The sequence below is a fragment of the Eschrichtius robustus genome, chromosome 3, assembly GCF_028021215.1.
Source record: "Eschrichtius robustus isolate mEscRob2 chromosome 3, mEscRob2.pri, whole genome shotgun sequence".
Lineage (NCBI taxonomy): Eukaryota > Metazoa > Chordata > Mammalia > Artiodactyla > Eschrichtiidae > Eschrichtius > Eschrichtius robustus.
The window spans coordinates 107,514,684-107,758,476 of NC_090826.1; the positions used below are offsets into that span (position 1 = coordinate 107,514,684).

The following is a 243,793-nucleotide window of genomic DNA, read 5'->3' on the forward strand; positions in this document are numbered from 1 at the left end:
TAAGTTTCAGCATCCACTTCTGAGCATCCTTTACCTTCATCCAAAACGGCAACCACCTATTACAGATGGACTGAAGAGAGAAACCTGGCCAGTCCCTGGGAAGGCAGGGCTTTTCTGTAGTCCCCACTGCTTTTTTGGCAGTCTCATTAGGAGCACTGGGGAGATACAGGCGTCTCTGTGCTCTTAAACAAGGGCCCTGCCAAGAGAGCTGGAGATTCCCTTTCTGCTTTCATGCCCCTGCTAAATCCTCCAGGGAAAGAGAGATATGGGGGCCTCCATAGTTGTCATCACACCTCCTCTTGGCACTCTAAGTTGGCAGTCAGCAAGGGAAGCAAACAGGAGGGGAAAATAGTTTTCCAGTATTTTCTCTCCTTTTTCATTTTTATCTTCACAGCAGAATTATTTTTTTTTCCCAAGGGGAATCTGAGAAGCACAACGCCCTCTTTGTTTTAATAAGACCTGGGGAAATTCCACTGGCCTCCATGGCTGGTGATCTGGTCAGAATGTGAGAGAGGACGATGGCTTCTTGGGCATTCTGGTCAATAAGGTTTCTAGGGGAGCACTGGATGGACCACCAAGGGAGGACTGGAAGGGATGGTTTCTACCATCAGGTTGAACTGTAAAAGAGCTGCAGGTTGATATGTGGTGGCAGGAAAGCCAGTGGGGTCAGTGTGCACAGTGACTCCCTAGGAGAGCTTTTCACCCCCCTCCCCGGGCTGGCTGTACACCCTGGCAGAAAGAAAGGCTGCAACATCACCAAGGTGAGACATTTGCCAGAGGTGCATACCAAGGCACTTGTAAAGTTGAGGCTGCTGGTCGAGTTCTAAGGACCTCTTTTTAAGTAAGACTGGGTAGAGGGAGGGGCAGCCAAGGGCATCCCATGGTGACCTGACCACCACCCCAAGGTATGGTCCAAGGAGACAACAGATTCAAGAGCACATCTAATGCAAGTTCCTTGATTCATGCTTGTTGCTGGCCGGGAACTTTGGGCTCTTCCTTGCAGGAGGAAGGGTGATCGGGTCAAGGACGCCAGAGGGGCTTAGAGAATCCATCTGGTATGTGGCTGGTATGTAGAGAGTCATCCTATCCCTCTGGCTGTCCCTCCCAGGTCAGATTTGCCATGGTCCCCGTCCCTTCCTCTATCCCATTCACTGAATAATATGAAAGGCTTCACTGAGGATTCTGAGTGGAGGGTGGCGGAGCCTGGGTAGGTAGCCATGTCTCTTACTGCACCCACAAAGACCTGGTCATAGCTTCTGGAAAAAATGAGCAATGCCATTGAGATCCAGGGCTCAAACTGAGTAGAGCAGTGATGAGAACGAGAGAGATGGGGTCAGAAGGGACACACCTTCTCTCTCTGAGCCTCCTTTGTTCCCACCTGGTCCTGGTTCCGCCACACTGGTGGGTCACACTGATAGGTCATCTGACCTGGCCTTGCTGCTGGCCTTGCTGAGACGGCGCTTGTCACTCTGGTAGCCATGGGGGAGGCGGTGACCTGGAGAGCCTTCATTGGGTACCTCAGGCTTCTGGGCATAACGGATATGAATGAAACCCTCTCCAGGAATCTGCTCCTGGCCTCGCACTTGCTCAGTGGCCAAGTTATCTGTGTTCTGCTGAGAGGCCATCTTGTTACTGAATGGATTGAAGAATTTCCCCCCGGGGCCATTCTCCAGGCACTGATTGAAGTCAGGGGGTGGTGTGCAGCTCTGGACTATGCGGGCAGAGGGACCAGGAAGCTGGCACTCAGCCATGCCCTGCTGTGACTTGACAAATCGCTGTCTGATCTTTTTCCAGCCCAGGTGGTAGAGTTCAACAAGGCTGAGGAAAAGGGACAGTCCGGCCACAGCCAGCATAAAGACAATGAAGACATTCTTCTCCGTGGGCCGGGACACATAACAGTTGACAGGATGGGGGCAGGGACTCCTGCGGCAGACATGCAGGGTGTCCAGGAAGATGCCGTACAGGAGGTACTGGCCCACAATGAAGGCCACCTCCATGGTGGTGCGGATCAGGATGCTGCAGACGTAAGTGTTGAGCAGACTGCCCCGGAGGGGAATCCTTCCGTTCACTTCTTCCCAGCAGGACAGCTCCGTCTTCTCGGCCACTGGGTACTCGTAAGAGGCAGCGCCCCGAACCTCTTTGGCCCTCTCGCCCTCCCGTAGCTTCCGCTTCTCCTGCATGCGCACCGTGTGCACGGCGTGGCCCAAGTACACTAGAGACGGTGTGGAGACGAAGATGATCTGCAGCACCCAATAGCGAATGTGGGAGATAGGGAAGGCTTGGTCATAGCAGACATTCTCGCAACCGGGCTGAATCGTATCGCACTGGAAATCAGCCTGCTCGTCCCCCCAGGAGGACTCGGCAGCCGTGCCCAGCACCAGCATGCGGAATATGAAGAGGACGGTGAGCCAGACCTTACCGATCACCGTGGAATGCTTGTGTGCTTCCTCCAGGAACTCTCCCAGGAAGCTCCAGTCACCCATCTTGGCTCAGCAGAAGACAGACGCCAAGACTCCTGCAAATGGGACAGAGAGAAAAACAGAGGGATGCTTTCTGCAAACATCTGGAAGGTCCAATCATGCTCTGTGATTCCACTGACCCGTACCGATGCGTTCCTTAAGAGAGCGCAGTTTAGAAGTCAGATTCACCTAAAAAGCTCTCTTCCTCCTCCCCCACCCCCAGCAAAAATGAAAGAGAACACTCAAAGTAGTCATGATAGCAAGATTAGAGCATGATTCCCACGCTTTAATGGATCTAGAAATCACCTGAGATGTGTGTTATAATGTGGGTTCTGTGCTGTTACCTCCAGAGATTCTACTCCAGGAGGTCTGGGATGGCCCCCAGGAATCTGGATTTGCAGCAAGCAGCCTAGGTTATTCTGATGCAGGCAGTCCAAGGACCTCACCCGAGAAACACTGGAGTAGTGGAAAGGACACAGGACAGGAGCCTGCAAATGTGACTCTGGACATTTACCTCACTGAGTCTGTTTCCTTGTCTGTAAAATGGGAATAGCTACACCAGAGGATTTTGAGGGTTAAATGAGATGAGGTATGTGATATGCTGAAAATCATAATTCACGTGTTCCATATGTTTGAGCTGCTGTCAGGTGGAAAATATATATATATATTTTTTCTGACTCCAGAGGCCAGAACTAGGTGGAAGAGAAAAAGGTGAAGGTGGGAGAGGCAGATTTGGCCCCTTAGGAAGCATTTTCTCTTTCTATTTCTATTTCAATAACAATCAGAGCCATCCAGCATGGGCCAACTCTATCGGGAGGTGGCAAACAAAAACATTCAAAGGTTTCACAGGTTCCCCCAGCTGATTAGCAGCTGGCAGTGTTGATCTACACTTCACTGCAGTGCAGCCATTCCAGCTGTACAGCTCAGCTTGTCTTTCTGCAGACAGAAGGTACCCACACACAGACCTGCTCACCCACACATCCAGAATAAACGCCCCAAACCTTTAAGTCCCACACAGAACCTTCCTTCATCAGGTCCTGGCATGCTTCTTCAGCCTCATTTCCTGCCTATCCCCTTCAGTTACCTTTGTCGTGTCCAGCATGCCAAGTCCTGGAAGGTTCCCAAATGCTCTCCTCTCAACCACCTCCTACATGCTCCCTCACGCCTAGCTGAATCCTATTTACCCTTCAAAACTTAACCCAGTCATTGCTTTCCCAGCCCTCCCCGCTTCCTCAGACTGGGCATCTTCAGCTCTGTGGTGGCCCTGGGGACACTCAGTCCTCTCCTAGCACTTGCCATCTTGTTTTGTGATCCTCTGCCTGTCTGTGTTCTTCCAGTAGGAGCTCCTTGAGAACAGGAATTCTCTTGTCCTCTGTACCATCATCACCCGGCCCAGAGTGGGTACTTAGTAAATCTTAGTTGAGTGAATGAAGGAGGGGGTAGCAGGCACTGCTGTTTTCTACCCAGTGGCAAATCAATCCCCTGTTCCTTGCCGTGTCCCATAAGCAGGGTGAGAAGGCCAGCTATCACTTTCTCAGCCTCCACTGCAGTTAGTTCCGGTCTGTGAGGTGTGGGGAGAGTCTGATGTGGAAGGGGTGCTCTAGAAAATGTTTTTCCATCTCCCAGTAAATAGAGCCTCACTTGAAGTCCTCTTCACCCCGACGACTTCCTGCCTGTGGACACTTTGTGTGAGTCAAGATGCCTGAAGCTTCCCAGAGAATCTCAGAAATGCCAACCAGTGCCCTGAGGCTTCTGAATCAACTCTTGAATCTTCTACCTCCAGAATTCTTACTTGATGAACAATAAATGTCCTTATGGCTTAAGCCTTTAATCAACCAGTCCTAATCAACAGAATGACCAAAAAAAGGGGGGGGGGGAATTGAAGGTAAACATTCTCTTCTTGGAATCTTAAACCTCGGATTCTGATGGGACCTTAGAGGTTGTCAAGTTCAAACTTTAACCTTCACATCTTTGCTGCCAGTGTGCCCCTGATTCCTATCCTATCCCGGTTCCTATCTGTATGCATATGAGGAGGGACAGGGAGAGGTTCCATATTTCACGGTCCAGGCTTTGGCTTCTGAGTTGATACCTTGACAGAGACAAGCCTCCAGGCTCTGTCTTCTCCCAGCCCTCCACTCCCCAACCCTGAGAGTACACAGAGTCCCTGGGAATGAGAGAGTCCGTGAGCAAGCGGAAAGGGCCTTATCTCTGTTCCCTTCCATATCAAAGACCCTTCCAAGTCTTGAGCCCTTTCCTCTGGTTTGTGATCAGACATTTGCCCTTTTCCTCACATGATGAAGGGCCCCCTCCATCGCCTCCAAAAGTGGAAAATTGTGGAGCGTTAGTCCAAAGGGAAAATGGCTGATTAGATAAGAGTCTGAATGGTCCGTGATCCCTTCTGGGCACGTGTACAGTGTTCAGCACCTTCAGGGTCATCAGCACACATGTGAAGGCCAGGATGTGGCGAGTGTCAGAGAGAAGGGAGGGAGAGAAGGGGAGAGAGGAGGAGCAAAAAGTGGGAAAAGACAAGGGGGAGTTGGAAATGGGAAAAAAGAGACCCTGTAACAGTTAAAGGAAGTCAATCTGGGGGTTAGCTAAATGGAGTTCAAATCCCTGTGAATATCTGCTGAGCTTGGAGAAGTTACTGGATCTGTGTCTCAATTTCCTCACCTGCGAAATGGATATACTATTATTTAGCTCATAGAGTATTATGAGGTGATATGTAAAAAGCACTTAGCACAGTGCTCAGAATATAAGAACTGAATAAAAGGTAGCCATTACTAGCAAGGAAAGTGGTGGGGAAGGACAAGAATAGGAGAAAGTGGAAGGTAGAGAGATGTGCATTACCAAGAAGAGAGAAACAGATGGAAGAGAAGAAGGGGAGAAAGCCAGAGGGAAAGAGAAATGGCAATCAAAAAGAAACAAAAAGAAAGAGAGAAACAAATGTTATATTCTTCCAGGATTTGGGGCAAGTTTTCCAAACTCTCCTCAATCCCTGAAGATTTTTCCCTTGATCTTCTGACTCTGTCACTCATTCCTTGCAAGTCCCCAAGGAAATATAAAAATAGTTCAAGGCAAAGAATGTGATGCTTTGGTCTAGTTCTGCCAAGAGGCTTGCCTGCTGACTGCCTCACTTGTAGTCCAAGGAGGCCCACCTGGAAGAAGTAAAACACAGGTACAAGAAAGGAACATCGCAGAATATCAGAAAGACAGTCTTAGGATGCCTCATCGGGAGAGAACAAGAGAAACTAACCAGCTGGGGAGGTGTGGGCTAGGGCAGACCCCGTGGGCCCTGGCAGCAGTATATAGGGTGAAAAACCTCTCGTTTGTGACATCCTGGATGACTCAAACAAGGTCAGAGAAACTTAACATTGCTATCATGTTCCAGCTGCTCAGCTTATAATATGAAAGGTCCCCGGCTGAAGTCAGTTTCCCAACACCTCTGGGTCCCTTTGGACCCCCGACAACCTCAGCCAAAGAAACTTGTAGATTAGACACTCATTGAGTTTTCTGGGTGTACAGCACATAAAACGCTTTGTAGATTATTATCCATTTCTTGGCAGGAAGTGTGTTAGGAGGGGCAAAGGCAGCTGCCCATGCCATGAATAAGTTCTGTCAAATAAAAATGGTAGTATACCCCACTGCTTTATCTGTGACCTTCACTGGCTTCCTACTGCTTATAAAGTCCAAACTATTTAACTTGCACTTGAGACCCTCCACAGCACAGCGTCATCCCATCTATTTCCGCTGTTCCCCTCACATACTCAGTACTTAAGCTACACAACTCCCCACACGTGTGTTCACGGCCCACGATTTCTCACCTCTTTATCTTGGCTCCTCATGTTCCCTCTGCCTACGATGTCCTTCCCTTTCGTTCATTCATTTAATAAGTTTGTTGAGTGGTTACCAGTTACCAGGTATCACGCAGTGATGATGGCACTGAAGATGCAGCAGTTAAAAAGACAAGCAAGGAGTCCCTGCCTTTACTGAGCTTAACTGCCTTTATTTCCCTTAATTAAGGAGAGAGAACAAACACACAATTGCAATAAAGCACGATGTGTGTTAACATTAGGGAGGCACAGGGGGCTATGGGAATGTAAGGCAGGTTGACTCCGGTTCAGGGTGGGGCCAGGGCCCTCCATAGAGCCCTGGGTAATTGAATTCTACAGCCCTTTGCAAGTGATGCAAGCTCTGAAGTCCCCAAGGAAAAGGGAGATGGTCCCTAGAACCTGGACAAGAACATCCCAATTCTGAACGTTCTTTACTCCAAGACCATCCACATCCTGTTTCAATGTGTCATGTCCTGGGATAAAGCAAAAATTTTGGAGACGTCATGAGGGGACGTGTTTGGTAATAGTAACATTACACTTGGATAAGAGGGAAAGGGCCAAAGGAAGGTTTCTGTGCATAGTGAGCATGAATCATTTTATTCCTTTACTGCATGTATTATATGGCTAGAAATAAAATTCAGGGTCTACGTTCCCAATCCAGTGCTCCTCCTTGTGTAGGCACTGTTGCCGCCCTAGGCAGGCAATGTTTTTAAAGAAAACCAATTTAGAGCAACCCAAATTAACATGAACTCATAGCCAGCACCTTTTCCTCTGACCCCACAGATCTAGGTGGAAATGGAGAAGTCTTCTCAAATTGCTCTCATCCCTCTTTGATGTCTCCCGAGCTCTGAAGATGCTAAATTACCATCCAGCAGGCAGGATACATTCCCACACTGGGTTATATGCTGCCTTACACTTGTTCTCCAAAAACTTCTTGTCTATCAGCCAACCCGCAAGTATTTTTTCTGAGTCCCTACTATGTGTCTACTACTGTTCTGGGTACTGAAATAATACCTCACGGGTCCCAGGCCTGGCAAATACTAGGCACGCAATGGTATCTGTTGGATTAATAAACAAATCAAGCATGACTCCTGCCCTCAAGGATTTAACGGCTTTTTCCCTCAGACGGGTAGTAGACTTCTCAAAGTCAAAAGCCTGTCTTCTGCTTTGTATTCTTATCGCATTAGGTTTTCTCATTAGGTGCATAATAAATGCTTTCTTTTTTTTTTTAATTAATTAATTAATTTATTTTTGGCTGTGTTGGGTCTTTGTTTCTGTGCCAGGGCTTCCTCTAGTTGCGGCAAGCGGGGGCCACTCTTCATCGCGGTGCGCGGGCCTCTCACTATCGTGGCGTCTCTTGTTGTGGAGCACAGGCTCCAGACGTGCAGGCTCAGTAGTTGTGGCTCACGGGCCTAGTTGCTCCACGGCATGTGGGATCTTCCCAGACCGGGGCTCGAACCCGTGTCCCCTGCATTAGCAGGCAGATTCTCAACCACTGCGTCACCAGGGAAGCCCATAAATGCTTTCTTAATGATTGAAAAAAAAAATGTTTGGTCTAGCAGTAAGATTGCATTACCTCTGACAAAGCCCCCAAATGGGGTGGGGACGTAAGGCACCGCGCTCGGTAGTCACCCTGCTCGTTGCAGTCCTTTACTAATGGCTGCAGCGTAAGCTAGACAGGCTGCAGGTGACAGGTGCGTCACCCAGCACACAGCTGAAACTGCACCCCTGTCTCTCCTGCCCAAGAAGGCATGTTGCAAGTGAGCAAGAAGCTACCATGGGGATGCCTTGAAAATTCTCTTCCTTCTGTTGATTCTAGTTCTGTCCTCTGAAACCAAATATAACAGCCCTTACAACATACTATTTGACAACAATTTCTGTGTCCCCCCAAGTCAGCAGCTGGGCCTTGGGTTAAATTGTAAAACCATTGGGATTTCACACACCTAAGGAGAATTATTTGCTCTGCTGACTGTGTATTATCTCTCCAACTCAACCCTGAGTCCTTGAAGACAAGCCCCATAACTATTCATCACTGGATCCTCCCCCTGAAATCGCCCTACCCTCTCTTCCCCCTTATTGCTTAATATCGTGCCCTGCACCTGATAGGTTGATTCGTGTACTTTTTAGAAACAACAGTGGATGAATGACAGCATTCAGGTCACTCAAAACACCTAATGCCACTAGAGGCACCTCCCTGGGAAGCTGGCCTAGGGACACCCGCGCAATGACTATGGTGACCAGGACACCAGGGAGAGAAAAGCCACTGAGCCGTCCTTCTGCCCATGAGAGAGTCCTCCACTTGGCTGAGCAGGACTGAACACGTCTAGAGCAGAGACTTGGTCACCATGGGCTATTCCTTCTCTGCCTCCCCCGCAGATCACTGGGAAACTCACCCAAGTTTGTCAACATTAGATTTTAAGACCACTCTGCAGAGGCTGAGTCTAATTCTGGACAACGACACATGTACTGGATAGTATCTAACAGACCTCTGGTTCTCAATAAAGATTGTTATTCACAGTAATAACAACAATCCCCTGGGCCCGTGCTATAATTCCTCTCACCATACAGTGGAATGCGGCAAGGGCAGGGTTGACTTGCTTCCCAATGAAGAGAATTCTGTTGTGAAAGGACCCAAAGGGCCTCACTTAAAGGATGCCTTAGACACAGTATCATGTCAGTGCAGCTCAGTTCAGAAAGTGTTTATGAACCCCAATGCTACACCAGACATCAAAGGTGGCTTTATAAAGTGAAGCGCCAACTATAGCCATCATCTCGGAACTCTTTTGGAGCTTATTCATTAATGTACATTTTTCTAATTTTCCCTCACGTCAGTAGTTTCTCCCTAAAATGGATACGTAGGGAGGATTACATGAGAGAGTGGACTTGAGCCTCAGCTACCTCATTAATCTTTATTATCCTTCGAGATTCTCAGCTTCATTTGCTAGTTTACCCAGAGTTACACAAAAAGAGAATTTGAATCTAGGTGATAATAACAATAATTATAAGAAAGCTAACACTTATTGAGACCCTTCTATGTGCCAGACACTCTGCAAGTTTCTTGATATATATATTCTCATTTGATTCTCACAATAATTGGAGGAACTAGGGACTGGCCCCGTCCCCTTCTTACAAGGCTCAGAGACGGTGTTTTGAGCAAAATCGCTTGAGGATGACTTGCTAGTAAGCGGTGAAGTTGGCATCAAAGCCAGCTGTTGTCTTTCCTGACAGTGATGGCCCTGCCTTAAGAACCGTACTAGATTCTATCTAAATCGCCTTAAGTTCCTTTCTTTGAAAATCCTTACTCACCAAAGTCTGGCCTCTTTTACGTGAGATAACTGCCACAGGGATATTTGTGAGATAACTATTAGAATAGGGAGTTGATTTGTGCATGGTTAAGGGTAATTCTTACATTTAGAATTTTCTTTCTTTTCCTGATTTAGGTTTGGGGTAGCTACTTCAACCAGATAGATGTATGATATACCTACAGCCATTGAGTTGGGCAGTGTGGGCAACTTTCTCAGAATGAGAAGTCCAGAGGGGGCCTGCACCCCTGAACCTTGACCACTAGAGAGGGGAGAGGGAGCTAGAGATGAGAGAGAGGGAAAAAGAGACAGATGGGCAAGATTAACTATCACTTTAGTTTTCCTGCTCCTCCAGCCAAGGGCAGATAATTAACTCCTCTTTAAATTTAATTATTTGATTCTGGCAAGGAGAGAGTGGTCCACTCAGAGATCCTGCTGGCCGACAGTTGTTTCAAAGCCAAGGAGGTTGAAGGGAGCAGGCAAAGTAGAGAAAGAGAATTATGCTAGGATAAGTAATTTTCTTCTTAAAAAGTTAGAAGAAGACATATTTACAAGGAATGGATGGGAGGGGCTGGCAAATGGAGATATTCAAATACAATGAAATATCAGGAGGTCTTTATTAATTACTGGAAGGGGTTGATTAATACCTATGCTGTTATTAATGAAAATTATATTTAGGAAATGCTTTATTATTTCCAACATCTTGTCATTGATTCATAGTACAGTAGAGCTAAAAGGAATCTAGGGATCAATCAAACTCAACCCCTTATTTCTGTACAAGATGAAGACAAGGGTCCGGGGAAGTTAAGTAATCATAATAACAGATATCACTAAGTTGAGTGTTTTCCATGTGTGAAGCATTTTACAGCTATACTTTCTAACCCTTACATGACATTAACATTACTTTCTAACCATTACTTCAGCCCTGCCAGGAAAGCAGTATTATTCCATTTTACAGCCGAGAAAACTGAGACTCAGAATTTAAGTAACATGTACGGAGTCACACAAGTAGCAAATGCTGCATCAGGGACTTGAACCTGGTCTGCCTGGCTCCTGCCTTTCTCTCTGTGTCTCTTAAAGGGAAAGGAAAGCAAAGAGGCCCTAGGACTGATAGGACTGACAGCTGGTGACAAACCTGTGACCAGAGCTCCAGTGTCTTAACTCCCCAAGCAGATCTTTTCCCGTAAGAGGCCCAGGGTTTTTCCTTTTAGCCTCTGGCTTGTTGACTGGCCATCCCTTGCATAAGCTGTTCCTAGAATTGATGACCACGTGGAGGCCCTCAGCCCAGAGTGGTCAGGATTCCCAGACTCTTCAGCATCTGCCACCATTTGGCCAGAATTCACATATAGAAAGTTATTTCCTTTTTTAGCCAGTAAGTGTTCTTGGCTGCGGCAGTGTCAACTGCCGGGTTCTTGGCTGGCCAAACAGCAGGCTCTGGTGTTCCATTGATGTCAGGTCGTAACAAAAGCAATGGGAACAGAAAGAGTTAGGTGGTGGGACTCGTGGTTCCTAGGAAGAGTGGGATTCGAACCTTGCTTCCATCACCCTCTAGTTGTGTGACCTCAGGCAAGTAACATAACCTCTCAGTTTCCTCTTCATCTGAAAAAAGGGGAATGTTTACTCATGGGGATTAAACAATGTGTGAATAAGTGGAAACATCTAGAACAGTAATTGGCACATAGTAGACACTCAATAATGTTAGTTCCTTGTTTTCTTTTCTGCCATTTCCAGTAAAAACTCCTCTCAAACATGACCCAACTAGTCAACTTGATGCAGCATTTGACAAGCAGCAGGCCGGTTAGAGGGACACAGCAAGGACACCCTATGTGCCACCAAGTGGGGGAGGGTGACTATCAGAGGTGGGGAAAACACGGGCAATGGGAAGGATATTAATTGAACTCTAAATCAGTTATTTCACTAGGTGGAAAGAAGAGAGGCGGGGTGGAGAGGAAGGGAGGTATAGAGTCCCACTCCAGTCAGGCCCCTCGTGTTCTTGTAATTGGTCTAGCCTGCCCCCGAACTTTTCTTTAACTCGAGCTTTGGGGACTGGAGATGGACTCCACATGAGTCCATACTATAAAATATGTGCTTCATATAATTCCCTCCTTCTGAGGAGCTGCAGCACTTTGGAATCTGATCACCAACCCAAAGGCATGTCCACCTGTGTAGGTTTGAAGCTGGCTCAGTTCTACTTGAAAGAGAAATAGGAGGTTGTCTACTCTGTGATCTGAGGAGAATAGGCATCCTGACCCCTAAACACACCTGCCCTCTCCTGAAGTCCTGAATCATGAAGACGCCAGGTTGGATTAAGATTCTTGAAGTCCTCTGTGGACAAGAGCCTCAGAAGAGAGGCTCTTTCTGGTTCCAGCTATTTCTTTGTGACTCTAGTCAAGACATTCCCCCTCCCTGAGCCTGAGTTCACTCATGGGTAAAACTAAGTGGTTGAGCTGAATGGTTGCTAAGGCCTTTTCCAGCTCTAAGTTAGAACATCTGGGGAGTTTGTGACTTGCCCAGTTGCGATAGTATGGCAAATTAGTGGCAAAGCCAAGAGGCGAATCCAGATATTCTGACTCCCAACTTAGAGGTCAGCAAAAGTCAACCCAGAAAAAAAACCTGTGGTCATAAAAACCAAGCAGTACCTTCTCAGAATTTCATGTTATGGTGAGCCTTCACTGTGGAAAGGCCTTTGCATCAAATGAGACTCAATTCAAAGAGACTTGGACTGAGCACCAGGTGACCTGGATTCCACTCTATTGTTTTGTTGTTCATTGAGCACTTACTATGTGGTAGCCATTTAAAATACATTATTTTATTTAATCTTCAGAAAAACCTTACAAGGAAATTATTTATTATTAACCTCTTTGACAGATGAAGAAACTGAGGATTGGAGACATTAAATAATTTTCCCAAGGTTTACACAGCTGAAATTCTAACCCAAATGTGATTCCAAACGCCTAGGCCTTTCCTTCTGCCTTACCCCTGAATCAGATAAACTCTAAGATCCCTCTGTGTTATTTCAATACCTCTGATTCTGAGACCTCCTGACTCCCTTTCCTTATGAAGGGGGGTGGATTATTGAAGGCTGAATTTTTCTTCCCCATGATTTGCTAACATGTCAGAAACAGTTGATTCACACAGTGGCATCAAGCTGTCATTTGCCAGGAGCCAGCAGCTTCTGACTGTAGAAAGGAAGTCACCTTCCTTCCTAGGAGAACTGAAGCTTTCCTGGGAAAGTGGGCATCTCTCCCCTTCAGTCAGTTCAACCCTGGAGCCCAGAGAGGAGCCAGTTCAAACAGAGAGTTGCTGGACTCCCCGGTGGGGGAGATCTTTCCTGGGACAGAAGGCAGAGCCTGGGCCTTGGGTCTCCCTGGCCCTGAGGACTGCAGGTCTTCTAATTCCTGTCCTGACTGATCCACACAGACAGGCTCCCTGCCCTGTGTTAACTGGCTGGGCCCAGAGGGGGGATCAGCCAGGACCCAAGAGGCCAGGCTGCCCTGTGGTAGCCCGGGTGACTGCGAGAGCCCAGAACCCTCTGCTGCATGTGCCCCCCACCAGCCGGCGGAGATGAGGACGAGCAGGTGGGCAGGTGGTGTCACTGCCAGGAAGCAGGATTATAGAGATGCTGCCATGCAAGAAGCAGGGAGGTTTGGGGAGAAATGGAGGCTCAGAAAACACAGCCAAGGACGGAAGGCAGAAGAGCGCTAGCTGTGAGTGAACAGAGCGGGATGTTCTCCCAGCTGAACTGGCCCTGACTCACTGTGTCGTCTCCAGCAAGTCACTTGCCTTTTCTGGGCCTTGTTTTCCTTATTTGTCAAAGAAGAAGTTGACTGGCAATCTAGGAGACCTCTTCCAGCTCTAATGGCCTAGGACTTTAGACCAGTACCTGGCAGGGGGACAGGAACGAGGCAGTTAGGAGACAAGAACAATAGCCAGTCTCAACAGCCCAGCAAGAACATCTCTGGGGTTCCAAGCCAGCAGCCAAGCTGGGCAACACAGCTGTGTTACTGCCATGGCGCTCTGAACTTCACGAGCCTGGGGGAGGGGATGCCCTGAGGGTGCCAGTTTGGAAGCCGGGAAACACACGTCCTGGTACTGCCTGCCATATGCCCAGTGGTCACTGGAGCTGCTCTACAGCTGCTGAGTGAGGAAAAGGCTTGGAGGGTCAGCGAGGGGAGAAGGTTCCGGACAGCAACGCCACCGCGGGGAACCTGGCCAGAGGGTGGAGAGAGCTGTCCCGCGAGAACAGGGTCTGGGCTGGGCTGTGACTCCAGGGTTAGTGGGTGGAAGAGATGGAGACCACTTGGCCTGATGATGTGAGAGTTAGGCTAGGATGCTTCTAAAGACCAGCTTGTGTCCACAGCCGTGAACCCACCACCCCAGGCAGATGGGGGTGGCCTTGGTCTCTTCTCTGTTCAGTGTCACTGGCTTCCTCCCAGGCCTCCCGACTCCCTGCCCGGTGCCGCTCACGCTGCCCTTCCTTCTCTTAGGCCAGTCGGAGCCGGTGTGCCAGAGCTGTGCTCAGGAGACAGCCCAGTGAGATGCTGAAGAGTCAGAAGCAGGGACTCCTCCATCATGACAGGATACTGAGAGGGGGGACGAAGGAAAAACTGAACAAAGGCACAGTAAGGATGGAAAATCCTGTGTCAGCCTTCCCTTTTGTAGTGGTTCTGAGGTGCATGTGAGCTAAGGAATCTCAGCCTTGGACAGTGTTACTGCTGAAGGGAACCAGAGGGATCCTGCTACTTCAAACCTTTCATTTTGTAGATGAGGAAACTGAGGCCCAGAAGGGGGAAGTGTCTGGCCCAAGGTCACACAGCCCCTCAGTGCACCAGAGCCCAGGTCTCTTGGGCCCTGAGTCCGGGCTCCTTTACCACATGCTCGGAAGGGAGATCAAGGGGCTGTCAGGAACCTTCCTGCCCTGCGCCCAGGAGGAAAGGAGACCTTCCAGTGGGCACCTCTCCCCGGCTTCCTCTCCGGGTCTCACCAGCCTCTTTCCTCCAACAGCAAGTGACCAGATTGCTCACAATGGACAGCGGGGACATGATACTCCACAGGAAACTAAGCAGGGAATATTTTTAAACCATCCAACATGCCCTAGGGGGAAAAAAATCAAAACACTTTCCTAGATGCTGTGGAAAGCATTTCAAAAAGAATTCCAAGCCTAGAGGAAGCATGGTAAAACAGCGATGGCTTGAGTTTTTAAAGGGCCAATTCCAATCTTCACAAAAGTGCCTGGAAATGACCTAGTGTCCTGCCTGTAAGATGCCCCTAGAGCACGGTGCATCTGTGAGAGGTAGATGGACGGCAAAGGCCCTCCACTTGCATTTCTACAGCTCCTTCTAAATCGAGTAAGTGATTTATCTGCTGCTTCATAAGCTGTTCTCTTTAATATACCCAAAGCTCACCATCACAGGGACTGGTGAGAGGGGTAGGGAGGAAACCCACAGGTGCAGAGAGAGAGCTTTGCTGTGATCCAGCAACAAGGCTAGAGATTCAAGGCTCTCTCTCTGCCTCTCTCCCATCAACTGGTAGTTTTATCTCTTAAAATTCAAGTTTCCCCTTACCTTCCTCTTTTCCTCCTGTCTGGAATTCCAGTTGGCTTCTTGGTTCTCTGGCCGCCTCTCCCCCGCTGCCCACTCTTCCTTGCTCTCCAGCCTGTCGGTCGTTCCCCTCCCACCCTCTTTTTAATCGCTATCTGTCACCCTCCCTCCGCCCACTTCTTCCTACTCTTTCTCTCTCCTCCCCCTTCCCCCTCGAGATCCCTCCCTCCCCTCTCTCTCTTGTGCTCCTAGAATCTTTGCTCATTTAAAAAGTTTTCTCCCCTCTACCTCCTTGCAGCCTCTCCTCACCGTGTTCTCCCCAGAAGGAGACTGAGCCCTCCTTCTCCTCCCCCTCTGCCCTGCCCCTGTCATTGTCGCCACAGTCCTCGAGCTGGCCCCCTCTCCCTCCGGCTGGTGGTGCACCGCCTCCCTAGCCTTTGCCTGCTCACCCTCTGCCGGGCCACTTTCCTGGGGCGTCAGCGGGAAAACTGGCACTACCCTGGAGATCCCTCTTCCCCATCCTTTTCCTGTCGTCAGAAAAAAAGAGTGCTCATTCACAGAGCAGGTCTTTTGGGGAACCTCTACTATGCCCACACGAGTGAGCTGAGGCTCACAAATCACAAGCACCCACACCCAGAATAGACACCAGAGGTAACCTGAATGCTCAAGAGGGCAGGGAGAGGGCATCTCCACTGCCCAGGACTACTTTCTCCTTCTCCTCTAATGAAAAGAGAGTGCTTTCTATGTGCCAGGCACTGGGCTAGGGGTGAGAGAGATACGGATATAGATATAGATATAATATTTTTATTTCACTGAATCATTCCAATGTCCAGTTCTCAAGGTAGACATTTCTACATTTCACATTTGAGGAAACTGAGGTTCAGAGAAATCGTGATCATGGTAACATGATCATGGTGACCCAGTTAGTAAACGGGAGAGTCCGGATTAGAAGTTTTAGCCAATGCCGAAAGTCACCTCTTTGCTCTTTCCACAAAAGCATACAGGCCTCCCAGCTGGAACTGAGCTGACGGAAGTAAGCCTGTCTCTTATTCAATCACATGCCACAGGTGGGCAAATTTGGAAACTGTGAGGCATCTCTACCCTCAAGCTCCCCTCATTCTCAACTCCTTTCCTCAACTCCTCAACTTATATGCTTAGCCATGGACCCAGTTAGACTGTGATAAAAGCCAGCGACAGAGGTGACCACGAGTGGACTGAAATCAGACAAACCAATGACCAAGAGCCCACAGATTGTGAGAGCTGGAAGAAAACCCCAGAGATCATCTGGGACAGCCAGGAAAACTGAGGCCCAAAAACTCAAGGCCACTTATCAATGTCACACATAGTACATGGCAGAGGCAGGACCAGAACCCAGATCCATTCCTTTGCTCCACATGATCATGTTCACATATATTCACAAATATTCCAACAGTTTGCAAAACTTTGTTTCTTTAGTGGGTGATATTTTTCATGGGTGAATAAGCTTGGGGTCAGCAAGAGGGGAAAGAACATGGGGCCAAATTTCCTGTGTCTAGGGAGACAGCAGCCCTGCTGAAACAAACTCAAGATTCTTGATTCCTTAGCCAGAGTTTCCCCACCTTTTTTCCTATGTAGCTTCAGAGCAGATGCTGGTGCCAGACTGTCTGGGTTTGAATCCTGTCTCTACCACTTACCAGCTATGTAACAGTGGGCAAGTTAGCATAAACTATATGCCTCTTAGTTCCCTCAACTGTAAATTAGGGATAATAATAACTACCTCCTAGGGTCATCATGAGGACTAATGCAGATGTGTAAGGCACCTGGAACAATGTCTGGTACATGGTAAGTGTTGTGGCTGTGACTGCAAAATACAATACAATACAATGCAATGCAATGCAATGCAATGCAATGCAATGCAATGCAATGCAATGCAATACAATACAATACAATACAATGCAATACAATGCAATACAATACAATGCAATGCCTGCCTCCTCCTGCCTGTACTTCCCATAGCTGGTGCAAACTCCTGGGATAGAATTCAACATGTGAAACATAGGGAGCCCTGGTGATATCCAGTTTCCTCTCCAAAGCAGAGATTTTCACCACGCTATGGCTTTGTCCTTACATCTCAGTCACTCAAAAATGCTGCGGGTTCCTGGGAATACCTTATTATCTTCAGCCAGGAGATGGCCAGTTAAAGAACCCGTAAGTCTCAGTTGAAGGATAATCTGAGAGTGGGGAAGTTTTAGTGGAGTATTAACTCCTAGATCATCAGCTGTCAAAGGAGGGTCCAGATGAGGGCGTGGCTGAAGATGAAGGGAGAATGCCATTTTCCTCTGAGTGCCCAGAAGGGAAGAATTGCCGAGATGTAGGTACACCCAAGATCCTGGAGCAAGTACAGGGCACAGAAAATAAATGCTTCCACTCTGCTTGGCAGGTAGAGAATAAGACAGTGAAGAAACTGGATGGGTTGCTAGAGGTGATCCAGGAAGTCCAAGTAAGTGCTGAGAGAAGACTGAGTTCTTGAACTCAGATCATCCCAACTCAACGAAGTCGAGCAGCCCTCCAACCAGGTACTCTGCTCAAGATGGCATCTAGGACAGAGTGTATTTTATGGCCCAAAGCTAAGCTGCCTTGGCAAGGTCTTCAGAACTCTGGTTTATTCCTCACCATAAGGCCTCTGACAAAAGTTAGGAAACTTTTGTCATTTGGGCTATAGATCCAAGGTGATTGTCTAAAGGGGCTGAATCTGGCTATTACCACATATTAAGAAGGATGCCATGAGCAGATGCCTGATGCCCCAGAAAAGAAGGTGTAGGCAAAGAGCCAGGGGTGGGCACAAAGTTTCTGTCATGTCCTCCCCTTCATTCTCACGTTCAGCTTAAGAAAGGGTCTTAGGGGTGCCAAGGTCTGTGTTCCACTCATTAAAAAATATGGAGAACTCAGAGGATTTAGAGAGGAAGCCAAAATCTGGTCAAAGAATACCTGTAAGGAAAGCTGTAGAAGTGAGATGGCAAAATGGACTTCATTCTACATTCACCATATGCTAGGCTTTGTGCTAGGCACACTTCACATTATTGTATTTGGAGAGGAAAAGACAGAAAGACGACCTTCTAAAGCTCACTTGAACCATCCATCAGGGTCTCCTGGATAAGAATTCATTGGCCACTCCTATGGGCCCAGCCTACACTAAGTGGGAGGCAAGACCATCCCTTGTCCACAAGAAGCTGACATTCTAGTTGCAGAAAAGAGCTATTCAGACAAAACAATTAGTATAAATGACAGTATCTATATGTATTTGTCCTCAATGCATAATGATGTAATAAACTGTTAAATTATGTAAGGAAAAATCATTTGGAAAACAGATTCATATAGAGCAATGTTTTGCTGTGCTGTAATGAAGGGGAAAGGGAAAGGCACATTTACTGAAGGCCTTCTATGTACCAGGCATTCTCACCTCACAACACTGCAACTTAGATACTATGTTATTATTTCCATTCTACAGAAAATAAAATTCAGACTCAGAGAAGTTTAGCAACTTGCCCAAGATTATTCAGTTAATAGGTGGAGAAAAGGTCTGTCTGATGCTAAAGGCCAGGCACTTTCTCCCCATGGCTGTAGAGGAAATTCTCATGAAACCCGTTTATCTGGTCAGAGAGGGGAGCACAAGGCCCTCCAGCTGGGAGCAAACAGGCCTGCAGACGGCACAAGAAGCCCTAGCAGGAGAGATTGTCTTTGACCATGACCGTGAGGGTGGTCCTGCATCATCTGAGATTTCCAGGAAGAGACACAGTCACCTTTTCTACGAGTCTTTTAAAGGTGGCATTTTGAAAAGTGCACCTTTTTTGCGTCTCCTTATAGACAAGAGGGCAAATGAACAAACCTTTTAATGTCTCCTCTATCCAATGAATCTCTGACTCTATGAGTTTCCTTCCCAAGACGCTGATGTCCAGATGTTTAAAGAGCCACTTCCCTTAGTGCCTACAGGATAACGCATGCAAATAAGTTCTGCCAGCATCTACATGCGAGAGTGATGAGTCCCCCCCCACCCCTGCCTCATTGGAGGGCATAAATGGGTAATTGGAGCCCTGGTATGTGGGCTGAGGTCACACTTTTCTGCCAGTGGAGATTCAGACACCACAAGCATAAGCTGTCCCCTTTAAGAATTTTACTTTCCAGATAGTGGCTAAAATGGGCAAGAACACCCTGTTCCAAGAAGTAGAAAGCAAAAGAAACACAGACTTCCTTGCCCCTGGTACTCTGGCCTATGAATCTACTCTCCACACATCTCTAGTTTTAGCCCCAAAGAAAAGGTCTAAGTCACATCCATACCTCTTCCTGGGCTTAAAGCAGATGGGATCTTTTGGGTTCACAAATTGAACTCTGTGGTGGGCTTGGGCCTGCAGCCTCCATGGAAATGAGAAGAGGAAGAGGAGGAGGGAGAATCTAGTATCAGCCAAGCCTGATTCTCTCCCACTGAAGTCAGGACATAAAGGCAACAGCTGGATGCAGCCTCACTGGGGCTCTGTGAGTACCAGGTCCAAGGATTGCATCCTATGACAAAAATTGGGACCTTCCTCTGGGAAAGCTTAGAATGGCATTTGTCCTCTAGATCTGAACAGAAGTCCTTGAAAGCAAGACGACTGGGAGTCTTATGATATTTTGGTTGAATTATGAGCAGTGACTAGAGTGTGCAGTGTATACTCGGAGCACACCTCTTTCTCTTCTAACAAATGATGCATCCTTGGTCTACCCCCACCTACCCGCCTCACAAGGACTAAAAAGGGTTTGCTTCACCTTTATTTTGAAAGGTGTTTTCAGTCAAGTCCAAGATATGGTGCTAGGTGATCTATTGGTAAGTCTCTTAAAATACAAAGTCAAGAAACGTTCCGTCAAATATGCCATTAACACAAGTGCCCTGAGACAAATCACTCCAAAGTAGAGGTATTTCCTTCCATGTAAAATAGAGATACAATACCCCAAGCCTGTCTTAATAATTTAGCCAATAACATTCAAAACCGAATTCAAGAGCAAAAGTTTTACATCTACTCCCAAATTAGTGTCTAGATTCAGCTCTGGCTCCTGGGGTCAAGTTATTAAAGAGGATTAGAGGCATTTAGAAGATTAAGACTATTCCCTGTTTTTGTTTTGTTTTATTTTTCCCAAAGGTTAGTCTCACATTCAGTCAGCTAAATACTCAAGGTAGAATTCACATTCAGTCAGCTAAATACTCAAGGTAGAATTCACATTAAGTCAGCTAAATACTCAAGGTAGAATAGACAGAACTTGGGGCAAAAAAGCTTGTGGTTAGAGTGCTTGGGTTCAGATCTCGACTCCATTCAGCAGCCGTGGGACCTCTTTTGCCATGTGGGGACCCATCTGGAACCTCAGAGTTGGTATGAAGATTATTTTAAGTTGAAGACATTTGAGATTCATCAGAGGCAGAAAGAAGCCTTCTTGGAGCTTCCCTTATCTGACTAGAAGCAGCAACTTCTGGGAGATGAGGCTACTATAAATCCCCTCTCCAGGGGAGTTTCATGGCCATGAAGAAGATGGAAGGACCACTCTACCTGCATAAACAAACATTATCAGGGAGTTTCATGGCCATGAAGAAGATGGAAAGATCACTCTACTTGTATAAACAAACATTATCACAAACTTTCTTTTTTTTTTTTAAACCTCTTCTTGTTTTTTTTAAATATTTATTTATTTTTATTTATTTATTTATTTTGTTGCGCTGGGTCTTAGTTGCAGTTGGTGGGCTCCTTAGTTGTGGTATGCAAACTCTTAGTTGTGGCATGTGGGATCTAGTTCCCTGACCAGAGATGGAACCCAGGCCCCCTGCATTGGGAATGCAGAGTCTTAACCACTGCGCCACCAGGGAAGTCCCTAATCACAAACTTTCTTATCTCCCATTTGGTCTCCTAAAAACCTATGTGTCTTTTCTAAAGAAACCTATTTATTCCTCCTGTAGAGGTCTTTACTCCACCCCTCTCCTCCCTAAATTAAACATATAAGCCTCTAACTTTAACCATTTAGTGAGCTAACTACTTTTGTTAGCTCCCTTATGCATATGAAAAAAATCTCTTTTTCTGCTCTTAGTCTCTTTTGTGAGTTTAATTCACATGCCCCCAAATTACTGAACCTAAAGGACAGAGGACAATTTTTTTTCTCCTTGACAGCCACATCTGGCTCACTTTTAAAGTAAGGATAATGCTAGTATCTACCAAACTTATAGATTGGTTATGAAGATCAAATGAGATGTATATCATGTTTGACATATAGTGAGTGCTAAATAAATATTCTCTCTCACACATATAGAATACATAGAGAGAGGTAGACAGATTGATAGATAAATAGATATAGATAGATACATACAAACATACAGCATACTATGAATCATGTGTCTGTTCTGAAGATGAAAATTAAATTATAGGTGGGAGACTACTTTGTAAAGAGATAAAAGATTAACAGTGGAACACGGTGTTATCACTATTATAATAGTTATAACTATTATGGCCACCTTTAAGCAAGGCCACCAGATATGGCCATGCAGGTTGTGCACTGCGCACATCCAAAAGTGCCATTCACATGTTACCTTCCCTTTGTCCCCGAGAGCACGTGACAACTGCTTTTCCAGGCAGACTTGTACTTCCCTCACAGCAGCCTCCTCCCAGAGTCTCAGGAACAGCACCTGCTCTGTAGAGTCCTTCATTCACTAATCATTAATTCAGTGAAGGTATACTGAGGACCTACTATATGTGAGGACAGAGCATACAAAGATAAATGAGATGCAAGTTCTGGCCTGATGTTCCGCATGGCTGGGAGACAGACCTGTGCACCAATAAGCTGAACGCAGTGTAATGAATGCAAAAGTGAGCAATATGTACAAAAGAAGTACAAGAGGTTAGAGGGTTACCAGCTTTCCTTCTAAGTGGTGGTAGTCGTGGGGTTGGGGGCATAGTGGTAATCAACAGTAGCAAAAAGTGAGAAAATCTACTTCCCTTCAAAAATAAAAGTCCCAAGACTTCCCTGGTGGTGCAGTGGTTAAGAATCCGCCTGCCAATGCAGGGGACACAGGTTCAAACCCTGGTCCGGGAGGATCCCACATGCCATGGAGCAACTAAGCCCATGCGCCACAACTACTGAACCTGCCCTCTAGAGCCCAAGAGCCACAACTACTGAGCCTGTGTGCCACAGCTACTGAAGCCCGTGTGCCTAGAGCCCGTGCTCTGCAACAAGAGAAACCACCGCAATGAGAAGCCCACGCACCGCAACGAAGAGTAGCCCCTGCTCGCCGCAACTAGAGAAAGCCCGTGTACAGCAACGAAGACCCAACGCAGCCAAAAATAAATAAATAAATAAATTTTTTTTAACAAATAAAAAAATTAAATCCCCACAAGCACCCTAATAAGAAAGAGTCAAAACATCTCTGTAATGGGTCCAGACCGCCAGAGAAAGCCAGTGAGGATCATAGTTTATGGCAAGAAAGGACTGGCCACTCTGCTGAGAACCTCCATCAGGATTCTCTGGCAGAAGGAAGGTTTGAAAATAGCTCCCTCAACACCAGACCCAACCCAGCCCCAGCTTTGGAGGATGTGGAGGAGGAGGAGGAGGAGAATGGACAGGAATCTATCACTTAAATCCCACATCCAGTGGATTTCAAATGTTGATTCTGATCTAACATGAAGGCTCAGTTCTCAGATGATATACCGCAGTCTGCCAGCTCTGGACAGATGGCCTCTCTTTGCAACTGCACAGCCTCTTTGAGGTCGTAACTTGGAGTCAGAAGGCTGGAGATGGAATCTCAACCCTGTCCCTTACTTGTTGTGTGATCCTGGGCAAACTACTGAGCTGCAACATCCTGGTCTGTAAAATGGTCATAATAACACTATCTTGACAAATTTGTTCTTTGGACACCATACACCTTTGTTACTATTGGAAGCTCTGGGATGGAGGTGAGATCTCAGGAGAGAGGCAGAGACACAGAGGTCCCTTCCATTCTCAGACAGGTCTTGCATCCCCAGAGATGCCTGCCCACCATCCTCTCAGGAGCCTCTGGAACTTTTCACAGAAAGGAGATCTTGCTGCTGAGCAAGGAGCATTGTGCAACTGAGCTGGTGAGCTCAGCCCTTCCTGGGATCCAAAGCTTTAATTTGTAAAGAAGGAATTCTGAAGCTATCAGAAAGGAAGTCAAATTGTTTTCGGAAAACAATAGCAAAGTAACTACAAGTCATTAGCTTCCTCCCTGGGGCCTGAAATCAAGCTCGTCTGGGTAGCTGAAAGGACCGGTAGCACTGTTTACTTAAAGACCTCTGGACAGGACCCATAAATTAATTCCTCTGCATGACTTTCTGGAATGAGAGGAGGTGAGTCATGGAAGTGAGAGAATGTCTGAGAGTGGAGAAGAGATTTTTATTTCTTCAGGGCACAGCTAAATCCCTGATGCTGGCCTGCCTTTTCTGGTCCTTTGGGTGAGGGTTTCATTTGGATACAAACGTGCCAGTGGACATCTGCCCTCTGAGATGGCTCTTAATAAGTTTCTTCCCAGAGCAGAAAACCAAAAGAAAGCCCTGTTCCTGCCCTCCCCCTGCAGGCCTCTGGGAAGCCAAATGCTTCTCAAGCAGGGTGCTCTAGAAATTCTTCTCTGGGCAGGAATCTCCTCAGTAGCAGGAGTGGACCAAAGTTAGGATCCAGAATCATGACTTCTTAGAGGGGTGTCTCACAGGTATCAAGGACTCACAGATAACAGGACACTGGAGCTTGAAGAGACCTTAAAGAGTGACTGGACCAGATGAGGATCCTGAGGCCCCCAGTGGGGAAGCGGCTTGGCCAAGTTCAGCAGCAGAAGCCAGATCTCTCAAAGAATAGAGGAAACCTGGGGCTTACTTCCCTTGGGGCTGAACAAGCCAATCGATTGATAATAGACCCTCTGACCTCTGCTAGGGCGTTTAGCTGAATGTCCCTGGAGCTTAACTTATTAAAAACTAGGGAAAAAACACTATTTCCTGACCTCTGTAGATCCTGGAACAGCTTGCCTCTGAGAGCTAGAGATGACTCTAGATCCTGAAGTTTTCTGAGAGGAGTTGCAAAACTTTGGATCTTGAGCTGTTTTTAAACATCTTTGGCCAAATCATGTACTTGATGATTTGGAGTTTAGCCAGAGGATTTTAATTTAATATTACATGCATGGACCTCTAGAAGATTTATGGTGGGCTTCATGGAGCCTAGAAACCCCTATAGTCATACACAAAGCTTTAGGGGAAGAGGGACCATATTCTTGATCTGATTCACAAAACACTCTTGCCCCAGAAAAGGTCAAAGATCATTGCTCTAGGTCTAGAAAGTCAGGAAAGGTTATTTGCCACCAACCTCCAAAGTAATTGAAACGGCTGACAAATCTAACAGAGGCCAACATGTTCTACCTCTCCTATGACCTAGAAGCCTCTTAGCAAACAGGATGAAATTTGTCCCATTGACATGAGGTGAGTTTCTCTGTTCAATCTTCATCTGTCAGGTCTGGAAAAGCCCTATGAGATCAGCTTGTCCACTCCTTCCTTTTTATAACTTTTCTAAACTCACACAGCTATCCAAAACCAGCACTCACCTTTCATCACACCTAATCCAGCACTCTTTCCACTGCCTCATAACATTTCCAAGTGTTTATTAAGCACCTTCTAGATGGTCATGAAATCATCCCAAATGCTAGAGGAGCTTCAGGATTCCAAGACCCAGCTCTGACCTCAGTGAATTTGTAAATGTATTGGGAAAATAAATGCGCCTGCCTAAAACAAAGAATTTTTTCCTTAAAGCCTCTCCCAACAATTGGGGAAAGGGGAGTGTATTAGTCAAGGTTCTCCAGAGAAACAGAACCAATAGGATATATAGAGATAGATAGACATATAAGAGAAGATTTATTGTGAGAATTGGCTCACGAAATTATGGAGGCTGAGATAGGCTGCAATGTACCATCTGCAAGCTGGACAGCCAGGAAGGCCAGTGGTATAATTCAGTCTGAGTCCAGAGGCCTGAGAATCAAGGGAGCTGATGGTATGACTCCCAGATTGAGGCCAAAGGCCTATGAACCGGGATGGGGGTAGGTGGGGAGGTACAAGTCCCCAAAACCGAAGGCCCAACACCAGATGTCCAAAGGCAGGAGAAGATGGATGTCCCAGCTCAAGAATAAAGAGAATTCAAACTTCCTCTGCCTTTTTGTTTTATTCAGGCCCTCAACAGATTGGATAATGCCGGCACAGATTGGTGAAGGCAGATCTCTTTACTCAGTTTACTGAATCAACTGCTAATCTCTTTTGGAAACACCCTCGTAGACATACCCAGAAATAACATTTTACCAGTTATCTGGGCATCCTTAGCCCACTCAAGTTGGCACATAAAATTAACTATTATAGTAAGGATAGGAGGAATTCTGAGGAAGACATAAATCACTAGCATAACTGCTTGATCCCTGGGCAGCTCTACCCAGCTCAACCAATGAGAAGTAATAATCATTCAAAAATTAGTTATTGGTGCCAATCTCTAAGATCCCTTTCAGTCTTGAAAACCCTTTGACTGTGTGCTGGACTAACAAATGAAGCTTAAGCCAAAGGATTTGTTCATAACTTTGCAATCTTTTACAAACTAATAGGGATTTTTGAAATAATTAGTGAATTAAGGGGAAAGGGGTGAGTATGGCTCCAAACTGAAAATGGTTGCATCCTAAAATCTCCAATGTGAATTGATGGTGTGGAATTTAGAGCATATTTTCCCGTAGAAATAATGTCATAAAGGGGTAGTTAGCTTCCCAGGCTAGGCCCTAGCCTTATTTAAGGACTAATGTTTAACTATAGAGGTGAGAAAACTAGTTAAGATGGTCTCTGGGTGGGAAATAACGATGCCAAGCTCTGACTGGGGACTCCAGGAGTACATCTCCCTCTCCAGAATTTCAGATTCAAGAATCTCTACCCGGGCTTCCCTGGTGGCGCAGCGGTTGAGAATCTGCCTGCCAATGCAGGGGACACGGGTTCGAGCCCTGGTCTGGGAAGATCCCACATGCCGCGGAGCAACTAAGCCCGTGAGCCACAACTACTGAGCCTGCGCGTCTGGAGCCTGTGCTCTGCAACAAGAGAGGCCGCGATAGTGAGAGGCCCGCGCACCGCGATGAAGAGTGGCCCCCGCTTGCCACAACTAGAGAAAGCACTTGCGCAGAAACGAAGACCCAGCACAGCCATAAATTAATTAATTAATTAATTAAAAAAAAAAAGAATCTCTACCCCGCACTACGCCAAGGATACCCTCCCCCTGCCTCCCTCTCTTCATAGGAAAGGATAATAATATTCATTAATCACCTAAGTTTCTTAACGCAAGGACTGACCCCCCTCAGCAATATTCCTTTCATAAACCAATCCCTAAGCCCACCCACAAACAGAAAGCTTTATTTTTTTTTCAAACGTTTATAGTATTTCCTAATTATGAAAAGTAATAGCAGATTATTGCAAAAATTTAGTGATACAGAAAAAGTATAAACAGGAGTTAAAATCACCTGTAACCACTGTTAAAATATTGATATCTATTTTTTTATCCACCACATTTTTATCCTTATAATATTTTTACAAAATTAGAATTGTATTATGAACACTGCTTTGTAATCTGCTTTTTTTTTTTTTTTTTTACTTAATATGTCAGGAACATTTTCTATGTCAATAGATATACATCATCTTCACCTTTTTAATGATTATCAGGAGTGTAGTGAGAGGAAACGGCACCCAAAGGCAATATAATATGTTTGTGGCTTTCTCTCTACAAGGATGTTAGCACTGCACTAGAATTCCATGTGGGACCCTCTAGACTGATTCCAGCAGATATGTCCCCTCCAACTATTGTTAAGTCCTTGGGTTGCATAATTTCTTACTCTGTAGATTTAACAAAGTTCATGTAATGCCCTATTATTGAGCATTTCAACTTTCTTGTTAATATAAATATCACCGTGTTGAAGGTAAGTAGCGCACTTTTAATTTCTAAGATAAGGTAATTTGGTGCTGCTGACACATTCCTTTCTCTGCCCCAAATAAATTACTCCGTGTGATTCTCAGGCCTCGTTTCAAAGCCTTGCAGACAGCTCGTGGGAAAAAGCAGAATTTCTGAACAAAACAATTCAAAACAAAACAAAAAATACTAGCCTCCCCTATTCAACAACCCCTTCCCCACCACAACATAACACACAAAAGGAAGTGTGCTGGGTGAGTGGTGAAACACTGGGAGAGATAAGGGTGACCTTGACAGATCCTGAGAAAACCTTCAAAAATCTTGGGAGATTACTTCTGTGGGTAAACAGGAGTAGGTGTTTAAATCCTGAGCAGCTAAACCAAACTTTGTCAAAGCTCTTGCCACCACCATTAAGCCCACTACCCCCAGAACAGTTATCACCAGTGTCTCCTGTTTCCAGTCCTGCCCAGGTTTCCATGAGCTCCCACACGTCCCTCAGGTTGAGGTAGCAGCTCTGCCTGTGGCAGTGAGGACGTGTGTGGAAGACAGAGGCTGATGGGACAGTGAGAGGCTGGGGAGAAATGCGCTAATCACAGACTCAGGAGACCTGAGCTCAGGTCCTAACTGACACTTAGAGAGCGGAGTGACCTTGAGAAGTCACTCATACTCTTTGGTCCTCACTTTCCATCTTGGTAAAAGGAAGGAATTGGGTTAAATTAAATTGACTGTTCCTTCCGGTTCTAAAATTCAACGTCTCTATGATTCTAAGTGACTGGTTCTCTCCCTACCAAGCCAGAGCTTGGAAGAAGTTGAAGTTTGTCTTGGATGCCTGACTGTTTGCTCTTGGAGCTGTTCCCCTCCCTTACCCATCCAGCAGTCTGGGAGCACAAAATATGTTCTTAGACCCTTCCAGATGATGGCACTGTGTTGAAAACTCAAGGTTATTCCAAATAAGGAGAATAGAAATGAGCAAACGCTCAGAGGTATGCTTTAATTAGGATGCTTTCAGCTGTCAGTAACGGAGAATCCAGGTGCAGTCAACCTCATACACCATTATACGGTGGGAATGTATAGGGTGCGTTAATGCTAATGGATGGCTCACTTATAACTGATCCATTTATTTATTCATTCTTTCCATCATCCATCCGTCTATTTTAAAAAATGCACAGAGTTTGGTACTGGGCTGAGAACTAGATATTCAAGTGACACAAACATAGCATACACATTAAAAGAGACCAAAACCTAAGGGTGTAATAAAGTTCCAGATGCTCCTAGACCCCTCTGAGTGGTGTTACCAGATGGGAGTCCCACAGGCATGGAGAACTATTTGGAAGAAAAATGCTATCTTGGTTTAGATTGCCAAGTCTACAAGGACATTTTGATATCCAACAGATCTACCTGGATTGAGGGGGCTGGGCAATGCAGGAACTGGCAAGGACCATAGAAGGGATCAAGTTGGAGCTCTGATCTCAGAGGAACATAGAATGGAAATCAGGAACCATGCATGTTGGCAACTATTCACCTACACGCAAGGGTGCAGAGAGAGTCCCACTCACTTCCAGGTCTGGCTTATTGACTATGGACCTGCAAGAGGCCAAATCATGAAGGTTGAAGCACAGGTAGACCTGAATAGGAGGGGACCCTGACAGGTGACTTCAAACAGATAATGATAATAATAATAACAACTGACACTTATAGTGCCAGACGGTGACCTAAGTCCTTAATACACATGAGCTCATTTAATCTTCATAATACCTCTGTGGTGTTATATCCCCATTTTACATAGGAGGAAAGCAAGAACAGAGACCTTGCCCAAGGTCACCCAACTGATTAGTGGTGGAGCTAGAGTTTGAATCCAGGCGGTCTGGTTTCAATGTCTGTTCACTCAACCACAAAATAAATTACATGACAAAATAAATTATACGCAAAATAAATGTGAGAAAGGCTACAAATAGAGCTAAGATCAGAATGCTGTGGGAACCAAGAAAGTAACAAGTAATAAAAGTGCCAGGGAAACTCCCCAGAGGAGGTGACATTTGTGTTGTCTTAAAGAGTGAGCAGAAGTTCTCCAGGCAGAGGAATGGGAGGCAGTCCATCCCAGGCAGCATGAGACAGCATGAGCAAAGACCTGAGGCGAGAAATGAAATTGGCATTTTTGAAGACCAGAAAATAATTCTACACAGCTGGACTGAAAGGTATGTGGGAGCTTGACTTGCAAAGAAGCCAAAGTGTGGGACCAGATTGTTAAGAGCTTTGCAAACCACGTTCATTTGTTCTGCAGGCAGCAGGGAGCTGAGGAAAGGGGTGAGTCAGGACTCTCCTCCAATTTTCGGAGATCCAGAGGATGATTTCCCAGTTGCCTTATCCTGGATCATACCCAATGTGAAATCACTTCTGATTTGCCCACCTGTTCCTCGCTTCTGGTCTCCCCTTCCTCCCCACCCAGCAATTACAGGTAGAGCTCAGGGCTGGGTAACTTCAGTCCTACTGCCAGTCCAGGGCTGGAAGGTGAGGGATGCATAGTTGGTCAAAGACAGAGCTGGGCAGGATACCCCAGCACCTTTCCACCATAGAATCCTGGGCTCCTCTTTTATCCTGAGAGCCCTGAATCCAAGAAAACCCGAGTAGGGGCCAACAAAGAGCTTATTTTCCTTAAAATCTCTGTAAAGATCTCAAAGAACAAGCCTCTCAGTCAGAAGGCTCCCTTCTTAAGTGGAACAATGAATAGACAATGGAACTTGACTTTCCCCAGGACATGATTTCCAATCCACCAGTCTATTCTTGTTCTCTCCCGGACACACCTGCAGACTTACCAAGCATAATGAGTCTTTCAGATCACAAGCTGTGTCTCTACATTCAAAAATCTGTAGGTCCAAAGGCTCTTAGGCCACCTGCTTTTTGGTGTCTCTGCTGACCATTGAGAAAGAGGCTACTGGAGGTCCTGCAGCCTCAAGGGCAAAGTGATGCAATCACAGGAATATTAATCCAACAGCAGCCCCAAAGCCTTCGGAACAAAGCGTGTCACAAAGAACTCTAAACTCAGCTCAAATGCAATCTCTGTCACTAGGTGGCTGTGTGACTTGGGCAAGTCCTTTAACCTCTCCAAGCCTCAATGCCCCCATGGTAAAAAGGGTATTCCTTTTGTGAAAAGGCTGTTCTGGCTCTGACAAATCCATCACAATACTGTTCTGAACTAATGTGTTCCAAACTACAAAGTACCACGCAACCGATGTTATTATCAATCAGAGTCTTGCTCTCCACGTCGTGGGGAAAGCTCTTCCTATGAGAGGAAACCATTCAGGCTTGTCAGTGGCATGCCAGCAACCAGAAACGGCTTAGCACAGAGCCGTGCCCATGATTCTAGAGCAGAGCAGGCAACATGCAAGAAGTGTATCTGCTTCTGCACAAGCCAGGGTGGAGCCAGGCAGGGAAGGAAGGTTTTCCCACTGCTGTTGTGCCTGTGCGCCTTCATGCATGATCCTTCTCCTGAAGGCGTGCTCAAAGACATTGGAGTCCAGAAGTTGTTGGCACAGACCCTCTCCAAGGGTAGGGGGGTGTGGGTAAATTTCAACACAAAGCCTTATAAGATGTTTGTTTGTGTTTTATTTTTGATGAAGTAATGAGGCAGGCAAGTTGAAGACTAGGGTTTGGATCTCTCCAGTTTGATCAGCATAGCCCACAAAGAGGGGCTTGCCCTGTCTGGGAGGAGGTCCGCAGTGAGGTCAGGAGGAAGCAGGGCTGAGCCTGCAAGAAAGAGGGACAGGAACAGAGCATCTTGGTGTTTGAAAGGTTGGCATGAAGAGGAAGATTTGGCTCATTCTGGGCAGCTCAAAAGGCTGGAGCTAGGACCCGAGGTGGGAATGAGGAGGAGGAAGGGGGCTAACAACTTACTCTTCCCAGGCATCGAAGTGCTTCCCAAGTATTCTGACAGCTAATCATCACAACAATACTGTGAAGTGGTTACTATTATTAACCTCTATTTTACAGATGAGGAAACCAAGGCATAGAGGTTAAATAGCTTGTCCAAGCCACATAGCAAGTAAATGACTGTGCCAGGCTCCCGACCCAAACATTCTGGCTCCAAGGTCCTATAAAGGCTTTCTGCCTACTATGAGGAAGTACTTTTAGAGTTTACCTGTTTAAAAAGAGAGAGAGACAACGCATATATATGGAATCTAGAAAAATGGTACTGATGAACCTAGTGGCAGAGCAGGAATAAAGATGCAGATGTAGAGAACGGGCTTGAGGACACAGCGAGGGAAGGGGAGGCTGGGATGTAGTGAGAGAGTAGCATTGACATATATACACTACCAAATGTAAAATAGATAGCTAGTGGGAAGCAGCCGCATAGCACAGGAAGATAAGCTCTCGGTGCTTTGTGACGACCTAGAGGAGTGGGATAGGGAGGTGGGGAGGGAGGCTCAAGAGGGAGGAGATATGGGGATATATGTACACATATAGCTGATTCACTTTGTCGTACAGCAGAAATTAACACAACATTGTAAAGCGGTTATACTCTAATAAAGATGTATAAAAAATAAAAAATAAAAGGAGAGAACATAAGGAATTTAAAGAGAGAGCAAGCGAGCTGTTTTATGGAAGTATTTAAGCCAAGGCTAAGGGACCATTTTCAAGGGATGCTGGCTCAGTAAATTTCCTTGGCAAAAAGTATCAGAAACCAACATTTACTACTTTAAACCAGGGAGGAGGAGAGAAAGTAGGAGAAGGAGAAGAAAGATCTTTGAAGAGGAAGAGGAAAATGAGGAGGGGGGCACATTTGTTGGCAGAGTGTTGGGAGTGGGACGCAGAATAAAAGAAACTTCTGCAGATCCAGATTCAAGAAGGACCAGAACTAGGGCTGCCTTAGGATCCAGGGAGCAGGAACTGATTAACCACTTCTTCAGGCCACAATTATCCAAGTAAATCAGCTTTAATGGCTTTCTGTCTTTTTGTCATTCTGCTCAAGATTCAAATTCCAGGGAAACAACATTCTCTCAGCCAAAGCTTCGAAAAGATTAATGATACAAATCACTAATGTTTATGGTGTGTTTATTTTCTACCAGGCACTGTTCTAAGCACTATATTTACACATATTTTCTTCTCACAGTAACCCTATGAGGCAGGTACTATTGTAATGAAGAAACTGAGCCACAGAGTTTGAATTAGCAGTCCAAGTTTGCACAGATGATCTAGTGGCAGAGCTGGGATTCAAGCCGAGGCAATGTGACGCCCCCATGCTATATTTCCTTGAATATCAACAGGGAAAGGTCAGGTCCCCCAAAGCAGAATTTTGGTGTTGATGGAGAAGGGGGATGGATGCTAAGAGATAAAGTCCACAGATGCTTCCTCGTGGCTTGGTCCTGCTAGAGGGAAAAGGGAAGGCTTCTGAGGTGCCTTTGTGCCCAAGAATTCCACGTTCAAGTTTCCATCCTTACCCTCCGGCCATTGCAAGGAGAAGATGAAAAAAGCAAGGAGCAAAAAAGAAAAAAGAAAATAACAAAAGGACCAGAACCAAAGGAATGGATGAAATACAGATATAAGAGAATAATTTCTGAACAAGAAATTGTTCAAACGACAAAATTCTAAGAGAATAAAAGGCCTGCCTATGAAGGATAACTTGAAAGACAACAAAGAAAAGATTCCAAATACTGAAGCACTTTGAGAAACTGAAATTAATTGGAAAAAAGCAGAGAGGCCAATTTCTCCCAAATATTAAAGACTTGATATGAAGCTCTGAGTGTTACAAGAGGCTGGACCCCATTGTGGTTCAGGGTGAGAGTTTGGAGTCAGGCTGCAGGGATTAAACCCTGCCTCCAGTTCACCCTGGAAAAATTACATGATGTCTCCTGAGTTCCAGAGTCCTTATCTGTAAAATTTTAATAATGCCTATGTCAGAGGAATGTTGAAAGGATTAAGCGAGTAAGAATGTGTTAAGCACAGTGCCTGGCACAGAGCAGCTGCTTCCTGAATATTAGCTACTTGACCACTAGATGTTAGCTCCCACGAGCCCACGGTGGTCTTGGGACAGGCACGCAGGAACACCTGTGGTCGGGTGCCTAGAACCAGCCCCTCCTGGGGAATCATAAGCAGAGAGCCTAGAACAGCAGAGGTCTGGATCCTGCACGGGAGGCCAAGGAAGGCAGCAGTGTCAACAGATGAAGGCAGGAGCCCTCAACAGACAGACGATCAGTGTGAGGAGAGGAAAAACATCCCAGGAGTCTGAGAGCATGCATGGTGGAACCCCAGCAATGAAGCTCTGAGACAACATTCTACCTAGAGTATTACTGTAAAAACTCCTCTTTGTATAGTCTCAGAACACCCCTTTGAAGTTTCCAAGGAGTGGGGAACAGAGCCCTGGGCTGGCTTTCAAGACCCCTGGGTTCTGGCTTCCGCGGATGCCAACTAGGCTCTGGGGCCCTGGGTAAAGTCATTTATACCTTCAGGGTCTCAACTTCCTTGTCTGAAAAAGTGGGGATAACAATCTCCACCCCAAACCACTGGGGTGAAGATTAAATGAGGTGATGCCTATAAAGCACTGGGAACACAGTAGGTACTGAATAAATGGTAACTTTCCTCCCTCCCATCCATTGTTATAAAATAATAATACAATAAACGGACAGTCCAGGGGAGCCAGAAGAGTATGGTAAGTGGATGCTTTTTGAGTTCAATTCCCAGAACATCCCTGTGTTCTAGTGAATCTGGATCTTTAGTCAGTCTCACAGCCTGGAATGACCTCTCCCCATCCTACCTTGTCTAGCAAAAGTCTTTTATCCTTCAAGGCCAAGCTCAACTATCACTACCTCAAGCATTTGTCTCTGGAAATTCCCTCAGCACGTGACTTGTGTTTGCACTTATTTCCCTCTGCCTTGTGTTGTAATTAGCTCTTGAAGGCAGAGAGAATGTCTTATTCACCTTGGTGTTATTCACAGTCGAGGCTACATCACACATTTCTTTTTAGCACTTTACTTTCATGGGGGTCTGGGAGCCTTCTGCCCCCTGAATTCCCATCTCTATCTGGAACAACACCTAGTGCCTCCACTTTGGCCTCGCTCAATCCTCCTCAAGACGGCAGGAGGGGATGATCTAGTTGGGGAATTTGGGAACCAGGACTGGGCAGGCAGGGCTGACTTATCCATTCAGCACAGTGGCTAGTGTTCACAATACTTTTAGGAGCCCACCCTAAACCTAAAAGATGTTTTAATTTATTTTAAAATAAGAAAAAAAAATAAATGTCTAGGTTAGGTCAAAGAAAGTGTTTTAAAATATAATATTAATATATTCATCTTTATGCCAATGCATATCTAATTTTTAACATTTTTTTATGGGGGAAAGGGCCCCGAAGGCCAAAGTGCCTGTTACCCACACACATTACGATGCAGCTCTGTGGGCGTGGGTAGCTCAGCCCCTCCCCGCCTTCCTCCTGGGAAGCTGCCTTGCCTGTGGGCAGGAAGCAAGCGTTTAGCCTGCTCCTGCATTGCTCACCGTTTGACAGGGGCACAGCTGTCTCCCGCATTGCTGGGTGACTGGGAAGAGAAGTCCACTGTAGCTATACACCCTAAGCTAAGGATTGAACATCGTCTCTTCAGTAAGAAAGACATGTTGACCTCCTTACTCCTGGTCCCCCTGTCTCTTTCTCCCATTTTAACCAACTTGGGCAGAAAATGGGGATGTCATTTATTGGGTCCCTTGAGATCACCGTATTGATCCTTTAAATGACCTTGTCGGGTAAGCTTGATCTTTATTCAACAGATGAAGATATTGAAGAACAGAGAGTTTAAAGAATTTAATCAAGGTCAAGCAGTTAACAAATGGGTTCAGAACCTAGACTTTTGGACTGCAAGTTAAAGTTCCTTTCTCGCACTGCATTCTGTAGTCAGGGCTCAATAAACGAGTGTTAAAATGAATCAAAATGGTGAAGGCATGTTTACCAGGCAGCACAGAACTTGGTTGAAATTTTCCAGAATTGTTGACTTGGCAATTATTAGCTTCAGGAGAAACCTTTGACTTTCACCATTCCCTTAATAAACGCTTTATAAAGTTGCAATCCATTTTCCTGCCTGGAGGAAGCTCCATCAGACGTAGTACATTTTGACCCTATTTTCTGCTACCTTTGCAAGGAAAAGATTAGAGGAAAAAAATCATTTCTTTATCAGAGTACTTAGAATAAAAATATGTTTGATTTTCATGGAGACAGGCAGAAATATGAATAATCATGTACTTTTTTGAAATTAAGTTTCTATTCCAGGAGGCCAGCACTCAAGATTAGCCCTTTCTAATGTCTCTGGCCTGCAAACTTCCACACTGAGCCTTGGAAAGGAAAGAGGCTTTGCGATGAAACTGATGAATGGCTGTGCTTGTGCTATTATTATTATTCCTCTCACACAAAGTCCCAGTAGATCACTGATCAAGTTTAGAACCTTCAAATATTTGCCAAAAGAAATGTTTTGGAGAGAAAAGAATCCCCCACTCTCCTTGCCAGAAGGAATTCCAGGATTGCTGGGAAAGATGAAGTAAAGGATCTGCAGGAGAGTCCCTAATTTCCATATTGAATTTACATGCATTTCTGCCTCACCTTCACACATATAGGTGAACCATCTGGCCAGCCTGGGTTAGCTCTCTTTGCTGTGAGTGCTATAAACCTTGCATTCTCTTCTCTCATTCCTGTTTCACACACATAATCAACTCTTCTTTTTTTTTTTGGTCCTTTCTTCCTATTAGACTACGAGCTCCATGAAGACAAGGACAATGCCTGTCTTGTTTACAGTTTTGAACACAGTATGTGGCTACACGGATCAACAGTTAAGAGCATGGGTTCAGGGGAAACATAGACCCGGGTTTGAATTCTACTGAGCCACTTACTCATTGTGTGACTTAGAGAAAGCAACTCCTATTACTCAGTTTTCTCGTTTGTAAAATGGGGGTGATAATAGTTCCTACCTCACAGAGCTATTGTAAAGGTTAAATTAGCCCACACATGTAAAGCATTTACCTTGGCCCCTGGCACTTTATGAGTGCATAGTAAATATTCACTGTTACTATTATATTAAGCACTAAATGAGTATTTTGTGTAGAATTTTTTTTTTAATGAGAGTGGGCTCAGGTAAGAGGAATGCATGGGGCTAAGGGAAACTCTTCTCCCGCCAAATGGGATATTGCCTGATTGGCTTCTGGAGGAAGAATGTAGAAAATCACCTGGAATGCCACCACCCTGAAATAATCACCGTTAACAGTGATTATATCTATATAATCTACATATCAACATCTATATTTATATAGATATATAGACACATTTGTGACTTTTCATGAAATTTTTTAAACTATGAATACTATTTTTTTCTTCAGTGCAGTATTCTAGATATTCCTAGTGACACAAGGATCTTGGAAATAAGTTGGTATCTGATATGTATCTCAGATTTATCTAACCTGTATATAACTAGATATATGTATCATAAAATATCTATAAGTAGATAGAGATTTATATAGCTAGCTATGTATAACTGCCTAAATAGAGATCAGCTTATATGACGTGTGTATTTTTATTTGGCATTCTGCTATGAATTCCTACATTATCAACCAATCATCATGTACATATAATAAAAAATATGATACATTTGCTCTTTTAAAAGTTTAATACATAATTCATGATTTGTTGTGTTGAAGGGTAACCTGGTGTGTGGGCACATGGGAACATGGCCTATGTCAGAACCATAGGTCGGGAGAGCTTATGATCGGGCTCTAAACCTAAAAGAGTGTTTGAAATTCAAAATCTTAAGTGATCACAGCTCAAAGTAAACCAGAACACAGTCAAAATAAGTCAGCTCTGAAGGGAACCTCTGGGACCACCTGCTCCAAATCACTCCCTTCAGAGATGATGAAACTGGGACCCACTGAAGTGGACAGCGTGTCCTGTGGGGCTGAACTTATACTACAATCTGCTTTCCTGAATCACCACCTTACCTCTTTCCACCAGATTTTGTTTCCTATGATGTGTAACGTATGGCAGAGTCGTTTTCCCTTTTTCCAAATCGCACTTACCCAGAAAGGGCTGGCATCTTCTTAATTCAGACATTTTCAGAGACTGAGTCAGGGATGGAAACAGGGAAAGCAGGGTCCCTGAGAATTCAGATCCCGTTACGTCTAGGAAGATTAAGGCAGAGAGAACAGTAACTCATAACAATAGCAAGTGCATGTAGCACTTACTATGTTTTAAACCCTGCCCTACTACTTTATATGTTAATTTATGTAAATGATATGTATGTCATCTGATCCTCACAACAACCCAATGAAGTAGCCACTGCTATTATCTCCTCTTTGCAGAGTAGGAAACCGAAGCACCCAGAAGTTAGGTAACTTCCCAGGATTAAATAACTAGTGAGGGACAGAGCGACCCAGAAGTCCAACACTGGAGTCCAGCCTCTTGACCACCACACCGCAGAGCCTCTCACAAAGGGAGGAGCTGAGACAAACTCCAGTGACATTGCTGAAATCACAGAAGCAGAATTCACTGAGCCCTTGCCTTTGTCACCCACACGCCCAGCGAGAGTGCCACACAGAAGCCAGGTGATGCCGAGGGCAATTCCTAGGCCCTCTCTGTTTACACGGCCTGCGTCTGAGATTCCCGGCCAAAGCTTCCATGGCTGTTTGTTGGCCCTCTCTTGTTTCTTCGTTCTTTCTTTGTTTTCTCTAACGTTTTATTATGGAAGATCTCAAACATATGCAACAGTAGTCCAAATAATAAAATTAATCCCCAAGTTCCCAGCTCCTACCAACAAATGTTGGCCCCTGTGGGGTTTTTTTTTTTAATTATTTATTTCCTTTTTTAACCCCTTTTGAATATGTTTTTACATGTTGTATAATGTACTTAATATATTAACACCATCACACACTTTATAGATTATTAAGCATACATGCATTGGAGGGCATGCTCACACATACGACACTCAAATCTGTGTGTCTATCAGTGATGTACAGACATAACTGACATGTCAAAACAGAAATAGAATGTCTGGGTTCAGCTTCTGGCTCCACTGCTTAGCAGCTGAGTGACCTCATACATGTCACCTCTCTTCTCTGAGTCTCATTTTTCTCATCCATGAAATGAGACTAGTAATTCTACCTCCCTCTCAGGGTTGATGTGTTGATCAAATGAGGTCAGGAGTGTGAAAGGCTTTACAAACAGTAATGAGCCACGTAAAGGTGAGGAGCAAATCAGAGCAACCCAGGGTGGGATGTCTACGGCACCGGCACTGAAAGCTGAAACCCAAGGTCAGGAAGTTCAGTTCGAGGATCACATCAAACACGAGAGAAGAGGCATGAAGTAGAGAATCAATTGCCAACTGAAGTAACGTAGGCAAGCTTTAAAATATGGCCCCTTTATCCCTCCATGGGCACTTGAGGTGGCTGTGGCCGCAGCTGGGTCCAGGACCCCTTCAGGTCAGTCGGGGCCTATGGGCTGCTGAGGTCATGGACTGGGGAATGGAGGCCAGGCCTTATTTGATCTTCCCAGTCCCCCTGCTTTTTGCAGCCTATTTGAATGTCTTCTTTGGATGGCATTCCCCAAAACCTTAGGTGAGGAATTCCCTCTCCAGCCCTGGCCCACTAGCTGAGCTATCCTCAGGTCAGCTTGCCAGCCAAAGGGAATTTAGAGACAGCCCTCTGTTCTCAACACTGTGGGTTCTATTGTTTAAGTCATATGTATGTTTGCCAACTATCCTCTGACCCTCTGCCTTATAAGACTAGTGACTCCCTCCACTGTGTCTCCAAGGACACAGCAAAGGCAGGACTGGCCACCTACAGGAAGTGGAATCAAGGTGGCACCAGGGCTGGTTTCCACGGCCAGTGGAAAAAACACAAGCACACTGTCCTCTCTTGGTGGCCACACTGCCACCTAGATGATACCCAGCCCTGTCCACTGCTGCCTAACCTGTCCCCAGCCTCCTCAGGAGGATCAACACTCTCCTGATCTCCACCCCTGAAGTACAAGAGTCCACAGCCGGGCCCACCACTCGTTTGAGGTGTCTGACCTCTGTTCTAAGGGCTCCCTGCCTCTCATGGAGGAGACTGAGACAAACGCCGTCCCTCTGAATAATCACAAGTCAGAGGAACAAATAAACACAGACAGGCCAGCTGCCACAGCACATGGGGGTGGAGAGTAAATGAACTTGTACACATTTTATAAGCCACTTGGAGAATATTTTTAAATTGGGATATTTCTGCCCCAGAGTCACCCTGGGACTTGGCCCATCGACGTGCTTGACGCCTGAGAATGGCAACTTTCCGAAGAGACTTATGTGTTGGGGTTACAAAGGCCACATACTCTGTATGTTTCCCCAGCGATCAAGGCCTACGGAGACGGCTACAATGAGACCCAGGGGCTGCCCAGTGGTACAGACCCAGGGCTCTCGGTGACCCATTCTTGCCATATTGGGGTATGGGATTTCTCTCCAATCCCAAAGGGGGATGAACATATACCATCAAGTATGAAGATTGTAGCCTGGGCTATTTGACCAATGACCCCATAATCGCAGGTGTTATTCTTCTCTGCATGTGTACTCATTTGATGCATATTTATATCTCAGTTCCTGAGAAATTATCAGGCTCAAAGCAGACATGACAGATGGAAAAAACAGCCTTTTAGGACTTAAAGGATTTAGAAGCTGCTTGTGGTGACATGTGCCACAGTTTTGAGATGTATGATTTTAAAATATCATTTTCTTTATTATCACCAGAAGATGCTTAGGAATTATACTTGAGAAACAGTGCTTGTTGGCACATTTATTGAGCTTCTACAGGGTCAGGGAGGGTTTACCAAGGTTGATAAGACACAGTCCAGGCTCCAAGTCTAGTGGGGTATATAGACAGATGAACCTGCCACCTTATTACCGAGAGAGAAAACAATACTTAAAAGGGACTATTATAAACTGTCTGTGAGCACAAGAATAGAGTGACCAAGTGTGCATAGAGCGAGATTTGGGCATCAGGGAAGGCTCTGCTGAGGAAGCGATGATTAAGGGCAACCACAGTGGGGCAGGAGGGGGAATGGATATCTTGTGCCTTGTGTGCAAGTGATCTGCCACCTCTAGTAGCCAGTGCTGCTGGGCCACAGATTCGGTGGAGGGCTAATGAGAGATGAGGCAAGAGAAAGTAGCAGAGACCAAGTTGAGAAGGAATTGGGGTCAAGAGACAGTGTGCTGTGCTGCTCCCCAAACTAAATGAACACAGCATGCTTGCCCTGAAAGTGCAGCTTCACCCTGTGTTTCCTTGGCTTCTCCCTCCTTCCAATCAGATTGCTCCCTAGAGCCTCTTCAACATAGAAATTCTAGAATTTCCACTGCTTATATGCCTCTCTGGGGAATTTTCTCCATTATGCGATGGGAGCCACAGTAGAATTTTCAGCAGAGGAAGGACTTGACTTAACTAATCAATCTATCCCCAACAAACCACTGGTGGGACCTTTTGGGAATCTGGAACTTCGGGGCTGCCACTTGGCTCCAAGGTGTCTTAAATGTGAATTGGAAAAACGTTCCCCTTCTTCGAGATGCTTTATTCCAATTGTCAGAAAAGCACTGTGATATACTTCTTTCATTAGAACACACAATTTACTGCCACCTGCCAGAAAATTATAATACTGTATACAAATCGAGAATGTGTAAAGTACAAATGGAACCCCCTTCAATGTGTCATCTTTACAGTCCTCAACCTGCACAACCACACATAGCAACCTGACTTCGGAGAAGGGCTCACCCATCTGCTTTGTTAAAGTGAAGCTGCTGGAGACAGGCAGAGATCCAGTGGCAGTGACGGGGAGGAGCAGAGAGGGTCCCTGCCAACCGGTCCTATACAGAAACACCATGAGCACGGAGACTGCCCTTGGCTCTCTCCGATGTCACCAGACACTGACAGTAGGACTGAAGCTGGGACCTGGTAACATCCTTTTCTACCCCTTGTCTACCCAGCTCCACCCCCACCCAGACTGCCCACTACCTTTTGGAGACATCCTCATGCCTTCCGTGTTTGCTCACATGTCACCTTCTCAGGAAGGTATACTTCACCACCTTGTTTAAAATTGTAAAACCCAGCGGCAACCCCCACCAAAACTTCCCTTGCTTTATACATCTTTTGACACACCATGTATATATATTTTTTAATTTATTTGTTTAATTTATTTATTTTTGGCTGCATTGGGTCTTTGTTGCTGCACGCGGGCTTCTCCCTAGTGGTGGTGAGCGGGGGCTACTTTTCATTGTGGTGCGCGGGCTTCTCATTGCGGTGGCTTCTCTTGTTGTGGAGCACGGGCTTCAGTAGTTGTGGCACGCAGGCTCAGTAGTAGTGGCTCGCGGGCTCTAGAGCTCAAGCTCAGTAGCTATGGCACATGGGCTTGGTTGTTCTGCGGCATGTGGGATCTTCCCGGACCAGGGCTCGAACCTGTGTCCCCTGCATTGGCAGGCCGATTCTTAACCACTACGCCACCAGGGAAGCCCCTGACACACCATATATTTAATTTATTTATATACTTATTACCTGTCTGTCCCAACTAGAATGTAAGCTCTATGAGGGTAAGGGTTTGATTGTCTCAGTTGACCACTGGATCTCCAGTCCTAAGAACAGTGCCTGGTACATCCTACCCTCCCTGTTTCTGAGGCCCACTCTCTTAGCTCTGTTGATTTTGGAAGCTTTTGTTTTTCTGACTCACGTAGTGTGATTTTCCCAAGACCTTGAGTGCTCTGTGCCCCCATCAGAGCTTCATTCCCTGGAGTAATGTACTGGGCCCTATTAAAATGTCTTTGGAAGGATCTAGTACATTAAGTTAAAGTCCATTATCAGTACCTTTGGGTGAATTTATTGATGAGATTCCTTCCCATAATAATATGACTTCACAAGAGCTATTTGTTGAGTAGGCATTATAATTCCCCATTTTATAGGTGAGGAAAGTGACGCTCAGAAACACTGAGGAGCACACCCAAGTTCCCACAGGTAGAAAGTATTAGAGCCAGGATTCAAATCCAGAGCTGCCTGAGCCCGAAGGGTGGAGTCAGCTGGCTGTGCGCCTGTCCTCAACAGTGGTGCCTCCAACTGAAGAGTTGCTGTGGTTGGTTCACACCAGAAATTCATAGTCTTAGCCAAGCAGGTCCTATTTCTCTCTCTCCACTACACACAATTCCAGTGATAAATCATTTTCATCAAGGCAGATGCTTTCCTATCTGGGGAATTGAAAGAAGGGAAACCAAAACAGAATCTGTCACTGTTTAACTTGAACTTGAGGAAATGATTGGATGGAATAAATTTCAGCCATTCAGATACTCCTTTGAGTAGGTTTGTTTTTCTCTCTTCAGTGAAGTGACAAAGCAGAGAGTTGTACTGTGAGCTGTACCCTGATTCCTTAATGCTTAGCCATTTGTTTAGTATTTAAAAAAATAAACACTAGAGACAGGTGGGTTCAGAGTAGGGGGCGCAAGCCTTGGAGAGATGGTCCTGAGTGGGCATTGTGGAGAGGCTGTACCAGCAATAGCATCAGGCACCTGAGCCAAATTCATTCACCCATTGAACAACAACGGGGTATCTACTACGTTCCAGGTTTAGCCAGAGCACGCACGTACAAGAATAAGCTTTGTTAAGAGCCAAGTCCTACCCAGACTGAATTGCAGGATCAGGACCAAAATAGTTGTCAGATCCGCAGGGTTCAGATGCAACACCTGGAGAGTGATGAAAACATTAAAAGGATGAATTTCATCCTTGCGAGGGGATGGGAACTGTGTATGGTTTACTGTTTGGTAAACGGCAGACATAATTATATACAGGTGCAATCACCTCACAGCGGGACCCTGCTGGTGACAAGCAGCCCCTCCTCAGTGAGGAATTGATGACAGCTCTTAGCCAACAGTACTCAAAGCAGTGTCCCAGTTTTGGTGGATCCAGATTTTTCTCTTTCCCTTACCCTGATTCTCCTGATTCTTCCTTTCCCATGTTCCCCACTCTCCTTGTCTCAGCCCTATCTGGGGTACAGGTCACTTCCCTGCTTTCAGGAAAATCTCATCACTGCTTTCAGGAAAATCTCATCACTGCTTTCAGGAAAATGTCAGCGTCATCACCCAAAGTTTGGTCTGAGCACACCCTGAATTCAGAGACTGTATCCTCACTATTACGAAGGTTTTGATCTTTTCCAATACATGTGTTACCCCATCCACTAGCATCCCTTCATCATCTTAGAGTCCCTCAGCTGCCTGCCTTCTTTTCGCCCCCCATGTTCTGTGTTGTCCTATCTGTCATGTGGCAGTGGAGAGAGGGCTTGTAAACCTCTTGCAAAAAGGGTAACTGACAGGTTGGTCAGAGCTGAAAATGGGTCCCATAACTTGAACATAAATGCCATGTGATTACCAAGGGGGAAACTGGGGGAGGGATAAATTGGGAGATTGGGATTGACATATACACACCACTATATATAAAATAGATAACTAATAAGGACCTACTGTCTAGCACAGGGAACTCTACTCAATACTCTGTAATGGCCTATATGGGAAAAGAATCTAAAAAAGAGTGGATATATGTATATGTATAACTGATTCACTTTGCTGTATACCAGAAAGTAACACGACATTGTAAATCAACGATACTCCAAAAAAATTAATTAAAAAAATAATAATAAATGCCGTGTGCTCAACATTTCCCTTTGACTGAGACCACGTGGGGTTTTATTTCTGTTATCCTTTCATGCCCAATATTGTGTGACTGTGCACTGAGCTCTGTGGATACAAAGATGAATAAGACCCACCAAGGATCTCACAGTTTAGTTGGGGAGACACAGGGAACCGATGGTGGCAATCCAAGGTGAGGAGGGCTATCATGGAGCCCCGGGGAGATGACTCATTGCCCGGGAGAGTTGAAGACACAGACTGAGCTGGGGATAAAGAAGAAGAAACTTCGAAGGGCTTTTAAGACTCTTCCTTTAACAGGACAGTTCTGCATAAGACCTAGCAGTCAGACGCTGCTCTAGCCAGGAGAGGTTTTACCTTCTGCCCCTCTCTCTCTCTAAGCTCCCTGTGTTGTCAGCATTCAGAAACAACACAAACTCTTCCAGGGTCCCATTTCCTGATATCCCTGGCATCTGCCTTCAGTGCTTCTTAACTGATTTGATGGCGGGCGAAGTCAGGAATGCAGACATGTAAATAAATGACTTTCTCAGAGCGGGAATGTCTCCATGAGATGGAGAGCTGGCTGGGCAAGCACCAGGACTACTTGGAATACACACAACCAACACACACTTGGAAAACTGACAAAAATGACTTTGCGCCGCTAATCAGACCAGGACCAGGAGCAGCAATGACCATGCATGGCCAGTCTCCACCCAAATCTAGTGTCATCAGATGATCCAGGTCTCAACTTCAGCATTTTTCTTTAGACAAAAGAGTAAGGTTAGTGGAAGTAATTCTTCATTTCCTCTGCATTTCTGTAGATTACTGGGAAATTGGAATCCTTCTGGGAAACAGAAGCTCTGCTCCTGAGTTATGTTTAATTGACCTATATGAGATTAGTTTGCGTATTAGTATGTTGGAGATTGATGCCCTTTCCTACCTCCTTTGTGGTATTTAATGAGAATTCCTGGATATGTGCGTTAAGGAAAAATTTTGCATAGTTTCTCATGCAGTGAGAAACTATGAAAAGTGATGTTTATCAGCAGTTTATATTCATCCCCCATCCATGATGTTAAGAGCTGGAAATAGAAGCAGCACTTTGGGTTCAGAGCCCAGCTCAGCCACTCCCTGTGTGAGCAAGTTACTTATTAAATCATGAGCTTTGTCCCTCAGTGCCCTCATCTGTAAGGTAACAATAACGCTATTTACCTTTATTGAGCACCTACTATGTGCTATGCAACAAAAGGCAGTATACTTTGGGGTTAAAAGCATGAACTCTGGAGTCATAATATCTGGGTCCATGATTCACCACTTACTAGTTATGTGACCTTAGGTAAGTCATTTAACCTCTCCATACCTCGGTTTTCTCATCCATAAAATAGAGATAACAGTACCTACCTCATAGAGATGATATAAGATTAAATTACTTAACATATGTAAAGGGCTTGGAAGAGGGCCTGGAACACAGTACTACATGACTATTAGCTATCTTTCTAGGTACGGCATTCTTGGTTGAAACTTACATTCTAATGGGAGGTAGGGGCAAAAAGTCATGAACAAGGAAACTATTTCAATATGTTAGTAGACGACAAGTGCTAAGGGGGGAAATAGAGCAGGGAAAGCCAGATTGAGAGTGCCTGGGGTGGGTCACAGTCTTTAACATGGTGGTTAAGGTAGGCCTCTTTGACAAGGTGACATTTGAGCAAAGAATTGAGGGTAAAGGGAGTGGGTCAAGCCTATATCTGGGGAAAGAATACGATAGCTGAGAGATGAGCTGGTACGAGAGCCCTAAGGTGGGGGTGTGCACCTAGCATGTTTGAGGAATAGTGAGTGTAAAGGAGGAAAAAACTTTCCTCTCTCCTCTTATGTTCTATACCTGGTGACCTGCAAATTAAACTGACAAAAAACAAATTAACAGGAAGAAAGGCAAACAAATTTTATTTGATGTTAACATTTTAATTTTGTTTACAGGTACACAGGGGTCTCACAGAAAAAGAAGTGAAAACCCAAAGAAGTAGTTAGGACTGAGATCTTATATACCATTTTTTAAAAAAGCAATAAATTTGTGGAGAAGTGACAAGACAAAGGAAAACTTTAGAGCTTCTCGGGGAAGTAAATTATGGGAAGGTAAACACATCGAGAGAAGCTAATGGAAGATAAGAGTTCTTTCGGTAACGTTTATTTATGCAGATTCAAGTCGGTGCCATCTCCAGTAAGAGTTGTCTCCTTTTCCTGATATGGAGGGAGGATCAGGGGATGCCTTCCCAAGGGAAAATTTATACCCTGCTTTCAGGTAAACAGGGAGAGGACAGAGAGCTCAGCCTACATCTGCTGTTTCTCAATTGTCTTCTGCTCAGAATAATCCATACACCAAGGTAGCATATTTTTTGGGTGGCATACTCTGATTCCCTTCATTAGTAAGGCAGTGTGATTGGAGCTGAATAAGGAGGAGGAGAAAGGTAGAAGATAAGGTGGGAAAGGTAACGGGACCAGATGGTGTCATAGGCCACCGTGAGCACTTTGGCTTTTACACTGAGAGAACTAGAGCACCACTGCAGAGAGTGTGGTGTCTTGGAGAGCAAGTACAGAAAGTCAGTGTAGCCTATAGGTCACTTTAAGTAAGATGAGGACTGAGAACTAACCGTGGGATTTAGCAACACGGGGATTTTGTTGATTAATTGACATAACCCATGAGACTTGGTCAGAGGCGTTCTCAGTAATGTCAGCTACCATATTTCCTTCATCAGTATGCTTTATTGAGCACCCAGCTGTATCAGCATCCAGTCTGCCTGCCTCTGAGGGTAAGAAGCTGGCTTTGCATGAGTAGAGCCAGCTCCAGCGAGCACTGGAACCAAGGGAACCCAGAGAACCAGAAGGAGGAACCTGAGTAAGTCAAGTTAGGGGCTGGGGCTCTGCAACGAAAGATCCCACACGCCACAACGAAGATCCCGCGTGCCGCAACTAAGACCCAATGCAACCAAATAAATAAATAAATATTTTTAAAAAAAAAAAAAAAGGACAGATGAGCTCAGGAATACATGTCAATAGTCAGTCTGTGTGATGGGATGTGGGAGCTGGAAGTAGCTCCCCACCCCCTGAATCCTGCTCACCCCCTGAGTCTCCCCCCACAATTCTCCCACCTGTTGGCTGCTTTCTTCCTAGTGTCTTCCCTAAGGCTTATCATTTCTAAAGCAGGGATAATTATAGTGCCTTCCTTGCAGGGTAGTTGTAAGGATCAAATGATGTAACGTGTGCCCATGTGGCGCTTAGTACGGAGCCTGGCGCATGAAGTGTCGGCAGATGTTTGTCGCTGTGGGTGCCGTTGACCCCTTGTGAGAATGCAGACGTGCCTGGAAACAGGGGTGCTTCACCCTTGCACTCTAGGGTGAAGGAAGGCTATCAGAAAAGGTTTTGATAAGCTGTGGGGTCAGGGGAGAAACACACAGGATGCAATGGGGGAAAGGGTACGAGGGGACTGGAAGCTTCGAAAACAAACCGAACCTAGAGATGATCAGACAGAGTGAAGTAAGTCAGACAGAGCAAGACAAATATCATATGATATCACTTACATGTGGAATCTAAAAGAATGACCCAAATGGACTTATTTACAAAACGGAAACAGACTCAGAGACTTAGAAAACAAATTTATGGTTACCAGACAGGAAAGGTTGGGAAGGGATAAGTTAGGAGGTTGGGATTACCATATACACACTACTATATAAAAAAGAGATAAACAAGGACCTGCTGTATAGCACAGGGAACTCTACTCAATACTCTGTAATAACCTATATGGGAAAAGAATCTGAAAAAGAATAGATATGTGTGTATGTATAATTGAATCACTTTGTTGTACACCTGAAACTAACATGACATTGTAAATCAGCTATCCTCCAAATATAAAATAAAAATTTTTTAATAAATAAAAATTCTGCTCAAGAAAATGAAAACTGTCCTTAAGGCCTGCACAGCAGTGCTGTTCTGATTCAAGCAATGCTACACACCAGGGTGCGGGCTGACTCTCTTCCCTTCGTTGGGCATTTTAACCTATTGAGTTATAGGTACCAGGCTCTCAGGTGTCACATCTGCTCTGTCCCTCCAGACCTTCCCCCCACCACTGCAGACCTCACTTGCAATTTATACCTCAGTTAAACCCAACTTCTCGAGGTTCTCCAAGAATCCCTGGTGGCCTTTGCTCATGTTGTCCCCTTCCCTGCCTCTTCATCTGGCTGGCTCCCACTTATCCTTCAAGACTCACCTCATGTACCATCTTCCCCAGAGAACCTTCTTATTCATCACTCTCCAGCTGAGCACTGAGCCCTCCTCTGTGCAACCAAAACCCTGTTCTTACTTATTTTACAGCACTTTTAATAACACAATCTGTTTACATGCTGGCTCCCGCTAGGTTTTAAAGTCCTCTAACAAAGTATCTCACTCACTTCTCACTCCCCAGTCCCGGTACAGTGGCTGGTACCTAGTAGGTGCTCACTAAATGTGGTCATTTACACACTTATGGTATAAAGAGAAAAATTAGTGCATTTGGGAATCAAGAATGGGGAGGAAACTGCCAAGAGATTTTTCACATATTTTTGGAAGTAATAAGTGCAAGAGAGACCAAACTTTCTCTTTTGTCATTTGGTAAAGATTTCACCCAAAAAGGTAGTTTTGAATAGCCATTTGGAAGAAAGTGAGGGGCAAAGAACACTTTCAGCAGTGGAGGTGGAACGGGTGGGGGTTAGGGGAGGGAGGGCCCAAAGAGAGGAAAGGGGTCCATTGGGCTTGCGGAGGAAAGAGGTCCAACCTTACTCGGAGGGGATTGGGGGTTGTCATGGGGACATCTTTGTCTATTAGTCTTCCACTGGATCGTGTGTGAAAGAGCAGAAGTGGCACATGGAATGGGAAGTCAGCGAGACCTATGTGTGAACGTTGCCTCTTGTGGGTTGTACAATCATGGTAAGTTGCTTGACTTTGCTGGGCCTCTGCTTCCTCATCTACAAAATTGGGATGAGAAAGCCCACCGTCCGGGCAAGTGCTGGTGTGAGGATTAAATGAAGTAACATTTGAAAGTGCCTAGCGCAGAATCTGATTCTATTGGTCAGATTTTTGCTGCAGCGACAACCCCAAAACCCAAATCTCAGTGGTTTACAAGCACAGACAATTCTTTCCTGAGGGCTGTGGATTGGCTGTGGCTCTGGCGGTACTCCACTGGTTTCCCATTTGTCTTCTCATTCAGTGACCCACGATGAAGGAGCAGCCACTCCCTGAGGAGAAGAGGCTCCAAAGGGGACAGAGCCAAACCACCCCAGCACACTTAAATCTTCAGCTCTGATGCATCTGCCCATGCTCCACTTGCCAGAGGTAAGTCCCATGGCCCAGCCCGAAGCCAACGGATGGGTTGTCACCTACAGAGAAGCGAGGCAGACGCAGGGGAGCATAGATATTTGTCAACAAGTAAAGCAGTCTTTCACACATGGCCTTCTGTTGGCCACTGCTCTTGAGTCAGCAAATAGACTCACAGGTAACTGAGAGGCGCAGGTGGACTTAGAGAAGGATGGAGACGAAAGGAAAGGCAGGGCTATGTCAAACCCTATTCCTACTCCCCCCGCCCACAAGTCCATCCCTCTCCCCACAAACCTGTTTCGTTGTTCCAAATGCAAAGATCAGGAAAAGAACAGGTGAAAAAAATTGATTATTTAAAGGGGTTCATGATAATCTCTTATTTATTAAGATCTCTTGCTCCCTCCTCTCTTATTTCTCTTCCTCTCACTCCTCACCAGGCAATCTGGCCACCTTGATAGTCTTTGAATCCACTAAACATGTTGGCACCTCAGGGCCTTTGCTCTTACCCTTCCATTTTTCCTAGAATATTCTGCCCAAACATCTGCATGACCTGCTCTCTTACTTCTTCAAGTCTCTGCTCAAATGTCTTCTTGTCAGAGAGGCCTTCTGTGTTAGTCTACTCAGGCTGCCATAACAAAATGTCAGACAGATGGGGTGGCTGAAGCCCCAGAAATGTATTTTCTCAGCGTTCTGGAGGCTGGAGTCCAAGATCAGAGTGCCAGCCAGGCCGGCTTCTGGTGAGAGCTCTCTCCCTGACTTACAAAGCCTACCTTCTTGCTGTGTCCACACATGAAAGAGAGGGAGAAAGCAAGCTCTCTGGCATCTCATCTTATAAAGGCACTAATCCCATCAGGTCCCTGCCTTCATGACCAAATTGCCTACCAAAGAGCCCATCTCCAAACACCATCACACTGAGGGTTAGGGCTTCACCATATGAATTTTGGAGAGACACAAACATTTAGTCCATAACACCTTCCCTGATCAACCTGTATAAAATTACAACCTCCTCCCCAGCCATCCTCTGTGGCCCTTACCCTGATTTACTTTTCTCCAAAGCACTTCTCACAATCTGACGTTTTATATATTTACTTATTTTTGTTATTACTTATTATCTCACTCCCCCTTTTAGAATATAAGCTCTATGAGAGCAGGGATTGTTCACTGCTGTATCCCCAGCACTTAGAATAGAGAGTGATATATAACAGCTAGTCATTAAATATTTGTTGAATGAATGAATGAATGATGTGCTATGGACTTTATATAAGTTAACCTCATTTTAATCTTCACAGAAACTATACTGTATTGTCAAGCCCCATTTAATAGATGAGGACACTTAAACAGAATTTAAATAACTCGATAACTTGCCTAAGGTCACCCAGCTCAGGGTGGCCCACACTCCCACACAAGGAGAGACAGGCCCTCCAGGTTGCCATGGAGACCCAGCAGTGGCCTCTTCTGCTTCCCAGGATCAGGGCAGCAGCGTGGAGAGGGTCCCTGCACCCTACGGGCCTGCAGAGCTTTGTGTCCTGGCCCGGGGAGGGCACTGGGTTGAGAACTGGGAGGTGGGGAGGTTGGCCCTGGGGAGAGGGTTGAAGGGGGCCACTGTCCGCTCTGTGTGACCATGACCGGCAGGAAGAGGTTGGCCCAGAGCACGTCAGCAGCACCTTATTGACTTTTAACGCTTCCTCATCACCTCTTCTTTTGTAAGCAGCATCCCTGATAAAATGCCACAGCCGGTGTAATCTCCTCAGGACCTCCCTCCCTCCTCCTGCCCCACAGTCTCTCCTCCGCTCAGCCCCAAGAATGCTGTCCGCGGGCAAAGGCCGTGAAAAGGCTGCATTTGTCCTTGACCCTCACTGAGAAGGTTCACTTCTGGATGCAGAGGGAGCCCAGGGGACACCCCGGCCAGTGTCTGTCTTTTGCAAGGCTGGCACCTGGATGCTTCACCATCCAGAAGTGTCACTGGTGGTGAGAATTTGTGTTCGTCCCTCCCTCCTCCCCATCCTCCCTCTCCCCAGCGCCTTTCCCTCGTCAGTAGCCACCAACAAAGAACTATGGAAAGAGGAGGTCATCACGCTTCAATTATCCATTCAATAAGCATTTATTGAACACCACCATGATACTGTCCTGAGTGTCCACAGAGCTCGCAGTACAACAAGGCACGGAGTATCCAGCCCCCACTGGAGAACCCCCAGCCCATTCTCGGACGTCACTCTACAGGAAGCTGCCCACCTGGCCCAGAGACGAGTGAGGGGACCCAGATGTCTCTCGTGCTAATTCTTTACCTTCACTGAATTTGCAAGGCCACAGGAGGCTGCAGGAGGAGGGATCACCCAGAACCAGCACGTCTCCCCAGTGGCCACCCTTTGAGGTACTGTGCTTATGACAGAGTCTGCCCGTCAAAGAGCAGTACCTATTACAGACTGTGGCAGAGGATCTTCCAAAGCTGGGGTTGATCCTACCGACTCATTAAGGGCAAACTGGGGGCTCGTGAACTGGGGGCTGTGGACTCTGCCGGGGACTACCCACCTCCTCGGTTCAGGGGTATCAGTGCATCTGCAGAGAAATTCGATTTGAAAGTGAACCGAGCAGGGAGTTCAGCAGTTCCAGAAGAGGAGGGTCCTCGCTGAGTGTAGGAACAAAACTGAGAGGCTCAAGGCAGCAGAACAAGCAGAGGGTCTGGTGCATGGACTGCCCCAAAGGTAAAGGTGTAAGTCAGGCTGTCAGCATCTTGTGTAAATACGAAGCACCTTGCTAGGCACTGTGGGGCATCCAAGGGACAAGAAGAGCTCTGGCTTTAATGAGCCCACAGCATGGCAGTGTTGAAAGCCAAGCAAATCTGAACAGTAATTGGAGACATGTGCAAAACAGTATGTTGATTAACAGTAGACCCAACAACCAAGATGTCCTTCAGTAGGCGAATGGATAAATAAACTGTGATACCCCCAGACAATGGAATATTATTTAGCACTTAAAGAGAAACGAGCTATTAAGCCATGGAAAGACACTGAGGAAATTTAAATGCATATTACTAAGTGAAAGAAGCCAATCTGAAAAGTATGCATACCATATGATTCCAACAATATGACATTCTGGAAGAGGCAAAACTATGGAGACAATAAAAAGATCGGTGGTTGGTCGAGGGCGACAAAGATGAATAGGTGGAACACAGAATTTTTAGAGCAGTGAAAATACTCTGTATGATATAATAATGATGAATACATGTCATTATTCATTTGTCCAACACCAAGAGTGTACAACACCAAGAGTGAACCCTAAAATAAACTATGGACTTTGGGCGATTATGATGTGTCAATATAGGTTCATCAATTGTAGTAGATGTGCCACTCTGGTGTGGGATGTTGATAATGGGGGAGGTTATGCATGTGTGGGAGCAGGGAGTATATGGGAAATCTCTGTATCTTCCACTCAATTTTGCTGTGAACCTAAAACAGCACTAAAAAACAGTCTATTGGAAGAAAAAAGACGAGAGAGAGAGACCTCATGGTTATGATCCATAGGAGCAAAAAGCAGCCAGAAACAGAGAGAGTGTGTAGACAGGAAGCGGTCAAACCTTCACAAGGAGGCTTAGGCAAAGCACAGAGGGACATGAAGTTTGCATAGTGGGGAAGGAAGAGCATTAGAGAACCGGGGAAAATGGAGGCAAGGCTGGGTGCCCCAATTAGCAAAGCCTGTTCTTAAGATGACTCCAGCATTACCTTAGCTGGGGCAGAGGGATTCCGTGTTGAGGCTGGCTTCATAGGGTGAGGCGAGATTATGGAAGGCCAAGGAAATGAATTTGATGTCATAAATAAAATAAAAATCGAACATAACCCAAATGTCAGCTGCAGGCACTCTGCCACTTGAGATCCAGATAAGATTGGCCTGAATCTCCAGTCCACATCCTGTGGAAAGTTCAGTGCCCTCCCCAAGATGTCTGCACTTTCTCAGAACACTTACATTTTTGTGGTCTCTGGAATTAGTTCACTTCATCAGCTCTCACCTTCCTGTGCATGTGGTCCCCCTTCTAACCCAGAAGTGAAACTCAGTCCATTTCCTTGACACACCCCACAAATCTTACAAGGCCTTTGTTGACTTTTGAGGAACATGGAGGGAGATCTTGTATTTTTCCTTTCTTCTGTAATCTCTCTCTAATCTTGTCGTGGTATTTCTTTATTATCATGTGTTTACCTTTATATTGTGTAACAGCAATTTTAAATACAAATATAAGAACATTTAACTTGTATGCAGAATCGCGGAAATCACACAATTTGTATTATATAGCTCATAGACATACTTTGTTCTTACCAGAACAGTGAAAAGTCTGTACAAAACTCAACTCTTTTATTTTACTTCTTGATGTACACACATTCTATGAACACTCCATTGAAACCAACAGCTTCCATAACATGCTTACTTTGTACAAGCTTTGAGCCTTGCTGAACGCCCACACATTCTGTGCTCACGGGACACTGCGAATGCTACCTGCGAACAGAGTAGCAAAGAAGGGCAGAGACACATAACTGTTCTGCTCATGTACATGCTCCGTTGTCCCATCAGACTTCACTTACAAAACGCAAGTTCAAAGATAAAATTACCAGGAATTTCAAGATAGTGAGAGTCTTAAGCAAGTACATTAAACCAAGTACAAGGAAGGCCCTTCTGAGCACAGGGCCCCATGTGACTGCACAGGGCCCCATGTGACTGCACAGGTCTCATGCCCGTGAAGCCAGCCCTGGCGGGGAGACTCCTGGAAAAGTGTTCATCGCTCATTTAAGGAGTCTTTTCCTCTGCTGGACATCACTGTGGCTGTCTTTGGGAGATATGGCAGCCATTTTCCAAGCATGAGGGGAACAAACCTGAGGACAAAGTTGACACAAGGGAAGAAAGATAGAAAGGATGTCTTTGAAGAGGTTATTGAACCTCTGAATTAACGAGTTCCTACAGTCCCTTTGAGTTGAGTTTTTCTCTTATTTGCAGCTGAGAGCATCCTAACTTGGCCCCATCCCAGGAGTCTACATTTTTAACTAGCTCCCTAGATGATTCTGATGTAGGTGGTCTGGGAATCATATTTTGAGAAACTCGCCTCTAAAATGATGGCAAACATCCCCGCTGTACGGCAAAAAACACGTTTTCATGAGCTGGATGACCTCGATTGATTCAGGTGGATGCCTCAGATGCGTAGTTCTTTTTAGTTTTGACCGTCAATCCTACCTTTGTACAAAGCTTAATACATCCTCTACACTTAATACGTATATATTCCTCACTCTATCCCTCCAGGGTGATGTGGGAGGATTTCCTGACTTCCACAATACCTCATGGAGAAACTGCATGGTATAAGATTTATTTTAGGATCTCAGGACTCTCCAGGGGCTTACCCAATCACTCAATCCCTGTCAGTTGATCTAAATAACCTCAAAGAACAGTGGCTACTGCTGCCACTCTTGCTAAGCAAGGTCATGGTGCCTAACTTCCCCTCGTAAGTAAACACGGGCCTAGGGTTCTGACCTGCGCTGGCCTCCTAGAGCTTGAACTGGGCAAGGGACCAGAGGCAACTGAATCAGGATTCCTGAGAAAACGGGGAAAAGAAATCAGCATTGGGGGGTAAAAGAGGGCCTGAGGCCCAGAGATAGTCCAACTAAAGTGCCCAATCCACAGCGGTCCAGAAAGAAAGATGAGGCCAAAGGGCTGCAACCCGAATCAATGGGACAGAGAGAGAGTGAACGGGAGGTTAAGGCAGATATGGACAGGGGCTTTATTAACAGAAACTCAGGTGTTATTGAAAGGAGTTTGTTATTAATAACAAAAGATCCCTTTATCACTCTTATCTCTTAGAAAATCCCGAGGTTTTTGGGAGATCTGTGTCAGAAATGGAGAAGACCAAATATATATTTCTTATTATGAACCACAATATCACACCATAGAAATGGACGAACTGTTGATGGCATCAAGCTGATTTGTTGCAGAGAAAGGGACACTATAAACTTCTTAGTAAATGCCTTTGTGTCCCAGCGAATTGGTAACACCGAGTAGAGGCTCAGAGCTTCTATACAGGATGTTAGAAATGGCAATCTTGCTGCAAGGGAGCAGAGGGAAAAGATGGAAGACTGTTTTTGAGTTCCATCTTTTAAAGCTAACAGCCCTCAATAACGCGCTATCTTAGATGAAGGAGAATCATCACCCTCTCCCAGGGGAATTATAATCTCCCTGAAGGTAAGGACCACATTTTACTCCTTTGTGTCACCACTCGATGGTGAATTTATATCCTCACCAGTTGAATTGACTTGAGCTGAGCTATGCCACTTCTCAAATGAGTCATTTGGATTTAGAAAGCAGTCAATGAAACCAGGGCCATACCTATGTAGAGGCAAGGCCAACAGGCACCTTCATAAATTTGGTATGGGGAAATGAGGAAAGTAATTTCATCCTACTCAAATGCCTTATGTTAGGCCATTATCTTTTTGCATTAAAAATGAGAAGATACTATTGTCCGTCCTCTTATCCCCTTGGTATCCTCCTCTCAAAAGATCTCTTGAAAGTCTCGCCTCCATAAGGTTTGCAATTCCACCACTGGAGACTTGCTCCTTTGAATTAAGTATTGCCCTCCCTGGGCCAAAGTTTTAAAATGTAAATACCTCTGGGAGAAGTAACACATTACATCCCTATTACTTTTGTATAAATGCATTTAACCCAGGCTTTCCTCTTAATAGAAAGAACTGGGCTGCTCTGGGGGTTGAGAATTATGAAAGAGGAGGAAACAAACGATGCCCAGAGAAGAATGGAATGTATGGGGCAAGGAAGAATGGCGTTCAAGTACAAGTTGGCCTCTGTCCCAATCCTACTGAGGTCTGGCCCTGAATAAAACCAATAATAACAATCACACTAGCTTTTATTGCTCCTTTTGTCAGAGTCAGTTCTTCTTGGTAAAACTCCTTTACTTTAGGCTATTATCCCCTTGTAATTAAAACAATATATTGTATCCTCCACTTGGGATCCCTTTGAAACAGTGTGGATAATACACAATGGCACTCTGAAAGCTTTTATTTAGTTTCTCTTGAGTCAAAGCAGAAGGTTCCAGGACAGATTTATCATGCTAGGTCCAGAGAGTTATCTCAAATAACTCACATGCAAGATATCGGAGTCCTGGGGGAGATTCAAAGCTCCCCTTCTGGTGTGAAGAAGGTGCAAATATAGGATCATCTCCAAAGCTGTCATCGAGCCAAATGACATATCACCTGTAGATTTACTGGAGGAAGAGTAAGGGCTGTGACACCAGCAGAGAAGGGAAGGAGGTCTCATGCCTTCTAAGCAAACTAAACTTTCCCTTGCTTTTGTTTTTTTCTTCTGCTGGGAAAATGTAGTTTCTTTATAGATGTACCTTGGAAAAAGAAAATTTGAACTTAAGGAATCCACTGTTCAGTCTTTTCAAGGGGCACTAATGGTGGACCTCAGTGTCTTTATCTACAAATGGGGTTAATAGTGCCCACATCAGAGGAAGATTAAATGTGGTGGTGTGTGAAGCACTCGGCCACAGCCATGTGCAAGGGAGGTGACCATGGATATTAGCTCCCTTTCCAATTTTTCTCAACAGACTGTAAGCCAGAACTCACTTTGGGGAGCTACCATGCCCAAACTCCTAGATTTCATTCTTGATTTCCTCACTGTCCCATGACCGTATTTTCCAAAACCAAAGATTAAAATGCAGGGCCTCACCATATGGATGATCGGGTTTTTTTCCTACTTCAGATATGTTAACTTATTTATGTGAAAAGTCTCTTAAAAGCAAAATAATTAAGCTACATTCTATTATATATGTAAGGAATTATCTTTTTGAAGAATGAAATTACATCAAAAGAAAGCAAATTCAGCAAAAAAAAAAAAACAAAACCTTGATTATTTGACATCAGGACCGTACGAGACAGCAGTCATCACAGACACACCTTTTCATTTGCTGATCACAAAGGATGGCTGGAGTTGGTTGCCAGCCATGCTATGTCCCTGTCGCCAGCTGTAGGTTGACCTTTCTTTGCCCAGAAGCCTGGGACGTTTTGGTCTCTGGCTGTGTGCTGCCATTTCCTCAGAACCATGGATCTTGCGTCACACGCTGTGAGTGTGACTGAGCTGAGATGCCTGGAAAGAGGTCAGTGTTTAAGTGATGGGAAGGAAGGGAAAAATCCTCCAAAAATAAAACATAAACAGATGTAAGGTTGAGAAATAAGTCAAATCACTGTATTATTTTGTTGCTTTTATTGGTTTAACGCTATGGCTCATTTGTGTCTCACTTCTTACAACTTTTAGCTGAGGTAAAAAGACTGGTTACTCCCATTCTCCTGTCCCCCACCCTCCCTACCATCTCAGAGAAAAACTGCTTGAGGGCAAGGACTGTGTCTTCCAATAAAAAATTGAACTCGAAGATTGAATGAAAGTCCTAATTAATTACTTAACTAATGAATTTGACGTCAAAGTCCAGGCTCGGTGACCTGTACTAGTTATTTCTCTTTGGCCAGCACTATTCTTCAGGGAGCTAATCCCCAAATCCGCAGAGAATTCTCTACAGCTGCTTTCTCTTCCTCAGATGGAATGGCTCCAGCTTGACTGGACTGAGAAGCAGTGATGTCCCTCTCAGCTGGCTCAATTCTCAAATTCTCCCCAATTGCTGGACAAGTCTTATCTATAGCCAGGGCCATCCCTTGACAAAACTTATGAGTTTAGCAAAACGTGTCTTAAACTCTTTTTTCCCCTATATCTTCTCACCACACTGCTGCCTCCTCTCCTACTTCCATCATGGCTACAGTGCCCAAGATCTTACTTCTTCTTATCAGAATGAATCCTTGGGGAGATAAATTATGTTGGATAAATATACATCAGTTAGCATCTGTTACTCTGAAGGGGTAGGTCAGCTCCTGCCTCTGCCTACTCTTCTCCAGCCCCTTAATTAGTGGCACCTCCCTCCAGTCTTAGCCCTCCCCAATTTCTCAGACCCATTGCAAGGCTGTTAGTGTGATGGTTACAAGCACAGGCTTTGGAGTCTAGCTGTGTGACCTTGAAAAAGTCACATAGCCTTTCAGTAAAATGGGTACAATGAATGCCTACCTCTTGGGGTTATTGTGAGAGTGAGTGAGATAATATGAACAAAGGGTTTAGTACTGGACGTGAAACATGGTAAGTGCCTGGTAAAAGGTGTCTGTTATTACTCTTGATCTAAGCAATCCCACCTTCTTATGCTCACCTCCCCAGTTCTTGACTTCCACCTCAATTGTATACTTAGTTTTGATCACTCTCTCTCTGAACCTGCAGTTCTTTGAGGTCAGGATCTTAATATGTCCATCTGTGGCACCCTATTCAGTTCCCCACATATAACAAAAAGTGTATGCTCAATAAGTGCTGAGTGATGGGGAAATTCCCTGGCAGTCCAGTGGTTAGGACTCCACGCTTTCACTGCTGAGGGCCTGGGTTCAATCCCTGGTCTAAGGGGAACTAAGATCCCACAAGCTGCACAGCATAGCCAATTAAAAATAATAATAATAATAATAATAATAATAAACAAATGCTGAGTGATGGAATGGGACCAATACTCTTAGATAAGGTGTAGTGGGGCTGACTCCTGGGCTCCTGAATTATTCCCTAAGTTACAGCTCCTCTTCAATTGGGCTTCTGATTGAGCTCCTTTCTAGTTTCCCAGTTCTCCAGAGAGGACTAAACATTTTCTCCACCAAAGACACTGGGGTCCTACCCCTGAATCCCATTTTAGGCTGGGGCTCAAGCCCAGGAATAATCCCAGGAATCAGTGCTCTGCCCCAGGTTCTACGTGGCCCATCAGCTAAGGGGTGGCTTAAAGCCCAATCCTTTTCGCTTCCATCGACACCTCTCCCATTGATGTGGACAATGGTCATTTTCTCAGTCTTATATAAAATGTGTTACAATGTTATAATTGATGAACCTACATTGACACATCATTCTTGATTTATGCTATACAATCTAAGTAAAAACAGTGTTTTCCATGCAAAAATAGCTTTAAGACATGCATCCTAACATCCCCTCCAACCTAATTTCTGTCCCTAAGTGCCACCAATATGGAAATTCTGGAGTCATCACTAACCATGTCCCTTGCTCACTGATAGACCAGCTGTGGTCCCATCCTAAGGCTGGTCTAGAGCTACGTATAGTGTCTCCCAGAGGGTCTAGTTTGCTGGGAGCAAACAGATCAGGGTGGGCAGAGAGGGTGTCTTTTTCCTTCCATTTATAGGAAAACCACCCTGGCCTTGGGTCTTGCTTCCCTGTGACCTGACATTGGCCCCTAGTCACTTTCATCTTCCAGGCCTTGTCCAGTGGATAAAGCAATGTATGAAAAAACAGTGAAGGGCCTCCAAGCCTGAGTGTTGATGGATTCCCATCCACAGAGCCCCTTCCAGGTGGTGGACTTAATCCCACCAGAAATGGCCTTCTTAAAGTCACAAAAGCCTCTCCCAGGCAGGTGGAAAAGACCCACTTCAGCGTGAGATCAGAGATTTCCTTTCCTGCTGTGCAGATCTCACTGTCTGAATCTCCTTCCCTGCGTTGTCCTAGGTCATCTGCCTCAGACCTCAGGGCTCTGCATGTGTATTATAGGCATTCCATCTATTTTAATAATAAAACAAAAAAATAACCTCAGTATGGGGGCAATGGTAACGTCACTGACTACAAAACCTTTCCTATATTTTCATATTAACATACTACCATCAGTGATGGCAAGGATGATGGCATCCATAAGAAAAAGGGCCGAGTCTGCCCTGGGAAGATGTCTCGTTATCTCCGCTAATTACTTCTGTGCTTTTGTTTAAGCCATTTCCCAGCCTGGAAGGCCTTTCCCCCATGACACCCATCAATTAAAGTTTTACTCATTCTTTAAGACCCAACTCAAATGCCACTTTCTCCAAGAAGCCTTTTCTAATCCTCCAGTTAGAATTAATTGCTTCCTTCCCAATGTTCCTGTGACATTTATTGTAGAATATTCTCATGGGATTATATCAAAATGTTATATAGTATTTATTATGCAATATTCTTATGTCATTATACTAAAATGTTATCATAAAGATATGTGGAAGATGATTTACACACTGACTATCCCAAAATCTAGCCTCAGTAAAGAGAAACTATTATTAAGATTATGAATTACACTTTATATCTAACCCTTAGGTCAAGTTTTACGTGTACATAGTTTGAGGGGAAAAAAACAACTTCTTGGGCATTGTAAATCACAAAACCTAGCTGTTCTGGAAAGAAATGAAAGAGATTACAGCTATGAGGCATACCACTTTTTCCCTCATCTGCTGGGACACCCACGTCACTTTGTACAAAAGACATCACATCTCAGCATTAAAAGGGCCCTACTAACCAACCTCCGCACCACCACCACATAAGATACATAAAATCCCCTCTCCATCATTCCAGCTGTGCTCAAACTCACTTCCACCTGAGGCCACTCATTCGACTTTTAAGCAACTATAACTGCCATCTTAAAAAGATCTCTCATTTATTGAGTTCCTATGTGTAGCACACCACATGTAGGTGCCATAGTATCTCAGTTAATTCTCATGAAAATTTAAAAGTAAAACAAACTTGCCCAAAGGCACAGCTAATAAGTGACGTATTTGAGATACTCGAGCCAAGGTCTAACTCCTAAGCCTGTGGTCTTACCACTAGGCCTTCCTGCTTCCTTAACTGTGGGAAGGTTTTCCTAAGTTTTATAGTTTAGGTGGAAGCTGCAACTCCCCCCCACAGTTGTGCGTTTTACCCTTTGAGACCACCGATAAGTATCTGATTCACCTTCCACTTTACCAGCCTACAAATAATTAAAAACAGGTGGCCTGACTCCAAGCCCTCTCGTCTCCAGGCTACAGATCCTTCAGGAGACCATCTACAAAATGGCTTCTAACCCCCACCCCGGAACGTGTTTCACTTTGTCCCGGTTGCTCTCCAAGGCAGCACCGTGAACGAGCCATACTCTCCAGGTGTGGCCTGAGCAGCAGTCCCCACTCGGGCACATGGTGCCCCTGCTTCAGGGTAAGTCTCCCTCAGCTGTGCTCCTGTTATGCCAAGTCACCTCCAGTCTGTCCACATACACGCTTTTTAGGACTGGCTTTTTAGGACTAAGTGTAAGACTTCCCATTTATCCCTATTAAATCCCATCTTGTTATATCTGGGACATCCTTTAGTCTGCTGAGAGCTTTCTAAATCCTGATTTTATCATCCAACATAGTCGCTTACCCTCTCAGCAAATTTGATCAGTATGTTCTCTGAAACCATCCAAGTCATTAATAAAAACGTTGACTGAGACCCTGCAGCAAAAGACTAGAGACCTCCCTTAAAGTTGACACAGATTCATTAATCATCAGTCTTTGTGTGTGATTGTTCAAGCAATTACAAATCCACTTAACTGTACTGGGCTCACAGGTCTATATCCTGCTGAAACTCACCAGCCTGGTAACCCCGTCAACAAAGGAAATGAGCTTAGCCTGGCATAACTTGTTCTGAGTGAGCTCCTGTTGTGTTACAAAGATCAAAGTCTGGCAGGGTGGATCCTGAAGCCACACAGCTTCTCCTGATGGTGTCTGTACATAAACTGGGAGTTGCAGTAACGGGACAAATCACCTATAATCACTCCCAGAACTCTAACAGGCCAGAGCTCCCAATTACTTATCCTAACACAAACAAAAAATACTTAAATGCAAAAGCCCAGCCTGAAGTTAAATTGTAGAATTTATCTCGGCTTCTCTGACACATTGCTCTGAGCCCTTTCCTATTTCACGGTGTCCTCTTTTCCTCACCCCATATGAATCCTGTGACCTCATGAGACCCTCTGACTTCCCAAGGCTCCCCACCTTGAAATCTTATCGCATTCCTGTCCTCCCTGCAATGCCCCAGGTTCCAAAATGAACTCCCCCTCCCTCCTCCATCCTATTTTCTTAAAGTACTGATCTCATATAGATGTAAGGGATAAAGCAACTAGATTTGAAATGAAGTATGAATAATTAATTGCCCTGCAAAAATGTTGGTATTTTTGAAACAGGAGCATAGTTAACCCCAAATAATCTCTAGTTAGTGAATTAGAAGCCATGTAAAATGGGGGTAAAGAAATGCAAGCAGAACTGGACATCTCTTTTACTGGGGGGCTTTTGTGCTAGTCAAGGTTCTTGAATGCAAGTAGCAGAAACTTACTCTAGTTGCCTTAATCAGAAAAGGTCTTTAGAAAGGGTATTAGGTATTATCTTCAACTGATGACGAGGCTTGAAAGTCAGACAGAACCCAAGAAAGGCTAGGTACCTGAGAACTCATTTAGATCAAGCAACAGAAACAGGTTATCTAGAAAGCTGTGGTAAGCTCCACTGCTGATGGACTCTTGCTTCTACTGGAAACTCAACACCGAATCCCTAGGTACCTGAATCTTTGCTTCTGCTGCCTTAAACATTTTCAACTGCCCCAAAGATTCAAAGGCCAAGGCCGAAGCATCCACTGGCCAAGCCTGGGCCACAGAGCCATGCCCCAGTCCGGGGAGCAGGAAGAAGACTACTTTCCTCTCTTCGGCTTTCCTAATGGGAGAATTGTCTTTCTCACCCTGCCTCCTTATTTTGGGATTCAGAAGTAGAGTATCCAAGAACATGAGGAATGCCCAGTACAATTCCTAGAATTCCTTAAGTTTTACCATATGCTCTTACTTGCCCTTCTATGGCCATGTGTGGGAATTGTAAGGAAGTTGCCACCTTCAAGAGTCATTAAAGTAGATAATTTAGTGCTGTAGTAACATAATGCTCTCACCTCACCCTGATCCCAAGCATAGCAGCCAGAACCTTAACAAACCACCACCTCCTCCCCCCACTTTTTTTTACTTTTGTATTTGAATATAACACATATACAGAAAAATACACAAATCACAAGTGTAGAGTGCTATGAAATTTCACAAAGTGAACATACCTGCAAAATATTACCAGCATCCATGGCACCCGCCGCATCTTGTGTCAGTCACTACCTCCCCAAGGTAATGACTTCTGACACCTAGCACAACAGATTTGTTTTCCCTGCTTTTGAACTTTAAAACATGGAATCATATAGTATTTTATTTTTATTTTTTAGGACTGGCCTCTTTTTCTCAATATTTTTTTCATGAAATTCATCCATATTGTTGGGTATGGTTGTAGTTGACCAACCCCTTTCAAAAGACGGCTATTGCACCAGCTGGCTGTCCCCAGGGGCCCTGGGAGTTACTGACATCATATTACTGAGTTCAGTTCAGAAAGCAAAAATCTCTAGACATTTGCTACATTTACAAGAACTTTGGATCGAACTATGGTTAGTTCTAGTGCCCTTGAGGAATACTGCCTTTCTGTTATAATGTACTAAAACCAGATTAATCTGAGTGATAATAGTAGTGATAAGGATATAAAGAATACCTTAGATATAAAGAATACCTTAGATTTATTTACAAATGTTTCTGGTGAGCTTAAATACTCCACAAAGTGTCCTCTTAGTTCCTGAAAATGTTTGCCCCAGAAACAGAATTCAACTTCACCAGAAGCAGAATTCAACTTCACAAATGGTTAAAAAGACTTGGTTGATTTGAGAGTATTTGAAGTGCACGGCGTGTTGGGATTGTTTCCATGACAGACCAGGGATGACTGTCCACCTGGACACACCCTAGTGAGCCATCCCATGCCCAGTGCAGTGGTCTCTAAACACATAAGCGATTTGGGGTAAACTAGGCTTGAGGAATCGTGATAGAGAGGGAAGGGTTACTAGTGCAGCCTAGAGATAACAAAACAAGTTTACAAAGAGACTGCTGATGGAAACAAGGACATGCATTAATAGAGTGGTTGGTCATGGGCAGGAAAAGGAATGCTGGATGATCAGACCTAAAACATTTATGGTCTCCCAAAAATGTGCTCCAGAAAAGTCATCTCCTTGGAGAAACAGGTTGAAGATTAAATTGCGCCTCCCTGGGGGTGCCCACAGTCATATGATAGTGCACTTGTGGGGTAGAGGGATCTGGAGGTGAGACACCAGGGGGAGGAAAGGGATGGCTAGCAGGGCTTGGGGGATGGGGAGCAGAATTCCTGACCCTCAGCTGTTTGTTCTGAAAATGGAAGAAGAAAGTACTTTGCATTCCACAGGTCTCTGTGAATAAAGCCATCACTTTGAAAAAGCCTCTCTGTTCTTGATTAACTCAGGCCAACAGGACAAAGAGAAGTTGCTGCTTGTCTGAGGGTTCTGAGTTAGTGAGGAAGGCACTGAGATGACAAAGAGGAAGGCTGAGGGGCCATGACCCAGCCCAGTGGGCCAGCCTTTCCCCAGCCGAATGCCTGATTCTCCCTGTTCTCATCCCCAGCCCAGCCCCAGACTCGAGTCGTTTATACCACGGGAAGGTGATGGAGAGGGTAACGATCTGCCTTTACACTTCACTGCAGTATTCATTCACATTTGCTCTGTCACTCTTAGCCCATTGAAGTCCTTTTGAAAAAGAAACTTGATGTGGAAAGTTGAGTACTCTTCAAGTCAGGTCAGGAGTCCTAACAATTATGTGCATTTATGGGTATGAAGCGCTGATTTAGAAGGTACAGGAGATATGAAAATGAGACAGGAATGTCTCTGTCCTCTCGCCTACTAGGGAATACAGGACAGATTGTGTTAAGGGCCACAGGAGGGGTAGATGTTAAGTAAGATATTGTGGGCAAAAGGAGAAAACTCACCTGTAAAAGTGGCTCAGGGAAGCCTACCAAAGGAAAGTATATTTAAGAAAAGCATTGAAAGATAAGGTGTGGGATAAAGTACTCCAATTAAAAAGAAATATCTTAAACTAAGACCCACAAGTGGGAAAGCACTGGGCATGTTTGAAACAATTGCAATTCGTTTTGTGTAGTCAACTCTTAGGGGGCTTCAAGGAGATGAGGCTAGAAGGAAGAAAAGCCATATGATAAAGGCATTTGAATGCCGGAGTTTGGGCTTTATTTAGCAGACAATAGGGAGCCATTGAATATTTTCCTGAAGGAGAGATTTATGATCAAGTTGCATTTTAAAAGGAGTAGTCTGGCAGCAGTGTGTGTAAGAAATCCTGATGGCAAGGGACTGGAGACTAGGAGTCCAGTTAGAAGGCTACTGGAATAGTCTAGGGGGAGCAATAGCCTGAACTAGGCTTGGGGCAATGAAATAGAAGGAAGGGATAGATATAGATACAGATATTTTTAACATTTCATTGATAAAACTTACAGAATGTAGCTATTGATTGGATATATTTAGTACAGAAAAGGGAGTAGTGACTCCAAGTCTTTGTGTTCAGAACTGATAAAAGTGTAATGGTGTCATTAACAGAAATAGAAAAATCAGATAGAAGTTCAGGACTGTGTGTGGTAGGAGGCAGAATGCAAGGAGAGGGCTTAGTTTGGGGATGTATTGCAATGTTAGTAATGTATCTAAATAAACTGTCTAGCAGGTAGTTAAAATATAGAAAGTAAATAAATTACAACTGAATATATAGACGTAATTATCATCTTCATAGCAATAGGAGTAGTTGAAATCACCAAAAATTGAAATGCTAGCACATAGCTGAGACTTCACTGTGTACCAGGAGCTGTGCTAAGGTAATACACGCATTATCTCATTTAATCCTCCCAATACCCCTTATGGTAGATGCTGTCATTATCCACATTTACAGAGGAACCAAACTGCAGGTTAAAGAGATTAAGTGAACAAGGACTTGGACCCAGGAAGTCTGACTCCAAAGCCTGCAGTCTTGGCCACCAGGCTCTACTGCATCTACAAGTGTTGTTTCAACAGGGCAAGTTTGGGGGGTGGAGGTGGGGGCGGGGAGTGAGTTATGGGGAAGTGGACACAAAAGGTAGTGAAGGAGAAAAAACAAACAAGAGAACATAAAACAGCAATGGCAGGGCCAAGGGAAGCAGACATAAAGCCTAACAAATGTACAAGTCTGGGAGATCCTAAAGAGGGGCCCAAGACAGGCTAACACACATAGGAGGGTTCAGAAGGAAGTTAAAAAGGATGGAATTAGGAGGCCCAGGGAAGGAGTTAGCCTGGGCCAGGAACAGAGAAGAACAAGAGTGTGGAAATATCAAGGAATTTTGAGGAGAAGCTGAGTAATCTGGGATGGGTGGCTGTTGTGTGTTGACTTGTGTCTCCCCCAAAAGATGTTGAAGTCGTAACCTCTGGTACCTGTGAGTGTGACCTTATTCGGAAATAGAATCTTTGTAGATGACCAAGTTAAGATGAGGTCAGCAGGATGGGCCCTAATCCAATGTGACTGTGTCCTTATAAAGAGGGGAAATTTGGACACAGAGATATACACAGAGAGAACGCCATGTGAAGATGAAGGCAGAGACTGGGGTGATAGGTCTAGAAGCCAAGGATCACCAAATATTGTCCGAGCTGGGAGAGAGGCATGGAGCAGATCCTCCCTCATGCCCTCAGAAGGAACCAACTCTGCCAATATCTTGATCTTGGACTTCTAGCCTCCAAAGCTGTGAGAATAAACTTCTGTTGTTTCAGCCACTCAGTTTGCAGTACTTTGTTATGGCAGCCCTGGCAAACTAACGCAGTGGCCTGGGCCTATCAGGAAAAAGAAGACGTGTTCCTCGTGCCACACAGCCTCTGGAGAGAGGCTTCCAGCTAAGTCCAGGGAGATAATGCAGTAAGGGCAGTGCTTGGGCCAGAGCTTAGGAGAAATCAAATGGGAAAAGTCTTCCTCCCTTCCCCATCCAGGGAACAACTGCGTTCCTCATCCAGCCTGACTCCCCGGGGCACCGTGGGGACGGGGTGCAGGAGTGTGAGGCCGACAAACGTAAGGCCCACGCAGGCCAGGGGTCCCTCTGGGGCGAACTCACGGCTGTGATCAGGGCTCTGAGACCAGGCTCCACTTGGGAGGTCGTCCTTAGATAGGATTGCTCCGAGTAGATACTGGAGGTTACATATGAACCCCTGGAAGTACTGTGATGAGACTGACTTTCATTTGTTTGAGGAGGAAAAGGAGGAATTCATTTTTATTTTCGTGAGGTCTCCAGAAGCCTGGGGTTTGTACAGGCTGGGACAGTGCAAGTTGACACTGACCCCTTTTGGGGGGTGGGAAGAAGCCCCAGCGGGGATGACTGCCTCCGCTTAGCTGTTGCTCGTGTCTCTGCTGTCTGTGGGTGTGGTCCCCAGTCGCCCTGCTGGTCAGGGACTGTGCCACCTTCCTGACACCCACACAGAGCCTGGCAGCCGGCGCAGTCGCTCCCTGATGAAAGGAGGGTGGTGGCTCGAGACTTTCTTTAACACTTAGAATAAGGATCAGTTTGAAGGGAGCATGTCTCTATGTTTTCGATCCCAAAGGCAGACTCAGAACACTGAAACCCATTTAGAAGCAGGACTGAAACCCACCTAATGTTGAGACATTTCTGACACTATCAACGTCGCCTATACTAGCCACGCCACCGTCCAAGGTCGGGAGCCACTGTTCCCCACCGATTATGCGGTGCAATCAGCTGTCTTGCTTGGAAAAAGGGATTGGAACAAAACAGGGAGTATTAAGAAGGAAAATACTGGAAGGCAGAATTTTAAAATGCAGTAATGCATTGGAAGCCTGGAGACTATTTAAGCACAACTAACTGAAAGCCAAGGGCAGGGGCAGATTGGGAACTAGTGGGGGAATAGTGGGGGACTATGAAACAGACCAAAATACCAGGCACTTGAAAAACTTCTGCTCCCTGACTAATCAGCAGAGTGTAATGGAAAGACAGTCCAAGGGGGGAAAAGAAAGGGAAAGTTGAAGAAAGTGGACAATTAGGGGTAAAGTAGAAACCAGTTAATTAAAAATATATAAGGAATAGCCTTGCAAGGGACTCTAATCAATGAAACAGTTCCGTGAAAGAGAGGAAGTCAGCTAGGAAATCATGGGGACCCACCAACGCAAAAAGACCTCAGAAGTATATAGCACTTTACAAGGTATCTTCACATACGACAACCTAGAGAGAGAAGCAGGAGTTACTATTCCTACTTCACAGGGGGGAAAGCTGAAGTTCAGAGAGGGTATGTAATTTGTTCAAAGTCACACATCTAGTAAGTGGCAAACCTTGTTCTTTAGCACTGAGAGTGGAAAGGGATTTAGTTAAAAGGCTGAATGGATTATTTTACCTACATCTCACCAAGGGAGGTAATAAAGAGAGTCCTATCTCCAAAATTGCCACTAAAATAAACAATAGATGTTTTCTCTCTACCATGCAGCAGCACATGTAGTTACAGCACAGTTGTGGGAGTCAAGCAGACCTCGGGTCCAACCTTAACTCTTCGACCTACTAACTGGAGACCTTGAACACGCTGTTTAATCTCTCTGAGCTCCGTCTCCATAACCATAAAATAGTAATAATACTTCCTAGTTGTTTTGAGTTTAAAAAACAATAATTAGGCAATAAAATTGCTAATATTAAGATTTTAGTTTTTTGAGTAATAAAAATAGGAATTATTGAAAAATTAAAGTAAATTTTAAACTTTTAAGAAAGAAAATCATAATTCACTGAAGAGCATGCTCAGTTTACTCTCATTATCTACCGCTAAGGAAAGCCTAGTGTCCGGTAATTCTACCATCAAGACCACTATGGTCTTCAGGTGTAAGGAGTGGAGTTACTAGAGCTGGGGGATAAGCTGCCTCCAAAGGGCTAGCCAAGCATAAACAGGGATGCAAAGTCACACCTCACTGCCCAGGTGTGAGCACCCAGTCCCATCCCGGGATGGAATCTGATAATCCCGACCAGAGCCATCCCCCCCCCCCGCCCCCCAGCACCTGCATGCCGTCTCCTGCCACCCTCAAATGACCCTGTGAAGTAACTATTGGCATTACTCCCTTTTCACAGATGAGGAGACTGAGGCCTGTAGAGATTGAACAACTTGCACAAGATCAAGTCAAAGTGGAACCAGGTTGGTCTGACTCCCAATTCTATATTCTAAATCCATGGATTTCATGAATCAATAACTTTTTAAAAATTTAGGAAGTGATATAGAGTTGCCAATTTTGTGACAGATAAGAAAATAATTTCTAAGATATATCATTCATATATGCATTTATTCAATAAAGATTCAGTGGTGTCTACTATGCTCCAGGCACTGTCTTAGGGGTTGGGGGCACAGCAGTGAAAAAAGCCAAGCCTCTGTATCATTATCACTTATCATGTTTAATACCAAAAAGATGTTTAAAAGATATGTTAGTATAAAAACATGGGAAATAATAATACCATACATAGATAATAATTCTAAACATAGAAATAATAATAATACAAAACACAAGAGAAAGGGTTGGAAATAATAGTACTAAACATAGGAAAAATAGCAAACACGGGAAAGAAGGATGTTTTAAAGAATAGGAGAGGACTTCCCTGGTGGCGCAGTGGTTAAGAATCCTCCTGCCAGTGCAGGGGACATAGGTTCAAGCCCTGGTCTGGGAAGATCCGACATGCCGCAGAGAACCGCAACTACTGAGCCTGTGCTCTAGAGTCCACGAGCCACAACTACTGAGACTGCGTGCCACAACTACTGAAGCCCACACGCCTAGAGCCCGTGCTCCACAACAAGAGAAGCCACCTCAATGAGAAGCCCGCGCACCACAACAAAGAGTAGCCCCCGCTCAACGCAACTAGAGAAAGCCCACGAGCAGCAACGAAGACCCAACGCAGCCAAAAGTAAATAAATAAATAAATTTATTTTTAAAAAATTAGTAGCATAATTTTTAAAAAAAAGAATAGGAGAGAATCTCAGAATAAAATTAAGTTCTTCCCATGAAAGATTATTTAGAACCTATACCAACAAAACACAGAAGTACAAGATCAACTGTTATTTTATGATACTAAGTTGTATGTGATTGTTTGCCAGTTTGGAGACTTATATTCAACAGTGCAATAAGTGGAGTTTGGTAGTCCAACTTGTTTAAGTAGCTCATTTCAAATCGCAGTCTTTATAGAAAATTGTTTCTCATATACCTATGCAGCCAACAAAGGAAATAATCTTTTAATATCACATCTCCCAATTTTGTGTGAAACAAGCACTCCCCAACCTCCCACCCTCACCATTCTTCCCAAAGCTCCCAGAGAGACCAGGAGGAAAGCAGAACTGGAGGGCAGGGCAGGAGTCCAGCTAGCTGCTCTGCCTATTCATCTAGGAGCAGTTAGGCATTTATCTGAAAAGGATGCTGCAGGTGGGTGGGGAACAATTCAACAAAGACTAGCATGGTCTGAGACTATGCCAGGGAACTGTGCCCCCAAATCTCAGGCCCCCACAGCCATCCCAACGTGTTTTCTTTCTTTGAGGCCCCAGACAGTTTCTCCCTTCAGAAGGCCCCTATGAAAATGCAAATATTTCTGGGATGTTAAGCCTATCAGCTAACACTTTCCTTATCAGCCACAGCACCTTTGCTATCAGCAAACACCTTGGCTTAAATTATTTGACAACTTTCCAAGTGTGTGTGGGAAAGAGACCCCGCTTTGTCCCTGGTAGGGGAAGGCAAAGAGTGGAGATAGGTTTGGGGAATGCAAAGTGGGAAGAGAGAATTGTTAGACGAGACCAAAGATAAGTCTTCACTAACTTGACCACTTGCTCTGCTTGCCCTGCACTCGTACGTACTCGTGGGAGAGGGTCAGGGGAGAGGCAGAAGGTTGTGTGTGTGTGTGTGTGTGTGTGTGTGTGTGTGTGTGTGTGTGTGTGTGTTTTGTGTTACCTATGTAAGGACTCTTGGAAAGCAGAAAGCAAGTTCTGAGAAGAAGATTGCAGGGAAGTTGGTGGGACCTGAGTAGAACATATAGGTTCTCGAGGGATAGTTGATTTGTCATTTAATGGATTTTTTTTTTTTTAATTTAACAGCCAGCTGCTCTCCTAATATCCAACTTGTTCCTGCTTCCCTTCTAAAAGGCCATTTGAAAATTTACCATTATCCACTCCAGATCACATTAAGCACCCAATGAGTAGTTACAATATGACAAACATTGACTGGTATGGGACGCTGTAGGTTATAACCAGCAGCTGGCAGCTGGGGACAGTGAGCTATGATTGATACAGGGGGTGGGATGTACTGTTGTCACGGGCTGCTCCCCAAACCACACCTCCCAGCTTTAAGGTCAATACAGATGGCATCCACTCTTACCCTCTCTCACAGTAAGATAATCAGTGGCATCTATGGGTGTATACTGCCCCTAGCTCTCAGCATCATTCACTCCATTTTTCCCCTCCTAAGTTCTTCTAGGTATTTTCCATTAATATGTTTTAGTGTGGCCCCAGGGACCATGAAAAAGACAATCACTTATTAAATATAATATTTTAAAACAATATCTAATGCTTCAGATAATGGATCACAACAAGATAAGGGTAATTGTCAATATACAAAATTATGAGTACAACGTCATCCCATCATTGTAAAAATAGGGTATTACATATATACATATTGATTTTTAGAAAAGGAAGACAGAAAGAAAATACACCAAAACATTAACGTGGTTGATATTAATATTAACACCGGTTATCTCTGGGAACTGAGGTTGAGTGTGACTTCTACTGCCTTTCATCAAATCCAACCCCTTCTCCCCAGATTCCTTGCCATCACCCAGTCAAGTCACTATCCTCTTTCACCTGGCGTTCTACAGCAGCCTCCTAATTGCTCTCTCTGCAGCTGGTCTTGCCAATTCACTCACCACATAGAATCAAGGGCAATCTTCTTCAAATGCATATCTGGGTACTATGGAGACAGGATAACAAACTGGTACCAGCTGTTGGCTCCTTCCATGAAACCCAACCCTAGAGATTCCCAAGAAGCAAAAATGAGCTTAATGAATCCCAATACTTATCGCAAAAACTGTTGGTATGCTTGTTTGTTGGTAGGACGTCCAAAGTTGGTTAGATATTGAGAGTGTAGCAAGTGCAGAGAATGACAGCTAATAGCAGACAAGGGCTAGAAACTATGAATGGTGTAATGTTTTCTATTGCCATGTAACAAATTACCACAAACTTAGCTTAAAACAACATACATTTATTATCACCCAGTTCCTGTGGGCCAGGGGTTCAGGTATGGCTTAGCGGGGTCCTCTGCTCAGGGTCTTACAAGGCTGTGGTCGAAGTGTCAGCTGCGCTGCATTTTGTTATGGAGCTCTGCCTTTTCTTCCAAGCTCATACAGCTGTTGGCAGAGTTCAATTCCTTGTGGCTGTAGGACTGAGGTCCCTGCTTTCTTGCTGGGTGTCAGTGGGAGCTAATCTCAGCTCCTAGAGGTCCTCGCAGTTCCCTGACATGTGGCTCTCTCACAACCTAGCCACTTGTTTCTTCAAGGGTGGCAGGAAAAGCTCATTCTCTCCAGTCAGTTAGGGTGGAATCTTATACAGCACAAGGTAATCACAGGAGTGACTATCCAATCATATTCATAGGGTCCCACTCATGCTCAAGGGGAAAGGATTATACAGGGTATACACCCCAGGGAGGGGGGGCAGGAATCTTGGGAACCATCCTAGAATTCTGCCTACCACAGTCAACCCCTTGAGTCCCCAGTGATTCATGTCCCTCCCACATACAAAATAGCCCATCTGCTATGGGCTGAACTGTACCTCTCCAATATTCATATGTTGAAGTCCTAACACCCAGTACCTCAGAATTATGACTGTATTCGAAGATAAGGTCTTTAAAGAAGTAACTGAGTTAAAATGAGGTCATTAGGATGGGTCCCAATGCAATATGACTGGTGCCTTTATTAGAAGAGGAAATCTGGGCACAGACATATACAGGGGAAGACCATGTAAAGACAGAGAAAACAGCCTTCTACAAGCCAAGAGAAGAGGTCCTCAGAAGAAACTAACCCACTAACCCTGCTGAACTGTGATCTTAGACTTCTAGCCTCCAGAATTGTGAGAAAATTAATTTCCATTTTTTAAGCCACCCAGTCTGTGGTACTTTGTTATGGCAGCCCTGGCTGACTAATACACCATTCCATTACATCATCAACAAAATCTCATCATCCAAATCTAAATCTCATCATCTCATCATCTCAAAGTCCAAAATCTCATCATTTAAATCAGGTGCTGATGAGGATCCTGGGTGTAACCTATTAAGTACCACTCCTGGGACACAATTACTCTCCATTTAAGGACCTGTGAAACTAAAGAGACCAATTATCCACTCCCAACATGCAATAGTGGGACCCTCATAGGATGATAGCTATAGACATTCTGGTTCAAATATGAGGAAAATAGAAGGTAAAAAATGAGTCCCTGGTCCATGACAGTTCTGCCACTAAGCTAGGCAAATGTTAGACTTCCTTGATTAGGTTTCAAGGCATGGGAATAAATCCTCTATAGCCTTTCACTCTCTGGACTCTGAGTCATCCTTCCTTTTTCACCCAAGGTAGCACACATTTGCAGTTGAGTAGTTTTATGAGTCTCCTTCCAGGCTCAGGACCATCTTCCAAGCCTGTGTGAAGAGCTAGAGTAGAGTGAGGAGGGCATCTTTGCAGGTGAGGGGATGGCCATGGAGATGGGAGATTGGCTTCACACAGCGGTATTGATCAAGTAATTAAATATGTTATAGGGGTTTCCCTGGTGGCGCAGTGGTTAAGAATCCGCCTGCCAATACAGGGAACACGGGTTTGAGCCCTGGTCCAGGAAGATCCCACATGCCTCAGAGCAACTAAGCCCGTGTGCCACAACTACTGAGCCTGCGCTCTAGACCCCACGAGCCACAACTACTGAGCCCACGTGCCACAACTACTGAAGCCCACACACCTAGAGCCCGTGCTCCGCAACAAGAGAAGCCACCACAATGAGAAGCCTGGGCACCACAACTAGAGAAAGCCCGCGTGCAGCAATGAAGACCCAACGCAGCCAAAAATAAATAAATAAATTTATTAAAAATCAAAATGTATATATATATGTTATAGGCAGTGGGAGTCAGGTTTCTCATCATGACAAAACAAAGTTGCAAATATAGAAAAGAAGAAAGTTAGAATAAACTCCGTGATGTTGGATTGGAATTAGAGGTATAATTTGCAATATATATAGTTATACATATAAATACAGAACTGAGTATGTGCATATATATATATATATACACACATATTCCTTAGCTCTTTCCATTGAGGGGTCTTGGGAGCAGCAACACCCCATAGTAATAAGCACACCTATTGCCCAGATCCTGGCTTTTAAATATCATTCTCCACTTAAAGGAACTAGGGCTCTTTAGAGAAATGTCTGAGTTGAAGACTGGGGCAGGGAAAATATAAGATAAGCCTATAACATTTTTTTTTTTTTGGCAGAGACAACAAAGTACTCAAAGAATGATAAAGATATGTAAAAAACCACACAAATGCCAGCTTAAAGAGGCTTCCGGTGGCCAAATTGGGGACAATTTGAATGTCAAAATAATGATAGTAAAAATTATAATTCATTGAATAAATTAGGAGAGAAACAGTGAATCCTTACAGAAGTAAAATAGTAAATGAATAAATTGGAAGTTTATTGAGGAATAGGATAGTTACATAGTTTTACTTTTTTTCCACACAAAATATTTATTAATTACAAAGAGGAAATGAGTAACTTAAGACTAGAGAGCCTGGGGAACATCATCTTAATAAAGCAACCAAAGTTAACATCATCAGTAACCAGAAAAACTGAAATTTTGTATCACCTGGTATGATGCACTAAGAAGAACATAGAGGGCTTCCCTGGTGGCGCAGTGGTTGAGAGTCTGCCTGCCAATGCAGGGGACACGGGTTCGAGCCCTGGTCTGGGAAGATCCCACATGCCGCGGAGCAACTGGGCCCGTGAGCCACAACTGCTGAGCCTGCGCGTCTGGAGCCTGTGCTCCGCAACAGGAGAGGCCGCGATGGTGAGAGGCCCGCGCACCGCGATGAAGAGTGGCCCCCGCTCGCCGCAACTAGAGAAGGCCCTCACACAGAAACGAAGACCCAACACAGCCATAAATAAATAAATTAAAAAAAAAAAAAAAGAACATAGAATCACTTCTGTGTTATTCCTTCCAAAGATGCATAACCTGAATCTAATCTGAGGAAACAGCCTAGATGAAGAGACACTCTATAAAAAAACTGACCTATAATCCTTCAAAAGTGTCAAGGATATGACAGTCAAGGAAGATCACAGAATCTTTCCAAATTGAAGCTAACTAAAGGGATTTGACACATGCAACACATGATTTTGAACTGGATACTTTTGCTATAAAGAATATTACTGCAACACTTGACAAATTTTAAATGGGGTATGACGACAGTTATGCGTTGAGGTTAATTTTCTGATTTTGTTCCTTATATTGTTGGTATATAGAAGAATGTCTTTATTTGTAGGAAATACACGCCAAAGTTTTCAGAGTAATAGGGAATCAGGTTGGTAACCTATTCTCAAACGGTTAAGGAAAAATAGTTACTTCTACCGTACTTGTAGCTTTTCTGGAACTTCATAATTCTTTCCAAAAAATTTAATTAAAAAATATATAACGCTACTGAGGGATGGGGGGAGGGAAGGATTGGGAGTTTGGGATTAGCAGATGCAAACTAGTATATGTAGGATGGATAAACAGCAAGGTCCTGCTGTATAGCACAGGGAACTATATTCAATATCCTGTGATAAACCATAATGGAAAAGAATATGAAAAAGAATGTGTGTATAACTGAGTCACTTTGCTGTACAGCAGAAATTAACACAACACTGCAAATCACTATACTTCAACAATTTTTTTTAAAAAACCTTTTTAGGAATTATAAACCAAGATCAAAACAAAACATATACATATATATATAAAATTGAAAAATAGGCTATGGTCTGACTCCCCCTGGGCAACTGTCCTCCAACTCTGCCTTGCAGGCCATCACTGACCTGTGGGAATGGAGAGCAATAGTTTGCTGCCCATCTCAGTTTGGGGAAAGGAGCTGCTATTGTCAGCACAGCAGCCGCTGCCTGAGTGGGGCTCAAGGTTTTCCATCTGTCCACATTTCTGCTTTCATTTCACTGACAAATCATTCTCACCATTCTCAAAATATTTGGCCCATCTATACCAGAGTCACCAAATCAAAGACCCAGCTCTGGCTCTAAAAATCTCTCCCATTCTTTAGATTACAGATCTCTGTCTGCCCTTGAATCTTCCTAAACCAGCCAGGCACCTGGGTCTCCTCAGAAATAGATTTACTTGCTATTATACGATGAGGAATGTTGCTGACTTTTGCATGAGATTTCCTGCTTTCTCTCAGCAAGTGACTAAACTGGTTACAGCTAATTCTGCTGGGAGGTAACCAGCTGTTTTTGCACAATCCTGCAGCCATTTCCGTGAATTAACTTGGGAGAATTGTAGAATTGAAAAGCTGCATAAGGCTCTGGTGCCTGAAAGCTTTAGTAGGCTTTAGCAGCCTCAGCAATGGACTGAAGATAAAGAAACACAAAATCTATTAACAGCTGCTCTGAAAATGTCTGTGCAGTCTTCGGTGAGATACAGAATCTCTCTATTCTTGTGGGTGATATGATGGTAACACCTCTAACCCGTACCTATTGTCAAGGTGCACGTGAGGATAAACAGAGTGTATCTAGAAAGTGTCTCGAGTTCTTTATTGAGAGAACAGGGTATAGCCATATTGCTGTATTTATTCAGCGCTTAGTGGAAGGGAGCAATTTTAAACCCTAGCCTTTCTAAATAAAATAAAGATTGGTATTATTAACAATTACATTATACATAATAGTTTGTGTTTGATCATTTATTTGTTAACACATATTCATTGAGCACATACACTGTGCTGACCACCATCTGGGCACAAAGGATGCAGCTGTAAACAGGACAGCATGGTCCCTGCCCTCATGCGGTGTAGAGTCTAGTGGGGAGACACAACTAGTCAGTCCTTACAAGTGAGGTGAGCGACAATAAGAGAGAGAAAAAAAAAGTCTTAACTTTCAATGAAAATGGCTATTATTATTAGGCAAGTAAAAAAAAAAAAAAAAATCACAGGTTTGGGAGTCAGAAGAGGATTTGAGACCCAGCTCTCCTGCTTAATGTTACATGAGCCTCAGGAAGTCACTTCTGACAGCCTTAATTTCATCAAAATTCTCTGAAACTCAGTTTAGCAACATTTTTACACCCTCTTTCCTGAGGTTTTTGTGAAGCCTAAACAAGATAATCAATGTGAAAGCAATTAGAAAATGCAGACATGTGAGTGTTTATTGTTGCAGAGTCTTATACAACACTTGAAAGTGGTTGTTTTCATTTGCCCTGACCACTCTGGGTGGAGGGGGCCAAGTGTGTCACTGTGCCTACCAGAGGTGTCCCTGCCAAGCTCTACCAGCTGCTGTAGGAGAGGGCTGTACCCAGACGTTATAGACCCACTGCTGTCTGCCTCGGCCCGCTGGCCTCAACCCTGTCCCACTCAATATTTTTAACAATAAATTGGATGGAAACACAGGGATATGTTTATCAATGTATAGCACAAATGAAGCTGAGAATAGAAAACACAAAGATTGACAAGAGTCAGGATCCAGAACGACCTCCCCAAGATAACAAGATGAAATATAATCAAGATAAATGTAAAGTCCTGTATTTAGTTTCACCAAGATTAACTGCACAGCAGCACAAATGAAAAGACAGGAATATTGGTTGACTGTTCTTCCAGTATTTCACAAATGAACAGCGTTTTGCTGCTCGCAGAGCCCTTGCATTTCATTTAATGGCTTAGGAAGTTAGCTTTACTGAATCCAATATGTTAGACAAAAATTTGCTCTGATTTATCCTTTTGATTACAAATTCAGTGCTTCCTGATTTAGGTTTAACTAAGTCTGAATTCATGTATATTACCAAGTAAAGCTGTATTCCAATTCTTGTCATACCTAAGCACATGAATAGATATCAATAGTGTGTACTTTGCTCAGGATTAGATAGGGAGGCATGGGCGGGGCTAGGAAGAAACGTGAGATTTCCTTCTTAAACTCAGAATCCTACCTTTTCTTTACTGTCCATCTCCTCTAAGAAACTTTCCCCAGTCTTCCCAGTTGCAATCAATCATTTTTAAAACTATTTTCTTATATACAGACAAATGGGGGGGGGCATGTATGCTCACATCTGTGTCTCTGTATGGGATTGTCCACTGTCTTGAATTAAATTCAATTACCCTGCACCAACAAACTCACCCCAAACTCAACTCTAGCTTACAGCCTTTTGAAAGATATGATCCATGTCTTATACCTTTTGAAATCTTCAATACTCTACCACAGAGATTTGCACATACTATTTGCTCAATAGATATTGGCAGAATTGGGTGGCCATAATGGAGCACAGGCCTTGTGGTCACACTTGAATGTGAATCACTGTCTAGCTGTTTACTAAGTTCCATCAAGTTATTTCTCTCTGAATTTTCATTTTTTTAATCTTTAAAATGGGCATATAGTAACCACTCAGTACTAAATGCTAGCAAAATTCAGAGGTTAAATAAATATTATTCCCTTTTGCCTTTGATTTCTAGTTCATTGGCTTTGCTGAGGTCATGAGGAGAGTTTCTTTAAATGGAATAAGACAACCTGACTCTATTCTTCCCGAGTTCCTATACAGGATCAGATATCAGTGACTTCTAGTTCCCAGCAGATCCATCTGCACGGACCATGGGCTGCGGGGGACCAGAACAGTCCCTGACTAATCCCTGGAGTCACACCAGGACATGCTTTTCTGTACATCAGCCCGGCAGGGCTATTTGAGAAGCATGGGGTTTCTTTCTCCTGCCACTGCCCTTAACAGCATAGAACCTGGGCTCTCAGGCCTCACAACTGTATGCAATTCAACAAATGTTTGACTATTTACTGTGTTTCAGGAACTGTGCTAGGGCCAAAAGAGATTTAAAAGTTGATGAAGACATAATTCTACCCTCAAAGAACTCAGTTTACTGAGAGTTGGGGAGTACACTTAAACAAACCAGTCTCCCACAGAGCAGAATGTGATAATAGCCAATAAAGAGATGTGTCCCTGGGTGCTCCTAAAGTGGACTCCAAAGTGGAAGATCTACTCTAGATCTGGTCAGAAAAGGCTCTGCAGGCGTAGTGGCATTTGAATTGTGCTCTTAAGGATTAATAGATAGCTATGGAGGTAGAGAGGGCAGTTAGGTGGAAGGAATGGCCTAAGTAAAGGCATAGAGGTGTAAAAGAGTGGGAGGTATTCAAGTCTCAGCCAGCACAAGATTTGGGCCAGAACTCAGGGCATCAACAGTGGAGGAGCAGTCAGGAAGGCTGGTAGAGTAGGCAGCTTCTGAAATGGCTCCGAGTGATGGCCTCCTGATATCCACTCCCTCCCTGTGTAATCCCTCCCCGACCCCGCCATGCAATAGACTATAAAAGACTGGGCTGACTTCCATCTTGTTCATCATCCCTCTCTCTCTCTCCTCTCTCTCTCATTCAATTTGTTGAAACCAGCTTCCATGTTATGAGCTGCCCTATGGAACAGCCCAATTTACAAGGAACTGAGGGCAGCCTCTGGCCTACAGCCAGTGAGGAACTGAGGCTCTCAGTTCAAAAGCCCACAAGGAACTGAGTCCTGCCAACCACCACCAGGTGAGCTTGGAAGCAGATCCTCCCCAGTCAAACCTGGAGATAAATGTCGCCCCAGCTGATGCCTTGATTGCAGTCTCTGAGATACCCTGAGCTGGAACCCATTTAGGCCATACCCAGATTCCAGACCCATAAAAACTGTTAGATAGTAAATATGCACCGTTCTAAGCCACTAAGTTTGGGATAATTTGTTATGCAGCCACAGACAGTTAATATACATAGAAAGGATTAGAGACAAAATTCGGAGGACATTCAACAGCGGACTGATATGTCTGACCTATGACTGATATATCTTGCCAATATCTGATAGGCAATTGTGAAATATTAAAGATTGTAAGTAATGCTGTGAACAGAAACAGGTTTTCAAACACTGATCTGGCAGTGATACACAAGAGGAGCTGGAAAATGAAGACTCCCAAGTTAAGAAATTATATAAAACTCTGGATGAACACATGATTCCCTGGTGAGAAGCAAAGAAGACTTGTAATAGTGCCATTGAGAGGAGAGGGAAGACAGGGAAGATGTGAAGTAGACTTACCTGGTCTTGGCTGTTGATGGCATGTAGGGATGAAGGAGAGGGAGGGAATTAAAAGAAGATTCCAAATAAGGAATAGGAAGTTGGAAATATGGAAACACCATTTATAGAGATTAAGAGCACAGACAGAAAAGCACAGAAAATTTTGAGGGAAAGATAATGGGTTCAGCTTTGGACCTGTTAAGTTTAAAGTGCCAGTGAAATATTTAAAGAGTTTGATACTCAAGACTGACTTCCCTGGTGGTCCAGTGGTTAAGAATCCGCCTCCCAATGCAGGTGATGGAGGTTCCATCCCTGGTCGGGGAACTAAGATCCCACAGGCCGCGGGGCAGCTAAGCCACACATCGCAACTACTGAGCCCATGCACTCTAGAGCCTGCATGCTGCAACTAGAGAGAAGCCCGCACGCCGCAATGAAGATCCCATGAGCCACAACTAAGACCTGACACAGCCAAATTAATTAATTAATTAAAAAAAAAAAAAAGACTAAAGTTGAAGCCAGAAGTTTGGAGTCACCTACATGAAGGTCAGAATCTGCTCCTAATGGGGACAAGGGTTGCAGATCAGAGCTCAAGTGACCCAACAACAACCTTAACACACAGCATGAGAAGGTGAGGCTGCAGCTCAGGGATCATGTCCCCATCCTTTTCATCTTGAAATCATGGAGATCACAATGTGGGGAATCACTGGCTTATTCCTGATGATTCCAGGGAGCCTGGCATTTTGCTGGGAGAACCCAGGGCTCAGCCCATGATTCAGCTGGGCAAGGTGTAGAGTTTTCTTGCATGGATATACCAAAGACCAGCCCAGGGAATGATGTAATGTCTTCAGGTCTCATTCCAGAGGCCCATTCAAGATGAATACTCATATTCATGGTTTTTCAAAAAAGAGGCTATCTCATAAATACAGAAAGCACAACGGTGGTTTCAGGGGCTGGGGGCAGGGGAAAAGGAAGAATTGTTTAATGACTATAGCGTTTCAGTTTCGCAGGATGAAAAAGTTCTCAAGACTGGTTGCACAACAATGTGAATATACTTAACAATACTGAACAATACACTTAAAAATTGTTAAGATGGTGAATTTTATGTTGTGTGTGTTTTACGTGATAGCATTCTGGTACTATCAGAGAAAATAATTAAAATAGCTACCATTTACTAACTACCTCCTCCACGCCATGTGGTTATAAAGTAATCCTTATGAAAATCCATTGATATGGACTATTATCCTAAGAGAGGCTAAGAAGTGTAAGCAAGATACATAGCTGATGAGTAGCAGAGCCAGCATTTGGGCTGAGATCCCTCTGATTCCAATAATGTGCTAGTTCCTATGCTACACTGGTTGAAATGGAGAGGAAAAACAAGCTTCAGTTGTGGAAGACAACTTTAGGTGGGGAGAATGAAATTGGGAGGATATCATGAGTTTTAGATCAAGAACCACTTCTTACTGTTTTTTATTACTCCCCGAAAGCCCAGCACAATGCAATGCACTCTGAGACCTTCAAGAAATGTTTTTGAATAAGTGAATGATGAATAATCATTATTAAAAAAACAAAACAAAACAATTCCTCCCCTCTGCCTCTAAAAACTTCGGTAACTGTTTTTCTCTGGCTTTCAGACCAGCCAGTCAAAAGTAAGTTTATTTCAAATGGGAAAGACCCCTGGGACTTCCAGTTTCTCGTCTAATGTGTAAAGAGTTTGGAAGTCATCACTCCCCTCCTCACGACAAGAAAAAAATGTGAACAAACTGAAAATCAATCACTCTTCTCAGATCCGTCAGAGAATGAGGTCATAGAGCAAACTACTGCCCTGAAAACTGGAGAGGCTACTAGGCAGATACAGAGAATCACCACTTACTAGGAACAGAAGTCCACAGATGGAGCCAATACTTAAATTATAATTGATGAACTGCTGGAGGTGTAGTGAGGGATAGCTCGAGAGTTAAAACCTGAAGGGATGGCAGTCTTAAGGGGTCCCCCACACCTTCCTGAGTTTCACTGGATTCTCACTGGGAAAATTAGAGAAAAATCTCGTCATTCTTCCAGCAAGGGGACGGAGGGTGGAGAAAGTAACCATTTTCAGATATGCCCAGAGCTCTCTGTTCTCTTTAATAAGGCCTTCCCTCAAGGAAAGCTATTTCACCAGAGCCTAACTGACCTGGGGAAGGAAAATGCTCAACTCCTGCCCCCTCGAAACTTCCATGACCTTATTTGGGAAGAATCTCTAAGGAAACCCAAAGACAACAGGGGAGACAAAAACAAGGACACTAGAGAACATTTTATCCTCTGACACTGAAGCTACAGCAAATAGTCAACACAGCCTAGCTCCTCACCAAATAAACGTAAAACCTCACACCAAAGACCAATCTACCTTGGTTCCTTTTCCTCAGATTTATCATGTCCGACTTTCAACAAAAGAATTACAAGGCATCAGATGATGTGACTGCAACCTCACGAGACGCCTCAAGCCAGAACCACGTAGCCATGATTTTGAAATCCTGACCCACAAAAACTATGAGAGAGGATAGATATTTATTGTTGTTCTACACCGTTAGCGTTTGGTGTAATTCGTCTTGCAACAGTAGAAACTATTATAATATATTCATTAGTCACCAGCCCTTCTACCCTGACATAAGCGTTTAAATGCTATAAATTTCCCTCTACATATTGTTTTACCTAAATCCCACAGATTTGGATAGGCAGTATTTTTCATTATCATTAAGATTTAAATATTTTCTAATTTCCATTATTTCTTCTTCTTTGACTTATGAGTTACTTAGAATTATGTGTCGTAATTTCCAAATACATGTTGCATATTTGTTATTGATTTCTAGTTTAACTGCATTTTGAACAGAAAATATAGTCTATATGATATAATCCTTTAAAAAAAATTACAAGGCATACTTAGAGGTAGAAAAACATCGTCTGAAGAGATTAAATTTTTTAAAAAAAGTATCAGAACAAGACTCAATATGGCAGAGATTTTGGAAAAGACCTCTGAAGGATGCTGGTGAATTCCATTTCTTTGGGAGGAGGAGCTTTTTTTACCTCCTGACTCTGTGATCCTAGACAAGCTTCTCTAAAGCTGGTCCTGCTAATTGTTCTACCACGAGTTCTGTCACATCCACACTTGCCTTTTTATTCTGCTGTCCCCTGAATCTAGACCCCCATGCCACTTGGATTATTGTGTAATCTCCTAACTTCTCCCCACCTTCTCTTCTAGGTACCCTAGATCTTGCTCCAGGTTGATGATTCCAAACACCACTTAGCACATGCCAGCTCCACCTTTAAGACTCCACTGGTTTGGAGCCAAGTCCTGAAGGAGCCCTCCAAGCTAGTCCATCCCCTCCTCTGCCATGTCCCAGAGGCTTGCCATGATTATGTCCAGCACCTCGCTGCTGCTCATGCACTTTGCACTACCTCGTTCTCCCTCTCCATTTATCCACTTGGGGGTGAGCTTCCAGGCACAGCTCAGTGCCTCTCCACCTCTGTGTGAGCCTCAGCCCTCTGTAACCACACCTTTCTCCACATTTCCATAACGGTTAACGTTTTTTCTCTACTGTTCATTTCACCTTTCTTATTCACTGTTGATGACACCAAAGAATTATGTAAGCTATTTACTGATCATTGTGTGCCAGGTACTTTCCATACTTTCACGCTTTACATACTCATTGATTCTTACCAAATTCCCATAGTAATATTATTATTACTATGCAATAGTATATTATATTAGCAATAGTATTATCATCCTCATTTTTCGAATGAGGAAATTGAGACCCAGAGAGGTTATGCAACTTCTTCAAGGTCACAGCAGTGGTAGAGCTGAACATCAAAATCAAGTCTGTGGAACTCCAGAGCCTATGTTCTTTTTATATTATGTGATTTCTCACCCACTTTGTCATTACTAATTCAGCAAACAGTCATAGCGTACCTAATATGTGCAATGCATGTATGTATTATAAGAGGGTTAAAGATCAATTAGACAAAAACCTGGCCTTCAAAGAGCTTTCAGATATACTCCCTTAGGTTGTCATTTCTCTTTTTCTGTATTTTCTGTCTTTCCATGCCTGGGATAACTATACCTTCACACAGTGGAGGATCTTTTCCATTGGACTATAAGTGTATGAGGTCAAGAATGGGGGTCTCTCTTAAGCAAGGCTTTTTTTTCAATATTTAGCACAGTATCTCACACGTAATAGATACTCAAGAAATATTAGTTGAACAGGTGAATAAATGAGTGAATGAAAGAATATTTAAAGAGGATGAGGATGTGGAAAGAGAGGAGGGGGAGGGGTCAGAGGATATAGTCCTCCATTTCCATGTCCCAAGATTCCCAGGGGGAAAAGCATAAATATAGCAGTTTGAGAGCAAGAAGGAATGTAGTACTATTGTCACCGTTTAGCTGATGGATGGGAGTCAAATCGTTCCCATGTTGGATATCTGGCCCACAGGGCTGATTGATAGACTCCGTACAATGTCCCCGCTCCCACACCAGGAAGAGAGGACTCCAGGTCCAGGGTTCCCAAGTTCAATAGCCTTTTCTTTTTTGCCTTAAAAAAATTGCTGAGGCATGAGATACTTCCGTTCTCCACTGGCATCTTTTCACTGTGCCCAGAGAAACAATCGTATCACATTCAGGAAGGCAAGGGCTGCAAAGGCAGGGAAACAGGAACTGTCCCCACGGATGTCCTCCCTTGGGGAGGCAGCCAGGGGCTGGGAACAAATGCTGTGTGAAAGGAAAGCTGGACTACACCAGAGGCTCCAGGTTGAGGGGCTGGCCCTTCCCAGCATCCAGCAGGACCCTCAGCCACAAAGTACAGGAACAGCATGTTATTCTTAAAAACGCACACTTTTCCTTCCCTACCCCCAGCCTCACATGTTAAATCCTGTGTGAAATCTAAACAGGGAGCTCTGTACTGCAAAGTACATTCCAACTCCTTAGGCCCGATGACAGACCCTCACCAGAAAAGCATCCATCTCTCTCACTTAAATACATTTCCATAAGCCCAGCTCCAACCCAGTGGCTCTGCTACTGTCCCCAAACATGTGTCAAGCCCAGTCTTGCTCCAGTCCAACCTTCTCTTCCCCTTCTACCTACTCCCTTCCCTTCCCCTCTGATTAGCAAGTTTTTCCCCATGGGTCCTTGACTCAGAGCATCTCAGCCAGAGTTATCCTCTCTCACTTTTAAATCCCAGCAGCACTTCCTAAGTCGGTGTTTCTTTATCTTTTCCATGGAATAGAAAAAAATATTTGTATAGCACCCAGGGTTAAACACATGGAGCTGATCTCAGCCAGGGCAACTAACCCAGGGACCCCAGATGCCCGTAGGAAAAGGGAATCAATACCTGAGACACACCTGTGATCTATTGAAAGTCACTGCACAAAGTAGTGATGGGCAAGCTCATGTCTACAGACTTTCTAACTCTGTTACAGAGCATTATGCAAACTAGACCCAGAAAAGAGGAATATATGAAAGCCCCTGCCTTTGAAGAGCTTCCATGCTGGTTAAAGAACTAGAAGATGCCTGCATGTATAAACCTCCCCCCCCCCCCCACACACACACACATCATTTTTAATTTCTTTACGTAACAGAAAGATCTTGGCCTTTGGCATAAAAGACATATGGAAATTTAAACTCTGGCTTTGCCACTTACTTGCTGTATGAACTTAAGCAAGTTAATATCACCTCTCTGATCTCAGTTTTCCCGTCTGTAAAATAGGGATAATAATGCCTATCCTCACAAGATTGTGTTTTTAAATCATCTTTAGTGAGATATAATTTACACACAATAAAGTTCACCCACCAAAGCATACAATTCGCTAAGTTTCTACAAGGGTATACTGTCATATATTCACCACTACAATCAAGATACAGAACAATTCTATCACTCCAGAAAATTCCCCCAGCCTCTTTACAGTCAACTCCCTCCCCCTGCCCCATTCCCTGTCCCCTGGCAATCATGGATCTGATTTCCATCACTATAATTTTGCCTGTTTTAGTTTTTCATAAAAGCAGAATCATACTATCATAGTCTTTTGTGCTTGGCTTCTTTAACTTAGGATAATGCTTTTGAAATTCATTTATGTTTTGTATATCTGTAGTTCGTTCCTTTTATTGCTGAATAGAATTCCACTGTATGGAAATACCACCATTTGTTTAATCATTCTCCTGTTGATGGACACTTGGGTTGTGTACGGGTTTTGGCTGTTATGAATAAAGCTGCTATGAACATTCTTGCAAAAGTCTTTTTGCTGACATGATTTTACCTCTCTTGGGTTAATACCTAAGCGTTAAATTGCTGGCTTATAGAGTAGGTGTATATTTAACTTCTTAAAAAACTTCCTTGCGAAAAAAAAAAAAAAACAAAACAAAAACTTCCGAACGCTGTTGCAAATTGGTTGTACAATTTAACACTCCCCCTGCCAATGTATGTGAGTTCCAGTTGCTCCACGTCCTTGTCAACATGTGGTGTTGTCAGTCTTTATAATTTTAGCCATCCGGGTGGGTATGTAGTGATATTTCATTGCAGTTTTAACTTGCATTTTCCTAATGACTAATGATGTTGAACACATTTTCATGTGCATATTAGCCATTTATACATCTTCGTTTCTGAAGTGTCAAGTCTTTTGCCCATTCTATTTGTTAGATTATCTTTTTATGATTGATTTGTAGGAGTTCTTTACATATATTGGAAAGAAATTCTCTGTCAGATATGTTTTTCAAATATTTTTTCCTAGATTGTAGCTGGCCTTTTCATTTTAATGGTGTCTTTTGATGAGAAGTTTTGAATTTTGATAAATATGATTTATCAACATTTTGTTTCTATTTGGTTAGCACTTTTTGTGACCTCTCTAAGAAATATTTTCCACTCCAAGGTCACAAAAATATTCTCCCATGTTTTCTTCTGGGATTTTTATGGTTTTAACTTTTATGTTTAGGTCTATGATCCATCTCAGATTAATTTTGCATGTAATATGAGGGAAGAGTAAATGTTCTCTTTTTTTCATACATTTACCCAGCTTTTCCAGCACCATTTGGGAAAAGATTTTCCTTTTTATTTATTTATTTATTTATTTATTTATGGCTGCATTGGGTCTTCGTTGCTGCATGTGGGCTTTCTCTAGTTGCGGCGAGTGGGGGCTACTCTTCATTGCAGTGTGTGGGCTTCTCATTGTGGTGGCTTCTCTTGTTGGGAGCGTGGGCTCTAGGCACATGGGCTTCAGTAGTTGTGGCACTCGGGCTTCAGTAGTTGTGGCTCACGGGCTCTAAATTTATTTTTATTTACTTATTTTTGGCTGTGTTGGGTCTTCGTTTCTGTGCGAGGGCTTTCTCTCTAGTTGTGGCAAGCGGGGTCCACTCTTCATCGCGGTGCACGGGCCTCTCACTATCGCGGCCCCTCTTGTTGCGGAGCACAGGCTCCAGACGCGCAGGCTCAGTAATTGTGGCTCACGGGCCTAGTCACTCCGCGGCATGTGGGATCTTCCCAGACCAGGGCTCGAACCCGTGTCCCCTGCATTAGCAGGCAGATTCTCAACCACTGCGCCACCAGGGAAGCCAGGCTCACGGGCTCTAGAGCGCAGGTTCAGTAGTTGTGGCACACGGGCTTGGTTGTACCGCGGCATATGGGATCTTCCTGGACCAGGGCTCAAACCCGTGTCCCCTGCATTGGCAGGTGGATTCTTAACCACTGCACCACCAGGGAAGTCCCAAAATTTTCCTTTCCTCTATTGAATTGACTTGATAATTTGTCAAAAATCTATTGACCATATATGTATGGGTCTCTTTCTGGACTCTATATTCTCTTTCATTAATCTATTTGTCTATGTTTATATCAGTGCCACACTGTGTTAAATATTATAGTTTTAAAATATTTATTTAATCAGATAATGGGAACTCCCCAAATTTGGGTGGTTTTTTTTCATATTATCTTGACTATTCAAGTCTTTTGGATTTTTACATAAATTTTAGAATCAACATGTCAATTTACTTGTTTTTAAAACCCACTAAAATTTGGATTAGGATTATATTAAATCTATAGATCAATTTGCAGAGAATGGGCACCTTAGCAATACTGAGTCTCCCAGTCAATGGACATGATATAATTCTCTATTTGTTTAGGTCTTCTTTAATTTCTTTCAGTGATGTTTTGTACTTCTCAGGGTAGATATTTTGCACTTTTACTAAATTTATTCCTAAGTATCTGATGTTTTTGATACTATTGTAACAATATTTTAAAATTTTATTGTCCAATATTTTGCTGCTAGTATATACACACATAACGGATCTTTTCATATTGACTTTGTATTCTATGACTTTCTAAGTGCACTTATTAGTTCCAGTAGGGTTTTGTGGTTTTGGGTTTTTTTTTTTAGATTCCTTAGAATACACAATAATGCCATTGGAGAATAAAGATAGTTTTTTTTCTTCTTTTTCAAATTATATGCTTTTTATTTCTTTTGCTTGCCATATTGTACTGCCTAGGGCCTTCAGTATAATAGTGAGTAGAAGTAAAGGGAGCATTTTTCTGATCTGAGGAGAAAAGCATTCGATATTTTACTATTAAATGTGATGTTAGCTGTAGAATTTTTCATTGATGCCTATTATCAGATTGAAGAGGTTCTATTCCTTCTCTGGTGAGCATTTTAATCGTGAATGAGTGTTGGATTTTTTCCAATTTTTTTCTGTATTTATTGAGTTGATCATATCATTTTTCTTCTTTATTCTCTAAATGTGGTGAATTATACTGATTGATTTTCAAACATTAAACTATCCTTGTATTTTTGGTGATAAACGCCACTTGGTCTTAATAAATTATCCTTAAAAAATTTTTTTTAATTATCCTTTCATACATTGTTGGATTTAGTATGCCAGTACTTTGTTGAGGATTTTTTTTAAATCTATGTTCTTGAAAGGTAACAGTCTTCAGTTTTCCTGTCTTGTGAAGTCTTTTCTTCTGATTTTGGAATCAGTGAAATGCCGACTTCATAAAATAATTTGGGAAGTGTTCTCTCCTCCTCTGTTTTCAGAAAGAGTTTATGTAGGAATAGTATTTTTCCTGCTTAGATGATTGATAAAATTCACCATAAAACCATAAGGACGTGCCGTTTTCTTCATGAAAAGGCTTATAATTAGAACTTTTTTCTTTTTTTTCCAATTTTTTTGTTTTTCCTGAGTCCATTTGTTGTTTTTTTCAATGACTTTATCTATTTTAATCTAAATTGTCATATTTATTGGCATAAATTATTCATAAAATTTTTCTTATTGGCCTTTTAATATCTGTAGCATATGTAATTATGTTCTTTCTTTCTTTCCTAATTTTGGAGTTTTCTTCATTGATCAGCCTTATTAGGGATTTGTGAATTTTATTAATCTTATCAAAGAACCAACTTTTAGCTTTATTACTTTCTCCATTATCTGCCTTTTTTTTCTATTTAATTGACTTTAGCTCTTTATTATTTCCTGCCTTCTATTTTCTTTGTGTTTAATTTGTTCTTCTTTTTCTAGTTTCTTAAGGTGGAAATGTAGATCATTGATTTTAAACATTTCTTCTTTTCTATAAAAAAAAGTATTTAAAGCTTTTATTTTCTCTTCAAACATTTCTTTAGATATATGCCAACATTTTGTTTTGTTCAGTGAAAACTATTTTCCAGTATCTCCTGTGATTTCTTCTTTGAGACACAGATTATTTATAAATGTGTTGTTTAATTTTCAAATATTTGAGAATTTTTCTTGTTACTTTTTTGTTATTGATTTCTAATTTAATTTTATTATAGTCAGAGAATATATTCTGTAAGATAGTAATCTTTTCAAAGTACTGAGAGCTATTTTATGGCTTACCTTATGGTCCAACTTGGTCAATGTTCCTTGGGCTCTTGAAAAGAATGTTTACTCTGCTGTAATAGGGTGGAGTGTTCTATAAATGTCAGTTAAGTCAAGTTGTTGATTGTGTTGTTCTAAGCTTTTTATCCTTATTGATTTTTTTATTTACTTGTTCTATAAATTACTTAGAGAATATTATTAAAATCTCCCACTATAATTGGATATTTGTCCCTTTGTCCTTTTAGTTCTGCCACGTTTTTCTTCTGTTATTAGATGCATTTATATTTAGGATTGTTATGTTTTCCTGATGAATTGACCCTTTCATCATTTGTGAAACATCCCTCTTAATCTCTGGAAATACTCCTTGACTTAAGTCTACTGATATTAATATAACCACATCAAGTTGCTTATACTACTGTTTAATTGTATATCTTTTTTTCCATCCTTTGACTGTGACTCTATATGTGTGTTCTTTGTATTTAAACTATGTCTCCTCTAGATATGTATAATTGAGCCTTGGGTTTTTTTCTCATCTGAAAAAAATCTCTCTATCTTTTAAATAAAGTATTTAGTCCATATTCATTTAATGTAATTATCAAGATCATTGGGTTTATGTCTACCACTTGCTATTTCTTTTCTATTTGTCCCATCTGGATTTTTTCCCTCTCTATTTCTCCTTCCCAGCCTTTTAGTTTTTTTGATTAATTGAACATTTTTGGTATTCTAATTTATTTCATCTATTGGCTTTTAAGCTTTATCTCTTTGGGGTTTTTTTCCTCTTAGTAGTTGCGCTAGATATAACCATAAGTGCCCTTAACTTATCATAGTCTACTTAGAATTAATATTGTACTATTCCACATGAAATGTAAGAATCTTACAACATTCTGTTTCCATTCGCTCCCTCATTCTCTGTGCTATTATTGTCATATACTATACTTCTACTTATATTATATACCCCACAATATATTTTTTCGTTTTGTCTTAAGTGGTCACTTTTTTCTTAAAGAAATTAAGAGAAAAAAATAAGATAGTATTCTACATTTACCTACATATTTATGTTCCTCATTCATTCCTGTAGATCCGAATCTTCATCTGGTATCATTTTCCTTTAGCCTAATAAGTATCCTTCAGCATTTCTGGTAATATAGGTCTGCTGGCAACAAATTCTCTCAGCTTTTATTTATCTAAAAATGCTTTATTCCACCTCAGATTTTAGGGATGTTACCACAGAATGTTGAATTCTGGTTGACAGGGGTTTTTTTCCCCACCTATTACATATGTCATTCCATTTTCTTCTAGCCTCCATTGTTTCTTCTGAGAAGTCAACTCTAATTTTTTCTTTGTTCTCCTATATCTAATTTGTCCACTCCCTGCATCTGGCTGCTTTAAGATTTTCTATTTATTTTGGATTTTCATCAGTTGGATGTAATTTCCTGAACAGGAATTGAATTGATGGACACTGAAATTGGACCAGCATGTTCAGATTGTAGATTAAATCTCTGGAAACATTTCTTATTTTACGTTAGCCTATTTCCCAGCTTCCCAGCTAAGAAGGCATTGAAGACCTTGGAGAGTATTGGGATTAGATACCCAGAACAAGGAGGCAGGGAAAAAAAAAGCCACAAGAAAAGGTTAAAATATTATTATCCTGAAAGATAAGAAATCAGGAAGGACTCATGAAGAGAAAATGCACAGATACCTAACAATAATTAAATCAATTTTTTAGCTCTACCTAAGTAAAATTTTAATAATCAGAGTTGTTTAATAATGAATAGGTTATCTCAAAGAAGTGAGTTAACCGTCACTGAAGTATCGAAATACAAGCAGTAAGAGTCCTTACCAAGAATCTGGAGAAGATGGCTCTGTCTTTGGCCTGGGGATGGGCTAGTCAACATCTATGTTTTCATCAAACTCTAGTATTCTATAATTCAATTTCAGAATTTTGGGGTTCTCTTTCATCCATTCATTTATTTAACAAATACCAAATTCTTATTATGTGCTAAGTGCTAGGAATAACATAGTGAGCAAAATAGACATGGTTTCTGTCCGGAATTTACTCATCTAGCAAAGTGATGAGAAGAAATAAATCTAGGCTTTAGCACTAAGGATTTAGATTAGCTCTAAGAAAGGGTTTGCTCAGTTGTTCAACACAGCAGTTTTGTAATTTGTATCCCTTTCCTGTAAATCTTTTAAGGTAGGATAGATTCTCATCTATCTGGGACATTTTAAAATGTAATCAGGCAATGCTTGTAGACAGAGGAATGAACTATATAGTCACTTGAAATCTTCTCTATTCTTGTAAACCAATTATCTCAATCAAGCTAGGTTTACGAGATGGACAGATCTCTTTCTCCCTCTTTTTAAAATGGAAACTGAGCATGATGAAATGATTTCCCAGAAACAAAAGCCAAACTTAGAAAAGTATACTTTATTATCATTGATATTTACTGCATATCTACTATGTGCTATGTATATACCGGCCTAGGTATCTTAAGTACATTATATTATTCATTCCTTTCAAAAACCTTACGGCTATGTATTGTTATTAACACTTTAAAATGAGAAAACTGAAGCTCAGAGAGTAAATGTAATTTGCTAGTAAGCAGCAAGATCAGGATTCAAGCCCAGATCTGTTTCTAAGGCCTCTTCTCTTAACCACTGTACTATAGTATGATCATACGCAAAGTATATGTAGTGACTGGGTTTGTGATTCTCTAGGTTCTGCTGGCCAGGAGACATCCATGGCATGCTCTCTCACTCAGTGAAGACAAATCTTGGCCCAGAACATGGAGGGTCCTAACTACCAGGTTAGAGAAGAGAATAGCAGGACCCTGAGCCTTCAGGGCCAAGCAACATGTCTCAAATGACTGAGCTGCAGTGCTCCAGATGAGGAGATGGATACTACTGCCAATTAAAGTCTTCATTCAGGCTGGGTCCAGCCTCCTTCCAGGGTTATGAGGCAGTATAGATTAATCCCCTGACCAGGGTGATACTGACTTGATTTCTGATGCCAGGATCACCCTGTGTTATGCTGGAGAAGATGTTTTTCCACTTGCTAATTGGATATTAAAGGGTTGTCCTTCTTACCAATTCTATAGGAAACCATTGACATGATTACATTTATCATACTCTTCAAAATATCCTGGTAGTTACATTCTACAGGAGAAGGCAGAGGTGGAAATCCCTCAGAAGTCAGATACCAAAGCACTGCTACATCCCTCAAGAAGCCTTCCCTAACCCAGGTTGTGCTCTGTTATTACACTTAATTGTATGCCAGTTCATAATATATGTATGTTTCCCACCTATTTTACTAAAGTACAAATCCTGGTGAAGCAGCTTTTGGAGACGGATAGATCTGGATTCAAATCCAGGCTCTATCACTTGTTACTTCTATTTGGAGTTAGGCAAGTTACTGAACTGTTGAATTTCTCTGACTCTCCTCTTCCTCGTATTAAATTCGAGTTGATGATATTCCCCATTAAAGAGTAATTCTTAGAATTAAAACAGACAATGTGTATAAAAACACCTAATTAACTAATAGGCATTTGGCCCAGGGTTCTTTCACCTGGAGAGCAGAGACCATATCCTTGTCATCTTTGCATCCCTCCAAGCACCTAATTTAGCATCTTGAACTTGCAAAATATTCGATCAGTGTTTGCTGAGTGAGGAAAGTGCTCTGGACTTGCAATCAAAAGATCAGACTTACTGGCTGTGTAGCCATGAGCCAGACTCTTTTCTTTAATGGAGCTCAGTTTCCTTACTTATAAGATAGAATTGGTAACACTTACCTCATCTGGTTGTTGTAAGGATGCAGTAAGCATCATTGTGCCAAGCACAGTGGTTCTAAATCCTGATTATACATTGGAATTAGAATGTGGAAGCTTTCAAAAAGTACTAATCCCTGGCCCCACCTAGGTCATTTTAAAAAGTCTCTGGGGATGCGGTCTGGACAGTGTATAAATTTCCACAGTAGTTTCTAGTGGAGAATGAAGGCTGAGAATCACTAGCACAGTGTCTGACACACAGCAAGCTCCCAGTAACTGTTCTTCCTTCCAGGTAGAAGTAGTAGATAATCAAATCAATTTTTTAGCTCTATGATGATGGGAACAACTTCCTAGGGGAAGGAATTCTTACTTCAAAATCATCCCGCACATATCCTGTCACTTAGAAATTCATTTATTAAAATTATTTTAAAGATTGAAATATGGCTAGGATGGTTATATTTATAAATATTTACAATTTAAGCTGTAAGAACTCTTTAAAAGCATCTAGTCCAAACCTCTCATTTTGTGGATAAGGAAACTGGGTCCCAGAGAGAGGAAATTATTTTCCCTGTGTCACACAGTGGCAAGAATACAAGTCTGCAAACCGTAAGACTGCTATTGTTACACTGGATAATGAGATCTTGCTCAAGCTACTACGTAAAAGAAAGCAATGGAGGGGCAAGTCATCGAACACGTGCACAAGCCTTGTGCAAGATACTATAAGTGCTGTGGTGACAAGGCTAAATCAAGCAGGGATTCTACCCTGATGGAGAGATTATAGATTTTCTGAGAAGAAGGTATAGAAAGGGGGGTGGATTTCTCTTTCCTTACAGTAGTACCTTGGACCAGGGCTGGGGGGCCATACTGATTACTGGATCATGAAAAACCATCCTCATGCTACCCTGGGCACCTAACCTAAAGTAAGTTGTTATTGTTGTTGGGTTGTTGTTGTTTATTCTTAATGCAATATGAGCATTATAAGCCAGGTTTACTGCTGAGCTCAATACAGACTGACCACATCAGAGGTATCTGGAAAATTCATATTTGAAATTGACATAATTGAGATTTCCAGCTGTGACTGGAACCTGTACAGATCAATTCTCCTTCCAGCTAGAAAATCTGGATAAAATATTTGAAAGAAAAACATCAATTTGAAGGTTCAGAGATCTACCAAGGCATCAAACACTTGAGGACAAAGAATTTGACAAGGGAGAGATGAGTACAACGTTCAGCTTCACTCTTCTCCTAGACACACTTGTTGATTCTAAAGTGCTGTCTGTGAGGCTGGGAGACTGAGCAGAGCCACTGGCAGCCTTAAACATTGGGGAACCAAAAACCGGGGTCAGAGTTCACCAAGGAGGAGAAGCTCGGATAACACCCTAGGCTTTCACTTAGGACCTCTGAAAGGCTACATTTTAGGAGTCAATGTGAACTAGAAATAGACAAAAAATGATAAATCTCAAAAAGGATAAATCTCAAGCTCAATGAACTCAATCATCAATTGGATTGGGATAATTTCCCTCTAGACTTTGGCTAGAAGCAAATGTATATATTCTCTGAAGTAAAATAATGTCAGTAAGAACCTCAAATTATCCCAATTTTATACACAATGCCTAGCATTTAAACAAAAGGTACGGGTGCATCACGAGACAAGACCAAATGTGTGAAAAACAAGAGGGAAAAAACCCAGAAAATGAGAGACCCATGAGAGATCCAGACCCAGACCCATGAGAGATTCAGATCTTGACATTATCAAATTAAAATAACTATGAATAATATATTCAAAAAATAGATAGGACAGAAAAGTTTCTCCAGAGAACTGGAATCTATTTTTAAAAGAATCAAATGGAAATTCTAAAACTGAAAGAAATACAATAACTTAAATTAAGAATTCATTAGGGGGCTTCCCTGGTGGCGCAGTGGTTGAGAATCTGCCTGCTAATGCAGGGGACACGGGTTCGAGCCCTGGTCTGGGAGGATCCCACATGCTGCGGAGCGGCTAGGCCTGTGAGCCACAACTACTGGGCCTGCGCGTCTGGATCCTGTGCTCCGCAACAAGAGAGGCCGCGATAGTGAGAGGCCCGCGCACCGCGATGAAGAGTGGCCTCCGCTTGCCGCAACTAGAAGAAAGCCCTTGCACAGAAACGAAGACCCAACACAGCCAAAAATAAATATAAAAATAAATAAATAAATAAATAATAAAATATTAACCATCTGAAACATTCTAAAAAAAAAAAAAAAAGAATTCAATGGACAGATTTGACAGCACATTAGACACAGTTGAAAAGTAGATTCACAGACTAGAAAAAAATCAATAGAAAATTTCTGGACACAGAGAGAGAGAGAGAGAGAGAAATACAAAAAAGAGCATGAGACATATGGACATGGTGCAAGGTCCAATGGACACGATATTTAAGTCCTTAAGGAAGGGAGAGAGTGAATGGGGAAGAAGCAATATTAGAAGAGATAATAGCTGAGAATTTTCCAAAACTCATTAAAGGCATCAAGCCCCATATTGAGAATCTCTATGAATCCAAGCAACATAAATACAAAAACAAAATGAAACCAAGAAAAAACAAAAACCTGCAACTAGGCACATTATAGCAAAACCGCTGAAAACAGAGACCAAGAAAAAACTAAAGGAATCTGTGACAGGGGACAAGGGAAGGGGGAGTTGGAATCACATTACCTACAAAGAGGCAAAATAAGACTGACAGATGACTTCCCACCAGAAACTATAGAAACCAGAAGGCAATGACATATTTAAGGTGCTGAAGGAAAATAACTGCTAGTCTAGAATTCTATAACCCATCAAAAACAAAAAAATCCATCACCCACCATAAATGAATTTTAAATTCTTCCATTTCAAACAAAAACAGAGAATTCATCAAAAGTAGGCTAGCACTGAGAGAAAAACTAAAGTTAGTATTTTAGGGAGAAATAAAATTATCCCAGATGGTAGACTGGAGATGCAAAAAGGAAAAGAGGCAACAGAAGTGATAAATATGTGGATGATTCTAAAGGAATATTGTATAAATTGACAGTATCATGTAAAGAAACCCCAGTTCCCAAAGCTGCTTACCTAGTGGAGCCAAAACCACCATAGTCACCCAGGTGATAATTGGAAACACTTCCACATGTCTCAGCCATCACAGTTGTTCTTGCTTTTCTTCTTATACCACAGACAATTTACCTGCTAACCATTAATACTAAGTCTCATCATCATTTGTTAAATTAGTTCACCTTTGGCCAGGATTTGTTGATCTGTTATGATGACACTGTTCCAATACATCTGAACATGCTTTTTCCAACACGCTATGTACAAATGGTCATACAGTCTTTGCCAACATAATTTGATGAATGCTGTGGTCCCAGGATCTAATAATATATATTCAAAAATTAAAGGTCTACTTTCTCTTTCTTTGCCATTTATCTTCTGCTCCTGCCATCAACCACGTTGGAAGCTTTAGTACACTTTGCTCTATTTCGGCACCAATTATCCAATCCAGAGTCACAACCACAGCCATCTTCAGCTCCACCCAAATGCAAGCCTCCCTTTAGGCTAGAATTAGGCACAGTTTTGACTATAGAATTTAGGCTAATCTGGTGTATATGCAACGTAGCTCTTTCAGGTTTTTAAATCTAGACTTGCTAGTATGCCATTGTACCTTATTGGCTAATCTGTATTCTAGATACCCAAGATTTAATGGGGCCAAACGTTGATTTCTTCTATTGGTTATTTATAACCTTTTTTGTCTAAGTTTCAAAGAAGTTCAAGTTAGTGCTTGGCGATGTTAAGTGAGACAAACTATATTTATTCATTTGCTTGACAATTTTTGAGCACCTAGTACAGTAAAATTCCTGCAGTGACAATGAACTAGAATTAAGACAATTGAACGTTGGCTCCTATCCTCCATCCAGCCCCCATTCTCAAATATAATAGTCTAATTTTTTTTGTTTTTAATTTGGGGAAAAGAGAAGAAATGTGGAATGAAAGTGAAAGCAGGATGGGGAAAAATTGGGGAAATAATAGATAAATTTGCCTTTGGAAGCAGAGAAGTAGAGAATGAATTCCAGCATCCCCAGTATCCTCTGGATGTATCTACTTGAATTGCGCCAAGAAACGGGCACTACTAACCAGGAGATTGCTAGAATTATTGCTCTTGCCCTAGAAATTTCAACAATAGGACCCGGAAGCATCCCCATCAATATTTAAGCTAGAAAAGATAACTGCCACCAGGAGTTGCCAAAACTCAGCCAGGTGGTGATAAATTTGGATAGGAACTCCCTGCTGGCTGACTGCACTGGCTAGCCCCAATTATTTCATTAACCTAATTAATTTGACCCCTCATTTTTTTGTTAGTGAATTTTTGGCCACTACTTAAAGGATCAGTGAAATTTTATTGATATGAATTTTAATTAATATGCCCTCAAGGAATTTTTGGACACTATTTAAGGATCAGTGAAATTTTACTGACATGAATTTTAATTAATATGCCCTCAAGGAATTTGCATCTTATTGGAGGTTAACCAATAATTATAATGCAATTTTAATAAACTCCATAATAGAGGTATGGCTAGGATGGGATTATCCCAGCAAAATAAGGGGATAACTAACTGTTTTTCTTTTTTCAAGTTTTTCAAGAGACAAGGGTGATCATCTTCATTGTAAACACTTTCAGACTTTGAACAGATTGTCAAGAATGATGGGTTTTAGATCTTTGTCAGACCAACAGCTAAGTGTGTTGAAACAAATACTACAAATGAATCAGCCACTATCCCCTATTGCAGTACAATTTTCTTTCATTGACTATATTCAGTGTTATCATTATTACGGTTATTATTTCAGTGGTTCTTAAGTTAACGTTAGAGCCACATTAAGTCCATTCTTAAGCTAAGCTAATTAACTCCTAAGCAGGTATAATCACGAACTCTATTTGACTATGCTAGTGGAAAAAAGGCCAGTTTAAAGAGGATATAAAAATTATTAAACTTAAAACTAACATGAGGGAGAAAAAAAGATCCCTTTGGGGCAAAGCTTTTTCATTTCTAAGAATAGAAGAAATGGCAACAGGCAAAATCATACGGCCGGAAGTTTAACGTTTTATAAGGCAGATGGAGAGGACTCAGAGGAGAAGGCAGTCCAAAGTCAATTTCTTTTTTTTTTTTTGTAAATGTATTTATTTAGGCTGTGTTGGGTCTTCGTTGCTGCGCGCAGGCTTTCTCTAGTTGGGGCGAGCAGGGGCTACTCTTCGTTGCGGTGCGCGGGTTTCTCACTGCAGTGGCTTCCCTTGTTGCAGAGCACGGGCTCTAGGTGCGTGGGCTTCAGTATCTGTGGCATGCAGGCTCAGTAGTTGTGGCTCACGGGCTCTAGAGCGCAGGCTCAGTAGTTGTGGCGCACAGGCTCAGTTGCTCTGCGGCATATGGGATCTTCCTGGACCAGGGCTCGAACCCGTGTCCCCTGCATTGGCAGGCAGATTCTTAACCACTGCACCACCAGGGAAGTCCCCCAAGGTTGATTTCTTACAGACAGAACAAAATGAAGGAAGATTGGAGACCAAAAATCCCCGGACACTAATCTACTCAAGGTTCTTACTTGGCTCTCCCTGCACAGTTCTTCTACAGCCTCTTCCAATCTACTATAGCAGTCAGCCAAATAGCAGCCGCCTGGTCTGTTTACAAAGGAATTCCCCACCCCCAGGAATGGCTACAATAGGGTTTCAAAAATGCAATTTATAAGCAAAAATTTACAGCAGGAAGCATGAAAGGTACTGGGTTATGTATAAACCATGAGACATACCTGCCAGGGCCCTCTTCCTTAAAAGGTTGGCTCTAATTATACAAGGAGCCATAAAAGAGATGGAGTTGGCATGAATGACCTCCGGAGTTTCACATTCCCAAGACTAAGGGACAAGGGGAAGGGGAGGACTTTGGTGTCTCTCTAAACAGAAATAACTCCAGCTTGGCGATGAGCTATGTATCCCTTTTTTCTGTGATCCTCTGCGTCTTGGTCCCTTTTATGCTCTTTTATATTTGCCAGTTATGTATCTCGGTTTCTTTTATCCAAGCCCTCTCCTGACTGATTATATTTTATCTCTCGCTTTAATGGGCCTGTGAGAGTACAGGATCTTCCACCCCCATCTCAGAGCAGACATCTTATTTCCTAGCCTTTCATTCCAGGGCCCACCCAATAAAACATGCTGAACTTAAAATGATGTAGGATCTGCTTCCACTAACCCTCAATTTAAAGCTCAGTTGTAGACTCTTTCCTCCCCTCCCCTGCTTGTCTCTTTATCAAGGGAAAGCAAATAATGTTACCAGGGTCTTGAACTCCAGCTGTTATCTCTAGCTCTACATTCTCCAAAGGACAAGTACCACGTGATGGAAAAAACACAGGCTTTAAAGTTCAGGGGGACTTGAGTATAAATCCTGATTCTGTCACTTCTTAGCACTGTGACCTCGGACAAGTGAATCAATGCATTTAACCTCCATTCCCCCATCTGTACAATGGGAATAAAAAAGCTACTTTATAGGGCTTACATGATTAAACGAAATGATAAATGTAAAGGTGCAAGCCATATAATGTATATTTACTAAGTGCTAACTATTAGAAAAAAAGACTCTTCAATTTTAGGCGTGTACCGTTTTCATTCTCATAATAACATTGACATTCACATCCACCTATGTCTAACTCTTAGGATATTATTGGTGAATAAGAACTACGTTGTGTCAGTCCCTGATAGCATGAGTGAGGGACAGTAGCAGACCTTCTGACTTATAATTTTGATCGAGAAGTTGTTGTGCTTTCTTCTTGTGTGTCAGATTTCCAACCAAGCTGGGTGACGAATTCATACAGCTGAACCGATCTCTCTGCTCCAGTAATGGACAGAACAATTTCTTAACCTAATCCCACCCAACCCTGGGGCCTTTCACATTCACATGTAGAGTTTGGAGAAGGAAGTTGGCCTCCTTCAAGAGAGGAAGTTCCAGCAGAAACAGTGGCCCAGACTTTAAGCAGGAGCAACCTTGTGTCCATTCAGAGACTAACCATGAGCCTAGACAAAGGCAGAGCAGGGGATTGCTCTATGTTTCAGTTAGCACTTCACAGTTTTCAAAGGGCTTTCATACTTCTAACCTTCTGGGAAGGCCAGTTCTTCACTGTATGTATGTTTAACCCTCCCTATGTCTTCTTCATTGGGAAAATATTAATTAACCCATTACTTATACATATTATTTGGTCCATGTCTATCTCTAGGAGGACAGGGACCATGTCTAACTAGTTTAACATTGTATTTCCAGCTCCTAACCCAGTGCCTGGCACAAAGTGGGTACTCAATAAATATTTGTTGAATAAAGAGAAGATACAACACCCATATGCCCATCAATCTTTAATAAAATATTTTTAATCAGGCTAACAAGTTTAGTTGGAAAATTAATCTACTGCCAGAACAAATGTCATGACATTTCCCAGAGCCAAAAGTAAGTATCTTTTTGGATAATCCAGGCTACTGCTCCACAGATCATCAGAAAAGGACCCCCTTAACTCTCTCTGCTAATGGATCATTATCTCATTTAAGAAGAGAGCAGAGTATTTTCTTCCCAATTCCATTTCATCAGCTTTACTTAAACAGTTGTCAACTCTAATAGGTTGTTTCTCCAGACTAATTCTGCTCACTTTTTCAGAACGATTGATGGCACATCGCCCCCATTCTGATCTTTCTATTCTTCAATATATTCCTCCTAGAAGATAACGATATAATTTAGAGATTGTCTTATCAGAGTGGTCCAGCACCTAGAAAGCATCTTAAAATTCATTACATTTTTTTCTTTTTTAATTTTAAGAAATGTTTAGATTGCTCTTATTGGGCTTTCCTGATTCCTACCCATAGGTTTTCTTTCTTTCTTTCTTTCTTTTTTTTTTCTTTTTCTTTTTTTCTTAACATTTTCTTATTGGAGACTCTGAAAATAAATAAATAATCAGGGATGTGTGATAGAAGCCCTGAGACGTGCTTCGTTCCTGGCGTTACCCCAGATGCACTGCAGCTGTGCCTGAGGCTGCCAACAGGGCCGAATGACATGTCATACATCTACATGTCACTGTAGATGGCCTGTCCTGTCAGGCAATGCCAAAAGCTGCTTTGATTAATTTTTATTTTTAAATGCAATTGGTGTGTGGGTGGAGTACAGATCCTGCCTTTGCAAGTTTGGGGCAGGGCACATAATCTGTCTCTTTCACCTATCTGTCCACCTGCAAAATTGGTGTGACAATAAAATCTGTCTCTCCACATTGATACATAGTAAAACATAAGCTATCCAGGACCACTGGTGAAAAGGTGCCATGCAAGCACCTCAAAATGATCTGTTTTCTGAACTCTCTGTGTCACATCTTGTATCTCTAACAAGCTTCCCTCAACTGTGTACTGAGTCCCCGGCCCCACCATTTAACTAGTTGTATAAGCAACAAGCACAGATTCATCTTAGTGCAAAGTAAGTTGAAATAATTCTCCTAAAACACACATCATAGCATTCCAGAGCCAAATGCAGATCACTTTTGGATAATCTAACCCACAGCTCCACAGGCAATGAGGGCTAGCCTCCTTTGGGTACTTACTATGTGCCAGGAACTGTTTTCAGTGCTTTACATGCATTAGCTCTTCAATCCTAACAAGTACTCTATGACGTAGGTGCTATTATTAAACTGCATTTTATATATCAGGAAACTGAGGCACAGAGAGATTAAATGGTTTGCTCGATATCACACAGCTAGTAAGTGGTAGAGTCCAGATTTGAGCCAGCTGGCTTAGCCACTACACTTTACTGCATTTCCAGATAATGATAACGACCATTTATGTGCCAGCCATCGGGCCAAGTACTTTACAGAGATTATCTCATTAAATCCCCATAACAAGCATCCCCATCTACAGATGATAAAACTGAGACTTCAAAGAGTTAACCTGCCAAATATCGCATAGCTAGTGAGTGGGAGGCTCAGAGCCAGGCTGTCTGATTTTAGCATCTGAGAACAAAGAAAATACTAGACCACGTTGAGAAAGCCAGTGATGAACTCTAACTACGGGGTCTTCCATGCAAGACCCCCTCATCCTGCAGAAGGTGGGGCAAACGTGCTTGCTGGATCTGGTGAGGAGAGAAATTCCTCTGGAGTCTCCACTCTAAGGGGTGTGCAGACGGGCCAAGGGGAGAATGAACTCCCAGGTAGGCGGCTGGAGTCTCTGTTGATGCAGGCTATCGCTTGGGATCAGCCACTGGGCTTTTGGAGGGCAAGGCTAATGGTAGGTAGCTCACAGCAGAGAAAGCCCCCTCCGACCACCTTCCACGGCCCCAGCAGATCCACCAACCCTGCCCCCAGCAACAGAGGCTTTCTGTAGCGTTCAGGTGGATGAGTTAAATTCACACCATCTCAGCCTTGACTCTTAGAATGGACCCTCCGTTACTCTAAGCAGAATGGCCCCAGAATGCTTCTGTCTCCTGTGCCTCTAATCTCCGAGATCGGGGTCTGCCATCTGCTCCAGTTTATCCTTTGCTTTGCCATCACATGAACCAACACTCTATACAGTCTACTTTTGCCTTTTTATGATCGAATATTGCCCGTGGTATAATCAGGGATATAGCAGAATTGTGCAGGACAAGAGGAAACAGGGGCAAGCCTGGGAGAGGGAAGGGAGATGTAGCAGAGAAACTCTGAGGTTTGGTGGTTTGGGGTTTGGGGGACTGTGGGAGACAGGACGAATATTTCAGTGATGAAAGGGGCTAGTGAGTAGGAAGAAAAGGAAGGCAGGGGGTGGATGGAGGATGTCCTCTGGGGCATCCAACTCCACCAGGGAGGGCACCAGAAGACTAGCCCAGGAGATGTGGTCACACAATACACAGTACCCCAAATAAGGCCCAGGTCTTGCCCCTTTGCATTTCCTATCATCTCAGCCTGTCCCACTGAGACCATGCGCATCTATTCTGGTGTGATAAATAAGGCTCACTCGACTCCCTCACAGACCTGGAATTGGCTTCTCTCTTGGCCCACTGTCTGAAGTTGTCCTAAAAACTGTGCCTGAAGCAAAAGAGAGACAGCATCGCCCCCTAGTGACGCAAGGCCAATCCCTGTGGTGTTCTAGAAGCTTTCCTGGACTTCCCCAGGCAGAGGCATGCAGGTGGAATGGAAACAATTTGCTTAGAACCTCTGACTGTTAAATGACATGTTTTGCCTGAATGGCGAGGTCTCCAAATATCATCACCCTGCCCCCCCTCGCCTCCCAGACAATTTCCCGCACAGACAAACTAGAACTCTCTGCAGTGTCTGGTTTTTTAAAAATTTTTATTAAAATATAGTTGATTTACACTGTTGTGTTAGTTTCAGATGTACAGCAAAGTGATACAATTATACATATATAAATATATGTATTCTTTTTTTTACATTCTCTTCCATTATAGATTGTTACAAGATGTTGAATACAGTTCCCTTTGTTATACAGTAGGCCCTTGTTGGTTATCTATTTTATATATAGCACTGTGTATATTTTAATCCCAAACTCCTAATTTATCTCTCCCCCACCCCCCGTTTCCCCTTTGGTAACCATAAGTTTGTTTTCTATGTCTGTGAATCTATTTCTGTTTTGTAAATAAATTCATTTGTATCATATTCTTAGGTACGTTGCCTCTGCAAGAAAACTTGTGTGTTAGTAAGTCAGCAGGTCAGGACTGGGGAGGAAAAGAGAGTTCTGCTGTCTTTGTTTCCATTTCGGTCCATTCGGCCAAGTTGAAGCAGACTGCTTTTCATTTGTCTCAAATCCAAATAAATAAATAAACCTCTCAAACCAAACACCATCACATATGACCCCTAAGGAATAATGAATTACCTTTTTAGGCAAAGGAAAGAAAGGCCCAGAGAATCCTAGCCAAGCCTGGGGTGAGTGGAAGGAGGCAGGGAATACATTTTGTTGACTGGGTAAATGTCCGGGCCTGGAGCTCAGAAGCCAGGGTAGGAGCGTCGAGCTCTGGGTACCCAGGTCTGCACTGTCCCCACTGAGCTGCCCTGCTTGCCTTCCCTGGAATCCCTGCGCACAAGCACTCTTCCTTCTGCACTGTCTCTCTGGGACCGCCTGAGGCTTTGCCGCCGCACTGAGGTCACCCTCCTCCCAGCACCTCGTCTGTATCTGATAGGAGAAGGTAAGAGGTGGGTGGACCCCAGAGGATGGTCAGGGCGCGGCTGGAGCAGCCCTTACATCAGAGCGCAGGGCCCGGAGTCTAGACCCATCCTGGCCAACGCAGAAGCGGGGAGTGAGAGAGGCAAAAGGAGCCAGCCTGTTTCCATAGATACGGATTTCAGTTGCATTTTATGACAGCCGTGCCAGGCTGCCTGCAGAGGCATTGTTTGGATGCCTGGGGACCCTCTCAGAAGGAAAATGAAGAAAAAATTCAACAAAAAATAAATTCCAAGTGGCTTCCCTCCCAGTTTCAGGCCAAGAGCCCCCTCTGCCCTTCAGGGGGGTTCTTGTTTGAAATTGAGAGAGTAAGGCATTTGCCTCCCTGGAGCCCTGGGTTATGTGAGCGAAGCCGGCCATGAGCTGCACTTACCCACCAGTGGAATTCCTCCTTTTGGAGGATTTAGAATTCCATCTCTGCTTTCTCAACACTCTTCTCTATCCTTTGCCAGTTCTCACACATAAGGTAAAACAGGGCTTGTTACCAGGATGTCCCCCTACACAGTTTGGGGGAGCAACTAACATGCCTCAGTGGGTCCCAGGGGCACATCTGAAGCCCTCTGCCTGTAGGAATGCCAGGGGGGTTAGAGGTCCCTCCTCTGGGGCTCCCACACCCTCCCTGTTATGTGTCCAGAGTCCCTCCATGCCTGTGAGAGCATAACCTGGCTCTGACCTATGTTGGTGGACAGCCTAGAGAAAAAGGGCCAGGTACCTGGGAGACTGGCCCTGGCGAGTCATGTCAGAAGCGCAAAAGTTGAGGGAAATCCCTCAGAAGCCACAGTATCTGAAGAAGTACAGAGCCCTGAGGTAGCCAGTTTTCAGGAAATGGGCAGCCTCTTTCCCAGCGTTACCTTGGAGGGTGGGGTAGGGTACGAATTGGCCAGAGACCTCCAAACTAAGATTTGCAGGGCTTTCTAACCTCACAGGCGTGAGCAAGTAAAGACTCCACGTTCAGGGGCCAGATGACAGGACACTGTGGTGCCGTCCTCATGGGAAAGGCTCAGGATGAGGCAACGGGAAGGCGACATAATACCTCAAAAGGCCGACCTGGAACCAAGGGAGCACGGCAATTCCATTGCTGTTTTTAGGGGGAAAGCAAATCTCCCAGTGTTTTGAAAGCTTCATGCCCTATAAGGCTAGAGACCGAAGGGTGACAGCTTTGTGGTCAGCTCTTTTGGGTCCCACACACAGCGCTAGCTCAGGACTGACGCCCATACCTGAAACCACAAGGAACCAGAGTCACCTGCCTGCTTCTCTGCCCCGTTATCCCTGCAGGATTTTCCCCCGGAACTATACTGGCTGCTTCGCCTATATCAGCCTATCACAGAAAGGTCACCTTCACTAACCCGGAGGGACATTTTCCTATCCTTCTCAGGTACCCTCAGAGGACACTCTCAGGTATCTTTCTATCACAGAAGAGGAAGGGAAAAGAGAATTCTGACAGGGGTCATCGCTGGCAGGGTCCTTGCCTTTAGGTGCAGCCTGTATGGCTCTAGACCCTCAATCCAAGGCTCCTGAAGATGATTCTTAGAAGAGGCCACTGCTGCAGCTTCTCTTACAGCTGCCATATGGCTGAAGGAGTTACAATCCCCCACCCACCGTGACTCCTCATGAGGACTAACACTGGGGCTTTGAGAGGAGAGAGCTCACCCTGGTATCCCGTGGGAGGCTCAGCCTGGAGCCTGGGAAGTGCTCCCCTTACTCCCAGATTCAAGCCATCCACTCCCTGAAGCACCCTTTTCCTTTCCCACTTCTACGTCTTCATCTCCTACCATCTCATCCACCTGAACTGCTCTCCCTCTACTTAACACTCATTCATTTATTTGTTTACCGAAAACAAATTGAGTTCTTTCATTTGCCCTGCCTCCCTACAATAGACACAAGGAAGACACATCTCCTGCACTCAGAAACCTCATAGACTAGTGGGGGAGACAGAAACATAAATGAACTATTGAAAAACAAACTAGATAAGGTCAGAGGAGAATTCCTGGAGAAGGTAAAGCCCGAACTGAGCCTTAACAGATGAATCAGTTGGGGAAGGGAGGCTGAAGTAGAGGGGACTGCATGGGCAAAGGAATGGAGGCAAAAATCAGGTGACATGTACAGGGAACTCAGTAGATCATGGATGCTGAGGGTCAAGTGCAAAGCTATGAGTGGCAAGAGATGGGCTGGTGTAATAGGCAGGCTCCACACAGCAGAAGGCCCTATACGCCTTGTTAAAAGGCACAAGCTTCATCCTGCAGTGGCTCTTGAGCCTCGTTTCCTGGAGCTCCCGAGAGGCAGGACCTGGGGCCCCTCTCCCTCCACCTGAGTGACTTATTTTACATACTCATTTCCAGAGTAAGGTTTAATTTGAAGTAAAAATGTTGAACAATACCTCTGTGTGTAATAGCAAGCTACAGAAGGGTTTTTAGTATAGGCAGGTCAAGCTTGTGTTTCAGAAAGACCTCTCTGGCTCCTGGGTCCCACTTCCAACCATTCCTCAGGGCAAGTCTATTGCCTAAGAAAAGCTCTGACAGTAATAAATGATTTACATAATTTATTTATAAAAAATGAAAGCTAAACCGTGATAACTGTTGCCACACTTATTACATTCAGAGGGAAGAAAATGAAGCAGGGATCCCCTTTCGCTTGGACTTCAGACAGAACCATCTTAGCAAGCTGGCCGTGTTGGTGACGCCATCTAGTGGTACAAGTGCAGCATGACTCTAAAAGGAACCAAGATTGCTTCGGAAGAACCTTTGTGTCCCATTTATTTGTTAAATTCTCTATTCTCCTGTTTAACACTCAAAACAACTCAGCAAGGTGTGTCTCAATGTTCATCCATGTTACAGGTCAGGAAACTGAGGGCTTGATGGAAATAACACTTGTTTTTAGTCTTCTTTGGACTAGGAGCCATGTTAGATGATTTACATGAGATTGGCATTATCCCTACTTCAAAGATGGAGAAACTGAAGTCCTTAGTGATTGAGAGAGCAACTAGACTAAGCCCTAGACAATGAAGTTTTTCTGCTGCCAGAACCATATGCTTCCTGATGAATCCGGTCAGATACAAACCCCTCACTTAAGTCAAAAAAGAAATCAAGTGGTAAGAGTCAGGCGTTTTAGGAATTCGGGGCAACTGGCCCAGACTATAGCTATTTTATTTGCCACCAAAAAAAAAAAAAAGTGCAAAGGGAAAAAGAAAAAGAGAAAAGTTCCTCCTCATAAAAGAGTAGAAAATATGCCTGTAAAACAGAAAATAATAACACTCTTGCTCTCTCTTTCTCCACCCACACATGATATCTGAATATAAGTAAAAATCAGGCATCCAGAATCATAAAGAGGCAAAACAAAAACACCTACAGGAAGCAAAAGGACACAGATGATTCCCAGGTTTGGTTTGCTGATTTGCGGATCAGAACAGGCCCCTGAAAATGGGGATGATGATGAAATCTGTGGCCAATTACACCACTCTGATGAATAAAAATTGTATAATTCCTTTATTATAAAAAAAAAAAGGCCAGGAGAAAAAAAAAAAAAAAGAGGCTAAAAACTAGGAGGAGAATCATCAGTACTCACATTGCTCTGACAATTCAGTTTTTTCACGGATACGGGCTTAAACGCTGAACTGAAACAGAATCTACTCTGGCAGATTTTTTTTTTCTAACTGGTTTCTTGAATTTGAATGACATGTAGAGGCCTTTCCAAGCCAGGCACAAAGTCAGGAAACCATAAATTTTTTCATGACAGATTTGATTAGATAAAAATATAAATCCTCTGTTATAGCAAAACACACTAAAAACAAAGTTACAAAGGATAGTTTGAAAAAATGTTGCAACATACATGACAGAGAAATAATAACCATAGTCTATAAAAAGAGCTTATGAATCAACAGGGAAAAGGCAAATAACCCATCAAAAACGGACAAAGGATATGTGTAGGCAATTCAGAGGAAAAGAAATGCAAATGGCTAGTAAACATGTAATGAGTCACTCCATCTGTCCAGTAATCAGAAAAATGCAAATTAAAATAAAAAATATTTTCTGCCCAACCGATTGCCAAATAAATGTAAAGATAGACAATAGCGAGTGATGGTAAGAATACATCATGAAGTGCCCTGTCACAAGCTATACTGAGCGCATAGTCTGGTGCAGTCTGTTTTGAGAGTAATTGGGAGTACCCACCAACTTTTCAATTTTACCTATCTTTTGAACAATCAATGCTACCTCTAGGAAGACATCCTTCAAAAATATTCCTACACGTGCTCAAAAATATGTACATATGGATGTTTATTTTTAAAATTTGTAATAACCAAAAAAAAAAGAAGCAACCTAAATGTCCTTCAATAGAGAACAGACTGAACAAATTTATAGGATGTCCTTATTATGGAATACTCTTACAGACATTAAAAGGATGCCTTTGATCTCTATGTGTACTTCAAAGATATCAAGATATATCAAGGGAAAAAAGCAAAAAGGGTCTGGAAGAACACACACCAAACTGTTAAGCATGGTTACAGTGATCTTGGGATAGGAAGAAGGGGGTAAAAAGAGATCTTTACTTTTTATCCTATAGGCTCCTATATTGTTTGATTTTTTTTTTTCGGATGTGCAAGTACACATGCCATACATTTGCAATTTTTTTTAATATGGATATGTGCCCAGTGAATTCATCTATTTAGAAAATATTTGCAATTATGCTGGTTTCTCAGAACAAACAAACAAAAAGACATTTTTAAATACCCAGATGTTAACTGGTTAGCACAAAGACCGGAGATCCCAAAGGCTCTGAAGGGTCAGCGCTGTAGAATTGAATCTCCTAATTAAAGGAGACAAGATGAGCAACCAGAGCAAACACAGGCTTTGGAGTCAAGCAGATCTGGTTCCAGTCCCGACCCTGCCCCTTTCTTTCTGTGACCGTGAGCAAATTACTTAGCCTCACTGGAGCTTGATAAAATGGAGATAAAAGTACAACCTTTTTTTCCTCCCCTTCTGGTTTATGATATTACAGATGTCGGATGGGCTAACAGGGCAGCTGAGAGACAGCAGGGAACTCAACGAGAGTTGTTTGCTTTCTGGATAGACCCAAAGAAATATTTCTAGGACCTTGTCTTGGCAGCAGCGAGTCAGGAGCTGCGGTGGGTGTGGGAGAGGGCTTTTTCATACAAAAGTTCTGGGCACCAGGGCCAGGATGATCGATTCTAGTAGCTGGGGCTACCTCGAGCAGTATCGGAATCACCTGCGGGACTTGTTAAAACTGTTGGTCTCCAACCCCAGAGTTTCTGATTCAGTAGGTCCAGGGTAGGGCTTGAGAGTTTGTTTTCCTAACAAGTTCGCAGGCGATACTAATGCTGCTGGTTTGGAGAACCCACCGACCTGGAGCATCAGTAACTGCTCCCGCCCCAGTGAATTTTAGGCTGCAGCAACCTCTTCCCCTACCCCTCTTCTTGGATGCTGTCTCTGCACCCTTCCACAGGCACCTAGAATGCCAGGACACTCCCTTGTCTCGCCCCTAGCCAGCCGATGGCCAACTTCTGCGGCCTGTGCTCCTCTCGCCAAGGTGATGGGGCGGCTGAGGAGAACCCAAGACTTTGAGCAGGGAGAGGGGAGGAGTCGAGGGGCCATGCTGAGAGCCAGAGCCAGTCCCAGCCGTGGCCTGGGTCCTGCCTGTTCCGTGTGCTCAGCACAAGGACGGGAAGTGTGTCCCCCTTCTGCCTAAGCAGATTGAGAAAGATAACTTTGTTAGCAGGAGAAGCCCGGGCCGAGGGGTCGTGCTCTATAGAACTGGCACAATCTGCTCTCATGCATGAGCTGCTCCATTCAATAGAGAGCCCGGCCTTGTCCTGACAATTCGTCTGTGTGGGAAATCCTCTCCCCAGTGAAAGTGCCCCACGATCCGCCCTCCACCCCACCCCTTGCCCCTCAGGGCACGGGAGCCCTTGAACCTCAGCCAAATGGCTGTGATGAAGAAGAATCTGTCTCGCAACCAAGCTGGCCAGGGACGATGGACGGAGAGGGCCATGGCTCACCTTCCCAGGTGGCGCAAACAAGAAAAAGAAAGCATCGATCCCTGTGCTGGTGAGGCAAGGAACCCTTGATCCGAACCTTCTTCCTAATAGTGGGAATGGCAGTTATTATTTATCAAGTGCTTCCCAAATGCCAAATACTGAACTCAGTTTTACACGCGTTGCTTTATTTAATCACTACAACTCTTTGCGGTGGACACTGGTTCCCATTTTTCACAAGAAAAAGCTGAGGCGGAGACATGGAAAGTCACTGATGCAAGATCAGGCAGCGGGCTAGTGGCGACGCTGAGACGGTCTCATTCCAAAGCCTGGCATCACAGCATCGCTGTTCAGTTTCCTACAAGAGGGAGGCCTCACCCTAAGGCCAGGTCTGGGGTTTGGCGGCTGGGAGACCAGATCCCCACGGTCCCCCTCTCCTTGAGCAGACATATGTGTGGTAAGCATCCTGTCAGGGCCCGTGCCTTATCCACCTTTGTGTTCCCAGCACAGTGCCAGGCACCGTGACAGCTGAGCAAAAAGGGTGTAGTGGTTATATGTATATGTATAACTGAATCACTTTGCTGTACACCTGAAACTAACACAACATTGTAAATCAACTATACTCCAATAGAAAATAAAAATTTTTAAAAAAGAGAAAAAAAGCCTATAAGGGAAAAGAATCTGAAAAAAAAAATATATATATATATATGTATGTATAACTGAATCAGTTTGCTGTACACCTGAAACTAACACAACATTGTAAACCAGCTATACTTCAATTAAAAAAAAATTGAAATTAAAAAAAATGTTTTTAAAGTATGTAGTGGAAAGGAAGGGCAAAGTTGCACATTGGATGCTGGGTGGCATCTCGTTTCTCGGTGGTGCTGGAGTCTTAAAGACATGTGGGTGAACAAACCATACATGGACAGACAAGAGACAAAAATTACATTTCCCAAGCATTTCTGTCCTCGCCCACTCTGTTTCAGCCCCTCGGGCCTACTGCTGCCGCTGAGAGCCTTCCCCAAACACCCTCATGCCTCCATCCCTCACCTTCTTCAACGTCTGCTCAAACCTTACCTTCTCAGCGAGATCTGTGTCAGCACCACCTCCCCTCCACTGGCTCTCCCAATCCCCCCACACGTCCTGTCATATTTTTTCATATTTGGTAGCACTTATCACCTTCTCACCTACTATATGATTCACTGGGTTATTGTATTTAATGAATATTATCTGCCTGCCCCACAAAATATAAGGTCTGCTGTTGCAGGGATCTTTGTTTTATTCACCGATGTGTCCCAAACACCTCGAAAGGTGGGAGCTTAACAAATACTTGTTGAGTGAATCTCCGAACATTGCCCACTAAGTCAGAGCCAGGCCTGAGACACTCAGGGAAGGGACCCGATTCACCCACAGCCCCTGGTCCTGGGTTTTTCAGAGCCCCATTCCCCTTCCACACCTCAGCAGCTAGAAGAGAGAGATTCTGAGTCCCCTAATTCCAGCCACTGGGATTGACTGAGGACAGTCACCTCAGGCCCCATGTATCTGCCTGCCCTTCTACTCGTGCCAGGGCTCACCTGGTTCTCCCTAAAGAACACTGCTGCTTATATAAGTCTACGCCCCCGACATGGAGGCACCGGAAAGTGCCTGGGGCCTCGGAGACATACCACAACATCAGAGCGTCATTTCCACCCTGAGCCTGGTTTTCCTCATCTGTAAAATGAAGGGGTTGGAGCCAGTGATCTCTTCTGGTCTTTCCCAGTTCTGACACTCCCTGTGGTCAGGGTTCACTTAGAAACAGGCCAACCCATGACGCTGGGGTACAGGACACAGCCCTACTCAGAGCAAGAGAAGATCACAGCAAACATAACCAACAAGTGAACAAGGATTCACAGCATTGCGTGGGTTATGTCGGTAGCCACCATCATCATAAAAAGTCTTTTTTACAAAACAGAAAGGCAGTTATTAGCATCTCTGTTGCACAGATGAGAAAACCGAGACTCAGAGAAGCTGAGCAAATTGCCCACAAATAGGAAGCAAAAGAGCCACACCCAGAGTCGGGTCTCGTGACTACAAATCCCATAATCTTTGCAAACACGTAACTGCTTCGCTATTTCCAAAATGCACCCTGGTAAAAGAATGCCACCATTAAATTATCCAAAATGTTAATAATCTATTCTAAGTAATTACCGAATATAAAATTAGAATTTGCATTTGAATGTGGTTATGTCTCACGTTTTAACGATTTATTTACATCCAATAAAATAATAGGGCCATCATGAGAAGACATCCCACTGAAAGACCTGAGAAGCTGACTCTGATTCCTGGTAGGAATAGACAACCCATCTCTCAGCAACAGCTAAGATGAGTCTCTCTCCCCATCTCTTTCAAAACATTCCTCAAGAGGTGTGGAATTAAGTGTTTACATTTCCAACGACTTTGCAGCTGACAACAAAAATAATTCAATCAATTGGGCACTATTAGTAGAATGTCTTCAGTGTCAACAGAATAAAAAAGCAAAGGAAGTGCTCAATTAGAAAGCTGGATTCATCCAAACCTGAGAAACTAATTGGTTCAGAGCCATGAGGACGTTCCCTATTTTTCCAGATGCAAGTACGTGCTCTACTATCATCTCTCACACAAAGATGTCCGGAGCTGGAGCCACCCCACCACAGTAGCCAAATTGGTCTGGGATGCCCCGGATGAGTAAAGTTCATTTGGAAGGTTGTGGAATGTCTCAGGGAAAGCTCAAGCTTCAGGAATCAATATTTACTGAATGTTCTCAAAAGAAAGAATGATTGGGTTTCCTCTCATCTCTGACTTCTGGCCTTATTGATATTGGGAACAATCTTGACCGTCTGTTTTTTGTTGTTGTTGTTTTTTTAATTAATTATTTATTTATTTATTATTTATGGCAGTGTTGGGTCTTCGTTTCTGTGTGAGTGCTTTCTCTAGTTGTGGCGAGTGGGGGCCACTCTTCATCTCGGTGCGCGGGCCTCTCATTATCACGGCCTCTCTTGTTGCGGAGCACAGGCTCCTGATGCGCAGGCTCAGCAATTGTGGCTCACGGGCCTAGTCGCTCCGCGGCATGTGGGATCTTCCCAGACCAGGGCTCGAACCCGTGTCCCCTGCATTGGCAGGCAGATTCTCAACCACTGCGCCACCAGGGAAGCCCGACCATCTGTTTTTAACTGAGGGATTCCCTAGAAGGCATTGTCTCAATCAGTGCAGGCCCTCAAACCTAGAAGTTGGAAAGAAATCAGAATTCTAAAGTAAATAAGGCTGTGGGCTAATGAATGTTTTAATAAAAATGGAAGTTAAGACACACAACATTGGTACCATCCTCCTTCAAACTGCCCCCATCAAAATGCAATATGCCCACGACACCAGAAAGGACAGGTAATAAGAGGTGTGGCTAAAGCAAGCACCCTTTTCCCCTGGCTTATTCTCAAAGTTGCCTTCGATTTAGTATCATACGTTGCAGATTTCCTAAAACAATCCCAGTGTCAACCATTTTTGCTCCATTGTTTCCACAAGTAAGCTTGTAGAATAAAATGCCCCAATTTTTGTTTTGGAAAATGTGGTCAAAACAACCATTTTCTATACCAGTGCAATAGACAGTCCCAGACAGTGGAAAGGGAGCAGGCTCAGAGAGGCAGAGAACATGCATTCATGCCCTCCACACTAGCTTCCCAAGCATCATTCCTCATTGGTGTTTCATCCAAGAGCCTCTTGGTAAGCAAAATCATCATACCCCCATTCCACAGATGGAGGCATTAAAGTCTAAAACTGTCACTGATGTTGCATAATCCCCTTGATTCTTCAGCTTCTCAAAAGTATTTGTAATTATGGGTGAAACAAAGTGGGAAATGTCATTGCCTTGACAAATGGTGCCAGAATTCTTTGGAGTATTAAGACTCCTTTTCAAAGAGGGAGACTGCCCTGCTGAAAGTTATGAGACTCAAGAACAAACCACCAATGGAAGATGAAATATCATCCTTTAAAGGGACCAGCTGACCTCTTGCTGGGGTGACTTTGGCCCAGTCTGACTCGGTGACCTCTGACTGTCCCTACATCCCTAAGATTCTCTAAGCTGATAAAAAGGCACTAGGAAACCATCCCCAGGGCTCATGCCCTCTGGAGAGAAGCCAAAGATTTCCTGTTGTAGAAGGCCAGTCTGCTGCTAAAAGAAACTTTTGGAGACTGCAGAAGCCCCAGCTAAGCTTTCCCACATCAGCTTTTCCCCACCCCTCCTCCCATCAGTGCCCAACGCAGCTCTCCCATTCTCTCTCTCCTATTGTTTTCCAACATCCCTCCCTTCATAAAAGCTGTCTGGCTGGGAGCTTAAAATATTGCTGGACAGTAAAACCTACCCATCAGGGCCAATCCAGTCATATCTGCTCAGTCGTGCAGCACAGTAGGGGCGGGGTAGAGAAGTGGGAGGTGGGCTTTTAGGCACCAAAGGAAATTTCAAGGCCAAGCTCGCCATTTTACTGCTGAGCGCCAAGAGAAGAAGAGAGTACATATTTCTCCGGGGGACCCTACTCCTATTGGCAAGTTTTCCATGGGTGATATTAGTTTGCAGGCTCCCCACGCCCCCCTCCTTTCCCAGCCTAATCTAAGGGCTATATCTGGAATTCTCCACAAGGAAAAAGGTTGCCACTAAAGTTTGGTCTTGGACTGGGATGTCTGGACTTAGAGTCCAATTCCGAAAACCTTCTTGGAATTGCCCTAAGAGTTGGCAGAGGTTTGGAAGGGAAAGAAATGTAGGACTAGGGGGCACAAGGGTGGGGTGGTGGCAGAGACGTCCAAATTATTACTACAACTTGACTTTTTAAGGCCTTTCATTTTTCAGAATGAATTAACCTGCCCCCAGTTATCCTGAGGGACCTCAACCAAGTATTCGAGGTTTATGAAAGATTTCTGTAATTTTTCACCTAAACTCTGCAATAGGAGTGATAGTAATCATTGTTGAGTGCTGTGGGTGTAGGACAGGCTTCATGCTCAGCATTCTTGATGTTGGAGCATTTACTAGAACACAGGGATGGGTTTGCTAAGGACCATTAAACTCTTCCTGGGAGCAGGTTCCGTGGTCCCTACAAGAGCTGGAGGTTAAAGGGGCTGCTCTAGAAACACGGAGGCGTATTCACACTCCCTTACCCACCAGGGTGGTAAGCGGCCTCTAATCCTTTTTGTGGAACTTGTTAACACGAATGCGTATGTGTTGTTCTGCCTTTTAAAAGGCAGGAGAAGGCAATGCTATCCTGGAAATCACCCTGGGCTTGAAGCTGAAGACCAGGGCTCACATCCCGGCTCTGCCCTGACTGGCTGACCTCCCCTCTTGGGAGACTTACTTAACCTCTCACTCCGTCTCCCATCCTGGTAACGGGGGCTGATAACGCCTAGTTCCCTGGTTCTCAAACATCCATCTGTAGACCCGTCAGTTCTGGTCCGAGATGAATTTGTCAGCAGCCTGTGACAAAAATGTGACAATAACGTAGTAAACAATGTAGTAAATTTTTCACCAAGTTAAATGTGTTTGATTTAAAGGCCTGCCTTTTATTCTGAAATTATGTCCTGCCTAGGTTTATGGTATTAAAATTCCCCTTTTATGAAATGATGGTGAAAATAGACTGCAGTCATAGTTAGCAATTAAATAAGTTTTAGGTCCTTGTTTGGCAAAATAAGGAGTCAGTAGCTCTATGTTGGTTACCCTATTTTGTTGTTGTTATTGTACTAGTCTCTGAAATCCAAGTCTGAGGGCCACTGGCATAGTTCACAGGTTGTTATGAGGACTGAAACAAGATTTGCTAAAATGTATCATTTATAAATAGATAAGGGCTACCCAAACATAAGGTGTTATTTCAATCATTACTTAAAACCATAATCCTCTAGTGGGGTGTTCTGGTGGATAACCTGGGGGTGGAGGCTTGAACTCTGGCAGCTTATTTTCCACCTGTAATAGATTTTCACAAGCAAATTAAAACAGAGAATTGTCTCTTTGATGAAGAGAAATCCTTTGGTTTAGATTTTGCCCCACTCTAGTGGAACAGTTTGCCCAGATTTACTCTGATCTGACTTCCTTTAATTATAATTTTCATTTTTAGAAGTGGAGAACCCAAGGCACTTTTCCTTAGCACCTCTAAAGCTTTTCTCCTTAACAACATAGTTGGCCTGCTTCAATAGCATGAAATTGGAAAGATTTTGTCCTGAGTTATAGTTTCTCTTCTTCCATTATATTATAAGAAATTTTGTAACTAGACATTAAAAAATTTTTTTAAAGTAAGAAAGAAAACCACTCAAACAATCCTAGCATTGCAGGGTGCGTATGGAAGGACACAGCTCTGTCTGGCTTCAGTTTGGAAATTATGAATGGGTTGGTCAGGAGGGTCTTCATGTGTCATGAACATGTGTCATGACACTCATGTGTCAAGAATTATTGGCCCCAGTTTATAGCTTTAATTTTATTTAAAACGATACCTCAAAATAGCTAGTTTTGGATCAATTTACTATTCTTTTTTGGAATTTACCATTTCTTTGCAAGTTGTCAGTCTCCCACTGCTAGCCGCAGCGAAGAGGACTGGAGTTCCCTAGGCTATACATAATACTGGTATTACATGCACTCAGGGATTGAGAATTTCAGGTTTCAAATGATTACCATTATTCCTATCCACTGGAATCTATGGAGCGTCCAGTCTGTAAGGTCTTTGTTCTGTGTCATGATGGTTCACGGAGGATAAAGACAAAATGGTCCCTGTCCTCCAAGAGCTTTTGATCCTAAAAAGGGGAAACAAGACTGGTAGACATACAGTCCTGAGAGCTTGTACTCGCCACACACATTCATGTGGGTACATGAGTGAAATACACACAAAATCCCAAAGGGACTAATATGGTACAAGTAAGATTGTAAGCTGAGTTGATATATCAATGCGGATAAGGCATCAACACCACTAGATTTAGAGTTCGTTAAAGCCAGACTTGATCTCATAGGAGTAAATTACACAAATTATTGTTTTGACATGAATTTTAGATTGAACTTTTTGGTTAAAAAAACCTTGGATTTTCCTGGTTCTTCCACCAATAGGATTTATGCTTGGGCTGTTTACCTGATTGTGGTGTTTTCCACCTTTTTCCAGAAGGCAATGGGAATGGCTGCCACTCTTTAATAGGACAAATACTAGATTTAGCTGCAGTTTGAGGAGTGTTAAAGGTAGAAGTATAACTACATACATGTGACTGGGACTCTGAACATCTGGTTTTGAGTAGAGGACCCTCTCCCACTCTCAATTCCCCATTCCTAAATGGAACTCTCCCCAATGTCAGAGTCATGACTGGGGATGCCACAGCTGCTCTCACCTTTCCAGGAGGAGAGAAGCTGCTGTAGGATGCCTTGCCTAACTAGAAGTTTCTGGTCCAAGAGGATCAACACTCTCTGCTCTTCACCAAGAAACAGCTGAGAGCATAGCTTGGGCATTGGTCACACCTGCAATCAGTATCTGCCACCAAGTTCTGTCTGGCCAGGCTCCAAACCACAGGTTGGAAGGAAGTTTATCCTCTCCTAAAGATGAAAATCCCACCTAATTTAAGATACCACTTTTCATCACTCATTCCAGTGTTTAGCAAATATCCCTGTCATTAAATGTGGTGGGTGTATTCCTCTGGCCCCATGGACTTCTGATCCTATAAGGTGGGGCACAGCTGGAGAAGCCTGGACCAGCATCTCTAGCATAGGCTCATGCCCTGGTCTGAGGGCAGTGATGAGTAAACGTCACAGTGCTAGAGAAGTTCAACATGGGGAACATCAGCTGAGGTGGAGGTTTTGATCAGAGTCTTTCGGAGATTACCAGCTTGCCCCACAGGTTTGCACTGGACAAATGACCCAGTTTGCACACATCACCCCTGTCAGTTCAATCCCATGTTCATTAGTCATTGCTGTTGCTAGGGACATTATATACTAGCATGTTTAATGGTATTTTTTTTTTCCTACAGACCAAATTTTAGCTCTATTAAAATAGCCACAGTTATAGACCCTAAACCCTTTTCATTCTGTGGGACACTAAAACTGTCTTAGTGGACTTTCCTCACCCTGTAACATGATTTCTTCCCAAAGCACTCTTCCCATTCTTTGGGTTTAAAAGAGTAATAATAATAATAATATATATATACTGCTCTCAAGTTGTAAAGCTATTAAGAAAGGTTTCCAGATTTCAACCTAGAGAAGAGAAAACGTAAATTAAGAGTACAGGAGTCACAAAGAAAGAAAGGTGGGAGAGTTGCAACATTGCTGATTTTGACAATGGAGAAAGAGGGCCACAAGCCAAGGAACGTGGGCAGCCACGAGAAGCTGAAAAAGACAAAGAAACTGAAACTCCTCTGGAGCCCCCAACAAGGAACACGGTCCTGTTGAGACCTTGATTTTAGCTCAGTAAGGTACATGTTGCTCACATAACCCACAGAACTGTAAGAAAATCATTTTGTATTGTTTTAAGCCACTGGGTTTACGGTAATCTTACCATAGCAGAAAAAAACTAATACGTTGTCCTTTAAAAAAAAAAAAAAAAAGAGTACAGGAGTCACAAAATTGTATAGCTACAATCACAGGCAATGTATCTTAATGGGGCAACAGAAAGAACCCAGCCTTTGGGATCAGACAGACAGAACCACTACTATTTAGCTGTCTGATCTTAGAAAAATTATTTAACCTCTCTTAGCCTCAGTTTTCTCATGTGGTGGAATCAAATTAGTTAAACACTTATCAAGCTCTCATTATGTTCTGGGCTCTGTGACAGGCATTGAGTATATAGCAGTAAATAAAACAGGTGTGGTCCATACCCTCATGAAGATTACGGTCTAGCAGGATCAAACTGAACGAAAAAATGTAACGTCAAAGGTCTGTCATAAAGCAGATATTCAAAAAAATGTTTCCTTCCACTTCCAACATCCAATCATTATATACCCTAACGCAGTCAAAAGTAAGGTGACTACGGGCAATTTCATACATAGCAAAATTTTGTTGGGAGCCCAGACACAAATGGATTAGAATATTTCTTCAGCATTATGCCTCATGAACCTCAATTCAGCTTGCGGTTCTGATTTAAATCCATGTAACCATGGGTTTCTATTTATGATCAACAATGAATCCTTATTTTGGGGTGGAGTTCAAGGCTTATGCAGATACTGCCTCATTTATCCTTTCAGGCAGCTTGTGAAGTGAACCCATTTTACAGATGAGGGAACCAGTGGAAGCAGATTCTTTTATGCTTCTTTCGTTCCCTAATACTAGTCTGCACAGAGGAAGCACTCAGTACACGCTGTTTACGCGTTGACCGTGCCAGTCACTCAGGAAGGAGAGGTACCCTGAGAGTTTGCAAAGAGAGGCTGATTCGAGATTGCATTGTAGCGGCTCAGCTTTGCCTTCTCCTTCCTCCAGGTGGGTGAGACATGGGCGACTGGAGTTTCCTGGGGAACATCCTGGAGGAGGTGAATGAGCACTCCACGGTCATCGGCCGCGTGTGGCTCACGGTGCTTTTCATCTTCCGGATCCTCATCCTTGGCACGGCCGCGGAGCTCGTGTGGGGGGATGAGCAGTCCGACTTCGTGTGCAACACCCAGCAGCCAGGCTGCGAGAATGTCTGCTATGACGAGGCCTTCCCCATCTCCCACATCCGCCTCTGGGTCCTGCAGATCATCTTCGTCTCCACGCCGTCGCTGGTGTACGTGGGGCACGCGGTGCACCACATCCGCATGGAGGAGAAGCGCAAGGAGCGCGCGGCCGAGGAGCCGGGCCAGCAGTCGCCTGGCAACGGCGGCGGCGAGAGGGCGCCCCTCCCAGCGGACCAGGGCAGCATCAAGAAGGGCAGCGGCAGCAGCAAAGGCACCAAGAAGTTCCGGCTGGAGGGGACCGTGCTGAGGACCTACGTCTGCCACGTCATCTTCAAGACCCTCTTTGAAGTGGGCTTCATCGTGGGCCACTACTTCCTGTACGGTTTCCGGATCCTGCCTCTCTATCGCTGCAGCCGGTGGCCCTGCCCCAACGTGGTGGACTGCTTCGTGTCACGGCCCACCGAGAAAACCATCTTCATCCTGTTCATGCTGTCCATGGCCTCTGTGTCCCTCTTCCTCAATATTATGGAGGTGAGTTACCTGGCCCTGAAGAAAATCCGATCTGCCTTCAAGAAGCCAGTGGAGCAGCCACTGGGGGAGATTCCTGAGAAGTCCCTCCACTCCATTGCTGTCTCCTCCATCCAGAAGGCCAAGGGCTACCAGCTCCTCGAAGAAGAGAAAATCGTGTCCCATTATTTCCCTTTTACTGAGGTTGGGATGGTGGAGGCCAGCCCACTTTCTGCCAAGCCTTTCAGTCAGTTCGAGGAGAAGATGGGCACCGGGCCCCTAGGGGACTTGTCCAGGGCCTACCAAGAGACACTGCCTTCCTACGCTCAGGTGGGAGCCCAGGAGGGGGAGGAGGAGGGGCAGCCTGCGGAGGCGGGAGAAGAACCAGAGGTGCGAGCAGAACCGGAGGCGGGAGAGAAGAGTCAGGAGGCAGAGAGAGTGAGCACGGAAGGCCAGGAGACCCTGGCCGTGTTGGAGGGGGATAAAATGGAGACCCCCGAAGTGGAGAAGGAGGTTGAGAAAGAAGAGCTGACGCCTGAGACGGTATCACAGCAGGGGCTGCCGCCTGAGAAGGCGCCTTCACTGTGTCCGGAGCTGCCCGGGGATGACCCCAGACCCCTGAGCAGGCTGAGCAAAGCCAGCAGCCGCGCCAGGTCAGACGATCTAACGGTATGAAGCGGCGCCAAAGGAAGAAAGAAAAGAAAACACCCGAGCTAACATATGGCAAGATGAAACCTAAAGTTGCCAACGTGCTTTGAGTCTTCTGTCCCTCCCCTCACACCGACCCTGGTTGGACAGGCACTGCGGTAGAACCGTGCATGCCAGACAACTAGGAAACTGCCTTTCCCGTATATAAAGGCTATCCAGATAAACCCATTGTCCCGTCAAAGTTCCCAATCTCATGACTGCCCTGTCCCTCTACGCCACGGGGAATTCTGCTTTCATCCCCATGTCCCCATAGAAATCCTTCCAATCAGAATTGTGCTTGTCTCATAGCTTTTCACCAGTCTCGTCTCAAGCTCACAAACTCCGCTGAACTTTATCACCCCAGCACTTCCCTAGCAGACACCGTGTGACATCTATCAGGGATCCCAAACTTAAACGCCTACAGGATGCAGGCCGGTGGTTGAAATTGGTGAAGTGCGCCTGTTCTAATGCCATGGGAGAGCTGGGGCTGTGAAATTTGGAAAGCAGAGGGCAACTGCTGCTCATTTCCAGGCAGCGATTACCAGACGGTGTTACCTGGCCATCTGATTTTTCAAGAGAAGCCAGAAATCCAAACGTTTAAGTGAAGTTTCCCACATTTTTAAGGTTGCCAGCTAAATTTTAAATATGCCATGTGGGCCAAAGAAAATGTGTGCAAGCCAAATATAACCTGTGGGGCACCAATTTGCAAGTGCAGCTTATACTCATGAGCCCAGCTTTCCTATGGAATTGGTCATATTATTCAGGGTCTCAACTTGTTCCTGTGGCTTCCAAACCTCATTTCACCATTTTGGAGTGTTTGGTTTAAATCATCAGTCTAGGAGATGTCCAGAGTTCTCACCGGCCTTTCTTGTGGGTCACTGTAGCCCCTGGGTTCTGATGTAATTACATCCCTTGTATTGGTGGGAATTCTGCACTGGGCGCTCTCAGAAAAGGAGAACAAACCCCATAGCCTCTCCCAGAACTGAAAAGGCTTTGAACCCTGGTCGCAGTTTTCTTCCCTGAAGCAAAGGAGGCCCTTTTCTTTCCTGTCCTCTTCCAACATCAGTGCTCAGCCTGAAATCTACACCTCCTTTCATCAGGGGCTGGGAGCAAGCCCAGCTCTGAGCCAGACGATACCTGCCTACTGGCCTGTCTTGAGGAGATCAACCCTCAGGCCTTGCTCAGGCAAAAGACATGTACAAAAAGGGCCATCAGAGTGGCACTAGAGAGAACCTCTTCCAAACTGGGAACACAAACAGCCAGGGTCTCAAAGTCTAGCCCCAGGCCAGACTTCATCCCCGGAAGGGACATAAAGGCTTAACAAGGGAACAACAGGGATCTTGAAAGTCTCCTACCCTTTATCCCCACAACCAACTCTCTTCAAACAGAGTCCAGTCAGGGAAAATCCTCAGGTATAAGTACATATTTCACACAGGGAGCAATTTTACCTAGAGCCAATCAGTTCCCAGAGCAGAGGGAGAAATTGATATCCAAGCTGGTCCGTCTAAAACAAAGCTATGCTTCATGGGCTGCAGTGCCAAGGCTAAGACAGGAGGGAGAGAAACCACAATTGGGCTATGGACGGGAGACCACCAGGGTACCCAGAAAAAACTGCCTTCATTCTATCTTCCCCCCAACCAGCACCATCCCAAAGAATGCAAATCCCTTGTGCTGCCCTCTGTTTACCACCTTCCTTTTAAGATATTCATTCTAGATACGCTCTTCTAGAGCAAAGCCTCCTCCAAAACTATTCCTCCCCTGTGACAGTATTCCCATTCCTTGGTGCTCCATTCTAAAGCAAAATGGTCTAAAAATTAAATTCATTCTAAGGTATGATTTTTTTTTTGTAATTAATCCAGGGAAAATTTACATTTTAAAAGAGAAAGCCTAAAATGTATTTTACCTAGGTTAATCCGAAGTGACAAACTTTCAGTGAAGGAACGTATCAGGCAATGGACAGTTGAATAGAAGAGGTGTATTTGTCTTGTAGACAGGTGACGTTCTGGCTACTACTTGAATCTTCCTTCCCCTTGCAATCAACACTATTCCAGACAGACCTTCTTCAGCATGATGACAGAAGTAACAAAATCCCAGGCCTGAGAACCAGACATCATTGCACTCTCCCTAATGCCTGCACTATTGCTCCTACAGTTTTGCTCCTGAAGACCCATTTTAAGAAGATGTAAACTCAGAGCCTGAAAAGAGCTTGATCATTACCAGAATAAAGTGTTTATATCAACTAGGACTTAATCCAAAAGAGAAAAGAAAAAAACTGCATCTTGTTCCAAGTGAAAACTGCTGGTGCTCTTTGGAACCAGCTGTAGAGGTGTAGGTGAGGGCTGCTTGTCTCCTTGTCTTGCTGGGGCCTGAGTGTGTGAGTGTATTTCCTTGAAGGAAGCTGCATCCTGCTTCAGTGTCTGTACCTACCCCACCAGAGGGGAAGTTGCCATTTTCCCTCTCAGTCTTCCCAACAAACAAGGAAGCTTATTTTGGAAGAAACAGACACAGGCCTCAAGGGACCAGGATTTTTTTTTTCTATTTCTGCCATTTGGTAGCTGTGTTATTGTCATCTCTTAACCTCTCTGTACCTCAGTTTTCTGTCTACAAACTAGAGATGGCATTTACCACCAACGTACCTCCAGGGGTATCAGAAGGATTAATAAGTTAGCTGCCAAGTCTAGAGCCTGTTGAGTGGTGTCTGAGAGATTCCTCCAGCAGCAGGGAGACTGGGAAGAAGGGCAGGTGGGTAGCTTCTATCTGACTCTCCCAACCTACCTTGCAGTTATCTGGTGAGAGTTTTTCAATGTGGAATAGACACTCAGGAGATCCGTTTTCTCAGAGAAGGCTCAAAACAGAATCTTGACACCATATGTTTGGTAGGAACCTATTTGACCTTGAAAAATGGCTGGGGACAGATGGGCAATTACTTTCTACCCATGGAAGATGTCGCTTCATGCCTCACCTTAAGCTGCCACACAACTGCTGCCAGGTTCCATTCACAGGCAGTGGTGTGTCTGTGGAGGACCTTACCCTGTACAGCTGGATCCCTCAGTATCTCTTCTGAGGCAAATAATTATGACTGACTCAAGATGATAATCGCCCCTGGGCTGCATGAAGGCCAAGCTTTAAATCCTAATCCTGGTCTTTCCCCTGTTAGATTAAACCTTTACAGTATGTGGATCTACCAATAAAAAAAAGCACTGGACAGCATGGCATCAAAAGCACAGCTCTCTCCAGAATAAAAGGGCTAATTGCCTAATAGCAGTTATAACACCTCCATCAGGGGAGATCTATGACCAGGAGGGATAGAGTTACTCAAGTTCAGTTAGAAAGTTTCCAGCTTGGCTCTGTAATCCCTAGGCCTCATATTTGGGGCATCATAGAAAGGCCTATCTGCTTTTCATCATGACTTTGTTACGTGGCACCCAGAGGAAGCATGCAACACAGAATTGGACAAATATTCCTGAAGATCAGTGCAACCTGGGGATCAGATTTTCCCACAAAGAACACTGACGTTCAAATCAGAAGTGTGGGCTGCACCTCTCTGACTCTGGGAACCCCAAGATGTCATTTACCTGCTCGATATGACAATTTTCCTTAGGTTAATTGTGGGTAATAAGTTCTGCCCCTCCTCCACAAGATAGATCAAGTGAATTGATATGCAAGAAACACTAGGAACATGCTAGAAGAAATAAGTGATTTTTCCTTTTAACTCACTCATTTGGAAATAAAAGGAAAGGGAAGAAGGTGTTATCCAAATCTGTTGTAAGTCCTTTTTGTAAAATGTATACTGAAGCAATAACAGCCACCACTTTCATAAACTGCACAGCTTGTTAACTAAGAGACTGATTAAAAGTGAGCCAGTGAGTAAAGTGAAGGAAGAAAATGGGAGTGGTGGGGGGAGGTCAATTCTTCTGTCGTTTTAAATTCCTGAGAATTATAGCGCAAAAAAAGAACATCTTTAATCATGCAAGAAATTCATTGCTGAAAGCGGTGCTGCAGGGACTCTGCTTACTAGGGCTCGTGTATAGAGATGCACCAGCCCCTCAGACAGTCTCTGATTCAGGGCAGAAGGGAGTTCATGGAGGCTGAAAGGGCTACATACAGCAGCTCTTTAGTCCAAGCCATGGGGAAGGCCTGGGGTGAGACGGGTGTAAACAGCTGCTGTTCCTGAGTTCCTGAGGAGGGTCACTGGGGCATGCCCAGATAAGAATGAGCATACCACCCACGCAGCACCTCCCATCCCCCCCCCACCTCCTCCTCTCTCCTTCCTCTAACCCTGAGTTACCCCTCTACACATATTGTGCGCAAATGATCACACAACCCAAGGTAGCAAAGTGTAGATGAAAAAGTTTGCCTGGTTGGATGGAAACTACTCTTAAACATAAATACAATCTGTAAAGCGAAGTAGGTGTGTACCTAGAAGTGATAGTGAAATAGGCACGGAGAGTTTTCCGTCTTGTAATTATCATATTACAACTAAATATGTAATTGGGGGAGGAAGGAGAAAAAGGAAATAAAATTCTAGGTTCAGCAGTTAAATAAGAGGAAAGATTTTTTATGAAAGACAAGTCATCTCCACTGCCCTAGACATTGCTGCTCCCAAAGCCAGGAAAGAGTGGTACTCCACTGTAGCCAATGAGGTAACAGTGGGATATACTGTAGCCTCCAGCCCCACGCATTCTGGAAGTTCTCCCGGGCAGACAAAGTATATTATGGAAGAATTCATAAAGTCTCCTGGAGGGAAAAGTAGATGGCGTCACTGCCTTTTTCTGCAAATTTTCCATCTATGAAACAGGATTAATAAAGACTCAGCTAAGAAATATGTTCACAACAAACTTCTTGGGGAAAATCTCTGGCAAAGGCATTATTGGGATTGTGTCCTGAATTCTCCAACCTTCCACATCTTTATGTCAGAGCTAATAGTTACATGTTAGACTGTTACAAAACAATAAAACTAACTTGACTTTTCACCATCTTTGTTTTTTCTTTTGACCTGTCAGTCATGCTACCCTGTGAAGAGTAGTTTCTGGTGTTCTTCCTTTGAAATTAAGGGGTTGAGGGACAAGAGCACTGGGGGACCGGGAGGGGCCGTGATAAGCTGGTAAACGTGTAACAACCAGATCTTTCCAGGGTAAAGAGGCCCTGGTTTGTAGTGTTTGCCAATTTCCTTGCTATAAATTCTCCCACCATCACCAATTTCAACCTACCAACATAATGTCACTAGACACAGAAATGAGAAGAGATGTACAGTAGCACAAAATTATAAATATTTCCACCATACAATAGATATAAATAACCTCAAGAGCATAGATAATAGTAAAATAATTAAGAAGCGATTGAGCTCTGTGCATTACCTTTGTTTCATTTTTAAGTTTATGTAGTTTAATTGTTAATAATGACTGTACACTTAAAACTGCCTCACAAAATTCCAAGAAATTTAGCAAATGGTTCTTACGAGCCAGTACAAGCCAGCTCCAGCACACAGCTGGGTGGAATGGAGGAGAATCTGATTTAGAAAGAACATGAAACTCTCCTTATCAGTTGAGGTTTGGTCAGTTTGTCCCCTCTCTTTCTCTACACAAATCTCAGGAAAAATCGAAGTATACTTCTTTGGCGCTTTGGGAAGAGACAAAATAATAGGATTTGTTCTCTACCATGTCACTGAGAACTGTAGAAAGAGTTAAAGTTATTCATTACAGATAAAAATAGATAAAATAAAATTAGCCAAAAGATTCTGCCTGAGATTTATCATGTCACTTCTCTGCTTAAAATCCTTCAATGACACAATTGCTTACCCCAAAATTCTAAATTCCTTAACACGACTTACAAAGCCTTTATAACTGATTGTAACCCACCTAGAGAGGATGTCTATTTTTACTTGCCCAGAATCTATTCTCCCTTCTTCTATAATAACATCTTCTATTGGGAAATACTCTTCCTCAGTTGGATATAGTCTTGGTGGGACTCTTAGTAATGTTTACCCTGACTTCCCCTGGTCAAGAGTCAGGTCTTGTTGTTTGTTTTTGTTTTTTGTTTTTTGTTTTTAACTCAGATGGGCCAACCATACACTCACTCCCTGGAATGTGAATCTTGAGTGGAGTCACTGAGGGGCCGAAACTTGGTTGAGATTCATTTATCTTGACAGAAGCCCTTAAAGATACTCACAATTAGTTCCTGCTTACCTAGATTTCTGGGAGATGCTTAGTTCCTCTTTTTTCAGATCATGGTTCATCAGCCTTCCTTCAGTTCGCTAAGCCAGCCCAGAGTTCCTTTTTTTTTTTTTTTTTTCAATTTAATGTTGCCAAAATTGTCTGTATTAATTACAAGCCTCTGACTGGTAGGTACACCACCTTTCTAGCCTCGTCTCCCACATTCATCCACATATGCATGTGTCCCAGCCTTACAGAAACATTGGCTGGTCCCCAAATATGGACAAGCCTGGCACTTAGTGATGAAGAAATTCCATGGTATTTCAGAACTCTGCCCTGTCCTGCCTTTTTTCTTTAATCAGCTCTTTCTCATCCTTCAAGATTCAGCTCAGTTGTCTTCTTTATGAAATTTCACAAACTTCCCTATACAAAGTGAGTTGCTCCCTCCTTTGTGATCTCTCAGTATTTGTGTACACTTCTATCATAGCACTTATCAAAAGAGATTTCAAAAAGAGATTTCATACTATATATCTGTGAATATTCGGTACTTAGCACAGTGCCTAGAACATAGCAATGTTTGGTGAATGAATGAACACTACTTAGACATCTCCCAGGGCAGGAAGGAGATAATTGGCTAAGCACTCCCCAGCACCAGAGCAGGCTGACACTACATAGCAATATATCTGAGGAAGAGGTTCCGTGAAGGTCCCAAGAGTTCCAGGCTGAAGGCAGGCAGGCTTGCTTTATCATAAATAAAGGAAGGCACGGAAATTTTCACATGAGTTGCTGGATGTCATCTCCCAGAGCAGCCTTGGAAGCCATATGTTGACGATGGCAGTCAGAGCCTTTGAATGACTGTAGACTAGAGGACCACCACCACCCCCCCCACCCCCCCACCCCATCCCCTGCCGCCGACACCCCTACCAATTCCCACTAATTGGACTTTCGGACTTTACATGAAACAAAAAATAAACTTTTATTGTATTAATCTTCTGAGCTCTCAAGATTTATCTGTTACAGGATCTAGCATTATCTCATCTGTTTACAGAAACTGAGGTTAGGTGTGGCTATAACAAAAACCTAAACTATGTGGCTTTGGCTTAACAGTTGAACAGTGAGTGGTGAAGAAATGAAAATCAAAGGTTATAAGGATAGAGCCTCAGGCTATACCATGCAAATATTTAGTAAAAATGTCGCCTGTGATGATTTGTGTGTTAGTTATCTATTGCTTGGTAACATATCACTCCAAAACTTAATGGCTTGAAACAACAATAAGCATGTATTATCTCTCGTAGTTTCTGAGGGTCAGGAATTCTGGAGCAGCTTGGGGTCTCTCATGAGGTTGCAGTCAGATTTTGACAGGGCCTGCGGTCGTCCGAGACTTGACTGAGGTGGTAGGACCCACACACTCACGTGGTTACTTGACCAGAAGGTTGGTGCAGGCAAGTTGGTATCTCTCTACTTGGGCCTCTCCACGGGTCTGCTTGAGTGTCCTCATGACCTGGTGTCTGGTTTCCCCCAGAGCAACTGAAACAGGAGATCAAGGCAAATGCTTCAATGTCTTTTATGACCTAAGCTTGGAAGTCACATACCATCAGTTTCACTGCATTTTATTAGTCACTTTCCCTCAGACTGCTCCAATTACTGTACAGAGAATAAACTAGAGAGGAGCAAGATTTGAGATAAAGATGCCAATCTTGTCTCCTTTTTCTCTGTTTTAATGATTTCCTTGTACATATGATATGTATTGTAATCTTCTCCAAATGCTTCTTGGAAGTAGGCAGGATTGGAATCATAAATGATAACTATAATGCAAATCCCAGGCCACAGTACAATTGCCACCATCAGGGAAGCTCTCAGCCAAGGATAATGTTTTTGGCCAGGACAGAGTTTTGAGTTCTTTTTTTTCCCCCTCCAGCTTCTGTTCTTCTCTAACATTCAGCTTTCCTGAAAACTGTTCAGCTTTTCTAATTCATCTAAGTTTTCCAAATGCATTTTTCTATCTTTCTCATTTGCTACAGTTGTCATCTCCACACTGGCTAGATCTGTAGATGGAACAAAGAACAAGGCACCTCCGGAATTGAGTTAGGCTAATAAAACCAACAGAAAATGGATGAGATCAAATAAACACAAGTGAGCTAAACCAGCAGAATATAATGTAACAACAACAACAACAAAAACCCCAATTACATCTTTAAGGCAGACATTATGACAAGGGACATTCTTATGACATTACAACAAATAGGGACATCTCTAATGTCTCTCAGACCGGAACCTCAACTTTCTCCAATTTCTTTTTTTCATGATTGTATCAGAATGAAGCAATAATTTCCAGGACAACTCTATCTTTCATGAATTACAGACTATTTGCCCTCCCTTTAAATATTTTTTTATATACTTATCCAGTAGTCAAAGACCCTTCTTGACTTGTAAAAAATCCTGTTGACCTAATTACTGTGTCTAGTTAGGTCCTATACATAGACCGGGACAGATGAGACTCTCATCTTTACAGATGAGTAACAGACAAGGAAAACAACAACAAAGAGACAGCTAACAGCCTAGAATCTATGAAAGGTATAGGAGACATGAGAAGAAAACAGCGGTCGCCAAAAGTAAAAGAATAATTTCAAAAGATATTTACTTAAGAAAACAAAAATAATCTTGAAATCTATTTTATGCTCTCAAAAAGATGTAAAGAAAACCTGGGCTCTATAAAACAAGAGATGAAACAGAAGATAATAAGATAACAAACTGAATTGGAAAAGGAGCTGGCAGAGTTAGCAAACAGTGTCATGGCAGAATTTAAGAAGAATAAAGAGCAGAATTAACAGCACATAAAGCCAAATCAGTTTTGTAAAGTGTCAACATCAGAAATTCTCCCATAATGCCAAGGGGAAGAACAAAGAGATGAAAGTTATCGGAGAGGAGATAAACGATATGGAGAGAAGGCAATAGAAATCCAATACATACGTATTGTTTCTCCTGAAGGAGAGTCAGGACAAGAGAACCACAGTCATCAGAGACATAATGGGAGGAAACTTCCTTGAGCTGATAAAAGACCTGAAACCACAAATTGGAAGGAATTCACCATGTACCCAGAAAAAAAAAAACTAGATAAATTGTGATTTGCAAGTATAAAGAGATAATTCTACAATTTTAGAAATATAAGAAACAACTCCTGCTGTGGTTTGTGTACTGCTAATGAACAGTTAAGTTTTCACATTCTTGCCCAGTTGTGAACATAGACTAGGATCACACCCTGTCAAAAGGAGCTGAGGCTTCCTGTGAAGAAAATATATATTTCAATGTATAATCCTGGAAAGGGAAAGATCTTGGTTGAGAAAAGAGGACTTGGAAGGTGAGCCTTAAATAGGAAGAAGAGGGAATTCCTTTCTCTGCCTGACCCTCATTCTCTTAACCCTGGAATCCAAAGAGTTCCAATGTGCTCAATATGCTTCCAACAGAAAGGAACAATGGCATGTGCCATATAGAAGCAAGTCAGGGACTAAATTAGGGAGTTAGTGATTTAGTACTTGTCAAGATCAGAGAACATTACCTGGCTCATAGTAAGCACTTGGCAAGTATTAGCTATTATCATTATCATAAATATTATTTCTATGTGATTAATTACTGTCATTTAGTATAGTGTTATTATTAAATGATACACCTTAGACTCAACTGGGATACAGAGATTTGAGAGAAGGGTTTGTGCACTTGGTCTAGAGGGATAAGAAGGAGAAATCTCCCCTCTCTCTCAGAGACCACTGTTGGCCATGGGGATTAGTGATAGCTCTAAAGGAAAAGAGAAGCTAGGGTGAGGACAAGAAAGCAAAACCCTTGGCTCTCAATTGTAGCCATCTCATCCCTCCCAGTGTGGAGTTAGTCCCTCCAGAGCCAACTTTGATTAACAGGATATTTATTAAGTTAGCTACAAAGGAAGAAAATATCAGGCTGGCTTCATTCTTCTCCATAACATATTGAATTTCAGAAAAGAACATCTGTAAAATATTGAGGATGAAAAGTTTAAGCCAGGAACCCCACAACAAGCCAAATGGCATTCATGAGTAAAGGCAATTGAAAGGCATTCTCAATTATGCCCAAACTCAAAATTCCTGCAAACCCTTCTTTAAAGAAAAATTTATCTCATGATTCACTCAAGCCAAAAGAGAAAGAATTTTTAAAAAGAATTTAAGAAGGCCAAGTATGAAAGAGGCTGGTGATGAATACTGAAGACATTAAACATAAAATGAATTAAATGTAACTGTAGTAAGAATAGCTACAAAACAGCATACAAATGTCATAAATAATTCTTAACACATAGTAATTTTTTAAAAGTAAGGCTTAAAATCCCAGGTTATACCAACATAAACTTGGGAACTGTGTGAGGTGGAAGGAGTAAGGGAGAAGGAGAAATATGAGGAAGTAGAGTGCCCTGATATTTTTTACTTACAAAGATATTATTTTATTCTCTATTTTAGCAGTTAGAAAAATATAGGGTTGCGTGTGTTATTTTAAAATAAAGTGTATGCCTTCCAAAGTACCAGGGGAAAAAATTAAGGAACACAAAATCCATACAGAAAAAAAGAGAGAACAGAAAAAAAGAAAAATTAACAACAGACACACAAAACAAGAAGGCAGACTCATTAAACCAAACCAAATATTTATTTGTATTGATATAAAATAGAACATGGAACAAAGACAGTATGGATCATTTTGCACTGAAAAATATGGCATCTATACGAAGCCCTCAGAAATACAAGGAGATATAGACAGAAAAATAGTAGTAGTTAGAGACTTTAACATGCCTCCTTCAGTTCTTGACAAATAAATAGAACACAAAAATATAGAGGACCTGAATATAATTTACAAGTCCGACTTAGTGGATATGTAACAGAATGTTAAATGGAATATTTCATGTGTCTTAGAGTTTCAGCCAAGGCTGCAAAACCAAGGACCATGAATGCTCAGTGCCTATACATTCTGAAGAGTGAAACAAAGCAAAAACGATCCAGAACTGCTATTAAAAAAAAAAAAAGTGGCCCCCCAAATGGTCTTGCAACCCTTAATCCACCATCTACTCCAGATTATTTAAGAGAATGATTAGGTTTAATTGAGAGGGCATTCTTTGAAGAGATTGGTCGGATGAAAATAAAGTGCTGCAATGTTTCCCCTCCCGTCCCCTCCAAATAAGGGTTCAAGGAAAACGTCTGAGATTTTTCCGGGAAACACTTGCTTGGAGGGAAGCCTGACATCTTACTAGGCATTAGCCACCTACTAATCTTCAGAAGTTTGCAGGCCCACCTCAGGCTGCCCCAGGAGCCAACCTTGGAGGAGCTAATGTGTGTGGCCCCAGATCTGCTGACTCACAGACATGGTGACTGCCCAGGGAAACTTGAGGGCTTGGGTAAGTGTTTCTTGTGGGCCAAATTCTTCACCACATTATTATTTTATTACAGAAAACAAACAAAAACAAAAACAAAAAAAAAGCATACTGGTTAAATAAATCATGGCATAATCAGATGATTGGAATTATTGAATCAATGAAAAATGTAAGATCTTTGGCATGAGAAAATATGTTCATGATTTATTTCTAAGTGGAAAAAGTATATAACAAAATATCATGCTCATTGTATCCACTGTGGGAAAAATGAAAAAGTATACCTGCATAAGTGTGGGCATATAACAGAGTAACCAAGAATAAGACTGAATATCTCAGACTTTGGAAATATGCCAGGATTGAGCTCCTTGGTAGTTGTCATTCCAAAGTCCTGATGGTAAATCACAATCCGGTGAGAAAGGCGGGGGCTTCTCTAAAATGAGGGAATGTTCTTGCTGTTAGTCATCCAGAGAAGAAGTTAGTCCTGGAGCAGGAAGTGGTGGGGAGATAAGGAAAGCTTTCTGCTCTGCGCAGGCCCAGAGGACAGGTAACCCAAACTTAAGTGTGGAGAAGTTCACAACCGTTCTTACGGGAAAAGCAGGCACATCTTTTACTTTTTTTCGTGAATTCCAATTTATATATTCAATTTTAAATTTCCTCTCTGTATATTCTTCCCTTTTATTCACAAATTACATGGATCAAATTAACTGCATTATATTAATAAGGAATCCCCAAATTAGCTTTAATAAATGGGAAAAGATTTAATGTTATATATTTTAAATAATGCCTCTGAGTCTTTCCAAATTTGGCAGATATACAATCATCAGTCTTTTCAATCCAACAGGAATAATTGGCAACCAGAAATTTTAAATATACGTTTAAACAGAGTAATAATGAAGGAAAACTGTGAATGTAAATTCATTATAATAATAATGAGTAGGGGCTTCCCTGGTGGTGCAGTGGTTAAGAATCTGCCTGCCAATGCAGGGCACATGGGTTCAAGTCCTGGTCCGGGAAGATCCCACATGCGCGGAGCAACTAAGCCCATGCACCACAGCTACTGAGCCTGCGCTCTAGAGTCCGTGAACCACAACTACTGAGCCCGTAAGCCACAACTACTGAGCCCGCGTGCCACAACTACTAAAGTCCACGTGCCTAGAGTCTGTACTCCACAACAGGAGAAGCCACCGCAATGAGAAGCCCGCGCACCGCAACGAAGAGTAGCCCCCACTCACCACAACTAGAGAAAGCCCGCGTGCAGCAACGAAGACCCAACACAGCCAAAAATAAAATAAATCAATTAAAAAAAAACACACACAAAAAACACTCTGGCCCTTGGTCCCCTTTCTCCAGGCAACTCAGAGCTGACCTTTCCCCATTCTAGAAGGGCTTTGAGGTGGGAAGCAGAGTCTCACAACCAGTCCTCCAGTTCTGTCAGTGTGTATGGAAGCTGTTAAAAATGCAGATTCCTGGGAGCCACCCTCAGAAATCCTGAGTCCACAGGTCTACCTTAGAGCCTATGAATCTACATTTTAAACAAGCTTCCCAAGCAGTTACAGCACCACACTTTGAGAAAACTGCACCTATACACTTTTTAGTTACCAAGTAGATGCTGTCCATGGGACCACTGGGAAGGAAGTGCCTCCTCTCTGAATATTTGGGGTTTCCTGGCCAGCCTACCTTGGTGGATTACTGGGGTATAGAGTGGGGTTCAAGGTCTCAATGAACCTGACATAGCAAGGAAAGCTACATTGTAGGATGGCTATACATGGAGGGAGACAACTGGAGTAGGAGGCCACGGAATTGGTGATGTCATATATCTCAAAAGATCCTAAACGTACAACTGCATGTGAATCTACTACTATATCACAAGAAAAAGTTTAAAAAGCAAATTCCTAACAGAAGTCGTCCAGCCACTGGCATGGGCAGGAGAAGAGGTGCTAGGATGTTTCCCAAGGATCTAGTGTTCGTGTCAGCTCCTGGGCTCAGTCTTTTGTATGAATTTGGAGGAAGAGGGGAGTATAGTTAGCTGTCAGGATGTGGGTGGTGCTGGACGGTGTGAGAAGATAGGTGCTGTAGCTGCTATGAAAAAGAGTGCAAAAAATTGATGTGAACAAACACTGGTCCAAGGGATACAGATTGGTCATGTTGTCAGCAGACTCTTTAAGAGTAGATTTATGTGGCTGTCTGGCTGTCAATCTCCAGATGAATGGTAAACAATGGCCAGCAACTATGAACATGAACTATTTTGGAAAGCATCTTTGGAAAATGGATACAAACAGGGGGCTCAGTTAGAGCCCAGGTGGCTTGACAGTCCATGGAGGAAGAAGCAGATCTCACTGTTGAACAGGACTGCAGCAGCTAGAGTGAATTGGGAGAACAGTACTGAGGTAAGGGAAAGAGGACAAGCCATCTTGGTGACGGAGTCCACCACCACCAGGAAAGAGACCTGCTTTGAAAGGACAGTCAATTGGACGTTAATCTAGTGTGAAGGTTTTCTGGAGACATTCCATCAAAAGCAGGGGGCAGTGGTTCTTTGGGTCACCCATGCCTGTCCTTGACCTGGACACAGTTGTTAACAATAGGGAGAATCCTGAATGGTGTCTTTCAAAGTTTTACACAGCCCTGGGGCCAATGAGATTGCATACCTTTTTCTGCTGCCAGATTCATTGAGACCCTGATCGCCACCATGCACTCCAGTAAGCCACCAAGGTAAACTGTTTGCCTTGATAGGCTAACCCAGCATTCTGCACTATCACACAGTCTTGATAGATGACAGTCTAACTCATCATATGCCTACACAGATGCTACTGGTTCCCTGATAGATGTAGCCAGGGACACAAAGTTCTCTGGTTTAAGACTCTCCCTTAGTAGGGCTGCCTCCACTGCTCCCTGGCCTTCAGGATTGGGGATTGGACATCTGATAGGTAGTTTGTGCTGCTTAGTATGAGTAGAGTTCAAGTCTAGGAAAGAAAGACACATTCCCTTGTGTGTAATAAATCTGAGTCTCAGTTACTCAGATTGTAGTAATCTAAGCACTCTGGTTGAAGATGCAGTTCCACTCAAGGCTGTGCTTCCAGTATTGACTGCAGCCTTGAATCCCACACTGGGTGATTGCCCTCAGCTGGAGCCGGCTTCAGGACAAGACTACAGGGACTACAAGGAATAGGTAGAGTCCTGGTGGGAAAGGATAAGCCCTACAGCAGTGCATTAAGCCTTCATGCAATGAGTATTGAATGGATGAAGTAGTGATTCAGTCTACATGTGAGCAATTCCAACATGGGTTGAGGGGGTGGGGGGAGATTATTTCCTAAAATAACTCATCTTCAGACTCTTAAAGAATTATTCCTTGTTTTGAATTAAATCTATCTTCATTTAACTTCCAGTCCTTTGTCCTACAAATATCTCTTGGGGCCATATCAAATCTATCCATTCTTTCAAATGAAGACAGCTGTCAATGTTCCTGAGTCTTCTTTCTTCGATTCCTTTCATCTGTCCTCACCTGGTGACTCACCTCTGAGCATTCTCCAATACATCTACTTGCCTCTTAAAAGCGTGGTAAAAGAATGCAATTACTCCAGGTGTGGTCTGATGGGCATCAAGTACAATGAGATGGATCACTCCCTTGTTAAAGATGGTGTGTTTTTATTGTTGTTATCACATCAGAAATTTACTGGGTTAGCTATATTTGCTAAAACCTGCCTTTCCACTCTTCCCTCTTTACGCAGTTGTTTGTGGAGCCAAGAATAAGTTGTAACATCTAGAACACAATGCCTGATTTACGGTCTAACTCATTTTTTTTTAATGGTCTAACTCAATATAATAATAACATTATTATTAACTTCATCTTATTAGCTATGACCATTATAAAATAAAATTACCACTTAAAATGTTAGCTCAGGCCCCACCTCCTTTAGCCTCAGAAATGGAAATGCTACCTTGCAATACATGTGCTTTTGAATTTTCAGACCACATTGTTGTATCCCGCCCCTTTTAGCCAGGCCACCTCTAATTAAGCCCCGCCCCCAGAGCGGCCCCTCCCTGGCCCCGCCCCTGGCCCTCAGCTCCTCAGCACCCGCCCACTCCTAGCCCGAGGCGGGAAACGCTGGACGTAGCTGCTGATTGGCTGGCTGGGGCGCAGTTTGATGGCGTCGGGCTGGCGAGCAGAGGTCCTGGCAGTGGCCCGCGGGCGACGGCTGCCAGTGTGAGGGGGCCTGTGGTCAGAGCGTGCTGTGGCCTCGGGCAGTGGGAAGTGGAGGCACGAGCCCTCCTTATACTTCGCCATGAGTTTCCTGATCGACTCCAGCATCATGATTACCTCCCAGGTGAGCCACGGCGTTCCGCCCCAGGACCCCTCAGCCTCCCTTTCCCGAGTCGTCTCCTCCGGGCCTCAGCGACGCGGGCTGGCCCGGGGTCTCGGTCTTCTCGCCCGCGGCCAGTGCCCGCCTCACCCGTACCAAGAGCTCGGGGAGGGTGTGGGATTTGCTGCGTCCGGTTCCCTGCCGCCTAGCCGTCAGGAGGCGTCCTGCGGCGGTCCGCGACCCCCGCCCAGCCTCCATTCCTCCTCACCCCTCCCCACCCCCAGGTTTTCTGTCCACTTTTGGGAGAGGTCAGGTGGCCTTAGCGCTCAGAGCGGGTGCCATGAGAAGGGAACTGCCCCCAAAGTGCCCCGAAGCTCTGGACTGCGCCGCTGATTCATGGATTAGGGAAAAGTGTGGTTCCGGGCGCGGGGGGCGCGACTCGCCAATCCCTGCTGGCTCCTGGGGACACGTGAGGGCTTTGCCGGTTTAGCTGTCAAATCCTGAATCTGGATGCGGAGAAATTTGCCGCCCGTCACTTCAGAGATCTAATAAGTATCAGGTTTCGTTTGTACAGTAACACCTCCATCCTTCATCCTCTATTTGCTGCCCACGCTTTCGGATCTTTTTCTAACCCTCTTTCCTTCCCGATTGGCCACCTTCATTCATTCGTACAGTCAGCACACTTTTATCGAGCATTATATAAAGTTCTGAGGATACAAACCTAAAATAAGACGCTGACTTGTCCCTGCTCTATAGAAACTTCGTCTAGTGAGCCTTTTGCTTTTACCATGCCAGTTCGTTGAGTTACTCTGTTTTATTTTCTTCACAGCATTTATCATAGCACTGATATCATTTATGAATTTATTTTTTGAGATAAATTCTTCATAGCTCTGTCCTCCCTCCAAGTGCGAGCACTCGATAAATATTTGTTGGCCAACTGTTAAAATCTGTAGAAGCTCAGACTACCTAATTACTGATCTTCCCTCTACCACCCACCCCCCCCCCCCCATTTTTCCAGTAATTTAAAGTATTCTTTCTTAATTGTCCTTTTTTTTCAAGTGGCACGTGACAGAAACAGTTCCTTCTGGGGCTTTAAAGTAAACTAAATCTTAGGGGTTTTTTTTTCTTCTGTTTTTGTATTGCTTTATCCTAATGCTTCTGTCTTCGGAGTGGAACATTGTCCTTGTTTCTTGAAAACCTTTTATTAAAACATTTTAGAGAGCATGAAACAAGGAACATCCTGATATGATAAATTCTTTGTTTTTAAAATTACCATTCTTTATAAGTTTTCATAACTATAGTTTTTATTGGCTGCATAATATTCAAATGCATCAATGTACAAAAATCTGGACATGTAATTCTCTTGCTTTTCTAACTTTTCCAAGGCTCCCTGTTGCCCTTTATGACAACTCCGGGTTGTTTCTAGCCCTAGTACCAACTCAAGAAAAATGACAATGTTTAAGTAGCATTTTTTTCACTCAGAATAAAAATAAGAATGTCATGAGGAAATTGGCGTTACATTATAACCACTAAGATGGTTATAACCATTTTTAGCGTGGATATAATTGATTGACAAGTTGAACCAAGAAAGTGGCTTTCCGATCTTGTATGCCATATAATCCTTTAACTTTCACACACGCATTCACATGCAATATTAAATTTAATTCTCAAACCTGCCCTTTACGAGTGAGGAACTAAGACCCGAAGAATCCTTTGCGTGGAATTGTTCTCTGTCCATATATTTATGTGGCTACTTCATCATCATTTAGGTATCAGTTAAAATGTCACTTCGGGGAGGCTTTACCTGATGCCCTACCCCCAGTCAAGGTAGCCTCCATTCCAGCCACCTTCTGTCTCATGTCCCAGTTTTAGTTCCTTCTTCATATCTATCACTTGTTTGTTTGTGTGTGTTAGATGTAAATTCCATGAGGTCCAGGATACTCTCTGTCTTGTTTCTGCTGTATTCCCCAGCATCTAGATCAGTTTCTGGCACATAGTAGTCCTAGTAAATATTTAATAAAAAGCACCTTTCTGGAGAGGTGTGATTACCTTAGAAGCACCTTCCCCTCATTTTTCCTGTTTTCTATGAACTGAAAGATTTATTTGAAACGAAATCTGAAATCAGAGGTCACATATTGAAGCTGGTCTGCCTCAGGCAACATCCTGGTGTAGAGATTGTCACAGGATAAAGTTCACATCCTTAATGTGGCTTATGGGGTCTCTTATGATGAGACCCAGCTCTTACCTCTTCACGTCAGCCTTGGCCCTCACCATTTCTCACTTCAATTTATAACACACTAGCCTTACTAAACTTCTTTTCGTTCCTTAACCTGGCCATGCTACTACCATGCCTCCAGGTTTCCACCAGTCTGTTCTCTTTCTGGACCTTTTCCCCATATCCCTCCACTTCTTTCTCCTGGCTAACTCCTATTCAGCCTTCAGATCTCAACATGGATATCCAAAAAACCTCTTCCAGACTGGACTAGACGTCCCTTTACATGTTTTCCTAGTACCCTTTGCCCACTTCACTTATAACAGCACTATCACATTGTTTCATAATTGCTTGTCTATCTCCTCCATAGATTATAAACTCCTTAAGGCAGTGTCCATGCTCTCTGGTTTGCCATTCTACCCCTAGGACCTGGCACATTATTAGACACTAATAAATATTTGTTAAATAAATAAAAGTGTAAATAAATGATCCAAGAAAGGGATCTTTTCTTGTCAGTTCTTTAATAACTGTCCTGCCAATGGACATCTATTTTTTTCAAATCTGTAGCTAATTTTCAATGTAGGAGTTATTTTTTGTAAAAGCAACTGTTATCTAACCTCTGTTTTCAGCCTTCTCTACAGTCATAAGACTTATCAGTTCCAAAGTACACTCTTAAGTCCCAAGGTCAAGACTCTGCACAATTTCAAAAATATTCTTTTTGAATAAGAGCTGTGCACTTTCTATTTTATTTGCAAAAATGTTTGAAATCGCTTTTCCCTTTTGCATGCTTTTTAGATCCTCTGTAATCTTGCCAGAATTCATATTAATCTTGGACTTCTTGAATTCTCCTGGTATTTTTTTTCATATTAGTTGTGTAAAACTCTTCCTAAGCTTTTCTTCAATGTGAAAGGAGCCCACAATGAAATATAAAGGTATGTATATTTTTCTCTTTTCTTCCGTTTCCCACCCCCTCATATAGACTTATCAATTTCACTTGTTTTCTTTTCCTTGTCTAAATCCCATTTCAGAGTGCTCTTAGTGAAATATTTTATTCTTTTTTCATCCATCTCCACCATATACACTACTCCCTAAATTTCTAACTTCTCCACCTGCAGTCATGACTTCAGAAGTCATTTAAATATGGCCTCTAGACTATAAATTTAAATGTCTCCACTGGTAATGATTTATAATAGCCAAAGGATCTCTCAGGTAGGCTAGGGGTATTTTCTCCTAATCTGTTCACCCTCTTCCTTTTCTACTCGGTCTGGATTCATGGATCCAAGCTACTTTCTCATACCCTCTTGTTTCTTTACCTACATATAAAAGTCCACACTCAGATCACTGCTATAGTTTGTCTACTACTAACTCAGGGGCCTAAAGGCTTCTGTAGAAAATCATACAACTGTGCAGATTGCCAATGCCATAAGTTTATGGACACCCTTAGCTCACTGAATCGTTTTTTTTCTTGACTTTAATCATCTGCTTGTTCCCTTCCCCTCACAATTTCTCTGAGTCTTTATCCCTCTTTTCAAAGCTCTCATTTCCATTTTCGCCTCTCCTACTCTTAGCAGATCACCTTGCCTCCTACTTTATCAACAAAACTGAAGCCAAGAGGTATGAGCTTCTTCTATTTCCTACATCTTAATCTAAGCAGTTATTTATATCCACAACCATTCCCAATTCCTTTCCTCCCATGTGAGAAAATAAGGTGCCCCTTACTCCTGTTTAAGGCGATGTTTTCCACACGTGCCTCTGATCATAGAGCAGCTTATTGGGAAGTGGTTAAAAGCACAAGCTTTGGAGTCAGCCACCCAGACTTCAGCTTGAATCCTGATTCTGAAACTTACTATAAATGGGTTAACTTCTGTTAAGCCTCTGCCTTCTCTGTAATGAAGACAATCAAACCTACCTTATCTGGTTTTCATGATTAATGAGATTGCAAGGCTAAGCACTTAGAGTTCCTGGAATATACCACACGGTCAGTAAAAGGTAGCTGTTGCTAATAATAATAAATTAATAGCATCATCAACTCACCTCCAGTGTTCTGTCAGTTCCTTCTCAAATTTGTTTATCTCTTTACTGCTTTCTTCCCCTTGGCCTGTAAATTTTTCTCCTTACCCCACATTCTTCTTTAGGCTACTCTCTAATGTCTTCTCTCTGTCTCATTCTTGGCTGTCCCTTGGGTGATTTGTGCTTATTGTCTCTACTGCCTTACCCGCCGCTCCCCCACCCCCCCCCCGGGATCGCCAGCCCACTAGAGTCTGGTTGCTGCCTCCACTCAAACTGTTTTCCCGAAGGTCAGCGTTGACCTCCAAGTTACCAAATCCTTTGAGCATTTTTCAGTCCTGGTTCTATTGCCCGTCTCTGCTTCATTTAACACTCCTTTAAACTCTATTCCCTTGGTTTCAGGATACCACAGTGTCCTGGTGCCTATTATTTCTCTGACCATTCCTTCTCTGTCTCCTTCCTGGTCTCTTCTTCCCATTCCTTCCCTCTACTGTTTTCTTCTTGGCATATGGCCTTCTTCACTCTACGTACTATTCCTGGATGATCTCATATTCTTTGGTGGTTTCAGCTCTTAGGTGCATCTCAGCCCTACCTTCCTAATCTGTCTTTTATGTCAATTTGGATTGCCCTCAAGCACTTAGCACATCTAAAAGTGAATCCATCATCGTCCTATCTCCCACCCCCATTCCCAAACCTTTGTTTTCTTGAAGTAGTCTTTATGTAAAGTGGGTGGCGTCACTCTTCATCCTGTATCCCAAACTAGTCATCCTTGATTCCTCCCTGCTGATTTTACCTTCTAAGTACTCAGACCTGTTGCCTCCTCTCTGACCACCGATGTCTTAATTCAGGCCTTTATCATCTCTCATCGGGACTGCTGCAACAACCTCCTATCATGTTTCTTTCTCTACAGTGTTGTTTCCCTCAAATAGCTACCATAGTGCTCTATACAAAATAAACCCAGCCATGTCTTTTCTGTACTTAAATAACTCCTCATCACCTACAGACTATGATCCAAGCTCTTTACAGTGGCCTCCAGGGCTTTCAGTCATTAGTCCTCTGTTCCTCCTCTCTTAGCCTTATTTTTAACCACTTCTTTCTTTGAATTTTATCTTCCAGCAGCACCAAACCGTGTGTAGTTACCAGTATATACCATACAATCGGGTTGGCCCAAAAGTTCGTTCGGGTCTTTCCGTAACATCTTATAACATCTTATGGAAAAACTCGAAGGAACTTTTGGGCCAACCCGATATTTCTTACCTTTGTGCCTTTACTCATGCCCTTTGCTGTCTGAAAAGAAAGCCCTGTCCTTCTACCCCCACTACCTGTCTTTTACCTGCCTAATTCTTTTTCATCTTTTAAGAGTGTTTGTTTGTCTAATATTTTAGGGATGGTGGAAACCTTTGAGTGTGTGGTGAATACCTTGGAACCTCTCTCTAGAGAAATGCATACAGCCCCCAAATTTGCACATGATATCAGGTTTTAACCCTAAATTAAAACCTCCTTCATCTAAGGTATTATCGTCCCCAGAAAAATCTGTCCTAACCCCCTGCCAGATTGGTTTAGTCTCCCTCTTTCATATTCTTTTACAATATCATGTGCATGTCTCACATTATAATTATTTAGTGTCTTCGCCACTATACTCTACCTCCTTGAGGGTAGTAACTATCTTACTCATCTTTTTGTCCCCAGCACCTAGCACAGCACATAGAAGTTATTACCAAAAAATTGAGGTTGAATGTTCCTGAAGAACAAAACATCTTTCACTGTGGACCATTTATCCACTCAGCAAACATTTATGGAGAGCCTGCTGTGTGCCAGGCGTTGTTCTGGGTGCTGAAGATACAAAGATTAACAAGACAAACGTGATCCTTATCCTCACAGAACTTACAGTCTAATGCCTTTTTAAAAAGCGTGTATTTAAATTAGACATTAAAAAACTGTGTGGTGAGAGCTTTGGTAAGGGAAATACAGGGTAGAATAGGATTATATAAAAAGAGCAAGTTACCTGTATTTGGGAGGCCAGAGAAGGCCTTCAAGAGGTAGTAATAATTAAGTTACGATCTGTAGGATAAGTAGGGAGGGGACTGGAGAGAAGTTCCCATCAAAGGATAACATCTGCCAAGGTCTTGGTATGAAAGAATGTTGTATCTAAAAAAGCAAAAGCAGTTCCATGTGGCTGAAAATATGAATTTGGTGGGTAGGAGGGACACAACAAGAGGAGGGGGAGTCTGCTAAACCATGCTCAGAAGTTCACACTTGCTCCTAAAGTCAGTGGGAAGGCATACAAGAATTTGTTTTCTGAAATAATGCCATTTGCAGCAAAGTGGATGGGGCCTAGAGATTATCATACTAAGTGAAGTAAGTCAGAAAGAGAAAGACAAATACCATATGATATCACTTATATGTGGAATCTAAAACATGACACAAATGAACTTTTTTATGAAACAGAAACAGACTCACAGACATAGAAAACAAAATTATGGTGACCAAAGGGGAAAAGGGGTGGGGGAGGGATAAATTAGGAGTTTGGGATTAACAGATACAAACTATTATATGTATATAAAGTAAACAAGGTCCTACTGGATAGCACAGGGAACCATATTCAATATTCTGTAATAAGCCATAATGGAAAAGAATATGAAAAAGAATATGTATATATATGTATAACTGAACCATTTTGCTGTACACCAGAAGCTAACACACCATTGTAAAGCAACTATAATTAAAAAAAAAAAAAAAGAATGTTATTCTTCGATAAAGTTCCTAGCCAATATAAGAAGAAAAGAGGAGTTGTGTCAGAGTGTGTGTATGTAGAGAAAGTTCTATTTGCCAGTGGAAAACAAATGAGCTTTAGAACGCTGAACAGAGCTGTCATGTGGCTACTGTCTCTGATGCCAGCTTGAACTAAAACTGACAGAGTGAGATCCTGCAATCTTTTGGCTTTATACTGAGATGGAAACCACTTTAGTGGATTAGGCAAGATGGTGGAGAATCTGAGAAAGGTCCATGAAGGAAAACATATAGAAAATATCACTCTTTCTACTACTTTCCTTTTTTAAAAAAATCTTTTAAAAAACTCCTTTTCCTTGAAGTTGTTTTGTTTTGTTTTTCTAAATACTTGCAAGCAGGAATCATCTGTAAGAAGCAAGTTTCAGTGACTCCTTTTTTATTTGCTAATTTCTCTGGCTCATAAAATGATTATCATAAGATTACAGGAAAAATATATACTTTAATTTTTTGTCTAACTTAAACAAGGATAATTTCAAAAATTGAAGAGCATTTCAACATCTAGTCCCAGTGTTGAGGACTTTAATAAGTAGATCTTATATGGGTGGATGTCGTCTTTAATCTCTGAAATAAGCTATTTAGTTAGGCGACCTTTTATCGTAAAATAGTCTGTAGAAGGCATTTCTCAAATTATGTATATTGACCTTCTATCTTCTTTCTCCTCCAGATACTTTTCTTTGGATTTGGGTGGCTTTTTTTCATGCGACAACTGTTTAAGGACTACGAGGTGAGAAGAGATCATTTTGATTATGCTAGTATTATATGAATTTAGATTGTTTTAAATGAGACAAGAAAAATACCTCCATTAAAGAAAAATCATGTTCGAGAAAGACAAATATCATATGATATCACTTATATGTGAAATCTAAAGAAAATGACACAAGTGAACTTATTTACAAAACAGAAGTAGACTCACAGACGTAGAAAACAAACTCACGGTTACCAAAGGGGAAAGTGGGGGGTTGGGGGGGTAAACTGGGAGTTTGGTTTTAACAGATATACACACTACTGTATATAAAGTAGATAAACAACAAAGACCTACTGTAGAGCACAGGGAACTATAGTCAGTATCTTGTAATAACCTATAATGGAAAGGAATCTGAAAACGTATATATATATATATATATATATATATATATATATAAATAAATAAATATATATATATATGTATCTGAATCAGCTGTACACCTGAAACATTGTAAATCAGCTATACTTCAGTTAAAAACAAAATGAGTTATGCTTGAACTTCCATGACCTGTGATGGTCAAAAAAAAAAAAAGAAAAATCATATTCACTCCCAAGATGGGAAGTTTTTGCCACTATATAATCTTAAATTGGAGAATATAATTAAGCTTAGTTGATTTTTTTTTTTTTTTTTTAGGCAAGTCGTGTATAGCCCAGAAGCCAGGATCAAGAAATATCATGCCTTAGTCATATCAGTATATATACCAATAGCAGATAGTTATTCCTTGGGAGAGAATTTAACTTATAATGTCTCATAAATGTGCTCATTCATTTGGTATCTGGCCTTCAGTGTTAATTACCAATCCTACATCCTAAGTTAATACCAAATTCTAAGGCTGGTTCGATTCGTATCTTAAGCCTTGAATTCAGAAAGACAACATCCTACACGGGACATTTCCTAATTAATCTTTCTCATTTAGTAATAAGCTCAATGGTTATGGACAATCTGGGGTCATTTCTAGTATGTTCTCCATTAAACTTCCCCAGGGAGTTTGAGTTGTTGTCTGAAAGAGCCCAGAATTCCAGAGATTCTGTTCTGCTCAATACTTTAAGGCCTCCTTGGGGAGGTTCTAAAACTGGTCCAAGTTCTGCAGAATGTTGAAGAAAGCCTTTTAGCACTAACCTGTATATATAAATCTGTAATTTTTTTTTGTCAGTGTGCATCAGGAATTCTAAATGCTACTTCTGACCCTGTCACTTCATCTTCTTGTGCTTTAAATTTTTCACCTACAGGAGGAGGATGATAATAGTGACCCATGAATTAGAAGTACTACCTACTTTCATCTATTTCTTTAGCTCCAGAAAGTTACTGTCATGGCCCTGTTTCTAATAACTTGAGAATTTCCTTAATATAAGTTTTCTGACTTGTAACCAGAAGGTTATCAACTCAATATTTCACACAAGGAAATGACTTTTAGTCTCTATTTGACTTTTAACAGGTGCGTCAGTATGTGGTACAGGTGATCTTCTCTGTGACTTTTGCATTTTCTTGCACCATGTTTGAGCTCATCATCTTTGAAATCTTAGGAGTATTGAATAGCAGGTGAGTAAGAGTACTAATTAGCTCTCCTCTTAAAGAGACCTATGTTACTTTCTTTATGGTGGAAGATTTACTGGGATCCCATATCTGAAAAAAATCCACCACGTGGTTAGTTTAGTCTCAGTAACTGTAATAATCATAGCAAATACAGGTCCCTGGCACCTAGTAACTGGCTTGACAAAGATTATGAAATAGCAGGAAAACAAGTCTGAGCATTAGTTCTGAAGTACTAATTGAGACTGAGGCTGTGAGACCCTAGGTCCCAGGCTTCACTCTGAGAAGTTTTATTTTTCTCAGGCTGCTCTCTGATTGAATCCCAGTAAGAGCCCTTCACGTTGTCCTGCTGATTGAAAAATCTCTACCTGAAAAGATCGGAATTTCTCAGAGCTAGTTAAGGGCTTCTATGAAGACTGAGCTCCAGTTCTTACTAATCGAGTTAATTTTGTTGATTTCATAGGCATGTTCAAGTCTGATTGAACTTAGAGTGTTCTTTAAAGCATTTTTTAAAAGCAGCTCCTGTCCTCCTCCAAATAACAGACCTGTTTAGTTTATTGAACAGTCTATCCAAAATATCTCTTGCTTGTTAAACTGCAAGCTTGAGTTTTTTGGGGGCCCATGTTTGTGTGTAGAGAACATCAGCTATTCTATATAGAATCTTGTACTTTTTTATCACTACATGGAAAAGTCTTTTAAGAATAAAGTGGCATTGTCTCTGTAGTCAGGAATCAATGCTGAGCTAAGCTGTATAACTCATTATAGACCTCTGATACTTGAGACTTACAGAGAGATTATATTCTCAAATTCCTTTTTTGAGAATCAGAGTTGATAATTATGGTCTCTTGATAGATAAATTAAGAACTTGTAGTATGGGAAAACAGGAATATGTTCTGACTCAGCTGCTTTTAAACTTGTTCTTTAATAATCCAAACCTTTCTTGGATGAGCTAGATACAGATCCTATGACCATCAAGACATGCTAGTTATTAAATTTTATTTAAGAGCCCAGAAATAAACCAAAGCATATACAGTCAACTATTTGACAAGGGAGGCAAGAATACTCAATGGAGAAAAGATAGTCTCTTCAATAAATGATGGTGGGAAAATTGGATATTCACATGTAATAGAATGAAACTTGACCCCTATCTTACATTACTCACAAAAATTAACTCGAAATGGATTAAAGACTTAAATGTGAGACCTGAAACCATGGAACTCCTAGAAGAAAATATAGTAAAAAAACTCCTTGACATGGGTCTTGGTAACGATTTTTTTGGAAATCACACCTAAAGCACAAACAACATCAAAAACAAACAGGTGGGACTATATATAACTAAAAAGCTTCTGCACAGCAAAAGGAACCATCAACAAGGTGAAAAGGCAACCTTTGGAATGGGAAAAAACATTTGCAAACCATGTGTCTGATATGGGGTTAATATCCAAAGTATATAAAGGACTCACATAACTCAGTAGCAAAAAAACCAAATAATCCAATTTAAAAATGGGCAAAGGACCTGAATAGACATTTTTCCAAAGAAGATTTACAGGCCAACAGGTACATGAAAAAATGCTCAGCATTACCAGTCATTAGGGAGATGCAAATTAAAACCACAATGAAAACAGTAAAACCACACCTCAGATCCATTAGAGTGGCTACGTCAAAAAGACAAAAGAGGGCTTCCCTGGTGGCACAGTGGTCAAGAATCCGCCTGCCAATGCAGGGGACACGGGTTCAAGCCCTGGTCCGGGAAGATCCCACATGCCATGGAGCAACTAAGCCAGTGCGCCACAACTACTGAGCCTGCGCTCTAGAGCCTGTGAGCCACAACTACTGAGCCTGCATGCCACAACTACTGAAGCCTGTGTGCCTAGAGCTCATGCTCCGCAACAAGAGAAGCCACTGCAATGAGAAGCCCACGCACTGCAATGAAGAGTAGCCCCCTCTCACCGCAACTAGAGAAAGCCCACGCGCAGCAGCAAAGACCCAACACAGCCAAAATAAATAAATAAATAAATTTTTCAAAAAATTTTTTTAAAAAAAGACAAAAGATAACAAATAGTGGTGTGGATGTGGAGAAAAGGGAACCCTTGTGCACTGCTGCTGGGATTGTAAATTGATACAGCCGCCATGGAAAACAGTGTGGAGGCTCCTCAAAAAATTGAAAATAGAACTACCATATGATCCAGCAATTCCACTTCTGGAAATATATCCAAAGGAAATGAAAACACTGATTCAAAACAGTATCTGCACCCCATGTTCATAGCAACATTATTTACAATAGCCAAGATATGGAAACAACCTAAGTGTCCATCAGAGGATGAATGGATAAAGTGTGGAATGTATATACAATGGAATATTATTCAATCATAAAAAATGAAGAAATCCTACCATTTGTGACAACATGATGGACCTTGAAGGCATTACGCTAAGTGAAATAAGTCAGACAGAGAAAGACAAATACTGTATGATTTCACTTATATGTGGAACCTAAAAACAAAAATAAGAACACCAAACTCATAGAAAAAGAGATCAGATTGGTAGTTGCGAGAGGTGGGGGGTTTGAGGGGGGGGAATTGGAGGAAGGTGGTCAAAAGGTGCAAATTTCCAGTTATAAGATAAATAAGTTCTAGAACACTGCTGTGTAATATATAGGAGATTTAAGAGAGTAAATCCTAAGAGTTCTTATCACAAGGAGATTTTTTTTCTTGTATCTATATGAGAGAATGATGTTAACTAAACCTTTTGTAATCATTTCACAGCATATGTAAGTCAAACCATCATTCTAGACACCTTAAGCTTATACAGTGGTCTATGTCAGTTATTTCTCAATAAAACTAGAAAAAAAAATTTATTATCACAACCTGGAAGTTTTACTGATATCTAAGCAGAGGTCAGCAACCTTTCCTGTAAAGAGCCAGATAGTAAATATTTTAGGCTTTGTGGGCCACACCGTTTCTATTGCAACTACTCAGCCCTGCTGTTGTAGAGCCAAAGCAGCCATAGGCAATATGTAATCAAATGGGTGTGACTGTGTTCCAGTAAAACTTCATTTATAAAAACAGGTGCCTGGCTGGCCATAAGTAGTGATCTAAGTAGTGTAGAAAGGACTATGACTCAAATAGTCTAAAACCAAAATTATTGTTTTTGGTAGCTGATGTCCCCCAACTTTTGACTCATTTATAATTAACAATCCCATATAGTAAGACACCTCACTCAGTTACTTGGATTTATATTCCTCAAATAGCTTATCTTAAAGAGTATGGAAGTAGCATTGCTAAAATCTGGTTCTTCTTTAGGTGCTTTTTGGGGGATTGGGTAGGCTGAGACATGTCTTCAGTTATACCTATTTTTTCATACTAACATTTGGTCCTACTATGTAACAGAATTATGGACCGTGATCATATATTATTACCTGTGCATTGACTATTCAGAATACTTTTCAAAGGAAAATCTTGGACCTGACCAAGAGTATTCTTTTGGCTCCTCTCTAAACAGAAGTGGTATAGCCTCCTATTCAAATATGTAATCTTGTTGGTATCCTTAATTTTCTCTAGAGAATGTCACTTTACCCTCAGCTCAAATGACAGTTAAAATATATGGTTTGCTTTTAATTGGCAATATGGATTACACTTGTCATTTCAAACCCACTGCCTCCCAGTATCTTTCAGAAACTTAGCTGAACTACTAAGTATGATTGCCTGGAGGATGTGCATATTGTTTGTTTCTCTAGATGCTCAGAAGTGGGTAATCCAGATGAGCAAAAGCTGTCAGTTTATCTAAACCAAATGGTATTGGTTCTCTGTAGGGTAGCCTTTACTGAATAGCTCTTTGTTTTATGATTTCTGCCATCTACACTAAGGAGTAAGCAGTAAGAAATAGCCCTCTGAAACTCATCAGTGTTTCTCTTGAAAGGATGTTGTGAAGAATATTGTTAATTGCCCTCATATTTTCTTCTTTATGAAATCTTTGGAGAAATTTCAATATGATCGTGGTAATAATTCAGTAATAATAAATCAGTAATAATTATGCTTACTTTATGTAATTTGTTTTTCTTACATACACTATGGTTTATCTAACTGATCAATTTTTCTATTTTACATTGACTATTAGAAAACGTAAAGCTAAATTTATGACCCACCTGTAGCGAGTTTCTAGAACTTTATGGTGAGCATTTTCATAATAACCATCAGGCCTGGCCTGATAGTCTACCTATATTTTGCCACTGTTTTTCCTTCCTTTCTTATTTCCTTATAGATTATTTCATCATCCTGTATTTTATATGTACTCATAAACCACTTAACCTTTTTTGAAACAAGACCTAGTTTTAAGTAAGTTTAAAATCAATAAACTTGCCACCATCGAGAAAGTGAACAGATATCCCACAAATTGGAGAAAATTTTCGTAAATCATGAATCTGCTATGGGACTTCTATCTAGAATATATAAAGAACTCTTACAACTCAATAATAGAAAGACAAATATCACAATTAAAAAATGGACAAAGGATCTAAATAGGCATTTCTCCCAATAAGATATGCAAATGGACAATAAGCACATGAAAAGATGCTCAACATCTTTAGCCATCAGGGAAATGCAAATCAAAACCACAGTGTGATACCGCTTGACACCCACTAGGATGGCTATAATCAAAAAGACAATAACAAGTGTTGACGAGGCTGTGGAGAAATTGGAACCCTCATTTGCTATGGGTAAAAGGTAAATGATACAGCCACTTTGCAAAATAATGGCAGCCTTCAAAAAATTAAATATAGAGTTATTATATGACCCAACAATTCCACTCCCTGGTAGATACCTAAAGAGAAATTAAAACATGTCTACACAAAAAACTTCTATATGAATATTTATAGCATTGCTATTCATAATAGCTAAAAAGTAGAACAATCCAAATGTTCACCAACTAATGAATGGATAAACAAAATGTGGTATATTCATACAATGGTATGAATATTATTCAGCCATAAAAAGGAATGAAGTATCGATAGATGCTACACATTGTTGAACCTTGAAAACATTATGCTAAGTTAAAGAAGTCAGTCACAAAAGATCACATATTACATGATTCTGCGTACATGAAATGTCCAGAATATGTAAGTCCATAGAGACAGAGAGTATATTGGTGGTTTCCTAGGGCTGGGGAGGTTGAAAGGAAAGGGGAGTGATTGCTAATGGGTACTGGGTTTCATCATGGATGAGAAAAATGTTCTAAAATTGATTGTAGTGATGGTTGCACAATGATGTGAATATACTAAAAACCATTATATTGTACAATTTAAACATGTGAATTATGTCTCAATAAATTGTTATAAAAAGAAAAAGCCCTAAAAATATTTTAATCAATAAGTAAAATATATTTTATAAGCAGTAGTAAAAGTGGTCATGCAAATCAGATGTTTTTACTGAGGGTACAGAAGAAGTATTTATGTGTCTTTATAACACATATTATTATTAACATTTATTTTCTTTTAACTCATATTGAAATAGGACTCCCAGTGGTAAGTGAAACAAGTCATTCTACCAATAATATATATTGATAAATGTTATTATACATTGTCTATGAATATAACTAGAGCATTACCATTCTCAATTTAATAAGTAAAATTCTTAGGAGGTTAAGATGGCCATATATACCTTTCAGAACTTTGTATTTTTTAATCTCTATAAATGAGCAGATAGTGACAACCTAGTTGACTAATTAGATGGGATATATTCAGTATTGAGTTCAGAGAGCAAGAGATCCTTTGGAAGACTAAAGAGAGTGAAAGTAGCTGCCCTCTTCCCCTCCTAGTGATATTCTTTGACATTTGTTTCAGCTCCCGTTATTTTCACTGGAAAATGAACCTGTGTGTAATTCTGTTGATCCTGGTTTTCATGGTGCCTTTTTACATTGGCTATTTTATTGTGAGCAACATCCGACTATGTGAGTATTTTACCCTCATGTCAGCACATAAGATGAGTATTCTTAGGGATTGAGGCTGTAGAGAGCTTCATTTCTATATTACTTTCAGTAGCTACTGTTGTTTGAGGTCATCTCATACACAGCATCTTTAAAAGATTGGTACAAAATAAATACTGAATGAATGATTAGGTTATTTGTCCTGCCACAGCTTTATTTGTTTCTACTATAATATCTTTCCTTTCATTTTTCCAATGCAGGGTACTATTTGTACTTTCTGATTTGTACTGGGAATTGTTATTAGTACTTTATCAGAAAATGACCTTTTTCCCCCCTTTAACTGTCATTTTAAAAGACTTCTTGCATTCTTTTTTTAAAATTTATTTATTTATTTATTTTTGGCTGCATTGGGTCTTCGTTGCTGCACGCAGGCTTTCTCTAGTTGCGGGGAGAGAGGGCTACTCTTTGTTGCGGTGCAGGGGCTTCTCATTGCGGTGGCTTCTCTTGTTGCAGAGCACGGACTCTAGGGCACGCGGGCTTCAGTAGTTGTGGCGCAAGAGCTCAGTAGTTGTGGCTCACGGGCTCTAGAGCACAGGCTCAGTAGTTGTGGTGCACAGGCTTAGTTGCTTCGCAGCATGTGGGATCTTCCTGGACCAGGGCTCGAGCCCGTGTCTCCTGCATTGGCAGGCAGATTCTTAACCACTGCGCCACCAGGGAAGCCCAAGACTTCTTGCATTCTTAAAAAAAAAAAGAAGTCTCCCCTAACTCAACCCACATCTTAATTTCAGCCAAATTTCTCTTATGATGGTAAGAGGTTTAGAAAACAATTTCTAAAACTTATATTGTTCCATCATTCATTTGCCAAGTGAGCAAGCCAGCCAAATATTAATTAGCATGATCCCATAAACTTATGTAGAGAAAGCTCTTTAACATATATCTATTTCACCTTGTCTCCTCTTTCTTAGTGCATAAACAGCGACTGCTTTTTTCCTGTCTCTTATGGTTGACCTTTATGTATTTCTTCTGGAAACTAGGAGATCCATTTCCAATTCTCAGCCCAAAACATGGTGAGTGTATATGTGGTGGGGAGAGGGAAAGTGTTGTTTATAATTTTCTAATTTGAAAAAAATCAATTTTTTAAAACTATTTACTATGGGAAACATAGCAAGTTATTTCTCTAAAAAACATCTGGTTTTGAACTGAATTTTTCTTTCGTCCTAGGAGGTATCAAATGCTGGTTTGGGAACAGATTTCTATCATTTTAGAGCAGGAGTTTTGACTTTAGGTTAGTGAATGAACTTTAAGGGAGTAATGGGTGGAGAAAGGTATCCTTAACTTTAACTTCCTAATATTTTATGCAGAATTATGGGAATGTATTTGTATGTGTATTTGGAAGTGAGGGATCCATAAGCTTTTATGAGATTCCCAAAGGGGTCTGTGACCCAGAAGAAATGGCCCCTGCTTAAGTGATAATAAAGATCGTGTTTAGGGAATGTATGTATTTTGGCAAAGAGCAATGACATAAAACACAATTAGTAGATGAAAAGCTTTTTAGGAGTCAGTGTCTCTCCTCACACAAAAAAGTTCATCTTACATACAAGAACAGGTCATGGACATAGCCCTAATTTCTGTGCTAAAAACAATGAACAAAAATCTCTCACCTAACAAGTTCTTCTAGAACTACTCCAGAAATAAACACTACCCCAAAAAATATATATAAAACAGGACTTCCCTGGTGATGCAGTGGTTAAGAATCCTCCTGCCAAGGCAGGGGACACAGGTTGGATCTCTGGTCCGGGAAGATCCCACATGCTGTGGAGCAACTAAGCCCATGGGCCACAACTACTGAGCCTGTGCTCTAGAGCCCGCGAGCTGCAACTACGTAGCCCCCGTGCCTAGAGCCCATGCTTCACAACAAGAGAAGCCACCGCAATGAGAAGCCCGCGCACCGCAATGAAGAGTAGCCCCGCTCATCACAACTAGAGAAAGCCCGCACGCAACAACGAAGACCCAACACAGCCAAAAAAAATAAAACAAAAAACAAAACAAAACAAAAAAACCAATTAAATTTCCTATAAAGATTAAAAAAATAGATTAGAGCCTACCTGTAATAAATATACTGGAACTTTCATATACTGGAGCTTTTTTTAAAAAAAATACACATCTTTTCATTTCACTATCCTGCTGTATCTATCAAGGTTCTTATAGCAGAAAACAGATTCTACTCTAACTAGTTTAAAGCAGAAAGTGATTTATTACAGTGTATTAGGGAGTTAAAAACCATGAAAGTTGTCACCTGCCACTCAGGACATATGATCAGGGACCAGACATTAGAAACTGCTTCAGCTGCTCCAGCTCCCAAGTGTTGTCACCACTCCCACATTATTCACGTCTGTATTTGAGGTCTTACATGGGCAAGTGAATATGATGCAACCTAGGTAACATTCAGAACCTTAGCTTCAAGGAAATCTGGGAAAGAGCTTTTGGCTTTCCAGATTCTAACAGTACAAGAAGGCATGCTAGAAAGGCATTGGAATGAATGTTTAATGAACCAGTGTCTTGAATCTGCCATACGTACCTCCCATGCGTCCTTCCGAGTCTACTCATTGCCTAGAGCAGGGATTTGGGGGAGAGAGGTTATAAGACTCTCCTGCAGGAGTGTCAGAGGAAATGTGCAGTTTTTAAAAGCATGTGCAACATCATAAATAACTGTATATTTTTAAAACAAAAATAGTTATTTTGAAATTTCACATAACATTAAATAAGTCCCCAAAAGTTAAGAAGCACCAGCATACCAAAAACATTCAAACTCTTATCATGTCATACAAGACTTTCCAAGTCCTGACGACTGCTCTCTTTCTCTATCTCTCCTCCAGTCCTACCAAATTACTTGAAGTTTCTAGAGCTGTTCTATCAGCCTGGACAATGCTTCACCTCTTGTCTACCTGGAAAATACCTATTTATTCTTTTAGTATTCAACTCTTGTCAGTTCCTCTAAGAAGACTTTCCTGGCCATCATTAGGAGATGTTAATTGCTCCTGCCTCAGTGTACTTATATCACCTTTAAAACTTATGATTACTTGTTTCCAACTTCCTCATTAACCTGTGAGCTCTCTGAGGTCAGAAACTACATCTTATTTATCTTTGTATCCTTAGTGCCTAACATGGAACCTAGCACGTAATAAGTGTTTAATACATATTTATTGAATTAGTGAATGAAAAAAAAATTTTCGGTTCTCCAAGGTGGTAGATGAGCTCAAGAATGTAACACTCTGGGTAGGAATTTAAGATTTGCTATATGGTCAGCATGCCCATGTCACTGTATGGAAAGATTTAGGGTAGAGAGGCCCTGATAATATAACTCTTAAACTATTTCAAATAAACCCCCAGAGAGACAGATTTGTTTGTGATACTAGAAATGAGGGACAGTAGTTGTAAAAGGACCCCAGGGCTGCTTACAACGATAGCGCAAGCTCACATGCAGTCCAAAGATGTGACTCTGACACCTTTTTCCAGTTTTCTCCTTGTGAGCAGTTGGCTCACGTGACCAGTGCAGCCAGACCATGCCCAAGGGGAGATGAAGACCATCACATCTATTGTACCTTTCTCCATCCCTTTTTTAAATTCTGTGGGAATGTCCTGAAGAATACACCGAGAAGAAGAGCTAAGAAGATAGTTTCAGTATTAGTCTTTCTTTTGTGCTCTGGTAAATAAGCATTTTGGTTTTATTTCTGAATGTTCAAGCATCTAATTAATTTGACCCAGTAAGAGAAATAAGTAGGAAGAAAAGTTTAGGCAGTGACTGAGAAGCAGCCAGGTGCCTTTTTAGAGCTTTCCCAGGACTCTCCCAACAACCAATATGGTTTGTTGCTATGGAGACCACAAAATAACTATAAGACCCAATCCTTACCTATATGAAAAAATGTCTGTGAAAGTATTCCTTGTGCAGTGCCTGAACCTAGGAAGGTTGGAAGACATTCCCTAGTGGGAAAGAGTAAGAGAGAATAAGAAATCATATGAAGCTAGAAGGAATCTCTGTGAGTAAATAGCAACAGTGAGATGGTCTTCTGCAAGTCACTTATCCATCTGACTTTCCATTTATGAGCTGGAAAACAAGAATTATAATGATTAACCTTTACTTCATAGAAATGCTGAGATTAAGTAGGTAGTATCTAAAGGCACTTTAAACCAGAAAAAGATACTTAATAAAGGCACATCACCTTTATTAAGAGAATAAAAGGAGAGGGGACTTTTTTTTCAGTTTTTTATATCTAACAACCTGTATTAATCCCTTGGATTTTTTTTATGTTACTGGGCGATAATAATGTACCCACAGTCAACAAACATTTGTTGAACACCTTCCATGTGCCAGGCAGTAAGAAAAGCAAAGATCAATAAGACATGATTCCTTCCTGTAAAGGGGATGCAAATTCAAGAGATATGTGGAAAGTAACATCAACAGAATTTGGATGAGGATTTAGTTATTCATTTAACATTCTGCAAATATTTATTCAGCACCTAGTTTATATTAAGTGATAGAGATACAACCATGAACAAAATAAACTTGGTTTCTGCCCTCATGAAACTTACAGTCTAGAAGGAGGGACTAAACAGTAAATTGGTAAATATATAAACACATAGTTGCCAATTGTGATTATTGTCATCACGGAGCAAACAGGTTGCTATGATAGAGAATAATGCAGATAAGGATATCAAATTTAATGCAAGTCCTTAGCGTCAACCTTTCTGAGGAGGTGGTATTCAAGCTGAGATTTAAAGGACAAGATCAAAGGTAGACCCAGCAGGAAGGCAGAGGAAACATCATGTAAAGCCCTGAGGTAAAAAAGACTGGTGTATTCAAGAGTGAGTAAGGGACAGAATGGAGACTAGTGGTATAGATTTTTTATTTGAGTGACTAGATAGTTGATAATGTCATTTGCTGAGATAAGTAATACAGAAGAAGGAAGATAATTTTAGTTTGGGATATGTTGAATTTGAGTTGCCTGTGTGCATCTAAGTGATATTCAGTAGGTAATTGGATACACGAGTCAGGAACTTAGGAATAAGGTATGGATTTATTTGTCCTCTTGGAGATAATTTCAGGAATCTGAAAAGTTAGACATCAGCTAAATGCCATTAAGTGAAACTGGGGAAACAGGCAAGATCACCCAAGGAAAATGTATAAACAGAAATGAAAGAAGGAATTCTGGCCCATGCAGAGCAAAAAAAAAAGGCCAAGAAAAAGCAAGTAGAGAAGGAAATGGGAAAACCAAGGGAAATTGTGGTATGAAAACCAAGAAAAGAAAATAATTTTAAATAGGAATGATTCAATGTCATAAATGATTAAATAAAACAAGGATTGGAAAATGTTGTTGAATTTTGCAACCAGAAGAAAATTCGTGACCATATTATAATAATGGCTAAGAGTCCAAGCTCTAGAGCTAGACTGTTTGTGTTTGAATCCTGACTCTGCCCCTTGTTAGCTGTGTGGCCTTGACTAAGTTACTTGACCTCTCTGTGCCTCCATTTCCTCATCTGTAAAATGTGATATTCAATAATATCCACCTCATAGTGTTGTTATGAGGATTAAATTAATTGTAAGTAGAATACTTAAAACAGTACCTGTTATATAACAGGTGCTTGGTGAGTGTTACCTATTCTATTGCCATTACAATTATTAATGAAAGTACTTTCATTGGGTGTAGAAGAATGGGTTAAAAGCTGAATTGCAGCCAATTGAAGAATAAATGGAGGTGAAAGAAGCTTGGCTATTAAGGGGTAGATAGAGAGGATTGGTAACTAGATTAAACTCAAGGCCAAGGACAGACTTTTTCTTAGGAAAGAGACTTGAAACTGAAAGGAAAGAACCAGCAAAGGAGGAAAGATTGAAGATACGAGAGATAGAGGACAGGAAATGGAACAAGATTTTGGAGGAGGTGGAAGGGGAATTAGATCAAAAGCGCAGGTAGAGAAGTCTTAGCTTCGGACACCATCTTGTTCTGAGGGGGGCAAGTTGGAAGGATGATTACAGATGTAAATATTTATAGTAGAATGAAGGTAGTTTATGTCTAATAACTTCTTTCTTATATAATAAGCACATTAGCTAAAAAGAACAGATTGGAAAAATGAGTTAAAGAGTATCTGCTGAGGGGTAGGGGGAGAAATGGCTGACCAAGGGCTAGAAAAGGATTCCTTAGTAGTGTGTGATTTCTGTTAAGACTGGAGACCATACACCTGTAATGGCATCAATGTCAGTATGCATTCTAGCAGTTTGGGGCAGCTCAGTCATGGGCACAGGGAAGGCAGAGTGTTAGACTGATCCAGAGTTGGGAGTTTTCAGGATCAGTGCTTCAGGAGGAGAGTAGAGGACTGAAAGTCCTGGAGAGAGAAGTTAAAGCAAACAAGCTTGGAGTCCAAGCTCAGCAAAGAAGGAAATGGAAGGTCGGAGGAGGCAAAAGACTAGAGACCAGCAGTCATAATGACCTCTAAAATGGTGTAGTGGAAATACAGGCACAAGAGGACTCAAATATTGGAAGTTCAGCTTCAAAGCTAGTAGAATTCCTGAATGGCAGCTCTGGCATTAGGCCTTAGGAGTGGTTGGCTGAAGTGATTCTATCCTAGAAATAAGAAGTGAAAACAAATTTAAACTAGTTTTTTCCTGTGACACCAAACTTCCTGAGTTATTCTTAGCATTGCTTTCTCTCATATATCCCCAATACATCAACAATAGCATTTATTTTAACTACCAAGTTGATTTTCAGCCTTCTCAAATAATAGGAAACTATTGATAATTAGAATACAACTGAGTATCTAAAACTCACGTACTTACATTTGAATTACTCATTCTATAAATTCAGCCCATTTATTAGATGCATTATGTGCGTATTGATGGCAAAAATGAATAAGACAAAGGTAGGTAAAGAGCTTATGACATTAGGGGAAAATGTATAGATTGAAGTTAACTATAGTAAGAAGTGGTATCTGCTCTTTATACTTTTCCAGCAGATTTGCTTTCCTAATTTTTTTGCCAAACCTTTTACTAAAAGTACTACCTTACTTTGTTAGAGTTCACACTACCTTGAATAAATAGACAATAAGTGTTATTTATAATTGTTGTTATTATTTTACTATTACCGTTACCCAAGAATAGAGATGACTCTGGAAGCATTTGGGATAAGAAGAAAATCAATAGACATATTTATTAGAGAAAAATCTACATATTAATAAGTAAAATTTAGCTTATGTAAGTTAGCTAAACGTAATGGTTGCTGTTTTCAGTGATGTCCCCTTTCGCTGTGCAGATGAAAGCCGTTTTGCCTGTGTCACCTGGCATTGATGTGCTTTGATATTTTTAGGGATCTTGTCCATAGAACAACTCATCAGCCGGGTAGGTGTGATTGGGGTGACTCTCATGGCTCTTCTTTCTGGATTTGGTGCTGTCAACTGCCCATACACTTACCTGTCCTACTTCCTCAGGTAACAAGAGTTTTGTCTCTTTCCTTTTTTCCCATTACTTATTGAATACGTATGTCACATCATGCCACCATCATTAATACTTAAACATTAGATCTATGACACTGCCTTTTTATTCCTCTCTGTCCTTATGGGCATTGACCTAGGAATCTTTCAAATAAGTCTTATCACTTACATTGCTTGCCCTTGTTATTTGTCCTACATTTATTTATTTTTAAAATGGCAATTTCAGTGTTACCTTCTCCACCCCCTTTTCACCCCCACTTTTTAAAGACACATTTTTAGTGGACAGCCATGTGAGCTAGTCTCAACTTCAGCAAATCAGTTCCTCCCAGAAGTAGAACAGTAGATGACAATGCCAAGTTAAAACTGTGCATACACGTATATCCTAAATGTCACTGGATCAAAGTTAAGCAAGTCTATAAGAGAGCTAGTTTCCTTCCACTTCCCTGAGGCTTCAGAAGAATTAGCTATTAAAAAATGACAACAAAAGCATTTTTGCTTATTATAGTTATTTTAATATTCCTCAGAAAAAATATAGTTCCTTGAATTATAGGGTAACAACTGAGGTTTATGTGTTTCTCCAGCTGCCTTGTATTATGCCCAGGGATGGAACCCAAAACTTTGCTAACAGCTTGTGCTTATTATAGGAATGTGACTGACACAGATATTGTAGCCCTGGAACGGCGACTACTCCAAACCATGGATATGATCATAAGCAAAAAGAAAAGGTAAGATATCAGCACATTAATGCTGTTAGAATTTCTCAACAAGGAAATTTGACATGAATTGGTGGTAACAGGGAATTTTATCTCATTTCATTTTTAAGTTAGGGAACCATCAAAGACTTAGTGTCTAATCTTATGTGAAAGAAAATTTTCAAATCCAACCTTAGTTCCTAACTTTAGATAAATTCTCTTGAGATAAATTTTAGAATAACTTTTATATTTGAGGGTGTTCTACACTGGATGTTTTAAAAGTCTATTGTGCTGCATTTTTACAAACTTTTTCATGCCTTATTTCAACTTCCCTTTCTCCAACTACTTTAAAAAATCCTTCAAGTCTTCCAGCTATTGTTGTTGTTTTTACTATTTAAAAAGTACTTTTAAAATATATGTTTTTCAGGTGGCATTTCTAGAAATCTGTATCACAGTGGGTAAAAGCATAGGCTCTAGATTCAGACTATCTGAATCTGAATCTTTGGCCTACAACTCACAGTGTGACTTTGAGCTAGTTGCCTTATTTCTTTATGTCTTGGTTTCCTTATCTGTAAAATGGAAATAATAATAATGAGTTGACTAACATGTAGAGTTCTTAGAACAGTGAACTATACATAGCCAAGGAAAATTATCTGACTTATTAATAATCTTGGCAGGACAATCAATTGGTTTTAATACTTTGCCTTTATTTATTCATTCATATAGTCATTGACTTAATAATTATATAGAAAGCCTGCTTTATGCTAGGCACTGTACTAAATGCTGAATACTACATAGAGATAGAATGATGAACAAGGTAATCAGTTCCTACCTTCATGAAGCTTATTGGTCTACTGATTTTATTAGAGTTATTAGTACTCGTATAAAAATGATGTCACAGAAGTTTTAAATTGCATGAGTGTTCTTCCATTTCATGTTTCTTCTTTCAACACTTTACTGTAGTAAGATACATAATCAAGTCAAAGAAGACTTAATATAAGACAGAACAATAGACATTAGAATGATAAAGAGGTCCAGATTCACCAACTAATTATTTATCTCCATTTGTATACATCTTTACTAAGGGAGTGGAAGTAGATACACATGTGTATACATTTGTTCACTTATATATGTTTTGTTCACATTCATGCTCTACAGTTTATTTTACATGAATGAATATGAATGTAGATTTTTAGAATATAACAACAAGAGCAACATTGTTCAATATTAAAAGCTACTTGTATAGGAACATACTATTTTGATTCCCATGATCATTCTCCCTTGTACTATATTTATTTTATTCATATAGAGAGATGAATATAAAGTCATGACCCATGTCATTGTGGATGTGCACTTTTAAGCCATTTTATCACTAGTCATGCTGAGGAATTGGCTCTGATCTATACATGTACCCCTATAGACCTTGTTAAGTCAGGATCTGGGATGGTTTGTGGTCCTGCAGTAGGTCTTACTAATTTGAGTGGCTCTCAGAAGAACCAGCCTCCCAACTTGACCTAATTATCACAGTTCTTTACCCAGTGGAGCTAACAGGGCAGATAGACAGCTAACATGACAACACTGCGACCTTTGAGGTTCATACAATGTCCTTGCTATTCACCAAAATATTGAAAAAATGTTTTCAGAAACACTCATAGTTGCAGAAGAGTAGTGACCAGAAAACCATCTTTCAATTTAACAGCAGAGGGCCCTAGTGAGATGACATACACAAAAAAATAGCATGTTACGTACAGAAAAGTTAATGGTTGAAAATGGGGGCAGGAAAGAGGCATACTATCTTCTCACTTGGAACACTGAATAGAGGATAAGGTTTATAGTATTTGGAAAATATTCATCAAAAACCTAGTTCAGATAGTATGAATATGCTGAGTTAGTGATCAAAGCCTTTCAGCTTTTTTCAGTTTGAGAGAATTAAGTGACCTGTTATTTTGTTTTATTTTTCTGTTGACTTAGATTTTAAAGCTTTTGTTTTGGAGATCTATGATATAACTGAAGTATAGTCTCTTTTCACAAACAATATTAGTTTTGAAATTGTAGTTTTGTAGAAGATAGAAAATACAGTTATGCAACTACACACCATGGTATAAGGAAAAGAACTTGAACTAGACAATCACTTTACAAGAAACTTGTTAAGTCATCTTGAGCAAATACTAAACTGTCTCAGTTTTCTCATTTGTAAAATGGTGGGGTTAACTAAAGGGTCTCTAGGATCCCTTTCAACCCACAAATTCTGAATTTATACTTTTTCACACAGCTTATGACATACAAAAACAAAAAACCTAGAGTACGTAGAGTATGTAAAAGTTAATGCAAGCTATTACTATGAGGAAGAACCTTATCTCTACCCTTGGATTAGAAACAGGAAAAATTGTTAAAAACAAATATTCAAAGGCAATGGAAAATGAGCAGAGACAGGTAGAAATTTGAAAAGAGTGTCAGGTAACTGGACGTTTGTGGTTTTCTTGCCTCGGGGTGCTCTTCAACCACTGCCCACTCAAGTATACAGATTGATAGAGTTCAAATCAGCAGAGTAACTGGAAAATTTAAAGGGAAAATTTTGGAAGCAAGAGAGATGCGGAAGGACTGAGATCTACAATCTACATATAAACTCTGCCCAAATCCCTGCCTCATCACTAAACTATGCATGTGTAGAGGAAATACCAGAGAAGTAGGCAGAAACTAGAAAGGGGTCTACCCTTGAAAGGCAGCATTGCCTCTTAATGAGATTTGCAAGTTTGTCGTGTCTTTGACTGAGTGCATTGTCCGAACTGTATGTAAGTTAGACACATAACTTGGATGACAGAAAGTGAAATTCTTACTGGCTTGAGGTGTCAGAAGGTAGAACTCAAGACTGGAAAAGCATTAGAAATTTAGGAGGGATCCCTAGAAACAAAGGGACCACAGAGAGGGTAAGCAAGGCCTAAAATCTGATTATAAAATCTGCCCAAATTCTTTGTTGACGACTAACCTGCTCAGGCTCAGAGGAAACCACCAGAGAGTCGGGCTAAAGAAAGAGCCTCTAAGAGTTGAAAAACTGAGTAGAAACGTCAGTTACTGCACACAGTAAGTATGACAGTTTCACATTTCGAGTCCAGGTAAATTAACTGCTTACTAGAACAAAAAAAGAGCAGTCCTCAGAAAAATAAAACAGATTCCAAAGCCACTAAAACATAATACCTACAATGTCAAGTTTTCAATCAGAACTTACTAGACATACAAAGAAACAGAACTGTGCAACCCATATTCAAGATAAAAAGCAACTAATAGACACTTAACTCCAGGGGGCCCCAGATAACAGATTTAGCAAACAGACTTGAAAGCAGCTATTATAAATACATTCAAAGAAATGAAGGAAGCATAATATTAATTAGTGAACAGAAAAAGAGTCTCAAAAGAGAAATACAAACTATATTTTAAAAAAGAAACAAAAGAATATTCAAACCTGAAAACTACAGTAACTGAAATGAAAATTTTACTATGTAGGCTTAGCAGAGTTGAGATGGCAGAAGAAAGAATCAGTGAACTTGAAGGCAGATCAATAGAAATTATTCAGTCTGAAGAATAGAGAAATAAAAGATGGAAGAAAAATGAACAAAATCTCAGGATGAAGCAATATCAAGCAGTCTAAATACTTGTAGTTGGAGTCCTAGAAGAAGGAGAAAGGGGCCAAAAAAGTACTTGAAAAAATAATGGCCAAAAGCCTTCCAAATTTGGTGGAAAACATTAATTTACAGATCTAAGAGGCTTAAGTAGGGGAACCACAAAACTACACCTAGGTTCATATAGTCAAATTGCTAAAAGACAAAGATAAAGAAAAAATCTTGAAAGCATCAAGAGAAAAATGACAAATATAGAGGGGCAACAAAAAAAGTAATGGTTAATGTAAAATAGATAGCTAGTGGGAAGCAGCCACATAGCACAGGGAGATCAGCTCGGCGCTTTGTGACCACCTAGAGGGGTGGGATGGGGAGGGTGGGAGGGAGGGAGATGCAAGAGGGGAGAGATATGGGGACATATGTATATGTATAACTGATTCACTTTGTTATAAAGCAGAAACTAACACACCGTTGTAAAGCAATTATACTTCAATAAAGATGTTTAAAAAAAAGAAAGTAATGGTTGCTGAACAAGGTTGCAGGATACAAAGTAAACATACAAAAATTAATTGTATTTTTATATTACTAGAAATTAAAAATACAGTACAAATTACAGTCACTCAAAAAAAATGAAATACTTAGGTATAAATCTAACACAACAAGTACAGGACTTATATGCTGAAAACTATGAAGTGCTGATGAAAGAAATCAAAGGTCTAAATAGAGAAACATACCATGTTTAATAGATTGGAAGACTCAACGTAGTAAAGATGTTAATTCTCCCCACATTGATGTACACGTTTAATGTAAGTCATTTCAAAATCCCAGCAAGACTTTTTGTAGATACACACAGAATTATTCTAAAGTTTATATGGAGACACAAAAGTACTAGACACTTTTTCAAAATAGCTAAAACAATTTTGAAAAAGTAAAATGAACAGTATCAGTCTATCTGATTTCAAAACTTATTATACAGCTATAATCAAGGATTATATTGGCAGAGGTATAGACACATAGACCAAAGGAGCAGAATAGAAGACTCAGACCAACAGAAAAATGCCCAACTAATTTTTTACAAATTTGCAAAATCAATTCAGTGGAGGAAAGATAGCCTTTTCAACAAATGGTGCTTGAACAATTGGACATCTATAGATTTTTTTTTAAATGAATCTCAATCTAAGTCTCACACCTTATACAAAAATTAATTCAAAATGTAACACTATAAAACTTGGTAGAAAAATAGGAGAAATATTTGAGATCTAGGGTTACACAAGAGTTCTTAGACTTGACACCAAAAGCACAATTCATAAAAGGAAAAATTGATAAATTGGACTTCATCAAAACGAAAAAATTTCACTCTGTGAAAGACCCTGCTAAGAGGATGAAAAGAGAAATTACAGACTGGGAGAAAGTGTTTGCAAACCACATATCTGAGAAAGAACTAACTTTCAGAACTTAGAGAAAAAAAAAAAAAATCAAACAGTCCAGTTAGAAGTTGGGCAAAAGACCTGCACAGACGTTCACTGTACACGTTGTATAAATGGCAATTAAGCACATGAAAAGGTTTTTAACATCATTAGCCATTAGAGAAATGCAATTAAAACTGTGAGGTATTACTATATACCTATTAGAATGACTAAAATAAAAATTAGTGACAACAACAAATGCTAGTAAGGATGCAGAGAAACTGGATCACTCATACATTGCTGGTTAGAATGTGGAATAGTGTAGTAACTCTGGAACACAGTTTAGCAGTTTCTTAAAAAAACTAAACATGCAACTATTACACAGCATAGCAGTTGCATTCCTGGGCACTTTTTCCAGAGGAATGAAGACTTATCTTCACACAAAAATTTGTGCCTTAATGTTTAGAGCAGTTTTATTCATAGTAGCCAAAAATGGATATAATCCAGATATCCTTTAATGGATAAGTGGTTAAAGTGTGGCTTATCCATACCACAGAATACTGCTGAGTAATAAGAAGTTATGAACTACTGATAGATGCAACAACCTGGATGAATCTCCAGAAAATTATGCTGAGTAAAAAAGCCAATCCACAAAGGGTACATACTGTATGATTCTATTTATATAACATTTTTTAAGTGACAAAATGGAAGTGGAAACAGATTCGTGGTTGCCAGGGGTTAAAGAAGGGCTGGGGCTGGGAGGAGGGAAGTGGGCTATACAAGGGCAACATGAGGGATCCTTGTAGTAATGGAAATGTTCTGTATTTTGACTCTATAAGTGTCAGTATCCTGGTTGTGATATTGTACCGACAAGATTTCCATTGGGGAAAGGTGGGGAAAGGGTACATGGTATCTCTGTATTTTTTTTATAACCCCATGTGGAGTTACAGTTATCTCAAAAGAAAATGTTGAATTAAAAAAGTAATTGCTGACTTCCAACCAGAAGCGATGGATACCAGAAAACTGTAGGATGGCGTATTTAAACCATAGTAGACATTTTTCAGCTTCTTCATGTGCAAACTACCACCAAGTACATACTTCTTCTAGCGATTACCTCTTTGCCTGTTGTGGGACCACAATGCAGTGTCTGTCATCTTTACATGTTCAAGAGGTTCCACTCCACAGCCAGTCATTACGTTTACTGTCTTATAGACATTGAAACTAAGGACAACAGAAATGTGCTTCTGTGCGCCCTATCCCCCCTGCCTTCCTTTAATCCAGCATAGTAGATTGATGTAAATGAGTGGGATAGAACCTCTTCCCTTTTGCTCCAGCTTTCCCAACTATGAAAATAGGAAGACTAAGACTTCTGAGTCTTGCCAAGTCAAAATCTCCCTAGGTCTGAGCCTCTTCTTGGTTGTTCTACATCTTCCAATAATGCTGAGTTACAGTGAACATGTGTAATTAAAGGAAAAGGCAGAAGGAGCTAATACAACTTGGGAGCTATATTCCATTTACTCAGTATCCCGGTAAAGGTCATTTTAAGGAGGAAACAGTTAAGTCATTGTGGCTAACACACTTAATATTCTTTATTGTTAATACCATTTTAGCCAATGGCTTAAAGAATTTAGCCCACAAAATTACCATTTGGTATTTGGTACCATTGGTTCCATTTGTATTGGTCCTAACCATGAATACCAATGCTGCTTCTTTATCCTTACCACTTCTATCTCTTGTCATCCTTTTGAGTTTAACCTTGAGTTAAATTTTTCTTTAGTTCTACAACTCTTTTTATTAGACTCATTCTGGTTTATTTTAAGCCTGTAGGCCTTGGCCTATTGTACTCTTCAAGTAGCCATTTATGCACAAATGATCTGTTTTTCCTCACAAGGACCCTATTCTATGTGGTGGGCTGGAACATGCCAGCAGCCACCACTGAGGCGGTAGGTCCTTCCACAGACTGACAGGACAAGAGGAAGGACAAGTTTTCCATTGATATATTCGGTAGTAGGGGGAGACTGTCATTAAAGGGAGAATAGTGTTTTAGAAGAAGCCAGGTTTATGTGATTTTCTGGGGTTTTTGTTTGTTTGTTTGTTTTTCTTCTGTCTGCTTTTAAAAAGGAAAGAAAAAAACATTTATTGAGTTCCTACCCTGTACCTGATCCTTTAGCTAGGCATGTTAGCTATTGTTTTATTTTGTTTTTAAATGATAATGGTAATAATTAAATATATTATTTCATTGATCTTCACAATCATCCAGAGATGAGGAGATGAAAACTCTAAGGTCTCACAGTTTCCAAGTGGTAGAGCCAGTCCTCAAATTTATTGCCTACTCCAATTCTGTGCTCCTTCACCTATTCCACATTCCTTCCGGGAGTGTATGCTTTTCCCTCAATTGTAAGCTGTGGGAAAGTGGGACTCCAGAATTCGAATCCTTCCCCGAACAGCTCAGCAAATGAAAGGAGCAGTGATGAGACTGGAAAGCGGATGAGAATGGACTACGAGGGTCCATGCTTCCTTGCTGAGGTTTTATATTTTATTTCAGGATGGCAGTGACACGGAGGACTATGTTCCAGAAGGGGGAGGTGCATAACAAACCATCAGGATTCTGGGGAATGATAAAGAGTGTTACCACTTCAGCCCCAGGAAGTGAAAGTATCCTTTATCCCTCTGCTTGATTCTTTTTCTCAACTCTGGACCAAGGGCAGAAGAAAAAATAGTATTGGGATATTCTCTAATAAGATACCTGACTGCATCAGAGTTCAGCTGGCCAGGGCTGGGCTTAGGAAATACAATGTGTACAGTCATCTTTCCTACAGCCATAGAAGATCATAAAATAATAAAACCATTGTCTTTGAACTGAAGGGGTCCTAACATGTCAGTCTTTCCATTTTACAGATGAGAAAATAGACCCAGAGAAGTTAAGTCACACAGTGGCTTGTGGCAAAGATTAAGACCAGAACTGTGGTCTCCTCAGTTCTTTCCACTACACTATTGTATTTCCCACCTCTGAAAAACCACCACAAAACAATGGCTCCCCCAAATGGATGGTTTGTATATGGGATTGTAAGGGCCCATTTCTAAAGCAGTCAGTTTTAGAAACAAACAAATTTTAAGCAGCTCTGTATCTCCAGTGACTTTTTGGTTTAAAGAATCAAGGAGATTGGGATAATGGACTTGTCTTGGCCCAGCTGGTTGCAGTGTTAAACTGATTCCCAAATTGAGTAACCAAATCTCTTTGTGGCTACCAGGTTATTAAGCTGGAATTTGGGGTGGGGGACTGGAGGTGAAATAGCATATTCCTGCTTCATTTTCTGGCCTGAGGAAGAACAAATTCCCCTGTGCCTCAATTGGAGGAAAAGAATGTAACCTATTCTTGCTATAAATTGTGATATATCTTTCTGGTGTGAAATGCAGGTAAGAATTAGAAAAAAAAAAAAAAAGTAGGATGACCACAGGAGAGAGAAAAAAAAGATGACTTTAAATTCATTTCTCGTCTCCTATTTCCAGACAGGGTGCTAAGGGGTAAAATGATGAGCAGAGGATAGCCTCTCTCCTCAAGGAGCTTACTGCCTAATCATGGAAGAGCCAAACGTGTAACTCATTAAACCGCGTTGTTCAGTGGCCTGGACCATGCCAACAGCAGCCACTACTGAGGAAGGAGCTGAAGGGCATTTGCTGATTTGGGTAATAGTGGAAAACTCACAGAGAGGAGGGAGGATTTGGATTAAAGCCAATGCTTCTGTTTTAGAAGGGGCTGTCTTTACTGTTTTTATTACTTAAAAATTCATAAAGGCCAAAGTTTAGGTTTAAGCTTTCTTAGCAACACTAAGTCAAGTCAAAAAAGTATCAGGATTATTTAAGATCTCTGAGTCCTTTCCTAAATGGAGAGGATAATCACACGACCTCACTGAGTTCTTCGAAAGTGGCATAGCGTAATGGAAAGAGCAGGCCTTGGAGTAAGGCAGATCTGACTTTGCTTCCATGCCTATTAGCTGTGTGACTTTGAGCAAGTTATTTGACTCTCTGAGCTTTACTTTCCTTATCTGCAAAATGGATAATAACACCTATCTCATGGGATTGTTGTAAATAATAGAAGATAATATCTGTAAAGAACTAAAGAAGATAATGTCTATAAATCCCAGCCTGTATTAGAACTCAGTAAACATTAGTTCTCTTCCCTAACATTGTATTTATTCAGATATTTCAGGAGAAAACTTTGCTATATTATAGGTGTTTTTCTTACTATGTAACCTTTTGAGATTCCAAAGATTACATTTGACTTAATCTAACTAGATAAAGCAAAGATAAACAGAACCATCTCTCTGAGCCACTTGAGCTAGTGAGAAACTGAGTGGTAGGTGGTTGGTGGGGATGCTCTTGATGGAAAAGCTTTTATACACCTGTGTCTGAGGTTGGAAAAATTGTTCTAAAGTAGTCCTGCTGGCTATAAGCAGGAAATTGAAAATATGGGCAGTTCCTAGGACCCACTGTAGAAGAAACCAAAAGCATATGCTTTCTTCATTGCTATTCCTTGAAACTTCTATGTGATTTAAACCTTGATGCCCATTTTGTGCCAGATCTTACTCTTATTCAACAGGAAGTGGATGCTTTGGAAGAACTAAGCAGGCAGCTTTTTCTGGAAACGGCTGATCTATATGCTACCAAGGTACAGAGCAAGGAAACTGAAGTGTGGTTTTTACTAATATGATTGAAGACAGAACAAGACTGAATAGCTTTTTAGCATCCTCTATGGCCAAGCCATGTAAGAGGCACCTCATAGCTTCAATATCAGCCATGAAGCACTGATGGCTGCAGTCTTTGTGACATTGCTCCTACCAGTAGCAAAACCCTTAATGGAACGCTCTCAAAAATAGAAATTAGTGGGATAGTCAGAAGAGGCTTTTAATCATCTAGGAAGGTGGCACACACCACTTCCTACTGATGATCCAGGATCAAGAGGGTAGCTCCTGTGGTAGCGCCTCTGTTTTCTATTCTCTTGCAAGTTAGTAATAGTGTAAGAGCAGTAAGACACCAATCTGCCGTGGTCTAGCCCTATTTTAAAGGATCCGGATCAAGAAGGGACCTAACTACAAGGGTAACTTTCCTTTGTACACCTAAAATGCAATGTAATTTAAATATGCAAAATCTATTAGTTAAGGTTGTTCAAACTATTTTAATCCTTTTTGAGGATTACTTCACAGGAATAGCCATGTACGATAGAGGTAAACATAGGCTTTGAAGACAGATAGACCTGAGCCTAACTTCCCTTACTCACTAGCTCTGCAACCTTAAGCAAGTTATTTAGCCTCTCTAAGCCTCTGTTTTCTCATCTGTAAAATTAAAGAGAACATATCTCATAAGAGTTGTTATGAAGATTAAAGTAGATAATGCATGGAAGGTGTTCATCCTAATTTCTGGCTTAAAGTAATCATTCAATAAATTTTTCCCACTACTACTATTACTGTCATTTTAATATTATTATTATTATCATGTGTGGTTTTAATTCTTAGCCTGAACAGTGATTCATAGAGGCAGGAATTTTGTGGAATATAAATGTAATTTTGCTGAGACTAACCATGTTTTGTGTTTGTTTTCCCTCAGGAGAGAATAGAATACTCCAAAACTTTCAAGGGGAAATATTTTAATTTTCTGGGTTACTTTTTCTCTATTTACTGTGTTTGGAAAATTTTCATGGTAAGTATATTATTTTTAATTGTCAGGATTTAGGTGATTTTCCCTGGTAATGGCAGAGAGAGAAAATTGGGTTCGGTTGAGGCATTGAACTAAATTCCAAATCCAGTTGAGTCAATAGAAAATGTGATCTTTCACATCTCTGAGCCTCATTTTTTCACCCTCTCCTTTTCGGGTCACCTAGAAGAGGGAGGTTGCATTTTTCTTCTGTCAGAAATCATGAATAAGTTCTTAGATTATGATATATATGAAGAGTGAATATTGAAGTTTCTTATTTTACACCCCGCTTTCCATATTACGCATGAGTACGTGACTGTATATAACGCAGTTCCTACCTTCAGCTCAGAATAGAAACCACCTGTCCTTTTTAATAATCTGTATATAACCCAAAAAGTAAATTCTAAAACATATTTCTACAGATAAATTCATCTTCTGTGCTTACAGCTCTTACTCTTTTTTTTTTTAAACATCTTTATTGAAGTATAATTTCTTTACAATGGTGTGTTAGTTTCTGCTTTATAACAAAGTGAATCAGTTATACATATGCATATGTTCCCATATCTCTTCCCTCTTGCGTCTCCCTCCCTCCCACCCTCCCTATCCCACCCCTCTAGGTGGTCACAAAGCACCGACAGCTCTTATTCTTTTGTGGCTCTCCCTTAACGCTCTATTCTTCATGTGCATTTTATGTACTGCATTATTTGTCTTTACTTGTGACTCATCTGCAGGTATTAATGGATTTCAGTGTGATTATAGAAAAGGCTGATTTGACGTTCTAGTTTGGTGACTTTCCCACTGGGGCTGTGCTTGCACAAAGAGGAGCTTTGTCAGCTTGTTAGTTAATTTTGATCAGTGTAGATGAATGGAGGATTCTGGATTTAACAGATCTAATGTTATAATAAATTGATGTTAATACCCATTCAGATGACGTTTTTAAATCTTGATTCATTCAGTGGGAGAGGATAAATGAAGATAGTGTATTCAGTTAACTAAGATACTAAAGGCTTTTTCTGAGATGCAGCCTTTAGGAGAGCATAACATTTCTAACAGCTTTATTGAGATGTAATTGACATTCAACAAACTGTACATATTTAAAGTATACAATTTGGTAAGTTTTGATATATATATATATACCTGTGCAACAGTCATCACCACAATCAAGATAGAGAACATATCCATCCATCACTTCCAAAAGTTTCCTCAGGCCCCTTTGTAATGCTTCTCTCTTCCTTTTTATTGCTGAGTAGTGTTCCATTGTATGGATGTGCCACAATTTGTTTATCTGTTCACCTGCTGATTGATATTTGTTTGTTTTCAATTTGGGGATATTACAGTAAAGCTGCTGTGAACATTTGTGTACAAGTCTGTATTTGAACATACGCTCTCTTTTCTCTTGGGAGAAAGCACTTAAGTATAGAATGGCTGGATCATATGGCAGATGTATGTTTGACTTTTGAAGAAACAGCCAAACTTTTTCCAAAGAGGTTGCACCATTTTATATTCCCACCTGCAGTGTTTGAGAGTTTCAGTTATTCCACATCCTCACCAACATTGTGTAGTCAGTCTTTTTAATCTTAGATGTTTTAATAGGTATGAGGTGGTATTGAATCATTTTAATTTGCATTTTCCTAATGTCTAATGATGTTGAACAACTTTTTATGTGCCTTTTTGCCACCTGTATATCCTCTCTGGCAATGTATCTATTCAAATTTTTTGCCATTTTTTTAATTAGGTTGTTTTCTTTTTATTGGGTTTGAGAATTTTTCAATATAGTCTGGAAGCCTTTTATCAAATATGTGATTTTCAGATATTTTCTCCCAGTCAGTGGCTTGGCTTTTCATTCTCTTAGCAGTATCTTTCTAAAACCAGAAATTCTTCATTTTGATGAAGTCCAATTTATCTTTTTTTTTCCTACTATGGATTATGCTTTTGGTGTTGTATCTAAGAAATCTTTGTCTAAAGATTTTTCACAAAGATTTTTTTCATATGTTTTCTTCTAGAAATTTTATAGTTTTAGGTTTTACATTTAGGTCTATGATCTTGAGTTAATTTTCTAATATGATATTGGAGTATGAATCCAAGTTCATTTTTTTCATATAGATAGCCAATTTTTCTAGCACCATTTGTTGAAAAGAGTATCCTTTCTCCATTGAGGTGATTTTGCAATTTTGTCAAAAACTGATTGAGCATATGTGTGTGGGTCTGTTTCTGTACTCTCTTTTTTTCTATTGAGATTTATATGTATCTTATATATTTACTTCTGCCCATACCACACTGTCTTGATCAATGAGTTTTCCAATTCATGAGCATGGTACAACTCTTCATTTATTTAGATCTTCTTTAGTTTCTCTCAACAGTGTTTTATAGTTTTTAGTGTACAAAACTTTTCATCAGATTTATCTCTTAAGTATTTAATTTTTTGATGCTATTATAAATGAAAATGTTTTTATAATTTTAATTTCCAAGTGTTACTAGTATATAGATATACAATTGATTCTTGTATATTGATCTTATATTCTGCAACCTTGCTAAACTCCCTTATTATTTCTAGAAGCTTTTTATAAATTTCATAGGATTTTTCTACGTAAACAATTCCATCCTACCTTTCTTCTTCTCCTCCTCCCCCAGCCTTACTGCACTGACCAAAGCCTCCAGTTACAGAGTTAAATAGAGCAGTCATCCTGATCTTGTTCCTGATCTTAGGGGGAAAGCATCCAGTCTTACACCATTAAGTATGATGTTAGCTGTCGGTTTTTCCTAGGTGCCCTTTATCAGGCTGAGGAATTTTCTCTTATTCATAGTTTCTTGAGTGTTTTTTTTTTTTTCCCTTGAGTGTTTTTAATCATGAAAGCATGTGTGATTTTGTCAGATGCTTTTCTGCATCTATTGAGATGATCATATGGTTTTTCTTTTTTAGTCTGCTAATATAGTGAATTACATTAATTTTTGAATATTAAACTGACCTTGCATTCCTGCAGTAAACTTTACTTGGCCATGATGTATTATCCTTTTTATATTTTTTAGATTTAATTTACTAAAATTTTGTTAAGAATTTTTGCATCTGTGTTTCTGAGGAATACCAGAATGTAGTTTTCTTGTTAATGTCTTTGTTTGGTTTAGGTGTCTAACCTTAGAGAATAAGTTGAGAAGTATTTCTTTCTCTTCTAATTAGCAGAAGAGTTTGCGTGGAATTGTTATTATTTCTTTCTTAAATGTTTGGTGGATTTCATCGGCCATCTAGACCTGGAGTTTTCTTTGCAGAGAGATTTTTTAGCTACAAATATAATTTCTTTAATATTTATAAAGTTTATTCAGGGTTATCTATTTCTTCTTCAGTGAACTTTTGTACTTGTGTCTTACAAAGAATTTATCCATTTTTATTGAAGTTGTCAAATTTATTGGCATAAGATTGTTCATAGTATTCTCTTATTATCCTTTTAAGATTTATAAAATCTGTAATGATGTCACCTCTTATTCTCTTTTTATGTAACAGCTTTATTGAGATATAATTCACATGCAATACAATTCACCCATTTAGTGTACAATTCAGTGGTTTGTAATATTCAGAAAGTGTGTAACCATCAACACAATTTTTATCACACCAAAAGGAAATCCCATACTCACTAGCAGTCATTCCCTATTTCTCCCCCAGCCTCAGGCAGCCACTAATCTATTGATACTTTCTGTCTCTATAAATTTCCCTATTCTGGACATTTCATGTAAATGGAATCATACAATGTGGTCTTTTGTGATTGGCTTCTTCACATAATGTTTTCAATGTTCATCTATGTTGTAGCCTCTATCACTACTTCATTCCTTTTTATGACTGAGTAATATTTCATTATATGGATATACCACATTAATTTAAATTATCCACTCATCAGTTGATGGACATATGAGTTGTCTCCACTTTTTGGCCACTGTAAATAATGCTATTGTGAGCATTCACGTATAAGTTTTTATGTGGACAGATGTTTCATTTCTCTTAGGTATATACCTGTAGGGGTAGAATTGCTGGGTTATATGCTAACTATATGTTTAACCTTCTAATAAACTACCCAACTTACCAGGCTGTTTTCCAAAGCATCTGTACCAATTTACATTTCTGCCAGCAATGTGTGATGGTTGCAATTTCTCCACATCCTCTCCGACACTTATTATCTATCTTTTTTAATTATAATAATTTTAGTGGATGTGAATTGATATCTCTCTAATTCTTGATATTGATAATGTGTGTCTTTTCTCTTTTTTTCTGATCAGTCTTGATAGAAGTTTATCAATCTTATTGAACTTTTCAAAGAACCAGCATCTGTGTTAATTGATTTTTCTCTGTTGTTTTTCTGGTTTCCACTACTATTTCTCTTCTGCTTTTTGGGGGTCTTCTTTTTCTAATTTCTTAAAGTGGAAGCTAAGATCATTGGTTTGAAACCTTTTTTTTAATATAGGTGTCTTAATGCTATAAATTTCTTGCTAAGCACTATTTTAGTTGCATCTCACAAAATGCAACTTTTTTGATATGTTTATTTTTATTTTCATTCAGTTCAAAATACTTTCTGATTTCCTTTTTGATTTCTTCTTTGACTTGTGGGTTAGAAGTATGTCATAAAATATTTGGGGATCATCTGAATATCTTTCTGTAATTGCTTTCTAATTTAATTTCATGTGATCTGCGAATATACTTTGAATCTTTTTAAATTTATTGAGAGTTGTTTTCTGACCCAGAATATGGTTAACCATGGTTGATGTTCTATGTACACTTGAATAGAATGTGTATTCTACTCCTGTTGAGTGGAATGGCTTGCAAGTGTCAATTAAGTCAAGTTGGTTGATAGTATTGTTAAAGTTTTCTGTACCCTTACTGATTTTCTGACTACTTAATTACTGAGAGAGGGGTGTTGAAATTTCCGCCTATTGTTGTGGATTTGCCTTTTTTAAAATTCTATCATTTTTTTGCTTCATGTATGTCATGTAGGGTCATTATGTGCCCCTTGTTGAAATGATTCTTTTATTCTTATGAAATGACCCTTTTATTTTTTACTATGAAATCTACTTTGTCTGATATTAATATAGACATTCCAGCTTTCTTTTGATTAGTGTTAACATAATATATCTTTTTCCATACTTTTACTTTTAACCTATTTGTATCTTTATATTTAAAGTGGGTTTCTTCAAGGACTCAGAGGCAAAGAATATACAAATCAATTTTCACTGCAAAGTAAAGGAGCTGTTACAGTGGAGGATTACTGGACTGAATGTCAATATTATGACATAGCATGAGTGTGTTTTGTGTTTGGTAATTGCAATCATTGTTGCTTTTGTTGTGGTCATCCATTTACAATGCTTGGTGTCAGTCTATTTATCTCTTGTAAAAATAAAATACAGTGTGTGTGTGTGTGAAAAAAAAATTAAAACCTGGATATATTGAAAAAAAATTAAAATAAAGTGGGTTTCTTGTAAGCAACTTGCTTTTTTTAAAATTTATTTATTTATTATTTATTTATTTATTTTTGGCTGCGTTGGGTCTCCGTTGCTGCATGTGGGCTTTCTCTAGTTGCGGCAACCGGGGGCTACTCTTCATTGCAGTGTGCAGGCTTCTCATTGCGGTGGCTTCTCTTGTTGCAGAGCACGGGCTCTAGGCACACGGGCTTCAGTAGTTGTGGCACACGGGCTCAGTAGTTGTGACTCACGGGCTCTAGAGCGCAGGCTTCAGTAGTTGTGGCACATGGGCTTAGTTGCTCCACGGCATGTGGGATCTTCCTGGACCAGGGCTCGAACCCATGTCTCCTGCATTGGCAGGGGGATTCTTAACCACTGCACCACCAGGGAAGCCCCGCAACTTGCTTTTTTATCTAATCTGATGGTCTCTGCCATTTAATTGTCATATTTGGACCAGGAGTCGGCCATCTGTAGCCCACAGGCCAAATCCAGCCACCACCTGCTTTTATTTTAAAAGTTTTATTGGAACACAGCCAAGCCCATTTATCTACATATTGTCTGTAGCTACAGTTATATGACAGTGGCAGAGTCTGCCAACCCCTGGTTTAGACCATTTATATTTAATGTGATTATTGATATGGTTGAGTTTAAAACAACCATGTTGCTGTATGTTTTTATTCATCTCATGTGTTCTTTTTTCCCCTTTTTCCTTTTTTTCTTCCTTCTTTTGGATTAATTGGGTATTTTTCATAATTCCATTTGATCTTCTTTGTTGGCTTGTCAGCTATAACTCTCTTTTTGTTGTTTTAGTGATTACTATTAGAGCTGTCAGAAAATAACCACAGGGAATGACCCTGGAATTCCTTGATTCTCTTACCCTGAGTTCGTCTACCAAAATGTTTCCTTTCTGGATCCTATTAAATTAAGTTGTATATGTCATAGCCTTATTCCCCTTTATACTCTACAGAAAAGAAAGATAGTGTAGATAGGGACTTTTGTTTGCCTATGTGTGAATAGCCAAAATAGATTTCTTATACATGATTTAGATTGAGAGTAGAATTGCATTTTTAGGAATATCCACCTGTAAGGTACATTTGGTGATTAATTCATTATTTTGAATCATTTTTTAAAATGGTGATTATTGAGATACTCTAATGTAAAGGTCTGTGTCTCTGCAGGCAACCATTAATATCGTTTTTGACCGAGTTGGGAAAACTGATCCAGTCACAAGAGGCATTGAGATCACTGTGAATTATCTGGGGATCCAATTTGATGTAAGAGTTATATCAAAATCCTTGTTTGTATGTTTCTTTCTATTTTATCTGCTCTAAATTACAATTCTTTAGATTCTAACTCCTTATTCTAGGTACTTGCTTCTGCTTTCATTCTTCTCACTCTATATTTTGGCATATTCATATGGCAAATTCGTAAAGGGCATAAATCCATAAGTAACGACTGGAAATTATTATTGTCATGGATAGTGATTATTTCTGTAGTTCCTCCTCTTCTTCTCTGTAGCAGCTACCACTCACCACCTTCTCCGTAACAAATATTCAAATACTTCTCTCTGTGATACTTGATGACATCTTCAAATATAACTCACCTTTGATTCCTCTGGTAGAAAATTAAATACTAATTAGTGTTTTCGTGTTAGAACTGAAATGATTTCTGCTATAAAAAATTATCTGTATCAATTAATTCATGTGGGTTTTGAGCTAAAAATGTTAACTGTCACCTGTGCACAAAGGTTTTTTTAATCATCTTTCTATGTGTTTTATAATACCACTGTTACTAAACACACTCTTGTCCCAATTTAAGTTTAATGTCTTTATTTGTAGAATAGTATATTTTCCAGGTATATATATATATAGCCAATGATTCTAAATGATTAGCACTTTGATAATAAGACCAATGTCATGTTCTTAGTCCCTGTGAGTGCCATTTAGCTGTGCTACGATCCTGGCCACAGACTGCATGCTACCCCCAGCCAGCCATCTCAGCTGGACATGCCCCTGGTAGCTGGATAAAATGAAAATGCACCAGAGCAAATTGAGCTCCAGTCCTTGAGAAACAGCTCAAAGCACACATTTTTTTGATGATAGATCAATAGTGTATCCTTTTACATGTGAAGAAGCATGGTATCTTTCCTTCAATTAGTGTATAAATTATACGGTAAAGTATGCTTCACTCTTTTTTCACATATGTTTTCCTCTTTTAAATTTTTTTACTGGGGTGAGTTTTTAGAAATGCCCTTATCAGTGCTTTGAGGCTAGCTGCTGTGTATGTATATGTATTCCATCTATAACTCATCTATATACATACTCCACGTTTCATAATTCTGAATAACATCTCTTAGATGTTAGCAATGCAGCTCCCCCTCAGATGCTTTTCAGCCCTGAATCAAGCACAGGGTATCACAGCTGCCTCTCACTCTGAAGCAATCCAAGAGGAGAAAAAGGTATCATCATGTGATTCAGATGAAGGTCAGCTATTTCCTAGACTATAGCTGAGAATGTCTACATATTCTTTTATTATAAGAAGAAAAGTTTCCTATACTTTTGGGTGATCAGAGAACTGTCATTCACAGATACTAAAAATTATCAGGCTGCTATTTAGTTTCCTTTTAATTCATGCTTTTCACTTGAAGCTGTGTTATTAGCTTTGTGTTTCTTCTGGTTATTAGAGTTATTTTCATCACTTCATTGCACTTGCTTTCTTCTGTCCTTAAGTTTTAAGTCTGCTAGTTAAGATACCCACTGCAGTCTTCCTGTACATGTTTTCGCTGCCACTTACTTGCTAATGAAGTTCCCTCTCACAGCTACATAAGTGATAAGAATGCTTCTTCTTAGCTTTCCCATCTCTCTGAACAGAAATTTAACAAATATTTTTCCTTCCTATCGTGTGGACAGGTGAAGTTCTGGTCCCAACACATTTCCTTCATTCTGGTTGGAATAATCATTGTCACGTCTATCAGAGGACTGCTGATCACTCTTACCAAGGTAGGTTGTATCACAGAGTTTAAAAGTACGAATTTAATTACATGTGGCACTGTGAGATGATTTTACCTAATTAACATTTCTGCCTTCTGAGATCTTAAACAACAGTCGCAAATATTTAAAAGACATACAACAGAATAAAGAAAAAGTTAAACTAATACATAAGTTGATGATGATGTATTTGCATCGTACACCAATCAGATAAGTACAGTTAGTTACCAAAGGTCACAGAATGAGGTCACAGTCTGTTTCATTCACTGATATGTCACCAGCATCTAGAACAGAACGTGGCACATGGTAGGTACTGAGCAGGTATTTGGAATGAATAAATGAGATAGTATTTGAGGTTAGAAGAATAACTGTGAGAGTTGCTTGTAAGGAGGATATGGAAGTAGGGGAAGCAGAATGTTCAGCTATTTTCTGATCAACATAGGAAGGCTTCATGGAGCTGGAAGGTAAATCCTCTCTGGTAGAAGAGGTAGGGATTTCAAAATCCAAGAATTGTTTGAATGAAAGGAGAGAAGAGGTTGGGAGGGGAGAAGGGATCACCAAGCATCTAGCACAATTTTAGGAAGAGCTCAGGAGCCTAGTAACAATTTCAAGGGCTTGGAGTGGTCTGGAGTAATTGGTTTTAATGATTTATAATAATGTTAAAATCATATGTATCGGGCTTCCCTGGTGGCACAGTGGTTGAGACTCCGCCTGCCAATGCAGGGGACACGGGTTCGAGCCCTGGTCCGGGAAGATCCCACATGCCGTGGAGCAACTAAGCCCGTGCGCCACAACTACTGAGCCTGTGCTCTAGAGCCCGTGAGCCACAACTACTGAGCCCACATGCCACCACTCCTGAAGCCTGCGCGCCTAGAGCCGGTGCTCCGCAACAAGAGAAGCCACCGCAATGAGAAGCCCGCGCACCGCAACGAAGAGTAGCCCCCACCTGCCGCAACTAGAGAAAGCCTGGACGCAGGAACGAAGACCCAATGCAGCCAAAAATAAAAAAATAAAATAAATTAATTTTAAAAAAATCATATGTATCACATAGTTTCTGATAAGGTGGAATCCTTTCATGTTATAATACCTAAAACCACCAACTTACCCATATGGGAAAAGTATAACTGGATCCTTTTGGGGCAGTCTATTTAAATATCTTATTTATAGCCTTAATCATGTGAATGGTTCTATACAGGATTGCGGCATGGAAGAGACATTTTTAATTAAATCTTAACTGTACTACTTAATGTTTTTGACACAGGAATCTAGCAGTACTGTATAAATTCATCTCTCCTCCCTTTCTTGACAGTTCTTTTATGCCATATCCAGCAGTAAGTCCTCCAATGTCATTGTCCTGCTATTAGCACAGATAATGGTAAGTTTAAGGAACTAGCTTTATGTGTACAGCTGTAAAATGCCAGAAATGTGTTCTATACTTTTAAATATTTTAACAATGTCCTGGGACTTGTCTGTCACTACATTCAAAGGGACTTCTGGATTAATCTGACTTACAGGGCATGTACTTCGTCTCTTCTGTGCTGCTGATCCGAATGAGCATGCCTCTGGAGTACCGCACCATAGTCACCGAAGTCCTTGGAGAGCTACAGTTCAACTTCTATCACCGGTGGTTTGATGTCATCTTCCTGGTCAGTGCTCTCTCCAGCATACTCTTCCTCTATTTGGCCCACAAACAGGCACCAGAGAAGCATATGGCACCTTGAACTCATGCCTATTACAGACTGCTACAGGCCAGTGGTGTCAGAATTTGGATATAAGAGGGAAAAAATGGAGGGGACCGGGGCCTAACATTTTTTAAACAAACAAAATGCTGTGGTAGCATATTCTACCTCCAGCTCACACCTTCCTCCTCAGATGATACTGTGATCATGAGTAGCATCAGCTACTCATGATCACAGAAATGAGAGAGAGAAGTAACTCAAGCTAGTACTCAGCCAAGAGCACCCTGTTTGGGTTTGAGGCTGGTGCAGTATGCTGGGTGGTGGGACTGGACAGAGCCAAGAAACTAAGGGGAGAAAATACACTGGAATTCTGGGCTAAGCGAGATCTAAGGTAGCTGGGCCAAACACGAGATTCTGTTCAAGTCAAGGATCACATGGAGAAGGTTATGACGTTCCCTTGAGATTGACTATCATTAAAATCAGAGGTTGTTAACACTTTGGACTTAGCATCATTTTATCAAGGATAGCTTGGTTAAAAAGTTATGCTTGTGTGATCTAATATGAATTGGCATCCCACCCTTCCATAAAACCATAAACCATAAAAAGTTTACCAAAAACAAAAGCACTATTAAGGTTACATCAGCTAACAGGCAAAATTTAAGCATACTCAAAAGGCATTTTTAATGGCATTTATTTTAGCAACAACAACATTCTTACAAAGGATAATTTTAATAGGCTTATCTGTTCAGATACTTTAATTAGCAGTTCTCACATATACAAATTTATGAATCATCTTTGGTGCTCTAGGAACCTACAGAAGAGACAACAGCATACAGAGAAATGTAGTTAAGTTGAAGCTTGAAAGAAATCAAATGAAAAGCATCTGGCTCCTGCCTTAACTTTTCCTAAGTTGACCATAAATAAGCTATCTGCAGTAGCCGCCCCTAAAACAGATGACAACAGAAGACAATCACACATGACAAACTGGTTTCCAGAGGAGTTCTTCTCTAACAGAGACAGTAAACCGGTGGTAGCTCATTCCTTAGGAAAGGATTCCTATTAAATACCCAGACACAGCTATCAGCCAAAGCTATTGCTTGTTCTCATCACATCTCTGTATCTTCAGAATTGGAAGAAGAATGAGAGGCTGTACTGTGGGCCTGTGCAAAAGAAAACAAAGGATCTATAAGTGGTAAGAGTGTGAACATCAGGAGATGGATGATCTATTCTAGAGTTGCATGACTTAAATCAGGGAGTAGAGTCACTCACTAGAAGCCAGGTGACCTGAATTCTATACTTGGCTTTGTTTCCAGTTTGCTGTTTGACACTAACACATTTCTTAATGTCCATATATATATAATTTCTTTTCTATAAAGTTAGCATAGTACTATAATGACTTCCTATAGAGTTATTATAGAATTTTTTAAAGACATCTAGTATACAAGGTCAATGGCTCTCGTGTATGCTATGGTCTGCAAGTCTGTATCTCCCTAAAATGGGTAAGTTGAAATCCTGTTCCCCAGGGTGATGTTATTAGGAGGTAGGGCCTTTGGGAGGTGATTAGGTCATGAGGGCAGAGCTCTCATGATTGAGATTAGTGCCCTTATAAAAGAGGCCTCCCAGAACTCCGCAGCCCCTTCTTCCATGTGAAGGCATGGCCAGAAGTCAGCAGTCTGCAACCTGGAAGAGGTCCTTCACCAGACACTGAATCTGTCTGTGCCGTGATCTTGGACTTCCCCAGCCTCGAGAACAGTGAGAAATAAATGTTTGTTGTTTATAAGCCAACCAGTCTATGCTATTTTGTTTAGCAGCCCAAACAGACTAAGACAGCATGTATTCATTAAAAATGAGTATTTGTTTTTTTATATTACCCATCAATAGAAATAATGTAACAGAAAGAATATAAAACTTTTAGGGCTTCCGTCATGGCGCAGTGGTTGGGAGTCTGCCTGCTAGTGCGGGGGACACGGGTTCGAGCCCTGGTCTGGGAGGATCCCTATGTGCCGTAGAGCGGCTGGGCCCGTGAGCCACAATTGCTGAGCCTGCGCGTCTGGAGCCTGTGCTCCGCAACAAGAGAGGCCGCGAGGCCCACGCACCGCGGTGAGGAGTGGCCCCCGCTCGCTGCAGCTGGAGAAAGCCCTCGCGCAGAAACGAAGACCCAACACAGCCATAAATAAATAAATAAATAAAATTAAAAAAACTTTTAGAGTCTTGGTTTTGCCATACATTTTCTTTATGAACTTAGGTCAGTTTACTTTTGGACCTCAAGTTCACCTGTGAAAAGAAATTGAGACTTACCAAGGAATTTATCTAATCCAAATACATACGGAATAATGCTTACTCTTCCCCAGTAATAAAACTTGAATATCTGCCAATTATTTTAAAAACAATACTGTCACTAACCACCACCATTCATTTTCATGCTTACTATGAAGCAGGCACTGCTCAAAGCACTTTAACAGTCATAATTAATATAATCCTGATAACAATCTGACAAATTATCCTTGTTTTATAGGTCGGGAAACTGAGGCAAAGAGAATAAATCCATTTACCCAAGGCTGATAAATGGTAGATCCAGAATTTGTACATAAATAGTCTGATTCCGTTTCTTCTGGTGGTTCCCATTATAATTTTGATAAGTTACCATCAAACTCCATGCTATGAAAAATAAGATGTTTGCTGTTCTTATACCATCTCCTCTCTGCCACGATAAATGAATTTGCTAGTTCTCTTTACACTGTAATTTTCTAGTATTTTAGGAAATCTGTGGTAAACGTAGACACATGGTGCACTTATTAAGGACTTTACCAGACTCCGGTTAGTTAGATCACTAAAAGAAATGTATCACCACTCACTCGTTCTTTTGCCGTGTGCGAGTCTTGCTCTGATTCCTCCGGCGTTCCTTCTTCGGGATCAGGGGTGTCATCCAGTGGATTAGCCATGGAGGAAACGATAGGGATTTTCTTAGCCTGGAAATAATCATAGGCCTTCTTTCCACAGACTAAGAGTATGACATTCTTGCCACTGCTCTGGATTCTGTCCACCACCTTCTCATAGGGCTCATCCAGTACGTTCACTCCATTCACTTCAATGATGACATCCTCATCCTCTAGCCCAGCCAGGTCAGCAGGGCCACCCTTCTGTACCTGTGGGCAGAAGTTCTGAGTTATCACTTCCAAACACAGATGACAGAATGTTAGACTAGCTATTCTTCAGAGGAGAGATGAGGACGTTGAGAATTTATTCTTAATCACGTTATTATTTCTCCTTGAGGTAGAGAAGTTGAGAATGGTGCTCTATTGCTTTTCTGCTTACGAAAGCTACAACTTCCGTACTCAAATGAGTAGTGTCACAGTGGTTGAATATCATATGTCTTCTGGGTTGAAGGCATTAGATTTCATAGGTCCGCCTTCTTTGTTCCCAGCTTGAGAGCTGTAGAGATAGTCTTCTCACTGTCAGTCCCTGCAGGGTAGGGGCATTATGCCAAATGCACAGAAGCAAACAAGTATCACTCCCAGAATCATTAGTGACTGTCACTACAGTCATGTCAGCTCACTCTGTTTACAGTGTTTGATTTGAAAGTATCTATAGAGACAATTAGGTGGAACAGATGTTTAAGAAATGAAAGATGTGAGCTTAGGATGTACTAGCACCTATCTTAAAGGGTACAAGACCATAACAGCATTTATTTGAACCCAAGTGAGACCCTCAGTGTAAGCCTTCAATGTAACCTTTTTACTGAGCCATCAGTGAGTGGGAGAAACTGGGACTCTCCTAATTGTGACTGTTCATTGGGCTGCCGGAACCAGATCACCATACCTCTTTGACGAATGAGCCTGGCTGACCCCGAATCGCATTTAAGTGAAAGCCGTAGCCATCTTCACCTTTGACCAGCCTGCAGAGTTTAGGCTTATGATCTGCTACTTCCTCGGTAGCATCTGGGCTTGAGACCTCCAGAGGAGCAGGAGTAGGAGCTGGATCCTCCTTGACAGACCCATTAGGCAGTTCTTGATTTTGATAGTAGAGTAATGGAGAAAAGCCAGCCTTTTGAAAATAAAGGGAAAAAAAACCCCATTAATTATAAGTGTGAGAAGTTACACTTTATTAAATGTGCTGGTTTAATTTATAAGGTATCCTCCATGTTCCACTCCTCTTCCAGATACATCTGGCTGTGGGCTGTAAAATTTCTCTACTACCCCAAACAGAAAAGGTATAAAGGAAAATTGAGCTTGGTTATAGAGTAATGAGTGTAAACATGTAAACAAATGTAAATATATATAAAATAAAAGCAGTATAGGATGTTGTACAAGGATCCAAAAATAAGTCTAACAGAACTGCCAGTTTATTCTGATTCCATGATAGTGAGCGAGTCACTGCACAAACCATAGGCAATCTCCCTGTTAGGAGATTATAGACATTGAGTGACTTGCCCAGTACCTCAGGCAGAGCAGGTTCACCTGGCCCTTCCCCTTCAATAAGATGGTCTTCAGAACTCTTCAGAGCTCCTTAAACACATTAGAGAAAGTGAAACATGAGACATTATTTTTATCACTATTTGAATTACACGCAGTAATTAGTTGGGGGGAGGGGGTAGAGGAGGTTGGCAATCATGTGATCACATACGATAACAAAAGTCAATTCCAATCATTTGCTACTTGCTTCTCCCACTCCCCCTCCAGTCCTGTATCTGCTGCACTCAATTTATTTTACTATTTATTATTGTAACCATTAGCTGACACTTCTGTTAAGCCAGACTCCTCACTATCTTTAAATACTTCTAATCCATCTCAACTCCCAGACCATCCATGTGAAGAAGGCAGTGATGGTCTCAAATATAAAAGAGGCAGAGAACAGGAAATATATGACTGGTTTGTGTTACAGAATGAAGAGTTTAGCTGAGTGTGGGTTTTAGTTGAGAGAATTAAAAGGGTATATTTGGGTATAGTAAGATCTTGGATCAGTAGTTAAATTATTGCCCACAAGCGTCCAGGACATTTGTTAGGCAATGAGTAGAAAATCAAGCAATTGAAGGTGAGTACGTGTGCTCTGCCCCAAATCATACTGTTCAGCAACCTGGATAAAACTGGATTTGGGGTCCTGGTATCATCTGTCTTACTAACCCCAAGACCACATCTTCCTTTCTCATCAAAAGTAGCACCAGCACAGAACCTGCTAGTTACCCAATTCAGCTAACTTCAGACCTTTCAATGATATACTTGCAAATCTTCCCACATTTCTTTCTCTTTAAAATGTGGAAAATTGGGGGCTTCCCTGGTGGCACAGTGGTTAAGAATCTGCCTGCCAATGCAGGGGACACGGGTTCAAGCTCTGGTCCAGGAAGATCCCACATGCTGCGGAGCAACTAAGTCCGTGCACCACAACTACTGAGCCCTTGTGCCACGACTACTGAAGCCCACGTGCCTAGAGCCCGTGCTCTGCAACAAGAGAAGCCACCACAATGAGAAGCCCACGCACCACAACAAAGAGTAGCCCCTGCTGGCCGCAACTAGAGAAAGCCCACGTGCAGCAATGAAGACCCAACACAACCAAAAATAAAAATAAGTAAATAAATCTATAATAAAAAAAAATGTGGAAAATTGGGACTACCCTGGTGGCACGGTGGTTAAGAATCCTCCTGCCAATGCAGGGGACATGGGTTCAATCCCTGGTCTGGGAAGATCCCACATGCCGTGGAGCAACTAAGCCCATGCGCCACAACTACTGAGCCTGCCTTCTGGAGCCCACAAGCCACAGCTACTGAAGCCTGTGTGCCTAGAACCCGTGCTCTGCAACAAGAGAAGCCACCACAATGAGAAGCCTGTGCACCACAATGAAGAGTAGCCCCCGCTCGCTGCAGCTAGAGAAAGCCCGTGCACAGCAACAAAGACCCAATGCAGCCAAAGATAAATAAATTTAAAAAATAAAATAGAATGTGGAAAATTGTCAAAATGACTCATCACATGCAAAAATACCACTGATGCCACTACCCAAACAAGCAAATCAACTGTATCTGACAGTAGCAACTAATCTTGAGGCAGAGGACAGTAACATGAAACACTTAATGAGTATTTACTCATTCTTCACTCAAATATTTGGGTGTCTAGTATGTGCCAGGAACTGTTTTAGGTGTTTGTTTTATTCACTGATATATATCAAAGATCCAACCACCTCCCACCTACCCATCTATGGAATTTACTTTGGGGTGGAGGGGGTAGTGAAGAGGGAGGAAGAAGATGGCAACAAGCATCTTTTTAGGTCCAATTTCCCTCATATTAACCAAAACATTAAAATTATAGTTCAGTCATGCTGTCATAAGTTTAGGAGGCATTGAAAAGGACTTGTTGCCAGAATTCCCTTTACAACAGCTACAGCAGTGACCTTCTGACTTCTGCTTGATTTTTTCCACCAACTGGGAGCTCCCTGCTCTACAGAGGTTGTTCCTGGCAGCTTCAGTTGTCCTTAAGCCAAAAGCTAGCTCCCTGTGCCTCCTCTGTTTGGTCAAGCTGTGCCCCATAGAACACCTCAAAAATAAGTCTACTTCCTGCACGTAATAGCCTTCCAAATTCATTAGATAGATAGATAGATGATAGATAGATATAGATAGATAGATATAGATAGATAGTATATAGATATATATATAACATTTTTTAAATCCATTCATCTGTCAGTGGACACTTGGGTTGATTACATCTTTTGGCTATTGTGACTTAATTTGTGGCCTAACATATTGTCTGTTCTGGAGAATATCCCTTATGCACTTGAGAAGAATGTGGATTCTGTTGTTGGATAGAGTGTACGTCTGTTAGATCTGGCTGGTTTGTGTTGGTCAAGTCCTCTAGTTCCTGACTTCTGTCTGGTTGTTCTGTCCAGTATTGAGAGTGGGATATTGAAGTCTCCAACTATTATTGTAGAACTATTTCTCTTTTCAATTTTGTCAATTTTTGCTTCATATATTTTCCCAGCTTTAATGAAGTATAATTGACAAATAAAACTGTATATATTCAAGGTGTACACATAATGATTTGCTAGACATACACATTGTGAAATGATTACCACAATCAAGTTAAATTAACACATCCATCACCTTACATAGTTACCATTTAGCCTTTCAAATTCTTGAAGATGTTCTTTCTTCCCCAAAGTCTATGCTTATTCAAGCGAAATATTCACGTAGTGTCTTACGAAACCTCTGCCCTGGTTACCTTTCTTGACACTGGCCTTAAAGTGAGGTTCTCAGAACTGGACACAATGTTGATTTAACAAACATTTATATGTGCCAGGCATTATTCTGAATGCTCTAAATATTAACTCATTTAACACTCATAGCCACCCTTCACTGTAGCTACGCCCATCTTAACAATGAAAGAAACAGGCACAGGGAGGGTAACTTACTTACCCAAGATTACATTACTGGTAATTTCAGGTATAGTCTGACCAACTCAGTACAGTAACACTACCATCTCCAGAAGCCAAGTGTCAATTAATGGAACCTTAAATTGCATTTTTTGGATAGGGGCAGAGTGTCATCAAGACAAGTGTCTTGAAATATCTAATCAAAATGTTGTGCTGGGAGGGATTATGGCATAAGAAAACCTGCATTCACAACACCGGCTTCAGTCTGCTAAACTGTGTGACTTTCGCCAATCAATCATCACTTAGTCTCTCTAAGTTCCATTTTTTTCATCTAAAAAGGGGGGCTAGTACTACCACCACCTCTCATAATATTCCTCCCTCTATATCACTTATACACCTTTGGATGCTTCTATTATTGCATATCACATAGAACAAGTTCATCTTTGTCCATTTTTGTGACCAACACCCAGCAAGGCAGATGGTGCCTTAGGAGGCCCCCAAATGTCTGCTAAGCTAGAGTGAACCTCAGTTCTTGTGACAAAAGTGTTATAAAAACCTTAAAATGTGCAGATAATAGCTGTTGTGATTAGAGGAAATAAGGTTAGTTTGACACCAACTGGTCTTGGTGAATCTGTGTTTCTACTCCCTTGCTAAGGGCTTATAAACTGTTTAATAATCCTTTCTAGGCTTTTACACGGGATTGATAGAATGTATTGGTCTATAGTTTAAAATCCAATTATTCCCTATTTGGGAAAGTTAGGGCTACATCTGCTTATTTCCAGGCTATTGTTCATAGGCTTTTCCCAGGTCACCAAGAGAAATTCTCCAGTTATATTTGCAAATTCTTTCAAAATCTTGAATCTAAGGACTTAAAACTCATGTACCAATCACTTGGCATTCTCTTATCTCTACCAATTTGAGCTTCAATGCAGCCTTGATGATGATTTTATGCCCCTTCCAGTATGAAGATCAAAGTGGTAACTTAGCCAAAGTTTGAGGGCATGACTGAATGGACCCAGCCTTAATTCATGAATATGTGGCCTTGTATTACTTACCAGTTTATATATGTTTTCCGTCTCTTTGTCTACCACCAACAGTGAAGTCTGGTCTCCACCCTTTTTAATCATTTCCACCACACTGTCATGATCGAGGGACTCCACAGACTTGCCGTTGACAGCAACCACCAGGTCATTGTTCTTCAAGCCAGCCTTCTCTGCTGGACTTCCAGAATCTATGTCCTTAACGATTTGACCTACTCCCCCCCCACCAAAAAAAAATTAATAAAATTATCAGAAAAACCACTAAAAAACAAACTGGGGGATTTCTGCTGGAACCTAAGGCCCTTATAAAATAGATATAAAAGGCATGCTGAGTACAACTCCTGTCCTTCCCACTGGCACCCTAGGATGTCTATACACATCCTATCCAGCCTCATTCTTTGGTCAGAACTCATTCCAAGAACAAACCCAGCCATTAATGATGAAAGGGTTTTAAAGAACGTTGTTACTAAAAGTGTTTGGGATTCAATCTTAACAAAATAGCATGCTCAGCAGTAAGAAGGGTCAGCAAGGCCCCAGGAAGTCAGTGTGCATACTTGTACCTGTACATCTTATGTAGAAGTTGCCGTAAAGAAAAAAGGGGGAAGGGAAGAACGATGAACAAAACCAAAGAATTCAGACCCTAGGAAACCCATGCTGGCATTTTAGTAGCAGCTGGGCAAATTCAGTTGTGAACGTGTTTGTGTGTGCACGCCACAAGGATGTGTCTTTAGCCTTATTCTCGTGACTTAAACTATCTTCGCCAGATGCCTCCAGATCTCTCACACTTTTTTTTGTCCTTCATTCAGTTTTAACAAGCTCCAGTTTCACTTTTCCAGCTGGCTGCTTGACATCTCCAACTGGATATCCCATAGATTCCTCCAATGTAATGTATCCAAACCAAAAATCATCTTGGCCCGTCTCCCTCATCTTGGTCACCTGTTAGTGGGAGCACCCTCTCCCCAGGCACTGACACTTAGCAACTGATTCTTCCTCAGCATCCACTCCCCGTGTCTAATCAGCCAAGTCCTTCAGTGCTACCTTAATATTGTTATACATCTCCTCTTCTCGAGTCCTAGATCCTCTACCTGAAATTCTCCCTAAACTGCCACAGCACCTTACCAGTTGCTCTCCCTGTCTTAATGCTCGCCTTCTCCAATGCAGACCTGCCTCCAGACTCATCCTGATGCAATGTCTGACCGAGCCACTCCCCAGGGCAACGGCATGAACATGGGCTTTGGAACTAAACAGACCTGAATTTGATCCTAGCTGTACCACAACTAACTGTTTGACCTTATAGAAATTATCCTATCTTCTTCAAGTCCTCAATTTCAGCAATTCTTGCAGAATTATTAGGAGTAATTGAGATGTGTAAAGCCCCCGAGACACTGTAGGCTTAATTTTTCTTCTCTCTCACACTGTTCAAAAAAGCATTTAACTCCCCACTGACTATAGAAACAAGTCCAAACTCCTCAACACGCACTAAAGGTCCATTATTTCTCGCCAACCAACCTTTCTAACTTGGTTTTCTGTGCTACACATTAGATGCCAATAAAACTGTGCCTGTGTTTTCCTGCTTTATTCACACAATCCTGTCTTCATGGACTGGCCTTCCTGTCCCCACTCCATCAACTTGCCCAAATTCTATTCGTACTACGAAGCCTGAGCTCAAGTGCTGCCTTTACTAAGAGGCCTCCCAGTACATTTTTAGTGAGAAAAACTTGCTCCAGCATTGAATTTCCACAGTATTCTATCTGCCCTGTATTAAGGTGCTTCTCACCATCTACCTTCAGTTATGGACACACATGTCTTATCTCCTCTACTAAACAAGAGGCTTCTTGACTGAAGAATTCTTGTCTGATTCACTTGATATTCTCAAGGGCCCTGAGGATGTTTTTACATTAAATGAACCAAATTAATGTTTCATAAATTAATATAAATATATGATTAAAAGAAAATAGCAACTTCTGGGTGAATAACAGTTCGCATGGCCTGAACCTACATTTTTTTAATGTATTCAGCTTCTGTAGGAGGACCTTAGTTCTTTCCTTATTGAATTACAAGGAACCAGAAAGACTCCTGGTTCTCTTCAAGTCCCAGATCCCAACCCACACCTCTGCCTCAGATCTAGGGGTGTGTTGGAGCTGCCTCACACCAGCTCATGAAAACACTTCTCAACTTTGCATTCTGTGACAGCATGTTGGTGGCTTGAAATCAGACATGGTGGGAGTATTTACACCACAAAAAACAACACATGCTACAAATTAGGGCTTTTTTTTTTTTTTCCAGAGAGCCAATTTACCAGCATACTACTGCCCAGATCCAAAATTCTGCCTTATAATTCTGCTGTGGAAACCTAGGGATGCCCATCATCAGGCCCCCATATGCACGGAGTTAAACTGACCCAGCTATGTTTTCTAGTTTCTTACTACTTCCTTCATGAATCTGATGGGGGGTTGGGGGCCTAATGGAACTCTAGAGTCAGACTGGGATGAGGAATTGGATGGTTACACTGCCAGGTTTTCTGCTCTTCTAGTGCCTTACCTTTCTGTTCTGGGCCTGCCCTCAGATAGAAACCATAGCCATTGCTTCCCTTCTTCATCTCCACAACCCGGGGATGGTGGGGTAGCAGTTTCAAACTGGCTGTTTCTCTCTTGAATTTTATCTTCTGCTCACTATGGTGCTTGTCAGTTTCCTTGTCCACCAGCAGGAACATGATGCGGCTTCCTGACTTCTTCACCTGCAACAACATACACAGGTGAGGACCAACATCAATCTCCAAGAATGATGCTGGGAAATAGGAAAGTTTCTGTATCAAGGCACACAGTCTATAGATTCAACAGGAAATATGAGATGTGAGGCCTGAGTTTAAGCTGTAATACTGTTTTCTACCACCTCACTGGTATTTATCTCTCTTCCCTCATACAGTTGTTGTTTTTCACCTTCTTAAGTATGACCTCACCCACACAAATGCTAATTGAACCCAAGTGAAAGCTGTGTACCCAGAAAGGCACATAGGTGAAGACTAGGAAAGGAGTTTGAAAAAGAAAGTAAAGGTCTACTTTGAAAGATCCTTCTACCAAGAGAAGATAAAGTTGGTCAATTTTCAAGGTTCCATATGACCCCAAAGGAAAACTTCTGACGGACTTCCCTGGTGGTGCAGTGGTTAGGAATCTGCCTGCCAATGCAGGGGACATGTGTTCGAGCCCTGGTCTGGGAAGATCCCACATGCCGCAGAGCAACTAAGCCCGTGCGCCACAACTACTGAGCCCATGCTCTAGAGCCCACAAGCCACAACTACTGAGCCCACGTGCCACAACTACTGAAACCTGCGCGCCTAGAGCCCATGCTCCGCAACAAGAGAAGCCACCGCACACCGCAACGAAGAGTAGCCCCCAGTCGCCGCAACTAGGGAAAGCCCACGTGCAGCAATGAAGACTCAACGCAGCCAAAAATAAATAAATAAATAAATTTATTTTTAAAATTTATAAATAAATAAATTAAAAAAAAAAAACTTCTGAGTGTTTTCCATGTGTCATGGAACCATGCTAGACATAAGATTTGGGATATAACAGGTCTTCAAATACTCCCCATGTGTAGCTCAATATTCATCACCACACTGGTTATCTTCCAGCTTGTATTAAAACATTTTAGTAACATTGGCTCAACATTCACTTTATTATAAATTTAGAGGGGGATTCCAACCCCCCTCTAAATTGGAATTAATTCCAATCAATTACAAATAAGATCCAAAAGATAAAGTTAATGGTTCTTCAGACCACTTTTCTTCAAGACAACATGAAACTAGCAAAGGCCTTATTCCAAAACCCTATATTAACACTTTATACCACTAGTGAGTCTGTTTGCTCTTAATACAAAGGGTTAGCTTCCCATTATTATAGTTCTCCCATCATAAGCTACCACTCCTGTCTTCCTGTCACTTCCAATGAGAGCAGAGTGAAAGATACGGTAAGAAAAGTACTCCTTTGGGATATACCTTTTCAACCACCTCCTCATGGGTGGCACCCTCTACATTCTCTCCATTCACTTCAATCAAGAGATCATCAGCCAGGACTCCTGCTTTCATAGCCACACCTTGAGGTTTTATATCAGTCATGAACACTCCCATTTTACCTGAAAGAGGGTAGCAGGTGAACAAGCGTCACAACTCCATTACACAGAAAGTCCAACAGCAAAGGGTTTTCTCCCAATAATACAAAATTAGAACTTCGAATTTTAGGGCTAACTCAAATAGGCTTTGGCTTCTGATCTAGAATGACAATTAGAGCTTATAGCGCAAAGCGTGACAGAGCCATTACTCAGTTGGTTTTTGTTGATTTGAATAGGATTTCTGAGCCCAACTAAATGCAAAGAAGCAATCTCAGGTGGCACTGGCTTCTTGAACCAGACAGTACCAAATCATGCCCACACTGCATCACTGTGTCATACTCCCTTTCTTTGCATTTGTAGAATTAGAAGGCATCTGCTCCATTCTGTCCTCTTTAATTAATGCTATCCCCACCACCACATCCAGTGGAGTGAATAAATCTCACTGATGCAGGCTAAAGAGGGCAGAGGCACAGGAGGAGAGGAAAGTATCCACACAGTCATTGTGTATTAGTAGGTGGTATGATTTAGGTGCTTCTTAAAGAAATGCTGTCAATTCTTTCAAGATATTAATATATCAGCCTAGGCAAAGGGTAGCTTCATAATGACTACATAAACAATTTGCAAAGAATAACAGTAATTTAAACTCTGCTTCCTTAAATACGTAACATTTCTCCTGTTACCTTGTTATGTATTTGTCATGAAGAAAAGATTTTCTTCATAAAGCTAACCTAAACCATTCACCATGGACATTACACAAAGGCCAAATGAGTAGAGTCTGAATTACAATCTCTTTTTCTTTTTTTTTTTTTTTTTTTTTTTACCATTTTACTGATAACCAACCTCTGAGAAATGCCAAGCTTCCCTTGACCACCTACATCACTGTGTTTTAATAACTGACAAACTTGAGAAATACCTCTTATAGCTAGTTTATTTCTCTTGCTACGGGTTAAATAAGCCTTGGAAACTATCTTATGTTTACTATTGGTCTGCTGTTTAGCACTTAACAAATTATGACCCACTATCAGTACCTCTCCAATACCAGAAAGAACAGGGAAGAAGCAACATTAGAGGTGGAACCAAAAGGCTAACACAGCTATGGTTCCAACCTCAATCCCAGTGGAATCATTAGAAAACCATGGTCAACTGAGCGTGGGTCAGCCTGCAGCTCTGAAATTCTAGAAACAGAACTTCTAGTGCTTTCTGATGGTTGGGATTTCTCAAATCACTGTACCTCTCAGCTAGAGGTCAGGAAGTCACCTCAGAGCTTGGCCACAGCTGAGGGTACTATTTAAATGCCACAGGAGGGTGGGGATTTTTGCAGTGTCCTCAGCAACTGTAACAGTGGCTGATACATAAATAGGTACTCAAGAATTTTTTGAATAAGTGACTACCTGGGCATTCTGAGAGATGAAAAGAGATATCATTCTAATTCAAGAGTGGCTATCATGGAGAACCTCCCTTCCCTTGCCTCTTTTTCTCCATTCTCCCCTCCATCTTTACCCACGAAGAAGCATCAACCCTCTAACCCTCTGGCCTCAAAGGCTCAGCCTGACAAACACTGGGGGGCCGGAGTGCCCAGTGTCCCCCACACAGTGCTGCTGTCCAATGTCCTGATCCCTCTTTGCACAACTGTGCAAAGCAAGGGAAAGGCCAGGGAGGGAAAGGGAGAGAGAGGCTGCTGTTGGATCTCCATAGCAACTGAAAATTAGTCAAAGGAGTCATTAACAGATAACAGTATCTTTCTTCTGGAAAGCTGTTTGTCCCTGCCCTACCCTCAAGCTCACCTTGGACAGTTTTCAGAGAGAAGCCATAGCTACTCCCCTCCTTCACCAGGTAGCAGAGCCGTGGCTGCGTCCAAGTCTGTGCTCCTCCATTCATCACAGAGGGCAGCTTCTTATCATTCAAACTCGACTCCTGACTTTGACCCAACTCTTTCAAATCTACTTGTTTTTTCATAGCTTTCTCATAAGAATCCCCATCCAGGACCAGTAAAGTCACTGAATTCCCACTTTTTCTGACCAGATCCACAACCTAGGAGGAAGAAAGAAAAAGATTAACTTTAACCAATAACCCTCTATCAACCACCGGGGTGGGGGCCGGGGGAGGGCTCACCATCTGGCTCATTATCTGGCCCTGGAGATTCTACTAGCTGACCCCTGACACCCGAATAGTTAGCAGATCGTGCCCCAGCCGTCTCTGCCCAGGCCCCTCCCGAGATCCAGGTACAGATTAGGCTGGGCCTCTAGCACTACTGTAATCTAGAGTATAGCCCAACCCTAGCCCAGGGGACTTTTACTAGGACTGGTCCTTTCCAGGGACTGAATGCTGCCCTAGAGCACAACAGGTCCTCCTGGGTCTATGGAGACAGCATAGTACAGTGAAAAGAGCACCCACTTAGAGGCAGACAGAATTGGGGTAAGGTCAGACCCTCCCCCATGTTCACTACATGAACACATTAGCAAGCTAAGGTGACTGAGCCTCCACTTCCTCATCTATGAAATAGTAACATGAACCTCATGAGTTGCGGTGGGGATTTAGCAAAATAATGAATATGAAATTGCCTAGTACAGTTCCTTTCATGTAGCAAATATGCAATGCATATTAGACCTGACACTATTCAAACCTAGGAATAATTTTTACAGTTCTTGGTTAATATTAGCCGGCAGAATATAGCCTTAAAGGAGTCCTGCCTTGCCAGTGGCAGCCAGGAAGGCTCCACTGACCCTCAAAACTAGAAACAGCAGAGACGTGGGAGCTGAAGAGATCCTAGAAGCAGAAGAACCCCAAGTGTCCCACTTACCTGAGTATGCTCTTTCTTGTCCACAAAGACACCATTGATCCTAAGAACTCTGTCTCCATCCTGGAGACCTGCCTTCTCTGCTGGGCTACCCTTCTCAACCACCCGGACCAGGTGGCCATCAGTGTCCTTCTCAATTCGCAGGGAGAAGCCATAGCTTTGCCCTTCCTGTTTAGACAGCTTGCATTCTCGGGGGTTGAAGGTGGAGGCCATTTCTGTGATGAAAAACAAATGGGTAAATCCACAAGACAGAAAATCTAACTGGGGTGAGAAATCTGTCCTCCATCTCCTCTACCTCTATTCTTCTGTCACACCAAATCCAGACTGTTCAGGTAGCAACATTCGGGGTATAGGAAGCCACCTTCCAGGACTTGCTAGTGACTTCCAAATCTATTTCTCCCCAAAGATGACCTTTCACTTGAATTTCAGACCCATGTATTCGGCTAGGTACTGGACAGAGATGCTTCCGTTTCAATAGCTCCAAAACCAAATTCCCCTTTGTCCCCTGACCAAAAGAAATTAGTTCCAAATACATTACCTAAAAATTTTAAGAAAATCCAAGTCCACTTTCATTTAAATATTTGAAGAGCTTGCCAAGTTCTGGGCATTGAAGATAAATCTGTGGACAAGACAGACCTATACTTTGCCTCTCATATCAGGGAGCACATGTTTCTACAGAAACATGTGATGAGTGATCTACTAGGGAAGAATAGAGTGATAAGGGAGAATATAACAGAGTGTCCTGGGAGTAGGGAATGGGGTGGGAAGAATTAAGAATGGCTTCCTGGAGAAATGACTTTTCCAAGACCTGAAGAATTAGTAGGAGTGGTGAGGTGAGACAAGATAAGGAAGACCTCAAACAATGAAAAATCAGAGAAGCCAGGCCTGAGAGCTGACCTGGTACACTGGAAACAGAAAAGTGGTTTCTAGGACGCTGAAGTTCTAGTCAGAACAGAGTAGGGATGCCCGACGGAGAGAGGATTCCCGCTGCCACGGCAGATTTCTCCCCCCTGAAGCGCTTCCGTTTCCACCCATCTTGCCCCTCCTTTCACCCCACTGCAAGAGCAAGGCTCTGGGCCACAGGAGGAGGAAAGGAAAAGTGTGAAAACCAACAGCTTGGGGCCCTGGCACCCAGTCATTAAAGGTGAGATTCCTGCTAGGCACAGGGAACTATATTCAATACCCTGTGATAAAACATAATGGAAAAGAATATGAAAAATATGTATAACTGAATCACTTTGCTGTACAGCAGAAATTAACACAACATTGTAAATCAACTATGCTTCAATAAAATTAAAAAAAAAAAAAAAAAGATTCCTGCCAGGGGTCCCCAACCCCTCCTGGCTTAAGCACTTGAGAATAGAGGCCAAGAACTGCTGGTGTGGAGCAGAGGCCTGAGAGCAGCAGGCTAGACTCTGCTGGTTAAACTGCCTGCACGGCAAGCCCTCATGTTCCCCTCGTCACAGCTCCCTCCAGTAACTCAGAATAAACCATCCGTTTCTCCTGGAGGGACAGGAGCAGATGACAGCACAGGGTATGGGGGTGGAGGGCGGAGGAGAGACAACAAAGTGCTCCAGGCTCCCTAGAAGCCACGTCATGGTGATTCGAGATGGCCATCTCTGACTTCTGTGCCCACAGAAACATACAGTACAAATGGGGCCGAAAGCCTCCCACAGCCCGATCCCTTGGCTATTGCACTTGCTCTCAGCAGAGTCTGGCAGCCAAGCCACCAGGGGCATGAATGACTAAGAAGCCAAGGAAACAAGAAATAAATAGACAATGTTTCCACACTACTCTATATAAAATAGATAACTAACAAGAACCTACTGTGTAGCACGGGGAGCTCTACTCAATACTCTGTAGTGGCCTATATGGGAAAAGAATCAAAAAAAAGAGTGGATATATGTATATGTAAAACTGATTCACTTTGTTGTACACCCGAAACTAACACAACAGTGTAAATCAACTATACTCCAATAAAAAGTTTTTAAAATAAAAAAATAAATAGACAAGGTTTCAAGCGATCTCTTATGAGGGCCTGAGGCCTAAGCCTACCCCAATGAGGATCAAGGACAGAAAAGTGAAACCACAGTCACCATGATCACCGTCCACACCTGGGAGAGCATTGCAGCTCTGCCTTATCATGACCAACCGCCAGGAAGATGCTGCTTTGGGAGGAAAGGGGGGAAATAGGGAGTTAGGGGAGAAGAGGGCAGCGCCAGAGTGGGGCTTCCTCACATGCAGGAACCTGTGTGTGGCCCCTCTGACTCTGACCCATGACTTTTCTTTCTGCTGATCATCCAGCCTGCAAGCATTCCGTTTTCCAACTGGAATCCACATCTATGTCCAAACTTACCCCTAGATCCCTATCAGCTCTCAATTTCATAGGCCTGAAAAGCCTTGAAGGGAAAAAAAATAAAAGCCCTCTGAAATTTGGAAGTATCAGTAATTATAGAGAAACCTCATCCAAATCCTACAAAATTCGAAACATGTCCTTAAAATTATTCAAAATAAGGGCCATTAGATGCTATGTTTTCATCAGGAGATGAGTCCCTTTGTGATCGGCGTATGAATGCTCGCTTCTAAGGTGCCCACCCCTACAATTCAGCCATCTCACACTCTGCAGTGGCAGCCTCAGGATCGCACTCTCTTTCTCAAGGATGGAAGATGAATCCTCCTTGCTCGTAGGGCGGTCCAGTGTTTGGGGAGAGGAGAAGAGCCAAAGTTTTCCTGTATCTCAACAGAGACCTGAAAGTCTGATATACAAGGAAACACAAATCCCTGTTTCTGGGCAAAATCTCAAGTTGTTTGTGTGTTTCTTTCTTTCTTTAAAGTTTAACAGCCAGACAGTAATCACTCAGATCTGCACTTATGTCTTTGAAGTCTCAGGTGTTCGAGGTCAGAGTTTCTTTTCACATCTATGGTTGAAGCACAGAGAATTAGAGCCAGTTCACACCCATAAAAATTCTGATAGAAATGCTACCACTCTGGGTGGGAAACAGCTGCTGTCCCCAGGCCCAGATTACGTCCTTCCACCCTGTCTGCTCTTCCCACAATTCAGCCACTAAAGGATTAATGCTGCTGCCCACACCAAACTGATGAAATATTTAACACCTTCAACTGTACCAATAGAGAAAGCTGATCAAAACCCCCAAAGCTTGGCCTTACATAGGGCCCTGAAACTATTTGTTTCCTGTGTCATCTTGTAGAGAGACAGTTCAACTAGGAATCAAGAGGGCTGGGCTCTGGTCCAGCTCCAGTCCTGGGTGTGTCTAGTCTACGGCCTGGTTTACACTGGCCCCTAAATCAGGGCTGGCATCAGTCACTTTAGCAAGACTCTGTCACTGCTCCGTGATAAGGATGCCTGGAACTCTGGAACACAGGGCCTAACTAGGAAGAATCTCTGTATTTAAGGATACTGTTTCCTGTTTCTTCCTCCTTTTCGTGCAAATCAAAACCACAGTGAGATACCACCTCACACCTGTCAGAATGGCTATCATCAAAAAGACCACAATTAACTAATGTTGATGTGGATGTGGAGAAAAGGGAACCCTCGTAAACTTGTTGGTGGAAATGTAAATGGGTGCAGCCACTATGGAAAAGAGTATGCAGGTTCCTCAAAAAATTAAAAATAGAACTACCATATGATCCAGCAATTCCACTCCTGGGTATATATCCAAGGAAAATGAAAACACTAATTTGAAAAGATACACACCCCAATGTTCATAGCAGCATTATTTACAATAGCCAAGATATGGAAGCAACCCAAGTGTCCATCAACAGATGAATGGATAAAGAAGATGTTATACACACACACACACACACACACACACACACACACACAAATGGAACACTACTCAGCCATAAAAAAGAATGAAATTTAGCCATTTGCAACAACATGGATGGACTTGGAGGGTACTGGGCTTAGTGAAATAAGTCAGACAGAGAAAGACAAATACTGTATATTATCACTTATATGTGGAATCTAAAAAATAAAACAAACAAATGAATTGTTTGTTTGTTTAAAACAGACTCACAGGGACTTCCCTGGCTGTCCAGTGGCTAAGGCTCCACGCTCCCAATGCAGGGGGCATGGGTTCAATCCCTGGTCAGGGAACTAGATCCCACATGCATGCCGCAACTAAGAAGTCCGCATGCTGCAACTAAGGAGCCGGCGAGCCGCAACTAAGACCTGGTGCAACCAAATAAAGATAAATATTAAAAAAAAAAACAAAACAAAACAAAACAGACTCACAGATATAGAGAACAAACTAGTAGTTACCAGTGGTGAGAGGGAAGGAGGGAGTGGCAAGATAGGGGTAGGGGATTAAGAGGTACAAACTACTATGTATAAAATAAATAAGCTACAAGGATATATTGTACAGCACAGGGAATATAGCCATTATTTTATAATAACTTTAAATGGAGTACAGTCTATAAAAATCTTGAATCACTATGTTGTATACCTGAAACTAATATAATAGTGTAAATCAAATATACCTGAATTTTTAAAAATTAAAAATAAGTAAAGTAATAGTTTTAAAAAAAAAAAAGGATACTGTTTCCTATTTCTTCAGCCCCCATCCCCATCATCTGCTTCCTGAGAATCCAGAGATCAGAACCCTATGGTGGAGAGATATGCAATTAGTGAAGGCCTATGGATTTCCATAATATCTTAACAGCAATCATCTGATTCGGGCTGGAGTCCATCAAACCCTCAGCAGGCCTTACTCCCCAGTTCAAATAGCCAAAATAAAATACTGGAAATGAAAGAAAGCTCTAACCCTTTCTGAGCTCTGGGGGGAAAAGTCAATTTTTGGCAACAAAGTTGCTTGTCTGTGGGAAGGAGAACAAAGTGCTGGTGGGCAGGAAAGACTCAGTGGTGAGAGCCAAAGAGATTTTTTAAATCAAACTTTATTATTAATCATACCTTTAGACCCCACCTTCTTCTAAAAGGATTAGATGATTGCTACCAGGAAAGGCAATAATATATCCAAGGTCAAGAAGAAAAAGTAGGTACATTTTAGAAGTTAGGAAGGCTAGCTAATGACGACAGAGGAGGGTAGGTAGGACCTGTGAATGTGACCAGAGAAGAAAGAACTGAAGCCACTGGGCTATTTTCCACAGGAGAAAAATAGCTGGTGGGACCCAGGGGACTCTCCCAAGGCCAAGGTAGCCAAGGTCTCCCAGCTCCAGGCAGCCATCAACATGGACCCATACACGATCCGAGTCTACACCCACCTTCCCCAGCGGTGCTGCACAGAGCCAAGAGTCCGGGCAGGAGCTGTTCCTGAGAGGATCACAACCACAAAAGTGAGACTCAAACAGCCGGAAGGGTTCAGCTTAGTTGGCCCAGGCTAAGAGGAAGCCTCATTTTCCCCTCAGTTTGTGTGTTTGGGGCTGGAACCTACAGGACCTTCCTCAGCAGGGCTAGTTGGAGAAAGAGTGAGACTCCGTTTCAGTTGATTCCCACATCAGTGGGACTTGTAGTGAAGCATGCCTGCCTTGTCACCCGGCACGTCAGAGTCCCCTGTGTTCCACAATAGGTGCTGTAAGTGGAAAGGTCCCATTAAAAAATACGATGGGGGTCTTCCCTGGTGGCGCAGTGGTTGAGAATCCGCCTGCCAATGCAGGGGACACAGGTTCGAGCCCTGGTCTGGAAAGGTCCCACATGCCGCGGAGCAACTAGGCCCGTGAGCCACAACTACTGAGCCTGCGCGTCTGGATCCTGTGCTCCGCAACAAGAGAGGCCGCCACAGTGAGAGGCCCGCACACCGCGATGAAGAGTGGCCCCCACTCGCCGCAGCTAGAGAAAGCCCTCGCACAGAAACGAAGACCCAACACAGCCATAAATAAATAAATAAATAAATAAATAAATAAATAACCATGGGCGTGAATGCCTTTAAGCCCCCCCATACCCCTCCAGTGCAGGGGAGGGCTAGGGGCTAGGAGTGAAGGGATCTTAAAGCCACCTAGCTCATCAAAAATCCATGATCTCCTGAGAAATATCTGAGAGTCTCAAGGTCAGTGGGAAGCTGACAAGAACACAAAGCATCTCCCAATACAAAATGGAACACAGCGTTCTCCGAATTATTTCCTGCTCTGAAGCAGAGTTATTTGTCTAACTCCCGTAAGCTTCCAGGTATTATTTTGTAAAAGAATCCTGAAATTGCTATAGATCAGCTAACACACAAGCCAGGGAAGAGCAAATTCTTCTGAGGAAGGAAAAGACAACTCCTGGAAAAGCGAAGTCAGCAAGAATTAGAAGATATTTATTCGTCTCCTCAGCCCTGGGAGCTGTCTACCCAAAGTCAGCAGCTGGTTTCATCTGAGGGAACAGATCTACTTAGTTAACAGTGTAAATCTATAGACCATCAAGTGATGCCAGTAATAATAAATCACGTTACCGTTTAAAAACTCACCATATGTCAAGCATGCTACATTATCTCATTTAATCCTCACAGTCACCTTACAAATTTAATCTCAATCCCAGCTGGCCCACAGAATCACCTGCAGAGATTTATAAAAACAGATGCTTAAACCCCACCTCAGATCTACTGACTCAATCCAGGCTTGAAACCTGAACATAAGCATTTTTAGAATCCCCACGAGTTTAAGAAACTAGTACTCAAAACCACCCTTTGCTTCTCCCAGCTTCCCTTCTCTCCCCTCAGTCTTGGGATAACACCCTCATGGGTCAGAGAAGAATGTCAAGGTTGGGTGAAATATTAACGGCTACCTTGAGCCCACCTTTACTCAACTTGAGAAACCAAGGTGGCAGCCTGGTTAGGAGAGGCCCTCAGGATCCAGCTGTGCCCACAGTCTTGCCCGGCCAACAGCATGGAAGTGTGTGGCAACCTAAAGGCTGTGACCTGCCTCCCTCCCCACGTTCTAGTTCTGAGCCAGGAAACAGAATCCAGTAGCTGAAAACAACATTTAACAGCTCCCATGGGCTCTTTGTCCAAGGAATTAAGTCTGAGGGGGCCCTCCCCTGGCCAGCAAACCTAACCACCTTAAGAGCTGAGGCCATTTCTCCTCCTCCATCACACTATGGGTGGAAACCCAAGCTCCATTCCTGTCTGAGGCCAATCAATTAGATTCTCCAATTAGCATACAGGAGTGGGTGCAGCTTGTTTGGGATCATGCACACAGGTCCTTCAAAATTCTACTGAACATCAAGAAGACATATTACCCCAAATGTGATTTCATTTGTCCATGCCACAAGTATTTGCCTCACACTTATACGCAAAACACTGTTAAGTGGTTGATGGAATAAAGTAAAACAACAGCTCTATCCTCAAGGACTTTATAGTTAAATGGGGGTGAAGGAAAAGTTTTAGTACAAAAAGAGCTACCACTATGAGCAGAGTATAAGTGCCATGAGACCTACAACATGGGACAAATTAAGGAAAGCTTCACTAATTAGGTAGGATTTGATTTAGACATTGACAACAGATAGGTAGGATTTCAACAGGTAAAAAGTAGAAAGAGAACATTCTAGCCACAAAGAATAGTGTGGACCTCAGGCATGGAAGTGGGAAAGTTCTTGGGTATGGTCAAAGAAGAGCTAAAACTCAACGTGACTGAAGAAGAGCCAACAGGAAGACAACCAAGATGTCCTTTTGTCATGGATGACAAGTTAGACTGTAAAGGCCTCAAATACCAGCCCAAGGGATCTGGCCTTAGTTTGGTGGTCAGGGACCATGCAAGGGTTATAAGCAGAGGAATGACAGGATCAGAGTTGGGCTCCAAGAGGGATGGCCTGAAGCAAAGACGTACTGGAGGTAAGTCAAGAAAGAGGCTCTTGTAATAGTCCTCCTCACATGCAACGAAGGCCTGCCCCAGCTGGTAGCTGTGAGAATAGAATGGAGGTGACAGAGGTGGAGGAACTACAGAGAGGACTGAGTGACATATGGTATCAACTCTTCAATCCTGTCCTCTCAGATTTCTCCATGCAGAGATGGCCTCAGACAGGACAGGTACAACACAGATGTCCAAAATATTTATTGACACTGACTGTGGCTAGTGTCCGGGAAATACAGGAGGTCCCTATTACTCTCCCTAATTAATGCTTACCTCACTCACACACAGTTTTGCTGTGGGTTCAAGAGGCCTCGTTGCACAGAGTGGTACATGCACAATTCAGTCTTCTAAGGTCACCACTCAGTGTGAACATAGCTGTGCCTTTGGCTCCTCTCAGCTCTGAGTTGCCAGAATACCCTAATTCTGTGGCCATCTTTTCATTCTGTCTGTTTCCCCATAAGTGGTATACTTTCCCTGGATTTATTGCCCTTGCTCAGTTTTTTCTACTAACCACCCTTGATACCTTTCCTAGACTCCCCTTCTGTATGGAATCAGTTTTGTCACTCCCAAAATTCCTATGTTGAAGCCTTATGACTGTTTGGAGATAGAGCCTTATAAAGAGATAATTAAGGCTAAATAAGGTCACAAAGGTGGGGCCTGGCATCTTTATAAGAAGACACAGAAGTGCATGTACACAGAGAAGAGGCCATGTGAAGACACAGTAAGAAGGCCACCATCTGCAAAGCAAGGAGAGAGGCCTCAGGAGAAACCAACAATGCTGGCACCTTGATCTTGGACTTCCAGCCTCTAGAACTGTGAAGAAATAAATTTCTGTTTAAGCCACATGGGCTTCTGTTATTCTGTTATGTGGTATTCTGTTACAGCAGCTCAAGATGTAATACATCTTCCAAGTAATGCTGCCCACTTGGGCTGGGTGTTAGAAAGGAAGAGGTCAAAAAAAAACCCAAAAAACAAAACCCCACATGTTCATGCCTTGGTGACTGGCATAAAAGTTGTACCATTAAAAGATAATGCAGGAGACTTCCCTGGTGGCTCAGTGATTAAGAATCCACCTGCCAATGCAGGGCACATGGGTTCAATCCCTGGTCCGGGAAGATCCCACATGCCGTGAAGCAGCTAAGCCCATGTGCCACAACTACTGAAGGCCGTGCGCCTAGAGCCCGTGCTCCACAACAAGAGAAGCTACCGCAATGAGAAGCCCACGCACCGCAACGAAGAGTAGCCCCTGCTCGACGCAACTAGAGAAAGCCCGCGCGCAACAACGAAGACCCAACGCAGCCATAAATTAATTAATTAATTAATTAATTAATTAATTTTAAAAATTAAAATAAAAAGATAAAAGGTGGTGCTGGGACTTCCCTGGTGGACCAGTGGGTAAGCTCCATGCTCCCAATGCAGGGGGCCTGGGCTTGATCCTTGGTCAGGGAACTAGATCTCACATGCATGCCACAACTAAGAAATCCACATGCTGCAACTAAAAGATCCCACATGCCACAACAACGACCCGGAGCAGCCAAAATGAATGAATGAATGAATAAATAAATAAATAAATAAACATTAAAATAAATTTAAAATTTTAAAAATTAAATTAAAAAAAAAAAGATGTTAGACTTCAATAAAGATGTTTAAAAAAAAAAAGAAAATATAGGAGAAAAATATTACAGTAGATACTGGGAAAGGAAATAGATAACCAAATTATCAAAAAAAAAAAAAAAAGATCTTCAGGGTTCTTGCTACACACCCACACACAAAAGTAACTCTGTGAGGTGATGGAGGTTTAACTTGATTGCGGTAATTATTTCACAATGTATACATATATCAAAACATCATGTTGTACTTTTTAATTATATACAAATTTTAGTTGTCAATTATACCTCAATAAAGCTTTTTTTAAAATCTCAAAAAAAAAAAAAAAAGATGGTGTAGTTATGAGGAATGAGATGGCAAAGTCAGTTTGAGGTGGTTTTACATCAGAGGACTTGGCAGAACATCCTGCAGGTAGACAGAAGAGTGGGCCTGGAGCTCAGGAGATGACGGACTAGAGTCCTCATGGCAGTGCTCGGTGACGCAAGGGAGTGAGAACAGGAAAGGAAGAGAGCCGAGGATAAAGCCTTGCGTGATACCGACATCTAGGCGACAAGAAGATGAAGCTGAGAAGGGATGATCAGAAGGCCAAGATTTTACAGTGCAAGCTAAAAGAAGAATCTCAAGACGGGACAGTTAACAATGCAAAATGATGCTAAGAGGTAAAGAGATGAAAACAGAAAATGCCACTAAGTTTAGGAAATGTAAGTTCAGGACAGATGAGGGACTAAGAAGCAAGTGAATACTAGTAAACAACAGAGGCCATGAATAAAGCTACATCTTGAAACAGATAAATGAGAGAGTTGGGATAGCAGCTTAAGGGGAAAGCAGGGTTGGTGGCTGGTTTTATTTTATTTTATTTTATTTTAATGGCTGTGTTGGGTCTTCGTTTCTGTGCGAGGGCTTTCTCTAGTTGCGGAGAGTGGGGGCCGCTCCTCATCGCGGTGCGCGGGCCTCTCACTATCGCGGCCTCTCTTGTTGCGGAGCACAGGCTCCAGACGCGCAGGCTCAGTAACTGTGGCTCACGGGCCTAGTTGCTCCACGGCATGTGGGATCTTCCCAGACCGGGGCTCGAACCCGTGTCCCCTGCATTGGCAGGCGGATTCTCAACCACTGCGCCACCAGCGAAGCCCATGGTTTTATTTTTAATGTTTGTATATCAAGGGATGATATGGAAAGCACAGCAAATGGGTTTGGCCTTGATGAGATGGAATACCTCTACCGAGGCAGGAGAGAAGTGGAAAAAATGAGATACAGAGGAAGACAAGGTCAATTTACCAAGACAAATCAGGAACTTCAAGAATGTGGACCAGGGGGCTTCCCTGGTGGCGCAGTGGTTGAGAATCTGCCTGCCAATGCAGGGGACACGGGTTCGAGCCCTGGTCTGGGAAGATCCCACATGCCGCGGAGCAACTGGGCCCGTGAGCCACAACTACTGCGCCTGCGCGTCTGGATCCTGTGCTCCGCAACAAGAGAGGCCGCGATAGTGAGAGGCCCGCGCACCGCGATGAAGAGTGGCCCCCGCTCGCCGCAACTAGAGAAAGCCCTCGCACAGAAACAAAGACCCAACACAGCCAAATAAATAAATAAATAAATAAGTAAGTAAGTAAGTAAGTAAAAAAAAAAAAAGAATGTAGACCAAAATCTCCACTGAGCTCAAACTGATAAATCCATGAAGGTGGCCAGGAGAGGATGGTGGATTAGCTGTACTTACCACCAAAAGACAGCTCCTATGAGGAAGTAAGAGCCCAGTGTGCCAGATCTTCCGTTCTCTCAAGAGAACCTGGAAGTCTAGATTTATGCAAAATGTCCCCATTTTTAAAAGCTGGCAGCTATTTCAAACTTCTAAGAAACTTCACATAAAGTAACAGAATTGAATCCCTGGACAGGCAGGTTATAACCCTGGCAAAAAGGCTATCCAAAGCCGAAGCATTGTTTCACTATAATGAGTCAACACATTGAATAAAAATTTCTAAGAAACAACTTAGGCTAAATATGTTTCTTCATTAGAGAGATAAACAGATCTCACGAATTTATAGCAGAACAATCAGCATGGTTTCTCATGGCTTTTTCTCACCATAATATATATCAAGAATAGAAGGAGAAAGTGGTAACTTTTACCCCAAATTGGAGCGTGACATGTTTAAAAACAGAAGGTTAGGAGGTGAGGGTTTCTACGTTCACAGTGAGCCCAGAACTCATTAGAATGTGAGACAGTGGGGCCAGTGTGAATTTCAAGGAAGAGAAGCCACAAGTGTCCCCTGGGAAAGACGAAGTGTTCCAGGGACTGGCTCGGCAGGATGAATGGGGAGAGGGAAGAAGAAGGGGCTGAGGGAGCAGTTTTGCAAATTAAGGGGTTGACACAGGAAAAGTCTTCTTAAACGATGTTTAGAACAGAGTAGTTTCCAGTTAACAAAAAGTCTAAAGTGGCCATATAGGTATGCAGCTGATGTGAAGGGAGTTTGTATTTTTATTTCCATCTTCCCTCAGCATTCTAGTCTGGGTAAATACATTAGAAAGAACAAGAGTTTTAAAGCCAAACCCACTTTTGGATTCCGGTGTCACCACTTGCTAGCTGTGAGAACATGCATGACTTCCTTAATTCTGAGCTGGAGATAGAAATACACCTAAAATAGGAAATGCATATGGACCCAGCAAAGATTACTGAAGATGGATCATGTAAAGCAATCTAAGCATAGCATCTGGAGCAGAGAAGCCCACTCCAGGTGCCCCATCTTCCCTGCTCTCTTGTGAGAGTCCTGAGTCAATGGGAATCCCATTTCCTGTGAGGACATTTGAGCAATATTCCTGATTTTCCTTTTGAAGCAGTCAAGAGATTGAGTGATGGACTAGGGATGGGCAGGAATCTTGACTGTCAGGTCAGGGATTCTCTATCTCCTCACTCTGGACCACCTCTGCAACGTTAGTTTTAGCTGCGGAAAAGTCAGGGCTGAGATCTTTTTTCTCCATGAAATCAAGCTCAAATAATAAACTCAGATTTCCCTAAACCCAGAAGTATCATGTAAGTCTGAAAGCTAGGGAATTACAAAAATAGAACCAAATGCCATATAGCGAGGAGGTATAAGATTCCAGGGAGCTTTTACAGAGCTAAGCTGACCAGAGAGTCCCAACACCTGGAGCAGATGAGCTCTAATAGATGTGAGTACAAGATACACCAGCCAAGGGACCCAAGGAACAGAAAAGGGTGGAGAAGATGGAGTGAGGGAAGCATCACCTGATGTACGGATGTATGGGTGGATCATGGTCACCGGGGAGTGATGAGTGAACAGGTTCACTCACCAGACAACATCACTGGATTTCCAAAAGATTAGAGAAAGGATGTGGGATAAACAGCATTCTTCTTAGAGAGGGAAAATCAGAAGGGCACTGCCATCAGTGACAGCCAGGTGCAATGACTACCGTCAGGAAAGAAAATGCCCCAATATAGTCTTCTTTGTCTCCCAAAATCCAGGATGTAGTGGATCATTCTATAAGTACAGTAACCCTACAACTGTTAGTCACAAGTACTCTGGACCCACCACCATCTTACCTAATAGTTAGGAATCAATGGTGCAGTCATTATCAGACCACAAAGAAAACATAGCCTCTCCTCACAAGGCACTTATGTAACCAACACCTGAGCCATGAAAAACTAAATAGTGAAAACTTAGCAAGACAGTGGGGAATAATGTTTAATCCTAGTTACTGCAACTGGGGAAGGATATTTGTATAACCTAGGATGTAACCACAGGATAAATTATTTCTGTTTCATTGAGGCATGAGGGGAAGAGAGGGCAGGAATTCTCGGGTAACATTCAACTTGAATGTGACTCACTTTGCACTAAACTCCATGCTGGTTTATAAAACACTTTGAACTTCAGCAAGGAGGAAGCTTGGCCAGGCATGTCTGCACATCGTGCCCTTGTGAGAAATGCTGCCCCTTCAGCATTTACATGCATCCGTGTCACGAGTAAGACAAAGAAATCACTAGACTTTTGTTGGAAAAATACAACTGGTGGAGACTGGTGATGTTAAGTCAGCAACTGTAGATGGTGAATTCCCTGCAACCATCAGCCCTGATCAAGGGGTTCCAGCCCTGGGCCAGGCATGTCTGCCTTCTCTCAAAGCCTGCCTCAGAGCCTTGGGACACGCTGTTTCTTCCAACAGCATAAAAGAAATCCTAGTGTATCTCAGCTGGTGTTGACAGATGTCTTGAGCTAGGAGGAGATAAATGCAATTCAATTTCATCCTTCTTCAAAAATATTTTACCTAGAGCAGATCCAATATCTTTGCTGCAGATTATATTTAAGCCACCTGGATTCCTCCTTTGAAAAGCAAGAGGTGTGGGGGACTTCCCTGGTGGTCCAGTGGTTAAGAATCCATCTTGCAATGCAGGGGACGCCAGTTCGATCCCTGGTCCGGGAACTAAGATCCCACGTGCCACAGGGCAACTAAGCCCACATGCCACAATTAGAGCGAAGCTCACGCATGTACCACACGAAGCAAAGAGCCCACGCGCTGCAAAGAAAGATCCCACGTGCTGCAACTAAGACCCGATGCAGCCAAAAAATAAATAAATAATTTTTTTTTTTTTAAAGCAAGAGGTGTGGAAATTCAGACACTCAAGTTCATTAAGTTTAAATGATTAGTATCAAAAATAGAAAAATAAGTGGGGCTCCAAAATATGTTTTTGCTAATTATACTTTCCCACTGTGATGGTTACTGTTTGGTCTTAGGTAGCCATAGATTTCAAGTGTGGGAAATTAATGAAATGTGTTCCAATGGAGAAGGGTGATCATAGGACCAGTGAGTAATTCTTATTTCTCATCTATGTTAAGGAATGGAATCTGCTTATCTTGAAGTTCATTTGGCCTGCTGGTACTAAATGCTGCTTCCCCCTACCCACGCATCATGAATGATACTTTGTCCTATATGGTAGGACTCTTGGTTGGAGTTCAAGACCTTCCCCACTCTACTTGCTTATCTAAGAGTCCTGCAAGTTGGGAGAGAGAAGAAGTCGATATCGTGTGGAAACAGAGGTGCTCTCGGAGAAAGGATATCCTTGTGCTGCTGATAGAACTGGTACCTGAAAATAGCCTAGGGTTGGCTGGAACAAGAGTATCTCCCAAAACTGGCGTCTTGTTTTACAAGACCCTTTGAACTTGCATTTCTGCACCCTCGCTCTTTTCCTATGTATCCAGCCTCTAGGCTGTCCCAGCCACTGCCCCAAGACAAACTTCCTGATCTTACTCTCACCATGTTAGTCTCTAAAAACAACATTTAAGAACCTAAAGTCCAGACTCCTTTCTCAGGCTTTGAGGCTCACCATAATCCAGCCCGACTCCATCCCCCTCTGCTCCCCAGCGACACCAAACTGGCCCACATGTGGTCACCCACACCCAGCCTGCCCTTCGCTCACACCACATGCTCTGCCTGAAATACCTGCCCCCCCACCCTCCGATTACTTATTTATAGTAGGTCACATTTTTTCCAAGTGAATGAATTCAAGACCTATTCAAGGCTCAGTTCAAATTTTAGGTTATATAAATACAAATCCTTTCCCAACCACCACAGTCTGAAGGAATCACTCCAGCCTCTAAATTTCAAGTACCATTTATATAATCAATAACTTACATTGAGTACCTACTACCGAGGCTCAACCCAGATTAGACACTGTTCTGCCCTCACAGAGCCCGGAGTGAAGGGGAGAAAGTTATAGACACAACTACCAAACACGGGTGCTGGAATATGGAAAAGAAAATGTTTGTTATTGTTATACACACTTATTGAGCTCCTGCTAGGCTCCAAGCGCCAGCCTAGGTTACCTTTTATGAGTTCTCATTTAATCTTAATGGTCCATTTTACAAGAAAAAAAAGTCCCTGAAAATATAAGTTGGTTTCCCATAGCTATTTGGATAAGCAACAGAACCTGGATTCAAACCCAGCTGAGTCTGGGTTCCTCCCCCCAGCCTCCCAACCTTGAGGGCTGTGTTAGGGAACCCAAGTAGTTAGACTTGGAGGAGGAAGGCATCCCAGGCAAAAGGAGTAGCACAGGTATGTTCAGGGATGGTGACTGGTTCCCAAAGCCCAGAGAATAGGCATATGTTGAAAGTAAGAAGCAGGTCAGGTTAGACTGGGAAGCACTGTAGACTCAGTTCTATAGACTACAGAGGAGCTTCAGTGTTTATGTCCTGTGAGGCTTGGCCATCTCAGACCACAGCTGCCATTGAGTTGACGAGGGGCTCTCTTTCATATTTATCAAAACTCCTTCCTTACCTGGGGTCATGCCCGTCATAAAGCTGTCTGAAGATCATCAGGATAGTAGCACTTAAGGTGCACAAGACACTATGAGCTTCTCCAATCTCATCCTCATTAAGAACTAGGTTCTATTATGCCCATTTGACCGATGAGGAAATAAGAGAGGAAGAATACATCTGCTCTGGAATTCAGGTTTCTGATTCTTAATCATTTAGCCATGATACCCACCAGGCAAAGAGATTATCATGAAGGGCCAAGGAAAGGAGTTGCTGAGATCTCGAGGAAAATACATCTAGTTCTACCTTGCTACTCTCATCAAACTCCTATGCAACAAATGTGAAAATCATTTAACCAAGGTGTGACCAGAGACACCCATTCCCACTTGACGTTAGGTGCCTGAGAGACTATCAGAGTTCTTCAGCCTCGTCGTTGATAAGAGCATTTTATCCAAATATATTGACTCTATGCCCGTAGCTCCCTCCCTGCCACACTAACTTCCATTTATCATAATAGCTAAGCATCTAATCTACGCCAGGTATTGTTCTACGAGCTGGGATTACAGCAGGTAACACAAAGGACAAGACCCCTGCTTTCTTGAAGTTTAACGTCTGCCAAAGGTGACGAAAAGTGCAGAAGATGACTTCTGATGATAAAGGCTACAAATGATGAGATGCAGTGGTGAGGTGGAGGGAGGAAGCTAAATTTAAAAGCCATTCCTGGGGAGGTAACATTTTAATTCCTACCCAGATGACAAGCAGGAGCCAGCCTTCAAAGCTCCAGGATCTATTGTACTTGGTGGGCTGAAAAGGACATTCGTGATCATCTAGTCTCAACTCTTTATTGATAAATGAGTAAATAGAGGCTCAATGAGATTACAAAACAAGATCCCCCAGCTGACGGCAAGGCTGCCCCACTGTTCCACAGAGCCCTTGGAAAGACACATTTGAAATGTAAGCACAGGGGCCTCCCTCATGGTGCAGTGGTTAAGAATCCGCCTGCCAATGCAGGGAACACGGGTTCGATCCCTGGTCCGGGAAGATCCCACATGCCGTGGAGCAACTAAGTCCGTGTGCCACAACTACTGAGCCTGCGCTCTAGAGCCCACGAGCCACAACTACTGAGCCCGTGTGCCACAACTACTGAAGCCTGCGCACCTAGAGCCCGCGCTCTGCAACAAAAACCACCGCGCACCGCAATGAAGAGTAGCCCCCAGTCGCTGCAACTAGAGAAAGCCCGTGCACAGCAACAAAGACCCAACGCTGTCAAAAATAAATAAATTAAATAAATAAATTTTAAAAAAAGAAATGTAAGCACACTTGTGGTTATGCATGAACACATATTTATAATTTTATTTTCAATACAGCCTTGGGGAAAAGATGAGAGCCTTTGATAGACAATAAAATTGAGGCTCTGGTTGGTGAAGCGACTTGTCTAATGGCCCGTCACAAACAACTGAATCAAAACCCAAGTTATTTGTATTCCAGTCCCATGTTCTTCCCCCAGGATGAGAAACGGCTGTCTAGTCAGTTGTCTATGAACATAGGACATCATTACTAGCCACTTCATGGTTTATGATACAAAGAACAAACAAAAGAGTCAAAGATAAAAACAATTTACTTTGTCATAACACACAAACTCAAAGTCCCTGAGTTATTTGCTGCAGGAAAGAACATGTGATTCCAGGTGACTAGACAACCGTGGCCTGAGACAAAGAGCCCCTGTGACTTTTGGAAAGGGGACTGAGAGCTCGTGGGTGCAGCATTGCAGGGACTATAATTAAAGAGGAACGTGTTCCTGCAGAGCCAGCCCAGATCAGGAGTCTCCTTAGCTGGGAAGCCCTGAGATGACAGTCACATTTAAGTCCCTTGACCACTTCTGCTTAGGAAATAAGCTACTAGTGGTTCCCAAACCTACCTGCCCACAAGAATCATCTGGGGAGGGAGTGGGGGAGATGTTGGGAAAAAAAAAAAAAAAAAAAGATTTTTCAGGACCTCACAAGACCCAAAGAACTAGACACTCCAAAGGGCAGAGCCTGGGGATCTATGTTTTAAAATTCAGCCAGCCTAGAAATCCACTGGTTTCTCCACAATTCTCAGCGCTATAATGTGATAAAAAAGAGGAGAGACGCATGTTTTTATTATCCAGTGAGAAAGTTGTTAGGTTGTATCCTTTAAGGGCTGCTTCCAGAAGAAAATCTTTACTACCCAAAGCCCTTGTACAGTGGGAAGGTCCTGTGAGACAGAATCTCCCCGCGACCTGTGAAGCCTGTTGTCTCACTCCCTTTGGCTGCACATCAAACCCCCATGCAACCCTGGGAAAGCTTTTTCTCAGGATCAGTTTACCAATTCCTTTGTGAAGCAGACCCCAGCCTGCCAGGGTCGGGGCGTCTCAAGCAGAGAGAACCTCAGAGCGTGGAGAATGCCTCCACCTCAACCCCACCACCACCTGGCTCCTTCCCCACCAGCCTCTCTTCTGCCCTGGACAGCCAGCTACTGTGTAGAAAAGGAAAAGGAAAAAGAAGGGGGTTCGGGCCCCGGTGGTCAGTGCCCTCAGTCACGGGGAAGCCGACTCATTTCTTACCTGGGTCCTGGAAGAAGAGGAGCCACTGGGTTCACCAGGGAATTCTCTCTCTGCTAGTGAGCTCTAGTCTTGGAACTCGCTGGACTTTGAACAAAGGTTGATTTAAAAGCTGATGTATTTAACAGGGACGTGTGGTCTGAGTTCAAGTGACCTCTGTCCTGCTTCCTGCCAACTGGCTGGGCCCTGAGCTGGGCAAACCTGGAAAACTCTCAGCAAACCCGACCCGACGCTCCGGCCCACCTGCCTAGTGATGCGGGCGCCCTGCTGGCCCGCCCGCCGCTCCCTCCCTCCCGGAGAAAAGGAGGGGAGAGGGGGAGGCCAGCTAGGGAGGAGGGGCCTTCCTCGGCTCTCTCCCCTTGGCAGATGCCTCAGTCACACCCAAGCAATACCCGAAGCCTCGGGAGCCTCCACCATCCCCCATGGCGAGGGCAGGGCTGAGGACCATCACCTGACCATCCTCGAGCCCTGAGGTCTTCCTGGGGAGCAGTACCTGTGTCACCCCCACCCAATAGGAGGCCAGCAGGCCAAGGAGTCCCAGTCAATGGAGCAAAGCCCCTTGCGCGCCCATCCTTCCTCCTCCTCCGCCTGCCTGCGAGTTCTTACTTGCATGCTCCCTAGAAGTTGAGCCAGTAAAGCCCCTGCTCTTATTTCCCAGCTCCCTTCCTCTTCTCAGACACTCTCTCCTCTTTCTTTCTCTCTCTCTCACCTGAGGGTGCTCTGTCTCTATTCTCCAACAGTTGCCTTCCCCATCCACGCCCAGAACCTCTCAGGCAAGCCCAGCTGGGCCGGTGGAGGCACTTGCAGCAACTCCTGGGCCAGTGCCTGGGCAGCGGGCTGGCAGCTGTGCTCGGTCCCAGCCACGAGCAGCTGACCCCTGTCAGCAGCACCCACACAGGCAAACCTAGGGCTGGGCTTCTCACTGACCTGGATCCTCAGCCCACACTGGAAATCAGGGCAAGAGATTGCTCCAAGCAGTGAAGCAAAGCGAGCGACAGGCTGAGCACAGGGTGGCCTTGCCCTCCTCCACCCATGCTCCAAGGGCCTCTTGTCTTGCTGGGTCTTGGCTGCCCTCGGGTGAAGGCACGGCCAGAGCCAGGGGGTAAATGGTGGTCAATGACAAACATCTGTGCAGCTAACTCATACCAGGTCACCTCTACCTTCACACTATACTCCCTGGGCCTCCTGTATATCTTCCAAAGTGGAGGGTAGAAGGGGAAAAATGTAGATTTAAGATCTGAACACCTGGGGGCTTCCCTGGTGGCACAGTGGTTAAGAATCTGCCTGCCAATGCAGGGGACAGGGGTTTGAACCCTGATCCGGGAAGATCCCACATGCCACGGAGCAACTAAGCCCGTGCACCACAACTACTGAGCCTGCGCTCTAGAGCCCGCAAGTCACAACTACTGAGCCCACGTGCCACAACTACTGAAGCCCGCATGCCTAGAGCCCATGCTCCACAACAAGAGAAGTCACCTCAATGAGAAGCCCGTGCACCACAACGAAGGGTAGCCCCTGCTCGCCACAACTAGAAAAAGCCCGCACACAGCAACAAAGACCCAATGCAGCCAAAAATAAATAAATAGATAAATAAATAAATTTTTAAAAATGATGTGAACACCTGGGTTCAAATTTTGACTCCATCACTTCCCAAGTGTTTGATATACAGGAATTCTTTTTTTTTTTTTAATTGGAGTATAGTTGCTTTACACTGCTGTGTCAGTTTCTGCTGAAGAATTCATTTTTAACTCTGTCTCACCTTCATCATCTGTAAATAGTTGTTATAATATTGTTTTTAGAAACTATTTTATATTGAATCAAAATATCTCTCACTTCTGTCCCTGAGTCCTGATGGCTCCCTCTGAGCTACACTAAGCCTACTCTTTATTCTACATAGCAGCTCTTCCACTATTTGAAGGCTGATGTATCCCCCATAAGCCTTCTTTTCTCTGGGTAGCAGTGGATGCCCCTCATTCCTTCAGGTGGTTTGCCTATGTCATGACTTCAAGACTTCTTGCCCTGGGTCCCAGCCAACTTGTCAATGTCCCTTTTAAAGTCAAAGGCCTAAAGGGAAAACTTGAAGGTGAGGGAATTGTCCTATACCTTGAGTGTGGGGTGCCTATGCAATTGTCTACGATTACCAAATTTCACCAAACTATACACCTAAAATGCATTTAAATAATGCCTTAATTTTTTAATTAAGGAGCCGAAATCAGTAGAATTTATTCTTGAAACTTCTACAATGAAAAAAGTTGGATGATCAAAAGAAAAGGCAGGACTTCCCTGGTGGTCCAGTGTTTAAGACTCTGTGCTTGCAATGCAGGGGGCACAGGTTCAATCCCTGGTCGGGGAACTAAGATCCCACATGCCACGGGGTCAAAAAAATAAAAAGGCAGCCTTCACAGTGGAGCTTACACTCAGTCCCCAATCAAGAGACTTCTCAGACTCACCCTTTACCCCAGTCCAGATGGGATAAATAACCACAAGCCTTCAAACTGGGAATAGAAGAGGCCTTGAAATATAGAGACAGTGCTGGTTCAAAATTAAATAGAAATAAGCAATTGTTTGTTTTTTTTAATGACAAAACTCTTTCCCACTGTTATGTGGAACTGAATGAGATTTACCAGATCAGTGGCTCTGATCTGGTTAATGCAGAAGGGAAAATAACATTGTCTATTGTGTGTCTGGTAAGCCTTTATATCTATTATTCTGTTAACACTCAGCATGATCTTATGAGACAATATCCCCATTTTACAGATAAGAAGGCTTAAATTCATCTGGTTAATTATCCTGTCTGAGATCTCCTGGCTCAGAAGGCTTAAAGAGCCTGTCTGTCTCCTTAGGTAGTACTGTTTTGCCTCTACAATAAGGCCTCCCACTATCCAGGGAAGGAATGTGCTCTACTTCCCTAGAGGTACTCAAGCAGAGGCTGATGTTGACCTGTGTCGTGTTACAGAAAGATGTCTTGCATTGTTAGGAGACTGGAGTAGGCGATTTCTTGGATTGCTTCCAACTCTAAGATTCTGTGAACCTAAATGCTGTGGGTCCTGCCCATGACGGTATAGTTTAGTCCTGCCCTGGTGTGTGTGTAGAGGACATGCAGATAAGAGTTACGAGCATGGGATTTGGCATCAGATGCTGATGCCATTAATGGTAGATTTAAGATCTTAAATCTGCCATTAATAGCTTTATATTTTTTATTGTGAGCTCAAGTTTGTCTGGGCTTTATCTCTGGAAACCTTGGCAGCCTGGGTGGAGGGTTTTCTGTTGTTTTTGTCAAGCAGCACCTCTCCATACCCCTAGAATGATGAGGAAAGGCACCAAAAACCTGGGGTCAATTTATGTTAGTTACTTGCCTTAGTGTTTCCAGATCATGAAAATAATTAATGTCAGTTACAGTGCTAGCACCTCCTAAAGGCAGATCTGTGGTTAGGAATTTGCAAGAGAGGATTCTTTTTTCTCTCCAGAGTCCAGGCCAAGACAGATGGTTTCCTTGTTATTCCTGATCCGCTTTACCCTGTCCTGTTTTTTCCATAAACATATCTCCTTTTATCATATTTATATAATATGTTTATTAATTATTTTCTGTCTCTTCCCCACCAGAATATAAATTCCCCAGGGGTAGAGATTTGTACATGTTTTGTCACTGTATCCCAAGTGCCTGGAATATAAGCCTAGCTTATAGCAAGCTTTCCAAAAATGAATTGAATGAGTGAGTGAATAAATGAATCTCCTTTTGTCAACAGGACTGCTTTTTATCCCACCCTTTCACTGAGAGTGTAGCCTTCTGAGGGTCTGGTGTCCATGCAGGGTCTCAGTTTCTAGGTCTTTTCTCTTGTCCCAAAGTGACCCTGCACAACAGACTGCTTGGTTACTGGTTTTCAGCTTTCTCTTCACTTCTGGAACTTAGAGATTTCTTTCCTTTTGTCCACGTTCAACTACCTATTTGAAAACAAAGTTTGGTATATTTTACCCAGTATTTCTATGAACTTTGTAGAGAAAGGGTTTTCAGATTATCTAGTCTGCCACGTTTCCAGAAATGATTCTATCACTTAGCAGTTACTTTGCCTCTCAAAACTCCCGCTTTAGACAATACTACAAAGCTACAGTAATCAAAACAGCATGGCATTGACACAAAAACAAACATATGGATCAATGGAACAGACTAGACAGCCCAGAAATAACCCACACACCTATGGTCAGTTAATCTTCAACAAAGGAGGCAAGAATATACAGTGGAGAAAAGACAGTCTCTTCAGCAAATGGTGTTGGGAAAGCAGGACAGCCACATGCAATTCAATGAAGTTAGAACACAGTCTCACACCATACACAAAAATAAACTCAAAATGGCTTAAAGACTTAAATATAAGACATGACACCATAAAATTCCTAGAAGAGAACATAGGCAAAATATTCTCAGACATAAATCATAGCAAGGTATTCTTAGGTCAGCCTCCCAAAGCAAAAGAAATAAAAGCAAAAATAAACAAATGGGACCTAATCAAACTTATAAGCTTTTGCACAGCAAAGGAAACCATAAACAAAATGAAAAGACAACCTACAGACTGAGAGAAAATATTTACAAATGATGCAACTGACAAGGGCTCAATTTCCAAAATATACAAACAGCTTATACAGCTCAATATCAAAAAAAACCAAACAACCCAATCAAAATACGGGCAGACGACTTAAATAGACATTTTCCAAAGAAGACATACAGATAGCCAAAAAGCACATGAAAAGATGCTCAACATCGCTAATTATTAGAGAAATGCAAATCAAAACTACAATGAGGTGTCACCTCATACCAGTCAGAATGGCCATCATCAAAAAGTCTGCAAATAATAAATGCTGAAGAGGGTGTGGGGAAAAGGGAACTCTCTACACTGTTGGTGGGAATGTAAATTGGTACAGCCACTATGGAGAACAGTAGGAGGTTCCTCAAAAAACTAAATATAGAACTACCCTATGATACAGCAATTCCACTGCTAGACATACATTTGAAGAGAATGAAAACATTAATCTGAAGGATACATGCACCCCAATGTTCATAGCAGCATTATTAACATAGCCAAGATATGGAAGCAACCTAAGTATCCATCAACAGATGCAGGAAAAAAGAAGATGTAGTATAGATAATGGAATATTATTCAGCCATAAAAAAGAATGAAATTCTGACATTTGCAACAATATGGATGGACCTAGAGGGCATTATGCTTCATGAAATAATCAGAGAAAGACAAATTCTGTATGTTATCACTTATATGTGGAATCTAAAAAATAAAACAAATAAATGAATATAACAAAACAGAAACAGACTCACAGATATAGAGAACAAACTAGTGGTTACTAGTGGGGAGAAGAAAGGGGAGAGGGGAAAGATAGGGGTATGGAATTAAGAGTTACAAACTACTATGTATAAAATAAATAAGTGACAAGAATATATTGTACAGGGACTTCCCTGGTGGTGCAGTGGTTAAGAATCCACCTGCCAATGCAGGGGACACGGGTTCGAGCCCTGATCCGGGAAGATCCCACATGCCACAGAGCAACTAAGCCCATGCGTCACAACTACTGAGCCTGTGCTCTAGAGCCCGCGAGCCACAACTACTGAGCCCTCACGCCACAACTACTGAAGCCCGTGCACCTAGAGCCCGTGCTCCGCAACAAGAGAAGCCACTGCAATGAGAAGCCCACGCACCGCAACGAAGAGTAGCCCCCACTCACCACAACTACAGAAAGCCGGCACTCAGCAACGAAGACCCAACACAGCCAAAAATAAATAAAAGTAAATTTATAAAAAAAAAAAAGAATATATTATACAGCACAGGGCAAGATAGCCATTATTTTGTAATAACTTTATCTTTTTTTCTTTTTTCTTTTGGCGGCATGGTGCAGCATGTGGGATCTTAGTTCCCTGACCAGGGATCTAACTGGTGCCCCCTGTAGTGGAAGCGCAGAGTCTTAACCACTGGGCCACCAGGGAAGCCCCACATAATAACTTTAAATGGCATATAATCTATAAACATATTGAATCACTATGTTGTATACCAGAAACTAATATAATATTGTAAATCAACTGTAGTTCAATTAAAAAAAAAAATTCCAAGGCCGATGCCCTTTCTACTACACCAGTCTGCCTGGTTTAGTACAAGATCCTAGCCTCCACCCTTCACATTTGAGATATTCCCTGATATGCTCAAATTTTTCTCCAACTTCAGATCTGATTATCCTTGTCTTTTTAGTAGCTCATTAACTTACTCAGAGCCTGACATTTTAAGCTCCAGTGGTTTTCTGTCCCTGACCTGAGTCAATGTTTATGACAATCTCCCCTTTTACTCCCTATGTTACTCTGGCCTTACCCAACACCTGAAGAAGCAGTCTGTGTAGTCTGCATACCTTTGGAGGGATTTATTAGGCCAGGGTCCAGATGCAGAACTGAGATAAATGTTTTACAGCAGTGAGAGGCAATGGGCAGGAGGAAGGGCAAAGCCGTGGTCCTCGGCCGGTTCACACATTGTGGCCCCACATGATTGCTGATCTAAATTTTCTAGTTTTTTTCAGCAACCAGGTAGCAGGTCAGGGCAGGCATGAGGACCCCTGGAGAGCTGTGACTTATTAATACTTGCAAGCTGGCTGCAAAGGATACTTTAGTAGTCATTCCCTCCCTCTTCCTTTTCCCAGCTGAGGGGTCAGAATACACAGTATTTTTCCACTGGGGGGAAAAAAACCTGACATGCAGAGAGAGAACAGGCCATGTCCTGGGTTCCGGAATGTATCAAAGCTTGGGCACTTCGGAGTATGGATTAGGGTCTCTACTTGCCTCTTTCTGAAAGACACAGAAATGGAAGATCAATGGTCCTTGGGAAGTTCGGACCCTGTCTGAAAGAGCCAGTTTCTCAGGGGTCTCAAAGGGACAAGCTTAGGGATAGGAAAACAGCAAGGAAAGTGCCAGGGATCTCAAGGCCACAGCCTCAGCCTGACTCCAGCCCTCACAGAGAGACTGGGGACCATCCCATCCATGGGTGAAAGGTCAGTGAGAGAGAATCAAGACAAGGAACAGCCTAGTGGGCCCAAGTCTGTGGCATGATTTAAAAGACACCCCTGCCTCAAAGTATTGCCTCCTTCAGGGTGGTCCCAGGACTTCCTGACACTCTAGTTTGGAGAACAAACGAATTCATGTGCACCCTGTTTTGCCAGATTGCTTAGAATTCTAACATGCCAGAAAAAACAAAAAAAAACACAATACTCATTATCCACTGAAGACAGTACATCTTCTTCTCAAAAGCTCAAGTCAGATTAAGGATGAGCCCATCTGATCTGCCTCAAGGTGGAGTACAGCCTCTGTGCCCCCAGCCAGCTATGGGAGTGCTGAAATTCTACCCTCAGCAGTGGATCCTTTGCTAAACACCATCTTTTCCTTTCCCCTACATCAGACTGGAACTATTCCAGAGGACAAAATGTGAAGTCCCTGATTCAAAGACTTGGGCATCGGGAAGGCCTGGGATTCCTAGCAGCTGTGGGAAGGCTGAAGAAGTGCAGATGTCACAAAATGTGTGAGGCTACTTTCCTCAGCTCCCTTGGCCAAAGACAAAGCTTGGCAGGAGGCTTAGCGAGGAGCTCAGCACTGGGACTCACAAGCCTGCAGCTAGTGGGGCAGCTCTCAAGGGGCGATAATCTGAGGAGGGCGGGGATCTGCAGCTCTAGAGCCACGTGCCACATGACGTTGGCGTCCAACAGGCAGGGAGCTGCCGAGAGGAACCATCTTCCTATTTGCTCACACAGCACAGTGTGGCTTTGTGGTGGCGGTGAGGGGACATCCCAGCCCAGAAGACAGACAGAGCTGCAACTGCAGCCATTTCTGTCATCAAGCTGTTGTGTCCTGGAGAAGCTCAGGTTAGCCCCACACAGATCCGCGTGTGGAGCAGGTGGCAGTGTTTGGGCTGCCGAGCCAGCAGTTCTGCAGGACGGAGGCCTGGCTGCAAAGGAGCTGCTGTCCTCTGTGACCAGGAAGAGACAAAACAGACTCTCCCACATACCAGTGAGTTGGGCAGACAGATTTTCTCTGCCTTCTATTTAAAAGACAGAACTTGAGGTCAATATTCCCAGTGAGCCATTCACTACAGGCTGGAAGTTAGAATTGAAACTGAGAGGTGTTGTTCTCAGGGCCTGCCCTGTCGCCGTGATACCCACACCCCTGAAGTTGCCACCACGTCCCCACAATAACACAGCCCTGACTCCTTCCTCATATGATATTACCAAGGACTCTGGGCAAGAGGCCAGTGGAGACAGCGGCGGGATTGAAATGCCTACACGGCTTTGCTCTAAGTGCCCTCTGGCCCTGAGGTTTGGTTTCCTTCCAGAAAACTATTGGCTGTGCCAGAGGGGTCAGTTCGCCCTTTCCCAGGGGAGACTCTGGGTCTCCCACCAGGCCCGTGGAGCCAGGAAAGGCTGAGGGCAAGGCAGAGAAGGGGAGTAGATCCCTTTTCTCTGTCAGCCTCTGACATGCGTCCTTACATGGCCTGTCACCCAGATTGCCGACTGTCACGCCCGTCACAAAGCAAGTGTAAGCCCCGGATCAGACCAAGGTTCAGAGGTGCTCTCCCCACCCAACATCCCACACACTCACACACAGTAAGAGCCATGTGTAGATGCAGCCAGGTGAGCTTCAAGGGGAAATGTGCCAGAATAACAAAAAATTTCCTCTACATGCAGATGTGGTCTCAGGCATCTTCATTGCCTAAAAGTCTGACGTGGTGGAGTGAAATGTGGAAGTTAGTCACCAAAGCTAAAGTGATCTTTGGCTGCAGTGGATATACTAAGCTCTGACTATGCTGAGGCCGGTGGCAGGTCTGAGGCCCACACACACTTGACAAGGGAACTTTACAAACTAGACTCTGGAGGAGAGTAACAAGGATGAAGGAAATATTGACACTGTGCCATAAGGAATAGTTGAAGGAACAGGATATTTAGCCCAGAAGGGAGAAATGTTAGCTAGAATGATTAGCTTTCTTCACAGATTTGATGAGACCCCATGTAGAAAAGGAAAACCAGGTGATGCTAATAGCCAACATTTATTGAGTACTTACTATGTGCCAAGCACCAGGCTAATTATTTTACACACATTTTGTCATTTAATCTAAACATCAGTGCTATTATTATTCCCACTCTACAGATGAGGAAAATTCGGAGAGGTTGAGAGTCTTGCCCAAGGTCACATACCTAGTGGCAGAGTCAGCAGATGAGCCAGGCCTGCGACTTAACCACCATCCAGGGACATGTTCTGTGTGGAGCCCTCAGCAGAGCGAGACGCAGTGGTTGGAAGTGAAAGGGAGGCAGATCTGAAGGCAACATGAGAAAGAATTTTTAAACAACTGGAGGCAACGAAGAACAGTGGGCAGGTGCTTTGGGTGGTCATGAGCTACACACCACTAGAGAGATGAAAGCAGGGCGGGCAAGAGGTGTTACATAAGACAGTTTGCAAGGAGAATTACAGAGGCAGCAACAGCACCTGGGAACTCTCTAGGAGTACAAATTCCTGGACCCCACCGCAGCCCTACTGAATCAGAAACTCTGTGACTGGGCCCAGACACCTGTACTTTAACAAGCCGTCCAGGTAATTCTGATACACGCTCAAGTTTGAGAACCACTGGCATAGAAGTTTCTGCGCCCGGCGAGGGACTGGACTGGCTGACGGTGTTAGTCTCTTCTGTCTGTAAGACCTCACAGTTCTATAGAAGCGAGATACAAATATGATTTAACAACTAACCAGATTTTCTTTTAACGTTGAGCGCTTTCTAGTAATATCTTGGAAACAATATACCAGCTGCTAAATTGTGTGATTGGACTCAGGTAACTTAAGACATCCCAAGGCTGATAAAATAAATATTTGGAAGGCTGTGGGCAAGGGGCTGCCCCTCCAGCCCCCCCACCACCCTGACCAGGAAGCAGCCTACATTCTGGCCACCTGTCGCTCCACGGGTTTCCAAACAAGCCCCGTACGTACGTCCCCACTCCTTGTTCGTTCCTATTGTTCCTCTATCTGAAAAACACTTACCTTTTGAAATCCTCCCTTCTCTGAAAGCTCAATTCAAATGTCACTGTCCGTGAAAGGTGCCGACAGTACCTGGTGCACGGGGCAGCCTTCCTTCCCTCTCTCCTTCCTGGGTTTCCTCTCACTTCTGGGCACCTCGCAGCACCTCGAGTGGTCAGCCTCGTCTCCCGGGGCTGGAGCCTCTCAGCAGAGCGGCGTTGTCCTGGCGCTCAGTCACGTCAGCCCCCCGCGCCTACCGTACGATGCTGCTCAGTGAGGAGGGGTCAGAGGCAGCATTTTAGGAAAATGATGCATGCAACTGTTTACAGGATGAACCGACGCTGCCTGACTGGTGAGAAGGGAGCCCTCTGTGATTCAGTTTCAAGGCCTGAGGTCTTTGCAGAACTTTGAGGTTTTTGCAATAACCACTGTGAATGCATGTGTGCGCCGCCGGGATAAAGGTACCCCACCTTCACGCAGCTACAGCCCTGTTATCTTCAACTCCTCTTCATGTTCGTAACAATCTTCGTTGCATGATCCCTGGATGATGTGAAATACTGAATGCCCTCTCAGCCAACCTTCCAAGTATCCCACAGAGACAAGCATGGACAAAGCTCCTTTTTAGAGAACAGAGAGCTCATAAATTAGACCACTAGTGTAAGGACAGCAAAGAAGGCTACTGGGTCACCAGATACCAGGCCCAGTTTAACAGCTTAGGTCTGCAGGGCCAGGTGTCCTGTGGGCTGTGGTGGACTGGCCCTGTGACCAGGATGCTGGTGAGAGACAGGGAAATGGGATGAAAGACCCCCCTCCCCAACAAGGGTTTCTATACCCCAGGCTCCTGGAATTGACTCATTCTATTGTGAAACCTGAATACTTTGGTGGAGTAACTAGGTGTTCCTGATGTCTGTCTCACCTGACAACACTTAGGATGATGGCTTCAATGGGGCCACATGAAAGGACCTCAAACCCCAGAGGTCCTGTTACAATTTTGGAGCAGCGGGGCACAGAGCACTACAAAACAGGAATTCCCTGTCCGCACAAGGGTGAAAGAGACTCTAGATTAGTCAAGAAAAATTTCCCCCAACCCCACTTGGCCTCCTGGGTAGCATAGCACTGGTTGGCAATCATGACAGGTGTTTGCTGCAGAACCAGGAGATTTCCTGTTGTGCTGGGTCCCCTCTGGCACAGAGCCTGGCCCACTCTTGCAGAGGTTAGAACCCAAAGCTTCTCATTCTCAGACCAATGCTCTTTCCACCAAAGTGCGCAACCCTAGAATTTAGGAATAATCGTTGCAATCTCCCCAGCCATCAACAACCAAGGAGGAACAGAACAGAATAGAAATGGGTGAGGGGGTCACAAGTGAAGAAATAAGGTCAGTCATCCATCCCTTCACCCGTACATACAGGACCATTTTGGCCACCCTCACCCCTCATCTCCCCTGCTCCCCCAGCCTCCCTGCATCGCTCCTAGCCCATCTTCCCCTTCATCTTGCAGCAGCTCTGTTCTCTGTCCTACTTCTAAGCAAAGTCTTCTCTCAAGAAAAGACGAGGCACCTTTCTTTATACTTGAGGGCACATTCTGTCCTTATATCTTCTAGTTATTCTATTATCAGTCTTATCCTTATTATGAACTATCAAGTGAAAAAGCTTTCTCCCCCAAGGTGAAGAAAACAATTTCAAAGAGTGGTTTTTCTCAGCCCTTTCTATAAGTCTATTTCTAACATGCAACAAAAAAAAAAAAAAAAAAAAAGAGGAAAAGGAGAAAGTGGCAGAGGGGGACGTGGAGGAGAGAGAGGAGAAAAAATTTCACAGTGAGGGTGGAGGAGGAGGAGAACAGCAGGAAGACCCCTGACTGCTAAAAAAGAACCCATTCTCTGGCTTTCAAAGACCAAAACTACCAGTAATGAAGGCACCAGCAATGACAGAAGTGGGAGATGGAGTTTTAACAAAAATGAAGAACAAGTCAAGGGCTGAGAGCTCATTCAAAGTGCTTTCACCAGAGCCCCCAGCCTGAGAGCAGGAAAGAAGAATTTCTGTCCCGAGGTAAAGAGCCCCACTGGGGACCTGGGGTCTGGGAGCAGGGATATGGGACAGTTGACAGGACTGCTCAGGCAAGGACAAGCTTCCAGTGAGGTCCCTGAAAAACCCCGTTTCTTGAAATGTTCTTTGCCCTCAGGAGCCTGGGAAGAGAAGTGTTCCTCATGCCTACGGGGCTGGCATGCTCGCTCTTCTCCAGGGGGCTTGCAGGGATACAGCCTGTTCTGACAATATCCTCAAATGGGAAAGAACCAGACTGTGTGTTCATGGGAGGGAAATCCAGGTGAACTCCTTGAAGTAACTGTACCTGACAAAGCCTAAATTCCTTGTGCTGTTTAGAATCCTCCAGGCTACTTTCTTCTGTTCGGTCTTCATGGGAGATGAATGACAAATGGTTGTTCTTATCAATAAAAAGGAGATAGTTACCAGAGGAAAATTACCAAGGTTTGAATCAACTCTCCTCTGGATCCCTCAAAGCCTGGCCTGGGAAAAGCCACTGGGCTCCATGGAGCTTGGTGCTCACCGTGTGTGAGGCACCTTGAGGGAAGCTCACATCCCAGATGTATGCTCTGGAGGTGATGCAAGAAAGGGAGACTTTGGGCCACTGGCGTGTTTTTGGCAGAGTAAACCTGGGAATTCCAGGGTGAAGATAATGGTTTGGAGATAGTTTTCCCCAAGTTCCAGAGTTATACGCTTTAGTGGGAAGACCCTTCACCTAGGAATCAGGAGACCTGGTTGCCTCAGTTTCCCTACATATAAATGAGGACCCCGTCCTGCAGGAGCTCTTAGCTGAGGGTCCATGGGATCGTGAATCGGGGGGAAACATCACATCTTTATTTTCACCAGTCTCTAGTTGAAAGCATTTGCTTCAACTATGAATGTAGGCAACAAACCACATTAGAACTTGCCATCAATAGAAATTACTTTCAAATCTCCTTACGGTTGTTACAGATTTCTCAAAATGTCCTATATGCTCATCACTACTATGAAATTACAATAGTTCATTAGGTTGATGCCACATCTAAAGAAGCATGTATACTACTCTATCACACATTCTTCTAACGTTTGGACAACCGTTTTGAAATAATTTGTTTCTTTTGTTACCTTATGTATTTTATTTTATGAATTTTTTAATGTTACTCTGAGAAGAGGCTCCACAGGCTTCACGAGACAACAGAAGTGTCCACAGCACATTTATGTTAAGATTGAGAAGCCCGGCTCTAGTGTGTTGAGAGGGGTCAGGACCGGAGGCCTGAGAAAGCAGACAAGTGCTCCAAGGGCCTCCTGACCCTAACTTTGGCTTACATACAAATCTGGCTCTACTCTAAGGAATTTGGTGTTACGGTGATTACTGAGATCCCGTCTCTGGGCCTGAGGCATCTTTTTCACTTCTGTGGGAGATCTGCAAACAGAGGTATTTGTGGAGCGGATTGCTACTGTTCCAGCTCCTCTGACAGGCGAGGTCTGGGCTTTGGTACAGGAGAGAACGGAGCCTCTTCTTTACAATCTTGTCCCCACCAGAAACCCTTGGGCACAGCTTCATGTGTCATTTAATCGTCACAACATTCCCATGACGCCGCTTTAAACACAAGAGGAATGTGTGGCTGAGCAATTTTACGAACGTGCCCCAAACCACACGAAGCTTGGATCTGAACCCAGGTGCCTCCCGCTTTAAAAGGTCGGGGAAAGGAGGGCGTGTCCTGTCGGCTGCGGCTGCGGCTGCGGCTGCGAGCTCTCCATACTGAGAGTCCACAGGCCCCAGGCAGCCAACGGAGTTCAGGAATCCCGGGGAAAAGGCTGAAAGGTGAGGGTGCCAGCCTGGTGCCAACCTAGTCTGCACCCTCATCCTTGCCAGCTCCGGGGCTGGCCACATTTTATGAGGGAGAGGAGACTGCCTCCGGCGCATGGTGGACCCAGAAAGTCCCCAGACTTCCCTCCCCACCACCTCTTCCTGCTAGTGAGGGCCAGCTGCCGCCCTAGTACAGGCTGTGACCCCAGGACCCACCAGACCCGATCTTGCACCCCCCAGACCTCCGCTACTAGTTTAGGTTTTCCCTGGCGGGCCAGCCCCCCCTCTCCCCCCACCCCGCCGCGCCCCGGCAGTTCAGGGGGCCGAAGGTTGATCTCAGGAAGGCTTCAACTGGAAGGCAGCGCCCTCTAGCGGTCAGAGTGCAGAAGCAGCAGGGCCCAGTCTGCACCACACCAGGTTGCTCCCCGTCCGGAGCACAAAGGTCACCTATTCCAGGAGCATCCTTGTCCCATGGACCCCACCTACCCACAGCCCTCCACAGCGGCCCACGACAGACTTACACGCTCTGCTTCAGCTCGGCCCTAGGCACCGCAAAGCCCGGCCACTCTTGCATCAGCGCCTGCGAGACGGCCAGCCTGTCTGCCGCTCTTTTCTTGGAAGCAGTCCCTACCCTGCCCCCTCCCATCCCGCTGCACCAGTCCCTAAGGAACCACGCCGGGAAAAGGCATATGACCTTCTCAATATCTCACAGCTAGCTAGTGCAGAGCCAGGACAGGAAGCCAAATCTCCCCAGCACACCCACCGTTGTGCCTGTAAGGCACCAGCTCCCCAAAGTCAGCAAACATCTGTCAAGGCCTAACTCCACTGCCATCTTGCAGCCTTTCCAGATCCCTCATTTAGAATTTCTCCTTCCCTATTCCTTGATATACTTTATGACCTTGTTATCGTTATCAGCTTGTGTTGCAGCTGTTCCTGAATGGCTGGATGGGTGTGAGAAAAGAGGCAAAGGAAATTCCAAGAGAAAGACCCCATAACTTGGGGGTTAGAATCCTTGCTCCCGCACTTAGAAGCTGTGATTTTAAGCTGGTCACAATGCCTAAGTCTCCATATGCTTAGTTCAAATGACAGATTTTTAAATAACCATAATAGCTCAGTGTTTTATAAGAACTAAACACAATCATGTGTGTGGATGTGCTTGAGACACTGTAAATTGTCTCAAATATGAGGAACCATAAAAATAATCATAGCTAACATTTACTGAGCCCTGACTCTATGCCAGGCACTATACTAAGTAGTTTACATAGGTTGCTTCATGTAACCTACACAACAACCCTGGGAAGAGAATATTATCATCACCATTTTATAGATCAATAAGCAGATTTTCAAAGAGGTTAAAAAACTTGCCGAACATTATACAGCTAATAATTGTCAAAGCCAGATTACAAACCTGTCTTTCTGATTTTAGAGGCTGCATTTAACCACTAAAATAGTCTGTCTCTGCTGTTTTAGTTATCTCTCCGTGCCCTGTGTCTCCTGACACGTCATAGTTGCCCAGTGTTTGTCAAAGACATTCATTTATTAAGGGCTGAGCATAGTGCCTGTCCCAGGAGCCTAAGAAATTTGCTTGTCACCAAGTAAGTTTTGGGACCAGGACTTGGACACAAGCTGTCTGGCTCCAGAGTCTATGCTTTTAACCACACCCCTTGGCTGAAGGAATAATTGCAATCCTCTTTCTCTTTCTTTTCAAATCAGATAATGCTTGTAGTGAGACACAAAAGCATATCACTAAACTTTCCATGTTTTGTATCAGGAGTCAGCAGGACATTCTGTTAGAGACATGGTGAAGCACGAAGGTGTAACAACATAGGAGAGGGAACAAGAGGTCAAGGCTAAGGCAGCAGCACTGGGGGCCAGATCACTGAGCTGCTGTTGCTGCTGGGATTTTTTATTAGGATTGTGACAAATTTATAGGTAAATATAAAGAAAATTAACAATTATCTCCATTTAGATTTTCTTTCATGTTCCTTAATAGTACTTTATAGTTTTTATCCTATAGGTCCTAATAGAAGTCTTGTTAAAGACAGAGAAAGAAAAGCATCATATGATATCACTTATATGTGAGATCTAAAAAAAATAATGATACAAATGAAATTACTTACAAAACAGAAATAGACCCACAGACATAGAAAACAAACTTATGGTTACCAAAGGGGACCATATGCTAATTGCATTATGGCAGAGAATGTGATCTTTTTGACAAAGATTCTTTGATATTTGCTTTATTGGCTAGTACATAATCAATTTTGTAATAAATAAATCTAAGGAAAGTAGAAGGAAAGAATCAAGTTAAATGTGGAAATCAACAATAGAAAATGATAGAACTATTAAGTAAGTTGAGCAGTTTATTCAGGAAAAACAAGCAATAAAATAGATAATTAACTAATGTAATCAAGGAAAAAAGGGAAAGAAAACACAAATACACAAAATAAAAAAATAAAAAGAAAGAACTATGAATGCAGAGGAAATTTAAAGAACCATAAAAACCCTTTTTCTCAATTCTATGAATATAAATCATAGACAAAGCAGATAATTTTCTAAAAAAAATTTCAATGCACAAAAACTGTTTCCAGTAAAGAAAAAATACTAAATAGAATAATTACTAAACAAGAAATAGACAAAAATTATTATGGCCTAACTTTCCCCCTAAATATTTGCCCAGTTAGTATCACTGGAGAATTCTACTAAACCTTTAAAAAACAGATTATTCCAATGCTATTGAAATTGTTCCTGAGCTTAAAAAAGAAGTTTCCAAATTCTTTTTGTGAAGTGAGCATAACATTTATTCCAAAACCCAATAAAAGTAACACCAAAAAATTTAAAAAATCAATCTTATTGAAGAATATTGAAGCAAAAGTCTTAAATAAAATACTATGAAACAAGATTGCTTTGGCTATTCAGGGTCTTTTGTGTTTCCATACAAATGATCCCAAATAGCCAAAGCAATCTTGGGAAAGAAAAACGGAGCTGGAGGAATCAGACTCCCTGACTTCAGATTATACTACAAAGCTACAGTCATCAAAACAGTATGGCACTGGCACAAAACCAGAAATATAGATCAATGGAACAGGATAGAAAGTCCAGAGATAAACCCACGCACTTATGGTCAACTAATCTATGACAAAGGAGGCAAGGATAGACAGTGGAGAAAAGACAGTCTCTTCAATAAGTAGTGCTGGGAAAACTGGACAGCTACATGTAAAAGAATGAAATCAGAACACTAACACCATACAAAAAAATAAACTTAAAATGGATTAAAGAACTAAACATAACGCTGGAAACTATAAAACTCTTATTAGAGAGAAACACAGGCAGAACACTCTCTGACATAAATTGCAGCAATATCTTTTTTGATCCACCTCCTAGAGCAATGAAAATAAAAATAAAAATAAACAAATATGACCTAATAAAACTTAAAAGCTTTTGCATAGCAAAGGAAATCATAAACAAAATGAAAATACAACCCACAAAATGGGAGAAAATATTTGCAAATGAAGCAACCAACAAGGGATTACTCTCCAAAGTATACAAACAAAACAGCTCATGCAGCTCAACATCAAAAAAACAAACAACCCAATCAAAAAATGGGCAGAGGGATTTCCCTGGTGGCGCAGTGGTTGAGAATCCGTCTGCCAATGCAGGGGACACGGGTTCAAACCCTGGTCCGGGAAGATCCCACATGCCATGGAGCAACTAAGCCCGTGTGCCACAACTACTGAGCCTGCGCTCTAGAGCCCACGAGCCACAACTACTGAGCCCGCGTGCCACAACTACTGAAGCCCGCGTGCCTAGAGCCCATGCTCCGCAACAAGAGAAGCCACTGCAGTGAGAAGCCCGTGCACCGCAACGAAGAGTAGCCCCCACTCACCGCAACTAGAGAAAGCCCACGTGCAGCAACAAAGACCCAACACAGCCAAAGATAAATAAATAAATTAATTTTTTAAAAAGTACATATGCTTTTAAAATAAAAATGGGCAGAAGATCTAAATAGACATTTCTCCAAAGAAGACATACAGATGGCCAAAAAACACATGAAAAGATGTTCAACCTCACTAATTATTAGAGAAATGCAAATCAAAACTACAATGTGGTATCACCTCACACCATCAACAGAATGGCCATCAACAAAAAATCTACAAACAATAAATGCTGGAGAGGGTGGGGAGAAAAGGGAACCCTCCTACACTGTTGGTGGGAATGTAAATTGGTACAACCATTATGGAGAACAGTATGGAGGTTCCTTAAAAAACTAAATATAGAACTACCATATGATTCAATAATCCCACTCCAAGGCATATATCCCGAGAAAACCATAATTCAAAAAGATACATGCATCCCAATGTTCACTGCAGTATTATTTACAATAGCCGAGACATGGAAGCAACCTAAATGTCCATCGACACAGGAGTGGATAAAGAAGATGTGCTACATATATACAATGGAATATTACTCAGCCATTAAAGAAGAACGAAATAATGCCATATGCAGCAACATGGATGGACCTACAGATTGTCATACTGAGTGAAGTGAGTCAGACAGAGAAAGACAAACATCATATGATATCCCTTATATGTGGAATCTAAAAAAAAATGGTACAAATGAACTTATCTACAAAACAGAAATAGTCATAGATGTAGAAAACAAACTTGTGGTTACCAGGGGCAAAAAAGGTGGGGAGGGATAAATTGGGAGATTGGGATTGACATATACACACACTACTATATAAAATAGGTAACTAATAAGGACCTATTGTATAGCATGGGGAACTCTACTCAGTACTCTGTAATGACCTATATAGGAAAATAATCTAAAAAAGAGTGGATATATGTATATGTATAACTGATTCACTTTGCTGTACAGCATAAAGTAACACAACATTGTAAATCAACTATACTCCAATAAATTTTTTTTAAATATTATGAAACAGAAGCCAGCAGCATATTAAAAGACTAATATACCAAGACCAAATGTTATTTTTGTTTTTGTTTTGTTTTTTAGGATTGCAAGGATGCATCAATTTTAGGAAATCTATTTACATTGACCACCATACTAATATGTGAATAAAGAAAAATCATAGGGTCATTTTTGTTGATGTTTAAAAGCCAATTTAAAAGCATTCAGTATTTATTCTAGATATCTTAAAAACTCAATAAAATAGAAATAAATATATATTCCCTAACATAATAAAATATATCTCATCCCCAAAACTAGCACAACGCTTAATAAGGAAACAACTGAAGAATCCCCCATTAAACTAAGAAAAAAGACAGGACTCATTATCACCACTATTATTTAATATTTTCTGGAGATATTAACCAATACAATTAGACAAGAGAAAGAAATTAGAGATATAAAAATAGAAAAGGAAGTAATTATCATTATTTACAAATAATATGATTGCATGACTAGAAAATCCAAGAGAGGGCTTCCCTGGTGGCGCAGTGGTTGAGAATCTGCCTGCCAATGCAGGGGACACGGGTTCGAGCCCTAGTCTGGGAAGATCCCACATGCCGTGGAGCAACTAGGCCCATGAGCCACAGTTACTGAGCCTGCGCGTCTGGAGCCTGTGCTCCGCAACAAGAGAGGCCGCAATAATGAGAGGCCCGCGCACTGCGATGAAGAGTGGCCCCCACTTGCCGCAACTAGAGAAAGCCCTTGCACAGAAACAAAGACCCAACACAGCCATAAATAAATAAATAAATAAATAAAAATTAAAAAAAAAAAGAAAATCCAAGAGAAACAACTGAAAAATTATTAAAAACAATTACAGAATTGAGTAAGAGAAGATAACTGGGTATGAAATTAATATTTAATCATCAGTTATCTTTCAGGTGTGAGAAACAATGAAGAGTTAAAAGATATAATGAATGATATAAATTAAAATGATATAAAGATACAAACAAACAAAAAAGATGCAATGGGAAAGAGATAATATTTTCAGCAGTGACATAAAATATTAAATACTCAGAAATAAGCTTAAGAAATGGACAAGACCTTTATGAAAAAACTTCTAAACATGGCCAAGCTACACACGTATCAAAACACAAGACTTTAAAAATGGTAAGGAATATCATGTTCTTGGATCAAAAAAATCAATGTCACAAAAATTTCAATTCTAAGTTAAAATATAAATAGAACATAACCCAATTTTAAAAATACCAGTAGGTCTTCTTGTTGGTAGATGGTGGGAAGGGAGAGACCAGATAAGCAGATTATAAAAATTAGATAGAAAATTAAGTTAGTAGAAAAATTCTGAAAAAGTAAAGAGGGGGACTAAATATTAAAATATTCTAAATCTATAAAAATGATTAGACATTTAAAAATATTAACAAATATATAAATTACTATTTTCTAGGAATTAAAATATAAATCTAAAATTTGTCAGGCACATATATAAACAGAATGAATGTACAGAAATAGGCATGCATACACACAGATGTATTGAATATATGACAAAGCATTTCAAGTCAACAGTGAAAAGAAGTTTCACTCAACTAAAGGTACTGGAATGACTGGTAGACAACTTGAAAAATTAAGTTGGTTCTGTACCTCACACCTTCCACCAAAATAAATTTCATGAAGACCAAAAAATTTAACGTAAAAAATGAAAAAATACGAATACTGGAAGAAACCATGGGAGAATTTTTTCAGTCTTGGGGTGGAGATGGTCTGTATATATGTCACATAATTATATGAAAACAAAAAGATTCCTGCAAAACAAAAACTACCATAGGGAAAGATGAATGGCAAACTAGAAAAATATTTCTACCTCCTATCACAAAGGACTAATTTTTTGAGTATATAAAGAGCACCTACAAATCAATCTGAAAACACCACCAAAGACATCAACCCAATAGGAAACGGGCAACTTTATGGAAAGGGAAAAACAAATGTCTCTTGAACATGTAAAAATGTGCTTAACCTCGGTCATGATAAGATAACTATAAATTAAAACTACATTAAGGCCATTTTTCACTTCTCAAATTAGCATCATATTGTTGGCATGGGTATGAGGAAGCATTTCATATGTTGCTGGTGGAAAGGTATGCTGGTGCAACCTCTATGGAGGAAAATATGGCAATATTTCTCAAAATTGCAAATGCATATACCCTTTGACCAGCAATGCCATTTCTAGAGATTCATCATTTGCAAAATGATGTATGTACAGGGTAGGGTTTGGAAAAGAAAAAATTGGAAATAATCAAAATGCTCACTGATGGAAATCTATGTCAATAAATTCACATAATTATAAATACTGTGCAGCAATTTTTAAAGAGGGAAAGCGCTTTATGTACTGATATGGAATGGTCTCCATGACATACTGGTAAGTGAAAAAGCAAAATGTAGGACATCATTCGTTGTTGCTATTATTGTTGTTTTTTAAAAAAAGGAAAAATAAGGAATTGCTTATATATGCACAGAATATCTGTAGAAGGGTCCACAACAACAAAGCAACATTGGTCAATAATAGATCACTGGGGAGTGGGAGTAGGAAGAAAACTTTTAACTGTATACCCCTCTCTACTCTTTGAATTTTAAACCCTGTGGATGTAAATACCTATCCAAAAATCCTATCCCATTGTAGTTTGGTTACAAACTACAAAAGTGCTTAAATATATTTTTAACATCTACACAGAGAGAGGATTTTTTCAAATAAAAATATTTATTTTATATACATAGCTCTGCAATTTGCCTTTTTCTGACATGATGGTATATTATGGACATCTGCCTTTAGGCCCATGTTTATAGAACTCATTCTTTTTAATATATAATATTCTATTGTGTAAATTAATCAAAATTTATTCAACCATTTCCCTTTTGATGAAAATTCAGGTATTTTCTTGGTTTTGGTTTTTGTTCAGTATGGGTTTTTTGACGTGAAAATAATTTTTCTTAGCTAAAATTAGAAGATATAAATATAAAGGTAAAATAATAAAAATATTGGAAGAAAATTATAACCTCAGCCTGAGGGTAACTTACTTAAACAATAAAGGAAATACAAATGACTTAGGAAAGAGAAGTGTATTGTATTTAACTACATACAAATGTAAATTTTCCTTATGGAAAAAAATAAAGTCAAGAGACAACGAAGTGAAAGAAACTGTTTTAAAAAAAAAAGAAAGAAAGAAAAAATGGCAACAGGTTAATATCTCTAATATAGAGAAAGTTCCTAGAAGTTGAGTTTTTTTAAAACATGCAAAGAATATGAACAGACAATTCATAGAAGAGGAAATACTAATGACCAATAAATGTATGACGAGATCCTCACCCTCACTATTCATAGTTTCGAAGGCAAAACAACAGTGAGGTCTAATTTTTCATCCATCAGATTGGCAAAAATGTAAAAGATAATAACCAGTATTGGCAAGTTCATGAAGAAATGTACATTAAATATTCTTGCTGAACATCTGAATCTCAACCATCTTTTTGGAGAGCAATCCAATAACATAGTAGAAAAAAATTTTAATGTTCATATTCTTTGACCCAGCAACCCAACTTAATTTAGGGGAAAAGAATCTGAAAATATAGCCTTTGGTGTCTCTCTATGCCTCTTCTCTCTTTCTCTCTTTTCCCCTATCTTCTCTCCAGTACACCTCATTTAATTAACTGTGTTACTTCCCAGTCAGCTGGACTGTCATGTCCAAGCCCTCCTCCACCTCCATTAGACTCTAGCCAACCGAGGCTACTGCCTGAATTAGGGAGATGGTCTTGGATCCCTGTAAGGCCTTGTCTAGGAGTTCCCCTTGTGCTTTCAGAAGAGTGAGGCCAAGGACATCAGCAGAGCCAACATCTGCTTCGAGTTCCTGGGGCTCTTGACAACATGCAGCATCTGGCAGAGGCTGCTTTGCCCTGGCCATTCTGCTGGCAATTGTGGAGAACAAGCTTGGTCGTGAGGACAGCCCATCCCAAGATCCCCAGAGCAGAGACAGCCATCAGGGAAAATCCTGAGCTCGTGAGGGATGGATCCCATGATTTTTTTCTGGTGGGGAAGAAAAGGACCCATTCTTCTTGACACTAATGAAAGGGTGAAAAATATAGTTTCTTTTTCTTTTTTGTTAGAACTAATACTATTGCCCTCCCCACCAGACATTCTGCCTCTGCTATATGTTGCAAAAAAGCCTGGTAATTTGGCCCTCAGGCTCTTACACACTATAAATTTATGAAATCCAGGTTTGACATCTGGATATTACAATATTTGTCAACTTTAGCAACCCACTTAACCACTCTGTGCCTCAGTTTAACTGTAAAATGGGAACAATAATACCTGTCGCTAGGGCTATACCAAAGATTAGATGTATACAAAAGAAGTTCCAGTTGAAGAGTAGAAACAAAATATAAACCAATTTTGAATTAATGAAGAACTGGGATTGCAGATCTCCCTCAGATACGGGTATAGCCTGTAGGCTACTCTTCTAAGAGGGTGGTATTTAATGTCTGTGGAGCAGCCCTCATCTCTGCCTCAACATTTATATGTGAGTGAATTTAGATTACCATGTATACACCCGACTTCCATGGCTAACACTTCTCTTCCTATTCCAGGATGAATGCACATCCTCAGCTCAACTTCCCAGGAGGGAAAGCAACTGTGTTGCTTAAAAAAGAAGAGGCTGAGGCGGGTATGGTGTTTTTGTGCAAGGACAAGTCTTAAGACTGTTCCCCTGAGACTAGCTTGGAGCAACTGAGACTTAAATTGGATCCTGGGAGAGATGGTATCAGTGAAATATCATCTCAGTTGGTGTTCACCATAAACCAAGCCATGGCATTGGACAGTGAGACCTACCAGTGGTGTGCCAGAAGCCAGAAGCTGGATATCTGCCTTCAGGGCCATTATTTCTCTGTTTGAGTCACAGGTGGTCTCCTGGTATCCCCAAGGCCACCAGGTGGGACAGTAAGCAGGGTCAACAGCTAAAGACAGAAGTAGTTATTTCAGGTCCTGGATAGGCAGTCTCCTTGGAGAAGAGTCCTTCCCATTACTCAAATCCTTTTCCATCACTCCCATTGGCAAATGCTGCCTTTCCCTAAAGCATGGATACAAAGGTATCTCATTTTGTCTTTAATTTAAAAAATCCTTCTGAGGTAGCCATCCCATTTTTATTGACACAGACTGAATCACAGCAGGAAAAGCAACTTATCCAAAGCCACTCACTGAGCAGTGCCAGTAAAAGCAGAAAGGTCTGGAATTTAGGCCTCCCGATTCCCAATTCAGTCTCTTAGAGATGTGGCTATATTTCTAAATATAGGCACTGAGCCTTCAGGCTGGGAAAGAAAGATGGATAAAATGGATAGTTGTCTTAAAGAGCATTTAGTCATAAGAAACAGAAACCCACTCAAATTGCCATAGATTAATGGGGGAAAAAATAATAAAGAAGTATAGCTAGCCCTCATGAGTTCTGGTTTCTGGAATCAGAAACCAGAAAGCCAAAAGAACCCAAAACAGTCACTGTCTCCTCTCTGGGGCAGCAAGACCTCCCATCTCTGCATATTTCCTCATTTTGTGCATGCTCCCCTGCTCTGTTACTACTTTGGCACAGCCTAAATATGGCCACTGCAGCCTCAGCTTTATGTATATGACTTCTTCATACTCCTAGACAATGGAGCAAGTCTTCAAAACTGAAAATTATGTTCTACTTAGAATTCTATACCCAAACTACCAATCAAACATGAGGAAAGAATGAAGACACTGTCAGACACACAGTGACTCCAAAAAAAAAAAAAAAAATTGCCTTTCATATGACCTTTCTTAAGGAGCTACCAGAGGATGTGCTTCAGTAAAACAAAAAAGTGAATCGGTAGAGTGGATAAAATGGGATCCAGGAAACAAGAAATCTAACAGGGGGAGGGGATAAAGAAATTCTAGAATTAAAAAGGGCCAAAAAGGGCAGTTAGTCCTAAAGAAAGCAAAAGATACAGGACTCTGAAAGATCTCTAGGGGGTGAAAATGGAATTGACAGATCATCTCTCTGATGGCCCATGACAGATCTGACGAGGGATTAAAGATATGGATATGGAGGGCTTCCCTAGTGGCGCAGTGGTTGAGAATCTGCCTGCCAATGCAGGGGACACGGGTTTGAGCCCTGGTCTGGGAAGATCCCACATGCCACGGAGCAACTAGGCCTGTGAGCCACAACTACTGAGCCTGAGCGTCTGAAGCCTGTGCTCCACAACAAGAGAGACCACGATAGTGAGAGGCCCACGCACCGCGATGAAGAGTGGCCCCCACTTGCCACAACTAGAGAAAGCCCTCGCACAGAAACGAAGACCCAACACAGCCAAAAATAAAAAATAAATAAATACATTAAAAAAATAATAATAACACAGTTGTCTAACTTTCTTTTAAAAAAAAATTATGGACATGGAAAACTCTGCCTGTTTAAAAAAAATTAAGGTGATCATCATCTCCAGGGAAAACACTAAATTTTACAAAAGGAAACATAATCATAGTACACAACTTGGCTCTGTAATAAGTAACATTTATGGAATCCAAATTATGTAAAAATTAACTAAAATTTATAATATAATGATTTTTTTTGAAAGATGCAGAGAAGGGTAGGGGTTAAGAGAACCATATCCTCATCTTCTATAACAGAAAATCAATAGATAACGTCTAAACTTTATCATCAAGAGTGGTAATATTAGCATTTTATATAGGAATGTGGTAAAACACCTCAAAGAGTTGATAGTGGTTGTCTCTGAGAATAAAAGGACACTGCTATTACCTTTTATGAACTTTCAAATACTATCTTTTTGACTTTAAGAAAAATAGATGTAAATTACACCCACCCACCCCCAAATAAAAACCTGTCCCAGAGCCTTTTAACAAATGTTTTCAACATCACCTTCGGTTAGTAGTTAATCCAAATTTTCTACTTCAGTCTAGGTTGATTTCTATTTTCTTCCTTGCTTCCTGGCGTCTTCCCATCTGACCTAACTAGCTTAGCGTTCAGCACTTCCATTCTCTTCCTTATCAAACTCTCATCTTTATTGGCTTCTGTGACTCTGTTTCCCCCTGGTTTTTCTACTTTTCTGGCTGTTCTTTTCTCTCCTTCTCTGCCTGTTTCCTCCTCCCACCTCTCAAATATGAAAATTCATTCCTCAACTCATTCCCCACTCCTTCAATCTTTTCTCTCTACTCTCTCTCCCAATTTCTGATCTACCCTCATGATTTAAACCTGCACCTCCTGGGACTTCCCTGGTGGTCCAGTGGTTAAGACTCCACGCTTCCAACGCAAGGAGCACGGGTTTGACCCTAGTTGGGGAACTAAGATTCTGTATGCTGCGTGGCGCAGCCCCCCAAAATTTAAAAATACAAAATAATAAAGTCTTGGCAACTCCCTGGTGGTCCAGTGGTTAGGACTCAGCGCTTTCACCAACGTGGGCCCGGGTCAAAAAATAAATAAAGTCTTTAAAAAAGAAAACCAAATCACTCAAAATCAAACCTATCCTCCTGAGACCATATTTCTGTTCATGATTCACAGTCAAAACCTTGGTTCCTCCTTTTTTCTCTTCCCCCATCCAGTCAGTTACTAACTACTACTAGTTCTTTCCCACATTCATTCCTTTCTTTCCAAAGGTGTTTTTCCAGGTCTTCATCATCTCACACTTAAAATATTCCAATAGTCTCCTAAGTGGTAAGCCCCAGATCTCAAATCTGCCCATGTTTTACTCATCTTTATACCTCCCACACCTACCTCAGAGCCTGACACTGAGCTATTGCCTAGTAAGTGGTCCATCAACTAGCTACTGTCTCTGCCTCTCATCCATACTGCCACCAGACATCTTTCTAAAATGCTGATTTGTACATACCATCCCAGAGTTTTAATGGCTTTTCACTGTCTACGTGACAGTGATTAGTTTAGCGTGGCACTGAAGGCGCTCTATAAAATTTCATTCTACTACTTATGTGAATACTCTGTTCCGGTTGATCTCACTAATGGAAACTCCTCTTTCATTCATCTAAACTTATTGATTGCGTATCCCAGGCACGGTGCTAAGTCTTGGAGAATAGAATGGGAGTACGACAAAGCCGCTGCTCCTTATAATCCAGTATTGATGTTCTCCTAATACACCTTAAGTATTTCTACTTGCGATGGTTCTAAGATAGAAAGCCTTTATCATCCTCTCAGCATATTTAAGTATTAGAGTCCGTAAATACGGATGCTCACCAAATGTGGAGATAAGGATCCTTTCGGAACATGAAACTAATAAGACCAAACAGGTAACAGATAATATCAATAAGCAATGTCTACCATTTACTGAGTTTTCTCTGAGTAAAGTGCCTGCGTGCCAGGCATTGTGCTAAGTGATACATTATTTCATTTAATCTTCATGGCCTTTTGAGTTAGGTACTATTCTTGTCCTGTGACAATCAGGCTCAAAGGTAATTTGTGTAAGTTCACTCAGCTAGTAAGTAATGGACAAAAATCCGTATCTATTACAAAACCCAAGATTTTATTTATTTTTAATTAACTTATTTATTTTTGGCTGTGTTGGGTCTTTGTTGCTGCACCCAGTCTTTCTCTAGTTGCCACGAGCGGGGCTACTCTTCGTTGCAGTGCGCAGCTTCTCATTCCGGTGGCTTCTCTTGTTGCGGAGCACAGGCACGCACGCGGGCTTCAGTAGTTGTGGCACGTGGGCTCAGTAGTTGTGGCTCACGGGCTCTAGAGCGCAGGCTCAGTAGTTGTGGTGCACGGGCTTAGTTGCTCCACGGCATGTGGTATCTTCCCGGACCAGGGCTTGAACCCGTGTCCCCTGCATCTGCAGGTGGATTCTTAACCACTGCACCACCAGGGAAGCCCAAAACCCACGATTTTAACTTAGACTAAACTGCTTGACCCACTCCAGAAGATGGTTTTTAAGTGAGACTTGGAGACACCCAACTCCAAAGTAACTAAGCTATTTTAGCTGTCTCTCTGGCAAGACTTGAGTTCCTTCAAGGTAGGCCTATTTGCATCCCCACTGTGACACACATAGATTCTGTATTTATTTATTGCCACTTAAGTACGTCATCACCACCACCCACAAATGTTAAAAAATACTTATGTGGGCAACGGATTATACTGAGAGGTATCCTTGGGGATCATAAAAAAGATGTCCTGAGATTATGCAAAAGGAGGTATTAGTAATTTCCAAAACTCTCTCCTGATCCATTGATTCTCTTCTGAACCAGAGAGTGAACTACACAGTAATGGGATTGAAACAGGACACCCCAAGTTTGGCCACAGTAAAGGTGCTCTCAGTTCAGGCTTCCTGCAAGAAAAGGTCTGGATGATGCTGGTCACCAGCCTGGTGGCCCTTCAAGGTATGTTCAGAAGAGCTTTTAGCACCCCAAGAAATGAGGGTGCTATACCTTTAACATCTTGATTACTCTCCAGGAGAAGGGTGGAAAGGAAGCCCAGAGTGGGACAAGGCAATGCTCCTTAGGCCCTGGCTGTCCACATGAAAACATCACACCAGTAATGAGGGCAAGATTGCTCCAAAGGGACTAAAGACTTCATACTAACTAGGGGATGATAGATGAATCAGACTTTCATTGGGTAGGAGGTCACACCTATGAGGAAAGCAAGCCTGTGGGAGAGGCAAGCAAATACAAATACCTTACTTACTGGATGAACAGAGGGCTACAAGTTGAGGCAACAGAT

The 243,793-nt window shown here is 42.3% G+C and overlaps 5 protein-coding genes across 7 annotated transcripts in view; 3 read left to right on the top strand and 2 right to left on the bottom strand.

The window, feature by feature from the left end:
* Positions 1 to 15,240, bottom strand: part of GJA5 (gap junction protein alpha 5) — a 16,016-nt gene extending 776 nt beyond the window's left edge. The window contains exons 1-2 of the mRNA XM_068540638.1: positions 15,156 to 15,240; positions 1 to 2,515 (exon numbers count right to left, since the gene is read on the bottom strand). The exon at positions 1 to 2,515 is cut by the window's left edge and continues 776 nt beyond it. Coding sequence (XP_068396739.1) covers positions 1,407 to 2,483 — 1,077 coding nt within the window. The 5' untranslated portion in view covers positions 2,484 to 2,515; positions 15,156 to 15,240 and the 3' untranslated portion in view covers positions 1 to 1,406. The remainder of the gene's footprint in view (positions 2,516 to 15,155) is intronic.
* A 105,122-nt stretch (positions 15,241 to 120,362) lies between these two features.
* On the top strand, positions 120,363 to 121,706 carry GJA8 (gap junction protein alpha 8). The gene has a single exon (XM_068538166.1). It carries the CDS (start codon positions 120,363 to 120,365, stop codon positions 121,704 to 121,706), a length of 1,344 nt encoding a protein of 447 aa, XP_068394267.1.
* Positions 121,707 to 137,397: 15,691 nt separating this feature from the next.
* Positions 137,398 to 182,230, top strand: GPR89A (G protein-coupled receptor 89A). Its single transcript, XM_068540642.1, has 14 exons — positions 137,398 to 137,572; positions 145,222 to 145,281; positions 146,738 to 146,841; positions 152,666 to 152,772; positions 153,714 to 153,815; positions 160,104 to 160,224; positions 160,872 to 160,952; positions 168,485 to 168,594; positions 170,520 to 170,608; positions 171,544 to 171,636; positions 178,248 to 178,343; positions 179,979 to 180,068; positions 181,366 to 181,431; positions 181,571 to 182,230. The coding sequence occupies exons 1-14, from the start codon at positions 137,531 to 137,533 to the stop codon at positions 181,775 to 181,777; spliced, it is 1,368 nt and encodes a 455-aa protein (XP_068396743.1). The 5' UTR covers positions 137,398 to 137,530; the 3' UTR covers positions 181,778 to 182,230.
* Positions 182,231 to 182,410: 180 nt separating this feature from the next.
* Positions 182,411 to 229,677, bottom strand: PDZK1 (PDZ domain containing 1). 3 transcript variants are annotated; one of them, XM_068540641.1, is made up of 9 exons: positions 229,658 to 229,677; positions 197,036 to 197,247; positions 196,020 to 196,266; positions 194,123 to 194,259; positions 192,670 to 192,865; positions 190,144 to 190,340; positions 185,555 to 185,779; positions 184,591 to 184,881; positions 182,411 to 182,895 (listed from the first exon to the last, which is right to left on the bottom strand). In XM_068540641.1, exons 2-9 carry the CDS (start codon positions 197,243 to 197,245, stop codon positions 182,842 to 182,844), a joined length of 1,557 nt encoding a protein of 518 aa, XP_068396742.1. In that variant the 5' UTR covers positions 197,246 to 197,247; positions 229,658 to 229,677; the 3' UTR covers positions 182,411 to 182,841. The 3 variants fall into 3 exon arrangements, with proteins under 3 accessions (XP_068396742.1, XP_068396741.1, XP_068396740.1); XM_068540640.1 differs by lacking the exon at positions 229,658 to 229,677 and adding an exon at positions 224,498 to 224,594; XM_068540639.1 differs by lacking the exon at positions 229,658 to 229,677 and adding an exon at positions 215,279 to 215,375.
* Positions 229,678 to 237,857: 8,180 nt separating this feature from the next.
* CD160 (CD160 molecule) lies at positions 237,858 to 243,515 on the top strand. Its single transcript, XM_068537572.1, is given in 6 exon segments — positions 237,858 to 237,873; positions 237,982 to 238,044; positions 238,695 to 238,730; positions 238,733 to 239,008; positions 243,326 to 243,352; positions 243,355 to 243,515. Coding segments are annotated over 6 exon segments (579 nt in total).
* Positions 243,516 to 243,793: the final 278 nt, after the last annotated feature.

What these genes read in the sequence shown, in the direction of transcription:
- GJA8 (XM_068538166.1), top strand. Translation starts at nt 120,363, where the DNA reads ATGGGCGACTGGAGTTTCCTGGGGAACATCCTGGAGGAGGTGAATGAG.
- GPR89A (XM_068540642.1), top strand. Translation starts at nt 137,531, where the DNA reads ATGAGTTTCCTGATCGACTCCAGCATCATGATTACCTCCCAG. An exon ending in TGTGAGCAACATCCGACTAT is followed by an intron (nt 152,773 to 153,713) that starts GTGAGTATTTTA and finishes CCTCTTTCTTAG; the next exon opens with TGCATAAACAGCGACTGCTT. An exon ending in GTGTTTGGAAAATTTTCATG is followed by an intron (nt 171,637 to 178,247) that starts GTAAGTATATTA and finishes GTGTCTCTGCAG; the next exon opens with GCAACCATTAATATCGTTTT.
- PDZK1 (XM_068540641.1), bottom strand. Translation starts at nt 197,245, where the DNA reads ATGGCCTCCACCTTCAACCCCCGAGAATGCAAGCTGTCTAAACAGGAA. An exon ending in CAGGCTCATTCGTCAAAGAG is followed by an intron (nt 184,882 to 185,554) that starts GTATGGTGATCT and finishes TTCTGCCCACAG; the next exon opens with GTACAGAAGGGTGGCCCTGC. An exon ending in CGCACACGGCAAAAGAACGA is followed by an intron (nt 182,896 to 184,590) that starts GTGAGTGGTGAT and finishes TCTTTTGCACAG; the next exon opens with GCCCACAGTACAGCCTCTCA.